The sequence below is a fragment of the Globicephala melas genome, chromosome 4 (genome assembly GCF_963455315.2).
Source record: "Globicephala melas chromosome 4, mGloMel1.2, whole genome shotgun sequence".
Lineage (NCBI taxonomy): Eukaryota > Metazoa > Chordata > Mammalia > Artiodactyla > Delphinidae > Globicephala > Globicephala melas.
This window is the reverse complement of record NC_083317.1, coordinates 83,117,038-83,405,395: the sequence shown is the minus strand read 5'-3', so window position 1 is coordinate 83,405,395 and position 288,358 is coordinate 83,117,038. Positions and strand designations below refer to the sequence as shown.

Genomic DNA, 288,358 nt, shown 5'->3' with positions numbered 1-288,358 from the left:
CCACGTCATGCAGCATCATTTGCTAAGGTCTTTCCATTGCCTGCTTACAGGCTGCCCTGGTGTGAATTCGGGAAAGGCGCCCCCTCTGGGCAGGCACTTGAGTAAAAGGCCTCCCTTCCTCCCTAGCAGATATAGCCCCACTCAGGGGTGCACAGCTGGGGGAGGGGAGGTCAGCCAGGATTTCAGTCCCAGCGTGCCCCCTCAGCACAGTCCCACGCTGAAGCCCTGTTACCAACTCCCTGTTCCATGCACCGGGTACAAAATGCATTAGTGCATTTACATTACGTGTGTTTAAATTAATGTTCCTAACTAAGGAAACCAGTTTTTCTGGGAAATTACTGAACTATATGGAAAGCCTTTCCTAAAATCCCAGCAGAAGCCACAGAAACTTTAAGCACAATTGAAACTCATTAAACTTTTTCCAAGACTACAACTCATTTCTGCTAAATAACTAACTCTTCAACACCTGTGACTTCACTGAGCTGTGAGCAATTCAGAAATGGAAAACGAACAGAGCCTCCCAGTTGTGCGTTTTGGGACTAAGGCCCGGCACCTCCCTGGACAAATATCAAGGTCAGTGTTCCCCACAACTCGCCAAAGTCACATCACTGAGGAAGTGCAGCCTGGTAGCCTTTGAGTCTCTCAGAGCTTGAACTCCCAGCAAGTCATTTTTCTCAAGCAGCAAGTCAATGAATCCCCTCATCCTAGCCACTCATTATATAAAAATAAGCCATTCGCTCTAGCCTTTGGGTTCAACCACTTCCAAATGCCCATAAACTGGTTATAGTTCAAGCACAGGCCTGAGGAAAATGCATAATCTTAATCATCTTCTCCATCACACCATTCAATAAACCTCACTTGAAATGTGGCCCTAATGTCAGCTGGGGTAGCCCTGCCCCCTTTAAGATCTAGATAAGACAGACTCAAATCCCAATTCCAGGTCCTGTGGAAAGTCCAGGGCTCTCCTGAGATTTCTACAAATGGGGCAGGGCAGCCCTGATTCCCAGCCTCCCCGGAACGGGCTCTCCATTCTGCGCTCTAGGGTTGCTCCTTTATCCTGGCCCTAGTGCAGTTCACCCAGGACCAGCCCCTTCACTTGTGACTCCGAGAAGCGACTGTGAAAATGAGGCTGCCATGGGGAGAGTAATGGTCCCTCAGACACCCGGCACTGGGCAGATCTCCCGACCCACTCCTAGTCCAGACCTCCTGGCCTTGCTTGTGCCACTCCCTCCTTCTCCTCTCCCCTCTTTCCAGTCACCACCACCCCCTGGTCCAAATTCTCCTCTCAGTTTGAGAGGAGCCATTCAGTACCCCTTTCCCAAGCCACCCCAGGCTCAACTTCCTAAAGCAAGCCCTTCAAGGGGCTCAGCTGAACAAATAGGCCATATGAGTGTTTCAACAGAGGCCTTGATTTTATAGGTTTTTTTCTTTAACAAAATTCACCATCCCTGAAGACAGCTGTGGTTTCAGAGAGCCATCTTCTCTTTGCTTTTGTTTTTCCGATGAATGGCACAATGGAAATCAGGCGCTTGAACCTCCTTCTTCAGCTTGATTAAACAGTGGAAACCGTTTTTCTCTCCCAGACCAGGTGTCTGGTCTATGGTAAGTGCATTCAACTTTTCCAAGCTTAAAGTACTGAAATTGCAAATCAGCAGGTGGTTTAGCCCTACTGGTTTAGAGTGCTAGCTACCTAGGGTTAAAGACAGAAAGAGTTTAGTTTAAAGTCTCGGTTGAGCCAGGGCCCGAGACCTGGTCCCCTTTGGTTGACGAGCTCCGTGGGACACAGCCTGTCTCAGGAGCGCTGCTGCACAGTGGCTCCTGCCCACCTGGACGTTCGATGGGCTACACGTGGCAAAGGGCCAGCCTCGTTTACTCTTGTGGCTTCTTTGGGTGACAGTCATTTTGTTGTTTCCTCTGATCCTTCTCTGCCATCCCTGCTCACACATCAAAAGCAGAAAGGGGGCAGCTTCCAGGCTCAGCCTTCCATCTGTGTACCCTATACAGCTACTTTAAGGCCTCACACCCACCCCCAGAATCACACAAGCCCCACAGGGAAGGGAGACTTCCTCATAAACTTGCTGTTCACATCCTTTGTTTTGAACAAGTCCATTCTGATGCTGCTGCTTGTTTGGGGGATGATTTTCGATTCTCCACCCTGGCCACGTGGCCTCAGACTGCTTCAAGCAAAGAGCCCTCCCTACCTGACCTGCCGGGGATCCTCATGCCCTGGCCCCGCTCTTGTAAGTAGAACATTCTCCTGTCCTGAGAATGGCATCGGGCCACCATGAATCCACAGTCCCAGGCCCAGGAGCGCTTGCTCCTCCCTGGTTCCCTTGTCCCACCCCCTAAAAGCCCCCAGCAATACCTCCCCCCAGGGCTGCTAACGCAGCCCTGAGAAGAGGCCTCAGCCACGTAGGCTGAGCACGGACAGCTGCGGCAGCACTGTCACGGGGCCACTCCTTGCCCGGTTGCCGTTGCTGGAACATTTTCTGGCAAATGAATGCAGCTGCTTAATTTCTCCATGCAGTTTGTGCTTCCATGGCTGTGACTCTCGGCGGAGGCAGAATGAGTAGTGTTTTGGTTCCCTGCCTGGTGAAAGTGATCCACATCCAAGGACACATTCCTTATGTGATATGTACTGCTTTTTCAACTATCTCTGGCAATGGTGAGCTCAAACAGCAGAAAACGCCACTGCTGATGGCAAGGATTACGAAAAAGAGACTCTGCGGCTCAAAGAGGTCATGCTGTCTGGGAAAACGCCCCCACAAAGACATGCAGAAATTTTCTTCCAGACCTTTGGATGCCTGCAGTCGTGAAGCCAGCTGGAAGCCAGGCCCAGTTTGGGGCAGCGACAGGGAAGAAGGCAGCAACTGTTACAGGGTAAAGTCAGACAAAATGCAGAGGGGGCCAAGAGGCTGGTGTGAGGTCAGGCAGGGTCAGGCAGGACATGGATCAGCTCAGGCCTGTAAAATGCCCGTGAGCTGCGGACTTACAGGAATGGCCCATCTAAGCACTGTCAAAGGTGAGAAAACTCACTGCAGGGATCTAACGAGACTTCCTTCATAGAACTCCACCACCAGATCCATTCTCTTACTCTCTGCTACTGCGGGCTCCTTCAGGGAGGTTGAAGAATCCCTGTTTCCTGTTATCAGATGATTTTACTAACAGGAAACTCTTTTTCCTAGTTGGTGGCATATTGAATGAATGAATGGATGGATGGATGAATGAACGAATGAATAAGAAAGCAAGAAGTATGTGCAGGTGTATTTCGTAGATAGAACCAGTAGCAAGGATTGAGTTTAAGGCCAGGATTTATCACCCTCCCCAAACTATCTCTGAGGACCATACTGACTGTTGAGTTTCCAATGAGGTTAGGGGTATGATTTTCATGGACCGGTACCACAGCAACAGTACTGATAACGTGATCATTTGTCGGAGAGCTGCTGCTATGTACCAAACATTGTGTCGTACGCTGTATTAAATAGGACTCTTGTGTGTTCTGTGCAAGCAACTTTGAGAAGAGTGTTATTTCAGGGAGTGGATGTGATAGCTGTTCTGTAATGCATTTAAAGAAGTGCTTAGGGCTTCCCTGGCAGCGCAGTGGTTGAGAGTCAGCCTGCCGATGCAGGGGACGCGGGTTCGTGCCCCGGTCCGGGAAGATCCCACATGCCGTGGAGCAGCTGGGTCCGTGAGCCATGGCCGCTGAGCCTGCTCGTCCGGAGCCTGTGCTCCGAAGAAGTGCTTAAAAACACACATAATAAAGATGTTTAAAAGAATTGTACATGCAGGATACTTTGAGAAGAGTGTTATTTCAAGGAATGAGAGTGATAGCTCTTCTGTAATGCATTTAGAGAAGTGTTTATAAACATTTGTAATAATTATGTTTATTAAAAACTGGTACCCACTTGGGACAAATAAACAAAATCACTGTTTTATTTGTATTTTTTTAATTTTTTATTTATTTATTTATTTTTGGCTGTGTTGGGTCTTCGTTGCTGCGCACGGGCTTTCTCTATTTGCGGCAAGAGGGGGCTACTCTTCATTGTGGTGCGCGGACTTCTCATTGCGGTGGCTTCTCTTGTTGAGGAGCACGGGCTCTAGGTGCGCGGGCTTCATAAATTGTGGCTGGCGGGCTCAGTAGTTGTGGCTCACGGGCTCTAGAGCACAGCCTCAGTAGTTGTGGCGCATGGGCTTAGTTGCTCCACAGCATGTGGGATCTTCCCAGACCAGGGCTCGAACCCAGGTCCCCTGCATTGGCAGGCGGATTCTTAACCACTGCGCCACCAGGGAAGCCCAACAGTGTTTTTTTTAAGTGAAAAAAATAATAGGGCTTTTGTTGTTTCAAGTAACAAAACCCAACTCAAGTTGACGTAAGCATAAAAAAAGAAATTGTTACAGATACAAGGAGATCACTTTGAACCCATGACCAGGAATGCTCTTAGGCTTTCCTAGGGCAGGGAATGAACCAGTAGATGCTCTTTTCTCTTAACATCTGATTTATTATTTTTCTCAGACTGACTCTTTTAACTTCTTTATCCATGGGTAGAAAACACAACTGCCTACCACCCACATTTATGTGCAATCATTTCATCTCTCATAGCAAACAATTACCCAGCGCTTGAGGGGATATTTAAGATACATTCTTAAAGGGCTAGAAAACAGAGGCTTTGAAGAAACCGAATGACATGACAGGGTAATTAACATAGTCTCATGGCCTGTGGAAAATAGTTTTCCATTTGTCTAGGAAGAAATTGAACTGGCCTAGAATGCCATTCCCCTGTTTAAACTTAATCTCTTAAGTCATGATTCAGCCTGCCATCTTATAACCTGCTACTTCTTGGTAACCTCCTATCACTTGGAATTAGGTTGCTTTTCTTTCCAGCATGGATCGCAGGTGCCACCACGTCTTAAAATACACTAATGATATGTTGGATGTCAACCGTGACCCAAATTCACTGGAAATCAACTTCTTTAAAGCACTTAGCTTCTCTAAAAGGCTCAGATCCTCCAAGGTTTGCAGAGATGTGTCAACAAAAAAATTAATCAATAGTCAAACTAAGAAAGAAATGGAGGGGGATTCCCTGGCTGTCCAGTGGTTGGGACTCTGAGCTTTCACTGCCAAGGGCCTGAGTTCAGTCCCTGGTCAGGGAACTAAGATTCCACAAGCCCCATGGCCTAAATAAATAAATAAATACATACATACATACATACCAGGACTTCCCTGGTGGCACAGTGGTTAAGAAGCCACCTGCCAATGCAAGGGACACAGGTTCAAGCCCTGGTCTGGGAAGATCCCTCATGCCAAGGAGCACTTAAGCCCATGCACCACAACTACTGAATCCCACACGCCTAGAGCCCATGCTCCACAACAAAAGAAGCCACCGCAATGAGAAGCCCACACACCGCAAAGAAGAGTAGCCCCTGCTCGCTACAACTAGAGAAAGTCCGCACGCAGCAGCGAAGACCCAACGCAGCCAATAAATAAATAAATAAATAAATACCCAGTGTGATTTAAAAAAAAAAAGAAAGAAAGAAATGGAAGTTTTATTCCAGCCAACCTGAGGATTATAACCCAGGAGACAGTCTTTCAGAAAGCTCTGAGGACTGTTCCGCCTTTTAGAGGTCAAAACACAGTTATACAATTTTTTGAGACAAAGGGTTATACATCAAGGTAACATACTGACAGTTTACATAGTCCAGCGAGGTGAGTAGTGGGTTACTGTGACCCGTTACAGGACTGAGAAAGGAAGGTTATCTCCTAAGGAGTTACCTTTCTTGGGCAAGGAGGAAATGGCTTTTCTTTTTCTTTTTTTTGGCAACTAGGCATTCCTGTGTCTCCTAAGGGGATCTAGTTAATGTATTATATAACACAGATGCACAATACACACTAAAGGGGAGGGGGTAGTGGCTCAAGAAGGCAGAGAGAGAATTTTACCTTTAAAATTTTTCTTGTCCTGCCTTAAAAATAATTTTATTTCATCAGATGGGAAGATAAAGGTAAGCCAGGCTTTGCATTTTATTATGTTTATGAAGTGTTTTAGCACAATGAGATAGAAATTGAAAATCTCCCACCATAATGACCATACCATCATTTGTCGGGCCCTTCCCATGTATCAGACGCTTATACGCAAACAACTTTGCAAAGATAATTATTTCTTAGATAGAGAAATCAAGATTCAGAGAGATTAAGTGACTTGCCCAATCATTAAGCCAATAAGTGACATAGATAGAATTTGACCCCAGATGTCTCTGACCCCAAAGCCCATGAGTTTTCCACCATACCATGCTGATCAAACAGTCATTTTCATCTACTGCTATTTGCAATTTGAATTTGTTGTGGAGGAAAGAATGGAAGTTTTAAACATAGGGTAGTATCCCAGAATTTCTCATCACTTCTGTGATTCACCACACCCCACCCAAGTCACCTTGGATTTTCTACCAGTTGGGTGTACACGAGATATTTTCAGCCTTAGGAGGTCTTGAGGGCTCCAGTGTAAGCAAGTGTCCTGTCCCCAAGGAGGGAGGTCTTCATCTGGGCCCTGAAGGACTGAGGGATTTGTCCTTCAGTCTGGCCGTTATAGGGAGGAATGCTTAAAGTGTTGCCCTTTTTGTCATTCTAACAAGATTTTCTTGGAGAGAGGCTGCCCAGGCCTTAAGTAAGTTTCCTTCTCTGTCATATTCTGACTGCAGAGAAGACAAAACTAATCACTATTAACATCTATCCTCCCCAGACCCTGAGGATCCTGTCCCCCTCTTCCTAGGTAAAATGTGGGGTGAGGCAGTGTCCCGCTCAGTTGGAGGAAACACCACATTGAAGTGGCATCCTCCCCTCTGAACAAGTTTAGGGCCCTGTAATTTCTCTCTGGGCTCTTCTAACTCGGGTCCACGTGGTTCCTCCAGAGGATGACTACTCACTCCTGGATGTTGCCCCTTTCATTCATTTATTCACTGTGTATTTACTGAGCACCTACTATCTGCCAGATACTATTCTAGGTGGCAAGAATACTGGTGTGAACAATTTAGGAATGCTTCCCTCTTCATGAAATTTACATTTTGGTAAAAGAAACAGAAAACAAAATAACTAAACAAAGAAGTAATAAGGTTCTTTAAATTTGTGATAAGTGCCATGGATTAAAAAAAAATAATAAGGCAATTGGATAAAGAGTAACAGGGGTCTCAGGAAGAGCTACTTTAGAAAACGTACTCAGGAAAAGCCTTCTCAAGGAGGTGATATTAGAGCAGAGACCTGAAGGCTGAGAAGGATGCAGCCTTAACAGAGTCAGTAAAAGAGCATTCCAGGCAGAGGCAACAGAAAGTGCAAAGTCCCTGAGGTAAGCAAGAGACTAGGTCATTCAAGGCAAAGTGGTTGCAGCATAGTGAGGGAAAGAGAATGGACCATATGAACTTAAGAGAAAGACAGGGACTAGATCATTAAGGCTTTTGTATTTGATGGTAAGGAGTTTGGATTTTATTTTATAGGAAATAGGAAAATAATAGATGATTTAAGCAGAGCATTGACATGATTAGATTTAAATGTTTAAAATTCACTCTGGTGATGTAGAAAACAGATTTAACATGGGAGGGGTGGAAAAAGGGAGACCAGATAAGAGAGCTTGTCAGTAGCCCAGGAAAAGTTCATGGTGCCTGGGAGTAGGGGATGACAGTAGAGATGGAAAGGAGAGGATGGATTTGGGGTATATTCTTCAGGTAGAACTGACAAGACTTGGTTATGGACTGGAAGTAAGGGATGAGAAAAGGGGAAAAGTCCAAAGTGACTCTTAGATTTTAGGTTTAAGCAACTGGTTGGAAGGGGATGCTTTTTATTTTTATAGGAAAGAACTGAAGAAAAATAAATGGTGGAGAGGGGAAAATTTGGGGCATATTAAGATGCCTATTAGACTGGCAACGAGTAGAATTGCCAGTACCAATTAGATTCTTAATTCTGGGGTTCAGAGAAAATGTTTGGGCTAAAGGTACACATTTAGAAGTCATCAGGATAAGGAGGGTCAAAATCATAAAATGCAAAGGGAGAGCATATCAAGAAAATGTAGGCAATGAAAGGAAGAAGACCCAGGACTGGTCTCGGACACAGTCTCATTTAGAGGTTGGATAGAAGACGAAAAATCCAGTCTTAACAATACATTGAGCAAGAGGAATGCACTTGGAATAATCAGAAAACCACTTTATTCTTTCTCTCCACTACCTGTTCAGACCATCCCCTTGGAACTACTGCTCCTTGAACAAAATCAAGGACAATTTTGTGACTTTTTTAGACATTCTTAAGTAATAAAAAACCATCCAGTCACCTGTGGTCAGACACACACACAGAGTCTAATTTCAATCAGTAATATGAATGGTCCAAAGTAATTACCAAACCTTCCAAACTCATGAGTTGAAGTTTCTCCCCCAGCTGAGGCGGGCTCCAACCTGGCTGTCTCTAGTGGGAGAAGAGAGTATAGATGGGTCTTTATTTCTCTCCCCTAAAATGTGCAGTCCCCTTCCCCCCCACTAGGCTGCTCCTTATTCCTCCAGGGGTGAAGCAGAGTGGGGAGGGTGAACTAAACAAAGATACCTGGGCTTGGCAGGTATTTAGAACTTATTCTTTTTCCCATGGGACGATTTATGGTTTTGTTTTGTTTTTTTTTTTTAGAGACTCCACCATCTCAGGAAATCTTGCAATGGCGGTCCCCTTCTGGAGGTAAATGCATGTCCTAGGGCTGGTCACTTAAAATTGTTCCCTCACCACCTCGGAATTCAATAGTATATCTCCAGGGTTTGTTTGTGGTTTGTTTATTTGTTTTTCTCCAAGGAGCCCTCTTGGGCAGGATCTAAGAAAACCCCATGCCTGCTCTTTAAATGTGTACTACATCAGGTCCATGGAAAGCACTCAAGCCTCATTTGCCTAAAACTCTGGGAGAACAGCCACCCTCACAACACAGCATCTCTTTGCCATCAGAGGAGCCACCAGCCACCGTCAGACTCCAGTCCTCTGTGCCCCACTCTCCAAGTGCTTCCCAGTAAAGCCTCTTTCACCAAGCTACCAGGGAAGAGCAAGCACTCTCACTGCTTCCCTACTGTGAGGGAAAACTTACATTGCAGATCTCTCTAAAGTAATTTTCTCTCCAATTTCCTATGCACTTTGATATCTTCAACCTTTTTCATAAACTGGAGGTATTTAATCAACCAAGGGACATAAAACCCACTCTTGGCTGGTCCTTTGCAAGTCCTAGCTAATTATCTCCTTGAATCATTTTCTAAGATTGTGTAAGGAAGACAAAGCTGAAGAAAAAATAGGACGAGTCCTGTTTTTCAATCGTGTACCTAGAAATCTGAGAAAGAGTAACCAAAGGGAAAAGTAAAACCTGGAGAATATGATATAGCAGAGGCTGAAGGGTACCCAAGTAGTCACATGTTGCTAAAATGTGGAAAAGATGAAGACAAAAAATGCTCACTGAATTTGGTGCCCTGTGCCACTCCATTTCAGTGTAGTGTTAGGGACAAAAGTTAAATTGATACGTTAGATACTTCCCCAGAACCTGTTCTCGCCTTCTTCCTTGCAAACAAACCCCCTACAGCCAGCTCCACTGTAAATCCTGGTAGGTCCAAGTCAACCACTACAATCTACTTTCCTCTGGCAATGATTCCTTTAGGAATGTGCTTGTGATACAATTCTGGCCAAGATGTGAGGGGAAATCTGTTGGAAGATTTCTTAGAGGTCTCTTTTTTCTTAAGAAGAGCCACAAGGAGAAGGCAGCTCCTCACTTACACTGGCTATTGTCATTTCTACATGTGACATTTAGTTCTGTAGAAACCATCTTGGTAAAAGCCTGAGGATAAAGTCAATGCCAAAGAGGAGGACAGAGCCAAGATAATTGCCCCAAAGCAGAGCCAGAGCCCATGCCCGGAGCCCACTGTACCTGTTGGGGGGGGGGGGTTCTTGTTATTTAAACTCATAAATCTCCATTTTATTTGACACAGTTGACTCCGAGTTTTCTGTTATTTAATGCCAAAAGAATCCTGAAGATAAAGAGGAGGCTTGAGGGAGGTGAAGAATTGGAGACAGAGCATAGGTAATTCTTTTGAGATGTTTTTTCTGGAAAGAGAGGCAGAGAAATGGTCTGACAGCTGGAAGGGGATGAAGAATCTAGTGAAGTCTTTTTTAAAGATGGGAGACACAATAGCCAGGTTGTGTGTGTGTGTGACACCTACTGATGGGAATGATCCAGTAGAAAGGAGAGAAGGCGGAGCTGCAAGCATCTTCCTGCCACCTCACTTAAAGTGCACAGCCTTTCCTGGAGTCTCCCTCACTTATCTTGCTGATGCCCCCACAAAAAAAAGGGCCACCAGTTCTCATAGTATTGTTTCCACTGTCTGACTGCAACTGCTTGCGGGCTCCCTCCCTAGTGGTCCGTTAGTGGAATCCCTCCAGCCATCTCTGAGCTTTTTCTTTGTCAGGAGTAAAAGCAACAGCTGATCTCTGCAGGGTGGGTCTCTCTAGGACAACCTCTGCTCAAGCAGGAGTCCAGCTTTTTATTTTCTTGAGGTTCTTCCCAAGGAGATCCCAATCTTTCAAAGTTTTGCTTCCCCTCACAGGGAAACACAGGCTACCAGCTTGCAGTTAACTGTTTATCCTCCAACCAGAGCCTGCCCCTAAGCCCCACTTCACCCAGGGCTGCAGGCAGCTCAACTTAATGAAGTTTGTTGTTACTTAACCCCCTCGTTCCATAACATTTTACTTTCCAGTTACAGTTGCACAAAAGGACATGCACTCGTGTCTGTTGGAGTATAGAGCCCCTCTCCTCCAAGGTGGAAAACCTGGTCTTCAGGTCATCTGCTCTCTCCCCTCCCTAGCCTACTGAAGTCACATACAAATTAACTTAGGGTACCAGGTCTTTCCCCAGGGGAACAGAAAAATTCAGTCCCAGCTGGCTCTTGAGCTACATTTGACTGCATATTTACTGAACAACGGTGATCCAAAAGGGCATTGCTGTAAAGCATTTCCAGTAAAAATATAAAAACAACGCCAAGGACCAAGTGAAGAACAATGTTGATTTGCCTTTCTATTGCTTCCTGTCCAGAGTAATGATTTGTTCCACATTTCACTTCCCCTACTCATTTAACAGTAAAACAAGATATGTAGCCTAAAATGTTTGACACACAGGCTATTAGGTACGATTATCTTCAGTCATATAGGAACACCTGGTAAAAGCCAGACAACTGAGTTTCATTTCCCTATAAAATTTTAACAATTCGTTAACTAAAATGTTACAATTAACCAAAATATTTTAAATATCTAAAACCAGCTCCCTTTGTTGATTACATTCAAATTGATTTACTAGTTCTTGTTTTACCACATTTTCTTACTAACGTAATTTTGGCTAAACTATAGACCGTGTTTAAGTAAAGAGAAACAAACCAGCCAAATACTCACTTTCTAAAATCTTCACACTTACCTGTCATCACTAGGAATGATACTTCCCACTTAGAACAATAAATTAAACTAAGTCACACTTGAAATTTTTAATGATTTAGAGTAAAGAATTTTAATACTAAATTAATTTACTCTCCGGGTTTGTTATATTAAAATTTGCACCTGTGCATACTTTAAGATTCAGCTGTCTCACATTCTTTTTTAGAATAGGGCAGTTATTAATTAATTAAATATTTTTGTGATGATCTTTCTCCAGATGATGAGTCCTTGCAATGAACATCAACAATATATGGCTGTGTGGAACTCTACTCAGTGCTCTGTGGTGACCTAAATGGGAAGGAAATCCAAAAAAGAGGGGTTATATGTATACATACAGCTGATTCACTTCACTGTACAGCAGAAACTAACACAACATAGCAAGGCAACTATACCCCAATTAAAAAATAATAATAATAATTTATGGTTGTAGGAGACTCCTTTTGGGATTCTCCCCTGAAAACTGCCCCTTCTCATGGGGGTAATTTCCATATACATGTTCTTGCTGATTTCACTTTCTTGGCCACATTTGATTGGCCCAGAGACAGACACTCAGCCAAGCTGGGCCAATCAGATTTTCTCCTATGGTAATTTGGAATTGTATATAGCCATTCTAGTCAGGCTTTATGGGTACTTACGAGGATTGATGGGACACAGAGCAGACAAAAAAGCAAAGGAAAGAAAAGAATGAAGCACACTCTCAGAGAGAACAGAAATAAGACCATGGAGCCTCAAAAAGAGAGATAAGGAAGGAGAGACAGCTTGGTTTCTGGTGGCTTTCCAGCACCTAATCTGGTACCTCAGAGGCTCTCTTTCATTTGGTTCTCTAAAATACCCTTGTAGACTTGTGTCTTTATTTAGTTTATGAAAGTTTAAGTGAGTTTCTGGAACTTTGAATTAAATCTTCTCTAAAATGACAATGAAGCCCGCAGGGCCTACTAAAGTATAGAGAGCAACTGGCAACAAGAACAATGCTAAATTTCAACAATACACTTTCTTGAGTTCCTGGGTCTGATCTTTGTTTCTTTGATATGTTAAGCACTTATATAGACTGACTAATGCTTTCAAAGTGTTTCTGACCACAACACACAGAGTGACATCATCAAAATGGTGAAATAGGGCTTCCCTGGTGGCGCAGTGGTTGAGAGTCCGCCTGCCGATGCAGGGGACACGGGTTCGTGCCCCAGTCTGGGAAGATCCCACATGCCGCGGAGCGGCTGGGCCTGTGAGCCATGGCCGCTGAGCCTACGCGTCCGGAGCCTGTGCTCCGCAACGGGAGAGGCTGCAACAGTGAGAGGCCCGCGTACCAGAAAAAAAAAAAAAAAAATGGTGAAATAGGAGTTTTCTACTATCTTACCCCCAAAGGTCACTGATTCTGACAATCACCCATGGACAAGAGTGCCTCTGTGGAATTCCAGGAGTCCAATGGAGAAGTTACAGAACACAGTTGGAGAAAAAAAAAATCTTATGTTGGACACATTGATGAGAGTAAGAGGAAACAGTTTCACTTTACCTGTGTCACCCCTCCCCCAAGGCAGCACAACTCAGTGCCAATAGAGACCTACTCAGCCCATGATTTCTCCCACAGGAGAAAGTGAGAGTGTGTACCTAGCTTCCCCAGCTGTGTAAGATGCTGCCAAAGAGACCCACTTCTTTCTCACCGCATCTAGAATATTTCTGAGTGCTGCAGGACTTGGGGACAGAAAGTGGCCGATAGACCAGCAAACGGGGCTCTTGGAGGGTATCAAAGGGACAGAGGTCCTATTAACTGCGTCATGGACTCCATCAGGAAGACTTTCCACGAGCTGTCAGGGATACCTCACCTGCAGATCCCCCAAATGGCCCACAGGAACCCACAATGCTCCACATGCCTCACCCACACACACCCTACCCCGTTGCAGGCTCCCTGTGTGCGCACCCTGGAGGGAAGGGAGAGTGAGCCTTTGCAGACAACTAGCGAGCACACACAGAAAGCCGGCCCAGCACTTCAGGACTGGGAGAAAGTAAACAAACTTGTGCTTTAAGCACCACCCTAGGGGAAGCAAACAGGAGGCTATCAGCATCCATCCTGGTTCTGCATACAATCTTCAGAATTACCCCCACCACCCCTTCCTCCATGTGAGGACAGAGCGCGAAGACGCCATCTATGAACCGGGAAGTGGGTCCTCACCAGACACCGAATCTGCCGGCCCCTTGATCTTGGACCTCCAGCCTCCAGAACTAGGTTGCTGCAAAAGAGGAGGAGGAGGAGGAGAAGGAAAAGAATAAGAAGACCATCAGGATTACTGAGAACGTCTTGGCCTGGTGATGGGCGCATAACCAGGAAACCTAATGATGCTCAAACGGGAGCTGCAAAGTGACGGGCAATCACTGGCGAGAATAGTTTTAAATGTTAATGAAGTCCAGCCTATCAGGACTTTCTTTCATGAATTGTGCCTTTGGTGTTGTATATAAAAAGTCATCCCCCTACCCAATGTCATCTAGGTTTTCTCCTATGTTAACTTCTAGGAGTTTTATGTTTGGGTCTATGATCCATTTTGATTTGATTTTTGTGAAGCATGTAAGGTTTGTGTCTAGATTCTTTTTTTTTTTTTTTTCTGTATGTGGGTGCCCAGCTGTTCCAGCATCATTTGTTGGAAAAGCTACATTTACTCCATTATACTGCTCCTTTGTCAAAAACAGTTGACTGTATGTGTGAGCCTGGGCTTTCTATTTTGTTTCATTGATCCGTCTGTTATTTCACCAGTGCCGCACTGTCTTGATTACTGTGGCTTTCTAGTAAATCTTGAATTCAGGTAGCATCAGTCCTCAATTTTGTTCTTCTCCTTCAATGCTGTGTTGATTCTTCTGGGTCTTTTGACTCTCCTTAAAAACTTCAGGATCAGTTTGTCACAATCCACAAAATAGCTTGCTGGGATTTTGATGGGGGGTTGTGTGGAATCTATAGATCAAGTTAGAAAGAACTGACAAATTGACACTTTTGAGCCTTACCATCCATGAATGTAGACTGTCTCTCAATTCATTTAGTTATTTGATTTCATTCATCAGGATGTTGTAGTTTTCTCATATAAATCTTTAAGTCTTTTGTTAGATTTACACCTAAGTATTTTATTAGGGAGGCTGTTAATGTAAATGGTATCGTGTTTTTAATTTCAAATTCCACTTGTTCGTTGCCAGTATATTGGAAAGCGATTGACTTTTATTTATTAACCTTGGATGCTGTAACTTTGCCGTAATTGCTTATTAGTGTCAGGAGGGTTTTTTTGTTGATTCGTTGGGATATTGTTAATTTTTGCAAATGTATTTAACTTCTTAGAACAACAAGATATTTGAATGAAAAGGATTATGAAATTTTCACCAACAGAGGTTAAATGACTGTCCCAAGCTCAAATTAATGTCATTTCATCAGTTTTCACAGTGCTTATTTTCCTAGTTTCTTTGATGCTCTAGGACACTATCATTGAGTTCTTTGTGTCACTGCTAGCAGTTCTTTATAAACAGGGTAATCGAACTTGTTCTGCATTTAGATGGTCATGCACTCAACGTGAGGGGTGTTGATGTCTTGACTGAAGATCTCCTCCAGGGTGGAAATTAAGCTAATTGTATTGTATTGATCATCACATTCACGTTGTGAACTGTTCTCTCAAGATTCTCTTCCCATAACTTGCACTAGAAATAAAGAAAACTAAACTCCACCAAAAAAAAAATAAAGAATTACCCCCACCAAGAAAGAACAAGAAATGTGGAGTAGAGATATCCATAGAAAATGTCTGAGAAAGTGTCAGAATCCCTAACAGGGCTGACAGAGGTAGTTCTATTTCTCTCCCAAGCCAGTCAACAAGGACTGAAAGAGGTGACTGCTTCTTCAAATGCGAAGATAACAATGCAAGACTTAAAGAAACATGAAAAATCAAGGAAACATGGCACTACCAAAAGAATACAATAATTTTCCAGTGACTGACACCAAAGAATTGGAGAACTGTGATTTGCCCAATAAAGAATTCAAAATAGTTGTTTTAAGGAAGTTCAGTGAACTACAAGGAAACACAGAAACACAATTCAACAACATTGGGAAAACAATACTTGAACAAAGTGGGAAGTTTAAAAGAGAGATAGGAATCATAAAAAAGAACTAAGTAGATATTCTAGGATGAAGAATGTAATGAATGAAATGCAAAACACAATAAAGAGCATCAACAGCAGATTGGATCAAGCAGAAAAAATCTGTGAAGTAGAAGACAGGTCATTTAAAATTATCCAGAGAACAGGGAAAAATGAACGAAAAAGAGTGAAGAAAGTTTAGGTGATCTATGGAACACCATTAAGATAATATTCTAGGCATTATTAGAGTCACAGAAGGAGAAGAGAAGGAGAAAGGGGGGGAAAGCTTATTTAAATAAATAATGACTGAGAACTTACTAAATCTGGGGAGAGATTTAGACATACAAGTTCATGAAAATCACAGGTCCCCAAAATAGTTCAACTCAAAAAGATCTTATCCAAGATATAATAAAACATTCTAAATTCAAAGTTAAAAAGAATTTTAAAAGCAGCAAGAGAAAAAAATCCTCACATACAAGGAAACTCCCATAAGACTATCAGTGGATTTCTCAGCAAAAACCTTGCAGGCAAGGAGAGACTGAGATGATATATTCAAAGTGCTGTGAGAAAAAAACTGCCAGTCAATACTTTACCCATCAAAGTTGTCCTTTAGGGCTTCCCTGGTGGCGCAGTGGTTGAGAGTCCGCCTGCCGATGCAGGGGACACGGGTTCGTGCCCCAGTCTGGGAAGATCCCACATGCCGCGGAGCGGCTGGGCCCGTGAGCCATGGCCGCTGAGCCTGCGCGTCCGGAGCCTGTGCTCCGCAACGGATGAGGCCACAACAGTGAGAGGCCCGCGTACCGCAAAAACAAAAACAAAAACAAAGTTGTCCTTTAGAAATGAAGAAGACTTTTCCAGACAAGCAAAACCTGAGAGAGTTCGTCACCACTAGAACTGCTTTACAAGAAATGCTGAAAGGAATTCTTCAAGTTGAAATGAAAGGATGCTGTTAGTAACATGAAAATATACAACATGCTAGTAAAGGTATGTATACTGTCAAATTCAGAATACTCTAATATTAGAATATGGTGCTGTGTTAATCACTTAACTCAATATAAAGTTAAAGGCCAAAAGTATTAAAAATAAACATATCTATAATAATTTGTTAATGGATACACAATATAAAAAGATGTTAAGTTGTGATGTCAAAAACATAAAATGTGGGGGCAGAGTAAAAGGGTACCATTTTTATATATGATCAAAGTTAAATTGTTATCAGCATAAAACGGACTGTTATATCCATAGAACATTTTGTGTAAGCCTATGGTAATCACAAATTAAAAACCTACAGTAGATACACAAAATATAAAGAGAAAGGAATCAAAGCACACCATTATGAAAAATCATCCGTTCACAAAGAAGACTGCAAGAGAGAAAAAAAGGAATAAGGGAACAAAACAGCCAGAAAGAAAGCAACATTTCATAAGGCTATAGCTGCCAGAGATAGTGAGTGATTCCTCTGATAGATCTGGGCAAAGTAAATTGAAAACCATCTGGAAAGGATTCTCCATTCTATGTTCCATTAAGAACATTCATGGTTCATGGGAAGAGGTCAAAATACCAATGTTAACAGGAGTTTGAAAGAAGTTGATTCCAGCCTTCATAGATGACTTTGAGGGGTTCAAGTCTTCAGTGGAGGAAATATCTGCAGTGGTGGAAACAGCAAGAGAACTAGAATTAGAATTGGAGCCTAAAGATGTAAGTAACTGAATTGCTGCAATCTCATGATAAAACTTTTCAGTATTTTTTTCTCTTTGTGCCTCATTTTGAATTTGAATTGCTATGGCTTCAGGTTCACTGATTTTTCTTTCTTCTGTAGTATCTTATCTGCTGTTAATCTCATCTACTACGTTTTCATTTTACATATTGTATTTTTCATCTTTAAAAGTTCCATTTGGATCCATTTTGCATCTTCCATTTCTATCTCAGGTGTTCCTTTACCTTCTTAACCATATATAATATATTTATAAAAGCTGCTTTAACATTTTTGTCTTCTCATTCCATCATCTCTGTCATTTCTGGGTCTGTTACTATTGGTTGACCTTTCTCTTGCTTGTGGATCATATTTTCCCACTTCTTTGCATACCTGGTAATTTTTTTATTGGATGCCTGACACTGTGAATTTTATACTTGAGTGCTGGGTTTTGTTTAACTTCCTCAATTAGTGTTGGATTTTGTTCTGGTGTACAGTTAAGTTACCTAGAATCAGTTTGTTCTTTTCAAAGCTTTCTTTGAAGGCAGAGCTGCCTTTAGTCCAGGGAGAATTTAGTCTCACTACTAAGGAAATACCCTTCTGGCATCTCTAGTTGATGCTTTAGAAATTATGAGATCTTTCTACTCTGGCTGCTGGAACACAAACTATGCCCAGCTCTGTGTGAATTCCAGGAATTGTTCAATTTACTGCTTTGTGGTGATCCTTTCCATGGCCTCAGTAGTTTCCTCTCACACATGTGCAGGTCACTCAGCCAAAGGCTTAAGGGAATCTCTCTGAAAATATCCAGAGCTCTTTCTTTGTGCATTTCCCTCCTCTCCAGTACTCTGCCCCCATGAGTTCTAGCTACATTAACCTCTCTGAACTCCAGTTTACATTTTTAGCTCAGAGAGTTCCTTCTCCCTGCACTGAGTCCATCCAGGCGGCACACTGAGTCAACTGTAAAACTCACCTCATTTGTTTTCCTTCTCTCAGGGGCCGCAGATCTGTCCTATCTGCTGACCAAATTCCAAAAACTGTTGTTATATACTTTGTCCAGTGTTTTAGCTGTTAAAGGCTAGAAGGTAAATCCAATCCCTATTATTTAATCATGTCTGGAAGCAAAGTCAGCTCACGGAAATCAGACAGGAATCACCCATTTTATTTAAAATACCACTAATAATTATGGCAAATATTATTAGTCAGGACAAAAGAAAAAAAGAAAAAAAAATCAAGGTAACACTACTATGTATTTAGCAAATACATACTACCTATATTGTGCCAAGACTATTTCTGGTCATGCGAGTCTTATGCAGTTCTTTGAGGGTTGTAATCAAGAAGAGTAAAATGTTCCAGTCCTCAACACACAGGAGATCTTGGGGAACCTATGTACAGAAACCAGTGAGATGATGGTCCACTCTTCTCTGCCTATTTTAATCAACACTAAATCATGAAGTTACAATCATGCTGCCCTCTTATTCTTCATTTCATTACCACTAAAGATCCTATATATCATATTTTTCTTATTTTTAAGTGTATACTGTTCCTGCATGTTCACTACAGAAAAAAATCAGAACATACAGATAAACTAAAATGGGAGGAACATTCACCCAAAGTTTAGATAGAGATTACAGGAGATAACAATTAAAATACCATAAGAGGGCTTCCCTGGTGGCGCAGTGGTTGAAAGTCCGCCTGCCGATGCAGGGGACACGGGTTCGTGCCCCGGTCTGGGAAGATCCCACATGCCGCGGAGTGGCTGGGCCTGTGAGCCATAGCCGTTGAGCCTGCACGTCCGGAGCCTGTGCTCTGCAACGGGGGAGGCCACAACAGTGAGAGACCCGCGTACAGCAAAAAAAAAAAAAAAAAAAAAGAGCCAAGAACCCAGAAATAAATTCAAAACACCAGACGTGAAGCACCTACTACACAAAATAAGTAACACATATGAAACATTAAATAAATATTGGCAAATGAATTAATATTGTCTTTAACACACACTGTTCACTATTTTAAGCTGCAGGTGTATTAAAGAACTAAATATTTTAATAAAATTTTTATTTTTGTGTATGATAGATAAGTTTAAGATTATTAAAGAAAAATAAAATGCATTTATATTATAAGAGATACATTTTATACATAGATATATACCAAAACCTCAGTGCAATGGAATAGGACCCAACCACAAATATGCAGACTGGGGAAAAGTATACAAGGCAAATGTGACTGAAAAAGCTCATAAAAATTCTGAGAATTTGAACCTTATATAAAAGCAGGTCTCAGCAGCCACCACAAATGTAAACATTTTTAAAGTATCCTTATTGCCCAGACTTTGGAAATAAATACACCGAAGTGTCACATTTGCATTTCAAATTGGTCCAATTTTTCTTAGCACCAACTGGCAGGCTACAAAGCTGTTGACACATTTGACCTAATTATTTCACTTCTAGGAATACAGCACCAAAGAAGTTTGCATTCTGGGCAAAAGCTTTTATGCTAGTACTGTTTTGAATAGTTTAGACAAACAAATCTTAGAAAACTGAGAAACTTCAAAAACTACAGCTACAGTAAGTATTTAATCAAACTAAGACACTTTAGTTTGATGGAATACTAGACAAAACCATATTAACAATTTTAACCACCTATTGAGCACTTGCTGTGTGTCAGGTACTGTGCTGGGTGTTTTAAATATTCTATTTTGTACTTTCATTTAATTGCTTAATAGTCTGTATCTTAGGTACATATTTACAGATGGAGAAATTAAGGCTCAGAGAGGTTATGTGATGGGCTCTGCAATTAATAATAGCAGACAGACAAATCAGGTCTGTTTGACTCCAATACCTTTCAAAAACTCTTTCCACTTTATCATGGAATTTCAGGATCCAAATAGGGCAAACCCCAAAGTTTGTAGAAAAAGTCAGAAGACATAAATCTTTGAGACCAAAAGGATGAGGTATTCAGAATAAAATTCTCTATTACTGGCCGCCTATAGAGATCTTCCCAGGAAGATTTGTAATTTTTTTCCTTAAATTTATCTATTTTATTTTTGGCTATGTTGGGTCTTCGTTGCTGTGCACGGGCTTTCTCTAGTTGAGGTGAGCAGGGGCTACTCTTCGTTGTGCTGTGCAGGCTTCACTGTGGTGGCTTCTCTTGTTGTGGAGCACTGACTCTAGGCTCGTGAGCTTCAGTAGTTGTGGCACGTGGGCTCAGTAGTTGTGGCGCACGGGCTTAGTTGAGCCATGTGGGATCTTCCCAGACCAGGGCTCGAACCCATGTCCCCTGCATTGACAGGCGGCTTCTTAACCACTGTGCCACAAGGGAAGCCCCAAGATTTGTAATTGTGATTGCTATACAAAATTTCAACACTGTACTCTTTTTTAATCACCTAAATACCAGTGTTTTTGTTGATGTAATACCATTTTTAATCAAAAGCTTCATGCACCCTTCTTGGCTCTCTCTCCAAACCCTTTCTCTGTACTTTCTCTGTCTCTTTGACACCCTTGTCACAAATCCTCCCTCTTATTCAATCAATTCCTGCCAGTCGCCCCCCTCCCTGCCTCTTCCCATCACATCTACCCATCCCCCATGCCTCCCCACCAAAGAAGCAGATCTCTCTGCTGCGGAAGGGACCAAGCACATCTTTCAAGAGCTGGGAAAGAGAATTCAAAACTGCTGCGACAAGTGGTCCTGAAAACTCACTCCTGAGAGCTGAGCAGGGTAGAAAGACACTGAAGCCGGTGGATCTGGCAACTCCAGGAGACCGCTATGACGACATCCCCCTTCTCCAGATGAGGGAACTGAAGTCCAAGGGAACTGAAGTCCAAGGGAACAGCCACACCAGGAGCGACTAGTGGGATGTTTAAAATTTTTTTCTATGTGAAATATAATAAACATGTAGTTTCAATGGTTTTATTTTATTTCACAAATTCTGAGATAAATACAGAAAGACCAATATTGCTATTATGCAATCATAACCTGTACATGCATTGTTGATGAATGTAATTGCTTCATCAATTTCTGTGAAGCGACCCAGAATGCCTTTGATATGTCGAAGACATGAATTTAAAATGTAACTGGTTGGGGAGGAACTGTAGATATTTAAATGATCTGAGAATCATCAGGAAAACCTTCAGATACAAATTGATAATGAAAGAGGAGAGAAAGAAACTACCCGCATTTACCTAGGACTGTCCGCAGGAGAGAGACAGGACTTAATGAATTCTAATCCCTACAAAAGTGCACCTTATAGTGGAAGAGAAATTCTCCATGCTCTGTCATAGCCAAGCTAATGCAATGGGTGCCTGTGCGTCTGGGTTCACACACACACACACACACACACACACACACACACACTGGGCTGAACTCAAGAGGTACAAACAAGAAATGGCTTTATTTTTCTCCTAACACTGTCCTTTAACATGCCTCACTGGATCTCTTTTTTTAGCCCCTGGACAGAATCTCAGGAAGATCTTAACGATTTTCAGGCTCTTGTGGTTATAGGAATAGCCTCTACTGGGGACCTTAAAAAAGTCCAGTCCATAGTAAGTTAAAAAACTCACATCCAATTCAATACTTCTCTCCACCTCCCCCCGAGGCTTGACCAGTGGCTTGGGAATCAACACTGGGTAAGAACACATGTGTGGTCTGCAATGTCAACCCTTGTTTCACCTCATCCACCTCATCTTCTGGCTCTTCTAGGGTTGGGTTAGGGGAAAGGGAAGGGGAAGGGAAGGGAAAGTTCTTTTAACTCAGGCTGGTGCAGTCTGTGGTCTCTCTTGACTAACTTAGTTGGCTGAGGTTCACATACTAGGTCTTTAGAGGGGAAACGTCTGTGGGTTCTTCAGAGGCCATCATAGTATCTTTGTAGTGCATGGTTCCCTGATGTGGGTGATGTCCTGTACTCTCTGGTTAATCTACTACAATCCACCCCTGCATCTCCTGACCTCTGGAGATAACCACCACTTCCTCATACTGCTGGAGTCCTGACAGGTAGCCCTCTGGGACAGGACCCCAGCAAGGCAACTGAAAGCCCACTGCCCACTTCAGCTTCCATTTGGCCAGGGAACTCACCATCCTTACCCCACCAAACTATTGCCCTCTCTCTAACTATACCATCATAGTCTTCTCCAGCCTGCCTTCTACTTTCAGAATTCTTCAGGCTGGAAGAAAACACTGGTCCCTAACCTCACTCCCAGGGTCTGTATGTCAGGCTTCCCTCAAACTCTCTTAGCCCTAAGCTCTGGTTCTTTGGAAGCATGGGGGCTGTAATCCCTTGTCAGTCCATCACTTAACCACATCACTCCCTCCTAGGCAGACTCTCAAATGAGCCGCCTTTGAAATCCTAGTCTCCTATGAGGCTGGAGGTGGGTGACAGAGGCTGATAGTCACAGGACCATCTCTGCGATCTTTTAGGAGGCCCTAAAGGTATGTCTAACAACATTCTTTAGAAGGGGGAGAGGTGTTTATCACTGGCTTTGAGAATTTAGCCAAAATTCTGAGACGTCAGAAAAATCCCATTTCATACCCTTTTATAACAGCAATTCAGTTCTATTCCTTGACATGGTTATTGGTTACTCAAGTGTGTTCACACTAAGAAAAATTCATTGAACTGTGTGTTTATGCTTTGTGTATTTGTCTTTTTGTAGGTTATACTTGCATAAAAGTTTACTTACAGGAAATGATTCTGAACCCATTGTGTGTTGGATTCTGTGTCAAGCATTTTACATATCTTATCTCATTTAATCAGGCTGACTACCATTCATTAAGCACCTACCGTATGTCAACACAATGCTATATTCTCTCCTTTAATTTTTATTGTGGTATATAACATATACACAGAACATGTTCAGTTTAACAAGTAAAGTGAACACACATGTAACCACCACCCAGATAAAAAAATATATTGATTGCCAGCACCCCAGAAGCCCCTCATGTATCCTTGCTTGGTAACAACCCCCTGCAATATTCTTCATATGAATAATTTGATTTAATAAGAATCCTTACAACAATCCTGGGAAATTATCAGTGGTTGCAAGCTGGAAAATCCCCAGAGCTCACCTAGATCTAGGATACATTTGAGTTCTGATCAAGCAGAGTGCAGAAACCCCATTGAGCACCTGGGTCATTCAGTAAAGACCCCAGATGGGGTTTAGGTCTTTCTCTGTCTGACTTATTTCATTTAACATAATGCCCTTGAGGTTCATCCATGGATCAAGCATCTTAATCAGAAATTGAGTCTTAAGTCCCTGTTCAGTTTCTATGATACTGGGTTCTGCCCTGCTCTCCATACCCAGAGAGTAGACTAAGCTCTTGAGGTCCAGTCCCTGGACCTATAGCTCCTGCAATGTTCTGCTTATCTCCTTAGCACTGAATTCCTAGATGTGCCTGGACACTGGCCACTAGAACTTACTCCTTTACCTGCCCCACCCTCATGAGTCCCTAGGCTCTGGTTCCAATCACCCAGGGTCTGGCTCACTCATTCATTCAACAAGCATTTATTGAGCACCTACTATGTACCAGGCACTAAACAAGGTCCTGTAGACACAGCCATGGACAGGACAGACAGAGTCACTTTTCCAAATAAGTTGTAGTCTACTGGGGGATACAGAAAAGTCATAAGACAATTACAGAACATTGTCATAAGTCCTATGAGCAAGCAGGTCCAGGAAGCTTTGAAAGTATAGAGGGTGGATGCTTAATTTGGACTTCAGGTTTAAGAAAGACTTTTTAGAGGTAATAAAATCAAAGCTGAGACTTGAAGGATGAGTCGGAGTCAGCCAAAAGGATAGGAAGAGTAGTAGAATGGTCTAGGCCAGAGGTTCTCAAAATGTGGTTCCAGACCAGCAGCATCAGCATCAACTGAGAACTTGTTAGAAATGCAAGTTCCCAGACCCTTCCCCAGACTTACAGAATCAGAAATTCTACGTTTTGGGCCCATCAGTATTTGTGATTCTAATGCATAGTATAATTTAAGAATCATTGATCTAAATTGGGGAACAAAACGTACAAAAGCATGGAGGGAATGTGGCTTCCTTCCCCTACAAATCATACCACAGTTATGAGAACGATGATTCCAGTGCCTCATCTGAGATGGCAGCTCCAGGCCATCCCTGGATAACAGAAGAACAGAATAAGAAAGGACTACCATTTGTTAAATACACCTATGCTTCACATAGTTTCTTTTATCTACTTCTCACTACATGCCTATTATCATGCCCTTTTCACAGATTTGGAAACTAAGGTTCAGGTTGCCTAACCTCACTCAGCCAGTAAGTCCCAGAACTGGGATTTGAACCCAAAGATTTTTCTACACCAGCCTACTGCTTCCAGGGAAAAGAGCTCAAGATTGAGAGATGAGGACAAGATCAGAACATGGGTTCAGCTCTGGGTGAGCCGTACCAGATAGGGTGGGGAAAGGAAATCCAAGTCTCTCCCTGTGTTCCCTCCTCTCAAACTCCCACTCCCCAGAGAGGACATGACCAACAGGCAAGAGCAAGGAGGCCAAGCTCTTCCACTCAGGTCTGAAATGGAAGTAAGGAAACCAAGCCCAGGTTTTCTCAGTTGAAAAATACTTGTTAAAGCTTAATCATTTAAAAAAAAAAAAAAAAAGCTTAATCAAAGTCTGTGTTTGAGACCGAAAGCTTGTTGGACATAAATGGTATAATTATCTGGAAAGCAACTTGATAATATGTAGTAAGAGCCTTAAGCTTTCAGATGCTAACATAGTTGTATCAGTAAACAAAACATAACCATGAGAAGAGTTGTGATATATTATTAAGAAAAAAGGTGGAATAAAATTATTTATTCAGTATGATTCCAATCATGTTTAAAATGCCAAATAAAAAGACTAGAAGTGAACACACCAAAATGTTAAGATAGTTTTCCTCCCATCTAATACTCACAAAAGAGCTTAAGTTTAGGAGAATGATTTATGTACCAAGATGCTCTTTATAGTATTTTAACAGCAAACTAGAAACAACCTAAATAGTCCACATAATGAAAAGGGATAAATAAATTACATTTTGATCATGTGATAGAATATAAAGCAATTATCAAAAGTGACAGTTGAAAAAAGTATTTTTGCCAAGTCCTTGGCTCCTGCCTGCACTCCCCTGCCCTGGAGGCACGGTCCAGATACCCTCCAAAATGATGGTGAGAGGCAGGGCCACAGAGGGCAAGAATCAGCCACCTCTTCTGGGGCTTCCAGGAAATTTTCAGTTATGAGATAAGGTCCTCACTTTCCTCTCTCAGAGAACTCATGCCACTGTGTTAGGTATTAAATATGGACCCAGGGAACCCCAGACTAAATGGGGCTTGAACAGATTTAAACAGAATGCAATCTGTTTAAATCTCGTCTCTTGCTGGTTTAACCCCCAGCACCCTACACATCTTAGATGGTGAGTTTCCTGTAAGTAGAAATGTAACCAGTTGACCTCTGAATCCCTGAGGAGGAGAGCATCATCATTTCCATTGTCAGCTGTGATTTTATCAGGGGCTGCCCCTTGTTCTGCACTGGGGCAGGCCAGGCATTGGACTCTCTACACCCAGAGTCATCCAGCTGCCGCCCACGACTAAATCTGACCCATCATCTGCTCTGTAGGTAGTTTTACTGGAACATACATACACAGACACACACACACAGACACACACACACACACACACACACACACACAGAGTATATTTGTGGCTATGAGAATAGCCATGATATTTATTAAGGAACAAATGTGGGGAAAAATTATATATACAGTGTGATTCCAATTTTAAAATGCTTGATGAAAAGAATAGGAGGAAACACACCAAAATGTTAAAATAGCTTCTCCCTCATCTAATATGACAATCCATTATAGTAATTATGCCCACTCCACAGGTGCAGAAGCAGGGTGATTGCCTCTGAAGAGTGGAATTGTGGGCGGCTTATTCCATTTCTTTACCCTGCTTTCTATGTTTTCTATAATTCCACCACTTGTTCTTATCCCAAAAGGTGGGAGGCTGAGTCCTGAAGGAAAAATTCAAAGATGATCCCTGATCCTCAAATGAATCCCCTCTGCCCAAAGGTACAGCCTGCCATCTGTCATGGGCCTCTGGGGAAGTGAGGATGCAGGTGGGCATTGGGCTTCCCTGAGAGGTCTGGTCCCTGCAGGCCTAGAAAGACCATCCTGTGCGTGCAGCTGTCTGTAAAATTTAATTAATTTTAAAATTAAATTTAAATGCAAAAACCTGAACCATCCCTGATTAATTAAACTTAATCCAATTTCTTTTTCTAAAAAAACCTGATCCAGGGCTTCCCTGGTGGCGCAGTGGTTGAGAGTCCGCCTGTCGTTGCAGGGGACACGGGTTTATGCCCCAGTCTGGGAAGATCCCACATGCCGCGCAGCGGCTGGGCCCGTGAGCCATGGCCGCTGAGCCTGCGCGTCCAGAGCCTGTGCTCCACAAAGGGAGAAAAATCCTGATCCAAGGAGGGCTGTGCCCTCCTCTCAGGGAAATTTGGAAATTCTCTGGTGCTGTCTCCAGCCCTGCAGCCTCCATTTCTGCCTTATCCACTCCTCTGGTTCAGAATCTTTTTGTAAATCAGAGAACTCAGCTTCCCTCTGAGGGTTTACTGATCTGATACCTCTTTATGCCCACAGCTCCCCCAGATCCTGTCTGAGCCCCTTGGTGACCCAGCCCTTGGCTTCTGCCAAGCCCCTGATTCCCTGCTCTGCCCCTGCTGGCTACCCACCCAGCCAGCACACTCACACCAGCTCTTGATCTTGTCCTCAGCACACAGATAGACACAACATTTTGTTAGTGAAGGTAGAGATGCAAAGGAGTCAGATTTTATTTCTGATGGTGACATCAGCAGGAGTTTGTGTAGCTCCTGGCTAGAGTTGACAGCACAGAAACTAGCTCAGGCAATTCGCGTGCTCTCCATTTTTGCTCTTTCTCTTTGTCTGCACTTTCCGCTGCCTCTCTTTTCCCACCAAGCTTTGCTGTCACCATTAGATGTTGTCTCAAATAGAAGTTCTCTGATTCTGAGCGGAGTCAGACCCATCAGCTGGACCTTGAGTCCTCCAGCTCCCAGTGGTTCTTTAATAAAGGTTGAGAACTTGTGAAACTAACAGAGGTAAAGTTGTCTAGCAGCACTGGCCAGCTCCCTGCTCTGTAGGGCTTTATACATTACCTCCCTCTAGGCTGCAAATTCACTTTACACTCTAGGGCAAATTTCATTCCTGGGAAGTCTGAGGTACCTGGACCAATAATTCAGGCCTCTGTATCCTCATCTTGTGGCCAGTTCCACTTTGAACCCACTAATGGAATGGGAATGGTTTACAACCAAGCCCCTGTCTTGAAACCTCAGATGACCTTGATCCCCTTCTTGGGTTCCCAAGTCCAAGCCAGCTTGGCATCCCAGGGATATGAAGGCAGTTACCCTACAGAAGAGCCATGTCCTTCTTAAGTACTGTCTCAGGTGCCTTGACAGGTGCTGTTGTGAAGTGTTGTGAGCAGAGGTAAGAGGACCCACCCTGGGGTCTTGGCTTACCTCTGGCCTAAGGTAAATGGGATGGACCTTGGGTGGTAACCAAGGGGTGTCAGCCAGACCTCAATGGGATGGGAACCTTAGAAACTGATCCCAAGACCACCAGCTGCTGGGGTTCTGCCCCGTCCCCTACTGGGCTCTGAGAGGGCTCCTAAATTAGGTTGGGTTTAGCCAGCAGAGGATACCTACGACCACAGTTAGGAGGGATGGGGTAAGGCAAAGTCAGAGTCCTTTCCCCTCTGTAATAGTCTGGGTTCCCCAGAGAAACAGAAGCAATGGGATTTATTATAAGGAATTGGCTCACACAATTATGGAGGCTGAGAAGCCCCAGGATTTGCAGTTGGTAAGCCGGAGAGCAAGGATGAATAGTATAGCTCCAGCCCAAGTGACCCAACAGCAGGAGAAGACCAATGTCCCAGCTCAAAGACAGCAGGCAGAAAGAGAATTCTCTCTTACTCCACCTTTTGTTTTATTCTGGTCTTCAAAATTGGGTGAAGCCCATGAACATTGAGAAGGGCAATCTGCTTTACTCAGTCTACAGATTCAAACGTTAATCTCATCCAGAAACACCTTAACAGACACACCCAGAAATAATGTTTCACCAAATGTCTGGGCACCCCATGGCCCAATCATGTTGACACTTAAAATTAACCATCACACCCTCACTGGGCCTCAGCTTCCTCAAGTACATTGAGGAGATTGGATCCGGTGATATTCAATCTTATTTCTGGTTCTATGAATGGGCCTAGGCCATTCTGTAATCAGACAGGATAATAATGTTATCTAAAAGGTATGTGTTGTGAGAAACAAATTAGATAATATGTAGGAAAGTGCTGTATAAAATAGTGAGATTATTAATATTATTAAAGTGCAAAGTTTATGTGATTATTATTGCTATTAATTATCATAATTATCATGCCCTCTCCCTGGCTTTTAACCATATACCTTGTTAGTTAATGCTACTACTACTGTCAGTTACATCTTGCAGCCCTACTGTCCCCTTACATCGTCACAATGTTTCACCCACCATCATCTCAGTCACTGTTAACTTTAGTACCTGTTTTAAGATGTAGGTTTCATTATTATTCAAGTATAGTGAGGCCAGCACAGGAGGAGGTGACTGCCATTGAAAAGATAACTCGTTATTCAGAGTTCCCAAAAGGTGGGGGCACATCACGCCACACAGGGCCACAAGGGGAAGCACTAGTGTGGATCAGGGGGCAGAAGAATCAAGGGGAAAATGTGGGCAAGACCCTTTATTACGGTTTTCACAGGAAGGAATAGGTGAGGCAGGGTACGTAGGTTTAGGATTGTCTAGTTTGAATAATTTCAGCAGACTCTGGGGCGTTGGGGCCGTCTCTAGTTGCCAGGTACCTAGCCCTGAGGCGATTAAGACAGGGGAATAGTGGCCCAAAGGTGAGAGTCCTGGGAGCACCCAATAAACCAGGTGGTTGGGGTGTGATCTTGAGTTGGTTGGTTTGCTTTCCCAGGGGAATTGTTTGCTTATCTGTAGGAATTTCCTAACCCTGGGAAGACAGAACCTTCCGGTGTCAGCTAAGCTGCAAAAAGTGTCAAAAATAAAAAGACTTAACCCATCCCGATACTTAATACATACGCTGACTAGGTATTAGTCCTTACTATCACAGTTAATTCAATTGAAACTGAGAGTTCACAGTTAAGAGAGGTCTTTCTTTCTCTAACCTTCATTATTCACTCAACAAGCATATACTAAGCACTTACTATGTAATGAGCACTATGTTAAGCCCTGGGATACAAAAAAGAAAAATAGACAGTCCTTTTCTTAGGGGGTAACAAAATAAAATAAGTTTAAATGTCTTTAACAAACATTACAATAACAGGAAGTCCAGTGTTCCATAGTAGGAGAGGCCCCAAACACAGCCTGAAAGGGACGAGATTCCATAACGCCCCAGTATCCCTACCTCCACACCTCCTTCAACTCCATAGTGTGGGGTTCAGGAACAGAGCCTGTGGCTAAAAAACTGAATAAATTTTCCTGTCTTCTCCCAACAGCTCCTCCAATAAGCTCCCTTTGAATAAAATTATTTTCCGTTTCCATTTCTGAGAACTAACCATAAGGAAATCATGCAGGAGAAGCAGAAACTGATTCATTGCAGAGTTATTGAAATTGGGGGAAAAAATTTGATGCAACATAAGTATCCAAAACCAATGGAGTAGTTTAACAAAGTATAGCATATCTACCAAGGCACATTATTAAGCAAAAAGAACTGTATAATGATTCAGAAGGAGCACAGACCCCAGAGTCAGATTTTCTACGCTCCAGCCTTTGGGCAAACTAGTTAATGTTCCTGAATCTCAGTTTTCCTGTTTATAAAAGCGGGGGCTAGCTAATAATAGCTGCTACCTCACAGTGTTGCTGTGGAGATTAAATAAGAAAATGCAGGCAAAGCACTTAATAAACACCTGGAATAGTGCTCAATAAATGTTGGCCATTACTGTTCTCATTATTAATATAAAGTCAAAAAAAACAGTTAATTGGGTGGACTTAATACACCACAGAAGATATTCCTCATAGAGTCTTAAGTTAAAAACATATATATTTATATAATAGTATGTAATCAGATTCTGAGCCTATGTGAAATGTATATGAAATGTTTAAATAGTTGTATTGGTAGCATAATGGCATTATGAGTAATATTTTAATGAAAGATTTACTTTAACCTTATTGCAAATTTCTGTTTAATAAAAAATGAAAAGGGGGATATAAAAATAAAATTAAAAATAAAAAGCAAGGGAACACTGAAAGAAATTGTATGCTGAGAAATTCAAAAAACATCAATAAATTTGTCCTGGTATTCATGTCTGAAGAGTTGATGAACCTAAATCATCTTCACTTTGTGGACAGATATCTTTTTATTAGCATATAAAACTCTAACTCTTCTCAATATTTAGTAATAACATGCTGATGTAAGCTAGTTCCAAGCTGCAGGTCAGTGTCATTGGGACTGCCAAGAGGTGAAAGATCAAGACAGATCAGAGAGAAGGAAACAGAAAGCCACCTATTAAATGGTGATATATAAGAGTTTATTTTGCATGTAAGTATTAATTCAAATATGCAAAAATATGTATAAATAGCTATAGACACACTATAAATATAGATACAAAGAAATAAAAGGTTGGAAATATATTGCTAACAGTAGCTCTCTTAGGGTTGGAAGATCATAGATGATATCCAATTTCTTCCTTATCCCTTCTAAAGTTTCCTACAGTTGGCATGTAATACTTTTAAATTTGGAGGAAGGGAACTTTAAAAACTATTAATTTCTTCTTTTTAAAGCAAGGGATTATTAGTGAGAAGGTAAGAGGGAGAGTGTGAGCCAGTAATGTCATAAATTCCCCAGCACATGTGACTGTTCACTCCCAAAAGTCACTGAGTGGGAAGTTAAAAATAGAAAGAGCTGAGGGCTGAATTTGGGGGGGTAATGAGTCCCACAAGAAGGGCTGTGAGCAGGGCAAACTGAGGTGAAGTACAGGAGTGGGGTGACTTGGAGGGAAAGGTGGTTGACTGGGGTCCACCCTTAAGAGTACGGCTACATAAGCAGGGCGTGCTGGTCCAGGGACCCAGCTTGGAAAGACTTTGTGGAGGGTATTGCTTCAGGAGTGGGAGAGTTGTTTTAAAGGTTCAGTAGAGAAACCGAGTTCAGTCTGATCACAAAGGAAGCAGCCGTGTCCTCCCCCAAATCCCATTAGCCTATCAAGCAGGCTTTTCACTCCCAGAGCTGGAAACTAATTTCTGGTCATTCGTAGCCTCTTACAGCCACCCAACTCCTTCCCAAAGAATTCTATGTGCTCCCAGGAATGTCTTGATTTGGGTGCTTGTTGAACCAAAAGAAATTTTCCACTGCAGTCCTTTCAATCAAAAAGATATACAAGGGGCTTCCCTGGTGGCGCAGTGGCTGAGAGTCCGCCTGCCGATGCAGGGGACATGGGTTTGTGCCCCGGTCCGGGAGGATCCCACATGCCGCACGGAGCGGCTGGGCCCGTGAGCCATGGCCGCTGAGCCTGCGCGTCCGGAGCCTGTGCTCCGCAACGGGAGAGGCCACAACAGTGAGAGGACCGTGTACCAAAAAAAAAAAAAATACACAAACTTCCTGTACCTCTAAAACTAGACAGGCCTTTAGAAATAGTTCACCCAAACACCTTCATGGTGGAAGGCACAGTGCTCCTTTTAGAGATGAAGAAATTGGGACTCAAGGAGATTAGGTGATTTGTCCAGGGTGACTGAGTAAGTTATGGCAGGGCTCCCCAGGATCCCTCTCTTTTCTATGTATTTTTTCCATTACCCCATGTTGTTCTTTGTTAAACAGGAAGAATCTTTCTTTGCTAGGATCTGTCAATGCACCATTATGTCCTGTCATAATAGTAATTATCATTATATTTTGACAAAATAATACTTAACCATTATGTCCTGGCTGAATAATACTTAACCATTTATTGAGGTCTATGTGCTCTTTTCATAAGCATTTAATTCTCATAATAAGAAGGTATTATTAGGTTTCACACAAAGAAGCTGAGCTTCAGAGCAATTAAATAAACCATCCACTGTCACCCTGACAGTGGTAGCAGAGTCAGGATCTGAACCCAGTCCATCTGAATCCAAAGTTACCTTCCTGATTCTCCATAAAGAAACACTGTTGGCTATATATACACAATGGAATATTATTCAGCCTTTAAAAAGAATGAAATGTTGTTTGCAACAACATGTATGAATGTGAGGGACATTATGCTAAGTGAAATAAGCCAAACACAGAATGACAAATACTGCATGATATCGTTTGTGTGTGGAATCTAAAATGTGTTGACGCTATAGAACCAGAGAACAGAATGGTGCTAACAGGGGCTGGGGGCAGAGGGACGGAAAGATGTGGGTCAAAGGATGTAAAGTTCCAGTTATGCATGATGAATGAGTTCTAGAGATCTAATGTAGAACAACATGATTACAGTTAACAATATTTTGTTGTATACTTGAAATTTGCTAAAAGGGTAGATGTTAAGTGTTCTCACTAAATAAGAAAGGGAAAGAAGCTGGGGAAGGAGTGGCAGACACCATGTCCAGCTGCAAAGGTGGTAAGAAGAAGCCCAAGAAGCAGGCCAAGGAGATGGATGAGGAAGATAAGGCATTAAGCAGAAACAGAAAGAGGAGCAGAAGAAACTCAGGGAGTTAAAAGCGAAGGCCTCAGGGAAGGGCCCCCAGGTCACAGGTGGAATTAAGAAATCTGGCAAAAAGTAAGCTGTTCCTTGTGCTTGAGGCAACGATGGTCCTTAATTCCATTCCTATTTAAACATTTGGATCCCCTGCCATAACATCGGTTGCCACCTATAGCTAGAAAAGTGTAGTCTTATTCTTTTTTTAAAAAAATAATTAATTTATTTATTTCTGGCTGCGTTGGGTCTTCATTGCTGTGTGCGTGCTTCTCATTGTAGTGGTTTCTCTTGTAGAGCACGGGCTCCAGGCGCACGGGATTCAGTAGTTGCGGCACGCAGGCTCATTACTTGTGGCTCGCGGGCTCTAGGGCGCAGGCTCAGTAGCTGAGGCGCACGGGCTTAGTTGCTCTGGCATGTGGGATCTTCCCGGACCAGGGCTCGAACCCATGTCCCCTGCAACGGCAGGCGGATTCTTGACCACTGTGCCACCAGGGAAGTCCCTGAAGTGTAGTCTTAGTACCTATTCTACATTTAAGAATAAACTTATGTTAAAAAAAAAAAAAGGAAAAAAGAAACCGGTAACTATCTGAGGTGATAGGTATGTTAATTAGCTTGATTGTGGTAACCATTTCACAATGTGTACGTATATCAAACCATTAAACTGTACAAACTCTACTGTCTAATACACCCCAGTAATTTTTTTAAAGTACATAAATAAAAATACCTTGACTGTACACATACCAAAAAATCCTCTGTAGAGTCTCGTCTTTCAAGGAGCTGATTCTCCATTAAATTCAGCATTCCTTAAAATTCTCTCATTAGTGGGCTTCCCTGGTGGCGCAGTGGTTGAAAGTCAGCCTGCTGATGCAGGGGAAACGGGTTCGTGCCCCAGTCCGGGAAGATCCCACATGCCGCGGAGCGGCTAGGCCCTCGAGCCGTGGTGGCTGAGCCTGCGCGTCCGGAGCCTGTGCTCCGCAACGGGAGAGGCTACAACAGTGAGAGGCCCACGTACCGCAAAAGAAAAAAAAATTATCTCATTAGTGAAATTGTCTTTTCTTCAATTAAAATGGCAACCTTTAAGCATCTTGATATTATATAAGAACTAAATCCCTAAACTGGATTCATCCTAAACACCTCCATAGAGCTTTTACCTTGGATTTGTTTTTATTTCACTTGAGTGTGCAAAGTATTATTATGATGTATTATTATAATAATGATTTGCACACTCAAGCCAAAAAAAAAAGGAACTCAGGGTAAAATTTTTATGAGAACCGTAAAGGAGAAATCTTAGATACTCCCTTGTGTTTGTTTGTTTTATTTTCCATTCTTTGGGACTTCCCTGGTGGCACAGTGGTTAAGAATCTGCCTGCCAATGCAGAGGACACGGGTTCGAGCCCTGGTCCGGGAAGATACCACATGCCGCGGAGCAACTAAGTAACTAACCGTACTGACCCTGCGCTCTAGAGCCTGCAAGCCGCAACTACTGAAGCCCGCACGCCTAGAGCCCGTGCTCCGCACAAGAGAAGCCACCACAATGAGAAGCCCACGCACCACAAGGAAGAGTAGACCCCGCTCGCCACAACTAGAAAAAGCCCATGCACAGCAACGAAGATTCAAATTTATTTATTAAAAATAAATTTATTTATTATTTATTTATTTATCATTATTAATTTATTTATTATTTATTATTGAAAATAAATAAATAAATTTATTTTTTTAAATGGCAATCTTCAAAAGTTTTGCATTATAAAACATCAACTCTGGCATTTAAAATAAAGTAAATAAATTAAAAAAATAAATAGTAAAAAGCAAGGTGACCTCCAATTCCTTACTCGTGTTGGGGACAAAGATCACTCAGAGTTCATCCTGAAAATCATCTAAATTTAGAGATTTCCTACCGGAGCAAAACTTTCATGCACCAGTAATAGAACCAGGCAGCCTTTCCAAAGTATGTCAGGCATGTGCTTGCAATGCTGTCACAAGCAGCGTCGAGTATCTGTCCCTGTGTGCTGGTGACCTAGGAGCCCTCGCTGTTTTCTAGGCCAGTTGCAGAGAGATCTGGGGCTGGAAGCAAAAGAGATTGCACAATAGTTAGCACAGGTGCTTATTTTTAATCACATTAGTCAGGCAAGCACTTTTTAAAACGTTTTTTTTTTAATTTGAAAAGTGTATATATGTAGGTAGTTTTTGTTTTTGTTTTTTTTAATTGTCAAAAGCTTACTGAAAAAAACAAAGGTCTCGACCCCTACTCTTAGTCCCTTGGTCTGCATCTCAAAGGCAACCATGGTTTAAGTTCAGCGATGTGGCCTTTGAGTGTGGATATTTTATGAGCAGAGGCAAATTGCTTTTCTACATCTTGTGGGCAGTCTCTCTCTTTTTTAATCTTATAAATGCCCATTGGGAAAGACAAAAGAAGTTAGAGGACAGCACCCTGGTGAATGTTCAAAAAGTCTGGCTTTGGTTTCTAGCTTTTCTAAATCACTTCATGTCTTCAGGCTTTTTTTTTATCAAATATAGTTTACAAAGGCTATATGTTCTTTTACTCCTCCTTTCTTTCCTTCTTTACCCCTCCTAAAGCAAAGGACAGAGCATAGAGGACATAGCTAGAATTGGTGGGGAAGGGGACAGTAATAATAGTAATAAATTTGGTTGTTATTGAGCACTTACTATATCCCAGACACTATATTTTTTTTCTCATTTCATCTTCAAAACAATTCTATGAGGTAGATGTTTTTATCCTCATTTTTACAGATGAGAAAACTGAGAAAGATTAAGTAATTTACACAAGACTATATAGCTAGTAAGAAAAAAAGCTAAGTTTTGAACCTAGACTCTTCAAGTCTAAAGCGCCAGTGGAAACACTTAGGTTTCAAATCTTCATAGGGAGATAGAGAACATGACTGTCAAAGTGCTAAGCTATGTAAGGGAGTGAAAAATAACAGCACAAATTAGGGTGGTCCTGGACTAGCAGTGTGTGGGAACTGCTCTGAGATCTGCATTAAAGTTTTTGGGAGGTTGCACTGTTCGCAACAGATGCTTCAGACAGAGCATCCAATGAGCAGTGAGAATTCTTGGGCTGGAGATAGGTGGGCCAACCTCAACCAACACAATCTCCTAAGAAACTGGATGGAGTCTTTCAAGAATAGGAAACGTCTGCTGCAGATATTCGTGGTCAGGTCTAGCCCTTTCATACCTACTGAAGGATTCTGGGAAGGCTGCCCATCAGGCAAAAGGGATGGACAAGACACAAGATGGACAAGACACACTGTCCTAAACTGCAGGCATTTGGAAGAAGAGTGCCAGAGACAGCAGAGGAACATCAAGTTGGAATTAGTACATGCCTCTTAAATGTCACAGGGTGGCAAGAAACTGGAGATGAAGTCAAAGTCTGCTGGGACCAGCAGCAGGAATTCTATGTGGACTAACAGCCATCTGTGGGACAGACTGCTGAGCAGCCTGTGGGATTATGGTCATTTTTAAAAACTGGCCTAAACTTGTGACCAGATGCCATGAGCAGGAGAAGACACTTTCCATATGTGTTCATACCTGAGAGGGTTCTGCAGCAAGTCATAGGACAAGGTGCTATGAGGTGTCCCTTGGAGAATCAGGCCTACCTAGAGCAGTCAGGGCAGGAGTAACTTCCAAAACATCAGGTTTCTTCAGAGACCAGAGGGGCCACCTAAATTCTCATTACTGGGGAAGTAATCAGGAAGAAGAGAGGGAGGTGAAATCAGATGTCCTTGGGGCAGAAGAATGAAGAGAAAAACAGGGACCAGCATCACATGCAGGGAGGAGGCAAGTATGCCTCAGTCCCCTGAAGTCAGAGCCCAGGGCTCACGGTGGTAAGCAGTCATCCTTACCTGCATCTGGTGTGGCAAGTTTGGTCACAAACAGGATCTGAGGCACCTAGGTACCAATTCCTGGCACCTCATCGACTTCGACCTGTGAAGGATGGTTTCAAGAACAAAGCAAGCTTTGCCACTACACCCATACCACTCCCAAGAGAAACATTTCTTGTTTCAGAAGGAAAAGCTCGGGAGCAGGGGTAGGGAGCTCACCTTCTAGGTGGCAGAAGACTTACCTCTTTTCCCAGATCTCAAAATGGAAAATTTTCCATCTATGTCTTTCCTTGCTAAATCCTAATACTACTGTGTTTGACTCCAAGGTTTAACTGGCCTAGTAGGGCCCACGACTCTCTGGGCCTGGGTGAGACAGCCTTCCTGGTAACTATAGAGTCAGAGAGAGTCAGACCTCTGTATCCAAAAGAGCTGCAGAGATGAGTCACATCTCTCTTCACCAGAGAAGGGAGGGAAGGGGTAGGCCTCAAGACTGGAGAGGCTCAGGTGCCACGAGCAAATAGTGTATTGTGTTCACTCTTGTCTCCACTCAGCACTCTGAGGAGTTATTGTGTAACAGACTTGCTGAGATGTTAAACATGTCTGTGGAGGAAAAAAGGGTGGCGGTGGAGTGCGCTGAGATAATTTGTTATTTATGGCATTCTGTATCTTCTGAAGAGTGGAACTCTCTTGTTTGAAAGGTGATGAGTGTGAAAATGCAAAGTACTGAAAAAGAGATGGCGGGGGGCGGGGTGGAAGGGTAGAGGGGATTGTCTAGGGGGAAGGTGGCAGAGATCATGGAAGGGGAGGAACCCCAATCTTGTGGCTGGACAGAGGCCCAGAGAAAGGGTGTATGGTGGGAAAAGAGGAGTAGTTGGTACCAAGGAGGAGCTGAGGTGAGGGAGCAGAGATGTTTAAAGGGAATTGTTAAGGAGTTTTGCGATGTGAGATGCTGTATAATTCTCTTTGTGAAACCTTCAGTAAAATCTCCATTCATCAAGTGCTTTGCAGCTGGGGCTTGTTGCAGGGAAGGGGCAAATGTGCCGAGCCCGTAGCTGGTCAAAGGATCCAGCTGCATTCAAGGGCTGGGTATAAACACAGTGCTAGTGTCACATTATAAAGGATGTGGGAGGTGTGCACAGCTTCACAACGGGTGAGGGAGAGAGGAGAGGATCAGAACAGGTGGCACCAGAGATGGGCCTTAAAGGATGACCAATATTTCTACTGGAATTTGGGACAGGGGGACTTCAAGTGCAAGAGACCTAGAGCAGAGGCAGGGAAGTCTGAAAGTGTGTGGTATGTCTAGGGAGTGATGATTTACTATGTCCCAACTGTTGTCTGCGTGGGGAAGAGGAGCAGGCTGGAGAGAAGTAAAAGAATGGCTGGAGGAGCTACGGACGCTTGGCCACCTTCAGACCTTAAAGGCTGTCACGAATGCTCTGGAGAGCAGAACAAGAACTTCCATGTGGTGTGTGCAAGAAGACAGAATATGCAGCAATATACTGTATCCCTGAAAGGAGAGGAAATTGGTCTGAAGACCCTCGGATTCCCCTCAGTAGTTACCTACTTCAAATGATCAAACTGACCTGGATTGTAAACACTGCATAAAATACATCATGTTACAGGGGGAGGGGGGGGGGATGAATTGGGAGATTGGGACTGACATATACACACCACTCTATATAAAATAAAAAACTAATAAGAACCTGCTGTATAGCACAGGGAACTCCATTCAATACGCTGTAATGGCCTATATGGGAAAAGAATCTAAAAAAAAAAAAAGAGTGGATATATGTATATGTATAACTGATTCACTTTGCTGTACACCTGAAACTAACGCAACACTATAAATCAACTATACTCCAATAAAATTTTTTTTTAAATCATATTACCATCACTCAATTTCAGCAGATTGCCCCTGGACTTGATACCTCTGCTTCTGTTCCAGTGCCAGCTGAGGAAAAGGCTGCCAGGCAGGCATGCTCACTGATTTGTGGGGTACGCATAACTCCCAGGGCCCTCTACCAATGCCAAAACCACCTCTGTTCCGGGGGCTGCCTGAGGAGCTCCCACACCCATCAATAGGCCCTTGCCTGTCTCCGGGGCTGCTGTCCTGTGAGTCCCCTCCTCCTTTCCACTCTCAGAACTGTGATTGATCACCCTGCATCCATCTGCCCCAAGAGAATCTGAGGACCTCATCATGCAGGCCAGTCCAAGGGCGTCCCAAGTGGTCTGGAGGCACTTTTATTTCTCTCAAGGCCCCTTAACCTCAAGAAGTAGAGATCACTCACCGGTTAACAGATACATATGGAACATCTACTTGGTATACTGCAACACAAAATGAATAAGACATCATCCCTGACCTCAGGCATTTCAGAGGATACTCAGTTGGGAAAGGCATGTAAATATATAGCTGACCCTTAAACAACAAGGGTTGAATTGCAAAGGTCCACTTATATGCAGATTTTTTTTTCAGTAGTAAATACTACAGTACTACACCATCCAGGGTTGGTTGACTCTGTGGATGTGGAAGCAATACAGAGGAACTGGGTATGTGGAGGACTGACTATAAACTATACACAGATTTTCAGGTGTGCAGAGGATGAGAGCCCCTAACCCCTGCATTAGTGTGATGGCACACAATTAGTGTGATGTCACACAATTAGTATGATAACTGCTGGGAAGGAGGTAAAGATGGGCTGCTGCGGGAAGAAGGAGGGGAGATACCTAGCCCAGAGGGCAATGAGGATGAATGGAGGGTTTCCTGGAAAGAGGACCCACAGGCTGACTCCTGGAAGGAGGAGCAGGAGCTAACCTAGTGAATGAGGTGAAGGGGAAGAGGGGGCATAAGGGGCATAGGGAGCCGGATATGGATGGGAATGGCCTGGAGACAGACAGCGAGAGTCCTTTGGGCAAGAGTCCTGTGGGAAGTTCACTGAGGCTGGTGTTCAGGCTGCAGAGTTGGGCCCCAGGGTGCATCAGGAAGACCCTTAAATGCTCTCTCAGGGAGTTGGAACTTTATGATGGTATTGAGGACCCCCAGGTGCTTAGCTGCCTTTCTACCCAAGGAAAAATGAAAAGCCATCCAAGAAAGGAAGTTGTATACTGTTTAACTCATCGTTGAACAATAAATACATAGTCTTAATAACATAAACATTAAATAATTAGTTAAGCAGAAATGTAAGATAGTGGAAGGATAGGGGACAGGGATGACAGCTCCCTTAATGGGAAATAGCCATACATTATATGGAAAGATAAGTGTAAATATCAGAATAGCTCAAATTGTTGAAAGTGGCTGCTTCTGGAGAATGAAGAATGAGGAAGGGTGGGAGATGGTACTCCAGTTGTACTACTAGACTTGTAATATTTAACTTTGTAAATACACTTTTTAGACAATTATGTACCTATATTAATACATATATATATATATTTTAAATGTGTCAACCCCAGCCTCAACACTTAATAACTGAGTGACGAGGGCCAAATGTTTATCCCCTATGTGGCTTAGTTTCTTCACCTGTAAAATGGGATTATAACACTATCTTGCTGGGTTATTATGAAGATTAAAGGATATACGTAAAGTGCCTAACACTCTGTCTAGAGCTTAGTAGAAACTCAATAAATGGTAGGTATTTTCATTTTTAATAACAGATGGAAAAGAGAACTAAAATGCCTGTTTAAAAGGCCTGGACACAAGCCTTCTATATTATATACACCTCTGATCACTGGAACACATCCTCTTATTTAATAAAAGCATGACTGTATTCATAAATTATGGAAGAGAGAGAAATTATAATTTTGATATCAGAAACCAAAAACTAGTTAAATGTTTCAAAATCTGGAGGTGTACTCAACCTTGAAAAAAATATTTGCTGAAACAAAAAGATAAAATAATGTCTTTTGGTGTATATATGTCAGTCCCAATCTCCCAATTCATCATGCCCTCACCCCCGCCGCTTCCCCCGCTTGGTGTCCATACATTTGTTCTCTACATCTGTGTCTCTATTTCATATACACTAATATGTATAAAATGGATAACTAATAAGAACCTGCTGTACAAAAAAATAAATAAAATTAAATTTAAAAAAATAATACTGTCTTTTGGGGAATCAGAAAACAGGGATTTGTGAAAACTTTGTCTGATTTGCATGTACTTTTAAAATAGAAAGTTAACCCAGGATGATACAGGTGACAGTAATAGATTTACAGTGAAATTTAGTTTCCCTGCGCTGTCTAGCTACTAGGGTTGTAGTCCCTTTCATCTCTCAGATCCTCAGATTTCCCGATTCTATACCAAGGGGTCAAATTAAAAGGTCTCTAAAGCCTGGTCCCAAACTCTAGGGTTCTGAGAATTCTTGATTATGTGCTTTTGCCTAGGCACGTGGCAATAAACATCCGACTGAGGTTTCCCACTAGGCTCCTAACACGGATGCAGTTTCTTAACCTATCTCTACCTAAAACTGTTTCCGAGTCAATAGCCCTTGGATTGGATCTCAAGCCCCACGTCCGACACCCGCCCTATAGCGGGAAATCCAAGCTGCCGGGGCGGCCACCCCCCCCCGGAATAGGAACTACAACTCCCAGGGTCTCCCGGGGCGGGGGGCGCCCACTCGGATTGGCCAGGGTTGCGTGACGCTCAGTGTTTTGGCCCGGGCGGTCACATGTTTCCTTTGTTGTGAGGTGCGGAGGGACTGGTGGCTCGAGGAGACGCCGGCCCAGGAGACAGCGCTTCGCCGCCGGAAGCTAAGGTACGGCGGGGGCCGCCTCCAGCCTTCGCTGAGAGGTACCTGGGGATGACAGCTCCGGGACCGGCCGAAAGGCGAGGAACCGGCCAGAGCCGGGGGCGGAGGGGCGGCCGAGGTCTTGACCACGGGGATGTCTGCAGGAGGGAAGCCTGCGGCGGTCGGCCTCTCGGAGCCAGAGGAGGGGTCCGAGGAGAGATTGCGGGTGGGGCTGCAGGGCCCCTGTTTGGGGCGAGAGGTCTCCGGGGCTCCGCTGGGGGTTGTCAGCCCCGGTTCCGCAACCACACTCTGAAAGGAAGGGCACCCCCAACTCCTGACACTACCGCCCCGGAACCGCGGCGCTGCTGGCGCACCCGCCGGGGGCGGGTTGGGAGGGGCATGGCCGCCGGGGCGGGGGGTAGCAGGTGCGAGTCACCCTGGGGGACGGGGAGCAGCTGGCGGACAGGGCTGGGGAGAGGGGTCCCGCATTTTGCCCATGGGCTTCGAACGGAACGTCGCTTTTTTAATCGAAGGTAGCGCTGAGAATGCGAAGGTCTGAACTCAAACCTTCCCGCTTGGTGGGGGCGACAGTTTGATCCTAACAGGGAGGACTGTTAGGGTCAAGTTAGGTCCCAGGGCTGCAGGCTAGAGAATCCCCATTAAAGCAGTTGCGAAATGTGCTCGGCGCCGTCACCTGACCGTTACCCCCGCCCTCACCGCCAGCGAGCCTTTGTTTACCACCGCTCGCCTGGGGGCCCGCTCCGGGAGCCGGGCCCTAGAAAGAAGGTCCCCCGGAAGTGGGCGCGGGCGGGGGAGCGGGCGTTCCGCCGGCGGAGTCCCCGCCTAATCTCCCCTTCCCACCACTCCAGGCCTCGGTTTCTTAATTTAGTTCCTAATGGCCCCGCCCCCAGGTTCTGGACACTCGGGGCGAAGACTGTTAACGCGGCGGGGATTGGGGCCCTGCGGGTGCTTTCGGGCGGAACGACTGGGCGAGTTCCGAGTGTTTATTGGTGGGTGTCTTGTCGCGAGGTGGACTTGCCCAGGCAGTTCTTCCCCGCCCCCTTGAAGGTGATCTGGAGGACACGCGAGAGCGCGCGCTCGCCTCTTGTGCAGCTGCGACCCGAGCGGAGCATCTGGCGGCGCGCGCTGCCGAGCCGGGGGACTCGGGAGCTAAGCCCAGCTGACCAGCTATCCTTTGGTGGCTGCCGCGGCTTCTGCCTGAGCCTGTTCTGGGGCCCGCGGAGGACCAGAAAATTATCCCTCTTTAACTCCTGTCGCCCTGTCTACCCAGATGGTGGGAAGAAAGCCATCAGGCGAATTAGTTCCTGCCTGTTCTGTAAACAGGGTTTAAATAGCTAAATAAGGACCGTAAAGCCACATTTTAGAGTGCCTCACAGTCACTCCTGAGGCAGCGAGCTTTCGCAGTTAATGTTAGTGGATTTTAATGATTAATCACTTGCTCTCTTGAACAGCTTTTTAAAAATCATCTCTTAGTATTTGCAGCTACAGACTGTTTATGTCCACCGGCGAGGTTGGTTTTTGTCAAATACGTAAAATAGATGAAAAATCTGCTTGCTGTCGACTAAGATGTAAAATTAGAATTCTATTTTTTTAAAAAATAACTTGAGGATATCCTCCCCCCCGCCCCCCCAAAAAAGTTAAGATTCTTCTATACCCCGGTTTAGATGAGTTGTTTCCTTGTTTGGGGGATTATAGCTCACTCTTCTATGATGACAGTAATAAAATCTACAAGAACAATCATTTTAGCCACAGTGTGTTGAAGATGCGGTTTTCCTAATCTGTGATTTAATAGGTAACTTGGGTTTTATCAGATTTTATTTTCCTATAAATCTGTAGGAATTCACCCAAGACAGTGCATTTCTGTAGGAGGTAGATTGAGCGCCCTGAGTGAAGCAGGAATTGACTATGAACAGTTCTCATTGTATGCATTCTTAATTTATTTTTAAAATTCAAGTTGGGATGACTATGCCCGAAGGAGCAGCTTCTGTGATCCTGAACTGCCTCATCGCTTGTGCATTGAAGGCATTTAACATTTCTAAATAAGTACAAGTTGCAAACCTCTAACCTTTGTAAAAAATAAAACCACCACTCATAAGCCTGCTTATCCAGACAAAGCCTGCTTATCCAGACAAAGCCTGTTTAGTCTCTAAACAGGAAGAAGAAATAATATTCTGAGTTGGGGTTTACTATCAGCTTTAATTTAAACTTTCTTGGCTTTTGTCCAAGTTGCTAAAACCTTAATGCTTTTTCAGAAAACTTTGTATTAGTTTCTTTGTTTTTCTGCCATTTTATTAAAACCCAAAGGTCAAGCCTGTGAAAAACAAATACTATTCATTAAATGAGGGACTGCAGTTATTTTTTTGTATATACTCCTTTTTTAAAAAAATATTTATTTATTTGGCTGCACCAGGTCTTAGTTGCAGCACGGGGGGATCTCTTAGTTGCAGCATGCGGGATCTCGTTTCCTGACCAGGGATCGAAATCTGGCCCCCTGCATTGGGAGCGCAGAGTCTTAACCACTGGACCACCAGAGAAGTCCCTGTATGTACTTTTTTCTTACCTAGGAATTTGGGACACCCTTTTTCAATAAATATTTAGGTATGGATTGTATAAAAAATGTAAATAAAATATCCTAGTATATCCTCATAAGTATATGAAATATATAAGCATATATATTTTGTATGATTCTATTTCTGTTGTGACTGAAACAAAGAGTATGTGGCCATTTAACAACTGTTGATATTTTAAAACTCTATTCTTTCTCCTATTAAAAACAATAGTTAGGGGCTTCCCTGGTGGCGCAGTGGTTGGGAGTCCGCCTGCCGATGCAGGGGACACGGGTTCGTGCCCCGGTCCGGGAGGATCCGGCATGCCGCGGAGCGGCTGGGCCCGTGAGCCATAGCCGCTGACCCTGCGCGTCTGGAGCCTGTGCTCCGCAATGGGAGAGGCCACAACAGTGAGAGGCCCGCGTACCGCAAAAAACAAACAAACAAACAATAGCTAAACTAGCTTTTTTAAATTAAAGTTTGTCACTCTGCCTAAATTCATCACCCAGGGGCTACAATATTTCAGCATTTGGCACATCTTAAAGTCTGCTAAATTGATGTATAAAAGTTATTAGGCTTTGCTCTTTACTCAGTGCTTTCTAAAACTTACTTCTGTAAATAATTTGTATCACCACTAAGGTAAATAAAAATCACTGACTTCAAAGTGCTTTTATCCATAGAGAGGTCACGAAAAATGTTGGATCTCAAACTTGTTCAAGTGGCAGAGTACTGGGTCATGTCCTTGCAGATTTAATTAATTCTAATAAGAGAACCAAAAACAATTTTAAAAAAAAAATTATTTATTTTGTTTATTTTTATTTTTGGCTGCGTTGGGTCTTCGTTGCTGCGCGCGGGCTTTCTCTAGTCGCGGCAAGCGGGGGCTACTCTTCGTTGCCATGCTCAGGCTTCTCATTGCGGTGGCTTCACATTGCGGAGCACAGGCTCTAGGTGTGCGGGCTTCAGTAGTTGTGGCACGTGGACTTCAGTAGTTGTGGCTTGCGGGCTCTAGAGCACAGGTTCAGTAGTTGTGGCACATGGGCTTAGTTGCTCTGCGACATGTGGGATCTTCCCGGACCAGGGCTCGAACCCGTGTCCCCTGCATTGGCAGGTGGATTCTTAACCACTGAATCACCAGGGAAGCCCCCAAAAACAATTTCGCTAAAAGAAAAGATAACTATATATCTACAGGTCTTAAGATTTTAAAATAAAACAATGCATTAGATATCTTCTAGCAAGATAAAACCAAGGACATTAAGTTTACATGTCAAGTAGGTTCAGTAGGACAGCTTTATATCAAGTATGATGATTAACAATTTTTTTTCCTTCCTTTGGGGGTTGGGGAATATTAGTAGCCAAAAGTTTTAAAGCAAGGGAGCGAAACAGTGAATGGATAAGTTCAATTTTTTTGTTCTGTGATTTGGGAGAAGACAGTATTCTTTTTTCAGTTATAGAACCATAATTGTTTAGTCTGACACATTGCTTAAGAACTCCTGAATTTTTCATCATCAGATACCTCTTATTTCTCTTTCATTAATCAAAGTAGTAATGTATTGACTATTTCAGGTTCATGTAAACAAGGGATAATCACTTGCTATAATTCTAGACAAAGAAATTTAAGGGTTTTTTTTGGTTTCTGATATCTTATGGTGAGTAAGTATGTTATTGGTGGTTTCATTAAGAAAAAGAGAAATGTTGAAAATAACAGCTTGAAGACTGGACTTTAGGTGTTGCATTTGTAAAATTTGGTTCAGGAACCACTACTCCAAGAGTAAAGGTTTAAATTGAAGAGTATAAATTTACAACTTTTAAAAAGTGGTCATTAAATAGAATGGTTCAAATAAATTAGCGTTTGAGAAAATGTGGTGAAAAAAACTGCTTGGTTTCAGATACTTCCATGTTAAATATTTCCTAGTTATTTTTAAATAATAGATTTACTATGTTACAGTGTTTTCTGACTTTCCTTCTGTTGAGTTACTGTATATCTTTAAAGATAAAACTCTTAATTCTTTAGTAATTTTGCTGTTTCTGCTATGTTGTTCTTCATTCAAAGTTCAATTTGAGAAAATGGAGTAGTAGTGTGGAGCATAGCATGTAGCAATTCATTACTGCAAGTTGCAGGGACCATGTTAGTCAAAATGTTGTTAGTTTCCTTTACCATCTGGTGTTTATTAGTCTTTGTAAACCCCTCACTAATCCATGCTATCTTAAGGCTAATAGCAACTTGTTTCTTTGTATAGGGGTCCTGCATGCTAAAGGAAAAATAAGCTTGATTGCAGTTCTACACTCTAAAATCAATTCTGATACTATATAACACCTTTGGACCTCCTACACTGACCTCCTTGGTCCCTAGCCCTTACTGATTAGGTTGGTAAGTATTACCTAAAAACCCTGCAGAAAATGCCCGGGTGAGTTGCCTTGCCCTTCTACTCCTTAAGGTATAATTCTAGACTAGATCAGTCATGAGAGAATGTATTCCCATTTGCACTCCAGCAGAAAAACAATTTGTGTTTTCTGCTAGAGAAACACTGAGAATTTGAATCTATTGTAGTATCAATCTTTGAGTTCTTGTTTGATTCTAATCTTAACCAACCCCACAGCATCTAAAATTGGATCTGAATCCAATATTCACCACCCCAGTGGCAGACAGGGGGTAGGCTTTCTAGAATTGTTTCTTGAATTGACTTGAATCCCTACATTGGCTCAGGATCTTATTGTCTTATTGGGGGAAAAACTTACTTAGCTAGGACTAACAGTCCCCTAATTTGACCAAGTTGAAATATTCTTTACCAAGATATACACAAGTTAGATTGACTTTTGCAGATAAGGAAACAAGCAAGATAACATTCACTTCGCAATCAAACAATCAAGCAATCAAATCAGGGTATAGAGATGTGTGTTTGTGTATACATGTAGAAAAAAATCAGTAGTCCATATCTTGGTTTTCTGGATCCACTTTTGAATTTGTCTAAACTTGTTAAGAATTTATGAGTTCTATTTATAGATATCTAGGCCAGAAACCAGAATCACTTGTGCTTAAATACTGTTGGTATTCTGTGTACAGTTCAAGGTTCCAGTATTCTCTCTTAAGCATTCCTCTCTTCCCCTTCCAACAACAACAATGAAAAATTGTGCTGAATTTGTTGGTTTCTACAGGTACTAAAGTCTATAAGGATCAAAAAAGCAGAAGAAATATGCATTTATATACTAAAAGATTTAACATAATTACTTGATAAGCATGGTGATCTATATGGATAATCTAGATAACTAAGAATTAAAAACTGAAATGTTTTTTCCTGAATTACCCAGAATACTTGAGATTTTGTCATTGCTTTCATAGTTATATAAAATATATAATGACTAAACTGTTTGCTTTGGGTAGTATTGATAGACCAACTCAGAATTATTTAATGACCCCAAACTCAGATGAAACATTAGTTACCAGACATTCTTCAAATATCCAGTGCAGAGTTATCATAGGATATGTTTCCTCATCTCAATTCCACCGTTAGCTTGATGTTGACATGAATATTTGTTTACTCATCTTTCACTCAAGAAACCTTACTGCAGGATAAAATTGTCAAGTAAGGAAGTTGATAAATAAGGAAACTATTTTAGATATAGCATAAAGTTATTAATTTGCTTTAAGGATTATTCAGGATTGGTTTTCCTATGCAGAAGTTAACTTCCAGTCACAAACTGAAATCTACTAAAACCTTCTTTCAACATATTAGTAAATAACACCAATTATACACAAAGTGATTACTATCTGATTTATGTGTTGCTGTTTTCCATTTATTTTAGGTGTGGAAAAACTGGGGCTTTGATCAAGCAAATGCTAAAAAGGTATTATATTTATAACGTTTATAAACTCTCTAAGCATTGTTATTAGAAAATGTAAATCATTTTCCTTCAACCAGGGGTCACAGACCATCAGAGTAACAGGGAACAATTCTATCCTCAAGATCAGATAGGAAGGCAGCATCACAGACTTTTCTGTTACCAAATAAACTTTTTTTTTTAAAATAAATTTATTTATTTTTGGATGTGTTGGGTCTTCGTTGCTGCATGCGGGCTTTCTCTAGTTGAGAGCGCAGGCTCAGTGGTTGTGGCTCATGGGCTTAGTTGCTCTGTGGCATGAGGGATCTTCCCAGAACAGGGCTCAAACCCAACCCATGTCCCCTGCATTGGCAGGCGGCTTCTTAACCACTGTGCCACCAGGGAAGCCCCCAGATAAACTGTTTACACACTCCTTTCTACTCCTTCCGAATATCCTCAGTCCCTATTCTACCATTTCTCCAGTCCAAAAGACACTAAAATAAGTTATCTCCCTTCATTTTTCTGGGACATAGGCCAAAAACAGGTAATTTTTAAATCTACCTAGCAATCTGAAACTAGGTCTACAACATTTATGAGTTCTGTAGTTGGAAATAAACTCTAGAGTACTCTTAACCAGAAGAATCTTTCTCTTAAAATTCTTCCTTTCAAGTGAGAGTTTAGTTCCAAGAATAAAGCTCCTGAAAGAAATGAGAGAAAGAAAGGGATACTACCTTTTCTAGACAAATTATGTGTCTTTGGCAGTCAGTCATTGAGAGTCCAGTCACCCTTGCATCCACTAACTTATGTAGGTATTATTTTCAGTCATTATATTTCTCGGGAACAAACATTGTCGTCATGTTTTGCCTACTTATTTACTACTTTTTCCTGATGGGAATAATGATGCTTTGATATTTGCTAAATTTTTAGAAGAATTCAGTCTAATTTTAAAGTCTACTGAATTACATCTGGAAGCCCAAAGGATACACTCTGAAATGCATCTCATATTCCTAAGACACAATTGCATAAATCATTTAGTGTGTCATCAATACAAAGAGTTTATATTTCGTGCTGTTGTGGACTAGTTCATGGAAGAGTTCTCAGAAAGTCCAGAGAAAGTGAGGCTGTCCAAAAAGCCACACAGAAGCTTCTTGGAAGGAAATAGCCCAGATCTATGAGATAGTCTCTTTTACATACAAAGCAGTAGACAAGTATCTTGTTGCTGTTGAATGCATTTAATACCAGGTGATTTTATAGCTATTCTAATTCAGGATTTTCTGGTAAAGCAGTGGAAGACCTCTTGGCAGTCAACAATCAAAGAAAATAGCCGTGAGAATTCAGGGGCAGAAAATAGCATAAAAAGACCTTTAACTTATATAAAATTTTAATCAGCCTTATAGTAATCCAACTCACTCAATATGCTATCCCCAAATTTATCAGATACAGATACAATAAGATACCAGATAACAAATACCAGATACAGTAAAATTATTGGATACAGAAAGCAGAGTGTCTTTTCATTTATGTTTTCCTACTTGTCACTTTTAGCCAAAGGGAAATTCTTAGTACTTGCAGTATGTTATTTTGTTTTGCATTCTGAACACATTTTCATTTAAACTTTGAGAAAGCAAAAATGTATGGGGGCTTTCCTGGTGGCACAGTGGTTAAGAATCCGCCTGCCAATGCAGGGGACACGGGTTCGAGCCCTGGTCTGGGAAGATCCCACATGCCACAGAGCAACTAAGCCCATGTGCCACAACTGCTGAGCCCACACACCACAACTACTGAAGCCCATGTGCCTAGAGCCCGTGCTCCTCAACAAGAGAAGCCACCACAATGAGAAGCCTGCACACTGCAACAAAGAGTAGCCCCCGCTCGCCGCGATTAGAGAAAGCCCGCGCACAGCAATGAAGACCCAATGCAGCCAAAATTAAATATAAATAAATTTATATATTTTTTAAATGTATGGAGGTAGAAGCCAATTACAAATAACACTTTGGATCACATATCAACTTATAGAGATTTGTGAAAAGAGAGTAGGAGTAGAAGAACCACCTTAAAAATCAAAATTTAAGAGAATTGATAGCTATAGTCCAGTGCCTCAATCCATCAGTTACCTATTCAGAGCCGTTTTTGAGGGAGATTTGAGTATGTTTCTTATCAGTGAAAGGGAGCAGGGCATAAATAACATACATTTAAAAAAATCTAAAAACCCAGTACTATATAATTATAGTGCAGATTTTGGGTAAAATAGAGGCAGACAGAAGATAAATAAATACTTATCATTTGACATACGTGCCTCCTTTTTTCTATGCCTAGATGTAATGATACTTAAATTTTTTTATTTTCTTTGCGTATTTTTAAAAATATTTATTTATTTGGTTGTGGCAGGTGGGCTCCTTAGTTGTGGCACATGGACTCCTTAGTTGCGGCTCACCAGCTTCTTGGTTGCAGCATGTCGGCTCCTTAGTTGCGACATGCATATGGGATCTAGTTCCCTGACCAGTGATCGAACCCGGGACCCCTGTATTGGGAGTGCAGAGTCTTATCCACTGCACCCCTCTTTGCATATGTTTTTTGTTTGTATGTTTTTTGTGTATTTTTTTTCCTTTTCCAGCAGTAAAAACATTTATACATACATACATCTATACTATAATTTGTGCCTACGTAGCATACAGAGAGCTTCATAAGTCTCCCAGCTGCTTTAGATAAAAATTCTTAGAGACCTACCTAGAATGGGGAGAATCTGAGAAAAATTCTTATCAGATACCCCTAGTCCAGCTCTAACTCTTGCTTCAGTTTTTTTTTTAACATCTTTATTGGAGTATGATTGCTTTACAATGGTGTGTTAGTTTCTGCTGTATGACAAAATGAATCAGCTATACATATACATATATCCCCATATCTCCTCCCTCTTGTGTCTCCCTCCCACCCTCCCTATCCCACCCCTCTAGGTGGACACACAGCACCGAGCTGATCTCCCTGTGCTATGCGGCTGCTTCCCACTACCTATCTGTTTTACATTTGGTAGTGTATTTATACCCTTTTGCATATGTTTTGATACCTGCTTTTTACTTACTACCTGGTTAATGCTTCCCCATGTCATTATATAGTCTATATAGTTTTTAATGGCTGCAGGGACTGTGTTCCATCCTTAATATGTACTATGGTTTAACTAATCCGCTATTGTAGGGTACTTAGGTTGTTTTAAGTATTTTCTATTAATACAGCATTGAACAACTATAGATAAATCTTTCCGTATAATCCTGATTATTTCCTTAGGATAGATTGCTAGAAAGCAATCTATCTACTTACTGTTCAAACAACATACATATTTTTAAAGGCCATTGATAGATATAGCTGAATTCTTCTTAGCAGCACTATGTTAAAATAATAAACATTTATATTAGGGTTTGAATGTACTCAAGTTCTGTGTCTTACAGCATTCTGACTTAACTCTACATTCAGTAACTGAAACCCAGTTGTGTAAAAGGGAAACAGAAGGTTATTAGTAATTCACAACTTACATAGCATCTTTTCAACTGGAGGGGTTTAAGGACTACTATTGCAAATTACCCCTAATGTTCTAACTGTATAAATTTTTATTTATCAGTTTTTATTAAAATGAGATATAGTGCTCTAAAGCCTGTATGAAATATATTGATTGTGTAATTTTATTGTAGTGTTTACATCAAAATGAAATGTCAGTTGAGTACTGAACTTTCTACATATTGAAATGGGTTAATTTTTTTTACTTTTAGCCACATAAGGAAGATCCTTAACAGTTATTTCTCAACAATTATATAGTCAACTGATGTAACAATGGTACTAATATTGGGACGAAGACTAAACAGAGAGGATCTCGGAGTGCGTGATTCACCAGCAACAAAGCGTAAAGTTTTTGAAATGGACCCTAAATCTCTGACAGGCCGTGAGTTTTTTGACTTCTCTTCAGGATCATCCCATGCTGAAAACATACTCCAGATATTTAATGAATTCCGAGATAGTCGTTTGTTCACAGATGTTATCATTTGTGTGGAAGGAAAAGAATTTCCTTGCCATAGAGCTGTTCTCTCAGCCTGTAGTAGCTACTTCAGAGCTATGTTTTGTAATGACCACAGGGAAAGCCGAGAAATGTTGGTTGAGATCAATGGTATTTTAGCTGAAGCTATGGAATGTTTTTTGCAGTATGTTTATACTGGAAAAGTGAAGATCACTACAGAGAATGTACAGTATCTCTTTGAAACATCAAGCCTTTTTCAGATTAGTGTTCTCCGTGATGCATGTGCCAAGTTCTTGGAGGAGCAACTTGATCCTTGCAATTGCTTAGGAATCCAGCGCTTTGCTGATACCCATTCCCTCAAAACACTCTTCACAAAATGCAAGCATTTTGCATTACAGACTTTTGAGGATGTGTCCCAGCATGAAGAATTTCTTGAGCTTGACAAAGATGAACTTATTGATTATATTTGTAGTGATGAACTTGTCATTGGCAAAGAGGAGATGGTTTTTGAAGCCGTCATGCGTTGGGTCTATCGTGCTGTTGATCTGAGAAGACCACTGTTACATGAGCTCCTGACACATGTGAGACTCCCGCTGTTGCATCCCAACTACTTTGTTCAGACAGTTGAGGTGGACCAACTGATCCAGAATTCTCCTGAGTGTTATCAGCTGTTGCATGAAGCAAGACGGTACCACATACTTGGGAATGAAATGATGTCCCCAAGGACAAGGCCACGCAGGTAAGAAGACTGTTTACATATTAACTACAATATAATTAACAAAAATTTTTGTTTTTAAAATATTTTAAAACTTCCTGAGTGTAATCTCAGTGTAGTCATTTATATGTATCATCTGCATGTTGCTTTATATAATTTGAGATTTGTTTTGGATTACAAATCATTAGAATTTCTCTCCCAGTGAAGACTAGATTCAACAATAGCATTTTTCGTTACTGTTATTCTGAGCTACGAGATGGCACTGCAGAGGGTCTTTGCAGCTATGTATGTTTCAACATATTTAATTTCTCTTAACCTTTGTAGGGTAACAAATTTATTCCACTTTTTTTTCCCCTAAAGATCTTTGGATGTAAGGTAGCTAGACTTTGTTAGACTCTGTTGGACTGCCTCTACTTATAAAAAACAATTTGTATATTCACAGACTAACCGTTTTCCTAACAGATAGCATGAAATATAGAGGTGAAGTAAGTAAGCTAATATAGATTGAGGGGGTTCTCAGATGTAAAACCAAGGCTTCAGATCTTTTCTCATTGCCACAGTTACTAGATTTGAAACACCTATAGATTTTAATTCATAAATTGTAGAAAAATAATCTCTATGCCTTAATAAGGGAAGGAATAGTATTAAACGTGTTTTACTGTGAATAAGCCAAAATTGGCTATTGTGAGAAATATTATAGTAAAGAATCTTTTAAATATTTTTCTAACAAAGCTAACTTTTTTGGTGTGTTTGGTAAAAAACACATAACATAAAATTTACCATCCTAACCATTTTTAAGTGTACTGTTTAATAGTGTTAAATATATTCACATTGTGTGAAACTGATGTTTATTTTCCCATACCACCTCCACTTTTTCTATAAATTTACTATAGCGTAGCTCTCAAACCACATTTTTGGCATTGATTTTGATTATCATTCTTTTTGGCATGTGATTAAAATTCAGCATATTGTGAGATAGCATGTTTTTAATTAAAATTCAGCATACTGTGAGATAACATGTCTTTAAAATCTACACTAGTTTGGATATAGCAATATTTAATCTGTTTCTTCATATGTAAAATGAAAATTATGATAAATGGTGCTTACTTCACAGGTTTTGCCATTGAAACTATTTAATGCAGTAATCCTTAAGCTTCTCAGCATAGAAAGTGGTACATAGGAAGTGCTTTAAAAATTATTGGCCATTATTATTTATATAGTGTAGTGTTGGTCTGACCCACTTTAAGAAAACTCCCAGTACTTTACAGTCTGAACTTCTTTATAAATTGGATACAATATTGAGTAACTATTATTACAAAAATTAACGTAGGGGCTTCCCTGGTGGCGCAGTGGTTGGGAATCTGCCTGCCAATGCAGGGGACACGGGTTCGAGCCCTGGTCTGGGAAGATCCCACATGCCGTGGAGCAGCTAAGCCCGTGAGCCACAACTACTGAGCCTGCGCGTCTGGAGCCTGTGCTCCACAACGGTAGAGGCCGCGACAGTGAGAGGCCCGCACACTGCAATGAAGAGTGGCCCCCACTCGCCGCAACTGGAGAAAGCCCTCGCACAGAAACGAAGACCCAACACAGCCAAAAATAAATAAATTTATTTTTTTAAAAGAATTAACGTAATATTTCTTCGTATTAGGGTTAGAGTGCATTTTCTCTTCAAAGTCAGGCTACTTTAGTTAAAAGTAATTGTTTTATAAGAAAGAAATATAAGGACTTCCCTAGTGATGCAGTGGTTAAGAATCCGCCTGCCAATGCAGGGTACACGGGTTTGACCCCTGGTCTGGGAAGAACCCACATGCTGTGGAGCGACTAAGCCCGTGAGCCACAACTACTGAGCCTGCACTCTAGAGCCCGTGAGCCACAAATACTGAGCCTGTGCACCACAACTACTGAAGCCCACGTGCCTAGAGCCTGTGCTCCGCAACGAAGAGTAGCCCGCATTTGCCGCAACTAGAGAAAGCCTGCACGCAGCGACGAAGACCCAACGCAGCCAAAAAAATAAAACAAATTTAAAAAAAAGAAATATAAAATACTTTACTCCTAGTCTTTTAACAAAGAACAAAAACTGCAGTTTTATTCTATAAAATATACTGATGATTTTTTTTAAGTTCTTCCATTTAGGACTGTTAAGAGACTTCGACTGAGCCTGAGAATGTGACAGACCAAGGTTCTTAAATGTATTACTTAAGAAAGCTAAACAGCTTTGGGACTGTTCCAGAACTTTTCTGGGCAAACAGGGTCTTTCCAAGGGTAGAATCGTATACTTTTACAAACAGAATCCCCTGTGGCAGACAGAATGGTTTTGGGTCAAATAGAGTTAATAATATCTATCCCCCATATCTCCCATCTGCATAGGATTAGAATAGGGACCAAGGAATATATGTTGTAGAATCAAAAGTCATTTATATTAAAATTATTTGTTTATAAAGATATGACCGGAATGAAATCAGAGTACAGCCTAAAGGTAATTAGCCTTACGTTATAACTAGAGAATTTTCTGATTTTCTTAGTTATTTGATTTACAAAATTACAATTTTAAGGGATCCAATTTTTAAGGGAACCAATCCATTTCATACAGTGAAACACATCTATATAAGATTATGATATCACTTTTCTTTAGGAGGCCAGCAGGAAAAAAATCAAACTATAGTTTTATTGAATTTGCAAACTATTGTAAATATAATAGCAGATATTTATTTTATGTAAATCTTATATTTTATGTATTACGTGAGGAATCTGGAGGAATCCTTTATTTTACAACTCTGCCATCACCTTCTATCCTTTATATTCTGTCTTCCACTTACCTGTTACTGCATGTTAGTACTAATCACTACGAATTTCCTTATCTGAACAATATGTATCATTTATACAGGTTCTCATCTTTCTGAGAAGCTACAAACTTTGTAAGAGGAGTGATGCCTCCACTTCTTCAACCGCAGCTCACTCCTCTGACTTCTGCTCCAGTCAGTCTACTGAAACTCCTCTCAATCAGGTCATCAGTGACCTTCTGTTTGTTATTTGTTAGCCTCTTTTCAGTCTTTATTCACCTTGATCTCTGTTTAGGATCTGACATTTTTAATTGCTTTAATCTGTCTTGAAACTCTCTTCCATTAGCTTCAGGAGTACAATTTCCCTCATGGTCCTCTTCTCTAGCTACTCATTTTCAATTTGATAGCACTTTTTCTAGTGTCTGAAATGTTGATATTCCCTTGGTTAATCTCTCTTCGTCTTGCCTTGATACTTTCCTAGATGATCTCATCTATTCTCATGGTTTTGATTACCATGCTTGCTATTGACTATCAAAACTATATCTCCAGCCCAGACTTTTTCATTTGTTCAGTCATTCAGCCAATGTTTTTTTTAATTATATACATATAGTTATACATATATAAAATATATATATTTACTTGAAGATGCATCTTTAAAACAATAACATAGGCAAAATTAACCTCAAAGTTAAGAATAATTCTTTCATATTATTTAATATCCAATCCATATTCATATTTCCCCAGTCTTTTCCAAACTGTCCTTTAATGAACCTGGATCCAGTCCAGGACTACTTATTGCACCTGGTTATTTCCATGAAGTCTTTTATTTCAAAAGTTTCTTTTTTATGATTCTGACTTGTTCATGGTCAAGTTGACCAGAAAAATATTCCACCTTCTGTATTAGTCTGATTGCTTCCTTATGGTGTCACTTAGCTGCATTTAGCTGTTTCCTGGAAACTGGAAGTTAGCTTCAGCTCGATGGAGACAAGTTAAATATTTTTGATTAGAATTCATCCTAGGTAATGTATATATCACATTGCATCACGTTGGGAGACACAGCGTATCTGGTTGTTCCACCATTAGTGATGGCAAAGATCAGCTCTGGATTAGGGTAGTGACAGTCCCATCCCACCACTGTGCAGTTAGGTTATACTCTTCACATCATCCAGTATTTCTTTAGTGTTTATTGTGTGCCAAGTATTTTCCAGAGCTCAAGCCATACTGGATAGTCTGCCTATATACATCCATGTGTCTCAAATGGCAGAAAAAAACCCAAGATACATTATATTAGAAGTGGAGTGTGATGGCAGGTTTCTAGGAAGAGGCTATAGAACATAAGACCATGAAAACTTTGATAATCGGTACTGCCAGTTGTAAACCTTGGGTATATAAAGAAGAAATAGTGGAGACCAATCACAGAAGGAGTAAAGCTTAGGAATAGTTGTTTTTACTAATATATGTTATACAACTTTAAATTTTTGTACTAATGTATAATAGTGTTTTTAATAAACACATAGTGCAAGCCCCACGATGTGTCAAAAGTACTGGCTTCAGAATCAGATAGACCTCTGGACTAGAACCTAGCTCTAATAACTAGTTAATTCTGTGATGCTGGGCAAAGCACTTTAACTTCTCTATGTGTCAGTTTCCTCATCTGTAAAATAAGCATAATACCATCTACCTTGTAAGATTGTTGTGAGGACTAGAACTGTCATATGAAAAATGCATAACCTAGTATTTGACACAAAAATGCTTAATAAAAATTATTGCTGGTTTTGTGAATAATCAAAATACATTTTAAATTTGAGCTATACTGTTATAGAATAGGAAATGTGGTTTGAGAGACAGAAATGCTTGCTATCAAATGGTTTATTTTAAGTATAAATTGTTCATACTATGGAAAAATATCTGCCACACTCCATTAAACAATAGAGATAGCTAAGATTTAATAAGTTCATCACTTTGAGTTTGGAATTGGTTAATTAAGTACATGTCTCTTCTAATACTTTCTACTACCTCTTGTCTGATAAGCAGTTACTATATAATGAAAATAGGAACCTGATTGTCATAATGAGGACAAGGTTCAAGTTCTTATTGAGTAAATCAGTGAGAAGACTAAGGTTAAGATTTTTTTTAAGAAATAAAATTTTAGAACTGAGTGTTCTGAATTTTTGTTCCAGTCCCTTTTAAGACTGATAATCTACTATATCATCGGATGCATGATTTACCATTTTTATACGTTAGTTCATTCTTATTTTGAATTCATTTTTACATAAAAGTACTGTATACATGCCTAAGTCTCACTCTACTTGACCCTTGATATATCAGTTCTCATCCCAAAGGATATCTCCCTGTTACCAGTATTTTTTAACTTTTTAGAAATATTCTTTGCATATAGAAGTGTGTGTGTGTGTGTGTGTGTGTATGTGTATGTATGTACACATATGTCTCTACTGTTTTTTATACAGACCGTAGTGTACTTCTCTCACAGTTCCTGCACCTTGTTTTTAATCACTTAAAAATATCTTGGAGTTGGGCTTCCCTGGTGGCGCAGTGGTTGGGAGTCCGCCTGCCAATGCAGGGGACACGGGTTCGTGCCCTGGTCCGGGAAGATCCCACATGCCATGGAGCGGCTGGGCCCATGAGCCATGGCCGCTGAGCCTGCGCGTCTGGAGCCTGTGCTCTGCAACGGGAGAGGCCACAACAGTGAGAGGCCCGCGTACCGAAAAAAAATCTTGGAGGTTGTTCTATATTAGCACTTATAGGTCTTCATTCTTTTTTTTTTTTACTCTTCATTATGGAAAATTTCAAATTCATTCTTTTTAAAGAGATGTATAGTATCACATTTATGGGTACCATAATTTATTTAATCCATCTCTTGGTGATGGACATTTGGGTTGTTTCCAGATTTTTTTCATTGCAAACAGTGCTCAGTGAATATTCTTATACATATGTCTGATAATTTATAGCATAAATTACTAGAAGTAGAATTGCTCAGTCAGAGGTTATGTGCATTTTAAATTTTGGTAGATATTGTAAAAATTGACTTCCAATTTATACTTCATCTGAAAATACGAAAGTCCCTATTTCTTCACTCCTTTCCCAGCACAGTGTATTATTAGTTTTTGTAAATCTTTGCTACTCTGGAAAGTGAAAATTTATATCCCATAATTTTGATTTGCCTTTCTTTAATGTGGAAGATTGAGCCTCTTTTCCTGAGTTTGAAAACCATTTGTAGGTTGTTTTTTTCTGCAGTTCATTGAACTCTAGTGTATCAGAATTCTGATTGCAAGTAATTGAAACCAGCTCACCAGCTGTAAGCATAGAAGGCAGATATATGTATTAAAAGGGTCCAGGAAGTCGTTATCTTGTAGAACCTGAGGGCAGAAATTCAACAGGACTTCCAAGAAGACTAGAACAGGCTACGGAAAAGCCATCAGAAACCAAACTGTGTCTTCTTCACGCTTGCCTCTGCTTTTCTCTGCATGTCTGCATCATTCTCACTAGTCTGGTTGAATATGACCACTCATGGGATTTGGTTTCTATATTACAAGTTCAGTCACTCAGAGAGACTGAATGTCTCCCATCTCATGTGGAGAGATAATCTCTGATTCAGCTAGACAGCCTTCTCTGAACGGTTACCTGTGGCCTTGGGAGCAGGATCATGTAGCAGAAAAGTGATAGCAGAAATGCTTGTCCCATATGTAAGAGCAGACAACCCAGTAGTGGCTATTAATAGAAAGGTATGGGTTTTCTCCTTTTTTCTTTCTTAACTTGAGGCAAAAAGAGGGGGTGGAGTAATTTATGTTAATTGTAGATAAAAAATAATATCCATATTCCCATCTCTGAGAGGTAGCACTGTGGCATTTGGCTTTATTCTTCCCTTTTATTCTCTAGGAATTTATTATTTCTTTTACAAAGTTGTAATCTATTTCATAGTTTGCTGTTATTATTTAATAGATGGTAAACATGTTTTCATGACATGAAATCTACAGTGAACCATAGCCATCCCACCCAAATTTGAACTCTTCCTGATTTTTTACCAGTAAGTGAGATGAACATCTTTGTGGCTATATAATCACATCTGTGATCAGCTCCTGATAATAAATTCTTATATAATTGCTTATTTTTAAGAGTAAACATTTTGAATCTTTCAGTACAACCATTTCTTTATAGAACCCATTCTGTCCCAGTTTCAGGTGGAAAGCCTTACCACACAAGCTGAAACTGTCCTTACTAAGTTTAGAAAGCCATTAGGTTTATGGCTGGCATAAGCCTCTTAAGGGGTCATTTATATTCGTTTATATTGATGAACCATAATCCAGTGATTGCTCTAGGCTTAGAAACTTTTTTTTTTTGATACAGTAAGATCAGACTGTTAGGGGCAGATTTAATGTTAATTATGAGAGACTGATTAACTCATTTATCTTTTAGTTTATATACATGTATTGGCAATAAGAAGTGGAACTGTCAAACAGACTAGATATTTTAAGTCACCCTTTCCAGCATATTCTCTTACTATGTGCAGGTTACCAGTTGAGAAACCAAAGTTTTCAAAAAGGTTGTTTAGAATCCAAACAAAGGGATCTAGTAGGTCTTTAGAACCAGAGTCTTCTCAGCTAGTATGGCTTGAGGAAGTCTCACCTACCATAAAATATTCTTACCAAAAACCCAGTAATGTTCTAGTTAGCTTAGCTAAGGTTTCTCTTTTCCTTTAGACAATAACTTGAATGGGCACAGAAAATGTTTGCCTCTGTGATTATTATTTACTCTTTCATTCATTTGTTCACTCATTTACTTATTGTTTCTAGGGCTGACCAATCCCCTCTTTTGATATATAGTTAATATATTAAGTTTATTAACTGTCATATCCTGCAGACTAGAGAGCCATTTGCTCTCTTTATGGCTTAAAGTATCATATCTCTATTTAAGTTCAGTTTTTGGTGTGATGGCTTGGTTTTCAGGTATTTTTGAGTCTTGGAATGGTAAATAGACTATGTCACTAACACCTCCCCCTTCTCCCTTCCAACTTCCCACTATATGGAAACATTTCCTTTTGTGTTTTTTAAATATATTGTTATTTTTCTTATTAGCCAGGATCACCTTTTGACCCCCCCTTTTTTTTAAGATATTGTTTGTTTGTTTGTTTTATTTTTTTTTTGCGGTATGGGGGCCTCTCACTGCTGTGGCCTCTCCCGTTGCGGAGCACAGGTTCCAGACGCGCAGGCTCAGCGGCCATGGCTCACGGGCCCAGCCGCTCCACGGCATGTGGGATCTTCCCGGACCGGGGCACGAACCCGTGTCCCCTGCATCGGCAGAGGGACTCTCAAGCATTGTGCCACCAGGGAAACCCTGTTTGTTTTTTTAAATGAATTTATTATTTATTTTTGGCTGTGTTGGGTCTTAGTTTCTGTGCGAGGGCTTTCTCTAGTTGCGGTGCGCGGGCCTCTCACTGTCGCGGCCTTCTCTTGTTGCGGAGCACAGGCTCCAGACGCGCAGGCTCAGTAGCTGTGGTGCACGGGCTTGGTTGCTCCGCGGCATGTGGGATTTTCCCAGACCAGGGCTCGAACCCGTGTTCCCTGCATTGGCAGGCAGATTCTCAACCACTGCGCCACCAGGGAAGCCCTGAACCCTTTTTGTTGATGAAAGTTAGTTTGGCAGTTCATCTGTCTCTGGCATGTTTGCATTGATAATAAGTAGGTCGGTTATTTCAGCTAGCAAGTCCTTTATTTCACCTTTTGAGATTTTTAACTGAACCTGGTAATTACTATCCATTTTACTGATTAGGTTTAGAATATTCTGTGGATTTATAATTATTTTATCTTTCACATAAATCAAAGAATGTGACTTTTTAATTTGATCTTTTCTCAAGTTTATGATAAAAGAGTGTGATGGCTTTTTAAAAAATATTTACCAATGTAGAAAAAAGAGAATTTGCTTGTCCCACTTTCATAGGAACAAATGGTGAGACGTAATACTAAAGCAGCAAATATTTGTTTGTCACAGCAGAAAATCAGAGTTTTCATTTAAAAGGGTTAATAAAGTAACATTCACCCTAAAAAATAGATTGCATGGGTATCCAGAATTTTATTCATCCTATACTATCATCTTGGCCACTTTTTTATTCTAGTCACCGTTATCAGCTGCAGCAACTCATTTCCTTTAAGGCAGTCATCTTCCTGCCTGAGATAAGTATTTTTCTGAGCTCAAGAAATAAAAATAACTATTTTATTGAGTTAACAGTCTCTAATGAGAACACCATATTTGTCTCTAATTAAGTTAAAAGCCATTTGGTCGCAAATAAGACCTTCAGTCAGGCAAAATTACTAGTTTGCTGATCCTTTCAGATACTTACACATATAGACACTAAAATAATCCCTTATTTAGTGAGACTAAATGTTTTAGCCATTAGCTTTTTGTGCTGTTTTCTCTTCTTGTTCCAAGGTGCAAAACAGACAATATATGTTTACTGGGCTAAGAAGTCTTGAAAAAGCAAGCAAGTGCAAGCAAAGGGAAAGTATAAAACAAGTAAACTGCTATAAGGAAAGTATAAAACAAAATTCTGTCAAAATTCTATGTAATAATTAACTTCATTTTGTATTAAAACTATTAGGAGTGACTGAACCCCAGTGACAGTATTTAACAATTTTTGTTTTGTTCAATCAGTAAATAAGACTTTGAGGAATATCACCTGGGTTTGTCTCAGAAGTATTTTAAGTAAGATTTTAGGAAATAATACTTCTATGGAAAGAAGGATAAATTAGTCATTAGTTATACTACTGTCTGGTGTTGTCCACTATTTACTTTTAATATTTTCATTTGGGAATTATTTGGAAAATAGTAAATATTATTGATAGTATTTGAGTCCTTCTGATAATATTTTACTATATTCTAGGTTAGGGTAATATAATTTGCTGGGTTCCTGAAAGTAATTTTTATTGCATCTGTGAACAAAATTCTTTTCTACAGTATATATTTTTGATTTTATAATGGAAAAAGTATGCCTGGCATGGACTAGGTGAATGATTGTTAGTTGAAATAGCTGTAAGTGTAGCTAGAATATAGCAGCTCTGTTAAAGGGACATACCAATGTCGCTTTACTTTGTTTTTTTCTAGTGTAATTGTAAAACATCACTCTAAAACTACAAATAAGTGTTCTGATGTTGTCTTTTTTCCCTCCACATTTAAGTAAGAGAAGAGGCATTGTTAGCATTTTTCTTTGTGAGACTTAATATCGTAGCAGTCATAAAATGCAATTACAAGACTTTTTCATTTCCATGAGCCTTATGAACAAAAAGAAAAGTCTTGGATAAGCTTTTAGTTTTTCCTGTCAGTATCTTTTTAAACTACAAAGTAAAAGAAGCCAGTAATTAACGTAAACTTTGGATTCCCTTAGTGCTCTTAAAAGTTGTCTTTTCCACTCTAAAAGTAGCCCATGCTCATTATTGTTTTGAAAATTTGTGTTGATATAAAGGAGGAAGCCACACAATCCAGAGAAAACCATCATTAGCACTTTGGTATGCTCTCTCCAGACACATTATTTACATAGTATTGATCAGACCTTCTGTACAATTTTTCATCTTGCTTTTTTCCTTTAGCATTCTTTGTTATAAACTCTGTTAACATCTTTAGTGACCACCCAACACCTTGAACTGGATTACCTTAATTTACTTAACTTTAGAAAAATTACTTTTAGGGAATTCCCTGGCAGTCCAGTGGTTAGGACTCTGCGCTTTCACTGCCTAGGGCTCAGGTTCAGTCCCTCGTTGGGGAGCTAAGATCCCGCAAGCCACGAGGTACAGCCAAAAAAAAGTTTATTTATTTTTGTTTTGCAGTACGCGGGCCTCTCACTGTTATGGCCTCTCCCGTTGCGGAGCACAGGCTCCGGACGCGCAGGCTCAGCGGCCATGGCTCACGGGCCCAGGCGCTCCGCGGCATGTGGGATCTTCCCGGACCGGGGCACGAACCTGTGTCCCAGGCATCAGTAGGCGGACTCTCAACCACTGCGCCATCAGGGAAGCCCAAGTTTATTTTTAAAACTAGTGTCTGAACAAGTACATATACTTCTCTAAAGGGTACTTAGATTGTACTGTGAATGTTTTTTTAGAACTAGCAATCTGATGAAAAAGCTCCATTTTCCTACACTTAGAAAAAGTGCATTATCTTACCTTGTGTGGTTATGCATATCTGAATTGCTGCAAGACTGCATTTGAAAGTCATCCTTGATATTACCAGGGTTCCAATTGAATTAGGTAGGATCTTTGGACCATTTTATAACTTTTAAGGTAAAACTCATAGAAAAAAATACCCATAGAAATTTTCTGTGGAAAGATGATATCACTAAATCCCTTGTAAATGTTCTCAAAGTCAGTAAATTAGCAAGCTGTATTAGTTGGCATATACTGAGAGAATAAACAGTTCACTTTATAATAGTGTTCTACTTTCTTTATGACAATGGTATGCTTTTAGGGTTTTAAACAATCTTGAGGGTATTTTAATTTTGCATTCTTATAATAATTATTTTAGGTCAACTGGCTATTCTGAGGTGATAGTTGTCGTTGGAGGCTGTGAACGAGTTGGAGGATTTAATCTTCCATACACTGAGTGCTATGATCCTGTGACAGGAGAGTGGAAGTCTTTGGCTAAGCTTCCAGAATTTACCAAATCAGAGTATGCGGTCTGTGCTCTAAGGAATGACATTCTTGTTTCAGGTAAATAAAGAATTATTACAGTAGCTACTTTTAATTTAATCACAGCTTGGCCATTTTAAACCATAAGTGTCAAAAGAAAACAGTGAAAGTAGATATGCCCACCTTAGGCAGATCATATTATACAACAAATAAAACTGAAAATGACTTTTTGCTCTTAAAAACAGGCACAAGATGATGCAGAATGATTTACAAAAGATTCCCCAGAAAATGCCTTCAACTATATCATATTTTTTAAATTTATTTTATTGATTTACAATGTTGTGTTAATATCTACTGTATAACAAAGTGATTCAGTTATCATATATAAATTCTTTTTCATATTCTTTTCCATTTTGGTTTATCACAGGATATTGACTATGTTCCCTGCACTAAACAATAGGCCATATCGTATTTTAAATGCTCTCAAATGCATATAGAATATGGTACAATTTTTAAAACTTTTACCTGTTTACTTTGTTTTAAGGAACACAGTAACGTATGCAAAATGAAAAGTACTCAGTTAATCATCTCTAATCTACCCATGTTTTCTGAAATTCTCCCCAACGTTTATGAAATAGGATTTTCCTTAAAATTCTTAACTTGAACTTTTATTATAATATGTGATATGTTACCTCTAAAATCAAACAGACAATAAAGTGACAGACTTATATACAAAGTATAACTATAGGATCTATAATCTGAAGTTTAATTAAGTTTGTTGATTAATTTGTTAGTTAAATTTAATTTTACCACCTTTGCAGGTTACTATATTACTACACGTTGAACAATATAACAACGCATACTTTATTTTGTACAATGGTATGCTTTTTAAAAAACGGGTGATTTTTAAAAATCTTTCTAGAATAACTCTTTTGTCTGGGTGCTTCTGTTGTCTGACTCTTAAATGAACAGTCTTACACATTTGGTAAATTCATATTCTGCATTTTATTATTTGGGACATATAGTTATTATTTCTCAGGATAACAACTGACAAAGTTAAATCTGCTCTGTAGAACCATTTGCATTTTAAGTTTTAAGAGGGTCCTTGTTTCATTTATTGAACTGAATCCTCAAATTCTCGGACTGGGTGAATAACTCAATGTTTTCATTATCTATGCCTTTGGCAAAGATCCCTTGGTGATACACATGTTAGTGTGTGTGCATTGTTTTGCATTTAAAGGTGGAAGAATCAATGGCCGTGATGTCTGGATTTATAACTCACAGTTGAATATTTGGATCAGAGTTGCTTCTCTAAATAAAGGCAGATGGCGTCACAAAATGGCTGTCCTCCTTGGTAAAGTAAGAGAAACCACTTTTTATTATTATTGCTGTTACGTTTCCAGAATGAATACCACAGATGAATCCTTGATTTTACTCACCCTCTGGGTATTTTGAACTCAGATTGTATTTCCTTCCATTTCTAACCTCAATACATAAACTGAAGATATAAACAATTTGACACTGTACTTTTGAATGGATATTTTGTTCTCCCAACTAGGAATTTGTAGCAGTGCAGCACATTTCTCTTCTCAGGCACCAATGCGGTCTAAATGACTGAGAAGCACTGGAAAATAAAGCAGTTACATCAAGTACAAAAACAGGCCAATGTCTAATCCAAGCAGTCTTTTTCCTTTTACTGACTTTGGCATTCAGGCCAAGATATATTTATGTAGAGTGATATTATTTTATCTTTTTTATTTGTACAAGTAGGGACAAAACAAATAAGTGTTAAGATAAACTCACCAACATATTTTAAAGCAAACTTATTATTGGCTGCAGCTAATAAATATGAAAAACATATAATTTGATTCTGGACCATTTACTGTCCTTAGGAACTTGAGAATCACTTGTAGACTAGTGATTTTTGAATCACTAGTAGACTAGTAACTTTTTTGAAGTTAAATCTAATATAAAAAGCTATTACATAAAGCAGATAAAAATACAGCTGTGTATCAAGGGCTAACTTGGACTCTGTAGCCCTTCCCTGCCTCTGTCTCTATCATCTCCTCCAAAGCCACTTCAAATTAATGAGCAATCTAAATAAAAGCAGCATACTTGCTCGCACATTTTTTTTTGAAGTATAGATGATTTACAATATTGTGTTCAAGTGTACAGCATAGTGATTCGTGTTTTAGGGGTGTTGTTTGTTTGTTTGCAGCTTATATTCCATTATAGGTTATCATAAGATATTGAATATACTGCATGTATATTTTTGTCTGGTCCCCTAGTACTCTCTTCTAAAAAGATTGCTGCCTCTTAAGCCCTGTCTTGAAGACATTTTAGAGCCACCAGTGAGAAAGCAGAACTGCTCTAGTTGGAACAGAGATAATGCCAGGAACCCTTCCTACTCAGCCACCCATCAGTTCTGATTCCCTCCTCCTATCTCCCCACAGAAAGGTCTTGAAATCTCTATACTATAGAATACTAGAGCTTCTCAAAGCGCAGTTTGAAAGGTATTGTTAATTCCTAAGGGTATTGATCTACTGTGTTGCTGCTGTCTATAAGAGCAATGAAATAATGAGGACTTTGAGGTAGATGTAATGGAAATAAAATACTAATAGAGTATTTTCTAAAACCACTGGTTTGTTAGTACCTACTATATTATATACAGTTTTGGTAGCTATACCTCAAGGATGACAAAATATTACTGGAAAGTGGCAGCTAAAATAATTAAGGTGTTGAAAAGAGATGAGGTCTTACTAAAAACATTATAATTATTTAGTCTGAACATACAGAGGCATGTGAAAAAGATTGATGTCTCAAATATCATATATGGATTGATGAACACAAATTTATTTGACAAATATTAGTATATTTGACTTGAAGGTGCCCAAAACTTGGAAGCACTAAATCAAGAAATAAAAGGAATCCTTCCTGCCTTACACAGCAAGTACTCAATTCATGGAAAACAGTTATCCCAAAAACTACAATATAGGCTGAATTCAAACACAGAAAGTTATTTAAAGTTGTAAATGCACTCTGTTAAGGAAACCTAGGATGATTTGGAATATAGAATCTTAGAGCAAGAAGGCATCTTAGAGAATATTTAATGTAACTTCTTTAGTTTACAAAGAAACTGAATCCAGAGAGATCGAGTCATTTGCCCAAGGTTGCACAGAAAGTGATAAAGCAGGGGTAAAAGCTCAGATTTTCCTAACCTAGAGGCCTTTTATCTTAAGGCGCACAGCATATATTTTTAGTTTATGCAGGTAGGGGAATAGTAATAAAGTTTAATCTTCAAAATTATATTATGTGATAGGTACTATTATTGTCTACATTTTTAAATTGAGGAAATTAAGATGGAGTCTCAGAGAAGATAGGTAAACTGCCCAAGCAGGGTCTTACTTGCAGTGGCAGAGCTAAATATGGACCTACCTCTCCTGATTTCAAAGCCCATACCTTTAAGTACTACATTGTGCCACAGTTTCCATACCCCTTCTAGCTGCATGACCTTGAATAAGTTACTTAACCTCTCTGGGCTGCCTGCTGTTGGGAGAACAAACCCACCAACAGATAATTTTCACATAATGTGAGAAATGCAAGATTGAAATAGCATTGGCTGCTGAGGAAATTTGGAAGAGTACAGAAAGATAGATTTGTGGACACACTTGAATGACAATGTATAAAGTTTGGCCTTGACCCTTAGGCATTCATTGTTAAACTAGTTAAAGGAGTTGATGAGGTGTTTTAGGAAGATTAAGCTGTGGTTCAGAGAGTACAAGAGTGGAGAGCAGGAGATTGAGAGGTGTGAAATGATATGGACCCCAAGGATGGTGGCAGTGGGAAACAAAAGGAAGGGACAGACGTGAGAGATGCTGTGAAAGAACGCTTGGTAGAACTTAATAGTTAATTAGATATGGATGCAGAAAAGAGTTGATGATGACTGTTCATTAAAAGAATTGTAGGTGTTAAACAGGAGAGCTTTTTTTTTTCTTTTTTAGGAGAGCTTCTATAGGTTAAAAGTTTCTTGTATATCTTGTGATGCTTAATGGATTATTCTGCATGTAACTGATTTAATTAATGGCTTGTTGATTAGTTCATCTGCCCTACCTTCCTCATATTTGTGAAAAGAAAATGTACATGGAAGCCCTTTGAAATACACATTCTAGAGTTCATAATGTATCAGGTACTTTTCTAGGTACTGCAGGGACTAAATTAAAGAACAAGATAGGCCCTGCCTTCAAAGATCTCACAGTCTAGTAATCCTTACTTAATACTTTAGTTTCATAGCTTTTATTACTTTATAATATTCAAGTATTTTCACCATCCCTGAGTATGAGCATTTATGCTAAATCCTGTAATTCTCAGTGCAAGCAATATTGCTCCTAAGGGGATGAAGATTGGTTCTTGGGCGGGTGAAAAAAAATCATACTGTTTTGTGTATAAAGCACAGATACAATATATAAACAGATATACAATATATCTGTGGTATTAAAAATTTCACTGGAGGGGGCTACTATAAAAAAATGTCTAAAAAGGCTCTTTGGTGGTGGTGAGAGAATGATAATTTTTTTTAAAGGTCCAGAAACTGAGCTAAATATATTGCAATTACAGTTACCAAGGGCTTTTTAAAGGGGAGAGATCCCTTAATTCTTTCTTTTTTTTTTTTTTTTTTTTGCGGTACACGGGCCTCTCACTGCTGAGGCCTCTCCCGTTGCGGAGCACAGGCTCGGGACGCGCAGGCCCAGCGGCCATGACTCACCGGCCCAGCCGCTCCGCGGCATGTGGGATCCTCCCGGACCGGGGCACGAACCCGTGTCCCCTGCATCGGCAGGCGGACTCTCAACCACTGTGCCACCAGGGAAGCCCCCATCCCTTAATTCTTTAGCCAACTAGTTAAAAATTCAAACTTTTGATAATTAAGATTTCTCCATGTATTTTACATATAGGTATATGTTGTTGGAGGCTATGATGGGCAAAACAGACTTAGCAGTGTAGAATGTTATGATTCCTTTTCAAATCGATGGACTGAAGTTGCCCCCCTTAAGGAAGCAGTGAGTTCTCCTGCCGTGACTAGCTGTATAGGCAAATTGTTTGTGATTGGTGGAGGACCTGATGATAATACTTGTTCTGATAAGGTAAGCCATGCTCTCTCTCTTTTTTTTTTTTAAATAGAAATTACCAATGATATACACAAGAAGAGAAATATGGAAGGCCTATCAAGTAGGTAGTTTGGTCCCTTAGAGTGAGGGGGCTTTTAAAAATTGTCTGGTACTTTATACTTAGGGAGGAAAACATTGAGTTTCAAGTTACTAAAGTGAGATCATAAAGTGAGATCATAACATATCCAACAATTTTCTGTTAAAAGTGTGATCCAGTTTTTTTGAGATGAAACTGATCTCAGCATTATACTATAAACCATTTTAAAACTTTTTACTGGTATAGTTTACAAAATCAAAAAATTATTCACATAAAACAATTGGGAAGTGAATTAGCAAAGGGTAAGATACTGTACTGCTTCCAACTGGGTCATTTTCTGCATACTTTGAAAATATTCTTAGAACAAAGAAAAGAAAACCTCTCTAATGTAAATATAGGATGGCTCAAAGCTGCTGCAGTTCATTGAATTCGTGAGACAAAAGAACATGTGCCATCCTGACATCTCAGAAAATACCCCGTTTATTCTGCAAACGTGTCTAATGCCTAATTCATTTAGCAATAGTTTACTGAACTTTGTCAATCAATAAATTCTTTTTCTAAATTAAATTTTAATATAATGTCAAATGTTACATATTTAGAATTCATTAATTCAGAATTTGTGATAATTCAAAGTATACTGAATTGAGGTTCGCTGGTGTTCTTCTGAAGAAAGGACTCCCTAAACATGTGAAGAAATTATATTCAAATTGAGGCATACTTATCCTATATAACAGAATTTATAAGACTGTTATTTTATTTTATTTTTTTTGAAGACTGTTATTTGTAATGGAAAAAAAAAAAGTAAACCTGCTAGACATTCATCTTGGAAACGGTCTGTGTTTCTTACTCTATTCTGCTTGATAGTAATAAATTTGTATTTCTTTTGAGAATTTCATAATTCAGATATTTTACTCTCAAGCCAACCTCCCTTAATTCTGTGAATTAATGGGATTTTATTTTTAATCATGTTTCTGTATATTGGCAGACTATTTATTATGTAAATTTGCATTTTTGTTGAGAAATTTTAATTAAGTACTTCTATATATTATTAGGTTCAATCTTATGATCCAGAAACCAATTCTTGGCTACTTCGTGCAGCTATCCCAATTGCCAAGAGGTGTATAACAGCCGTATCCTTAAACAACCTGATATATGTTGCTGGTGGACTGACCAAGGCAATATACTGTTATGATCCCGTTGAAGATTACTGGATGCATGTACAGAATACATTCAGCCGACAGGTAATAACATAAAACAGTCCAAAAGAATAATCAATGTAGGAGAGACCAAGTACAGGACCAGTATGAATATACAGTAACTTTACTATTTATGTGTTTCATGTATGCTTGGATTATTTCCAAAAAAAAAAATTTTTTTTTAATAAATAAATTTATTTTTGTTTGCGTCGGGTCTTCGTTGCTGCCCACCGGGCTTTCTCTAGCGCGGAGAGCGGGGGCTAATCTTCGCTGCAGTGCGCGGGCTTCTCATTGCGGTGGCTTCTCCTGTTGTGGAGCGCGGGGTCTAGGCGCGCAGGCTTTAGTAGTCGTGGCACGTGGGCTCCAGAGTGCAGGCTCAGTAGTTGTGGCGCACGGGCTTAGTTGCTCTGTGTCACGTGCGATCTTCATGGACCAGGGCTCAAACCCATGTCCCCTGCATTGGCAGACGGTTTCTTAACCACTGAGCCACCAGGGAAGTCCCTCAAAAATTGTTTAAACTCCACATAAAGCATATGGTATTCTTGTTTTGAACTCCTTCCAAGGAATTTATTGAAATAACTTACTTTTGTTTTTAATTTTTTAATTAATTTTTATTGGAATATGGTTGGTTTACAATGCGGTGTTAGCCTCCACTGCACAACAGAATGAATCAGCCATACACATACAGGTATCCCCTCCCTTTTGGACTTCCTTCCCTGAAATAACTTACTTTTTACCATCCCATGGTAAAGTAGGTATTGCTCTTGGGCTGTTGGGTTTTTTTCCCCTTAACCTTTTGAGACTCCTACTCCAGTTCTTATCCCTCTCTCTAGCACATTTTTGAAAGAGAAGAAATTCTCTCAAACTGGTTTCTTTCCTTCTGCGGTTAGAAACTAGGTAATTTGTTGTTTTTGCTATAAAGAAAATGGCTGTACTTGGGTCTCTTTCATCCACACTGCACTTGTACCCTTATATGGCCTTTACCCCTGCCCCATAAAGGCCTTCCCTTGGCCTTTTGTTTCGTGGCTCTACCCTCTTTCCTTCCACCATCAAAATGCTTGATGGCTCTGATGCTGGAAATCTGGCTCTACCTGTACCACTCTAGAGAGATTGTACTCCCAAAGGTCATTAATAATCTCCTGAGTCTCATTCATGTTCTCTTGTTTTTTTCTACCCAACCCTTAAATATGGGTATTCCTTGAGCCTCTTTTCCCTGCCCTTTTTCCAGATTATACTCCATTCCTGAGTGATCACATTTACTGCTCAGTACTGATGACTTCAAATCTTATTCTCCATTAAAGCCTCTCTCCTGTGCTCCAGACTCAAATTTCCAACTGCCTATTTGATGTTTTCCGTGGCATTCCAAGACTTTAAAACAGAATTCACCTTCTTCCCCAAGTTTACTTCTTCTGTTTCCAAACAACCTAGTGAATGGAAAAACTCTGTTTCTCCCTGACAGCACTTCTGACACCAGGTATGTGGGTTTATTCCCACACCAACCGATCTCTGTCTTCAGCTGGTGTCTTACAATTCAATTCAGTTCTGACATGACCTGAAATTTGCTTCAGGTTCCACAGGTTAAGGACTCAGTCCCGCAAGACTGCCACCACTTCACATGCCAGTCACAAGTCTCAGGTTTTCACCAGTACTTCTGACAAATCAGCTATAAATCAAGGTTTCCACAGCCCCCCCGCCTTGGGTTCAGTAATAATGCTCAGGAAAACACTTACTTATGTTTACAGGTTTGTTATATGATAAAGTATATTACAAAGGACATAGATGAACAGCCAGATAAAGAAGTACCTAAGGCCAGGTCTGGAAGGGTCCTAAGCAGAGAACCTTCTGTCCTCATGGATTTGAGGTACACCACCCTCCTGGGACATAGATGCATTTACCAGCCTAGAAGCTCTCCAAATCCTATACTTTTGGGATTTTTATGGAGACTTTATCATGTAGACATGATCAGTTATAATTCAGTTTCCAGCCCTGCTCCCCTCTCCAGAAAAGGGAGGGTGGGGTGAAACTTACAAGCTTCTAATTATGGCTTGGTTTCTCTGGTGACCAACCCCCATCTAGGAGCCCAGCAACAGTCCCTCCTTAGAACAAAAGACACTCCCATCAACCAGGAAATTGCAAGGGATTTAGGAGCTCTGTGTCAGGAACTGGGGGCAGAGGCTGATATGTATTTTCTATTATTTCACACTTAGAAACTTAATTTTTAAAATTTTTCTTGATTTCTCTTAAATTGAATCAATCCATCGTATCAGTTCTGTGTCCTCAAGAGTTTCTCCTATTCTTTTCCATTCCTGTGGTTCTTGCTTTTGTTCAGGTTCTCATCAGTTCTTACCTAAACTAAAACAGTATTTTCTAAGTAGTGTTCCTTTCTCTAATGTCTTGCTTTTCTAACCCATTTTACCACCAGTTATTTTTCAGCAAATCAAATTATGTCTCTTCTCTGGAAATGTACTGAATAAAATCTAAAAGTTTTCCCACTTCATTCTAGGTCTCCTGTTGTCTGACCTCTTCTTGCCTTTTAGCTTCACTTTCTTCACCTTTACCCAAATTACATTAAGTATCTGTTGCTTGCATTTGCTATCCAGATGGTATGTGTTCTTGCCTTGATTCATGTTGTCCTCTTAGCCTTTAATGCCTTTTCTACCTTCTCTATTTGTAATTCTACTCATCTTTCAAGTACCACTTCACAGTTACAACAAACTGAGGTTGCCCTGTTCAGAATTAATCTCTTGTTTTTCTGATCTGTCACTACACTTAACACCTCTATAATGCAAGTGATAAATTTCCTTATAGTTATAAATGTTCATTTCTATACTGGAATTCAGTCTTCTTAAGGATACTGTGTTTTCTAACTCATCTCATGTATCTTGCATTGATTGATTGGTGCTCGGTAAATTTTTTTTTTTTTTTAATTTTTTTTTGGCTGCATTGGGTCTTCACTGCTGTGCTCGGGCTTTCTCTAGTTGTGGAGAGCAGGGGCCAGTCTTTGTTGCGGTGTGCGGGCTTCTCATCGTGGTGGCTTCTCCTGTTGCAGAGCACAGGCTCTAGGCACACGGGCTTCAGTAGTTGTGGCATGTGAGCTCAGTAGTTGTGGCTCACAGGCTCTAGAGCACAGGCTCAGTAGTTGTGGCGCATGGGCTTAGTTGCTCCCCGGCATGTGGGATCCTCCCGGACCAGGGCTTGAACCCATATCCCCTACAGTGACAGGCGGATTCTTAACCACTGCGCCACCAGGGAAGTCCTGCCTACCCTTTTAATACTAATCAAATGAAAAATGATAAATCAACTGTAATTTCATGGTAGACAGCTATTTGAGTCAAAGGTTGTGGTGTTTTTAAATGCTTAGAATGTTGAATGACAAAAAAAGAACTGAAAAAATGAGCTTTTTTTTCCCAGTCCTAATGGACCCAGCCTTTTTCTCTGTTTTTACCTCGCCATTTCCATGCCTTTTGACTTTGCATAATTCCTAAATTCCACAACTTGCTATTTTAAACATATTTTGCTTTTTAACTTTCATCAGGAACTTTTTTTTTTTTAACTGACGAAGATTTTTTTTTTTACCCTTCTTCAGCGGATTAGGTATTTAAAATGTCGTTAAAGTTTAGAATAATAATTGAAAAGAAATCTGATTCTTTTTCTTTATTGGCGTTTTAACATTTAAGCATTAAGCATTATAAAAAATAATAATTAAGGAGAGGGGTATATTTTACAATATTAAGATTGTGTTTCATTTAAGTCATGAAAAATAACATTAAAACTTCATGTATTGATGAATTATTTTTCTTACTAGCTGCCATTACCCTTGAGACTCTCATAGAGTGAAATAAACTACTATGCAAGTAATTTCCTGATATGAATGAATATCTGTTCTGAAGGTTGCTTGCTTCATTTAATTCTGAGCACTATTTATGAAATGATGTTAATAACAAGATAGATCCTATAATTATATAGTTTAAGAATCATCATCAAAGTGACTGTAAAGTTCAATAGTGCAAGCCAGCTTGTACTTGAAAACTAAGGATGTTGTCTTTTATTGTGTTCGGAACTTTCAGAATTTATAGAAAGAGCTCATTGTGCTTTCGATGGAAAATGTTATAGTCTGGTACATAATTGGTACAATTCATGGGTGGTATTCTACATAAAAGTTTGTCATTCACTGATGATAATGGTCCCCAAGTCAATATATAATATATATATATATATATGGGCCCCAAGTCAATATATAATATATATATTATATATAATATATATTATTATATATAATATAATATTATATATAATATATAAACTCTAATGTAGACATTTTAAAATATTCACTAATTCTTCTAGACCCAAAGATACTATCCTCTATTATAGAAATCCACCAAGATTTAATTTTTTCTACAAGAGTGAAATTTATATATAGCAAATCTGATCAAGTAAAAATGTTTATTGTACTCACTGGTAGAACCCATCTCATTGTTGGTTATGTGGAAACAGGATAATAATATACAATAACTTTCTGAATTAAAGTGAAATTTAAATGGAAGAATAATTGACCTGCAGCATAACCAGATTCATGCAATAGTGAGACAATTTTAGTATAATTTTTTTCTTTGAAGAATCACTCTTATCCTTGCAAGAGTATTTGTTTTATATAATAATTGTATTACTGACAGAGAAGAGTAAAATTTAGCTAAGAGTCTCATTGCATGGAAAGTTAACTATAAAATGGGGAGTTTTATGGGGAGTTTCTGTGCCCCATCCAAGGCCCCTAATAACAGTGCTTCTTTAATTTGGTTATAACTCTCATTCATTCTTTCAACTTGTGGGTAATCCCCTATAATGAATAATGTTCCTACCCTTTGATCATGTAATAGCCACTTTCTATAATAAAGGACCTTCCTGTAATAGGAGAAGCAAGTCTTCAAGGATGTTTTCATTCAACTACCATTAAGTTAACTAAAACCCTTCTCTCAGTCCACCACCCCCACTTCACCTCCCATATCTTGACCCCAATTAGTGACATATATTCTATCTTAACACTCCCTTCACCCATGCAAATTTACCTAGTATTCACACATAGGAGTTGGGCAAAAGGGAGCTTATTATTTCATGTCTCCTTTTTTGACTTGTTAAAGCATGTCTTATTTTACTTTTCAGTTTGCTGCCAAATCCCTTACTGTCAACAGTTAATTTTTTTTTTTTAATTTGGTTGAACAGGAAAACTGTGGTATGTCTGTATGTAATGGTAAAATATATATCCTGGGTGGAAGACGGGAAAATGGAGAAGCCACAGACACTATTCTCTGTTATGATCCTGCAACAAGTATCATCACAGGGGTAGCTGCAATGCCCAGGCCAGTGTCCTATCATGGATGTGTGACTATTCATAGATACAATGAGAAATGCTTTAAGCTCTAAAACCAGGATACCTCACCCAAGAAGCCACAGCAATCCAAGATGAGAGGTTTTAAAAACTCCAGAGTGGGAACTTGACATATCTCCTTTTTGCAATATGCACAGAAAAGTAAAAATAATAATTGTCATGCCTTTCTTCCCAAAATATCAATCTTTCAAACTGTAATAAAGGCTTTTCTGTAATTGGGAAAAAAAAATTTGTTGTTGTTGAAGGTAATAGTGGTCTTTGCTTGGGCTTTGAGAGTGTACCTTTGTGAGTATTTGTAAGAAACCTATGTGGAGTAGGAAATAATGTCTGCCTGCATACCTTTTAGGAATTTGTGATGGTTTCTTCATTTATGTATGTTTATCTGCAAGACTGTATATTCCTTACTTTGTCACATATATGTGTGTGTGTGTGTATATATATATATGTATGTGTATATATATATATACACGCATACATATATATATATAATTGCATGGCAAGTTTTCATTTAGTTTGACTCATATAATGCTTAGAATACTTAGAATCATTCTAAGGTAGAAAAACCAGTTTTAAAAATCTTTGTCACTAAAAAATACATCCAAGTTGATTAATTTTATTGTGGGTTTTTTTCTGTAATTGATAAAAGTGTAATGATGACAATCTGAGTATCATAAAATACTGAATTATTATGACTTCATTCTTAGAATTATTTTCTTATATTAAAGGTATTTTGGGGGGAGGAGATACAAAAGCAAGTGCCCTTAAAATGGAGATTAAAATTACATGTTAGTTCCTAAGAAAAAATCATCTAAGACCGTTGAAGGGAAAATGACCCACTGTGGCTCTCAAAAGTATTTATATATCATCTCTAAATCCTCTAAGGGATGCGCCTTTTCTTGAACATGGCAGAAGAGTTGAAATCCACTTTGCAATATTATCTTGTGAAAAACAGGGACAGATTTTCTCCGTAGCCCAGTAGGGTTTGACCTCATTACTATGGTGCTTTGGGTGAGGACCTCTTCCTGGTTATCCTACTTTCTTGTGAACAGCTAAAAATCCTGGGAGTCTCTACTGTTAAGCTGCCCTTAAAGGATAAAGCAGGGACCACGTGTCTCAGTGGGTCCATATTTCTTTTAAAATTAGCTATCTGAAGAAACTAACAGCAGTAGTTGCAGTCTTCTAAGATAAATCTTTCATTTGGTACCCATTGTGTAAAATAGTGATCAATATTCTCAAGCTTCTCTACATCAAATTGCCTTTGTCTAGATGTTTCAACTCCAGTTTATAAAGCTTACTGGTTTTCAGAGAAGAGTGTAAAACTTTTTCTAAGGCAAATGAAATGGCAGGAACTATAGTGTACGTGATTATTGATATTCCTGGGTGGACAGATATAATTTAAAACATTTTAGGGATGTTCAGGTAGCCTGCTATATTTCGACTTCCCCAGGCACTATTGTTGTCTCACATCATAATTATATATTTGCCATAGGAGAAATGATGCAAATATGTGATTATAGTGTCACCAGATTTCTGTTAAAAACAAGGTAGTAATCAAAAACCTAACATTGATAAACTATTCTTTCTTTCTCATTTTAGAATGATGCAAAGATTTGAAATAAACCTATACAGAGTCAACTTTTAATGCCTAGCTGGAGTCTGAATTCTGAGGAAAACTCTAAAACACTTAACAAATCTTTAAGGAATTTTTATTTTTCAGATCATAATTTGAAATGATGTATACCTTTTTGTGATAATTATCAGAGCAATTCAGAAACCACTTTTCTACCATTTTAGTTGAAAGACAGTAGTAGATACAATTGGGATACTTGTTTTAATTTTAGAGTAAACTTCTACTTCTGCATCATACCTTTTGTAGATAATGGAACCTATTTAGTTCAGAAATTCTCTGTGGTATATGAGAAAAGTGTTTTGTAAATGCTGAGAATTATACAAATGATACTTGTTATTTTCATGTGTATTTGTAAGATCATGCCCATCCATAAATAGACACTTCACACAAAGAAGACTTTCTCAACATAACCTGTATTTTAGTACTTTCGTCTATTATAAAAGTATTAACTATTTACTTGTATTTTGTTATACATTTATTTTTAATGTTCAGGTGTCTGTTGTAGTAAATTGGAAATCCTATAAAACAGAATTTGTTTAAACATGGACCTCATACCAATATTGCTTAATTTTTTTCTCTACATAATTTAAAACTACATAAATTAAGTAGCCACCAAGAACTTAGTTTGAATCCTATGAAATTAAAGTAACAATTTTTAAAGTTACCCAACTGATACTTTAATTTTCTTAAATTATTTATTTTCATTTACTGATTTTTGATAAATAATGATGTTAGCATTGATAAAGTAATAAAGAATTTTAGGGTATAATTAGTATATCAAAAGGGATTTATCAACCAAAATGGTATCAGATTATATTCATGCTCTCATCACATAGTTGACATATTTTCTTTTGGTGGGTGATGCTCGTATAAGCCTTTGGGTTAGTGTGTATGTATATATTCAATACATGTGTGTATATATGTAGATAGATGGTAAGCTCATCTACACACATACATACAGACATCAAGAATTTTATCAGTTTCTGATCAGAAAAAGGCACATAAAGTAAAAATTAGTTGATCTTATTAAATTCAATTCCAGAAGTATATTTTTTTAATTTGGGCATTTCTAGAATACTTTGTTACATATGAAAGTACATGATGAATATTAGTATGATGACTCATATACAGTCAGAATCTATATAATGCATACAGTTTTACAAGATCAGAAAACAAATTGACGGGAGATACAAGTTTGCTAAACCTAGCCATTGATATACCTCAGTGGGGAAGGAATTCAAAAGTATTTTTTGTGGGTCAACAGAAATGTACAGTTTTTTCTCCATGAACTTTAATCATTTTTCATGTGTTCCTATATGTGAATGAGCTATAAAGTGGTCTAGTTTTTACAACAAAAAGGCCTTCTTCCTTTTCTACTCTAATCTTCCCACTGACTTTACTGCACAGGTATGAAATGGTAGCCTATTGTATCTTCAGTAACCTTTTTTTTTCCCCTAGATGACTGAAATATAGGTATTTACTCCATTTAAACCAGGTGTTAACAAAAAAATGATGTAAATACTCAGGGAGGGTATTAACTTGTCATTTTTGCCTAATTGGAGTGTTTAAAGTGCCATATCTAAGTAACTTGCAGTTCATGATTCTAGAGTAAATTCAGTTTGGTAAAGGGGCTTCACACATGGCGGTGGTTAAACATTCATTTTTTTATATTTAGAAAGATGAAAATGTTTTGTGGACTGATACATTTTCTCTTAGTGAATATGAATTGTTTATGTATCTCTACTGTCATACCCTTTTGAAATGAAACTCAGGAAAATATAAAGGTTCAATTATACTACTTTTGTCAGTGTACAAACCAGGTGTATTTTTTTTTTCCTGTTGTGTGGATATGGCAATAGATTTTTTAAAAAGAAATGCTGTGAGAACCCATACATGAAAAGAGAGGGTTGAATCATCAGTGTGTGCCTTTTGTTTCTTGAGATTTATATGTGGAAAAGATATCTTCTACTCCAGACTGTATTTTCAAAGAGAAGAGATTGCTCTTTATGTGGTGCCAAGTGATAAGATAACGTCTCTTAAAGGCTTCCTATGGACTGCCTTTATTTTCCTAAACTCAAGACACCAGTTAACCTCAACATAATTTTGGCCTTTCTTAGAATTTCTTGTGCATTATATTGAAAACCAGGTTTATATCACCTCACCCCATTATTTGTTTTAGTTAAATAAATTCACCATACCAAGAAACCAGAATGGGGCAATTTGGTTGGCCTTTAAGGCAGTAGGTTTGACTAGCTAGTTATACTTACTGTCACATCTAATGCTAGTCATCAGAAACCACTTGAGCCAGGAGTGTGAATTGATAATTCCAGAGACAGTTTCAACATACTTCAGACTTTTTTAAAATGTTTTTTATGAGTGTTTTACATTTGTGTGATTGCCTTAGATATTAAATTTTTGTAGTGCTAAAGATCATCATTAAAAAATGTTTTGAATACCAGTAGTTATAACTTATTTTATGTATTGTCCCAAAGAAAAGAATTTGTTTTAATGTTTTCAAAATAACTGCATCTGAATTTGTTTATATGCCTTAAGTTCTCTTGTGCTATTTCAACTTTTCTTTCAATCTAAATAAAGCTTACCTTAGATAAGTTTCATACTTGTTTCCTATAGAGTGAATTTCCCTTCTTGAATTCTTTAATGAGCACCAGCCTTGTGGTTGCTTGAAAGAAAATGTTAAGAAAGGTTGTTAGGTGTTTGGAGTTTTATTATATTGGGGGGACTTTTTTTGTTTGATGCCAAGGTGCTTTTTAAGATATTAAGAAAAACATCTATCTTAGGTTGATTAAACCCTTGTAAACATCATTTGCAATATCTGCATCTAAAGTCAAAAAAGTAAGTCTACTTATTTTTGTTTCATTCTTATGTACTGTTTTGTTTCTTTTGTTTTTCCTTCTACAGGCTCTTTCATTTATCTTTCCTGAAAAAGTTCTTAGTCTTTCTTTCTCCAACACCCCTCCCCATGGTTTCTTAATTTAAATCTTGTTGAGAGTTTCTGGAGCTATCTAAGACAACACGATTATAGAGTTGAACAAAAGCATAATGTGCTTTACAGCTTGTACAGACTTGTGGCAGCCAAGTGTCTTTTGCTTTCAGATGCTCCAGAGTCTTCACAGTGGGGGAAAAAAAAAAAAGCTTTGTATTTCTTTGTTTTCAATTTAGTTGCAGCACACTAATACTTATATGTCTTGTATAAATATACTTTGTGCATAGTTGTCTTTAATTTTTAAAAAGTTCTATCTAATAAAAAATGTCTTTTAACCATTATTACTTGACTATGGTTGTATTAAATTTTATTTACCAAAAGCTCGTTGTTTTGTCTTACCTTAAATATATTCAAGTGGTTGTTTGAAAAAGGAGTGGGGGAAATTACAAGTTAATATATGTATTTACTAGTGTGTTCACAAAGTAACTAGAAGGCTAAACAAAAAGCTAAAAACATTGGTGTGTATGAGGAATTGGTGGCTTAGGGACAAGTAAAAAGGCAATTTCACTGCATACTCCTATAGAATTGTGTGTAATTTATATAAATATGCACATAATCAGTTTTTTAGTGTGAACCACATGTAAGTGTTACTATTCAGAATTTTTTTATTATGATTTTAATTTTTAATTATGAAAGTGATCCATAACATTTGCACTGTAGTGTTCTTTTGATTTGGCTCTCAAAAATACCCTTATAGTAATATCAAGAGTAAAGAACTTAAGAAATTTTATTGCAGGTGTCGAAGAGGGCACATTATTTACTGCAGAGGCAATGTCTGATTTTACATTAGCAAAAGTAAAATCTTGAAAAGATATGTTACAGAAGTGTAAGCAGGGGCTTCCCTGGCGGCGCAGTGGTTAAGAGTCCGCCTGCCGATACAGGGGACACGGGTTCGTGCCCTGGTCCGGGAAGATCCCACATGCCGCAGAGCGGCTGGGCCCGTGAGCCATGGCTGCTGAGCCTGTGCATCCAGAGCCTGTGCTCCGCAACAGGAGAGGCCACAACAGTGAGAGGCCCGCGTACCGCAAAAAAAAAAAAAAAAAAAAAAAAAAAAAGTGCAAGCAATGCTTTAGCTTGTTATGCTTAGTTTTTATATTGTGCCATCAAAATAAAATGGCAAGTTAGAATATGTCTTAAATAATAAATGTAAAGCTGTTTTCATTTCACTTAATTCCTCTGTAGCCACACCTGGAAAGTGGATAGGCTTCATCGGCTCTGATTCCAACCTGTGCTCTGCCATAAAGCCATTTAACCTCTCTGAGCCATACTTTGCTTATTCTAGGAAATGCAGTCGTAATACTCACTTTACAGGCTTGTTGGATAATGGGATGTATGTTGAAGAGTGAACAGAGTTCTGGCACAGAAGAGGAGAATATAAATGTTGATTCCTTTTCTATGCATTTTGTCTTCAGGACAAAAATGCAGTATGCAAAGTCAGGGAAGGAGTTGAAAGAATTAAAAGCATTTGTTAGCTTATATTTGGAAAACCATGAGCAATGGGTAGAGAATAGAAGCCTCTCATAATTTAAATTTTCTCTTCAAAAAATAACCTGTGCTCTTAACAGAATGAGGGGGAAAAATGGGCTAAACCTGCCTTCTGCCTCTCTGCTATTCATTAACTGTTAATGGAGACTGAGAAAATCAAAAGGCATGATTTCCTCCTAATTATGTTGGGGTCTTTTATATTTTTTATATGATGTTTTGACATCTTTGGGGGACCTTGCTGGCTGGGGAGAGACTGCTCCTCCCAGGACTGGCTAATTCCTAGAGGCAGTAAACAGCTTGTCAGTGAGCCCAGCTTTCATATATAAACCAACCAATCTCCTGTCCAAAACTCCAGCTGCCTCCTTAACTCTCACACACCAAACCAACATTTCCCGTGCCCTAAATCACCCTAGGGCCAGGTACCAGACTGCTAAGAACCACCCCTTGTGTCACCAAACCAGCTGGGATTATTCAAACTAGCCAACCCTAAACTGTTTACCCTGCTATGCCTTGACTTACCCATGGAAACCCCAGTAAAGGCTCTGTCCTATGCTTCCCCCTCATTTCTTTCTGCCTCCTGACTGACACTGGTGCTTCCCCTGTGGCCCTGTATGACACACTGTGCCTCTTGTTTCTAGGAGAACTGTAACACTAAACTTTTCTTTCAATGGCACTGACTGCTCCGTGTTATCACCCAGTCACCTCTATAAATTAAGACTCATAAGTCACATGTTCATGTTTATGTTTGAATAGCATGTTCAGCACAGAGGTGCTTAATGTTTTAGTGAATAAAACCACCAATTCTGTTTTTTATACAAGAGGCTATATACCTTAAAACAGGATTTTTTTTTTTTTTTTTTTGCGATACGCGGGCCTCACTGTTGTGGCCTCTCCCGCTGCGGAGCGGGGCACGAACCCGTGTCCCCTGCATCGGCAGGTGGACTCTCAACCACTGCGCCACCAGGGAAGCCCCAAAACAGGATTTTTGAGTCATAGTTTGATAAACAATAATCAATGCATATGTAGTACAACCAAAGTGCCAATCGGTCCAAAGAGTCAAGGCTTTGAATACTCATATCTTTTTATTTAGAGAAAAACACGGTGTGTGATAAAGGAGGAAAGAGGATTTTTAAAAGATCATATTTACTTTCTTAACACACTCCTACTGAGATGTGGTGGATGATACCAAAGATAGTAAGGCTTTATAGGAATTCAGTGTCTGCAGGTGAGTAAACAGAGAAGGTGAAACAAAACAGAAAGCAACACTCCAAGAAGCTTTCTAGCATGGTGTGACAGCTATGGAAATGGGCCTGACTAGCCTCCAACCACAGAGAGCATAATTGACCAAATGATGCCCCAGCTGCTGGCTTTGAAATCCATCTTGCATTTGTGCTGAGCCCACACACCTCCTACAAGCTGCTTTCAGCCAGTGACTTGTAACAGGGATACTAAGGCACACATGTTCCTTCTGATGGTGGATTTGGGCTCCAGGACTCCCCTTCTGCTTTGTGCAACCTTCATTAGACTACATGGCAATGTAAGATGCTTCTATCCAACCTTCTTTCCCTCTCCTTCACTTGCTTCTGGGGTCTAATGGCTCTCCCAGCTTTCTCTCTCTCTCTCCCCCCCTCCCTCCACGTTTTCCCTCACAGGGCATTTTCTTACATGTTTTTATTAAAATCCTTGCACATTTGATCTCATCTTAGCATCTGCTTCTCACGGGACTAGCATATGTAGCAAGTGGAAAAAGAATCCCTTGGGAATCATTGCCTTAATGATAAAGTTAGCACTGTGGAGTGATCCACTAAACCTGGTTTTCTGATAAGTCCTAGTTGTTACACTTAGACTAGGCTTGGTGGCAACATAATGTGAAAATAGGTTTTGAAGTCAGAGCTGTATTCAAATGCCAGCTTTAACATTTACTGCTTGTGTGTCTTTGGGTAAGATGCTCAAACTTTCTGGGGCTGCAGTTTCCCCTCTTCCTACTTAGGCTTGTTGTTGTGAGGATTAAATTAGAATATAAAAGCATGTAATGTCTCAGCAAGCAGCCCTTCCCTGATTGCTATGTATTTCCTCACTTTACAGAAAGCTGCTGGTGGGCAGGGCCTGTTTTATTAGATTAATTCCACAGCATCTTACCCAGTGCTTGGCATCAACGGGAAAGAAGAGACCAAAGCCCAGTACTTGGCAGTGGTGCTTAATCAGGAATGGTAGTTCTTAACAGCTGAGAAGTTCATTCGTTTATGTATTCATTTATTTATTTGACAAAACACTGGCGTCCTTAATGTGGATCAGACAGAATGTTTCCTCTGGGATTACAGTAATGAATGTGACAGTTCCTGTTCTCAAAGTTTATAGAATGATGGGAGAAGCAGACATATGAATAGATAAATTCTACATATAGTATGATAGAGGAACTTATAGGATTCCAGGGACTGAGAACTGTGTAAATGGGAATAAAGAATCAGCACTTTCTAGAGTAAAGAGATTGTATGGTCTCTTCTTTCCGACTGCTGCCAAGAACTGGGTAAGATGCTATGGGATTAATAAGACAGGCCCTGCCCTCCAGAGCTTTCTGTCAAGTGAGGAAATACATAGCAATCAGGGAAGGGCTGCTTACTGACACATGGAAATAACATTACACTAATGTCCTAGTTTGTTGCGTTTTCCACTTCTCAACTTGTGGTTTCCATATACCTACCATTCATAAAATTGTTTGTTAGCAAATTTTGACCTCTGACTCATAGTCTTTAATTTTGATTTCCGCCATTATCCTGGGTCATTTAAGCATATAGGACCCATCCCTTTGCTCTAGCCTCACATTGTTTTGACCTCTAGTCAACAGACCTTCACTCCCACTCACTCCCAAATAACACAGAAGGCCATTCCTCGGATCATTTCATCACCCAGAATTATTTTTCCTATGAAACCTTAAACTCCAAAGCCTTTCTGTCTTTTGCCACAGCCTTCCTTTCCTTCCATCTCTCTCATTCTGTGATTTTCCTTGTGAGTTTATCTAGATCTCCAGTCTTCTAACACCTCTTCATGCAGGCCCCTGGGTTACCCATTATCCCTTTCCAGCTTGCACTTCATCATCACAATGTCATTCCAACACTCACCAGCACTCAAAATTTGCTCACCCTTTTGATCTCCCGTTCCACTTATTCTCCTACTGCCTCCATGTGTATCATCCCAGTGGTTGGCCCTTCTCTGCTCCTACTCCCAAGCTATTGAACACAGGTAGAGAAAATCAGCTAATTTATACCTCTAAAATTGTGTGATCTCCAACTTCAATTGGGCAAGATACTCTTGGCAAGGCTTCAACTCACTCGCCACTCTCCTGGCGTACTCCACGCTCTTCTCAGCAGTTGATCTTGCTTTCTCCTTCAGAGACTTAAAAGGACATGAAGTAGAATCTCTCCTCCTATACTTCTTTCCTATCGTCTCTCTTCTTCAGGATTTAGGTGTCCCTCCTCCACCTGAACTCTGAATCCCACTCAACCAGCATCTTAGGGACTTCCCCCTACATCCTTCTCTGATTTTCAACCTCTCTATGAGCACTTTCCCATAGCATTTTTTTTTTTTTTTTTTTTTTTTTTTTTGCGGTACGCGGGCCTCTCACTGTTGTGGCTTCTCCCGTTGCGGAGCACAGGCTCCGGACGCGCAGGCTCAGCGGCCACGGCTCACGGGCCCAGCCGCTCCGCGGCATGTGGGATCTTCCCAGACCGGGGCACGAACCCGCGTCCCCTGCATCGGCAGGCGGACTCTCAACCACTGCGCCACCAGGGAAGCCTCCCATAGCATTTAAACATACTCTAGCCTCTCCCATCTTTAAAATCCTTTCTGCAGCCCCAAGTTCCTTTCTGGCTAAACCCTGTTTTTTAAAAGTCTCTCCTTTGCTTCACTTCTTCATATACCGCAATCTGGCTCACATACTCACACCACTACAGAAATCACATTTGCCAAGAGCTCCAATTACATCTTTGTTGTTAAATTCTAAGTCCCTATCTTATTTAACAAATTTGATGCTCCTGATGACATTTTCCTATCTTGTCTATAGCCATACTTTTCCTTTTCCTTTTCCTTCTCTTTCATGGTCTCTTCCTCTGCCTCTGCCCTAAATCCTCAATCATCAGGCTTTCTTCTTACCCTGCAGATAATTATCCTGGGTAATTTTATCCACCGCTATGGTCCCAGTTATGACTATATTTGATGGATCCTAAATCTAAATGTTCAGACAAGATACTTATATCCAAATGTCTTCTAGAAATTTCTGTATGAGTCCTTAATATGGGACTACTAGAACCTGAAACTCAAAAGCAGCTTTCTCCAAAAAGATTCATCTTGTATTTTCCTTTCTGGTTAATAGCAACAAAATTGACTGAAACCTAAGAGTAATTTTTCCTATTATTCAATCATGCATTCAAATATTGAGTACATACCTTGTGCCAGGAACTCTTCCTCTTTATATCTAAATCGATCTATCTGTCTATCTATCCATCCATCTTACTTTCCCTCCTCCCTACCAATGCCTTAGTTCAGGCCTTCATTATCTCTATGGAAGAGCCTTCTAAGTGGTTTGCCTAAGATCAAAATTCCTTGTTGGCATGTGACTGAAACAACACTATCTGAATAGGAAATTTATTGGAAGGTAGCAGAGGCTCACAGAGTTCATGAGGCAGCCAAGTATCCTACCTAGAAAATAGGCATAAACTGGGGCAGCTCTAGAGAGCTATGAAGCAGGACACACACAATTATCTTTAAGCAAAAATAATCTGGATATAACATCCCTACCCAGCCACCATGCTAATAAATTTATCTTTACCTCACTGACTCCTTGATTGAAATCTGCGGTGGAAACACTCAGCTGACACCAGTTCATGTACCTGACTGGCTGCTAAGGGCTAGTGGAGAGAGAGAGGGAGAGAGAAAGATCTGAATTCCTTAGGGAGAGGGAAGCTTTGTTTCTTGTCAAAATCAATACAGTTTGGAATTCCCCAAATCTTGGGTGGGGTGGGGGAGAGAGGAGGAACGCTTCCTGGGCTTACCCATCTCTGTGCCTTGGTTTCCTTCTCCTGGAATGCCTGGCCTCCAGCTATCTCCCCTACATTCTCTGAAAGAGCTAGGATTCATTTCCTCAGGGGAGCTTCCGTGATCACCCTCTTCCCATCCTGTAACCAAGCAGAGCCCTATGGGGCCTTCCCAGAACAGGATCCCCTCCCTCATATCCTTGGCCTGCCTTTTGTCTATAGATAAACTTTAGTCAAAGAATAAATTTAATCAGAGAAGTGAGAAAATGCAGAAAGGAAAACAGTCAAGCAAGACAAAATAATAGTTGTAGCCGTTAAACAAAGTCAAGGACCTTTGGTTCCTTCTCAAGGGCTATGGATAATATTCTGAGCCATGTCCTCTGAGCTGTTTTGCAGATACTGAAACCCCCACCAGGTGGAAGAAATTAACTGTATGCTGCCCTCAACATGTAGACACTAGACCGGTTGGAACCGGGTTGATGATGTTGACTTCTGATCATCACCACCAACCAATCAGAAGAATGTCCACGAGTTGATCACACACCTCACCCTATCTTTAAAAACCTTTTCCTGAAACCATTTGGGGAATTCTGGTCTTTCAAGCACTAGCTGCCCTGGACTCCTTGCTTGGCCCTGCAATGAACGCTGTACTATCCTTCACCACAACCAGGTGTCAGTAGAGTGGCTTTACTGCGTGCGGGCAAGTGGACCCAAGTTTGGTTTGGTAATAAGCCCAGTCTGAGTTAGATGGGCTCTTGTGTGTCCCCATTACCTCCTTGATATACCTCTGTGAGAGTACTTTACTGTTTACTTGACTCTTTACCTCCCTCTCCCAGATTATGGACTCTTCAAAATTAGATACCATCCCTTATTTGGTGAGGTCCAAGAATCTAGCCAAGAATCCAGCCCAGAGGAGAGGACCAGCTGGGGTAAGATGCCTTAGTAGGTAGTTTTGGAAGGCCCAAGGTCACTTGAAAGTGAAAGGAGAGAGAAAGTGGCTAGAACGTAGGGTGCCAATGACAAATGGCCTGTTTTGAATTTGCCTAGACCTGAAAAATTTCATCAAAATGTGTTAAATCATATTTTTAATGATCTCCTGGCATCTTACATAACAGTGACTTTCCCTGATCTTATCATTAGCTTTTGGGTTTCTGTCTAAATCTAGGTTCAGCAATAACCCTCTCCTTGCTTCTGAGTCCAGATCAAATGCTACCTCATCTATGATGCCTTTCCTGATTCCCCAAATGGATTTATTTTTCACTCCTTGAGGGCAAGGACCAAGTCTATCTTGTTAACCTAACTCTATCCCTAGGACCAGGCAAAGTGCCTGGCACAGAGTAGGTAATGAATATTTATCTGACTGATTATCAGTATGGGAGGCAGAAGGGATATGTTGAAAAATAGAGGAATGGGGAAGTTATAAAGCCTCCAAATTTCTTTAGTGATTCCTGGTTTTGTTCACACCTACTGCTTCTCTCTTGTTCGCTAACTGGAAGTCCTGATGGGTTGTTACCCAATCTTTTATTCCTGACTTACTCTGCTACTGCTATCCCTAACCCCACCCCTACCCCTACCTCCACAACTGCTATGATCCCATTTTTTTATCAAAAGTATATAAATTACTTCTGGAATAGTGGTGTAAAGAGTTTCACAGACCCCCCACCTCAGCAAAACAACTGTAATTGGTGAAAATTATTTTAAAAATAACAACATTTAAAGTCTCTAGAAATTATCCTAAGGGCGTATAATAAGTAAAGAAACATTTATTCAAAAAAATCTGCTGAAACTTGGTAAGAACAGAGTCTGTAGCACTTAAACCACTATGCACGCTCTACCTCACTTTCCCTCCCAACTCAACGTGACAGAAGCTACACTCCAAGTGGATGTGGTCAAGAAGATGGGACTCCCCTGCTCCCAGGCAAAGAAGTCTCCGTGGGAAGGGCAGGCCACCAGCATTTCGCATCCCCCCCACGACTCCATGTTGCCTAGGCTAATTCCCAGGTGAGTATTGCTGAGAGGTAGAGGCACCTTTCCTCCAGCCAGCCCCTACTTGGTTGGCAGACGTTCCACACCAAAAAAGGCAGGTCAAGAAGATCAGAGCCTACGACCCCAGCATAGCACCCTGCTTGTAAAGCTGACTGACTTTATTTCTAACAGAGTGTGGAGATGTTCAAACTGTCCACCACAATGGTGGTAGACAGTTAAGAGAAGGCTGGTAGCTCCAAGAGGTCAACAAACACAGGTCAGCTAGTTTACCAGTGAGAACTAGGGAAAGAAACCGCTAAGAAGACCCCTCCTGGGATCAGAATAAATCTCAAAGGCTGCCCTTAAAAACTAACCCTGCAGAGGAGTCAAAATTAAATTGAACTTCATAAAAGTGTAAAACTTCTGTGCTTCAAAGCATACCATTGAGAAACTGAAAAGACAATCCACAGAATGGGAGAAAATATTTGCAAATCATATAATCTGTTAAGGGACTTGTATCTAGAATATATAGTGTACTGGTTTCCTGAGACTGCCATAACAAAGTATCACAGGCTGGGTGGCTTAAACAACAGAAATTTATTGCTTCACAGTTTTGGAAGATAGAAGTCTGAGATCAAGGTACCTCGATTTCTTCTGGGGACTGCCAGGAAGAAAATGTTCCATGCCACTCATCTAGTTTCTTGGTATTTTCTGTCAATCTCTGGCATTCCTTAGCTTCTGCTACATCACCCTGTTCTCTGCCTTCATCTTCACATGATGTTCTACTTGTATGCATGTCTCTCTGTGTCCAAATTTTCCCCTTTTTATAAGGACACCCACCATATTAGATTAACCCCACCATGAAACCTCATTTTAACTTGGTTACATCTGTAAAGACTCTATCTCCAAATAAAGTCATATTCTGAGGTGTCGAGGGCAAGGACTCCAACATACCTTTTGGAGGAGACACATTCAACCCACAACATATAGAGAACTCTTACCACTCAATAAAATAAAATAAAAAAACCCAACTTCAAAATGGGCAAAAGATCAGAGTAGACATTTCTTCAAAGAAGATATACAAATGGCCAATAAGCAAAGATGCTCAATATCATTAGTTATTAGAGAAATGCAAATCAAAACCACAATGAGCTACCACTTCATACCCACTAAAATGACTATAATAAAAAACACAGGCTTTGGGGTGTTTTTGTTTTTTTTTTAGTTTAAATAAATTGAATTTTTAAAAAAGACAGATAATAACAAATGTTGACAAGGATGTAGGAAAAATGGAATCCTCATACACTGCTCCTGAGTATGTAAAATGGTACAGCACCTTGGAAAACAGTCTTGCTGCTCCTCAGAAAGTCAAACATAGAGTTACCACATAACCCAGCTCCTAGGTGAGTACCCAAGAGAAATAAAAACATATATCCACACCAAAACTTCAACAGTGCTTTTAACAGCATTATTTATTTGTAACAGCCAAAAGGTGGAAGCGACTCAGAGGTCTATCAACTGATGAATGGATAAATAAAAAGTGGAATTTCATTCATCAATAAAAAGGAAAAGAGAACTGATACATGCTACAGCATGACTGAATTTTAAAAGCATTATGCTAAGTGGAAGAAGCCAGTCACAAAAGGCCACCTATTGTACAATTCCATTCATATGAAACACCCAGAATAGGCAAATCTATAGAGACAGAGGTTGGTTGGTGGTTGCCTAGAGATGGAGGGTCTGGGGGAAATGGAGAGCGACTGCTAATTGGCATGTGGTTCGTTTTGGGGTAGTGATTGCACAATTCCGTGAATATGTTTACTACAAACCATTGAATTGTATACTTTGAGTTAATTATATGATTTATGAATTATATCTCAATAAAGCTGCTATATTTTTAAAATTTGTATAAACTCTTTCAGGAACCTCATCCTACCCAAAGTTGCTATTAGAACTGTAGTTGACAGTGAGAAAGAACAAAGGTACTTCCTTGTTTTCAGTGCAGTTTTCTTCCTTGATTTCTAGAGACAATAGGACTTTGCCCCGCTCAGCATCTCCTTACCTGGACAGGGAGCTGACTTATGGATAGATAATTACAATACTATGTGTGAAGACCAGTAATAGGCAGATGATGGGTATAGTATGGAGAGCAAGCACAGATTTCTGAAGCCTGACGGCCCTGGGTTTGAATCGCAGCTCTGCTACTACCAGCCTCTGTTTCCTCTTTTTAAATTGTGGACAATAATAACGAGCCATGGGAATGCTGGAGGAACTAAAGGAAATACTGTCATCAGAGCATCTATCAATCACAAGGCCCTGCACAGCAGTGCTTCTCACACTTCAGCTGGCATGGGAATCATCTGGGGATCCTGTTAAATTGCAGATTCTGATTCAGTAGGTCTGGGGTGGAGCCTGAAACTCTGCTTTTCTAACAAGCTCCCAGGTGATGGCCCTAGTGTTGGTTGAGGACCACCAGTTAAGTAGCAGGACTCTACAGTACCCTGTGTACGAAGTGCCAAAAGAGTGTAGAGGAGGAAGCAGTAAATTAATTCTTCAGTAGGGAAGCCGGAGCTGGACTTTCCTTGAAGAACTGGTAGGGAGTTTGCCAGGAATGAGAAGGGGGATGTGCATTCCAGACACGGGGAAGAGAATGATTGAGACCTGGACATAAGAGTGGCAGGTGACCTCAGAAATAACTTACGGGGACTTCCCTGGTGGTCCAGTTGTTAAGACTCTATGTTTCCACTGCAGGGGGATAGGGTTCGATCCCCGGTCAGGAAACTAAGATCCTGCATGCTGTGCGGCCAAAAAAAACCCAAAAAAACTTATGGAACGTGGTGAGCAGCGGCCAGAAACTGGGAAGGTATGTTGTAAATGATTTAAACCTGATGTTAAAGAGTTTTAATTTTAGCCTAGACCAGTGGTTCTCAAAATGTGGTCCCTGATCAGCACCATCCTCAAACTTGTTAGGAATATACATTTTAGGACCCACCCCAGACCTACTGAATCAGAAACTCTGGAGGAGTGGCCCAGCAATCTATGTTTAAACGAGTCCTTCAGGTTATGCGGGTGCACAGTAAAATTTGAGAACCACTGGCCCTAGGTAATGGGGCCAAGGCACTGAGGTGTTTTAAATAGTAGAGTGAAGTGATCAGATGTGTTCTAGAAAGTTGACCCCAGCAGTTGAAACACACTAGATAGGGAGAGTAGGAAGGCAGCACAACCAATTAGGAGGAGAGGGTAGAAGTCCAGGTGGAAAGGGTGGGCACCTGGACCAGGGCAATGGTGAGGGAATAAAGGAGAGAGAGCTGACCTAAGAAGAATTTAAGAGATGGATTCAGTAACATCTGGAGACTAACTGGATGTGACCTGTGAAGGTAAACAAGGAGTGGATGATTCTAAAGTTTCTATCTCAGATAACTGGGTGGTGAAACTAATCAAAATAGTAAGAGAAGGGAGAAAAGTAAGGCTTGGCTGGGGAAAAAAATGAGTTTAATTATGGATAGGCGGAATTTGCTTCAGGGCCATACAAAGGGAAATGTCTTAAATGCACTTGAAAATAATGGTCCAGGTTCAGGTTGGAGGCCCAAATTCATGATCTAGATTTGGAACTTGTTGGTATGTAAGGGGCAGTTGAAGCTGTGCCCATGGAGAAAATTATTCAAGAAATGAGAATAGAACAAGGAGAGAAGACACAGAAATCTCAGTATTCAGGCATAGGCAGAGAAAGAGGAGCTGGGGGTGGAGACTGAGGAAGAGCCATCTGAGAAGTTGAGAATAGGAAAGAAGCACATTGAAGAAATCTCGCGTGTCATAAAGGAATGTGGTTGGCTGAAAATAACAGAAAGTCTGGCCACAAGTTGTTTAAACAAACAAATGATGTTTTTCTTACATAGCAAGTTGGCAGTCCAGGCCTGGTACCATCATAAAAGACCCAGGCTCCAGCTTTCTTTCTGTCCCGTTTTTAAGGTGTTGGCTTGAAACTCCATGGTTGAAAGATGGCTGCCGTACTTTCAGGCATCACATCCAAACTCAAGGCAGGAAGAAGGGGACAGAGAGGCTGAGGCAGGACTAGCTACAACTCTCCCCTTTCTTTGGGAGTCTCTCTTTTTATTCACTGAACTTGCGGTTTCATCTTCTTGGCTACAACTGAGTCACATGGTCACTCCTGGCTTCAAGGGAGGATAGGAAATTGAGTGTTTAACTTTCTGGCTTCTATAGAAGAAGGCAAGGGAAAAAGGGTTGGGAGTGGATGTGACATCTGCCAAGCTGTCATGTATGCCACATCTAAAAGGAGAGTTCCAAGGAGAGAGACACGGTGACAAAGGGGGCCAAGGAGAGGCACAGCTTCTCAGCCCTATGCTGTTGCATAAATAAATCTTTTACACAAAATATAAATGTCAACACTGTACAAGCAGTATAAAATTGAGTCAAAAAACAAAGCAAAACAAAACAAAAAGCAGCTTTCCCAGCTATCATTCCCAATATTATGATTTTTTTTTTTAATCTTTACAACAGGCTGCCTGCATTTTGGGCTATGAAGATCCAAACTCATTCTATACACAAACTCTGACTACTGAAATTCTCCAGTCAGTGTTTTCTATAGTGAATAGAATACAAAGCAGCTCAGAAAACTGATAGTTTCCCCTCCTTTTGTTCCTTTTATAATGTGAACAGTTCTTCTCTAGGCACATTTATGACTGTTCTGACATTATCTGATGCTCAGCTGGGGACACCAAACCCGGATGAGTTTACTCTGAACATATGAATAAGGCATTTTGTAAGCACAGAAGGAGAAACATAATGGCCATATAAAGTATGAGTTTAGAGCTTCCCTGGTGGTGCAGTTGTTGAGAGTCCGCCTGCCGATGCAGGGGACGTGGGTTCGTGCCCCGGTCTGGGAAGATCCCACATGCCGCGGAGCGGCTGGGCCCATGAGCCATGGCCGCTGAGCCTGCACGTCTGGAGCCTGTGCTCTGCAATGGGAGAGGCCACAACAGTGAGAGGCCTGCGTACCGCCACAAAAAAAATAATAAATAAAAATAAAGTATAAGTGTTTGGAGAATAAAAGTTATTATGCAGGTGGTATGTCTCACTGCCAAGGTCTATTTATAGACGATTACTCTTCCCAACTAAAATCCCCTGTTCACTTGCATTTTAAGCATCCAAGATCTGACTACAGGGGCAACATCCCACAATCTACCATTGGGTGCCCCATGGTACAGGCCAAATAAGCCTCCCAATATCAGGGTCAACAGGACAGCACTCTGGGCAGTAACTGCTTTTCGAAACCTGATGTATATGCAATATTATTTGTTTTGGCTTCATCTAGGCCACCAGAGGCCTCTTATTATATTTGGGAATGAGGGCTGTTTACAGCCAGGACTATACCTCTTGACTGAGGGCATTTGCGGAGCATTTCTAGAGCAGATGAGCCATAAAATAGGAAGCCAGGAAAAGATCATGATAAAAGCTACCAGAGGATAATATAAGTAGATACCATCAAGAAAATTAAAGTATATAAAAATTCTGTCAACAAATTAATAAGCTTAGCACTAGTGTCATTATTTATCTTTAATAACAGAGGGCTGTAGTGTAGAAAACCACTTTAAAAAAATAAACAATAAATGAAAATATCACAGTATTGTATTAACTAGACACCTAACAGCTGATGAAAGATATAAGGAAATGTAACCAAATTAAAATCAGAAGTCTTCGGTCTTTAAAGCTTGACCCAGAAGTTTAAGCAGGACTACTTTTGTACATTCCCCTTTTTACATTGTCTAGATTCCACCACAATCAAATCATATTACAGCTGAAATTGTATATTTATGTTAACTTTACAAGTAATTTTCAGATATTTTTAGCCTGTGCCCAGAGATGACTTCTTTTTTTTTTTAAACAACCTTATTGAGATACATGCATTTGCTATGAACATTCCTGTACAAATACAGTGTGGACATATGCTTCATTTCTCCTGGGTATTTGCCTAGGACTGTAACTGCAGGGACACATGATAACTCTGTGTTTAACATTGTGAGAAACTGCCAAGCTGTTTGCCAAAGCGGCTGCACCCTTTTACATTCGCATCAGCAATGTATGAGAGTTCCAAGTTCTCCTCATCTTCACTTTCATATGAAACAAATACAGAGAACCCAACCACTTCCAACCATAGAAAGTTTCCTTTCAGGGCAAATACCCATTTCTTTTTTTGCACCAGTGAAAATGTTTTGCATCATCTTCCCCATTCCCCAAGTCTGCATTTGTGGTGACTGCCCAATCCACGCAGAGGAGAAGCACAATGCATGGTTTCTTTGTGGGTTAGGACGGGGTCCAGTAAGATCTTCAAGGGTGGGATATAGTTTTGTCAAAATCCAAAAAGGCCAACCAGACGTTTGGTTTCTTGTTTGGACTTGGTTGTGGACAATCATTTATTTTTAACAACCCGAGCATAATTCCAGGCACTAACTACTTTAACAGTTTGCTTGGCACTGTACGTGTGAGGTTCTCATTTTAGAAGTCTAATTAGTGACTGCATTCTGGTAGGGGAACCTCATGACCACAAGGGCTCCAGGGGTCCCTGTTAATCTTCAGAAGGGTGGTTGGTCTTCCCAGGGTGGAGGCCAGGAGGATACTTCTAGCCTGGGGATCTCTGGGGCAGAGCTTAGCAAAATTGTCCATCTGAGCCAGATTCCCCTCCCACTCTCAGACAGAGCCTGAGCCTCACCACACTTCCCAGGCTTTCCTTGGTTATCTGATTGCTGCTTTCAGTCTGCCCCACCCCTCCCCTCCAGTGGAGCCCTGCAAGAAGCCGGGGGCTGCAGCTCCCAGAGTGAGCCTCCCTTCCAAATACCAGCTCCTTCTCCTGGGTCAGTGCCATCATTCCTAGAACCTTCTTGACTAACCTTAATAATTGTTGCTTTTCCTTTCATTAATACTGTACGTTTAACATTCACCCCCACCTCCCTCCTCTCACACTTTTACTAAGGAAGGGACTGGTGAGCGATCGAAGTCACCCCACCCCCTCTTCCACTTGAGAGACTGTAAGACCCCAAACTGACATAAACAGTATTTTTCCCCCAAGACTTGAAACTAAGTTTAAGCATACTGTCAAAGTCTCCCAAGACCTCAGTCTCAGATCAACCTTATCTAAATAAAACTGTCTGAAATTGAAAAGTTAGTTATTTAATATTATGTTGCCTTCGCTCTGTGTCATTTTCATCTTTTATACTTGGGAATGATAGATCCCAAGTATGTATCAGAAGCGTGACTGTTTCAGAAGCACGGAAACATAGTTATGAGTTTCTCATACATATTTAACCTAAATACTAACCTGTTTTTATCAATTCTATCTGACCAGATAACATACAAACAGAAATTTCACAAATAAATAATTTTAAAATTCTTACCCATGGAAGTTAGATGCCTTTAATATTTTTAATATTCTACTTGGTATAGATAAATAATTCTCCAATATCAGAAAACAGCAGTGCAAATAAAACAATAAATGGCAACCGATGCTCAGACTGGGATGGGGTTTGCCGGGGACAGGAAAACAATAGGAAGTGGTGGGACCATGCCCTGCAGGCAACAGGGCTTTTCTAAATGGGATTGCAGCTTCCCAGCTGCACCCCAGGTGTCTAAGCCCTCAGGCCCTGGTGCCAGATAGCCTGGGTCTGCAACCCAGCTCCACAACTTCTTAGCTCTCTGATAAGTTACTCAACCTTTCTGTGCTTCCGTTTTTTCTTACTTAAAGTATGAACCATAAAAATCAAGTTGTTACTTAGATTAAATTTGTGAAGTGCCTGGAACACTGCCTGGTTCATAGTGTTAGCTAGTATCTAATTATAGCAATGTGGGCCCAGGTTACCACAGCTTGATTTTTCCTTTTTGCTTTTTTTAAATTTTATTTATTTATTTTTGGCTGCGTTGGGTCTGCTGCCGCACGCGGGCTTTCTCTAGTTGCAGCGAGCGGGGGCTACTCTTCGTTGTGGTGTACGAGCTTCTCATTGCGGTGGCTTCTCTGGTTGCAGAGCACGGGCTCTAGGCATGCGGGCTTCAGAAGTTGTGGTGCACGGGCTCTAGAGCGTAGGCTCAGTAGTTGTGGCCCGCAGGCTTAGTTGCTCCGCAGCATGTGGGATCTTCCCAGACCACGGCTCGAACCCGTGTCCCCTGCACTGGCAGGCGGATTCTTAATCACTGTGCCACCAGGGAAGTCCCTTGATTTTTCATAGAAGGGGAAATCCAGGTTATTATGTGATATTTCTCAACATTTGGAATGTTGTCTTGTATAAAGCAAAGTGTGACATTATGGGCTGTGACTGTGCAACCCCTCTGAACTGTGCTGTCTTTTCTCCAATCTCATCAGCTCTCAGAACTACCTGCTGACAAGGGTACATTGACAGTGCTACCCACCAGTTCTCTGAGCCCCAGAATTGTGTGCACAGATGCCTGTTTAATGTCTTCAGGTAGATGTCTTAAACTTAAAATGTCCCAAGAATTCTTGATTCACTTACCACTACCCCCAACATAGAAAATCTGTTCTCCCTTCAGTCTGTCTCCTCTCAGTACATGGCATCACCATCCACCATCTGCGAACTCCAGAAACCACTCCCCCTCGGTTCTTCTCCTAATCTTCCCCTTCCAGGCCCCCCTCCAGTGCAGGAGGCCTGGCCGAGGAGGGGCCTGAAATCCAATCTCCAGCCGTGGGCTCCACTGCAGGGCACCATCTGCTTGAAGGCTGGGGCTGCTTTTTCTCACTTCCCTGGTCTTCTAGCAGTTCATTACCAAGTCTCTCGGTAGCTTCCCTCCATCTCCGCTGCCCACTGTAAGGTACCCTCATTTTTCACCTGGATGATCAAATTGCTTTCCAACTGTGTGGCTGCTTCTTTGTTCACACACCCCTCCAGTCATTCCCCACCCATTTGCTAGGTCGAATATATTACCTTAAAAGGGCAAGTTGAGTACATTACTCCTTTGCTTAAAACACTTCGATGACTTCCTGTTGTTCTTAAGGTAAAGATAAAAATCTTAACACCACCTACCTGCACCATCTTGTTCTTGCCTGACTCAGCCCCAAACCCAGCCACTCTGCTCTTAAGTTACCCTGAACTTCTCTCACTTTGTCTTAGGCTTTATCGTGACCCGACAGCTCCTACTGCTTTCAGTTTCACTTAATATGTTTTCAGGGAGGCTTTTTCTACCTCCGTATTAAATTTGGTCCCCCTGTGCTGTGCTCTCGTAGCACCCTGCCCATTTGCTTCATAGAGCTTATTTCTGTTACTGAAATGTACACACTGTGTGCGTATGTATACAAATCCGTAGCTGTTATTTCTCTTTAAATGATGAAAACTTTCTGGTGGGTTTTCATTCCTGTTGGGGAGTGGGCTAAATTTAAGCTTGCCATACTACTCAGCCATAAAATTTCACTCAGCCATGAAATTTTGCCATTTGCAGCAACATGGATGGACTTGGAGGGCATTATGCTAAGTAAGATAAGTCACACAGAGAAAGGCAAATACTGTATGATATCATTTATATGTGGAATCTTAAAAATACAACAAACTAGTGAATAAAATAAGAAAGAAGCAGACTCACATATATAGAGAACAAACTAGTGGTTACCAGTGGGGAGAGGGAAGGGGGAGAGGCAATATAGGGGCAGGGGGGGAAAAGGGTTATTATGGAATTACATGAAATCACGTGTGTGAAACTTGAAAATCGTAAAGCACTATAGCATTTCAAGAATCTTTCATTCGATTAAAAAAAATACTCTGGAGAAACAAACAAAAACAACTTGCCAGTGAAAGTTATATGGTCTTAAACCATCTCATTTTGGGTAAATATTCAGTCAATTGAAAGTTGTAGTCCTATCAGAACTTACCCCTTCCCACTTTTTTTTTTTTAATCATTTTTTTTTTTTTTTGCGGTACGCGGGCCTCTCACTGTTGTGGCCTCTCCCGTTGTGGAGCACAGGCTCCGGACGCGCAGGCTCAGCGGCCATGGCTCACGGGCCCAGCTGCTCCGCGGCATGTGGGATCTTCCCAGACCAGGGCACGAACCCGTGTCCCCTGCATCGGCAGGCGGACTCTCAACCACTGCGCCATCAGGGAAGCCCCCCTCCCCACTCTTGACTTCCGAAGATGGCCTGTGGGATCAAAGGGAAGCTTCGAGGGAGTGGCCAGACGGGTCTCAGATCTGTGTGCAGAGATGTGAGCCATAGCTTGGGTCCTCACTGGCCTTTGCAGCCATGTGCCTAGTCACACCTGGTCACCAGGGCCCTACTGGCATCAACTGCTGAGGTTGTTGGCTGTCAAGCTCATGATCTGTTGCTTCAGCACCTTGAGAGTCTGACGTCTCACCTTCCCACCCCGACTCCTTCATCCCTGCTCCTCTCACCAGCTGACCTGGGAGCACTTCAGCTCTTGCTGGGGTTTTTAGCTCTGCCCATCCTTGGGGTCTTAGCCACATCATTACCTGCCAATTAGTCCACCATAAAGCCTCTGGTTTAGGATCACCTGGCCCCTGGCACAGTGCCCATTGGCCTGTCCATGGCTCTCACCCATGCTACTTTCTGCTTGCCTGGCAGAAGGCATAAGAGAAGTCTGGGTTTCTGGCACACCATCTGCAAATTGTGGACACCCAGCAGCACTATCTCAGATTCCTCTTTCTCACTAAAGCTACTGTCTGCTCCTAAGCCCTGCTCAACGTGAGACTTCTGCCAGAATTGGGCAGCCTTCCAAGCTGAGCCAGGAGAAGTGGGCTTCTAGCCTCCTCCACACTCAGCTGGATATTTCTAAGCCCCTGCCTCAGGGTTAGACCCCCAAAGTAGGAGAATACAGACATGCCCATGCTGACCACTTACCCTACCTCTTTCTCCATGAAATTTATTTTTATCTCCCTGATTCTCATTCTCTCTTTGGGTTTTAGCTTAAAGCTAAGCGAGTCCTTTCCTGGCCTTTCAGATTAGATTGACGGTAAATTTCACAAGGGCAGAAACTGTTTTGTTCATTTCTGATCCTCAGTATCTAACATAGTGCTGGGCACACAGTGCCAGGACATAGAATAGAAACACACAAAAAATTTGTTGAACAAATATTGTTAATCTGCCTTTACCCTTAATAGACATTAAGGTCAGGAGGCCAACAGTGACATTTTATAAATCCCTCTATTTCCTTATCATGCAGGGCTTTGGAGTAAGTTCCTGGCCCTACTATTCATTTATTCAACAAATACTTCTTGAGTGCATACTATGTGCAATGCACTGGGCTTGCAATTGGAGATATATGAGTAAATCCTTTAAAACATTTTTATTAAACACATCCAAAAAATTGATAACATACGTAAAGTGAAAAACAAATTATAAAGTGAACCCCCTCTAGACCTTGGTAATTCCAATGGTAAATCTTTACGTAGTGAGGAAAACAGATTGGAGGGGGACAGAAATAGATACCTGGAGACCACATGGGAGGCTACAGTGGCCTTGGGCAGAGAGATGATGGGGTCTACTCTAGGGTGGTACAGGGAGAAGGAAAGGGAAGGTTGGGCTCAAGAGATATTTAGGTGGAAAACAGTACTTGATGGATTGTTACTCACTAGTTGTATGACCTAGATAACCTTTCCGAGCCTCAGTTTCTGCATCTGTAAAATAGGTTAGTAATAACTATAGTTATTTGTATCCCTAGCACAGAGCACAAAGCTTGGTACAAGATGACACATACAAAAATCATAGCTACTGTGGTCCTTGCTGTAGAAGCTTCATAAATGCCGGCAGAATGAATATTCTGTCTTTGGGCTGGAACTCGCCATCTTTCTCTAAGGAGGAAAATAATATATGATGGTGCCTTTACCAGAACCGGCGCCCATGCTCCCCAGGTAGCGGGTCAGGGCTGGGCAGTGTGGGCCAGCGCGTCCCGGCCCGGGGTGAGAGTCTAGGACAGCCTCAACCCCGCCCCGGCCCCGCCCACAACCTTGCGAACTCCGCCCCCGGAACCGCGCGCGTCGCCACCGCCCTTGCTGGTGACGTCCGGGCCAGACGGGTCGGGCGGGCTCTGCTGAGCAGTGTGCTTCCGCGGGCTCCGGGGTCGCTGGGGCCTCGTGGCGGGGCGGCTCCGCGGGGCTTGGCCCGCTGCCTCCCCTCCCCCGTACCCTCTTGCGGCGCCCGGCGGGGCCTGCGCTTCAGCCGGAGACCCGGAAAAAGGGTGAGTGTTGGCGGGAGCGGGATGGGACCGCCGGGCGCGCGCTCCGTTCTCCCGGGCATTGTCTGGGCGGGGGCGGCGCGGGCACGTGCGCGCCCTTCCCCCACCCCGCCGGACGCGCTGGCACCCTGGCTGAGGGGAGGAAGGGAGGGGGCGGGTGACTGACGAGAGGAGAGGATCCGAAGGAGGAGGCTGGGTCCGGGGTGAGTGTGTGTGCCGGGGGAATCTCCGCAGCGGGAACCCGGAATTTGGGTGTGTGAGGGGTGTCATTTTTTAAGGGACACCTTGCTCTCTGAGGGGATGGGGGTCCCCTGGGCCCCACTGGCGGGAGCTTTTAGCACGTTAAACCTGGTGGCCTGCGATGGGATTGGAGACGAGATTTGGCCCCAGCACCGGCAAGTTGTGGATTTATCAGCAGGAATCCTGGAACCTTTCTCCAACCTGTCGGCTTCCCTACCGTCTCCTTCAACCGTTAAGGATGAGTAGGATTTAGAAAGGTTGGAGGATACTCTAGAGATGGTGCCCGAGTTAAAGCACCAGAGGTGTGAGATAGTGCGGGGTGGGAGTGAAAGGCTGCTTTGGTGGGTTGCGGCCAGATTGCAGAAGACAATGAGGTTTATCTCATAACTTTTTTTTTTTCTATTGTGAATGTAATTATGTTGAGGGAAAATATCACCAGTAATTCTACAGCCCTGACACCTCATTCTTAGAATTTTGATATTTGTTTACTACTGTTTTCTTTTAAGCTTGTAACAGTTACGGAGTTGTAACTACAATTTTCCATTCCCTTTTCTCCTTAACATGTAAGAATATAATATTATGTAGTATTCAGCAATATAATTTCCTCTTTCTTAATAAGCAAGTAGTAGGTATTCATCATAGAAAAATTTAAAAATACAAGAAAAATGAGGAAAAGTACCCATAGTTTTACTGTCCAGAGATATTATCATGGAGTGTATATTTTTGGTTTTGTATGTTCTTTCAAAGATAGGAGCAGGTGAAGCCATTCTTAGGAATTTAGTTTTTTTTTTTTTTTTTTTGCGGTACGCGGGCCTCTCACTGTTGTGGCCTCTCCCGTTGCGGGGCACAGGCTCGGGACGCGCAGGCTCAGTGGCCATGGCTCACGGGCCCAGCCGCTCCGCGGCATGTGGGATCTTCCCGGGCCGGGGCACGAACCCGTGTCCCCTGCATCGGCAGGCGGACTCTCAACCACTGCGCCACCAGGGAAGCCCGGAATTTAGTTTTTATGAGAACTCTTTTGAAGGCTGTAAGAAGGAAAGTAGCATAATCTGCTGGGCGGAGGGAGAGGGCAAGAGCGGAAGCTAGAAGATCGGTTAGTTTACAGTACCTTGGACTAGGTCCATGATTGTGGGGATGGAGAAGAGTAAGTAGAAAGATTAACAAATATTTTGGAGGTAGAATGAACAAGACTTGGAAATAGATTGGTGAAAGGGAGAACTCTTTGCTTTTTGATACTTGTTTTGAGCAACTTTGAGTAGATGGCAGCATTCGCTGAGAAGAATGGAAGAGAGAAATTTGAGGTGGGAGAAATCATGAGTTCTGTTTTGGGTGTATTAAATTTGAAATGTATATTAGATATGAAGTTGGTATGTTGAGGAAGCAGTTGGATGTACAGGTTTGGAGCTTCCAGAAGAGAACCTAGAGCTGGAGATAAAAATTTGGGAGTACTCAGTATATAGATGATATTCAAAGTTATAGGACTACCTGTGATCACTTAGGGAAAGAGTGTAGAGAAGTGAAAATTGAGTGAGCCTCAGGCACTATAATGCTTGGAAATCTTATAGAGGAAAACGATGGGCACAGGACAGAAGAAACAGCCAGCGAGGTAAGAGAAAAAAGCAGGAGACTGGTGTCATGGAAACCACAGAGAGAAGTTTCTGGATGATGGAGGCTTGGTCCGTCAGTGCTTCTGAGATGTTTAATGAGTTGCTTACTTGGATTTGGCAACGCAGAGGTTATTAGTTTGGTCATTGGTATTATTATCCAGAGTACTAGAAGTAGGAGGTAGAAACAGATGGGAGTAATTGAATGGGAGTGGGGAAGTGAAGACAATGAGTGTGAATTAGAAACAAGTGCCCCTTGTTCAAGACACCTTATTTTCACCTCCCCCAAACTAAATTTAATAGATGAAAAATTGTGTCTTTAATGTTTCATTCCTTGATTACTAGTATGTTTGAACATTTTTTCACATTTATTGGCCATTTGTGAATTTCTGTTCCTGCCCTTTGTGCGTCTTTTTATTTGTGTTTGTCTTTTCCTGATTGACTTTCTAATTGTCAAGAATTATCTAGATACTAAAAATATGTAGCCTGATACAGAGCTTACAGAATTTCCCCCCTAATGTGTGTCACCATTCCCCACCCCCTGGGAATAAATTGAGTTTATTACCTGTGCTCCATCAGGAAGGGCATGGTTAATAATGGAAAAAGCATACTTACCATTTAACTCCTACGTATACTTTTTTTCAGGTGTAGTAAAATACACATAACGTAAAATTTACCACTGTAACCATTTTTAAGTGTACAGTTCAGTGGTATTAAATACATTTATATCATCGTGCAGCCATCACCACGATCCGTCTCCACAACTCTTTTCATCTTGTAAAACAGAAACACTAAACTTCTCATTTTCTCTTACCCACAGTTATTGGCAATCACCATTCTGCTTTCTGTCTCTATGATTTTGACTAGTTTGAGTACCTCATATAAGTGGATTCAGTCAGCGGTTGTCTTTTTGTGACTGGCTTATTTTACTTAGCATAATGTACTGAAGGTTCATCCATGTTGTAGCATATGTCTCAGTTTCCTTCCTTTTTAAAGGCTGCATAATATTCCAGTGTATATATATATATCACATTTTATCTTTTCATTCATCTGTTGATGAGCAATTGAGTTGTTTCCATCTTTTGGCTCATGTGAATAATGCTCCTAGGAATGTGGGTGCCCAGATACCGGTTTGAGTCCCTGCTTTCAGTTCTTTGGGGGTATTTACACAGAAGTGGAATTGCTGGATCATACAGTAATTCTATTTTTAATTTTTTGAGGAAGCGCCACACTGTTTTCCATAGTGGCTGCACCATTTTATAGTCCCACCACCAATGCACGAGGGTTCCAGTTTCTTCACGTCCTTGCTAACACTTTTCTGCTTTTTGTTTTGTTTTTCTAAAGTAGCCATGCTAATGGCTGTGAGATGATATTTCATTGTGTTTTTGATTTGTACTTCCCTAATATTAGTGATGTTTAATATCTTTTCATGTGCTTATTGACCATTTGTATATCTTTGGAGAAATATCAATTCAAATCCTTTGCCCATTTTGAATCGAGTTCTATGTTTTGTGTTTAGGTCTTTGATCCATTTTGAGTTAATTTTTGTACCTGGCATTAGTTAAGGATCCAAATTCATTTTTTTGCACATAGATATCCAGTTTTCCTAGCACTGTTTGTTGAAAAGATTGATTTTTCCCCATTAAATGGTCTTGGCACCCTTGCCAAAGATCATTTGAGCATATATGCAAGAGTTAATTTTGGGGCTATTTTATTCCATTGGTCTATATATCTGTGTTATGCCAGTACCACGCTGTTTTGATTACTGTAGCTTCTAGTAAGTTTTGAAATCAGGAAGTGTGAGTCCTCCAGTTTTGTTCTTTTTCAAGATTGTTTTGGTTATTCAGGGTCCCTTGAGATTCCATATGAATTTTGGGATGGGTTTTTCTATTTCTGCAAAAAATGTCATTGAGATTTCAGTAGGTATTGCATTGACTTTGTAGATGGCTTCGGGTACTATTGACTTTTTAACAGTATTAGGTCTTCCAGTCCATGAAAATGGGATGTGTTACCATTTATTTGTCTTCTTTAATTTCTTTCAGCAATATTTTGTAGTTTTCATTGTATATATCTTTTACCTTCTTGGTTCGTTCCTAAGTATTTTATTCTTTTTGATGCTATTATAAATGGAAATATTTTTGTAATTTCCTTTTCAGATTGTTCATTGTTTGTGTATAGAAATGTAACTGATTTTTATGTGATGACTTGGTATCCTGCTACTTTGCTGAATTAATTTATTCTACCAGTTTTTTGGTGGAATCTTTAGGGTTTTCTACATATCTTCCCATATTAAAATTCCTTTATAGTCATTCAATGGATACACTGTAATTTGCTATGGACTATTTCCAGTTTTTTATTATGAAGTTTTTTATTATATTCTAAATATATAGAAAGTGGAGAACTAATATTTAAGTTGTAGATCTGTTAAGTACAGCCCATGTATGATGTATATCACCAGTCTTGAGAGTATTTCCTTAGTATAGATTCCAAGAAATACTTGATCCTCCTCTCTTCTCATTTGCTCATGCAGAATAGAATTCTTCATTGCCATCTCCTTAAAGTGGCCCCCACCTCTTGCTTTTAACTAAACCTGCCCCCCTTTCAGTCTGTTTTCTACACTGCCACTGAATGGAGGGTGAGGGTCAGCATTGGTGCACTTTTCCCTCATAGAAAACAAGACTTATGAAGCAGATTGTTTCTATAGCATCTGTTCTGTGGGAGTTAGAAAAAAATTTTTTGAAGGCTGGGGTGCACTTCATGGATGAATTGGAATTTATTTTGATTCTTGAAGGATGAATAGCATTTCAGTAAGCAGAGAGAAGTTATGGATGAAATGTGAACCCGTTGGAAGGTAATTAGGAGAAGTTCAAGCATGTGAACTTTGATGACTGTAGGCAGGGAGAGGTAGAAGAACTAGTTCTCCTAACCAAGGATTGTTTATTCTGTTTATCTGAAGAGTGAGCTTGGGGTAAGTGTGGGGAGAGACCTGTTATGTGGTGGTAATGAAGGCTGGCGGTGACCAGAATGCCAAGGAGCAGGAGCTTCAACTTTATTCATAATGTTTTTACTTACAGAGTTGTGGATATGTTGGTGATTGTTATTTATTTTGTTTTTTTAAACTAATTTAGTTTATTTGAGTGTATACTTATTCGTTGAGACATAATTCACATAAGATAGAATTCACCATTTTAAAGTGTATAATTCAGTGGTTTTTTTAGTATATTCACAAGGTTGTACAACCATTACTACCATCTAATTCCGTAACATTTTCATGATTCCGGAAAGAAACCCCGTACATATTTGCAGTCAGTCCCAGTTCCCTCCTCCCCTCATCCCCTGGCAGCCACTTTCTGTGTCTATGGATTTGCCTGTTTCTGGACATTTCATAGAAATATAATCATGTAACATGTGGCCTTTTGTGTCTGGCTTCTTTCACTTAATTAGCATGATATATTCAAAGTTGATTGGTGTTGTAGCATGTGTTGGTACTTTATTCTTTTTTATTGCTTAATAATACATTGTATGATTATATCACATTTTGTTTATCCAATCATCAATTGACATTTGAGTTGCTTCCATTTTTTTCACTATTGTGAATAATGTTGTTATGAACATTCACATACGTACAAGATTTTTTGTGGACATATGTTTTTAGTTCTTTTGAATGTATACCTGGGTGTGGAATTGCTAGGTCACATAGTAATTCTGTGTTTAACTTTTTGAGGAACTGCCAAACTGTTTTCCACAACAGTTGCACCATTTTACATTTCCACCAACAATGTATGAGGGCTCCCATTGTGTATTCTTTTTATATTTTAAAATTTATTTTATTTATATATTTTTGGCTGCATTGGGTCTTCGTTGCTGCATGCGGGCTTTCTCTAGTTGGGACGAGCGGGGGCTACTCTTCATTGTGGTACCTTGGCTTCTCATCGTGGCGGCTTCTCTTGTTGCGGAGCAAGGGCTCTAGGCCTACAGGCTCCGTAGTTGTGGCTCGCGGTCTCTAGAGCACAGGCTCAGTAGTTGTGGCGCACTGGCTTAGTTGCTCCGTGGCATGTGGGAGCTTCCCAGATGAGGGCTCAAACCCGTGTGCCCTGCATTGGCAGGCGGATTCTTAATCACAGCGCCACCAGGGAAGCCCACCATTGTGTATTCTTTATACGTTTTTTGACAGTTTATATTTAATAGCTGTGTGTGTGTTTAGATTGCTTCATTGAGGTACAATTGGCATACCACAATCTGCACATATATAAAGTGTATAATTTGATAAGTTTTGACATATTTATGCATCTGTGAAAACATCACCACAATCAAGATAGTAAACATATGCATCATCCCCCCAATTTTTCTAATGCCCCTTTGTGATCCTTCTCTCTCCCTTCCCCATCATTGCCCCATACCACAACCACCACTGATCAGGTTTCTGTCACTATAGACTAGTTTGCATTTTGTATAAATGTTACCATTGTAGTATATACTTTTTTCTTAAGCTGGCTTCTTTCACTCAGCATCATTTTGAAATTAATTCATGTTGCTGCATGTATTGGCTAATTCTTTTTTATTTTATAAGTTTATTTATTTATTTACGGCTGCCTTGGGTCTTTGTTGCTACGCGCGGGCTTTCTCTAATTGCGTTGAGCGGGGGCTACTCTTTGCTGCGGTGCGTGGGCTTCTTAATGCGGTGGCTTCTCTTGTTGTGGAGCACGGGCTTCAGTAGTTGTGGCATGTGGGCTCAGTAGTTGTGGCACACAGGCTTCAGTAGTTGTGGCTCACAGGCTCTAGAGCGCAGGCTCAGTAGTTGTGGCTCACGGGTTTTGTTACTCCGTGACATGTGGGATCTTCCCGCACCAGGGCTTGAACCCGTCTCCCCTGCATTGGCAGGCAGATTCTTAACCACTGTGCCACCAGGGAAGTCCCTGGTTAATTCTTTTTTATTGAAGAGTATGTTCTATTGTATGGATATATCGCAATTTGTTTACCCATTTGCCTACTAATGGACATTCGGGTTGTTTTTAGTTTTTGACTATTACAAATAACATTGCTGTGAACATTTGTGTTTTTGTATGGACATAGGCTTTTATTTCTCTTGGGAAATACCTAGGAGTGGAATGGCTGGGTCATATGGTAGGGAATTTTTAATTTTTTTTAAGAAACTCCCAAGCTGTTTTCCAAAGTGATTTACCATTTTGCATTCCCACCACCAATGCATGAAAGTTCCAGTTGTTTCACATTCTCTGTAGTTGTGTCTTTTAAACATATAGAGAAGTAAGAAGAAAACAGAAAGAGACATAAACCCTTTTGGCATTTTCCTCCCCCAAATAATGCATGTACATGGTTAGAAAATTCAAACATTGTAGTCAGGAATAAAATGAAATGCAAAACCACTACCCAGAGGCAACTGTTGTTAAATCATTTTTTATCCTTTCTTCCAGAAAAACCTACACAGGCATCTACCCGCATATTTTTGGGTTTCTCTGCTCTTTCCCCTAGTTTACACAGAAAGAATCAAAGTATACACACCATCTGCACCTTGGCTTTTGTTCACTTTACAATTTATTTTAGAGGTATTTCCATATCAACACATTCTTTTTAATGGCTACATTGCAGAACATTTTTGCTATATGAAAACATGAATATGTTCCAGTGCAATTGATATAATAGGGAACTATTTTGAGTATACCGTGAATTTCACATTCGCTCATGCGTGATTTCATCTGCAAGAAATGCTAGGTGAATGCAGAAAACGGCACCTGCTGAATTGAGCCATGGCAAAAATACACAAGCCACACGCAGGCACACACCTCAGACATCCTCCAGCAACCTCAGTTTGCTGTGTTATGAGCCACACCCATCCACATCTGGTGTTACACTTTTCTGTTGATTTCAGATTAGCCTCATTACCACTTCAAGGTAACTCAGCAAGCTGTAACTTTTCAATGCCCACTTCCACAAGCAAACTTGAGGTCTTTTTCAAGGCAAACTTCCAAGTTTATTGTCACACGTAGGTATTTCTTAACCATTTAATGTGTAGAACTGTGCTGCCATTTTTACAATATTAGATTCCTTTTTTTATTTGATTCCCTTTTTTTCTTAATGTCACTGATAAAATTTTTGAGTGTTGGGCCCAAACCCATTTTTCCTATAAGCCTTGTGGTTTTTGTTATGCAATGTTATACAGCGTGGTGATTTTTAGAAATGCATATGTCACATTACAGTGGAACTGATTTATTCCATAGTATGAATGTACATAATTTCTTTTAAGTTTTGTTTTTAAAAATTATGAAATACATCATATGTATATTAAAGAGCACATATAATAAGGAGGTATGTTTTAAAGAATAATAATAAAGTAACAAATACCTACTTAGCTATCACCCAGCTTAAGAAATAGATCAGCCGGACTTCGCTGGTGGCACAGTGGTTAAGAATCCGCCTGCTGACACAGGGGACATGGTTCGAGCCCTGGTCCGGGAATATCCCACATGTTGCCGAGCAACTAAGCCCGTGCGTCACAATGAAGTGTAGACCCCGCTCTCCACAACTAGAGAAAGCCTGTGCGCAGCAACGAAGACACAACACAGCCATAAATAAATAAATGAATGAATGAATGAATTAAAAAACATAGGAAATCACTAATACTTTTGAACCTCCTTGTGTTCCTGTCGCTGATCATTTTATACCTTTTTTGAATATCTGAAACATTTGATTAAAAAACTAAATTTGAAAGTGTTAACAGTCCGTGCCTCTGGTCTTCCAAATGTTGATTAGGAACTGGTCTTCCTAAGGTTGATTCCCCAGGTGACTGCCTTGCCCTCCTGCAAGTGTACACATAGCATGTACACGCATACTTGGGGAAGGATAATCTGCAAATAGATTTCTGTTTAAGGTTAATGTATAGTGGGTTTGTCATTGTTATTATTTATAATGCCTTTATTGATTTCTAATTCACATACCATAAAATTCACTCCTTTAAGCTCATGCAGCTCAATATCAAAAAAACAAACAACCCAATCCAAACATGGGCAGAAGACCTAAATAGACATTTCTCCAAAGAAGATATACATATGGCCAAGAGGCATGTGAAAAGATGCTCAACATCAATAATTACTAGAGAAATGCAAATCAAAACTACAATGAGGTATCACCGCACACCAGTCAGAATGGCCATCATCAAAAACTCTACAAACAACAAATGCTGGAGAGGGTGTGGAGAAAAGGGAACCCTCTTGCACTGTTGGTGGGAATGTAAGTTGATGCAGCCAATATGGAGAACAGATGAAGGTTCCTTAAAAAACTAAAAATAGAACTACCATACGACCCAGCAATCCCACTACTGGGCATATACCCTGAGAAAACCATAATTCAAAAAGAGTCATGTACCACAATGTTCATTGCAGCTTTATTTACAATAGCCAGGAGATGGAAGCAACCGAAGTGTCCATCAACAGATGAATGGATAAAGAAGGTGTGGCACATATATACAATGGAATATTACTCAGCCATAGAAAGAAAATTGATTTATTTGTAGTGCGGTGCATGGAGCTAGAGTCTGTCATACAGAGTGAAGTAAGTCAGAAAGAGAAAAACAAATACCGTATGCTAACACATATATACGGAATCTAAAAAAAAAAAAAGGTTCTGCAGAACCTAGGGGCAGGACAGGAATAAAGACACAGATGTAGAGAACAGACTTGAGGGGCAAGGGTAAGGTGGGACGAAGTGAGAGAGTGGCGTGGACATATATGCACTACCAAATGTTAAATAGATAGCTAGTGGGAAGCAGCTGCATAGCACATGGAGGTCAGCTCAGTGCTTTGTGACCACCTAGAGGGGTGGAATAGGGAGGGTGCAAGGGAGATGCAAGAGGGAGGAGAAATGGGGATATATGTATATGTATAGCTGATTCACTTTGTTATACAGCAGAAACTAACACACCATTGTAAAGCAATTATATTCCAATAAAGATGTTAAAAAATAAATAAATAGAGTAAACAATGTAAAAAACCAATTCACTCCTTTAAAGTGTAATACTTGGGGGGTTTTTTGGTTTGTTGTTTTTAGTATATTTACAAAGTTGCACAACCATCACTGTATCTAATTCCAGAAAAATTTCATCAATAGGTAGATTTTTGTAAATAGGTAGATTTTCTAGATTAGGCAGTGTTGCTAAAGAAAAACCAAATTTCTGAAAAATGTCTTATGTTTTAAGGTACTTGTTTTCTTTCTAGAATCTCAGCTCTTGATAGAAAGGCATGAGACTTATCCCCATAGGATTGACTGTCAGTTTGAAAGCTCCAGTGAAAAAAATCCCTATTTAGTGAAGTGTGCAAAATTTGGCTTAATTTATATATTCTCAGTGACTGTGGCCAAGAGTTTGACACAGTCTTGATCTGGTCCAGTTCCTTTCTTTCCTTTTCAGCCCTTATTTGTAGACAAGTCTTTTTTTTTTTCCTCTTTTTGCTTCTCTTGGAAAGAAAACTTTTATGGCTTCACAACTGAAACAACAAGATTGTCATATGAGTCAGAATTATCACTTTAGGTAATTCCAGTGATTTTTGTCTGAAAGTGGCTCTAAGGAAGTTACTGGAATGTTATATGGCCTACCTTCTGTCAACTTAAGAAGAATTTACCGTAAATATATCAAAACCTGTAAACTTCCCAGATAGCTCAGTCTGTCTACAAAGAGTATGTTTAAGAGGTCGGGTAAAGGAAGGGTAAACCTACCTAAAGCCAGCTCTCCAGTTGTTGCACTAATGGATAGAAGCAGGGTGTTCATAATTTAGTATAGTTGTTTGATCCTAAACTCTTCTTCTTGTTACTTTGTAAGACTGGAGACAGAATACTGTCCTGAATGGATCCTGGGACAGACCTTATATAGCAACTTTTGTAGTCTTAAGCAGTTTTATTTATAATAGGAAAGTAGGTGTTTTTGACCTGGAAATATATAATACTTAAATAATGAAACAGGTTTTTTGAGCTCAGCTGTCTAACTGTCCCATTTTGCTCACCTCTTTACATGTCACACTGGGGACGGCTACATCAACCGAGTGGATCACATCAGTTTGATGCAAATGACCAACGTCTATCAGCTTCCCACCATTCTGGTCCAGTGTAAAATTGTGGCTATTTTTATTTAAAAGACCTATTTTTTCCCATACCAGGTGGGTTGAAGAAACAGTGATTGTGTTGGCCGACACAGGGCTCAAACCTGTGTCCCCTGCATTGGCAGGCGGATTCTTAGCCACTGCGCCGCCAGGGAAGTCCCAGCATACAGTATTTGTTTTTCTCTTTCTGACTTACTTCACTCTGTATGACAGACTCTAGCTCTATGCACCTCACTACAAATAACTCAACTTCGTTTCTTTTTATGGCTGAGTAATACTCCCTTGTATATATGTGCCACATCTTCTTTATCCATTCATCTGTCGATGGACACTTAGGTTGCTTCCATGTCCTGGTTATTGTAAATAGTGCTGCAGTGAACATTGTACATGTCTCTTTTTGAATTATGGTTTTCTCAGGGTATATGCCCAGTAGTGGGATTGCTGGGTCATATGGTAGTTCTATTTGTAGTTTTTTAAGGAACCTCCATACTGTTCTCCGTAATGGCTGTATCAATTTACATTCCCACCAACAGTGCAAGAGGGTTTCCTTTTCTCCACACCCTCTCCAGCATTTATTGTTTGTAAATTTTTTGATGATGGCCATTTTCTGACCAGTGAGAGGTGATACCTCATTGTAGTTTCGATTTGCATTTCTCTAATGATTAGTGACATTGAGCATCTTTTCATGTGTTTGTTGGCAATCTGTGTATCTTCTTTGGAGAAATGTTTAGGTCTTCTGCCCATTTTTGGATTGGGGTGTTTTTCTGGTATTGAGCTGCATGAGCTGCTTGTAAATTTTGGAGATTAATCCTTTGTCAGTTGCTTAGTTGGCAAATATTGTCTCCCATTCTGAGGGTTGTCTTTTCGTCTTGTTTATGGTTTCCTTTGCTGTGCAAAAGCTTTTAAGTTTCATTAGGTCTCATTTGTTTGTTTTTATTTCCATGTCTCTAGGAGGTGGGTCAAAAAGGATGTTTCTGTGATTTATGTCATAGAGTGTTCTGCCTATGTTTTCCTCTAAGAGTTTTATAGTGTCTGGCCTTACACTTACAGTGTCTGGTCTTTAATCCATTTTGAGTTTATTTTTGTGTGTGGTGTTAGGGAGTGTTCTAATTTCATTCTTTTACATGTAGCTGTCCAGTTTTCCCAGCCCCACTTATTGAAGAGGCTGTCTTTTCCCCATTGTATATTCTTGCCTCCTTTATTAAAGATAAGGTGACCATATGTGGGTGGGTTTATCTTTGGGCTTTCCATCCTGTTCCATTGATCTATATTTCTGTTTTTGTGCCAGTACCATACTGTCTTGATTACTGTAGGTTTGTAGTATAGTCTGAAGTCCGAGAGCCTGATTCCTCCAGCTCTGTTTTTCTTTCTCAAGGTTGTTTTGGCTATTTGGGGTCTTTTGTGTTTCCATACAAATTGTGAAATTTTTTGTTCTAGTTCTGTGAAAAATGCCATTGGTAGTTTGTTGGGGGTTACATTGAATTTGTAGATTGCTTTGGGTAGTAGAGTCATTTTCACAATGTTGATTTTTTCAATCCAAGAACATAGTATCTCTCTCCATCAGTTTGTATCATCTTTAATTTTTTTCATCAGTGTCCTATAGTTTTCCGCATACAGGTCTTTTGTCTCCTAAAGTAGGTTTATTCCTAGATATTTTATTCTTTTTGCTGCAGTGGTAAATGGGAGTGTTTCCTTAATTTCTCTTTCAGATTTGTCATCATTAGTGTATAGGAATGCAAGAGATTTCTGTGCATTAATTTTGTATCCTGCTACTCTGCCAAATTCATTGATTAGCTCTAGCAGTTTTCTGGTAGCATCTTTAGGATTCTCTATGTATAGTATCATGTCATCTGCAAACAGTGACAGTTTTACTTCTTTTCCTATTTGGATTCTTCTTATTTCTTTTTCTTCTCTGATTGCTGTGGCTAAAACTTCCAAAACTATGCTGAATAATAGCAGTGAGAGTGGGCAACCTTGTCTTGTTCTTGATCTTAGAAGAAATGGTTTCATGTTTTCACCATTGAGAATGATGTTAGCTGTGGGTTTGTCATATATGGCCTTTATTATGTTGAGGTAGTTTCCCTCTATGCCTACTTTCTGGAGAGATTTTATCATAAATAGGTATTGAATTTTGTCTAAAGCTTTTTCTGCATCTATTGAGATTATCATATGGTTTTTATCCTTCAATTTGTTAATATGGTGTATCACATTGATTGATTTGCATATATTGAAGAATCTTGCATTCCTGGGAAAATTCCACTTCATCGTGGTGTATGATCCTTTTAATGTGCTGTTGGATTCGGTTTGCTAGTATTTTGTTGAGGATTTTTGCATCTATATTCATCAGAGATATTGGCCTGTAGTTTTTTTGTGACATCTTTGTTTGGTTTTGGTATCAGGATGATGGTGGCCTCATAGAATGAGTTTGGGAGTATTCCTCCCTCTGCTGTATTTTGGAAGAGTTTGAGAAGGATGGGTGTTAGCTCTTCTCTGAATGTTTGATAGAATTCGCCTGTGAAGCCATCTGGTCCTGGGCTTTTGTTTGTTGGAAGATTTTTAATCACAGTTTCAATTTCAGTGCTTGTGATTGGTCTGTTTATATTTTCTATTTTTTCCTGGTTCAGTCTTGGAAGGTTGTGCTTTTCTAAGAATTTGTCCATTTCTTCCAGGTTGTCCATTTTATTGGCATAGAGTTGCTTGTAGTAATCTCTCATGATCCTTTGTATTTCTGCAGTGTCAGTTTACTTCTTTTTCATTTTTAATTCTGTTGATTTACGTCTTCTCCCTTTTTCTCTTGATGACTCTGGCTAATGGTTTATCAATTTTGTTTATCTTCTCAAAGAACCAGCTTTTAGTTTTATTGATCTCTGCTATTGTTTCTTTCATTTCTTTTTCATTTATTTGTGATCTATCTTTATGATTTCTTTCCTTCTGCTAACTTTGGGGTTTTTTTTGTTCTTTCTCTAATTGCTTTAGGTGTAAGGTTAGGTTGTTTATTTGAGATGTTTCTTGTTTCTTGAGGTAGGATTGTATTGCTATAAACTTCCCTCTTAGAACTGCTTTTGCTGCATCCCATAGGTTTTGGGTCATTGTGTTTTCCTTGTCATTTGTTTCTAGGTATTTTTTGCTTTCCTCTTTGATTTCTTCAGTGATCTCTTAGTTATTTAGTAGCGTATTATCTAGCCTTCATGTATTTGTATTTTTTACTGTTTTTTTTCCTGTAATTGATATCTTGTCTCACAGCGTTTTGGTCGGAAATGATACTTGATATGATTTCAGTTTTCTTAAATGTACCAAGCCTTGATTTGTGACCCAAGATATGGTCTGTCCTGGAAAATGTTCCATGAGCACTTGAGAAGAAAGTGTATTCTGTTGTTCTTGGATGGAATGTCCTATAAATATCAATTAAGTCCATCTTGTTTAGTGTGTCATTTAAAGCTTGTGTTTCCTTATTTATATTCATTTTGGATGATCTGTCCTTTAGTGAAAGTGGGGTGTTAAAGTTACCTACTATTATTGTGTTACTGTCGATTTACCCTTTTATGGCTGTTAGCATTTGCCTTATGTATTGAGGTGCTCCTATGTTGGGTGCATAAATATTTACAATTGTTTTATCTCCTTCGTGTATTGATTGCTTGATCATTACATAGTGTCCTTCTTTGTCTCTTATAATAGTCTTTATTTTAAAGTCTATTTTGTCTGATATTAGAATTGCTACTCCAGCTTTCTTTTGATTTCTATTTGCATGGAATATCTTTTTCCATCCCCTCACTTTCAATCTGTATGTGTCCCTAGCTAGGTCTGAAGTGGGTCTCTTGTAGACAGCATGTGTATGGGTCTTGTTTTTGTATCTATTCAGCCAGGCTACGTCTTTTGGTTGGAGCATTTAATCCATTTACATGTAAGGAAATTATTGATATGTGTGTTCCTATTACTGTTTTCTAATTGTTTTTGGTTTGTTTTTGTAGGTCTTTTCCTTCTCATGTGTTTCCTACCTAGAGAAGTTCCTTTAGCATTTGCTGTAAAGCTGGTTTGGTGGTGCTGAATTCTCTTAAGTTTTGCTTATCTGTAAAGGTTTTAATTTCTCCATCAGATCTGAATGAGATCCTTGCTGGGTAGAGTAATCTTGATTGTAGGTTTTTCCCATTCAGCACTTTAAATATGTCCTGCCACTCCATTCTGGCTTGCAGAGTTTCTGCTGAAAAATCAGCTGTGAACCTTATGGATAGTCCCTTACATGTTATTTGTTGCTTTTCCTTTGCTGCTTTTAATATTTTTTCTTTGTATTTAATTTTTGATAGCTTGATTAATATGTGTCTTGGTGTGTTTCTCTTTGAGTTTATCCTTATGGGACTCTCTGTGTTTTCTGGTCTTGACTGTTTCCTTTCCCATGTTAGGGAAGTTTTCAACTGTAATCTCCTCAAATATTTTCTCAGACCCCTTCTTTTTCTCTTCTTCTGGGACCCCTATAATTCGAATGTTGGTGCATTTAATGTTGTCCCAGAGGTCTCTGAGACTGTCCTCAATTCTTTTCATTCGTTTTTCTTTATTCTGCTCCCTGGCAGTTATTTCCACCATTTTATCTTCCAGCTCACTTATCTGTTCTTCTGCCTCAGTTATTCTGTTATTCTTTCTAGAGTATTTTTAATTTCGGTAATTGTGTTGTTCATCACTGTTTGCTCTTTAGTTCTTCTAGATCCTTGTTAAATGTTTCTTGCATTTTCTCTGTTCTGTTTCCGAGATTTTGAATCATCTTTACTGTCATTACTTTGAATTCTTTTTCGGGTGTGTTGCCTATTTTGTCTTCATTTATTTGGTCTTGTAGGTTTTTATCTTCTTCGTCTGTAATGTATTTTTTTTTTCATTTTTTTTTTTTGTTGTTGGGTGGTGCTGTATTCCTGTCTACTGGTCATTTGGCCTGAGGTGTCCAGCCCTGGAGTTTGCAGGCAGCTGGATAGAGCTGGGTCTTGGTGCTGAGGTGAGGACCTCTGGGAGGGCTCACTCCGATTGATATTCCCTGGGGTCTGAGGTTCTGTGTTAGTCCAGCGGTTTGGACTCAGAACTCCCACCACAGGAGCTCGGGCCCGACCTCCAGACTGGGAACCAAGATCCCACAAGCTTCGTGGCATGGTTAAAAAAAAAAAGGGAAGAAAGAAAGAAGAAGAGGAGTAGTACAATATCAAGAATAAAAAACAAAATAAAATTCGAAAGATAAAAAATGTATTAGTAGAAATAAAACTATAATTGAGACAACTGCAACAAGGTAAAAGAAAACCACAACAGAAAAAAGAAAAGAAAAGGGGGGGAACAAGTCAAAAGGAGGGATCACTAACAAAATATAAAGAATAAAATAAAGTTAGAGAAATAAAAGATTTATTAGGAAAAATAAAAATATAAAAGAATCAAGAACAATGAATCAACAAGGTAAAACAGAAACCCAGTCTAAAAGAGGAAAACAGAAAAGAAAACCAAAAAAAAAAGAAAAAAAGCCTTGGCTTTGGGGGCGGAATTTAGGTGGGGGTGGAACTTAGGCAGGGGCGGGGTTTAGGGTGGGGCGGGACCTAGGCCAGTGGGGGCAGTGACATTTGAGCGTGGGGCGGGGCCTAGGCGAGGCACCGTTCAACCGGAGACCCAGAGAACTGGGTCCGGTTCTCTGCTCAGGACCTGTGCAGAAGGGGAGAGGCAGCACGTGGAAAGGAGGGCCTCTGGAATGTGGAGTTCCCTGGAGTTTGGAGGTAGGGCACTGAGTGAGGGTGTGTGGGTGGGGTTTAGGCCCCGAGTGTTGGAGCGGGACTCCGAGTGTAGAGGTGGGGCCCAGGGTGGGGGTGTGGGGTGGGGCTTGGGTTCTGCACAGCAGGAAGGAGGCTCTGAGGACAGAGGATTAGGCCCAGGAGCCCAACAGGCTTCCTGGTGCCTAAGTGGACAGGGAGAGCACTGGCCCCGTTCCCTTCTGTTACTCCGTGCCCCTCCCCAACTCTCTCCCCCAGGGCCTCCCCCGTCACCGCTGGCCCCCTAACCGTGGGTGGGTCCCGCTGGGTGTAGGAACTCCTCCCCTATCCCAGCCGCCTCTCAGGGATGCTGGTCCCGGAGGTCCGGCCTTACCTTTGCTCCCCTTTCCATCCCTCCCACTCCCTCAGGACCCGCACGGCTGGAGGGGGCCTAGGTGGGCAGAGGATCAGGCCCAGGATCTCAACAGGTTCCTGGGGGTCCAAGTGGACAGGGGAAACCTGGCCACACTCCCTTTTGATCCTCTGCCCTCCCAGTACTTCCCCAATTTCCCCCTTCTGGCATGGGATCCCTTCCCCTCCCCTAGCCTCCCCTCTGGGGAGCCAATCCCCTCCTGCCTCCATTTCTCCTCCCCCTTCACTCCCTCCCATGCCGCATGTCCTACCTGGTTGCTGGGGGTTCTTCCTGTCCCCTTCGGTGTCTGTGGTCCCCCACTGATGCCTGGTAGGTGCCCTAGTTGTGAGGAGGCAGGCATTCTGCGTCCTCCTAGTACGCCATCTTGACTCCACCTCTCCTGATCTCTTTTTTAAAATTTATTTTATTGAAGTTTAGTTGATTTGCAAGTTGTGTTAATTTCTGCTGTACAGCAAATTGATTCAGTTATACGTATGTATACATTCTTCTTTTTCATATTCTTTTCTGTTATGGTTTATCACAGGATATTGAATATAGTTCGCTGTGCTATACAGTAGGACCTTGTTGTTTATCCAGACAGAAGTTTTAAATTTCTCACCATTCTGAGTTAACATGATGAAATCTCGTGCCATCCCAGTTCTGTCCCACCTGGGATGTGAATCATCCCTTTGTCCTGTGTATTCTGCCCTTTAGTCACTAAGTAGCCATCTTGGTATCATATCAACTGTTGAGGTATCAGTGCTCATGTTCAAGTCATCCTTATTTTACTTAATAATGGCACCACAGTGAAAGAGTGGTTATGCTGGCAATTCAGATATGCCAAAGAGAAGCCGTAAAGTGCTTCCTTTAGGTGAAAAGGTGAAAGTTAATAAGGAAAGAAAAAAGTTGTATGCTGAGGTTGCTAAGATCTGCCTTACAAACGAATATTCCATCTGTGAAATTGTCAAGAAGGAAAAACAAATTCGTGCTAGTTTTTTTTTTTCACACCTCATATTGCAAAATTTATGGCTACAGGGTGTGAAGAGTACCTAGTTAAGATGGAAAAGGCATTAAATTTGTGGTGATAGAGTTGAACAGAAGACAGGGTTCATTACTGTTCTTTGTTTCAGGCATCCACTGGGGTCTTGGAACGTATCCCCCACAGATAATGGGGGGACTATGGTAGACTGGGTTTTGTGTATAAGACCTGGCTTAGAATAACTAGGATGGAGTTTTTTTTTTTTTTTAACATCTTTATTGGAGTATAATTGCTTTACAATGGTGTGTTAGTTTCTGCTTCATAACAAAGTGAATCAGCTATACATATATCCCCATATCTCTTCCCTCCTGCGTCTCCCTCCCTCCCACCCCCCCATCCCACCCCTCTAGGCGGTCACAAAGCACCGAGCTGATCTCCCTGTGCTATGCGGCTGCTTCCCACTAGCTTTCTATTTTACATTTGGTAGCGTATATATGTTCATGCCACTCTCTCACTTAGTCCCAGCTTACCCTTTCCCCTCCCCATGTCTTCAAGTCCATTCTCTACGTCTGTGTCTTTATTCCTGCCTGCCCCTAGGTTCTTCAGGACCACTTTTTTTTTTTATTAGATTCCTTATATATGTGTTAGCATACGGTATTTGTTTTTCTCTTTCTGACTTACTTCACTCTGTATGACAGAGTCTAGGTCCATCCACCTCACTACAAATAACTCAGTTTCATTTAGGATAGAGTTTTTGTTGCTACCAACTTAAATGAAAATCAGAACAAAATCTTCTCTTCTCCCTTTTAGATTTCCCTTGATCTGAGTCTTTCCTATAAATAGGCTACTTCAGATTGCTTGTATTGTGAAAAATAAGCATAATTTTGGGAAGAAGGTTTTCAGTTATCAGTATCAATGGGAGATGACAGCTCTATGGGTAATCTTCAAATAGAGGAGAAATTTAAATTGACACTGAAATATATATTTTGATTTTTTTGAAAGGACTTCTTCATGCCTAATGATTTTTGTCAGTACGATATTAAAATGGTTATTCTTTCTCAGCATGCACATTGGGCAGTCTTTGAGAAGCCTGGATGGTGTTGGAGTAAAAGCTGCTGCTATTTTTAGTTTGCAAGGTAAGGTATAATTCATGAAATGGATCATATGTATATTTGGATTACTGAAAGTCAGTTGCATTTATGTATTTCTAAAGGTCCAATGTTAGACCTATGCAGTTCAAATCACCTTGCTTCTGGAGCTCCCCAATGCTTTATTTATTGCTGGTAATAAAACCTTCTAGTCACGATGCACAGTTCTTTTAATACCCTGCTGGACTGGATTTGTATCTGCTTATATTCACAAATGAAAACTGGTCTCTCGTTTTCCTCTGAGGATGCCTTTTGACCACATCTCCATAGGTTTAGATGTATTGTTTCCTTTTTGCTGATTTTTTTTTTTTTTTTTTTGCGGTACGCGGGCCTCTCACTGTTGTGGCCTCTCCCATTGCGGAGCACAGGCTCTGGACGTGCAGGCTCAGCGGCCATGGCTCACGGGCCTAGCCGCTCTGTGGCATGTGGGATCTTCCTGGACCGGGGCACGAACCCGTGTCACCTGCATAGGCAGGCAGACTCTCAACCACTGTACCACCAGGGAAGCCCTGCTGATAATTTTTAAATAGTCTTATTGAAATTTCCTTCTTTCATATCATAGTGAGTTTTTGTTAATAATTTCATATTTAATTTTATCAAAATCGGAGAATAAAGCTGTAACATTTCCTAATTTTGCAGTAATTGAGACTTTCTTCATATAACTTACATAATTTAATTTAATGAATTTTTCTAGCTATTTAAAATATTTTTTGTTGGGTTCAGAGTTGTATGTATATATTAAATCTGGCTTGTAAATTGTATTATCTATATCATCTGTATTTTCATCTGTTGTCTTCTTGATCTTTTAAATTTCTGAGAGACATATGGTCAAATTCTTCTCTTATGATTTTCTTAAATTCTTGTAGTTCTGGTTTTGTGTTTTGTATGTCTTGACATGATGCTGTTTGATTTATAGTTTATGACATATCTTTATGATTATGTCTTTTAATAGTAACAATCTTTTTTGTATTAAATGGTTTTTGCCTTAAATTATTCTCTCTGCCAGTAATCTTGCCATGTGTGCTTTTTGTTTGCATGTGTCTGTGTGTAATTTCTTTGCATATCCCTTTATCTTAAACATTTAGCTATAATACCTTTGAAGGTATAGCAGTATCAACAAATAGATTTGTAAGTATTATAGGAAGAATGATGAAAGCTAGTAGTTTGTTCCCTGTGGGTATTTGTATTTTGGCATGTATTTTAGTTATCCCTTCACTTATTTATTCAGTAAATAATTTATTGAGACCTTCCAGGAACTTTGGAGAGGGAATATGGGGAGAGCTGTGTTCGGTAGTATGATTAGGGAAGGCCTTCTCTGATAAGGCAGGCATTTGAGCTAGCATCTCGTAAAGCTAACCTGGGGGAAGAGCATTCCAGGCAGAAGGAACCATAAGTCCAAAAACCCTAGGGAATGATTGAGGTGTTTTTGAGGAATAGAAGGAAAACCAAGGCTTACTTGGTGGTGCAGTAGTTAAGAATCTGCCTGCCAATGCAGGGGACACGGTTTCGAGCCCTGGTCTGGGAAGATCCCCTATGCTGCAGAGCATCGAGGCGCGTGCGCCATAGTTACTGAGCCTGTACTCTAGAGCCCGCGAGCCACAACTACTGAGCCCACGTGCCACAGCTACTGAAGCCAGCACGCCTAGAGCCCGTGCTCTGCAACAAGAGAAGCCACTGTAATGAGAAGCCCGTGCACCGCAACGAAGAGTAGCCCCCGCTCACAGCAGCTAGAGAAAGCCCACACACAGCAACAAAGACCCAATGCAGCCAAAAATAAATAAATGAAATAAATAAATTTTAAAAAGAACAAAAATAAAAAACATTTAAAAAAAAAGAAAGAAAATCAGTGTGTCTGGATCTTAATGATTAAGGATGGAGAAGCAGGCAGGGCCCAATTCATGTAACATTTTGTAGGTCATGTTAGGGAGTATGATTTTATTCTAAGAGTTATGGGAAACCACTGGAAGATTTCAAGCAGGAGAGGGCATGTTCAGATATGTTTGTATAGTCCTTTTCTGAGCTGAGCTACAGTTTACATACAGTGAAATACACAGATTTTAAGTGTACAGTTGGAATGAGTTTTTAACGATTGCATGAACCCGTGTAACCCACACCTTTAAGATAAATATTTCGGGGCTTCCCTGGTAGCTCAGTGGTTAAGAATCCGCCTGCCAGTGCAGGGGACATGGGTTCAGGCCCTGGCCCGGGAAGATCCCACATGCCGTGGAGCAACTAAGCCCCTGTGCCACAACTGCTGAGCCTGAGCTCTAGAGCCCGCAAGCCACAACTACTGAGCCTGCATGCCACAACTACTGAAGCCTGCACGCCTAGAGCCCGTGCTCTGCAACAAGAGAAGCCACGACAATGAGAAGCCCGCACACTGCAACAAAGAGTAGCCCCCGCTCACCGCAACTAGAGAAAGCCCGCGCACAGCAACGAAGACCCAACACAGCCAAAAAAAAAAAAAAAAAAAATTTGGTGGGCCCCAGTGCAGACATGGCCAAGTCCGAGAACCACACCATGCACAACCAGTCCCGAAAATGGCACAGAAATGGCATCAAGAAACCCCAATCACAATGATATGAATCTCTTAAGGGGGTGGACCCCAAGCTCCTGAGAAATATGTGTTTTGCCAAGAAGCACAAGAAGGGCCTAAAGAAGATGCACGCCAACAACACCAAGGTCATGAGTGCACATGCTGAGGCTATCAAGGCCCTCGTAAAGCCCAAGGAGTTCAAGCCCAAGATCCCAAAGGGCAGCAGCCACAACCTCAGTCAGCTTGCCTACATCGCTCACCCCGAGTTTGGGAAACAGGCTCGTGCCCGTATCGCTAAGGGTCTAAAGCTTTAAGGCTCTGCTGGCCAAAGGCCAAGGCCAAGGCCGCAGTTGCAGGTACAGCTGCAGCTCCAACTCTAGTCCAGCTCAGGCTCCCAAAGCTGCCTAGGCCCCCACAAAGGCTCCAGAGTAGAGGCCTTTATCTACCAATGTGAGGACAGAAGGACTGGTGTGACCCCTGGGCTGCTGTCTGCATGGGACTGGTGTCCTCCTGTGCTATTTGTACAAATAAATAGGGGGAAAAAAGATATAAAATAGTTCACCCCAGAAAGAGTCTTTATTCCTCTTCTCAGTCCGTCTCCACTACCAGCACCCCAACTACTATTCTGTTTTCTTTCATCATAGATTAATTTGTGTGTTCTTGAACTTCATGTAAATAGGATCATTCAGTATGTGCTCCTGTTATGTGTCTGGCTTCTTTTACTTACCATAATGAAGATTTATTCCTGTTGTTGGTTGGATCGGGAGTTCATTGGTTATACTACAATTTGTTTACCCATTCTCCTGTTTTGTTTTTTGTAGACATTTTTGAAATGTCTATCTGGCTAATAGAGGAGAATGCATTCTCTCTTTCACATGTTTAATAAAGGAGCACTAGTTGTCTTATTTACAGAGGGGAAAATACTTTGTTTGAAATGAAAATTACAGAAAGGACAGGGCTAAAGAATTATAAAATCATTATTAACATGTTAGGAGCATCTGTCTGTATGGAAGCAGATGGAAAATGATTGTACTGTTGCTCCCCATCCCCCTTCTTAAATCAGATAGGAAAAGTCATCTTGAGTGAAAGCACGAAATACAGTGGTTCTGGTGAGATTCAAATGCCATGAGGATCACAGAATTTTATATATTGAGAAGGTACCTCACTTAGTAAAGTTTCCAGGAACATTATTTATCAGATTTTATTCCTTTACCCAAGAGTTGGCCATATCTTGTATGATGTGGTGTTTGCAAGACAGGGTTCCAGGACTAGATTCTAGAGATTTTAGGTCTTCTCTAACATGAGAACTAAGACCTTTTACTAATAATTTCTAGTGACTCTATATTACATAATTTTTGGTTTAAATTGTACAATTTTCCTTTAAAAATTATTTTTCTTTTCAAAGTATAAGCATTAAAAAGTTTTGTTTTGTTTTCGGTATTTAACCTTTCTCAGAAACTTAGACTTGTTTATGTTATTTGAATGGGTGTGATACAGGGTGGTTTTGCTTTCTTACATTGTATTGCAGTACATGGGGGGAGGAGAATGTGTCTTTTTAAAGTTCAAATTGCCAGTGTTTACTTTTTATAAAGAAGTTATTTCAATGAGAGAAAAATTTTAAATTAGAGGAATCAGCATTACATACATTTCTGTATTTGGATTTGGTCCCATGGTATGGAGAAAATCCTTTCTCACAGACAAATTATGAACAGTAACTGATTTTCTTTTTTAACAGTTTACCACATCAGTATTCTTTTCAATTTCATTTGATTCAAACCCTTAAGAGGATTAGTAGGACATTTTGTTTCAAAGTTGAACCTGACAATATCTAACAACTGTTCGTATTTCCTTTTCATAAATCTCAAAGACAAGAAGAATCCAAAACTTACTATTACATGGATCATTTGTTACACATTCCACATACTTACTTATTACATCATGGTGAGAGCATGCCTTGGCAGATGTGCCTAGCCTTAGGTAGCATATACTTGAATGTGGCATGTATGTTCTTTAGTATTGTTCTTGGTAGAACAGAAGCAGACCTCAATTACTAAAAATGCTCAGTACAGACCTAAATCTTCCTCAACATGTTTATCGGGGGGAGCTCAAACCTGTGCCCAAAGATGACAGGAAAGGCTTTATTACAGGGGCTGCATGAAAATGTGAATTACCTTGGCAGCATAAGTTAATTCATTGGTGGTTTCTTCCTTACCCACCCCACCCCCTTGCACCTCCAAAATCTTCTCTTTTTTCCCTTCTATTCTCTCAGTTTTAGAGCAGAAGTCAAAAGAGAATTTTGCTTTATCCCTTAAGTGAGGGTAAAACAAAATACTGTTTTCTTCAAGAATCCCCAACGTTTTAGGGGAGGAGCCACCATTACTCCTGAGAGTACGTGGGGAGAGAGGGGGTGTGGGAGGAGAATATGGAGATTATGAAGTCCGCCGAATGGATGAGTGAAGATGATGCTGGACTCACTCATTTTTACAGATAATCCAGTAAGACTCTTGGTAAACTGTAGAAGACAGGTAGTCATTGAGGAAATGGTATGGTGCAAAACAGATTGGAGATCTGCTATGATGTATCTACTTCTGATACCAGGTTTATCTTGATAGTAGGAGGTTTTGTTGTTGTTCTTTTTCTGTCTGCATTAGGGAAAAAGGAGTGAGGTTTATTGATTTTTAAGAAAGTATTATTTATGTAATTGCCCAAGATCTTTTCAGGTTGTCTATAACTAGTTGCCGACCAAATGGAGAAGGCTAAAAGAACAATACCCTACTCTCACTTTTTATAAGCTTTAAAAACAGAAAATAATAGTTGGATTCAGGACTTCTCCAAAAATATTCATTTATATTCTAAATTAGAGCAGGTAGGTAATGATTGTGAACAAACATTAAATGACTTGATTTAGGATGTTTATAAATGCTTGGGGGGGGGGGTGGGCAGGTAGGACATTTTAAAGTTTAGGGCCATTATACAAAATAACAATTATAGGAAAAATGTTCTAGATCCAGGATTTACATACATATCATTACATGATGAGTCTCTCCCAGCTGAATCAAGTGAGTCTACCTCAGAGATTGGTGAAAGAACTGGACTAAGAGCTGAGAGGCTTTTAAATTGTTATTTCTGTCTTAACTTTGAGTGAATAAAAAAATAATTATTTTTGGGTTATATTTTATTTTCATTAATTTTATTTTAAAACTGTTTATTACCTCAATAAATACATCTTGTGTATTTTTGCCTTTGGTTAGGTAAATAACCTCCATCAGTGGTAGAGGAGAGGTTTGGAAATTAGGGAGCTCTTGTCTTTTCTGTCATAGATCAGTCTTCTAAGGGGCAACTCATCTAACCTCCCTGGACCTGTTTTCTTACCTGTCAGTAGACCCTCGCTGCCCAGTAAGGGACCCACCAGCCACAGGTTGTTATTGAACCTTTGTAATGTGGCTAGTCCAAATTAAGGTGTACTCTAGGTGTAAAAGACTTAGTACAAAGGTAAGAATGTAGAATATCTTATTGTTAATACGTTTATATTGATTATATCATTGGAATGATAGTATTTTGGGTACATTGGTTAAATAAAATATATTATTAAAATTAATTTCACCCATTTCTTTTTCCTTTTTTAAATGTGGGCACTAGAAAATGTTTATTTCCGTTTGTGGCTCACATTATGTTTCTTCTGGATAGTGCTGATCTGTACAGCATTTCCTAAACTGACTCATGAAATAATAAGTGCTCAGTGAAACACAGTTTGGAAGAGGAGCGGTGTCCAGTGGAACTTTCTGCAGTGATAAAATGGTCTGCATCTCTGTTGTCCAATTTAGTAGCTACTGGCCCTGATGGCTATTGAGCACTTGAAATATGGCTAGTGTTCTGAAATGTAGGAAAAGGAACTGAATTTTAAATATTATTTAATTTTAATTAACTTTAAGGAGCCACATATGGCTAGTGGCTAATGTATTGGGACAATGCAGATCTAAAGATTTATGGGACAGTTTTATTTAAAGACTTGTATACCTAGGACGTGTTTACCATATTGCAAGCTTGTTAGTTTAATATAAGTCTATACAGTTTCTGTTTATTATGAATAATAATAAATGATCAGTAACAATAATATTTATTAAGTACTTGTTATATAGCATGTACTATGTAAGTACCAGAGAGAGGATTTGTATAATAAATTATTTACTGAGGATTTCTATAATAAATTATTTACTGAGCTATATTCTGTAATATATTTGATGCATTGTGGTTTCCAGGATATTGTGGGCTTACCATGTTTTCATGAAAATCTGGTTTCTTTTCTTTCTATATGAGGTCCCTTCTGTGAAAGCCTGGCTCCTTTTGGAAGGTCTGAACAATGTGCTGCCTTGTTAAAGGATTTTCTTTTGAAAGGGAAACGCATGCTTTGTAACAGATGATGATTTTTTTTTCAGTGAACTTTTGAAGTTAGTTATGTTTTTAGCTTTAAAGGGGATGTGTATGTGTATTTACACAGACTTATAAATATCAGTATTATGTAATATTCCTTTTGTATGTGTGTACACATATATGTATTGATATCAAGCAGTGTTATTAATTAATGTATTATTGCTTCACAGTGAAGAACGAATGTCATCATGTCTGGAATCAAGCGAACAGTCAAAGAAACTGACCCTGATTATGAAGATGTATCTGTGGCCCTTCCAAATAAGCGGCATAAAGCAATTGAGAATTCAGGTAGAAATTCACTTGCCTTAGGAAATTATTTCTTTGTTGACATATGCCTCCCTATAAGATTTATAGGAACTAAAATGAAATGCATGTCCACTATTGTGTATATTTTGAAGAGGTTTGTGAGAGGGATTAGCTAAGTGCTCTGTTTAATAGTAATATACCATGTGTGGCATAAAAGGCTGGAACATAATCAGGTAGACTGTGAAAGCGTCAGTAATGAGACAGGCTCTAAGTTTTAGCTATCATTGTGTGTTAGGTGTAATCATAAAGTCTTAGCAATGTGTGTACTACAATGTGGTATCATGTGAGATGATTATAGGTGGTACATGAATTAAGGTTTTTTATTTTAATCGTTAATGTTAATGTCTATAGAAAAGAATGGTCTTATCAGACTTGCAGTTTCATGGCTACTGCTTAGGATAAGGCTAACTTTTTTTTTTTTTAATTTTAATTCTATTGGAGTATAGTTGATTTACAATGTTGTTTTAGTTTCAGGTGTACAGCAAAGTGATTCAGTTATACACATACATATATTCATTCTTTTTTAGTTTCTTTTCTCATATAGGTTATCACAGAATGTCGAGTAGAGTTCCCTGTGCTATACATATATGTCCTTGTTGGTTATCTATCTTATGTATAGTAGTGTGTGTATCTTCATCCCAAGTGTGTGTATCTTCATCCCAAGCTCCTTATTTATCCCTCCCCCCAAGGGCTAACACTTTTTAAAAATACTATTTAATGGCGTTAATTAGATGTTTCACATGGTTCTCAGATGTGGTAGGTAACTTGAAGGTGGTATATGAATGATGGAAATTTGGGAAACACCGATCTCTGCACTTAGCTGGTGGTGGCTTAGTTAAGGCTCAGAGGCATTAAATTACTTGCCCAAGATCATTTAATTAGTTGAAGACCAGATCATCTGTAGTTACCCAGAATGTTTTAAGCTGTCTCAAAAAAAGTGGCTATATTTGAGTTTCTAAATCAAAATACTGCTAAAATTCATTACTGTTTATTTAAAAAATAAATCTATGTAAGTTATTACAGCTAGATGAAGAAGGTCTCAAAGTCATAGATAAGGTGCTGCAGCTCCACAGAGATCAGGCCTCCAAGGTTAAGTGGTGAAGGAAATTCCTGTCTGTGTCAGTGCAGTCAAGTCATATGTACCCCACAAAAGTCTCTGTGTACCGGAAGTGATTAAATCCAGTTCCAAACAATATAAACATTTCACTGCAACTTTTCTCTCCATTCAGTTGTAATTTTATTTACAAGGATACGTCATTTGCTTTCAATAACAAGCCAGATAAATATGAAAGTATCATGAAACTTAAATTCATTATTCAAATGCATCACATGGCATATCTTTTTTGTAATAAAAATAAGAAAAGGGAAAACTTACTGTTTTAGGAAGCATCATAATTTCAATTTAAATCTAATGTAAGTTCACAAATACGTAGCCTAAGCAGGGACAGTTTTTTGTTACTAAGTGCCAATTTGCTGTTCTTCTTCTTGGTGTCCATTCTCAACCTAATTCCTAATAAAGATTTTATTTTTATTCTTCAGAATTTTTCTCAAAGTAGGTTTGGTAGGATGCCTCCCTTTTTTTTTAAATGTAAATTTATTTGTCCATCCACCTCACTGCAAATAACTCAGTTTTGTTTCTTTCTATGGCTGAGTAATATTCCATTGTATATATGTGCCACATCTTCTTTATCCATTCATCTGTCGATGGACACTTAGGTTGCTTCCATGTCCTGACTGTTGTATATAGAGCTGCAGTGAACATTGTGGTACATGTCTCTTTTTGAATTATGGTTTTCTCAGAGTATATATCCAGTATTGGTATTGCTGGGTCATATGGTAGTTCTCTTTTTAGGTTTTTAAGGAACCACTATACTGTTCTCCATAGTGGCTGTATTAATTACATTCCCACCAACAGTGTAAGAGGGTTCCCTTTTCTCCACACCCTCTCCAGCATTTATTGTTTGTAGATTTTTTGATGATGGCCATTCTGGTGGTGTGAGGTGATACCTCATTGTGGTTTTGATTTGCATTTCTCTAATGATTAGTGACGTTGAGCATCGTTTCATGTGTTTGTTGGCAACCTGTATATCTTCTTTGGAGAAATGTCTGTTTAGGTCTTCTGCCCATTCTTGGACTGGGTTGTTTGTTTTTTTGATATTGAGCTGCATGAGCTGCTTGTAAACTTTGGAGATTAACCCTTTGTAAATTGCTTCATTTGCAAATATTTTCTCCCATTCTGAGGGTTGTCTTTTTGTCTTGTTTATGTTTTCCTTTGCTGTGCAAAAGCTTTGAAGTTTCATGAGGTCCCATTTGTTTATTTTTGTTTTTATTTCCATTTCTCTAGGAGGTGGGTCAAAAAGGATGTTGCTGCGATTTATGTCATAGAGTGTTCTGCCTATGTTTTCCTCTAAGAGTTTTATAGTGTCTGGCCTCACATTTAGGTCTTTAATCCATTTTGAGTTTATTTTTGTGTATGGTGTTAGGGAGTGTTCTAATTTTATTCTTTTACGTGTAGCTGTCCAGTTTTCCCAGCACCATTTATTGAAGAGGCTGTTTTTTCTCCATTGTATATTCTTGCCTCCATTATCAAAAATAAGGTGACCATATGTCAGCACTAGTTTTAAATTGGCAGTCTAGTGGCATATTTTACGGGGAGAAAATGACATGGGTGATTAAGGGTCCAAATTCTGTCTGCAATTTTTTTTACACCCCAAAGCATGGGTGGTGATTTTTTCATATTACAAACACAGGATCATTATGCAAAATCCCAGGTTTTTCAAGCAGTCATTCGACTCTTCTTTTTTTTTTTTTTCTTCTCTTCTTTTTTTATTCTCTTGTAATCAAACTACATTTCATATCTGATGTTTTTAACTCTTTGAATTGCATATTACTTTGAGTAGTCATCTGAATTGAATTGCCTTCAGAGACATTTTCTGTCCTTTTGAATTCTTTCTTTGCTGGTTCCTTCAGGTAGTTGTAATCAGAAACTGCTGAATTGCATGCTAGATCCTAACTTCCTGCCTTCTTATGAACTGCTCTTGTGTCACAGACTACCTCTTCCTCTAGCTAATTCTTTACTTTCTTTTTCCTTGGGGTTATGGTTTTTCAGAAGTCACCACGTATTTCTCTCGGAATCTTCATGGATTTCTTTTTCTTTTTTGGTAATTTTATTTTGATGTGATTTCAAACAGAAAAATTTCAAGGAGAATTTGTTTGTCTTTTGTCCAGATTAATTCACCGATTGTTTACATTTTGCCTCATTTGGTTTATCATTCTTTTCCCCCATCCCCAATCCATACACACACATACTACACAAATGCATGTATGCATGCAGGTATATATGCACATCATTTTTTCAGAATCATCAGAAGATACATTAGACACTTGTAAACACATGTGTATTTCCTAAGGACAAATTTCTTATGTAACCACAGTACAAGTATCAGAAGCAGGAAATTTTAACATGTTACATTACATTATCTAATCTGCTGTCCATATTCTAGTTTTACCAGTTGTCCCAGTATTTTATAACTATTCCCCCTCTCCAGGATCACACAATGCATTTAGTTGTTATATCTCTTTAGTCTCTTTTAATGTCCTTAACTTTTCTTTGTCTTTCTTGATTTTAGTATTTGAATGTATAGGCCAGTTATTTTGTACAGTGTCCTTCAATTTAGGTTTGTCTGATGTTCGCTGTGATTAGATTCAGCATTTTTAGCAGGAATGCCACAGAGTGGTGGAGTCTTATTAGTACATCATATCAGAAAACATGCGAGGTCAGTTTGCTTGAATATTTGGTGATGTTAACTTTTCATTATTGATTAAGGTGATGACCATTAGGTTTCTCCACTTCAGAGTTACTGTTCCTGGGTTTCTTTTGTTGCTTGCTGACTTGAATCAAGGCAGCAACTGATTAATTAGACGTTGGATTATTGTATGTTCTTTGTGCAGCTCGAGATGCTGCTGTGCAGAAGATTGAGACTATTATCAAGGAACAATTTGCACTTGAAATGAAGAATAAGGAACATGAAATTGAGGTCATTGACCAGGTATAATGATGTTAAATTAAAAATAAAGGAACAGAACTATTGAAAAAAACTATATATGATGAATTTTTAAAAATCTGTTGAGATGGAATTATGGTATATTTTCCCCCTTTGCTGTTCTTTTAAAAGTAGCTTTCTCGTTTTTGGAAAAAAAGACCTGTGCCTTTTTTTTTCTTTAAATGACATTGCAGAAAAAGATAAAGAAAAAAATCACTTGAAATTCCATCCCAAAAGATAATTCCTCTTTGCTTTTGTGCTCAATATCTTTGTGGACATTTCTCAATGAATACGCATATATACATACAAATACATATTTATATGTCTATATACTCTTGCAAACATTGTATTTTGTCATTTTTTAAAATATTTTGCCAATCTGATAGGTGGAAAATGGTCATTTCTATTTGTATTTCTTTGATTATTAGACAAGTTGAACCTTTGGGTTCATTTACATTTCTTATAAATTGTATATCTCTTCTGTCATTTCCATTTTTTTAAGTAATTAAGTAATATTTATTTTAGCGACTAATTGAGGCAAGAAGGATGATGGATAAACTTCGTGCCTGCATTGTCGCAAACTACTATGCTTCTGCAGGACTTCTGAAAGTTTCTGAGGTAAGTTTTCCTCATATGCAGTCATTTCTGGCCACCCATATTGTTGTGTGAAGAGAAATTAGTCTTGATGTGAAATCCCTGCCTTCAAAACATTTCTTATATTGACCTTTCGAATTCAAGAAGCCTAGCCTGCCTTCCTGGGAATATACATAAATTTATCATTGTGTTCAACCATATCCTTTAATTATACCTCTCTACATTGTCATTAATCGTTAAGTAACATTTTTTTCTTTTTGCTTAATTGTTCTGTAACTAATTGTTATCACTGTTGCTAGGCTTTGCAGATACAAAGATGAGTGTGACCCTGTTCTAACTTGCCTTATTGCTCTTCATTTGATTATGGATGGCTTTGGAATAAATTATAGATCGATTGATTTTTCTCTGACCTTTTACTGCTAATGAATGGCAATTGTTAGTTTCAGTAGATTTATTCTATTAAAGAAGCCCTGATATTTCCCCCTACTTTTTGTGAAAATTTTCAAATATATAGAGAAGGTGAAATAAGCACTTGTTTATGTATCACTTTGCTTCAACAGTTTTAACATTTTCCATGTTTGCTTTATCTATCTTATTTTTGTCTAAAACATTAAAAAGTTAAGTTCCAAGCATCGTGACGCTTCATCCCTAAATACTTAATGTTCATCTTCTGTGTAGTCACGATACCTAAGAGAATGAGTTCCTAATATTATTTGATAACTAGTCCATATTCAGATTTTCCCAGTTGTCCCCAAAATATCTTTAAAGTTGGGGGTTTTTTTTGTTTTTTTTTTGGACAGGATCCAATCAGGGTTCATGGGTTACATTTGGCTGTTTTGTTTCTCTTGTCTCATTTTATCTAGAACAGTTCTCCCACCTTTTTTTCCCCTGTGATATTGACTTATTTGAAGAGACCAGGCCATTTATGTTGTAGAATGTCCCACATTTTGGACTTTTTTCCCCTTGGGTTGTTCCTTCATTCCTTCTATTTTTCTGTAAAATAAGAGTCAAGTCTAAAGATTTGATTAGATTAAGGTTGAGTCTTTTTGGAGATAGTACTTCATAGGTAATGCTGTATACTTCATATTGTATCACATTAGGAGACATAGTATCAGGTTGTGCTACTGTTAGTGATACTAAGTTTAGTCATGGTTAATGTGATTACCACTAGATTGCTCCAGTTATAAAGGATGGGGATAGGATTGAACTGATACAGAAGTATTTCTTCTTGTTTGACGTTTTGATAATTTCTGCATAAGTTTTGTTTTTTCTTACGTTTCTTCCAGTTAGAATTAGATAATTCTCCTCTTGGACAGTACTGGCTCGATGAGAATAGTGGAAGGGCTGCAGGGAGCATAGTAGCATGCTGCTTTGCGTCATTCCCTGTGGTTTTTACAGATAAGAGGTACCTGCCATGTATAGGCTTTTGTGTTATCCTGTGGAGCTTTAAGGTATTAGGTATTGGTGACACTCCTGATGTTATCTTAGAGAAATCTGAAGCATTATTTGAGTTTAATCTTAGATGGTAGATAGTTGTTTCTTCTACTGCAGGAGTTTCCATATTACATTTTAGAGTCTGAATTACTTTGCTCGAGCTACCATAACAAATTACCACAAGCTTGGTGGCTTAAAACAACAGGAATTTGGGACTTTTTGGTGGCGCAGTGGATAAGACTCTGCGCTCCCAATGCAGGGGGCCTAGGTTTGATCCCTGGTCAGGGAACTATATCCCACATGCATGATGCAACTAAGAGTTTGCGCATGCCACAACTAAGGAGCCCATGAGCCACAATTAAGGAGCCCATGTGCCACAACTAAGGAGCCCGTGTTCTGCAACTAAGGAGCTGGAGAGCCTCAACTAAGGAGCCCACCTGCTGCAACTAAGACCCTGCGCAACCAAATAAATTTTAAAAATAAATAAAGGAACCAGATTTTAAAAACAAAACAAAACAAAACAGGAATTTATTATTTCATGATTCTAGAGGCTAGCAGTCCAGAACCAAGTATGTTGGTGGCTAGGCCATGCTCCCTCTGAAGACTCTAGGGAAGAATTCTTCCTTGTCTTCTCCTAGCTTCTGGTGGTTGCTAGCAGTACTTGGCATTCCTTGGCTTGTAGCTGTATCGCTCCAGTTTCTGCCTTTAACTTCACATGGACTTTTCCCTTTGTGTGTCTTCTCTGTTTCTTTCTGTATGCAACTTTACCTCTTTTAAGAATACTAGTCATTGAAGTAAGGCCTACCCAAATCCAGTATGACATCATCTTAACTTGATTACATCTGAGAAGACTGTATTTTCAAGTAGCCACATTCATAGGTCTAGGTGGACATGACTTTTTGGGAGACAGTGTTAACCCAGGGCAGATTCTAAAGTCATCTGTCATATGGCTTGATATTAGACTCAACAAGATGGACATTGTGAGCTAGCAGCTGCCTGACATAGGACTGTAGCTACTCTGAAGAGCTGGTTATTCATTTAATGTTTTGATGCCTTTTTTTTTTAAACCATTAGCAGTACTGAACTGTGCTATTTGATAGTCTAGAAATGTACTGATTTTTATCTTGTATATTCTGATTGGGATTTATTTAAGGATATTTAGGTATATTTTTATCTTCTAGGATCTGCCAATTAATTATTTTTAGTTTGCTCTAACAAAATACATTTATAGCTCTAAAATAAACCTTTATTATTGAAATACAACAGCTCTGTTGCTTTGACTCTGAAACACTAGTCTCTGGCTCCCTTTTACTTGCTAAAACAATTATTTTTAATTTCAATTAAGCAATTTCTAAAGCTGGGCTTCCTAGGAAGTAACTACATTATAACAACACACTATTTTATATGCAAGTAACAAAACACAGAAGAATACCCTAGGCAGGCTTCAGTACTGGACTGAGGGCAAACTATATATCATTATTACTCATTTTAAACCATTCTATGCTACATTTTATTCCTACGTGGGAGCTATTTTACATACACATTTTTAAAAATCTTTATATTTCTTACAGGAATGTTTTATTTAGAGCAGTTGATGTATTTGTATCAAGCAATGTGAGGTTTATTTTTTTTAAGTCAAATCTGACTTTCCATGTGTTACTATATATATTTTTTTAATTTTTAAATTTATTTATTTTTGGCTGTGTTGGGTCTTCGTTGCTCCCATGGGCTTTCTCTAGTTGCAGCGAGTGGAGGCTACTCTTCGTTGTGGTGCGTGGGCTTCTTATCTCAGTGGCTTCTCTTGTTGCGGAGCATGGGCTCTAGGCATGTGGGCTTCAGTAGTTGTGGCACATGGGCTCAGTAGTTGTGGCTCACGGGCTCTAGAGCGCAGGCTCAGTAGTTGTGGCGCATGGGCTTAGTTGCTCCGTGGCATGTGGGATCTTCCTGGACCAGGGCTCGAACCCATGTCCCCTGCATTGGCAGGCAGATTCTTAACCACTGTGGCACCAGGGAAGTCCCTATATATTTATCTTTACTTTTCATTTACCTTCTGAGGACTTGCATCTTTAGCTTTTAGTGTTAGGACCTTTGCATAATTATTTATCATTCTCTAGTTTTTGTTTTGTTGATTTGGGCCACATTAAGGAGTTTGGACTTCATTTTATGGGAGTGGGGTGATCTTGAAGGATTTTAAGCAAGACTGGAAATAGATAAGGGTTTTTGGGAAGATCAAACTTTTGCCTACTTTTGGTGGATATGATTAAAAGTTTGTTTTGCTTACTCTCATTTTTGCAGGGATCAAAGACATGTGATACAATGATTTTTAATCATCCTGCTGTCAAGAAATTTTTGGAATCACCATCTAGGTCATCATCTCCTGCCAATCAGAGATCAGAAACACCATCAGCCAATCATTCAGAAAGTGATTCTTTATCTCAACACAATGACTTCTTATCTGACAAAGACACTAACAGCAATGTGGACATAGAGGAAAGACTCTCAAGCAACACAGAGCAGAGACCAAGCCGAAATACTGGAAGGGTATAGTTGGATGGATGGGAGGGAGCCAAAAGAGAAGGGAACCAGTATTTATTAAGAATGCACATATTATTTCATTTAACCTTCATAGGAACCATAGGATATAAGTTAATTATAGCCCTTTTAGAGATGGAGAAACTGAGTCTCTATGAGGTTTAAGTTATATTTGTTCACAGGTATCAGAACTGAGAATTAAACTTTTGTCTTTTTATATTTGTCCACAGTATCAGAACTGAGAATCAAACCTGTGTCTTTTTGCTTTTACAGTTCAAGGCTCCTGTGTACCACCCAACTCCTAGATGCCATTCATGTAGATATGAAAGAAACTTAGAGGAGTTGGCAGTACTGTGTCCACTCTATCACGTTTATTCTCTCAAGAGCGGTGGCTCTTTTTCAGTTTCCTCTTTGAAATTTTATGTTCTAAGATGCTTTAATAACTGGAGGAAATTTGAAAAACAATAAGTAGAATTGAAAACTGTTTATCGCTCTTTGATCCTGTCAGTTTGTAATCTGAATTCCCATCTCAAGCTGCTCTGATCTTCTTGGTGTAATACTTGGCTATAGAATCCTTACTGGATGAGACCAGTGGTTTTTCTCGGCCAGATGTTCTGTGATAGAGGAAATTCCCAGGCTGCTTTCCACATACTCAGACATCAAGGATTTGATTATTTTGATAAAATTAAAAATGTTTCTGATTATAAATTCATATATGTTCATTTTTGAAAATTAAACTACAGAAAAATAAGAGAGAGTAGAAAAGTCATTCATAATGCCATCACCCAAAAACAGAACTCTTAGTGTTTGGATTTAGTTGTCTCCTTCTCGTGTACTTTCTGGGGAAATACTGCATATGTTTTTCTTTTTTTAATTAAAATGAATTTGTTCACACTAGTCATAGGATTTAGAAACCTACTATCTTTTATGTAATATGCATGCTCATGTTTATGTAACAGATATTTAGTGTTTACTGTGTACCAAGCATTTTTCTAAAAACTGTACAGAACCATCATCTGAGATAGATACTATTATCATCCTTATATTATAGATGAGGAAATAGAGACAGAAAAGTTAAGTAATTACCCAAGCTGACACATCTAGTAAATGTAAGGGCCAAGGCTTAAACACTGGCTGTCTATCTCCATAGTCAAACTTTAAATTAATCATTATGTTTATGTTACGTCTTATTGAAAAATTTGTAATAGTACAGAAGATTGAAAAGAAAGTAAATTCCATTGACCCCTTCCCCCATTTCCATATCCCAGAGGTAACTGTTGTAGTAGTTTCTTGTGTATCCTTCCACATCCTATTTGCATATACAAAGCAGCTGTTTATGACTATTAAAAACACACACACATATGTGGAATTACAGTGTACAAACTTTTTCTATAAACTAATGCAAAAATTATAGTAAAATTATTCTTTCATGCTCTGAGAGCAGCCACAAAGCCAGAGAATTTTGTAATTAAAAAAAAATTGAGTTAGTCCATCCATACCTTTTATGATTTTGTGGTTTCTGCCTATTGAAAATTGTCTAAATTGGAAATGAAACTTGATTATGATTTTTTTCTAGGACACTTCTGGTATTACTGGCTCCCATAAAACAGAGCAGCGGAATACTGATCTTACAGGAGATGAGACTTCACGACTTTTTGTAAAGAAAACAATAGTAGTGGGCAATGTGTCCAAGTGAGTATTCAGTTGAATTGTCTCATTTTCAGTCATCCATTTTTGGTAATACTCTGGCATACTCTTATTATCATAGTATTACAATAAGTATAGGCCTCAAGGATTCTTTTTCCCAAACTCTTAGTTGTTTTAAAAGTGAATGAAAGTCCAGAGACTTGAGACTGCTCCAGTGTGTCTGCTAATCTTTGATGTAGGATAAAATTGTGCTTGGTAAAAATTTTGTAGATGTGAACTTTTATGCAAATGGTGTGTTTTATTAAGCATGTAACTGTGGATAACTTTGGAGGAACTTTTGACTTCTGACCTAGTTCTATCCTTAGGGGTCTTACCTATTCCTAAAAATGTTTATTTGGTTGCCCAAATTGAAATGTTTTAAATATATAACAAAAGATTGTAGCACAGGTCTTGAAGACAGAATTCCTTCAAGCTAAAGGGCTGTCTCTTTAACAGTATGATTTCATGCTGTCTTGTGGTAACATCATCATTTTTGCCGAGTATCTGGGAATGGATAAAGACATCATAAATCTTCAAACAGCATAAGAATGTTATTTCCTCACAAACCCTTATTTGCCCTTCTCCTCACTAGGCATATTTATTTCCTCTATGCTCTCTTGTCATTTTTATCATATTATATAGTTATTTCCTATTTTCATATATTTTTTCAAATCAGGCTGAATCTTTTTTGGGTAGGCAGTATATCTTGTTTGTTTTTGTATCTTGCAGTAGTTGGTGTTCAGTAAATATTTGACTGATGAATGAATCAGTATATTTATGAAAATTGTAATTAGATTCAATTACTGAAAATAAAGGATTCAGAATTACAGTAAATATCTGGGGAGGGGGAATCAGATCTCGGGGGAGTCTTCCAAGTCCCAGTTGATGGACCACTGATAACAAATAAGAAGTACATTAAAAATCTCAGGATAATAAAAACAAAGATTCTCAATGGTCTGTGTCGTAGTATTTAAACAGAAGCATGAAATATGACTAAGGCAATTAGGTTTCTGTTTCATGGATTATTTTATTTTATTTTTATTTTTATTTGTTTTGCGGTACATGGGCCTCTCACTGTTGTGGCCTCTCCCGTTGCGGAGCACAGGCTCCGAACGCACAGGCTCAGCAGCCATGGCTCATGGGCCCAGCCGCTCCGTGGCATGTGGGATCTTCCCGGACTGGGGCACGAACCCGTGTCCCCTGCATCGGCAGGCGGACTCTCAACCACTGCACCACCAGGGAAGCCCCTCATGGATTATTTTAGAATTAGCATGCATTCAGCTAAGGGGACTAATATGAAGTGTTGAGGTCTCAACTATAGTACAAGACAGGTCAGCCCAGAAAAGGCCAAAACTAGAAATTCATGAAGACTCACCAGGCCACCAGAAGATTGGGGAGAAACAGTTACTGACATTTTCAAACAATTATGTCTGATTTGTAGGTTTTGGGGTTTAAGACCAGCTGGAACTTAAAATACTGGTTAACCATGGATTTTAAGTAGAGAGGAATGATTGGCATGAGAATTATAAAGTCCTTGTTTGTTCTGGAAGAGGATAAAAATATCGATTTACTTTGGACTTTGTTAAGAATGCTCGTTAGCATATCTAAGATAACAGTGAAAAGAACAGACATAGAGATTTAAACTTTAAAGGTAGTAAGGGGTTGGACTTCCCTGGTGGTGCAGTGGTTAAGAATCTGCCTGCTGATGCAGGGGACATGGGTTCGTGCCCCGGTCCGGGAGGTTCCAATATGCCATAGAGCGGCTGGGCCCGTGAGCCATGGCCACTGAGCCTGCGTGTCCAGAGCCTGTGCTCCGCAATGGGAGAGGCCACAACAGTGAGAGGCCCGCATACTGAAAAAAAAAAAAAAATAGAATCTGCCTGCCAAATCAGGGGACAGGGGTTCGAGCCCTGGTCCGGGAAGATCCCACATACTGTGCGCCACAACTACAAAGCCTGTGGTCTAGAGTCCGTGAGCTGCCCACAAGCCACAACTACTGAACCCCCGCGTGCCTAGAGTGCATGCTCCGCAACAGGAGAAGCCACCACAATGAGAAGCCTGCGCACCGCAACGAAGAGTAGCTCCTGCTTGCTGCAGCTAGAGAAAGCCCGCATGCAGCAATGAAGACCCAACGTAGCCAAAAAGAAAAATGTAGTAAGGTGTGAGGAGAATTGAATGAAGAAAAGGGGAAAACCCCCCTGATTCCAAAGGAAGGCAAGCAGGAGCAGGAGAAGGGATGTGGAAAAGAAGAAAAAAAGGAAAAGACAAATAGTATAAAATAATTTAGTAGCAGTAAATCTAAATGTATCAACAATCATAAAAAATGCATATGGATTTAATTATCTAATGAAAAGAAATAGTTATACTGAGATGAAATAACATCTTTATGCTAATGCATTTGAAAATTTAGATGAAATAGAGAATTCCTAGAAAAACACAACTTAAAATGACTCAAAAAAGGAAAAACCTTGAATAGTTTTAGAACTACTAAGTAAGTTTAATTATTGATTTTTAAAACGTTTTCTTCATAAAACCAAATTAAACCATGAGGCTTAGATTGCTTTAAAGGCTGAGTGAACAGCTAATTCCAATTGTGTAGAAAATCTTATGGGGAAAAAGAGAACATTTGTCAGTTTACATTATGAAGATAGCATAAGTTTGTTAACAGAGCCAAACAGGGAGTTCATAAGAAAAGGAAAATTATAGGACATTGACACTCATAAATATAGAGGTGAAAGGGCTGAACAAAATCGTTAGCAAACTGAAGTCAGTAACTATAGAAATGATAGTACTTCATGACCAGGAAATGCAAGTTTGGATTAACATTAGAAATTAATAAATATGATAAAGGACATAAAACATGACCACCTCAAAAGATGCAGAAACATTTGACAAAATTCAGGTCTATTTGTGGTGAATCCTCATGGCAGACTTGGAATTCAGTTAATCAGATAAAGAATATCTCAAAACACCTTCAGCAAATATACTCAATGGTAAACAATTAAACACCTTCCCCTTTAGGTTCAGAACAAAACAAGAGATGCTCAGTATTACTACTCCTGTTCACCACTGCACTTGGAGATACTGATAGAGTCATAATACATTAGTAAATATGAGGATTAGAAAAGAAGAAACAAAGTGTCATTATTAATAGATGATATAATTGTCTACACAGAAAAATCTAAAACAATTTTTGATAGTTTTAGAGTTACTAAGAGAGCTTGGCAAGACTGTTGAATTACAGTATCAATACACAGAAGTTGATTGTGTTTCTGTATGACAGACTCAGAAAACAGTTCTAAAAAGATGCATTTATGGGTTTCCCTGGTGGCGCAGTGGTTGAGAGTCCGCCTGCTGATGCAGGGGACACGGGTTCGTGCCCCGGTCCGGGAAGATCCCACATGCTGCGGAGTGGCTGGGCCCGTAAGCCATGGCCGCTGATCCTGCACGTCCGGAGCCTGTGCTCCACAACAGGAGAAAAGATGCATTTACTATAGCAATAAAAAATACAACATAATAAATCAAACAAAAGATATGCTAGCCTTTCATGAAAATGAATAAAATTTTATTAAAACACATGAAAGAACTAAGTAATTAGGAACTTCTCTAGTGGTCCAGTGGTTAAGACTCCATGTTCTCAATGCAGGGGGCACAGGTTCAATTCCTGGTCAGGGAACTAGGGTCCCACATGCCACAGGGTGTGATCAATAAATAAATAAATAGATCACTATACCATGTTCAGGATAGGAAGGCTCAATATTGTAAAAGATACCACTTCCCCCTAAGTTGATACGTAAATATTCTGATTAAAATCCCAGTAGCGTTCAGGAAATTCACAGGCTGGCTTTTATTTGTGAAAAACCAAAGGGTCAAGGTGGGACATGAATACTCCTAAAGAAAAACTAGGTTAGGCAACTTGGCCCACTGAGTTGCTAAGGATAACCATAGACATAGATGAAAGTATAGAAGTCCATGACCATATTTTACAACAAAATGTAATAAGGGGGCCTTGTGAAATAAAGACAGAGCTTCAAAAGGGAGGGCTAAGGATTCTGGTTTTACCATGGTCAGGACTTCAGGGAATGGCTTGTTTTGGCTTTTAAAAGGCAAGAGACCAGTTGCATCCTTCTTGGCAGCAATGGGTAGGAAACAGAAGAGTTCAAAGTTCTAGCACTTTGAAACCTGAATGAAATCAACCCAAAGGCTAGAGGTTTCCTAACCCAGGAATAAAGTATGCCAGTTTATTTCTACCTAATATACCCACTTAGCAGGAAAAGCAAGATTGATTTTTTTTAATTGCATGGTGATAATCAGAAAACAAAACAAACTTTAAGGGAATACCCCTTAGGCCAAAAAAAAAAGTTTAAAAGAAAAGGGTTAACTGCAAAGATTCACTTTGGTTAGCTGATATAGCTGTTAAATATTGAATGAATTTCAGGGGTTTTTTAAATTGAAAAGTTTCTCCCACCCTTATCCCCTGGCAACCATTTTTCTACTCTGCTTCTATGAGTTCGACTTTTTTTTAGATTCTACATCAAAGTGATACCAAGCAGTATTTGTCTTTGTCTGACTTATGTCACTTAGCATAATGCCTTCAAACTCCATCCATTTTGTCACAAATGGCAGGATTTACCTTTTATCTCAGAACTGAATATTCCCCTGTGTGTGTGTGTGTGTGTGTAGTGTGTATGGTGTGTGTATGTGGTCATATCTTTATCCATCCCTTTTAAAACATTTTTTTAAACTGAAGTATAATTGACCTAACAACATTATATTAGTTTTAGGTATGCAACATAGTGATTTGATATTTTTATACATTGCAAAATGATCACCACGATAAGTCTAGTTACCATCTGTCACCATAGCTATACATTATCTGTATATTACATGACTTATTTATTTTATAACTGGAAGTTTATGTCTCTTTATCTCCCTCATCTATTTCCTTCATCCACCAACCCCCTCCCCTCTGGCAAACAGCAGTTTATTCTCTGTATCTATCAATCTGTTTCTGTTTTGTTATGTTAGTTTTGTTTAGATTCCACATAAAAGTGAAATCATAGTGGGGTTTTTTTTAATTTTATTTATTTACTTACTTATTTTTGGCTGTGTTGGGTCTTCGTTTCTGTGCATGGGCTTTCTCTAGTTACGGCGAGAGGGGGCCACTCTTCATCGCGGTGTGCGGGCCTCTCACTGTCGCGGCCTCTCTTGTTGCGGAGCACAAGCTCCAGATGCGCAGGCTCAGTGGTTGTGGCTCACAGGCCTAGTTGCTCCGCGGCATGTGGGATCTTCCCAGACCAGGGCTCAAACCCGTGTCTGCTGCATTGGCAGGCAGATTCTCAACCACTGCGCCACCAGGGAAGCCCATAGTGTTTGTTTTTCTCTGACTTATTTCACTTAGCAAAATACCCTCTAGGTCCATCCATATTCTCACAAATGGCGAGATTTCATTCTTTTTTATGGCTGAATAATATTCTATTGTATATATATATACCGCATCTTGATTCCATTCATCTGTTGATGTATGCTTAGGTTGCTTTCATATCTTGGCTATTGTAAATAATGCTGCAGTGAACATAAGGGTATATTTATCTTTTTGAATTAGTGTTTTGAATATGGTTGGAATTTCCAGAAGTGGAACTGCTGGATCATGATAGCCATTCTGACAGTTGTGAGGTGATATCTTATTGTGGTTTTGATTTGAATTTCCCTGATGATTAGTGATGTTGAGCATCATTTCATGTGTCTGTTGACCATCTCTGTGTCTTCTTTGGAAAAATGTCTATTCAGGTCCTCTGCCCATTTTTTTTTTTTTTTTTTTTTTTGCGGTACGCGGGCCTTTCACTGTTGTGGCCTCTCCCGTTGCAGAGTACAGGCTCCAGACACACAGGCTCAGCGGCCATGGCTCATGGGCCTAGCCGCTCTGCGGCATGTGGGATCTTCCTGGACCAGGGCACGAACCTGTATCCTCTGCATTGGCAGGCGGACTCTCAACCACTGTGCCACCAGGGAAGGCCTCTCTGCCCATTTTTTAATCGGGTTGTTTGTTTTTTTGATGTTGAGTTCTGTGAGTTCTTGGTATATTTTGGATATTAACCCCTTATCACAGATATGTCATTTGCAAATATCTTCTCCCATTTATTAGGCTGCTTATTTGTTTTGTTCATAGTTCCCATCAATGTGTAAAAGCTTTTTAGTTTAATGTGGTCCCATTTGTTTATTTTGGCTTTTGTTGCTCTTGCCTGAGAAGACATATTCAAAAAGATATTGCTAAGACTAATGTCAAAGAGCATACTGCCTATGTTTTCTTCTAGGATTTTTATGGTTTCAGGTCTTACATTTAAGTCTTTAATCCATTTTGAGTTTATTTTTGTATATGGTTTGAGAAAGTAGTCCAGTTTGATTCTTTTGCATGTTACTGTCTGGTTTTCCCAACACCATTTATTGAAGATGCTATTTTTTACCCATTGTATATTCTTGCCTCCTTTGTTGTAGGTTAATAGACCAATAAGTGTGGGTTTGTTTCTGGGCTCTCTGTTCTGTTCCGTTAATCTATGTGTCTGTTTTTATGTCAGTAGCATACTGTTTTGATAACTGTAGCTTTATAGTGTATATCCATTCATCTCTTGACAGACACTTGTTTCCTTGTCTTAGCTATTGTAAATAATGCTGCAGTGAACATGGGAGTACAGATATCTCTTTGATATCCTTTTTTATTGTCTTTGCCTATATACACAGAAATGGGGTAGTTTTTAATTTTTTGTGGACCCTCCATACTGTTTTCCATAGTGGCTGCATTTACATTCCCACCAACAGTGTATAAGGGTTCCCTTTTCTCCATATTCTCACCAACACTTGTTATCTCTTATATTTTTGATGATAGCCATTCTAACAGATGTGAGATGATAACTCATTGTGGTTTTGATTTGCATTTGCCTGATGATTAGTGATGTTGATCACCTTTTCATGTGCCTTTTGACCATTTGTACGTCTTCCTTGGAAAAATATTTACTTCCTCTGCCTATTTCCAAGTCAGGTTTTTGTTTTGTTTTTTTTGCTATTATGTGAGTTCCTCATGTTTTGAATATTAACCCTTTATCAGGTTTATGATTTGCAAATGTTTTTTCCCATTCCATACGTTGCCTTTTCATTTTGTTGGTGGTTTCCTATCCTGTGCAAAAGCTTTTTAGTTTGTTGTAGTTCCACTTGTTTATTCTTGCTTTTGTTGCCTCTGTTTTTGGTGTCAAATCCAAAAAATCATTGCCCAGACCAATATCAAAAAGCTTACCCCCTTATACTTTCTTTTAGGAGTTTTATGGTTTCAGGTCTTAAATTTAACTTGTTAATCCGTTTTGAGTTTATTTTTGTGTGTGGTGTGGATAGAGGTTCAGTTTCATTCTTTTGCACATGGCTTTACAGTTTTCCCAATACCATTTATTGAAGAAACTATCCTTCCCCCATTGTATATCTTATCTCCTTTGTCAGAAACTAATTGACCAGTAAGTGTGGGTTTATTTCTGGCCTCTCTATTCTGTTTCATTGATTTATGTGTTTTTATGCCAAAACAACACTTTTGATTACTGCAGCTTTGTAATATACTTTGAAATCAGGAAGTGTGATGATGCCTGCAGCTTTGTTCTTCTTTCTCAAGACTGCTCTGGATATTCAGAATCTTCTCTGGTTCCATACAGATTTTAGGATTGTTTTTCTATTTCTGTGAAAAATGCCATTGGAATTTTATAGGGATTGTATTGAATCTAAATTGCTTTGGATAGTATGAACATCTTAACTATTAATTCTTCCAATACATGAGCACAGAATATATATTTATTTGTGCCTTGTTCAGTTTCTTTCATCATTGTCTTATAGTTTTCAGTGTACAGGTCTTTTACCTCTTTGGTTAAATTTATTGCTAAGTATGTTGTTGTATTTGATGCTCTTGTAAATGAAATTATTGTCTTAATTTCTCTGATAGTTTGTTGTTAGTGTATAGAAACACAACTGATTTTTTATGTTGATTTTATATCCTGTAACTTTACTGAATTCATTTATTAGTTTTAACAGTTTTGTGGTGGAATCTTTAGGTTTTTCTATATGATATTATGTTGTGTGCAAATAGAGACCATTTTACTTCTTCCTTTCCAGTTTGGTTGCCTTTTATTTCTTTTTCTTGTCTAATTGCTCTGGCTGGGACTTACAGTACTGTGTAGAAAGACGTGGCAAGAGTGGACATCCTTGTCTTGTTCCTGATCTTAGAGGAAAAGCTTCCAGCGTTCACCATTGAATATGATGTTAGCTGTAGGCTTGTCATATGTGACCTTTATTATGCTGAATTATGCTTCCTCTATACCCAGTTTGTTGAGAGTTTTTATCATGAATGGGTATTGAATTTTGTTAAATGCTTTTTCTGCATCTATTGAGATGATCATATGATTTTTAGCCTTCATTTTATTAATGTGGTGTGTTGCATTGGTTGATTTGTGGATGTCAAACCATCATTGCATGCCTGGAATAAATCCCACTTGATCATGTTGTTGATACTTTTAACACATTATTGACCAGGGGATTTTTGCAGAAACTAACACCTGTGGCTGATGGTTTGTTATGTAAGTGAATATTGAAACGCCTGCGTTTGAGTAAATATCAGCAACGTTTTTTGCACTTAATGTATTTATTTGAAACTTTGTACATGTCTTACTAAAGCATTCTGATATTTCGTTAGAGTGTGATAGGCAGTATAGCAGGCACCTCTGTGCAGGGGAACAGAACATCTATTACAAATATACCATGTTTCAATGCACTTTCCCCTGGAATAGCAGACTCTACACTTTCTGGTGGCATTTTTTTTTTGGTCCTGTGGGTATTATTTCCTCTAGAATATATTCTTTTATTTTACCTGATAGTTGACAAGGTGGATCTTTGCGGCGCACTGTTCTAGAAACGCCACAAGAAGGACCAGGTGTGGAACTACCGCTGTATTACCAGAATGGTCAATTCCCCATTCTCTAGCTACTGCTAACAAAAATTGCTTGTAAGTCACTTTATTCTGTGCATTAAGGCTGCAATAAATTTTAAACACATTGAATAAAACTGAAATTACTCAAATATAAACCTACTTTCTTATACCATTTTCGAGTTCTCCGGAGGATATTGAAGTTTGCCAGATATTGATTGGATCGATCAACTCCCTTCATGTATTTATTATACTCTAATATACAGGTGGGCTTAGTTATCTGATGGCCAGTCCTCCATCTTCTTTTCCTGTAGTTGCTGTGGAGGTGTCATGAATAGTTGTCACCATGAGGACTAGCCTCTTGTCTTTCCATAGAAGAAGAGTCACTTCTCCTTTCCATAAGAATGTCATTTCTCCCCTCTGTAGATTTTTAGATTTCTCCTTTAATTGGTTTGGTAGACCACGATTCTCTCTTATAGTCTCACAAACTCCGGTTTTATTCTTCAACAATATTTCAGATGTGGACACACTGTTGTAATAATTGTCTTGGTAAATATGGTGCCATGAACCGAGATAAGGTTGTAGGACCAATAATATTGTTTCTTGCAGTTTCTTTCCTTCACCCGTGTAAATCTCAAAGTTGCCTATATATCCGGTTTCACTTTCACTCACCATCCTGACCAAAATTCCATATTTTGTAAGTTCTCTGGGATTATAGGTTTTGTTTTCTTTTTTTTTGGATTATAGGTTTTGAATCTGAGTTGTCCCCTCCACTTTATCATTGCCTCCTCAAGTGATAGCTCTTGTTTGGGTATATAGATCGATTGAAATTTTGGTAGAAAATAATCCAAAAGAGGTTTTTGAAATTCTGTCTGTAGCAAGTGGAGTTTCTGAGTTATCGGTAAAGTGAATAAATACCATTATTGGTTCAAACCTTCTCGTCATAATCTTTGGAAAGATTGGTGTTTCGGGATCAGTCAACCAGTATTCTTTCCAGTGTGACTTTCTTAATTGTCCCATCAAAATTATTTTTATTTTATTTTATTTTTTTTTGCGGCACGCGAGCCTCTCACTGTTGGGGCCTCTCCCGTTACGGAGCACAGGCTACGGACACACAGGCTTAGCGGCCATGACTCACAGGCCCAGCCGCTCCGTGGCATGTGGGATCTTCGCGGACCGGGGCATGAACCTGTGTCCCCTGCATTGGCAGGTGGACTCTCAACCACTGTGCCACCAGGGAAGCCCCCATCAAAATTATTAATCCAAGAAACTTCTTCATGTCACTATTGGTTACATCAGTCCATTTTAAAGCCTTATCATACTTTTTATTTATTTATTTTGTGTACGTGGCCCCTCACTGTTGTGGCCTCTCCCGTTGCGGAGCACAGGCTCTGGATGCGCAGGCTCAGCGGCCATGGCTCACGGGCCCAGCCGCTCCACGGCATGTGGGATCCTCCCGGACCGGGACACGAACCCATGTCCCCTGCATCAGCAGGTGGACTCTCAACCACTGCGCCACCAGGGAAGCCCCTTATCATACTTTCTATATGATTTTTCATTCTGTTGGTAATACAGGTTTGTTTGAGAACCGACCAACTTGAAAAAGTCGTTACCAAAAATTAATTCTGTTATTTCACTAACACTTTGCGGGTTATTACATTCAGTAGTTACACCTGATACACCTGTAAAGTCTTCTAATTTTCGTGAAGTGTTGTCTTCAATCCACTCTTCCGTAGAAGCAAAGGAGCATTCTCCAGCACCGTGAGTTTCATTTTCACTTTCCGTATCAGAATCAATCACTAAGGTTTTTTGTCTTTGTTGGTCTAATAATTCACATCATCTGAATCAGAACTATATTCTGAAGAACTGTCATCTTCTGAGGCACTAGTGTATATGTTGCTGGGACAGTCAGAGAAAGTATCTGTATAAAATTCACCGAAAAATTCTTCTTCACTCAAAATTTGTGATGCGTCATTTTTGAAAATTTTATGGTAATAAACTTGCATTTATAATATACACAAGATTGGGACAAAAACCTAACAGAGCAAAATGTGAGTGATAATGACAGTCATAAGTTGTATAATGAACCCTTGATCAATTTTAAGCTGTAACAACTTCACACTGTGATGTTAATTGTATCACACTCTATTGATACGTCTCCAATCAATAACGCTCGGGTAACAAAAGACGCATTATTACCTCTCAGGTCAGTAATGTGTCAATGTACTGTTGAATTCTGTTTACTAATGTTTTGTTGAAGAATTTTGCATCTACTTTTATCAGGGATACTGGCTTGTAATTTCCATGTAGTATCCTTATTTGGCTTTGATATCAGGGTAATTTTGGCTTTGTTAAATGAGTTTGTTGGGCTTCCCTGGTGGCGCAGCAGTTGAGAGTCCGCCTGCCGATGCAGGGGACACAGGTTCGTGCCCCGGTCTGGGAAGATCCCACATGCTGCGGAGCGGCTAGGCCCGTGAGCCATGGCCACTGAGCCTGCGCGTCCGGAGCCTGTGCTCCGCAACGGGAGAGGCCCCAACAGTGAGAGGCCCGCCTACCACAAAAAAAAAAAAAAAAAAAAAGTTTGTTGAGTGTTCCCTCCCCTTCTGTTTTTTGGAAGAGATTGAGGATTGGTACCAATTCTTTAAATGTTTGGTAGAATTTACCCTTTAAAGCCATCTGGTCCTGGAATGTACTTTTTTGGGAGGTTTTTACTAATTCAATCGGATTGGTACCAATTCTTTAAATGTTTGGTAGAATTCACCCTTTAAAGCCATCTGGTCCTGGAATGTACTTTTTTGGGAGGTTTTTATGAATTCAGTCTCCTTATTAGTAATTGTTCTGTTCAGATTTTCTATTTCTTCACTATTCAGTCTGGGTGAGCTGTGTATTTTTAGGATTTATTCACTACTTCTAAGTTGTCTGGTTCGTTGGTGTTTAATTGTTCTCCGTCTCTTATGATCCTTTGTATTTGTGTAGTATGAGTTGTAACATCTCCACTTTCATTTATAATTTTATTTATTTATTACCCCCCCCCTTTTCTTGGTAAGTCTGGGTAAAGGTTTTTGTCTATTTTATTTATCTTTTCAAAAAACCAGCTCTTAGTTTCTTTGATCTTTTCTACTGTGTTTTTGGTCTCAATTTATTTCCACTCTGACCTTGGTTATTTCCTTCCTTCTACTAACTTTGGGCTTAGTCTGTTTTTTTCTTTCTAGTTCCTTACAGTGTAAAGTTAGATTGTGTATATGAAGTCTTTCTTTTTTCTTAATGTAGGCATTTATCACTGTAAACTTCTTTCTTAGAACTGTTTTTGCTGCATCACTTAGGTTTTGGTGTGCTTTATTTCCATTTTCAGTTGTCTCAAGATGTTTTTTGATTTCTCTTTTGATTTTTTTTTCACCTATTTGTTGGTAAGTAGCATGTTGCTTAATCTTCACATATATGTAAATTTTCCTATTTTCGTCTTGTAATTGATTTTTAATCTTGTTTTAAGTAGTAGTTAATTGGTTTGTTAGGAAAAAAGAATTCGAGTAGTTTTTTTTTTTTCTCTACTCTAGGTACATACCTCCTGATAAGAGAGAAGAAAACGACCAATCAACCCACAAGTGGATGGTATATGTCCGAGGGTCTCGTAGAGAACCCAGCATTAATCATTTTGTCAAGAAAGTTTGGTTCTTTCTTCATCCCAGCTATAAACCAAATGACCTTGTGGAAGTTAGGTGAGCACACTTGAGTTATTAAACCTGAGAAGTACAGATACACTGAAGTGGAAGGAAAGTGATTTAACTTGAGAACACTCCCTTGAAATTCTTGTGTCATTAATAATTTACTCAGCTTCGGCTTTTAGTCACAGTATAGTTTTAGCTGTGGTTCTGTCTTGCAGATTTCTGTCTCTCTGAACAGGTACCATCCCCTTCTGTCAGGTTGTTACCATATGAATTATATTAGCTGATTCTCCTCTCCTGGAAATAGCTTAACTTGTTTATATAGATACAACGTTACTGTTTTTTATGATTATCAGAATATAATAGAATTAAATAAAGTTTCTGAAATTACAGAAATATTTAATGTTGAAAGTTCTCCATGATCTCACCTTCTCAGAAGTAACCCTTAATGATATTTTTCCTGTATATATAAACCTAGTATAGTTGTTGAGGTTCTTTGTTGTCATTATTTCACAAAGATGGAATGATAATATATATATAGTTCTGAAATTTGTTTCATTTAGGTGTATTCTTTACATCTTTATGTGATGTTACATATCACATATATATTCATTATATGACTGTATTGTGGAAGTGGTTGTGGGTCTTCATCAGTGAAATCTCCTGTATCCTCAGCTTTCTTCAGAACATTCCCTCCACTCCTGACTCTTAAGTAAAAACATGGCTATCTCCTGAGAACACCACTTCTCCCAAGAAAACTTTCAAGTGGCAGCTGTTTTTTTCTCTCACACAGCATGTACCATTGGGTCTAAAAATGGAGTGCATGTCTTTCTTGCTCATATTTGTGGCTTCTAGACCACCTTTTCCCTTTTTCTCTCTAAAAACCTCAGCTCCTTAGAAGCTTTGTAAGGTCTGCTGCTCCTCCTTGTCGCAGGCATCTACTGATTTCCCAGTCAATCCTCTCTTTCAAAAACAGTTTTAGCACCTGGTGTACTGATTTTCTGTCTAGCAGTGCTCTTTTTTTTTTTAAATATTTATTTTATTTATTTTTGGCTGCATTGGGTCTTCGTTGCTGCTCACGGGCTTTCTCTAGTTGCGGTGAGTGGGGCTACTCTTCATTGCAGTGCGCAGGCTTCTCATTGCGGTGGCTTCTCTTGTGGAGCACAGGCTCTAGACGCATGGGCTTCAGTAGTTGTGGCATGTGGTCTTCAGTAGTTGTGGCTCGCGGGCTGTAGAGTGCAGGCTCAGTAGTTGTGGCGCACGGGCTTAGCTGCTCCGCAGCATGTGGGATCTTCCTGGACCAGGGCTTGATCCTGTGTCCCCTGCATTGACAGACGGATTCTTAAGCACTGCGCCACCAGGGAAGTCCCTCTAGCAGTACTCTTGCCCTCATTCTTAAGAGCTTTGACATGCAGATAGACAATTCGTCCAAAACCCTTGTCTCCCAGTTCATTGATAACCTCACTTTAATAATAAGGTTATGGTAGTGATATACCATAGAATCTAAGCTGAGTAAGGAGAGAAGGAGATTACATAAGAGCAGTGATGGGTAGTGCAAACTGGTGTGGGCAAGAAATGGAAATCTCTGTGGGGGTCAAAGGAATGGAGTCAGAAGATAGGAGTTGTTGGTCAGAAAGTCAAATACCAGGAAATGAGATTTTTTTGTAGCTAATACAGAACATTTATCTTCTTCATATGGCTAGTTATGCATTTATCAGTTACCAGCTGATCTGTCCTTTAATACACACTAAATTCTGGCGTAAACATGGATCTGATGCTAGATTCCATTAGTGATTTTGATTCCTGTACTAGTATTATACTATTTTTTTAAATTAATTAATTAATTTATTTTTGGCTGTGTTGGGTCTTTGTTGCCGTGTGCGGGCTTTCTCTAGTTGTGGTGAGCTGGGACCACTCTTCATTGTGGTACGGTGTGTGGGCTTCTCATTGCGGTGGCTTCTCTTGTCGCGGAGCACGGGCTCTAGGCGTGGGGGCTCAGTAGTGGTGGCTCGTGGGCTCTAGAGCGCAGGCTAGTAGTTGTGACGCATGGGCTTAGTTGCTCTGCGGCATGTGGGATCTTCCCGGACCAGGGCTGAAACCTGTGTCCCCTGCATTGGCAGGCGGTTCTTAACCACTGTGCCACCAGGGATGTCCCTATACTATTTTAATTGTTTTGCTGTATAGTATATTCTGATGTCCGGTAGAGTATGTTCCCCTGATTATTATTATTCTACAGTTTTTGTCTTGGTCATTCTTGAGTATATATGTTGTTCCAGATTAGTTTAGAATCTCTGTCAAGTTATGGATTGAAATTGCATTGAATTAGTGATTAATTTTCACACTTTTTATGATATTGAATCTTTTTGTCTTGTCTATCCTGGAGAATCAATGAGTGTAAACAAGATTTTTTTCTTTTAATGTTTATAAAACTTCCTGTATTTTCTTGACATATTTCACTGGATAGAACCTCAGAAAAGTGTTGATAGTCTGTTTTTTTCTAATGGTAGAGTTTGATAGAGGAGCAGTTACATTCTTAGGCTCTCAAACATTAGTATTGAGAAGGCCTTGTCTGTGATTTTGTTTCAGTCTATACCTGATTCATGAAATCTTTCAGAAATACCCGATACAGCTCATCTAGCCTCACCTGGAATTCCACTGGTGACCTAGACTTGTTTTCTTTGCTAGGAATACCATCTTCCTATTGTCTGTCTTCTTCACTTACACACACATGCACATATGCATATGTACATGCACACACTGTCTTTCTTAAGGTCTGCTGTTTATGCTTCAAGACATAACTCAGGTTACTTTCTCAGTGAATCCTTCTTTGCTCTACTTTCTTACAGGGGTTAAAATACAGTAAATGATTGTTTACTTGAATTCTTGGGATAGTAACAATATTTTATAGTTTAAGATAGCTTACAGAGTAACAGTATTTTCTGAGTTTAGATATACTGACTCCGGATAAGTCCGGTATTTTAATACACATATTTTAGTGAGTTTGGTAAGAAATAGTAGATGAGTTTAAAAAGTACTTTGTCTATAAAAATATAAATAATAAAAAGAATATATGGGGGCTTCCCTGGTGATGCAGTGGTTGAGAGTCTGCCTGCCGATGTAGGGGACACGGGTTTGTGCCCCAGTCTGGGAAGATCCCACATTGCCGTAGAGCGGTTGGGCCCGTGAGCCATGGCCGCTGAGCCTGCGCGTCTGGAGCCTATGCTCTGCAATGAGAGAGGCCACAACAGTGAGAGGCCCACGTACCAAAAAAAAAAAAAAAATATATATATATATATATACACATATATATATATGTTTTAATGTCCAGACCAGCAAGAAATTCCTTTATATAGTAAAAACAGCAACAAAAATACTGTTTTAGGAAAACATTTTATTTGATATAAAGCATGTGAATCAGTTAAAATGTATTAATCATATTTTGTATTGATGATAAACATCTGATTTATCAAAAATGGGATTAAAAACTCATTACATAAAACCCTAAATACTTAATGATGCAAATCAATGCATATTTTATTTCTCAGTTCTCATCCCAGGAATTGGAATTTGTGAAACACACTGAGTTCCTTTAAGTTTTAGAATATATCATGCAGTAATATATGAAGTTGTATTTATTAAGAAATCTTTACTAATCTGCCGGTAAAGGTGGCAAATCACACTTATCAGGTTGTATTGTAACGGTCTGAGGAAATCCAAGGAAAAGATCATACATATAGCTCCTCTTCAAATTTCTTTCTCATCTTATACATCTGTAGTATCTTCTGTTAATAGTAAATGAACTTTGTTTTCTGAAATTTATGAGGCTTCACATCATGGAAATAGCCTCTGACAATTATTTTCTGTCTAGTCCATGCCACTCTGACAGTATTGCATAACTGGCTGTGGTGGTATATCTGACCAGTTAGTTTTTCACAGCTTGTGAATTGCACCATTACTACATACCTTTCCCAAGAGCATACTTTCCCATACTTTATTAACTACTGGGTTATGATTTTTAAATAGTATTTTAAAAGAGATCCTTGCTTGTGTGCTTCTGGTGTTTAAAACTCCTGAGAAATAATTTGTTAATGATCAACCACATCTCTGTGTTTTTATAGCAAGTAATGTATATAAGTTTATTATTACACTTATTAATTTACATGTATGTCTCCCTTAGTAGATTTAGAACTTCTCGATGTTTGGGACCTTTTCTTAATTCTTTCTCTCCCTGTGATCTATCTAGCACAGTGTCCAGCATGTAGTAAATGTCATTTCTTGTTGAGTGAATTATTGAATTCATGATGTGAGCTATTCCATTTGTAGGTGGCTGTGTTTGTTTGGAAGTTTTTAATTATATTGAGCAGAGACCTAACTTCCTTTAACTTCTAAACAGTACACTTTCCGTCCGTTAGTTTTGTAACACCACACAGAATCAGCGTAGTCCCTTTTCCATGTAGCTGTTCAAATATTTTGAAAGCAACTGGTAGGTCTCTTCTATTCTCCTCCAAGCCAAATATCCACATTTCAGTTGCCATTCGTGTGACTTTGTTTTTTGTTCCTCTGCCATCCAGGTTATATTCTCTGACACACTCTGGTTTGTCTGTATTCTTTTTATTTTGGCGGTACGCGGGCCTCTCACTGCTGTGGCCTCTCCCGTTGCGGAGCACAGGCTCCGGACGCGCAGGCTCAGTGGCCATAGCTCACGGGCCCAGCTGCTCCGCGGCATGTGGGATCCTCCCGGACCGGGGCACGAACCCGTGTCCCCTGCATCAGCAGGCGGACTCTCAACCACTGCGCCACCAGGGAAGCCCTGTCTGTATTCTTAAAATATTCTTCTTAGAGCTGAACTTTAAATTTCAGGTAGGACAGAACATTAGCATGTGTCGTAGATTTAATTGTAAATCTGTGTTCTTTACAAGGCTTTTAAGGTGGTTCTTGTGTCAGGTATCTAAAGGAACGCGATGAGTAGGCGAGATCTTTTCAGCTGCCTTGAAACTTGGGGATAATCTTTATCTCTGGACCAAAGCACATGTATTTTCATCGTGCACTCTGAATCTGCTCGTCAGAGCACATTACCTGATGAAGAGCATAAGTAGATTCTGTTCCTGTAGACCATCTGTTTTCCATTTGGTTCAGTTATTCCTTAGCCAACTTCTTAAAAGCTGTGACTGTAAACTTTGCTTTTAGGCACAAGATAGTCACTAAGTGTATGCCAGGCTCAGGACTTGATACAGGGTTAGCAGAGATGAAGAACACTTGGTTACTGTGTCAGTAGAATATTCCTGCCCTTGGTGCATGAGAGACTAGAGTGTGCTCAGCCCCCAAGGGAATGTCCTAGTGAGCCTCTTCAAAACATTTGTATCATTAAAAAAAATAAGCATGGGCCCTGGAGTTTAAATCTCAGATCCACTACTTATTTGCTGCATGACCTTGGGCTAGTTATTTAGCCTCACTGTGTCTCAGAGGGGATATCTCATATTGTGATTTAAAAATTAGATAAGTTAATAGATATAAAGGGCTTAGAACAGTGGTAGGATCATAGTAAACAATATAAGTGTTTGCTTCTGCGGCTGTTATAAGGAACAGAATGTGTTTACCCTGAAAAGAAGAGAACTTAGTGGAATGTTTTAGTTTTTTGAAGGTCATGTGGAGGAGGAATTTGTGATTGTAGAAGGCATACTAGAAGTAACATGCAGGAGGAAGATGAAATATTTTTATAACAGAACTCTTTAGAAATGTGATACAGAGTGTTACTAAAGTAATGAATTCTGGGTCACTAGAAGTGATCCTAAAAGACTGGTTGCCCATTTGAATTATTTGGGCGAGGAATTGTGCTTCATTCTGTATTTTTAGGACATTTTAAAGCCTAGTTTTTTAAAGCCTAGTATTCTGTGGGTTGTCTTCTTGGTTATTGATACATTTCACCCTCTATGAGGAATCTAGAAATAGAGAAGTCTATTTAGGGGAAGCAGTCCCCTTTTTGTGTGAAATACATATGTCTTTTGAAGTATAACATTTCTGTAGCTGTCTTATCTGTTGGTAGGTCTTGGATTTCTTTTTTGTTTCCAAAAATACGGTTAGGGAGGAATTTCCTGTTAAAAAGCATTGTTCCTTTTTCCTGATTTGTCTGTCTTCTGTCTTCCCTGGCAGCAGTCCTTCCTGTCCATTCACTAGAGTTTAGCCTATGTACACAAACTGAGGAGCACAGCTGATTTACTGTATCCTTTGTAAGAGAAATTCAGCATACAAACCATGAGATTGACGAATATTGCAAAGTGAATTTGGGCCTTCCACTTAGCTTTACTGGAATTTAAATGACTAAACTTGTCATCAATAGAATTTCCCTTAATTATTCTTCTTAAGTCCACCATGTCTGTAGGCCCCACTGTATCTCTGGCTTTGGATTCCTTTTCAAGCTGCTGTCTCAAGTCAGCATTCTCATTTGACCCCAAGCCTGTCTTTATTGCTGTCTGAACCTATGCTGACATCATGGCTACTTCTCTTACTAACTCAGCTGGTTCCTTCCATCCAGGGCACTGTGTTTCTTTGCTTTCTTTTCTCTAGTTTATAATACAGCTGTTGCTTCCTCTACTTTCCAGGCTTCTCTCACACTCAGGGATTTTTCCTGCTTTGGGCTCTCCTGGTAGCCTCTGGTTTTGTGCCTGATGATTCATATCTGTTCCTAGACTCCTCTCAGGTTGTGTTCTTGGACTCTGCCCTTACTGAATTCATGTCCCTCCTTAGTTTTCCAAAAGCACATCCCACTGAAAGTTCCTTTCTCCCTGCAATCTTGGCATTCTCTCTCATTATAGGAATTCCAAGCCATTGATTCATAATGAACACTTTAATTTTAAAGCATTCTCTCTTTCCTCCATTAACTTAAACCATATTATTCTTGAGTACATGAAGGTCTCAATTAAATTTTTAAACTTTTTATTCTGGAAAATTCCAGACATATATTGGGTTGGCTAAAAAGGTCCTTTGGTTTTTAAGTAAAAATAAAAGACACATTTTTCATTTTCACCAAGAACATTATTGAACAGTGGATTCACCGTTTTGTTCCACTACCTTCTGCCAGTTTTCAGGCAACTTCATAATTCCATCTTTCCAAAACTTTTTAAGCAAAGAACTGTTCTAGGTGCCTTTTACAGTCTTACAGGGAATTGAAATTTTTTCCATTTAAGAGAATTCTGTAAAGACTGAAGTAAATGGAAATCCAAAGGTGCAATGTCTCGTGAATACAGCAGATGAATCAGAACTTCCCAGGCAAGCTGTAACAGTTTTTGCCTGGTCATCAAAGAAACATGCGGTCCTGTGGTATCCTGATGGAAGAAGGTTATGCATTTTCTTTTGACTAATTCCGGACGCTTTTGGTCGAGTGCTGCTTTCAGTTGGTCTAATTGTGAGCAGTACTTGTTGGAAATAATCGTTTTGTTTTCCAGAAGGTGCTCATAATAGAGGACTCCCTTCTAGTCCAGCCATGTGCACAACATCACCTTCTTTGGATGAAGACCGGCCTTTGGTGTGGTTGGTGGTGGTTCATTTCACTTGCCCCACAGGCAAAGCTTCCATTCCACATTACTGTACAGTATCCACTTTTCATCGCCCGTCACAATTTGTTTTAAAAACAGACTGTTTTCATTATGTTTCAGTAGAGAATCGCATGGGGAAATATATGGTCAAGAGGTTTTTTTGCTTATGTGGAACCCAAACATCAAAGCGATTAACATAACCTAGCTGGTGCAAATGATTTTCAATGCTTGATTTGGATATTTTGAGTATGTTGGCTGTCTCCCACGTGGTATAACATTGGTTGTTCTCAATTAATGTCTCGATTTGATTCCTGTCAACTTCAACTGGTCTACGCAACCGTGGAGCATCGTCCAGCGAGAAATCTCCAGCGTAAAACTTTTGCAAACCACTTTTGACACATTTTGATCAGTCATAGCACCTTCTCCATACACTGCACAAATCTTTTTTTGCATTTCAGTTGCATTTTTATCTTTCTTGAAATAGTAAAGCATAATATGCTAAAAATGTTGCTTTTTTCTTCCATCTTCAATATTAAAATGGCTACACAAAAATTCACCCATTTTGATAAGTTCTTTTTTAAACGCACGCTGATATGACAGCTGTCATCATACAGTCTAACAAAATTGTTTCAAATGAAGTTAAAGACAACTAAGTGCTACTAGGAGCCATCTTACTGAAAAAAATGAACGTACCTTTTGGCCCACCCAGTACAAAGTAGAGTATATTGAATCCTCACGTACCCAACACCAATTATCAACAGCATGCCAGTCTTTTTCTCATCAATCTTCCTTTTTATTCTCTTCACAAATTACATTTTGACTGCTGAAAATTCTCTAGTCCAATTAGCATTCACACACATTCCTCTCTATTCACTAAAATTATATAAAGTCATATATAATTTAAGTCTTCTTAGTAGATAGTTTCAAATAAATTGTCACTTTCAGATTGGGCATTCATGATTTATTTTGTTTTTGCCAGAGTGGAGGAATAAATGATTGTCTTGGGGTAGGGAACATACCTCCCAGCCTATGTCTATCAAGTAGCAATCAAGGATTCTGGCTTTAATACTGCGACATCCATCAAATCACCTTAGTTCCCTGTCTGGGAAAATAATGACATTGGATTGTATGGTATAAGTGTCTTAGCTCTAAGTATTCAGTAGTTGAAAGCTTAATGTAGGTTTGAGTTGAATTTTTTATGATTTAGCATTTTAGCAAAATTCAGCGTATTGATTTAGCATCAAGTGAGGAAATCTAAATAATTATTAGAAACATGTGAAGTTCTAACTTAGCCATTATGGGAAAACTATTCTTTCTAGAATGAGAGAGTGAACATGGACTAATACATTAATATCTGCTTTTCCCTAGAGAGCCTCCTTTTCACTTGACCAGAAGAGGCTGGGGTGAGTTTCCTGTCAGAGTTCAAGTACACTTTAAGGACAGCCAGAACAAGCGGATAGATATCATACATAATCTGAAGGTATTGTAACAAAACATTGCTCCCCAGAAATGAAGTATCTTTTTTTTGTGTGGTACACGGGCCTCTCACCGTTGTGGCCTCCCGTTGCGGAGCACAGGCTCCGGACACACAGGTTCAGCAGCCATGGCTCACGGGCCTAGCCGCTCCGCGGCACGTGGGATTCCTGGACCAGGGCACGAACCCGTGTCCCCTGCATCGGCAGGTGGACTCTCAACCACTGTGCCACCAGGGAAGCCCTGAAGTATCTTTGTTCACCTCCACTTAAAGTGGTGGGTTAGCCCTCTGAGAGAAGTGGCCACGGATAGTGGGAGCAGGATAAATCTTTTTGAGTGTGTTTTGCTTACTGCTACAACACTTGCCTTCTGAAGGTTGGGGAAGGGGTCACTTTACAGCAGAATGTATATTCTTTAAAAAGATGAACTGGTCAGATAATCAGAAGACTTGAATCTCTGATCAGAGCTCACTTGTACTGTGCTACCTGGGGCTAACAAGTAAATGAAATCTTTTTCTTTTTAATCTGTATTTTACTCTTTACATTTTAATTTTCTGTAAAAAGAGGCACAAATAATAAGCCTTGTCTATCTTTTAAGGATAAAGATAGAAGTGAACATATTTTAGGAAATATTAAGTACTGTGGAAGGTTGTAATACTTTTGAAATCCTTAACTGATATATCCACATGGTTTATTATGTAACCATTAAAAATTTTATTTTAAAAAGTGTTTTTTATACATGGGAAAAACTACCATTTTAGTAAATGAAAAGCATAGAGTATAAAACTATGTATATAGTATGAGGTCAACCAAGATTTTAAATAGGTGGGAAAAACACAAAAGAAATACCCTAAAAAGTTGGAGTAATTGAAGTAATGACATTGTGGGAGGTTTCTCCTGCCCCTTTTTTCTGTGTGTGCATGTGTGTGTTTTTCTTTTCCAGTTTTATATAATAAACATTTAACTTTCATAGTTGGAAGACAGACCATTTTTTTAAAGTGCCCCACATCCCTCTCTGTTGTAACCTCATGTACATTTTCTCTCCATAAAATATAATCCTAATATTGAACTTCTCCCCAAATGCCCTTACTTTGTGATTTACCACATTATTCTCATTAATTGCCCCCAAGTGAATCTGAGTACATTTTCATAATTCCTGTTTTGTTCCCTTTGTTCCACAAATGTACCCGTTTCAACCTTAAGGCCGCCTGAGATTTGTCCTCCATTGTTGGTAAACAGCACTACTTAACTTCATGTTTAAGTTATTTTCTAGAGATTACTGTAAAACAAGATTGCCTTATAACCTCAGAGAAGAACTGAAACCAAATAAAGAACATATAGCCACTTGGTTCGGAGGGGCAGGATATGTTCCCACTTACTTAGAGGAAGGTCTGAAATAGTTTTGCTTTCCTCTTAACTTATTTTAAGCACTGTACATACCATCTTATATTGCACTGGGCCCAACCCTAATCCCTAAAATAAAGGGAATTGTTTACATAGTTTTTATACATATTTTATTGTCCTTAGAGTTCCTGGTGAATGATTGAGACAGTTTTTAAAGTATTTCTTACCAGATTTTCCTTAATTTTACTATATATTACATGTTGATTGGCCTTGAGAACGTAAGCACCTCTGTTGTGACCAGTGATCTTTATTTATTCTGGAGTATCATTTTTCCTGCAATTTCTTTGTTAACTCTCAGAACCATCTTTGATTTTTCCCTCTGTGTTCTAAACATTTGTTCACTTGCAGACCATTAATTTTTCTTTTAGACTACCCTTCGCCCTTTCCACTCTTACTAGGCTATTCTTATACTCTGTCTCCTGATTAGCTTCTTTAATGCCAATCTGTCTTTTTTCCCTCAGTCCATTCTGTACACCGCCATCAGATTAGTCTTCCTAAAACAGGAGAACCATTATGTTGTTCCTCTCTGACAAGCTTTGATTGAATTCCTGTTATTCAGGTTCAGACTCCCCTGCCTACTATTCCAGGCTCTTCACATTTTGACTTGACATACTTTGCCCTAAATTATCTCACACTAATCCCCTGCATGAACTTCCTACTCCCGCCAGGTCAGTCTGTTCATGTCCCAGAAATGCCTTAGGCCAGCTCTTAAGTCTTTTATGCTCTTCCCTCCTCGAATGCCTGTGTGTATTCTTTCCATTCTTCACGTTCCTATGTAGCTTTTCCTGGCTATTAAAGTCCATAGCAATCCCTCTGTATTCTGAAATTCTGTAGTACATAACAATCTATATTTGATACTGTAATAATTACATTATATACTAAATACTCTAAGTGTTAAGAGTTCAATAAAATTTAAAGTTTCTGGGATGAAATTCACATATCTGCATCCCTGACAGGTAGTCATCTAACCTCTCCTCAACCATCACTGGAGCACAGTAATTCCCAAAACAATCCATTTATCCATTTAGTAAATAAACTTTTAGAAGCTTCTTTCATAAATTTACCTAAAACTGTTACCCGTTTCTCCCCCGCCCCCCCTTCTAACCTTGATCTCATTTATCCTAGTTTGATTTCTGGAATAGTACAGAACAGGACTTTGTTTTCTTTTGTAAGAACTCTAAAAATGTTTAATGATAACGTTTGTGTCTCTCCTTAAATCATTTCTTCCTCAGCCAAAACCTGTTCTTGTAACGTTTCTTGTATGCTGTGCTTTCTTTCCAGTTTCTCTTGTCATTTTGATAATAGTTCTGTTTTATCAGTGTCTCTCTCAAAATGTGGTCCCAAGAATAAAACATCGGCCAGTGCAGATTACAGAGACTATTATATCTGTGCTCTGGAGAATATGCAGAATGGATGTAGCCTTAAAATTGCTCGTATCTTTTTAACAGTCAACCTGCTGGCGAAGGTTTAAAACTCCAGATGTGTTCCATGGTGCTACTATAAATCTACCCTCTATTGCCTTTTCTATTATGAACACTAGGTCTCATGACTGAGTTGTCTTCTCTGTGTTCCCTGCTAAGGAACTCAGCCAGACTGAAATCTACTTCTTGCAAGCCTTTAGAATTTTCTATTTACTAACCTATCCCTGGCTTCATTTTTTCCCCCATCTCTCCTTTCCTTTTCTTTCCTTTCTACCCAACTTAACCATTTTTACCTATTGATCTTCCTGTATAAGATTTATATGGTAAGCTGCCACAAATCCTTTTTTTAAATTTTAATTTTAAATATAAATTAAAGTATAAGAATAAGAACCTAACCTCTTTGTATGTAATTGTAAACTTTTTTATTTATATTTTTGACATTCCCTCAATTTATACTCCTTTCTCTCCTCTAAAATAAATCATCCATGAAGTTAATATACTGGTAGTTATTAGTATTGCCTATATTGCCTAAATTTTCATTCATTTTTTGCACAAGTGCTTAGTAAATATACCCTAAGTATATAATTGTGTCATCACACTGCATGTATATTTTTATAGCCTGTTTTTATAATAACTACCTATATGTCTGAGGTTGTTTTTATTTATTTTACTCAGTTTTTCTCTCAGAAAATTGAGGGTTTTTATTGACATGATGAATTTATATGTTATGAAAAAGTAGAGCCTATGATATGAAGACTTGCAGTGAAAGGGGTTTTAGATAAGACTGTATCCTAAGCTTTATAAGTAAGCATAGTGAAACTTAATACTCTTCTGTCTTTCAATAGCTGGACAGAACTTACACTGGCTTGCAGACTCTTGGAGCAGAGACGGTAGGTTATTTTCCTACAGTATTATTTGGAAACAAGTAGAATGAAAATTGATCTTCATTTTTAATTAGGAAAAAAAATGAACGCTTAATTTTATAAAAAGTTTCTCTCCCCCCTTATTTACTTATTTATTTTTAAATTGTGATAAAATACACATAAAATTTACCATTTTAATCATTTTAAAGTGTTAGGTGGTGTTAAATATATTCACATTTTCACGCAGCTGTCACTACCATTCATCTCCAGAGAACTCTTCATCTTGGAAAACTGAAACTACCCATTTATAATAACGCACCCTCTTCCCGCAACCCCTAAACCACTCTTCTATTTTCTGTCTCTATGAATTTGACTACTCTAGGTAACACATAAGTGGAATCATACAGTATTCTTTTTTTTGTGTGACTGCCATATTTCACTTAGCATAATGTTCTCAAGATTCATCCATGTTATAGCATGAATAAAAATTTCCTTCCTTTTTAAAGGCTGAGTAACATTCTGTTGTATGTATACATCATATTTTGTTCAACCACTTGTCTGTCAATGAGCACTTGCGTTGCTTCCATCTTTTGGCTATTGTGAATAATGCTGCTAAGAATGTGGGTCTCTCTGTTCGTGTCCCTGTGTTCAGTACTTTTGGGTGTATACCCAGAAGTGGAATTGCTGGATCATACAGTAATTCTACTTTTAATTTTTTGAGAAACCACCACACTGTTTACCATAGCAACTGCATCATTTTACATTCCCACCAACAGTGTGTAAGGGTTTCGATTTCTCCACATCTTTGCCAGTGCTTGTTGTTTTCTGTTTTTTTGATACTATCCAGGGAGTGTGAGGTGGTATTTCTTTGTGGTTTTGGTATGCATTTCTGTAATAATTATTGATGTTGAGCATTTTTTCATGTGTTTATCAGCCATTTATATATCTTTTTTGGAGAAATGTGAATTCAAATCCTTTGTCCATTTTTGAATTGGGTTGTTTGTTTTTTTGTAGCTGATTTTTAGGAGGTGTCTCTATATTCTTGAGATAATCTCTTATCAGATATATGATTTGCAGATATTTTCTCCCATTCTGTGGGTTGCCTTTTCACTCTATTATCGTGTCCTTTGATGCACAGAAGTTTTAAATGTTGATGTAGTCTAATTTATCTGTTTTTTCTTCTATCTGTACGTTTTGTATCATATCCAAGAAATCATTTCCAAATTCAGTGTTATGACACTTTGCCCCTATATTTTCTTCTAAGTTTTATTGTTTTAGGTGTTATGTTTAGGTCTTTGATCCATTTTGAGTTAATTTTTGTATATGGTGTAAAGTAAACTTCCACTTTCATTCTAATGCATGTGGATCTCCAGTTTTCCCAGCACTATTTGTTGAAAAGATTGTCCTTTTCCCAATCAGTGGTCTTGGCACCCTTGTCAAAAATAATTTGACCATGTATGTGAGAGTGTATTCTATTCTGATGGTCTATTTGTCTTTCTTTATGCTAGTACCACACTGTTTTGATTACTATAGTTTTGTAATAATAAATTTTGAAATCAGGAAGTATTAAACCTTCAACTTTGTTTTCCCACCCCATCCTCCCCCTCCTTTTTTGGTATTCATGATATATCAGCAGTAGCCATTATGATTAGAATTAGCTAAGTTAAACCTTACTCTCTTCAGGGAAATGTGCTGTGTTATGCCAGAAGTTATTTATTGAGCACATACTATATGCTAAGCACTGGTTCAGGTACTGAGGATACAAAAATGAACAAATGAGAGTAGCTACTACTCTCAAGGAGTTTTATTCTTGGTTGTATTGAGAGCAGGGAGAAGGTATATGGTAAATATAAAAGCAAATAAGATAATTTCACTTACAAATAAGTGCTATAAAGAAGAGAGTAGCCGGAGGACAAGTTGGGTGCTTTAGCTAGGTTGGTTAGGTAAGGCCTCTCTGAGAAGGTGACATTTGATTGAGACCTAATGGTGAGAAAGAGGCAGTCATGCTGAGATTGGGGGAAAGAGTGTTCTAAGGTGCAGAAACACTAAATGGAAGTTCCCCAATTTTATGATTGGTTTCATTGAGTGATCTATTAAGCCAGATTAGATTACATTCTGGGATAAATCCTTTAGTTATTGAGATTGAAATTGCCTTTGAAGTATGAATAGAAATCATTTGCAACGTCTGTTAGAGCACCATGTTTTGAGACAGGTTTGGGGCTTTCTGTGACATTGATGATGGATTCATGAGCCCAGTTGTTGCCCGATCGTGTAGGTAGTGGATGTTGAGCTCCATCGGCATTCTCTTGGAGAAGACACCGTTTATCCTCAGTCCTCCGAGTCAGACATCTCAGATGCCCCACCATCCTTGCCTTTGACCATTCCAGCCCCTGTGAAAGCGTCCTCACCAGTAAAGCAGTCACATGAGCCAGTACCTGATACCTCGGTGGAGAAAGGTAGTATATATTTTTCCTTGTATGGAAATGCATTTTTACCTTGTATAGAGCAGTCATTATGGCGTGTTCCTTTCCATCACTTGATGTTGAACTGCTGTTTTCAGTGCCTTATGAGTGTATGGAAAATAAATTTTGCATAAGTAGGCATGCTGCTCTTCTACACAGACCTATTATGAAAATAGCCAAGCCCTTACTCTTCTCAGAAAAAATTTTTAATGCAGTTTTATCGACATTTTATAGAACACAAAACTCACTGAAAAGCATTACATTTTTATTCTTTGATGAATATAATGGTTTCCTCTAATATGTTACAGGAAGACTTTCTTGTTTGGTCCATAATTGTGTGAATAAGAAGTTCAAATATTAGTATCTAATCTTATTTAAAATACAATATAAGACTCATCATCAACAAATGTATTTTGACTGTGGCATCTTTTTATTTAGTAAATATATAAGTATGTAGTTAAGTATTTAAGTGTTCACTTATATAACATACAAGTACGATATAAAATTGATTCTAAATAGTGTTAGTATGATCTGTAAGTCTACGTTTAATGTGATGTTAATATTTTAGTTCTTTTATAAAAATCTCAACTTTATTTCTCTTAAGTTTCAGTTGCATCCTTTTTATGGGCATTTAATAAAACAGGACATCATTAGATTAAGCTAATGCTTTCTTTTGAGTTTTTCTTCTCTAAACAGTTTATCAATTCATATATAAAGAATGGGAGAACATAATGAACTTATAAATTTTATTATATAGTGTTAGCTAATATGTTTTCTAATTTTTTGAAAGAAGCATTTTAATGAAACATGATTCTAGGCATGATATTTACATTTCACCAGAAAATACATAAAGCAGTGTTAAATACCAGTCAACTGTATTTATTTTACTACTGGTAAATGGCTTAAATGGTTCTTGAAATGGTGAGGGATTTCAAAGTGGTTGATGACTTATTTGCGTGTTTCATTTCAAGAAGGATTCCCAGCCAACACTGAAGCTGAGAGACACACTACATTTTATTCTTTGCCATCTTCATTGGAACGAACACCCACCAAAATGACAACATCCCAGAAAGTCACCTTTTGTTCTCATGGCAATTCAGCTTTTCAGCCAATAGCATCAAGTTGCAAAATTGTGCCACAAAGTCAGGTTCCTAATCCGGAGTCACCTGGAAAATCCTTCCAGCCTATCACCATGAGCTGCAAGATTGTCTCAGGTATACGTGGTATATATGAATTTGGTGTGTGTAAAAATTGTTAGAATGATAAAGTACTATGGCTTTTTTTTTTTCTTTTTTTTTTTTAGTTTTTTTTTGTTAGCTTTTCTAAGCAGGGTTTTTGTTTAGTTAACAAGCAAGCTCATCACTGTTGATTAGCAAAGCAAAAGTGTCACAAAACAAAAACAAAAGTCATTCATATGGAAACAATTTTTGAATGAGGAAAGAAATAAAATTCAAAGCACCCAAATTTTCATCTAGAATCAGCACAGGTAAATTGTTTGCTAGGATGTATGGAGGAAACTAAGGTAGGAATTAAGTGTGGGAATTATATATGGAAACCAGAGTGACTAGTAATAGAAAAAAATTAGATGCCTTTTGGTTTGTAGTTAAGCTTCAAGGGTTGGTTTGGGATTGAGATATCTTTTATACTCTATAACCACACTAGAAATTTACTCATTCCTGTGATAGGTCGTTCTGAGGTTTCATTTTCACTGAGGTTGAGTTGTCCATTGCCGCACAACAGTTTATGTTAGGTAAACTTCTAGTAGAAATATGCTTTATAGTTTTGACTGTGCCACCTCAGAAAAGACATGAAAGTGAGTCAATAGAAATACGTAGGCAGTGGGAGACTTCTATATAATTCTTAAATGAAGGGGGTGGGGGGAGTGTTCAGTGCTAAAAATAGCTAAGCAGAAATATGATCCAAGTCCTTGAAATTGATAAAAGGTAAAGAATGTATAATTTTACCCACCAGTTAGAAGCGTTTTGGAGCTTGCTGCTTCAGAGGTGGAATAGGCTGAACATATAAATTGTTTTGAAGTTTAGAGAAATTCATGGATAACAGATTTGATCAGTAACTGTTGAGGATGTTTAATGATGTATCTGTCGGTAACTTCTGAGAGCTATGGGAACACGAATCTCTGGCTTGTGGCTGTGATATGGTATTGAGAGAGACTTTTGTTTTGGTGGATGAATTTCATATTTTCCTATTGGAAATTCATTGCAAATCAAGACTTGGTTCCTAAGTCTAGCTGTTCACTTGCCTCCCTAACTTCAGTTTCTTCAAGTATAACCAGTATTATAACAACCTGCCCAAGTTGTTGTTACCTGGGGATGCAGCAGTTCCACACTTGTGTAAAAGCACTGTGTTTTGAACTTTAATATGCCTGCTGGAGTCTCTTGTTAAAATACTTATTTTTATTTTATGTTATTTTATGTTTAAATGTTTATTGATATATTTGGTAGATCTGGGGTAGGACCTCAGTATCTGTTTCTAACAGGCTGACTGCTGCTGCTGCTACATGGATAAGGATGTAGAGAGTAAAATGCACTAACCCCTGGCCTCAGCTGCTGCGGCTGCTCTCAGTACCTGAAACTTACAGTCCCATTCTCTTTTCCCAACTTGTCGCCTTTGTACTGGTGGCCCTGCCCCTCTTCCGTTTTCTTTAGCGTCCTCTTAGATGGGCTGAATATATCTATTTTGTTTAGTTTATTTTGTTTCTCTTTTTATTAATAAAGGTTCCCCTATATCAACCCCAAGTCCATCGCCATTGCCTCGAACCCCAACTTCCACTCCAGTCCATGTGAAGCAAGGCACTGCCAGTTCTGTTATTAATAATCCTTATGTTATCGTGGACAAGCCAGGGCAGGTTATTGGAGCCACCACTCCTACTGCAGGTGTGTGTTTGAATGGAACAATATTCATGCAATCCCCAAGATCTGATCTTTTTTAGAGGTGGAATCCTAATGTGACTTAGTAGCCATATAATAGGAGAATGAAATCTTCAACCATGAACAAGAGGAGGGAATACATAAGAGTGTATATATATATATATATCTATGTTTATATATATATATTCTTTTTTGTTTTCCAGTGCTATTTGAGGGAAGATTTACTTCTTGTAAAAGTTATATTTTTAGGAATTTACTTAAGTTTTATTTTTTAATTTCTTAAGATTCATAGTGAACCATAATTAATTTTCTAAAAAAGGAAAAAAAAAGAGTGGATTTTATTCTCATTTAGAAGACATTCTTTTTAGACAATGTGTGATTAACTTTTCAAAATTAAGCTTTAGAGCAAGAATAGCTTTGTGAGCCATACATATTTTTCCCCAGTGAAATAAAAAAGTGATCTTTACTTTTCAGTGAATAAGATAAAACTTGCATGTGGGAGGGAAGCTGAACCCTGTAGTTATTTAAAACAAAAAACAACTCTAATAGGAAGCATAAGAAGTCTTTGGATTCCCCGTGTTTATCATCATAACCTCATATAAATACAGAGAGCTTTTCAGGTTTCTTTGAGGTACTTTCACTAACATTTTATTTATTCCCTTCAATTAAACTGTTTAAACACGTGCACCTCTGTGTAAACTTTCCTGTAGCTTTCACTTCTCATAGAAATATCGAAAAGAGAAATAGCTATAAAATAATGAGACTGATTTTTTTCTAACATGTTTGATTTTAACACAGATTAATGTGTGTTGGGCCTTTCCAACTATTTTTTTAGAAAGTTATGTTCTTTAACAATGATTATAATTGTGGGACTCCTTTACAAAATGCTACTTTCAGAGATTCCCTTTTGAGTACACCTAAGGATGCCAAGTAGGTGTCTTTTGAGGATGTTTAGTTTTGGGAATCAGCCAAAGTCTCTGCAGGCAAGTTTGGTAAATGGAGGAGGTGGCCAAGTACCATTTTTAGTCTTGACTTACTGTTGACTGTAGATAATGTGACTTATTTTGATCAGACCCTAAAGCCAGTTGTACTGATGGAGTATAAAGTGTTTAATGTCAGCATTTTGGAGTAGGTATAACCTTCTAGTGAAACTACTTTGAAGGAACTAGCATTCAGTTGAATGCATACATTTTGGCACATTGTGAAATAGCCAACACCATTATGTTACAGTATCTCTTTCTATATGAGTGCAGAATATATAATGTCTACTTACTTTACTTATTCTTCTACACTTCCTTACTAGCTTCTTGTCCCTTTTTAGGTTGATGAAGCGGTCAGCTTCACAGGATGAATCCTTAAGTGTTTTTTTTCTATAATAGTATCATGGTTGTGAGTTTTCAGCCCTTCAAAATGAACAATACATAGTGGGGAGAAGACGAGGGTGGTGGAAAATGGCTTTAAAATTCCATTTTGTAAATTTTACTTTGTTTATACTTTATTTTTAAATCTACCTTGCTTATCAGGAAGTCCTACCAGCAAGCTCTCTACTGCCTCTCAGGCCTCCCAAGGAACAGGTTCCCCGATTCCTAAAATTCATGGGAGTAGTTTTGTAACATCTGCTGTCAAGGTAACACTCTTATTGCACTTTGCTAGTTTCTAAACGTGGTACATTCAAGTTGAGCCAGAATTTGCAAGTGATAATGCAGATTTCATAAAGTAGAATCTTCAAGCTAAGAAGTATCATAAAGATCAAGTACTTCAGACTCCCCTACCTTACCTATGATTTTTTTTTGACAGCTTTGTTATACATTTTTCTTTACAAAGTAATAATTCGTATCTTTCCACAGTGTATTTTCCCCTTCCCCCACCTTCTTCAGGATAAGAAGTCCTTTGAAATTTAGAATTCCAAATATGATCTGACTTGTTCAGATCATAGTGCTAGATATCTGCTCACTGTTCCGCAGAGACAGTCACTGCTGTTGACTTAGTTATTCAGCTTATTTGTTATTGTCTTGGCTACCTTAAGGCTAGAGCCTCTGAGGTATAAACTCCTGTTTGAGAATTCCTGAGAATTCAAAGATCATCTCTTACATGACTGGTGCTAACACAGCATTTCTTATATCTAGGCACTTAATTGTGATGATATTGAATAGTTTCCTGATCCAAGGCGAGGTTTTTCTCTAATGCAGTGTAATCTTTGAGCACTGTGTTCTATGAATGCCCGAATTGTAAGAATTCCTTGAAGGTCTTAATTTTCTACCAGTGTATTTTTGCATGTTTGTTGATGATATTTGCATTACATAGTTAAACAGTGTTCTTAACTTTGTTTCTTGCTCCCAACATTTATTTATGGAAAATTGCCTCTGAGACTTGCCTTTTGTATTTGAGAATTAGAGACAAATGACAGTAATTTTGAATTTTGACCTTTGCTGTCTTTGTATTTGCTAATTATTCAAGTTCTTTTTGTTGTATTGTTTTTAAAATTTTTAGTGAAAAATTTCCCCCTGCGTCCTGGGTATTTATTCCAGAGTAACAGATCAAGTTGCAAGTACTGTTACAACAGTGTGGTATACTGAAACACTGTCACTGCCTGTTACATTCGTTTATTTAGTGCGTAGACCTTAGGGATAGAAAAGAAATAGAATACAGTACCTATCCTTTAGTAGCATCTGGCAGGGGACTGGACATGAAACCAATGAGTCAGCCAAATATTACAGGTAGTATGATAGGAGTCTTTCCAGTTTACAGTGGGCACAGATGAGTAGGTTCTTGCCAATTTATAGCCTTACTTTGAATTGTCTTTTCAAGCAATATTAAAATGCAGGTGTAGGGACTCAGAAGCCCCCAAAGAGTTTTGGGCTTTTTGTTTGTTTTTGTTGCTAGGGAATGTCACAGGTTTGTATTAAATATGTGACTAGAGTGAAATCACTCACTTTATCCTAATTGTACAATACGTATTTTTACAAACACAGCAGGAGGATTCTTTGTTCGCATCTATGCCACCTCTTTGCCCAATTGGGAGTCACCCTAAGGTTCAAAGCCCCAAACCTATAACTGGAGGACTTGGAGCTTTCACAAAAGTAAGTATTCATGAGAGGATTATCCCACAGGTGGATAAGCTCTTGTTACAGAATCTTTTTGTGGCTTGTTGGAGTTGATTGATGCTACTACCCCACATCATGGAACTTTTTAGTATGTCTCATTTCTAAGACTGGATCCTGCTTCTGAGACATGCTTCCATTTGTTTAGTGGTGTTCACAGGGCAGCCCTTGGAGTCTAGCAAGATGGGAACTTCCTGGTGCCGTTTTGCCACCAATGTCTAAAATAAATGACGAGGTTGGTTTGCAGATACACTGGATCTAGTCCACATCCTACTTTTGGTCCCTTTAATAGCTATTATGGGCTATACTTAAGCAGTATTTTTACCCTTCTAGTGGAGTCATTGTTTACATACAGGGCTTCATTAATTCCTGCATACAGAATAAATTCAAATATTAGTAGCATTTTTAATGGGCTGCTTATTCATTGTCATTATCATGTTTGTTGCAAGGTAATCATCAAACAGGAACCTGGAGAAGCCTCTCACGTACCAACAACAGGAGCTGCCAGCCAGTCACCACTCCCTCAGTATGTGACTGTGAAAGGGGGTCACATGATAGCTGTGTCCCCTCAAAAACAAGTCCTAACTGCTGGAGAAGGGACTGCCCAGTCACCAAAGATTCAGCCCTCTAAGGTTTGTATTGGGTAAGGATGGGGAAGTCAACATGTCAGTGAACGTTGTTTGCCTAAGTAATGGACAAGTGCTGAAAAGGGTGATGGTGTTGATGGTCCCGGGAAAACCTGTGGATGAAAGCCCTGTAGGAAAAGCAGATAAGTTGGTGTTTAACCCACCTGTTCTTTTCATAGTTATTAACAAGAGCAGGGACATGGTTTATAGAGGGCCCAGGGACAGTTCAAGAGGTGAAGGGATGCCGTGTTATCTCTCCGACAGTGAAGATGATTGACGTCATGGACACAACTTTACACTTGATTCAAGTCTAACTGACAGGATCGAGGTCCACTGTTTTACCTGTTTATTTCTGATAGGAGACTGCTATAGTTTGCACCTCTGATGTCTTGACTGTGTGATCTGTTAAATGATTCTTGGCTCTTTAGAGAGTTCATTTTCTTTATAATTTGGAGGTTTGGGGAATTTACATATTGGGAGAACTCTAAAACAGAGAAACATGTTTCCCTGCATCCGTTGTACTTAGGAGTGCCAAAGTATATCATGCTCTTATTTGCATATTATCTGTAAACCTCAGACAACCTTGCAAGATGGATATTTTCACTGCTATTTTACAGATGAGGAAATTGTGGCTCTGAGAGGTTAAGCAACATCCTTGAGAGCATACAGCTAATAAGTGACAGAGAATTTGAACCCAGGTCTAGTTGACTCCAAAATTCCCCATTCCAGAACTGTTAAAATTTGTGAGCCATTGTGTGTAACCTAAGCATGCTTTTAGAACATCCAGAGTTAAATAATCTTACTTTTAGGGCAGATATATCCTAAAGCTATTAAGAGTACTATGTGAAGCGCTTGCTTTTCAACTTTAAAATAGGTTTTAGATATTTTGGTTAGTCTAGATGGCTGCATATAGATTGAGTTAAAAATTCATAGTCTTATAGGTGGTTCTAAAATCTGTAAGAGTTCATTAACCACTTTCCCAAACTTTTCTGCTCATAAGACTCAACTGATGATTAAAAATATCAGAACTTCTTGGTGACCCCGGGAATCTGGATTTTTAACAAACTCTCCTACTGACTCATATGATTAGGTAAATTTAGAAACCATGGAATTACAGCATCAAATTTGACTTTGGGGGGGCTTCCCTGGTGGCGCAGATGGTTGAGAGTCCGCCTGCCGATGCAGGGGACACGGGTTCGTGCCCCGGTCCAGGAAGATCCCACATGCCGCGGAGCAGCTGGGCCCGTGAGCCATGGCCGCTGAGCGTGCGCGTCCAGAGCCTGTGCTCCGCAACGGGAGAGGCCACAACAGTGAGAGGCCCGTGTACTGCAAAAAAAAAAAAATTTGACTTTGGGGATTCCATAGCCAGAATCACTAAAACAGGCAACCCCCAACCACTTCCTGATGCTCCCTCTGTTGTTTTGGCTTCAGGGATAAGCATTTTGTTCAAGTCCTTTCGTGAATCGGTTATTGTCATCTAGTCTTCGTACTCAGACACATCCTGTGTGTTGTTTAAAATCTATTTTGCTTCACCTAGAAATACATGGTATTACTGATTTAGGCTTTTGAATCATGATAGCATTGCTATTTATGCTCAGAAGCTCTGAAAAGTTTCTGCTTTTTGCCACTTTTGCATTTTGCAAATCTGCTCACCCAGTAATACTGAACAACTGTATTGGCTTTTTTGTCACATTCCCACCTACCTAATGGCAAGGTAGGACCAAGAGAAAATGGCTGGGTTTGTGCTAGAATGCCTTAAGTGTAAAGGTACCTGATAAGAAAAGCCACAGAAGAGTGTGAAAAAACTACAGAGAAGCAGAACATGAAACAAGACATCTATCCCAGAAATTTAGTACATGCTTTAGACTTGAGATAAAGAGCTGTCTGCAAGTACAGGGTGTCCCTGGTTATTGCTGAGGTGTAGTCAGAAAATATGCCAGAAAACAGGAGGGTGAACAGAATGGTACTGTTTCACTTTCCACACAACTTTGGCACAATAGAAACACAGTTTATCATTTTCATAAAAGTAGAAAGCGGTGCTGCTTTTGACATGAAAAGAGACAGTTGAGGAATTGGTGGTTCATATGGGAAGGAAGCAGTGTGGTGTAGTTAAAAGAGCATGAGCTTGTTACACATCTCAGATCTCAGCCACTCATTACTTGTGTGAGCTGGGCAAATTTATCTCTCTCAGCCTTGTTTTTTCATCTAGTAAAAGGAAATAATACCCTTTGCCTTTCAGTGCTGTAGGAGAATTAGAGATCATTGTATATAGAGGACCTAGCACAGAGCAGGTGCTAAATAAGTGATAGCAGCTAAAGTTATGTGAGGATGAGTCCTATGTATATATGTGTGAGTACCATGTAATAGTTACTGTCATTGAGAACTAAATCGTAAGTGGCTGTATTTTTCAGCATCCAGGGAAAAATCACATATAGAGAATCCTCACCTTCAGGTTGCTAAAGTAGATTCTGACTTGCAAAGGTCCGTACAGGGCACAGGGAGGGCAGGAATAGAAACACCAAATCAAAGCATGAATCAAAATTAAGTATTTAAAACTGTACAGAACAAAGGTGAAACTAAGGAAATTCGGAGAGCAGTGCTGTGGGAGGGGAAGAGGAAAACAGTTGGTAGGTGATTTCAGGTTCTAGGCCAAAATGTTGTATTAAAAAAAAACAAAAAACTAATTTGGGGTTACAGTGTCCTACTCAAGAGACTTGCTTGTGGTGTCATAGACAGCTGTGCATAGGGTTTTCCCCAGTAGAATGCCAGACTTCCTCATTCTCCTCAGTGTTTTATAATAAAGGGGGGTTGTTTATCTTGTGAGCAGTTTGCTCTTGGTGGACAAGCTCTGCTAGTAAAAACTGCCCTCCTGTGGCCAGCATGGTTATGTTTTATTTGGCTCTCGGAGGGATTAGGTGTGTCATATTCTGGACATTTTGAAGCAGTTGAGTGTGAGGATAGAGGTTGGCACAAGCAAGTCAGATGCATGGGATTGGAGGAAAGAAATTAAAATAGGTACATGTATGTATTATTTTCCTTTTTTTAAATTGAAGTATAGTTTGTATATAATATTATATGTTACCAGTGTACTGTATAGTGATTCACAATTTTTAAAGGTTAAATTCCATTTCTACTTATAAAATATTGACTGTATTCCCTGTGTTGTACAGTATACCCTTGTAGCTTATTTTATACCTAATAGTTTGTACCTCTTAATCCCCTACCCCTATATTGCCCCTCCTCCCTTTTCTGTTCCCCACTGGTAACCACTAGTTTGTTCTCTATATCTGTGAGTCTGCTTCTTTTCTGTTATATTCACTAGTTTGTTGTATTCTTTTTAGATTCCACATATAAGTGATATCACATGTATATATTATTTTCCTTTAAGATCTTTGCTTTCTTTGTTAATTTAGGAACATGAAAATAGATTATGTGTAATTTAGCTTATACAAGGGATTATTAAGTGTGATATATTTAGGAAATGTAAAGACAGACGTCTTAGAAAAAAGTTCAACTACTATAACAAATTCCCAAACCAGGAGCTTAAATGAGTTTACTTCTCTCACACATGAAAGTCTGGTAAGCGGCCCTGCTGTGTTGGATCCACAATCATCAAGAATCTAGACTCCATCTCATTGCTCTGTCATTTTCAAAATTTGGTTTTCAGCTTGTGGGCTATGATAGCCACTTCCTCTCATGCCACCGTGTTCACATTTCTGGCCAGCAGGAAAAGGGAAGGGAAGAGGGTTTGGGGAGAGCGAACCAAAAATTTGCACTCATCACTTCTGTTCACGTCCCTTTAGCCAGAAATGAGATGTCAGACCTAGGTGTGAAGGAGTTGGGAAATATAGTAGGTATTCTGTGTGGCCATGTCCCTAGCTGAAAATCGGGGGTTCTGTTACTATGAGAGAGAAGCAAAGAATACATATTGGGGTTCAGCTGGCAGTTTCTGCCATACCTTAAAAATAATTTTCTGGATTAAGAAGCTTTTTTTTTTTTATCAATGCAGAGAAAAGTTCTTGATTAGTAAGAAGAGTTTGTATATCTCCACATCTCTAGGGGGAATGAGTGTGCCCAGCTCTGTAGCTACAGTAACACTCCATGTTGCCTATATAATGAGGCTCATACAGTCAGAATGAAGAGATTTGGATAATCATCAGGGATTGTTTTAACCAGGCCAGAATAGCTGGGAGTTTTCTCTTCTCCATTCTAGATGAACTTATTTCTCCCCCCAACCCATTGGTTCTTTGATTTTTTTTTTTTTTTTTTTTTTTTTGCGGTACGCGGGCCTCTCACTGCCGTGGCCTCTCCCATTGCGGAGCACAGGCTCCGGACGCGCAGGCTCAGCAGCCATGGCTCATGGGCCCAGCCGCTCCGTGGCATGTGGGATCCTCCCAGACCGGGGCACGAACCCGCGTCCCCTGCATCGGCAGGCAGACTCCCAACCACTGCGCCACCAGGGAAGCCCTCTTTGATTGTTTTGTTTCTTCCTTTCTTTCCCTCCTTCCTTAAACGTACATAAAAGTGCAGAGGCTATTTTAATGAATCCTACATGTCCATTATTCCATTTCAGCAGTTACCAGCATTTTGCTGATCTTCTCCTAGAATATTAAAGCAGATACGAGCTGTTATCTATATATTTTGATTTCTGTTTGATTAACTGAACCTTAAGATCAAGGTCCTCTGCCCTGGCCAAATGCTGAAGATAGTGACAGGTGTTTATCCTTTGGCTTTCTGTCCTGAGTCTCTACGTAGTCTCATAGATCACCAGTCTTCAGTTCATAGTAACAAGTGTTGTGCTGGCTGCAGCTGTCGTTTACTGTGTACATCATGCTGGCTAGGCACTTTATAAACTTATTTTCATTTATGCCTCATGATCTTATGAGGTATTTTATAGATGAGATATCTAAAGCTAAAACTCAAAGAGGTTAAATAACTGTGCAGCTACTAACTGATGGAACAAAACTGGGAAAGCAGGTCTGACTGCTTATAAAAACCTATACTCTTTCCTCTGTGATACACTGGTTTATAACAATTGATTAGGGGACCATTTTCTTTACATCAGCCATATTGTCCAAGCACATGACAAGTGTATTTTACTATATTCACATTCTTTGAAAAGGAACCATGTATGATTTAGTGATTATTTAACTTAAAAATCCCATTCATCAGTTGTTATATGGTTTGACATTTTGTTCTACCTTAGGTAATGCTATTATTTTTTAATTTGGGAAGATTCTAAAATTTCAGTAAATACAGAGAATAATATAATCAATATCCACATATCCTCCACTGTGAATTAACATGTTCATATTTAATTCAACATTTTTTTCTCCAAATAAAATATGACTGATAAAGTTGCAGTCCACTTCGTTCTTCCCCAAAACAACAGTCATGAATTTGGATGTGTAGCTTGACAGTCCATACTTTTTATTACATACGTAATAGCCGTAAGTAACATGTAGTGTTGTGAATTTTGAAGATTTACATAAAAGATATTTATACTCATATTTTTCTGCAACTCCCCTTTCACTCAATATTTGTACTTGCAAAGTCTGTTGATGTTGATATATATATAGTTCCAGTTCATTCATTGTAACTAACGAATGCTATTCCGTCAGTCTGTCTTATACCACATTTTATCCATTCCTCTATCTATAGACATGAAGCATATTTCATTTTGTAGACATTAAGATTACTTACAATTTTTTGTAATTACAAATAATGCTACCTTGGACTTTCTGTGTATGTTCCCTTGAGCACATGTCTAAGATTTCTCTGGGATATATCCCTACCAGTAGAGGGTGAATTTTCAATTTTAGTAGATATCCTAGTACTTCTCTGGAGTGGCTGTACAAATTTACCTTTCTACCAGCAGTGAACAAAAGTTCCTGTTTCCCCATATCCTCTAGCCAATTCTTGGTATTATCAGGCTTTAAAATTTTCCCCTCCAATCTGATGGTTGAAAAGTACTTTCTTCTTTATCTTTTTTGCCTTTAGAAGACAGATCTTTTCCATTCTTAAAAAAGAATGTAAAAGTCTTTTTATCTAGTTTCTGGTGAGAAGTTCTTTTTATGAAATAAAGAATTAGGGAGTGTGAAACACTGCCCCAATTTTCCATTAATTAAGTTGTTTCTTCTAATTGAACATTGTACTATTGACCTTGTTTTAAAAGAGCTCTGAAGTATTCTTTTACTTGAAAAAATTTACGGTATTTTTAGAACTAGGTACTTCTAACTTTCATTCTTTGGGTGCTGGGATTTTTTTTTTTAATTGAATTAAATGTTTTTCTAGCTTATACTTTTTCTTTTTTAATGAAATGTCTACCTTTAAGAAAAGGAAAGATTAGAAAGTATAGAAAAAGATAACTTTTTTTTTTTTTTTTTTTGGCGGTACGCGGGCCTCTCACTGTTGTGGCCTCTCCCGTTGCGGAGCACAGGCTCTGGATGCGCAGGTCCAGTGGCCATGGCTCACGGGCCCAGCTGCTCCACGGCATGTGGGATCTTCCCAGACCGGGGCACGAACCCATGTCCCCTGCATCGGCAGGCGGACTCTCAACCAGTGCGCCACCAGGGAAGCCCGAAAAAGATAACTTTTTAAAAAAAATAAGTTGGAAGAGGTGTCACATGTCATACCATATAATAAATGACATGAATTGTTAGATGTTCTAGTGATGGAGAAATATTGCTTCAGATGGGGATAACACAGAAGGGGTTACTGAAAAGGTGATATTTAAAAGTATGTAGTGGAGTTTATAGTTCATATATGAGAATGTTTATTGCAGTTTTTTCATAATGCGAAATTTAAAATTATCTGAATAGTCACACAGTAGTGAAATACTTAGATTATGGCATATCTATTCTAATACATTATTTTTTGGTCATCTCAAACGTTTTTGGAAAATAACAGTGGAAATGGTTGTAACATGATGTTAAATTTAAAAATTATAAAACTATATGTATCCTAATCTTCGTTTCAAAATGTACATTTAAAAGAATCAGAAGTAAATACTACATTAAAAATATTAAGAGGGCTTCCCTGGTGGCGCAGTGGTTGAGAGTCTGCCTGTCGATGCAGGGGACACGGGTTCGTGCCCCGGTCCGGGAAGATCCCACATGCCGCAGAGCGGCTGGGCCCGTGAGCCATGGCCGCTTCGCCTGCGCGTCTGGAGCCTGTGCTCTGCAACGGGACAGGCCACAACAGTGAGAGGCCTGCGTACCGCAAAAAAAAAAAAAAAAAATTAAGAGATTATTTCTGATGAGTAGAGTTTTTTTCTTTATATCTCTGTATTTCCGGTGTTTTTTTTTTAAAAAAAAAACACACATTACTTTTTATAATTAAAATAGGTTATAGATAGTAGCTGGGGTTAAGACAAAAGCTGTAACATTTTATTGTAATAAAATCCAGACTGAGAAATACTGCTGTTCACATCATAGGTAGAATTCCTAGATGATTGAATTAGACTCCATGTGTTGTTATCTAGGGGTTTGCTTTTGTTCTTTGCTGGAAGTGACTGTGCTGCTTTAAGACCCCTCATGGGACTATGAGAAGAAGCACTGCTGGGTTCTCCTCTGTTTTGAACAGGTTGTTGGGGTTCCAGTTGGGTCTACCCTACCTTCGGCAGTGAAGCAGGCAGTGGCAATCAGTGGTGGCCAGATCCTCGTAGCCAAGGCCAGCTCGTCTGTCGCCAAAGCAGTTGGTCCAAAGCAAGTTGTGACCCAAGGAGTTGCCAAGGCAATTGTGAGTGGAGGTGGAGGAACCATTGTCGCTCAGCCGATGCAAGCCTTAACCAAGGCTCAGGTCACTGCTGCTGGCCCTCAGAAGAGTGGATCCCAGGGTTCAGGTAACTGATACTAATCGGGGGCCCTTTCAGCAGCAGCCCCTTCCAAAACGCTCTGTGCTAGTGATTTTATTTGCTATTTGGTTCTCTCTAGAAAAACCTAGGTTGTTGATGTTTTAAGGAGTATATAAAAACATGTTAATCTTTTTCATGTAACATTTTACATAGAGGCCTGTAAGGCTTTTGCTCTAAGTTGTGTGTGCGCATGTGTGGGTATGAGCAAGAATGGTAAAAATAGAGGGTGTTTCTTGATACTGCTCTCAAGTCTGAAGAATAATTCTCATTTGTCCTTATTTCCACGTTGCGTTCTATTTCAGACGTACAGTCTTGGTATGGTCATTTGCCAGCAGCATTTTGAGATACTTGACTAAGGCATTCTCTACTAAACAAAAGTTTAAATACTTTGAATGTGTTTTAGTCCTTAGTGTTTGTTTCTGTGAGTGCATGAAGAAATATATCTCAGGTATTTGATATTTACTAATTTTTAAAGGTCTTGATGAGGCTAAAGAATGGTAGCAGTGAGTTGGGAGGGTAGTGGAGGTCCAAAATAAAGATTTCAGAGGTGAAGAATTGCTGCTGATGACAAAGTTCTTTTGTGGCATTAAAAATGAGTGTTTGAGATGGGCCAGAAGAAGTGACCTTTGGAGTTTGGAAGATATAGCACTGAGAAGGCAGAGAATTAAATAAGTCATCTATAGTGTTGTCACTGAGAATGAGCCTTTAGCGCAGAGCACAATACTTTGAGTCTGGAGTCCGCCTTCAGCTAATGAGGGGAAGTGACTTGGGAGTTCAGTAAATTAGAGCAGAAAAGAGAGGGAGATGGAATAGCTAAGTAGGAGCCTCAAAAGAGGCAGGGCTTTTTTTTCTCCCCCTCTGGCATGAGCCGTGATAATGGTCTGAAAGTCTAACTGGAGAGCAAAAATGTTCCTTTCCTGGTCCTAGCCCTCTGATATTGAGGTAAGACAGAAAACAGCCCGTAGCTAGCGGATTTCTGGGGAAGTCTTATCTTCAGAGGACTGATGAGTTTAATTACCACAAAAAGAGATAATGTTCAAGGAGGTTGATGTTCTAGAGGGTGTAGTGATCACAGCAGGAATTCCTGGAGTGGGGTGCCTGGTGAAAGAGTCAGGGAAGGAAGAAAGCATGAGGAGATGGTTCAGATCAGGGACCGTGAGCCGTGTGGAGATGGGACTCCGGGTGCGGGTGGCAGAGAGGTCTGCAGTCCTGGCGTGGCTGCGATGCACAGTGGTGTAAGATGAGATTAGTTCTGGTCATAATGAAGAGGGATGGCCCTCAGTTTAATATCAGTCCCTGATATTGGGTGCAGCTTCCAGGGTTCCTGCCTCCCAAAGCTTTGCACAGTGAAGTGGTCCTGAGAGGGACTACTCTAGCAGGTGGCAGGAGGCTGAGAGTCCTTTCCCTGTGGGACTCACATGGTCCTGTAGGCTTCAGTTCCTGGAGATTCAAAAACAAAGTAACTGCAGAAAGTTTTCATGTTTAGAGGTATCACAGCAATGTGCATCGAGAAGTAAATTCTAAGGGGTTAGTGAAAGCTGTTTGACATAGGTGAGACTTTTAAAAGATGAATTATAGTTTCATAGTATATGTGCCAGTTGTTGACTGTAGCATTTTTTAGTTCTTAGAAAGTGAGGGAGACTAGAAGTCTTGTTTCAAATCAGTAGATTCATCGTTACTAGAAATTGACTATAAAGGGGCTTTAAACAAATGAGAAGCAAATGTGTATTCATCCATAGAGAGGGTGATTATTTTATTGACTGTCTAAACAACAGTACTTTTGAGAGTTAAGAGTCACTATTAATTATAGTGGGACGTAGGTATAAATTGTAACGGCTTTGGGCAAACCATGACATATGGTCACTCTATATACAGATATAAATTTCTTTATAGTTTGTAGAAAGCTCTTCTGGTATGTAAATATTTTAATTAGCAACATAATGAAAAATGTCAGCCTTTAAAGCACTGTGCATCTAGGAAGCAAACTGTAGAGTTTATTGTTTGTTAGTGTTTTTGAATAAGTATTTTATTACTCTGTGTATGTTTTAATTTTAGAGATAGCATTGCCCTCAGTTCCAATTTATCTTAATGTTTTTCCTCTTTCTTTTTTTCCCTCTATTCCCTTCACCATTTTAGTAATGGCGACATTGCAGCTGCCAGCCACTAATTTGGCCAACTTGGCAAATTTGCCTCCTGGCACTAAGCTCTACCTTACAACGAACAGCAAGAACCCTTCAGGAAAAGGAAAACTGCTGCTGATCCCTCAAGGAGCCATCCTGCGGGCTACCAACAATTCTAGTTAGTCCATCATTAAATCATTTGGTTCTTGGGTCTCTGGGTACGTTCATCTCATCCACCTGAGGGGCAGTTCTTACCTGTTTCAGGAAGCATTTTCATAGCTCTGTTTGCTCAAATGGATTTAAAACATGCACACATTTTAACTAGAAGTGAGTTTAAATAATCATAGTCTTAGGAGGTGACACTGTTGTCTTGGATTTATCTGCTCAGAGTCTGGGTTTGGGAACAAATTACAGTGAAGAGGTATGGCTACTGAGCCTGTGTTGGGAGAAAGCTGTATATGTGAGCTGGAAATAAAGAAGACTTCTTCCTGTCAGTGGTATCTGAAAACTGGTGACACCTGAGAAGATTGCTGGACGCCTGTTTTTATTTTGAAGGGGATGGGAATAGGATTGGAATCAAGTGTCTCTGCTTGCCATTATTTAGATGTGCGACTTAAGTTTGCTAGGTTTGGAGATGGCAAGAGAAATACAGGCTCAGCCTTAGTGTGTAAGATGTAAAGCCCCAAGGAAATTAGGTGGTTTATCTAGGCTTATATAAACTTTTGCTTTGACATATAGAGAAAAACAATTTGGGTAGTGTTGAAAAGGAAAGGGTAAGAGGAATTATTTCCATCTGAGTCAGAAGTATAGTTGGTACAGCAGTTAGGTTCATTTGAAATTAGTCACTTGCCAAAGTGCAGTGTTGTAATTGTAATCAAGCAAGAGCTCGTGTGCCCGTGGTACAGAAAACCATTCCTGACAGTGGGAGTTTGCAGCAAAGTTAGTGTTAATTGCAGGGCACCAAGCAAGGGAGTGGGAAACAAGTCTCAGATCCACTCCAACTTGGTCTTTGAGTTCAGGGTATTTAAAGGGGAGGAACAAAGAAGCGGGGGTTAATCATCATCTTGTGATGTTTCTTAATCGTAGTTTTGGGTGTCAGGATGTCTCTGGTTTACATTTCTCTGGCCAGGTGGTCCATGGCTTGGGGGTCTATTAGCTCATCTTGCCCTAGGGAAACAATCTGAGTTTTTACCTTAGCGACGTTATCTACAACAGCACTTTTAGTACATTAATGATGTTGTTAACAACGGCAGGTTTAGTCATCTGACTCTGGTTGATTAATGTTCAGTTAGCACAGAATTGAGGTCAGAGGGGACAAGAAAGGGAATAAAGTTTTGGATAGAGAGATTAATCATAAACTCAGCAGGGGAATTTGGTTTTAGGGGGACTCAGTTTCAAAAGCTGGTCAGCCATTTTGTTTACTGACTGTAATGGGCGATTTCCACTCTTACCCTGGTGTTTTTTCCTCATACCTAAGTAGTGGTGTATCAAAAATTTAGATATGTAAGAGAAAGACAATGTAAGTCTTCCAAAATTCATCCAGAGAGCTACTTAGAGTGTAGTTTACATATGTAATGTCACCAAAAGGGAAGTAAAAAGGGTACAAAGGCTTTAAAGTGGAATTTGAAAAGCAAAAAAGACCTGGCGTCGTTATAAATATGAAGAAAGTCTTGGTTTTTTCCAGAGCAGGGGGGGAGATGGAAAAGAGAGAGTATTGCAAAATTACACTAAATTCCAGCAGTTTCACTGAAATTGAATCAGATGCCAGAAAGTTTGGGAGCACTTCTCTGAGCACATTTAAGTGTTGGTTAAAAACACTTGGTTAGAAAATGTATCTGACTCTCGATCTCTCACAACTAAGCTAAAACACTTGCAAAGATAAGTTCTTCATTGTAGTACAGTACTCAGAGCTGAACTAGTCGACCATCATTTAGTCAAACGTAAATATATTTCAGTCTTCAGCGTTAGAAAGTTCTCACTCTTGTCACAAACTTGTATATTACAAAAAAAAAGGAGGAAAGGAGGAAAGGGAAGGAGTGGAGCCCTAAGGGAAACATCTCTCTGGGCTCATCTGTTTTTTCTCTTAAGCCTTCTCTTAATACTTTGTCATTGGTTGTGTTTTCAGACCTCCAGTCTGGCTCAGCTGCCAGTAGCGGTGGTGGTGGCAGTGGCAGTGGAGGAGGAACTGGAGGAGCCCAGAGCCCTGCCGGCCCTGGAGGGATATCCCAGCACCTGACTTACACATCTTACATCCTCAAGCAAACCCCTCAGGTCTGCTCATTTGTGACTGGTATCTTTTAAATCAGTTATTTAATGACTGCCTTTAATTATAGTGGATTTACCTTTACGGCTCTGGAATCAGGCGTCAATACTAACATTTTAGTCATGTTATAAATCTGTATTATTTTGGGTTTGCTTTGTTTTGAGAGAAAAGCGAGTGGAGATTCAGAAGGACCTACGTAACTTATCCAAGATCTCTCCGCTAAGCCTAGTGGTAGGGTTTGGATTTAAACCCAGATCTTTCTGAAAGATTTTTGCTATGCTGTTGCCTCTCGTGGATTTGGAATAGTATTAATGTGCAGTTGAAAATTTTCTCCTAGACGTAACCAGAGAGATAGTATCAAGTTATGGTTTGGAGTTCCATTGGATTCAAGATTAGGAACAGGCTTCTGCCTCCTTTCTTTCCCCTTGTCGCTGGTCTTGGCTCCTCTCTAAGGAAGGGAATGGAATTTTGGTTCTAGATGTTCTTAGTGAGAGTAGATAGTTATCAGTCTGAAGGATTAAATCCAGCTATGAGGGGACTAGATTGTAAAACTTGAGCTTCCAACAGCCTGCTCTGTAACTCCAGTGCAAAGTTTGAGAAGTGGGGATAACTGTTAGTAGTGACACTGAGAGCAGAGCTATTCTTTTTAATCATTTTGATGAGTTGTAGAATTGAAGGGTAGTATTGTCGCTTATAATATGGGACCTTGTGATTTAAAGAATCAGAGCAAGTCATTTGAACTTAACAAATTACTGATCAGGTCTTTGTTTGTTTGTAATTTAGGGCACGTTTTTAGTTGGCCAGCCATCACCCCAGACATCTGGAAAACAGCTGACTACGGGGTCAGTGGTGCAAGGAACACTGGGAGTCAGCACATCCTCTGCACAAGGACAGCAAACGTTAAAAGTCATCTCTGGACAAAAAACCACTTTGTTTACCCAGGTAAATACACACACACACACACACACACACAAATATTTACAGCTTGTCTCTTTCCACAAAGAAATTATCATTACCTAAGAAAATAAGCAATAAAATAGTATAGAAAAATAAGAATAAAATCATAAGATTTGGGAAAATATAAGTAGAATGAGAAGATAAGACCAGAGAGTTGTTTAGATATGCAAACAGTAATGTCCTGTATATTTAATAAAATTTGCCGAAGCAAAATGAGACAAATGATAAGTTATAAAATTCACACTATTTGTGAGAGGAAAAAAAATAACCACACAATATTTTCTTAGAAGAAACAAAGATTTTCTAGACACTTCATTCTAAAATTTCTCTGGAGGGACTTCATATAGGAGATTCTGAATAGCGTTATAGGTGATTTCAGCCACGATATCCATATCGTAAGTAAATGCTATAGGGAGTTTGGTGTATGTTTCTACAGCGTCTTTAGCATAGGTGGAAGAATAATGACAGGGAATTTTAACTGGGCGAGGGATATCATAATCATCTGTAGCTAAATCTCAAAAACTTACCAAATGAAACAAAGTGTAGAAGGATATAGACAGTGTGGATATCAACAAATAATGCACTTTTTATGACTGAATGTAGATCAGCAGTTCTCAAAGCATGAAATGATATTGGATTTTTGTCAAATGCTTTTACTGTGTCTATTGAGAGGATCCTATGGTTTTTCTTTTTTAGTTTGTTAATAAGGTGAGTTACATTGATTGTTCAAATGTTAAACCAACCCTGCGTTCCTAGAATAAACCCTACGTGGTTGTGATATGTTATCCTCTTTTAATGTATTGTTGAATTGAATTTGAATTTTTGCAAGGGATATTGGTCAGTAGTTTTCACTGTAATTTCTGTCTGGTTTGGGTTTTTGTGTGTGTGTGTGGTACGCGAGCTTCTCACTGTTGTGGCCTCTCCCATTGCGGAGCGCAGGCTCAGCGGCCATGGCTCACGGGCCCAGCCGCTCCGCGGCATGTGGGATCTTCCCAGACCGGGACACGAACCCGTTTCCCCTGCATCGGCAGGCGGACTCTCAACCACTGCACCACCAGGGAAGCCCTCTGTCTGGATTTGGTATCAGAGTAATGTGGCCTCATAAAATGAGTTGGAAACTTCTCCCTCCTCTTCACTTTTTGGGGAAGAGTTTGTGTCAACTTGGTATTATTTCTTCCTTAACCGTTCAGAATACACCAGTGAAGCCATAATGGCTTGCAGTTTTCCTAATTGGGAAGGTTTTTAACTACAATTTCAATTTATTTAATAGATATATTGATAAGACTGACTATTCACATTATTTTGTCTTAAGGAGGTTTGGTAGTTTATATCTTTAAAGGAATTTTTTTTTATTACATCTAAGTAGTCGAATTTCTTGGAACAAACTTGTTCATAATTTTCCCTTATCCTTTAATGTCTGTAGAATCTTTGGTAATGTCCCCTTTTTCATTCTTGACTTTGATAGTTATGTATCTTCTCTTTTTTTCTTGATCAGTCTAGCTAGAAGGTTTATCAGTTTTGTTGATCTTTTCAAATTACCAGCATTTGGTTTCCTTGAGTACTAACTTCCCTTTGGTCAGATGCTCTTTGCTGTTTTAAACAGGTATGAGGCCCTAGAATTCTTTAAAATCTTAGCTAATTTCTTCTAATCCGCTCATGTTGCAGCCAGTGCAGTGACTTTCTTTCTGTTCTGCCACAGCTAAGATGTTTGCTGTTGCCTTTTATTAAGGTATAATTTACATAGAATAATGCACAGATCACAAATATACTGCTCAGGGAATTTGGACAAATGGGTATGCTCTTGCAAGCACTATCCCAGTCATGATATAGAGCATTTCCATTACTCTAAAACATACCCTCATTTCTCTTTCCAGTTTTTTTCTATCACCATTTTTCTGTCACCATAGATTAGATGTTTTAAAAAACTATTTAATTTATTTATTTTTGGCTGAGTTGGGTCTTCGTGGCTGCACGCGGGCTTTCTCTAGTTGTGGTGAGCAGGGGCTACTCTTCGTTGTGGTGCGCAGGCTTCTTATTGCGGTGGCTTCTCTTGTTGTGGAGCACGGGCTCTAGGTGCGCGGGCTTCAGTAGTTGCGGCACACAGCCTCAGTAGTTGTGGCGCACGGGCTTAGTTGCTCCGCAGTATGTGGGATCTTTCCAGACCAGGGATCGAACCCGTGTCCCCTGCATTGGCAGGCGGATTCTCAACCACTGTGCCACCATGGAAGCCCCATAGATTAGCTTTTGCCTGTTCTTGAACTTCATATCAACAAAATTATATAGTATATAGTCTTTTATGTTAGCTTTTATTGTTGAACAGAATGTTTCTGAGATTTACCCATGTGTGTATTGATTATTCTTGATTTTTGTTATTTTTCTTTATTTTTGGCTGTGTTGGGTCTTTGTTGCTGTGCGCGGGCTTTCTCTAGTTGCAGCAGGCGGGGGCTACTCTTTTTTGCGGTGCACGGGCTTCTCATTGCAGTGGCTTCTCGTTGTAGAGTACAGGCTCTAGGTGTGCGGGTTTCAGTAGTTGTGGCATGTAGGCTTGGTAGTTGTGGCGCACGGGCTTAGTTGCTCCGCGGCATGTGGGATCTTCCCGGACCAGGGCTCAAACCCGTGTCCCCTGCATTAGCAGGCAGATTCTTAACCACTGTTCCACTGGGGAAGTCCCCTTCATATAGTTTTAATTAGCAAGACTTTCTTGGGGATGCAGTATTTGGGGGGGGTGTATGTAGGTAAGGATTAAATTGTGCCTATTAACCAGGGTAACTTATTACTCCAATCCATTTTATTTCTGCAGGCGGCCCCGGGGGCACAGGCATCTCTAATGAAAATATCTGATAGCACATTGAAGTCTGTGCCAGCCACCTCACAACTCTCAAAGCCTGGAACCACGATGCTGAGGGTAGCAGGAGGAGTTATTACAACTGCCAGTTCCCCAGCTGTAGCCCTCTCAGCAAATGGTCCTGCGCAACAGGTGAGAAGTAGCATGATAGTGGAAAACCATAATGAAGCATAAAGCAGTAAAAATGTAAGATATTCATCAGGCACACTATTGGGCCATATTACTTTTTTAAAAATTCAAATATAATTCACATACCATAAAACTCACCATTTTATTTTAATTTATTTATTTAAGTTATTTATTTTTGGCTGCATTGTGTCTTCGTTGCTGCTCTTGGGCTTTCTCTAGTTGCGGCGAGCGGGGGCTACTCTTCGTTGCGGTGCACGGGCTTCTCATTGCAGTGGCTTCTCTTGTTGCAGAGCACGGGCTCTAGGCAACTGGGCTTCAGTAATTGCAGCATGCGGGCCAGTAGTTGTGGCTCCATGGGCTCTAGAACACAGGCTCAGTAGTTGTGGTGCACGGGCTTAGATGCTCCATGGCATGTGGGATCTTCCCGAACCAGGGCTTGAACCCGTGTCCCCTGCATCGGCAGGCGGACTCTCAACCACTGCGCCACCAGGGAAGCCCGCTAATAGCTAATATTTATTGGGTATGCTACATGGCAGTCACTGTTCTAAGTTATAGTACTTTCTTCTTAATATCTATTATTTCTGGTCCTGTGGGTTAGCAGTCGGAAGGAACAGCTCCCAGTTCATCATCTGCTATGACTTCTGTAATGAAAACTTCTGGGCAGCAACAAGTGTGTGTGAGCCCAGCCACCATGGGACCCTGCAAGGCTGCTACCTCCTCTGTCATCAGTGCTACGTCCCTGGTGTCCACACCAAACCCCATCTCTGGAAAGGCCACAGTATCAGGTCAGTTGTACCATAATATTATTTCTCGCTCCCTTCTTTGGGCTAGAGTATTTGTGGAAGGTCTTACATATAATAACAGTTTTTAATAATAAATTGTTAAAAATCATTAATTCGGCAGCATTTTCCATATAGCTGCCTTTTAGATGAATTACTCTTATTTAAAATCCAGGTGTAAATTTTCAAGTCTGAAATGTTTTTATGGATTGAATAACAATTCTTAACTGATATAATAAAACATTAGCCATCTGGAACTCTTCTGGGTATTTATCAGCAGTTTTGCATGGAACTCATGGTAAAACATACATCTCTTTTTGCTTTCATAAACAAAGTATATAAAATTAAATTAGCATTGTTGACTCCAAGACATGATTTTTTTTTTAATAAATTAATTTTATTTTTGGCTGTGTTGGGTCTTGGTTGCTGTGCACGGGCTTTCTCTAGTTGCGGCGAGCGGGGGCTACTCTTCGTTGTGGTGTGCAGGCTTCTCATTGCGGTGGCTTCTCTTGTTGCGGAGCACGAGCTCTAGATGCGAGTGCTTCAGTAGTTGTGGCACGCAGGCTCAGTAGTTGTGGTGCACGGGCTTAGTTGCTCCGTGGCATGTGGGATCTTCCTGGACCAGGGCTCGAACCCGTGTCCCCTGCATTGGCAGGCGGATTCTCAACCACTGTGCCACCAGGGAAGCCCCAAGATACTATTTTTAACAGTAGTTATTATATTGGGTAGTGTTAGAATGACATGCTTGAGCTTTGGTAAGATGTATCGTTTCTCTGTGCCCACCCTGAATGGCCCCGGAAGAGTGTGCCTTTTACTTCTTTGGGTAACATAGAGCACAAATCCTAGAGCCAGATTGCCTAATACCTACCTCATAAAGTTGAGACGATTAAATGAGTTAATATAAAAATGCTTAGGATACCGTCTGACATGTAGTTGCCATTATATAAATAATTGCTGCTGTTATCATTTTTAGTGTCATCATTGTTGTTAGTCCACATTCCCTTATCTGCAATTCTGAAATCCAAAAAGCTGTGAAAACCAAAGGTTTGTTTATTGTTGTTTTTCCCCATAATGAATTTTAGGGCAAAATCTGACCTCCAGTGACAGGCTGTTTATACTACTTAATATGAATATTCATCTTTTGCCACAAATATTAATGTGTTTGACTACATTGTACTGTCCCAGATGCCAGGGGCTGATATAATATACAGCATTACTTCTCAAACTTGAAAGGTCAACTTTGTTTTACTATAATCTAGTACAGACAGATACTTCTGTAAAATACAATAAAAATATCACAACAAAGTCAAACTGTTACAAAACTTTTGAACACTCAGTATCTGTATTGCCTTGTTGCAGATTAATAATAGTTTACCAGCTGGCACTGGTATACAGAAAAATAACTTAGTATTGCTAATATATATATGATATATATTCATACACACATGTATATACACACACAAACATAAATACATACACATACATACCTTACTATCTCTGCATAAAGATTGTGGGTATTCTTCACTGTTACTGCATGTAGTTTACTAAAATAAAAGCATAGGCTTGTGAGCTTTTTGGTCTATAAATAAATCATCTTAACGACTCTTGGGTATTAAAAAAAAAAGATTGTGGATATTCTTGTTGTTCTTCTTATTATCACTAGATTCCATACATGAGTCTAAATCAAGCCCCTATGTTTTGTTTGCTTTTTGGGTAGAGACCAAAAGATTAAGGCTGGTTTATTTTTCCCATGATTTCTACCTCCCAGTTAAAATCGACCAAGTTTTTATGTGGGGAGTGCTTGTTCTCTGCTAACTGAATGTTTAGAGGTACTGGGTTAGCACTGGAGTAGAAATTGTAGAAATAGAATTACTAGAATTACTAGTTTAAGAAATGAATGCCCTCCTTTTTTCTGATTTTTAAATGAAGTCTCTTGCTTTAAGTTCTAGTTTCCTGAGATACTGCTGATGAAACTTTGTATTATTTTCATAAGAGAATCAAACTGTTTTCTACTGACCATTTTGTGTGTGTGTGTGTGTGTATCCTTTTTTTTTTAATTGAGGTATAACCTTTAATTTTTCAATTAAATTTTTTGTGTGCATTACAAACTGTTTTGAACAAGATTGCCATTGTGACTAGAGCAGAGTAAGCAAGGGAAAGAGAACCAGGAGATAAAGTCAGAGTGGTGGGGGCCAAATCACATAGGGCCTTTGTAGGTCACTGTAAGAACATTGATTTTTACTTCAAGAGAACCCATTGTGGGGTCTTCAGCTCAGGAGTAACACGAGCTGCCTTTTCCTTTTAACAGGTCACTGGCTACAGCATTTAGACTAAACTATGGGGCACAAGGTGGAAACAGGGAATAGACCAAGAAGTAGACACTAAGAAAGAAACTTCGATGATGTATTAGGGAGCCCTGGCAACATGAAACTAAACGGAATTCCAGAAAGAAAACAGAAAATAATGGGAAAGAAATGATCTAAGAAATGAAACAGTTTATCCCCAAATTGAAGGGCATGAACTTCCAGGTTCAAGAGGCACAGTGTCCAGCACAATGAGTGAAAGGTGGCTCACAAGAAGGGACAGTTTGTTCATGAAATCAGAACACCAGTGACAAGGAGAAGATCTGAAAAGCTGTCAGAAAAATAAACAGAAAAGTTCAGAAATTACATTATCATTGGGCTTCTCAGTAGCAGTGCTGGAAGCTAGAATATTGCTTTTCAAAGTTCTAGGGGGGAATTCTTGTAGTCTAGAATTCTGTAATTGGCCAGATCTTTACTGAGTATGAGGGTAGAAATATTTTCTGACAGACAACGTTTCAAATGTATTTTCTATGACCTTGTCTCAAAACATAACTAAAATACATGTTTCACCAGAGTGAAGAGGTGTAGACCAAGAAAGAGGACAAAAATAGAGAGGAAGGCAAAGGGAATTCCCAGGGTAACTGTGAAAGGGCGCTCCCTGAATGAAGGCTTTGCAGCAGGCCTAGAAAGCAACAGTCCAAATTAGAGCATATCAGAGAGTCCCAGGAAGGATAGCTCTTATTTTAAAAATGGAACTGTAAATTATTTAGGAGGTTTGACCATGTGGAGAGCTGTATAAAGGGTGATTTATAGCATTTTTGAAGGACATGGGAAGACTTTAGTAAGATGTTGAAGGAGAACTAAATAAGCAAATGAAAAAGAAGGAAATTATTAACTCCAGAAAATGAGATCGAGTCATAGCATCATGATATTCTTTGGATCGATAGAGACCAATATTGGAGGAGAGGGAAGAGCGGGTAAAAATGCCTTACAGTGCTTATCTACCTTAATAGTAAGTCAGTGTGTAACATCAAAATGAATCAAGGCCTACAATATACACATTCTTTTAAAAAATGCTGAGATAAATATTAAAACACCAAAAGGTTAAAAGTGTATACTACTGGGGAACCAGATGAAGACAGGGAGTTGGAGCAAAGGATGGCTATTTTTAGTTATATGCCTTTTAGCACTTTTTAACTTTTCAACTGATGAGCATGTAATGTTTTGATAGAAATAAGAATTTTAAAAATACGAAGAAACCAGGTCATTGTTGTACTCTTGGAGGGCACATCTCAGTTAAGTAATTACTACTTGACTGATCTAACACTCATCTATTCCAAAGAACGATTTTCTTGTTTATTTAAGGCTTTGTTCTTGAAAGTATTTAAGACTATTCCTGTTCTCTCTTTTTTTTTTTTTTTGCGGTATGCGGGCCTCTCTCTGCTGTGGCCTCTCCCGTTGTGGAGCACAGGCTCTGGACGCGCAGGCTCAGCGGCCATGGCTCACGGGCCCAGCCGCTCCACGGCATGTGGGATCTTCCCTGCCCCCGTGTCCCCTGCATCGGCAGGCGGACTCTCAACCACTGCGCCACCAGGGAAGCCCAAGACTATTCCTTTTCTTAACTCAAGCTAACTGCATTCCAGTGCCTTAAAGTATCTTTAGCCTCTGTCGCTGTTTTTTAAAAAAAAAAATTTAATTAATTAATTTATTTATTTATTTGGCTGCATCAGGTCTTAGTTGCAGCAGGCAGGCTCCTTGGTTGCATAATGCGAAATCCTAGCTGCAGCATACATGTGGGATCTAGCTCCCCAACCAGGGATCGAACCCGGACCCCCTGCATTGGGAGCTTGGAATCTCAACCACTGCGCCACCAGGGAAGTCCTGTCTGTCGCTGTTTTTAAGTAGTTGTTATAATATGTGTTTGTGTTTTATCTTGTGTACTCCTTTTTGTCACTTTTTTTACTGGCCCTCTGAATGTCTAGAATAGTTTTATAATGGAAATGGGAGTATGGAAATTCTTTTAAAGCAAAGTGGGAGAGGATGACCCCTTCTAAAATAAGTGGAGAATATCTGGTTTGAAAAATAAAGGCTGCACAGAGATAGGAAATTATAAGATATGGTGAATAGACAGACTGAAGTATTAGATATGTAAAGGTTGTTGTAAAGAAGATGCAGATAAATTAGGACCAGATTAAAATGGACTCTGGGGGCTTCCCTGGTGGCGCAGTGGTTGAGAGTCCACCTGCCGATGCAGGGGACACGGGTTCATGCCCCGGTCCGGGAAGATCCCACATGCTGCGGAGCAGCTGGGTCCGTGAGCCATGGCCACTGAGCCTGCGCGTCTGGAGCCTGTGCTCCGCAACGGGAGAGGCCACAACAGTGAGAGGCTCACGTACCACACACACACACAAAAAAAGGACTCTGAATGCTTTGACTAATTTTGGAAACATTCTCTAGGCAGTCCAGAGCCAGAGAAGGTTTTTAAGTAGGGAAATGACAGTTACCCAAATCAAAATACAAAATTTTACATCCAGTTTGTACGTATCACAGCTATATACAAAACAAATAAATTGTCATATAAAACAAACATGGAAAAGAACTATCTCAAAATGATGATACGGGTTGTCTCTGCAGTAGGACTCTGGGTGACTTTTCTCTTTTCTATTATTCCCACTTTTCCAAAAGTTTTTGTATTACTTTATGATAGCAGGGTAAAAATAAATCATTATTGTTGCCTCATTGCTTCATTGAGAAATCAGCTGCATCCATTGGCTTATGCTTCCAGCTCTTTCTTTATTGAAAGGGTAAATGTCCTAAGAATGTCCTCCTGTGAGAAAATATGAATGCTGAAGAGGGCATGAACTTCAAGGAAGCATCTGATCTTCAGCTTGGCTTTATCTTCCAACTTATTTTAGGATTGTTAAAGATTCATTCCAGTCAGTCCAATCCCCAGCAGGCTGTTCTGACAATCCCCAGCCAGCTCAAACCACTCAGTGTAAACACATCTGGAGGTGTGCAGACTATACTGATGCCTGTGAATAAAGGTGAGTTCTTCACCTGTGGGTGTGGTTGTCTCTGGGTCTGTCTGGTGGGAGAGTCTGTATTCCGTCACGTGGTGGCCGCTCCTCCCTTTTTTAGCCTGCCCTTGAGCTGTCACCATACTCCCTGGCACCACCTCTAGGACTGAAAGTAAAACCCAAATGATCCACTGACTTCTAAATAACTGCCCATTTCTTAAGTTGAGTAGGGGGGTTACATTTTAAGCATTTATGAGTGCAGGTTAATTGGATTTTTATTTTCTGAGTTTAGTGACAAGCTCCCATTTCCACAGTTGAAGATACCAGCTCATTTACCCTGGTACTAATAGGAAACAGCCACCTTGTCAATCACTGTATTAAAAAAGGACCATATCTGTTGTACTGAAATTGTTTTTGTGCTAGTAGCCTAAGGAGGGGCTACCACCTGGGAGTTAGATCATTTTCATTAAAATAATTTCTATATTTCTTATATCCTCCCCTCCTTTTTTGCCTGTTAGTGGTTCAGTCATTTCCTACCAACAAATCACCTGCCATTCTGCCTGTAGCTGCCCCAACTCCAGTTGTCCCCAGCTCTGCTCCAGCAACTGTTACAAAAGGTATGTAGTTTCCCACAGTATATTTGCCCAGAAGTTTTGTGCAAGACATTACTGTAATATGACTCCCTTGAATTTCAGCATCCATGAATCGGTCACTTCAAAAATATGTAGAGTGTTTATATATAGACTTGACATTAAGGGAAATACAGAGATGTATAAAGCATCATTTCTGCCCTCCAAGAACTTATAATCAGGTTGAAGAGAGTTGCAGTAGACAGCAAGCAGTGATTGATACATGCAGGGTAAGTGATCTGGAAAATGAATGCTGAAGTATTTCAATCTAGGATGTCTGGTCAGGGAAGCTGGGGGTGTTTAGGTGGGTAGCACTTTTGTGTAGCACTTTGTATGGGACATGGTTTATAACCTGGACTTTAGAGTGAAGCATTTTTAGCTGTGGAGGGGTCAAGGGGCATGCCAGATTAAGGGAACAGTAGAGACAAAGACTCAGAGGGTTTGTTTGGGGGAGTAGACCAATTAAAGGGACTCATCTGGGGTATGTAGTTGCGGTAAAGGAGCTGTAGGTAGGGCCAGACCTTGGCAGCTGGCAGTGGGGACATTTCTGACTGTTGAGTAGATGGAGATAGTGCAGTGGGTTAACACATTTTGACATTTGTAACATCTACAATAATGATAGCTACCATGTGTAAGAGCCTAAAGTGTACTAGGCACTGTGCTAGCTGCTTTATATATATATCATTAATTATCACAGTACTTTAGGACAGCTATTACGCCCATTTTGCAAATGAGGAAACTGAAGTTTGGAGATACTAAGTCCATACTTCCCAAGTCTAGAAAACTAGAAAGCAGTACAGTCAGAATTTGAAATACTTTCCAGGCATGCCAGGATGTCTCATAATAGTCTTATGAAGAGATGGATTTGGAACTTAGAGCATGACCATCCAAAGCAAGGGTTGGCTGACTGCAGTCTGCTGCTCGTTTTTTAATGAGCACATGGCCATGCCCATTCATTTACATATTGTCCATAGGTGCACTGCAACCTCAAGAGTTGAGTAGTTCTAGCTGAGATCATATGACCCACAAAACCTAAAATATTTACTGATTAGTTCCTTATAGGAAAAGTTAGCTAGTCCTGATGGAAGAATTGATACTAATCTAGACCAGCGTTTCTTCTCAGCAGTAGGTATATATCATAGGCCTTCCTCATACAGATTCTGATTCAATTAATTTTGGACTGGGGCCAGAGCATCTCTGTTTTGATTTTAATTGAGGAAAATTTTGTGTAAAGTGCAAAGATACTAAGCATACCATTTGATGAGTTTTGACAAATGCATAAACCCAAGTAACCAATATTGCATTCAAGCTATAGAAATTTCCATCACCTTGTGCCCCCTTCCAGTCAATTCCCATCCCGTATAGGCAACCACTGTTCTGATTTCTATTATGATAGATTACTTGTGTCTATTTTTAAACTTTATGTGAATGGAAGAACATACGTTCTTTTGTGTCCAGTTTCATTCACTCACTGCAGTGTTTTTGAGATTCAACCATGTTGTTGGTGAGTAGTATTCCACATTGTAGGGATGGATGGATATACCATAATTTGTTTATCCTTTCTCCTGTTAGTGGAGATTAGGGTTATTTTCAGTTTGGGGCTATTATATGTAAGTCTCAGCATATGTTTTCATTTCTCCAGTAGAATAGCTATCCCAGCCTGAATATGCTGATTATATAATTTTGTAATTGTTTGCGTGCCAGATTAAAGTGAGTATACTTGTGGGAATTCCCTGGAGGTCCAGTGGTTAGGGCTAGGCGCTTTCACTGCCATGGCCTGGGTTTAATCCCTGGTTGGGAAACTAGGAACCTGCAAGCCATGCAGTGTGGCCAAACAATAAGTAAATACAGTGACTATACTTGCACCTATAGAACTGGAGTATCTGAACTTTTTCTGAGGCCTTCCTTTTGTTTTTTGAAGTCTTGGAATCACTAGGGGTTGGGGGAAGATGTATTGCTAACAGTGAAATTAGTGAGGTCACTCAATACAAGTCTGTATACATACAAAAGCCATTTTGATTTCTATATAGAAATTAACTGCTAACAACCCACTAAACATTTCTGAAATTTAGAAGATCTAAATAAATGGAAGGATATACCATTATAAATATAATAAATTATAAATATATTATTTAATTATATTACTGAAAGACCTGATATGTTATTAATCCTCCCCCCAAATGACACAGATTCAATACAGTCCCAGTCAGAATCCCTACATTGTTGTTTTTGTGCTTGTGCAGAAATTGACAAGCTAAATCTAAAATGTATATGGGAATGCAAGGCCTAGAGTAGCTAAGACAGTCTTGAAGAACAAAAAGCCAGGGGACTTGGGCCACCAGATATATATATACTGTAAAGCTACAGTAATTGAGATAGTGTAGTATTGGTTCAAGAATAGACAGAATATAGGGGTGGGGTAGTGGGAGGTACAAACTATTGGTTGTAAGATAAGCTCAAAGGATGTATTGTACAACACAGGGAATATAGCCAATATTTTGTAATAACTGCAAATGGAAAATAACCTTTAAAATTGTTTAAAAATAAAAAATTTTTTAAAAGAAACAAAAAGAATAATTGAACAGAAAAAAGAGCCCAGAAATAGACTCACGCATATATAGTCAGCAGACTCAGTAGGGAAAGGATGTTCTTTTCAATAAATAGAGCTGAGTTAATTGGATATATCCATTTGGGGAAACAAAACTTGGCCCCTGCCTTACACCATAAACAGAAATTAATTCGAATTGGATCATAGACTAAATGTGAAGGTAAAACAATAAAGCTTCTAAAAGAATATGAGAATATCTTCATGACCTTGGGCAAAGAGCACACAAGAAAGCTAGCCATAAAAGAAAAGATTGATAAATTAGACTTTATTAACACTAGGAACCTCATTTTATTAGAGGGACAAAATTAAGAGTGAAAGTCAAGCCACATCCTGGAAGATAATTTGCAATTGATATATTTGACAAAGGAGTTCTGTTCAGAATATACACAGACCTAAAAATCAATATGAAAAAGACTGACACCGATTTTTTTTTAAAGAGCAAGAAATGTAAACAGGTACTTCACAGAAGAGGATATTGAAATATCTCTTAAGGAAATGAAAAGTTGTTCAACCTCATCAGTCATCAAGGGAATGCAAGTTAAAACCGTAGTGAGATACTATTCTATCACCAAAATGAAAAGAACTGACATTACTAAGTGTTGGCAAAGATGTGAAGCAACTGGAACTCACATACACTGCTCATGGGACTACAAATGGATATAATTACTTTGGAAATCAGTTTGGCAGTTTCTAATAAAGTTAAACATATATCTGCCCTATCAGCAGATACACTGCTAGGAAACGCATGTGTATGTCCACCCAAAGGTCCATTACATTGTTATTTTTAATAGCTAAAAAGATGCTGACACAAAAGGGTAGCACAGTATGATTCCAGTTATATGAAATTTAAAGTGGACAAAAGGTGGTTATCTTTGGCAGGAAAGAATGCCAAAAGCGTAAGGGAGCCAGGTTGAGGACTGGAAATACTCTATTTTGATTGGAGTGATGGGTACATGGATGAATACGTAGGTAAAATTTATCAAACTGTACCCTTAGTATTTGTGCATTTTATGCAAGTTATGTTACACATCAAAAAAAAGGAAAGATGCACTAGTAGATCTCATTTGTAGACCCTTGCTTTTATGAAACTATTGAAGGATGTTGAGTAGGAAAATGACACTAACACGGTCCTTTAGGAAATTTTTCTGGTGCTCATGTACAAAATGGGTTGTTAGGGAAGAGACTGAAGGCAGGGATGCTGATACAGAAGCAGCGAGTGTGTATTCACAGTATTTTGATCAAAGAAGGCTGTGAAAGTAAAGGAAGACAATGCTCCTGAGACATTGCTCTCTTCCATCAGTAGATCTGGTGATATTAAAAGGCTGCATGTGATTAGCTTGGATTTTTCCAAGCACAACATATCTGATTTTTGCTTTTTGCCCTGTGTCTTAGAACACTAAGATAATGCTAAAAGTTGATAAACTTAGCTGGAGAGATGATAAGCAAAAGGATATTAGAACTTAGAACAGGCCAGCATTGTATTTTAATGTGGCATTGTTCAAGTGTGTGTGTGTGAGAGAGAGAGAGAGATCTCACATAGCACTGTGGTTGGCCCTCTAAGAAATATCTAAAAAGCCACTTTATTGCCCCACCTTGTCATGAGACCCAGGCTAACAGTTCTCCCCTTGTCTGCTGATCCTGTGATGATAGGCGCCGTCTCAGCGCCCTGGCCATGTCTCTGCAGCAGCTGCTGTGGTAGTGTCCTCACTGAGTTTCCATGGAAGAGCTTTTGTTTCTGCCCGCACGTGTCCTTCCATCATTGAACCCTAACAGTTCTCTCATTGTTGCTCTTCCCTTGTAGTGAAGACTGAACCAGAAACAGCTGTGCCAAGCTGCCCCTCTCAGGATGGTCACACAGCAGTGAAAACAGAAGAAAGTTCTGAGCTGGGAAACTATGTCATTAAGTAATTATTTCAGTCCTCTCTAAGGGAGTTGTGCTTTCGGTGTGTTTATGGTACTTTTAAAAAACCATCCCCGAGACAGCTGCATATGTGTAGAGTTGTGTGTATGAGTTAAGCCCTTTGATGGGTGGAAACCTTCTGTCTGTGTGTGGTGAACAAGTATTACCGTTTGCTGCACAGCTCAGGAGTCTTCATTTAACCCCTTGACGTGACCTCTGAGCAGCACTTGATTTGTTGCCTCAAAAGCCTCCGCTGCAATTACAGATCTCCCTCCATTTGAGCTTACCAACACGAAGTTTCTTTGCTGAATCTTTGGGTATGAAATTTTTCATGATGTAATTACTCAGGTGTGTATACATTTTGTGTCGGAGTATCCACACACCTGCCTAATCTTAAACAGCTGCCTTTTCATGGCCCATACAGACTCAGTGCTTCGTTTTTGTTTTTTTTTTTGCGGTACGCGGGCCTCTCACTGCTGTGGCCTCTCCCGTTGCGGAGCACAGGCTCCGGACACGCAGGCTCAGCGGCCGTGGCTCACGGGCCTAGCCGCTCCGCGGCATGTGGGATCTTCCCGGACCGGGGCACGAACCCGTGTCCCCTGTATCGGCAGGCGGACTCGCAACCACTGCACCACCAGGGAAGCCCATCAGTGCTTCTTCTAAAAATACTCCTAGAGATTTTCTAATTTCCGAATTGGGAACCCACCTCTGACTGCATATTTTGAAGTATTTCAAACTGCTGGGAATGGTAGAAGCTTAGCCACTTTCATATAACAGGTGACAGCATGAACTGTAATAACCCTAAGATAGGCATTGTATGATAGAATCCCCTACTCTAGTGACAATCACATTGCAAAAAGATTACGTGGCTATTTAATTTTAAAATATAGATAAAATGAAATGTCAGGTTTGCATAATTTGTCATTCTTGGGGTTTCATCTTAGTGTTGACTTTTTAAGCATTGAATGCTCTTCATTTATAAAGAAGGCTATGCATAGAAGGAAGGACATACCAATATAGTTGGTTTAAATTATAATTCCCTTGGAAAGGAGAAATATATACATAAATTCATATGTGTTATGTGCACACACACACACACACAGTTAGAAACTGCTCTGTGTATTCCCTACCTTAATTTTCTTTTCTTTGTCCTTCTCAGGATAGACCATTTAGAGACTATCCAGCAACTCTTAACAGCAGTAGTAAAGAAGATCCCTTTAATCACTGCAAAAAGTAAGACAATACTGAATATATGGATGCATTTTTTTTAAAGCTGTGAAGTACTTGGGATATTAAGTCAACTTGAATCACCTGGTGTTGTAAATAATACTGACATGGTAGTTATCACAGAGGTTTTAGCTACAGCTGTAGCTCATTTGCAGGGTTTTAGAATTAATATCTTGGTCAGTTAGTCTTACTATTTGCACGGTTTGATCTGCAGAAGGAATTTTTTTATCTTTCATCTAACACTCACTCTGTAGAAATAAACAACTGTCAAGACCTCCTGCAGTGATGTCTCCTCTATCCCTGCCCATTGTCAGCAAGACTGAACAGTTTGCTTCTCAGCCCCAATTGCTCTGACAGAATCAACAGCCCTCACCAAGGGCATGACCGACAGCCTGTGGATACTTAAGCTTCGGCTCTCGGGCAAGATCACCCGCGAACATTTAGAGGGAAGGGATGAAGCAGATTATCATTTCACATTCATGGGAATATGGAAACAATAGGCCAAGTACAGACTACCTTGTTTATTTTTTCCAGCTGTAATAGCAAAGAAACTATTTTTTTTCCCCTCAAAGGGGTCATTTCGAGGTAGCTCAAAGTAAACTCAGTGATTTTTCTAGCCCAGCAAGAAAAATATTTTTTAAAAAATTCAGATACAAATACAGAATATTAGAGCTGAAAGGCAGTTCTGGAACTGTCTTTCCCAGTGGTCTCATTTTACAGTTAAGAAAACTGAAGCCCAGAGAGATGATATAGGTTGCCCAAGGCAGCTTAGTGAATGGCAAGGCCAAGGCTATATCTCAGGTCTCCTGTTCCCAGTGGAGTGCCATTTCCACTTATTTTAATAGGTAGTCTACTGCCATGATACTTTCTCTACCAGAGAAGCTGATTTCCCAGGAAGGGCTGTTGTTTTGAGAACACACGAATGAGTGTGTTATGTTGCATCTGAACTTGCCTGTTAAGGAACATAGCCAATAAAGAGGTCTAAAGAAACTTTTGGACATGCTTCCAGCAAATAAGATTTTATTTAAATCATAACTTTATTCAGAGTTTGCTGGATATGTGCATTCTAGGTGAAGATGCCAGCTGTTTTTCTGCAAAATCTGTGGAGCAGTATTATGGCTGGAACATTGGGAAAAGGAGAGCTGCTGAGGTAATCCCGTGTTTGCTGCAGGCCACCACTGAGAGCCTATTAGAGAAAATAACCAAAACACATATGCATTCTGGCTGCTTCCATAAACCTCGTCACATGGAGCAATGATAAATTTTGCAGCATGTTTCGTTAAATTTTTTTTTTTTTAACTTTATTTTTTGTCCGTGCCGGGTCTTCATTGCCGCACACTGGCTCTTCGTTGCAGCGCCAGGCTTCTCTCTAGTTGTGGCATGTGGGTTTTCTCTCTCTAGTTGTGGCGTGCAGGCTCTGTAGTTTGTGGTGCTCGAGCTCAGTAGTTGCGGCGTGAGGGCTTAGTTGCCCTGTGGCATGTGGGATCTTAGCTCCCCTACCAGGGATCAAACCTGCATTGGAAGGCAGATTGCTTTACCACTGGACCACCAGGGAAGTCCCTCGTTAAATATTTGATGGTAGAACTTTTTCCTTAGTTAAAAATCTCATTCTCCAAAGACATGTAGCTAGCCTTTGAAAGATCTACTTTTTCCTGCATTGGTAAAAGTTTCTAAAAAATTTTAAAGAATTATATTAAAATTAAGTCAAGTATTTATTACTCAGTGTGGTAGCAACTGTGCCAGACAGTAAGGTTATAAGAGGGAAGTAGCAGGTACAGAGGCATGCTTAGGAAGCTTTGAGAAAGTCTGTGTGATGAGTTTGGGGAAGGCTGGGAAGGCTGGGGAAGTGGGAGATCACAGGTTAAGACCAGGTGAAACACCTTGTAGGCCAAACCTAGGAATTTCAGTTTTATTTTATAAGCATTAGGTAAGAGTTTTTACTTTTTTTAAAAACTGAGGAGTAACACCATCAGATTTTTTTTCCTTAGAAAAAAATGATTCTAACAAGTTAGCATGGTAGTTTAGAGTTGGGTGATTTATTTGAACACGCTAAGTTGAAGAATTCTCCCCCTCCCCCCTCAATTTTTTTAAGTGGCAAAGAGCGATGACAATGCGAAAAGTCTTACAAGAAATACTGGAAAAGAATGCAAGATTTCATCACCTGACCCCGCTTAAAACCAAGCACATTGCTCACTGGTGTCGCTGCCATGGCTACACCCCACCTGACCCCGAAAGCCTGAGGAGCGACGGGGACTCGATCGAGGATGTGCTGACCCAGATTGACAGCGAGCCAGGTAAGCACTGGTGGGACTCTGGCACCATCAGCAGCCGAGAGGTGTTTCCTTGGAGCACGTGGTCACCTGTCAGCCTCCATGGTTTTCGGGCCACGTCAGCCCCAGCAGTTTTCCATGCTCTTTCCTTCAGCTGAGGTGAAGGGACCTGAGGACTCCAAGAGCTGCCTTAAAGAACAGGAGCCCACCCTGGGTGTCCCGCCCACCCCCTAGGATGGTCCCTACAGAACTATTTGTGCCCAAGTGTCCCAAGTGTTGTGCCCCAGTCAGGAATGTTCTGGCCCGTGACACGCAACAGGAACACACTGTTCATTCAGGAGCCCCCTTCCTCAGCATCATTTCTCCTTTGAAGACCTTCTTGATCTAACTCCTTTCCTTGTGGTAGAAGTGACTTCTTCCTTTGTGACCTTATAGCCACCCTCACACAGACGAGTCTTCTCCCTGAAGATGGGGACGATGTCTTATCTGTTACTTTATCTCCAAAACCTAGCCTGGAAGTGCACTGCCCAGTGCTGGAGGCACAGGTTTAAACAACTAATAATGTTGCAGATAAAACGAATTGTTTTATGATAAAGACACAAATAACTGAGCTATATGTGGGCAGGGGTGCAGGGGAGCTGGGTATAAAAGACATATGGGGAAAATATTTTGAGTTTCACCTTAATGAATAAGGAGTGTTTTCTCCTCTCAGCCCCATTTCTGTAGAAAAACAGATGCTCCACCTCCCAGTCTGAGGGAACCTGGAGCACAGGGAGGGTCTGGGGGGGGTTCCTTTAAGACTTAGCACAAGTCCCACTTTCTCCATGAAGCTTTCCCCAGAGCCCTAACACAGGTCCTTTCTCTGATCTCCAGTGCTATTTAATATCAGAACCTTGAGGGTTTGTCAGATTTATATCTAAGCTCTTTGGAGAGCAGAGACCATGTCGATTACTTCTGTGCTTCACCGGTAGTGTATGTAAAGCACAATACTTTACCTGTACTAGGCTTTCTGTTAATATGACTGACTGATCTGTGAGCATCCTGCCAATAAAACAGAGAAAGCCAGGAGCTGGATGCTCTACCTCCATCCTGCTGGCTGCCCTTAACTCCATCTTGTCCCAGTCTGGACCTCACTTATTTATCTATAAAGTGAAAGGGATGCACTAGAAGATTCCCAGAGCCCCTGCTGGCTTTAAACTTCTAATACTCTTTGTTGGGTTTTGTATAAATCAACTTATTAAAGACTGGATGCACGATATACACTAAAATGTTAGTAGTACTTATCTCTAAGCAGAGCATGGATGAGTTTTAATTTCTTTATTGTGCATTTCTAAATTCTCCAGATTTAAAATCTGAAAACAAATTAGTGGAGTGGGAGGATGGCCTCGTTTTTGGTGGCATAAGTATGAATTATGTGCTGTTTTGACTTAGATTGTCCTTAACAGCACATATGTTTTAACGCAAGATGCCTGTCTTGGTGCTTGTCTCCCTTATGAATTACTAGTTCTCATAATTATAGATTCATAGAATTTTAGAACCAGAAAGAAGGTCAGCTCCCTTGATACTTACCCTTCTTCTCTGGGTCTCAGGCTATTGGTCCCTTGGAGATGGACAGTCCCTTTCTTTTGTCACCACAGCTGTCATAAGACTGATTACCTCTCATTTAGAGTGCCCGTCATCCTTCTCCTCTGCTGACAACCTCTGCCGGAAACTGGAGGACCTGCAGCAGTTTCAGAAAAGAGAGCCGGAGAATGAGGAGGAGGTGGACATCCTCAACCTCTCAGAGCCGTTAAAGATAAACATCAAAAAAGAACAGGACGAGAAACAGGAAGAAATGAAATTCTACCTGCCACCAACACCAGGCTCTGAATTTATTGGTGACATCACACAGAAGGTAGGGGACTAAGGCCTGTGCTGCTGGATCCCTAACCAGGTGCAAGGTGCAAGGTGTTCAGCCTTAGAAACTGACACCAGACTTTCTGGTGAAGCAGGTGTATGATTTCCTTCTGCCTGGTAAACCTGGGCTCTGCTCTCTGGGCACCTGCCTTCCTACATCGGGGCCTTTGGGCAGGAAAATGAATTACATATGTAGAGAGGCTGCTCGTTGAACATGAAATTGAAGCAAAGGCAGCTAGACGTAGGCAGTTTTTTACTTTTCATCTGCTCTTTTCTCATTTGCCTCAGTAGAAGCACCCTTCCCTCATGAGGCATGTCATAATGAGCTCTCCCTGACACTAATAGCTCCCAAGTGCCCTGCCAGGGTGTGGACGTGGCACTCAGTGCCCTTATGGTACAGGAGAGAATTATCTACCTACCTCCAGTGGAACGCAGCCTCACTTCAGCATCTGCCCGCTGCACGGCTGCCTGGGACCCAAGTGATGAAAGACTAGTTTTTTTTCACCTACAGAAGGAGATGACAAGTGGGGCCGTTTCCAAGTATATCTTTATCACCTATTGCAAATAGGGCCTGAGAGTCTGATTCCAGGCTTTCCAATATGTTGCTCCCACTGTCAGAATTCATGGCAAATCCTACGTTCTCTCATGAAGGAGATTTGGGGGTAAGAGCAGGATTATAGTAGCATTTTTAACAATCCCTTAGAAACATGGAGTGGTAGGATAACAGATTTTCGGGTGGTTATATTCTGTGTTACTTCTTCATGAGTTTTGTCCAGAACGTTTGTGGAGTTATTCTTCCACCCGGACATCATCTTGGGTATCAGAAGCGTGCTTGTTTTTCATGAAGACATACGAACAAATGGCTTTCTTCTGCTCTTCCAGATTGGGATCACCCTGCAGCCTGTGGCGCTGCATAGGAATGTGTATGCGTCGGTGGTGGAAGATATGATTTTGAAGGTGGGTGCCTGTGGGCAGCAGAGGGGCCGTGAGCTGCCGTCAGGGGCTGAAGCGCTGAGGGGCCAGCCAGGCAGGACAGAAATGGTACAGAGATGACAGGCTTTACGATTTCTCAGCTTATTCGGGCTTAAAGTTTTCTCTTTTTTTTCCTTCTGATTTTTAAATGAATTAAATTGTAGTGCTACAAGAGTTTCTGTGCTGATGTCACTCTAATGATATCTTTCAGTGCCATTTCAAGTGCTTTTTAAGAAGCCTGAGGTGAGAGTCATAGGTCTCAGTGCTTAAAGAGGTGACTCACATGTCACAACAGTAGCCACAACTGTCCCATCCCTCGGTGAGAGGATGACAAAACCAGGTTCCTTACCCAGCCAGATCCTAGCTCAGCAGTTCCTTTCCTGGTAGATCTCCTCCAGGAGCAGGGATACCTCACAAATAGCCCTCACCTGTTCTCCTTAAAAATAATGTCTGACTAATGAAAATTACCCCCTTCATAATTTCTCAGAATCATAGCCTCTGTAATTGTGGGCTATTATTTGTGGTCTATTATTCGAACCTTGAATTTTTCCTTAAGGACTTTTGATCCTTAGATATAGCTGTTTCCAAGTTTAGGGTATGGGATGGGGTCAGCTGCATCCCTTCTTGCCAGCAAGCAGGTGGCCCTTTTGAGAGTAACAGCATCTTCTGTTGTAGGCTACAGAGCAGCTGGTCAGTGACATCCTGAGACAGGCTTTGGCGGTTGGATACCAGGCAGCATCTCACAACAGGTACCGTTATCTCTTTGGTTGGTGGTATCAGGCTGACAGATATTTCCTCACAGTTTAGTTGCCCATCATGATGTTTTAGACCTAAGTCAGTTCAGTAGGAGGTGTCAGTGCTTGGGACATTCTCAGAGCCAGACAGACTTGGGGTCTACTTGGTTGTTTTGAGACAGTCTCGTGGTTGTGAGAGGTCTGTATCTTCCCCGTCTCTACTGCATAGACCCTGTTCAGTAGGACTCTCATATGTTACAGGGTTGAACAAATACCAATTCGTTGCCATTGAAGATAAAAGCAGTGTTTCTTTCATGTCAGGTTTAGGGCCAGGCACTGCATATATTACCTAATTTGTTGTTCATTTCAGAACTCATGCTCCCTTTTTAGAAATCAGGAAACCGGGCTCTGAAAGGTAATCTTGCCTGGCTTTCCCAGCCAATACATGATAGAACCTAGATTTAAACTTAGATCTCACTGGCTCTATACCCACAGGCTCACCAGTGCTCTTTGCAGCCTCTCTAATTGTCATTGATTGGGACGCTGAATTTTGCTCTTTTCCTGGGCCCTGAAAGAATGATAGACAGGCATTCCTTTCAAAGGAAACATTTATTTTATTCTGTTGTGCTTAAAGGTTGTCATAAATTTATATAACTTTAACAGAATACCTGAGGACATGAAGAGACCTAAATCAGAGGAATATGATTAGGTCAGACTTAACAGGAATGTAACACATCAGGCAGTGTAGAGAGGTCTTTACAAAAAGTGAGGAACAAAGGAGTTCTAGTAATGCTGCTTCTTGTCCTGCTGGAGATCCAGGAGTGGGCGGAGTGCCTCTGCAGCCCCTGCTCGCCTCTCTGGTCCCAAATGTGAAGACATAGAGTGACCTGAGTCCTTTTGATAAGAACATTGAACGTCACACTTGGCCTGCCATGACTCCATCTCCCATCTTTCCAAGAGATGGGCTCTGTGGTGCATTGACTCAGCTTTCATTCAGCTGAGACTGAATTACAGCAATAACGTTCTGTTCTGCTTTACTTCCTTTTTCTTTTCTCAATCCCCAGTCTTTTTTTTCTTCTTCTTAATCATTCAACCACCTTATTGAAATCCATCTCATGCCTCTGGTAGGAAGTCATATTTGAGCACTAAATAGGGCTGACCGGGAAGAGGGTAGGCCACATCTCCACCAGAGTCAAAGGAATTAGTGGGAAAGAAGAGGGGGAGAGAGAAGGCACCTGCCCACTCCCCATCCCCAGAGTGGCCCTAAACCGTGCCTATCACTCATCATCCCCACCTACTGGAGCCTGTGCATGGGATGGTCCTTTCAGTAACTTAATTGGTTAAATTATTTAGATATTTGAGAGAATCACTAACATCTTTGTTTTTTGGACCAGGATTCCCAAAGAAATTACAGTGAGTAATATTCACCAGGCCATTTGCAACACTCCTTTTCTGGACTTCCTCACAAACAAACACATGGGGATATTGAATGAAGATCAGTGAACAGAATGAAGATGCCCCTAGGAAAGCAGGATTCGAAGTCTTGAACTGTGATGATTCTTCTATTTGGGAGAGAAGGTCGTTTTCTGTGTGCCTCGGAGTATGATGGCTACTAAACCATTGCCTCCACTTAGTAACACCAGTGTTCAGTCCCAGGTCAAATCCTTTTAGGAGAGAAGTTTGTTTCCCGATTCTAGAGTGAAGCCATGAGTGGATGCATGCTCTGTCAGCTTGAATCTGTTCCCTCTCCGTGCAGGCTCCATCAGGGTCTCCATCAGAGCAGGGTCAGGCCCCATGTATCAGGCCCTTCTGTCCTCTGCGTGTTTTCCAGTGGGCACCTTGGGCCTGAGTCTCCCTCCAGGAGGCAGAAAATGAGTCTGGCAAGCTAGAGATTTCACCCATTCTGTGGGCTGGGGTTACAGGCACCACCACCACCACCCTCTAGTTACCCTGATAACATCTGGAGGAGGGCTGGGCTTCGGCACTCAGACCCCAAGCATCGGCTCAGGAAGCAGTGATGCTGTGTGGAAGACACACAAGCCTGGGAGGCTGCAGACTGAGAATGCTTCTTTCATGGGACACAGGAGCATTACTACAACCAGTCTCAGAGCATTGTCAAGGGATGGACAGATCCCAGCATAGGTCAGGAAAAGGTTTGACTACAACTGAGAAGCTCTTAGCCATAGACAGTACCCACAAAGCCCGGGCACTTGGCAGACTCAGGCCAGCTTTGAGTGTGTGCCGGGCAGAGAGCTGGTTCCTCACCATTGGCGTGGTCTGCTGGAGCTTCTGCTGCTGAATCCACGTTGAGTGGCCAGTGGGAAGCAGCCCCTTGGACAGTTCAACCTATCCAGTGGATTTGGTGTCTTGTTCTTCTCTGTCAAGGAGTTTTTCCCAAGAAGAAAAGTGTTTTAAACACTTGTGAGTGCCTTAAAGGTAGAGAAAGGACTGTCAAAGGCAAGACACAGGGATGTCAGTGCTCAGAAGCAGTGAGAACAGATTGTGTCATAGGCAGAGGCCATCTCAGTGGGAGGCAGAAGTGGTCGGAAAAAGGAAAGTTAGCCGCGCCCTGCATGATGTCCAGTTTCATTATAGACACTTTACCCCAATCCTCCTGACAGTCTGTAGAAGTAAAGAATTTATTCTCAGCAGTTAGGAATCTGCTCCAAGAAAAAGTGAAAGCTGTGAGTCAGAGCCAAAGAAACTTATCCAAGCAACATAATTCACGTTTTCATGAATCCTCTAGATGTTCGAGTCAGGAGAAGGCAGGGAGGCAACTACAAGAAATCTGCCCTTTATTCAGCATCTGAGGACAGCAGCTGCAGAGGGAAATTACTCAGTAAGGCATAGGGCACGTCCTGGCTTAGTAATAAAACAGTTCAGTAGTAAAGGCTCAGATATTCCATACATAAAATACTCCAAGCAAGGTTAATGGGCAAGTGTAGACTCATTCAGCAGTGGACTGTGACTCAGATCTAAAGAATGACGATTTGCTCCAAATGAGAACAGAGTCAGTTATTACAGGTGTGAAAGCCTCAAGAAATTATCTTTTTGCAAAAGAAATAGTAAGCGATTTAACAGTCCCCATATATGTTAATGTTGCAATGAAATGTATTTGTATCATAATATGTAACATAATTGTGTAACAAAAATATCTACAATAAATCTTTCAGTATTTGTGATGGGTTTTTCTGAGTTTGGAGCACTACACTTTGGTAGGGTTTTTCTTACATTAGGTCAAAAAGAGCTGGGATGAGGCAAAGGTATAGGTGTTTGTGTACTTGAATTAATTCTTCCACTTCTTTCCAAAAAGAATTTGCAGCTACTTAAAATAAGGATTACAGTTATATAAAAATCTGAAAAAGTTTTGGAAAAATGCATGTTGGTCCTGGCCATAGTGGTTTCTGACAGCTTGGAGCAAAGGAAAACTACCTCAAAGCCAAAGCAAAGATTAAAACAGCTCCTGTTGTCCAATCAAGAAGCACACTGGTTCGTCTGGCAAGAATGGGTCTGTGCTGAAGCCAGAAAGAAGTTACTCCTGTGACCCAGTCCTGCTGGGACCATCTGCTATCACAGTGGCTAAAAAATTACAGCAAGTACAGAAATATTTCAGAAATGACTATTATTTATATCCACCCTTAATAAGAACTAAAAGCTTTGAAAGCTTTGGTTCTTCAAAGGTAAGAAGTTCTTTGGGGAGGAGGCCCCGTAATACAATCCAAGTATGTAGCTTTCCTGGGACCAGGCTTCACTTAGTGTCAACCTTTACGAAGTTGATGGTCTGGAGGAAGGAGAATAGGGGCATTGACTAGACCCCCTTCTTGAATGTTATTTTTGTCAGCCACGGTTTTGCCGTACCTTAATCGGGGACTCCCTCTTAACTGACTGAAGGCGCCTGTGTGAGTGAGGCCAGCGGAGCTGATCCTGCTCAAAGGGTCCCCCGTTGGCCCAGGGTGGGCTGCATGGCCAAGGTTCTCTCAAAAGCTGCTTTTTGGAGTTTGGCCGAAAATCCTGGAGTTATTACAAGGATGAAAGTATCAGTGTTTGTAATGGGTTTTTCTGAATTCGACTCACTACGGAGCCGTCAGTCTTGGTCTAAATGACTGTGGGTGACAGGACCCAGGGGCCTCCCTGTGGTTGGGCCTCCTCACGGCTGGTCAAGGCTGCTACTGCAGCGCTAACTTTGGTCATGGAATAATTAATTTGAACTCTTTCCTTTGGCTAAAATTACCTAACAAGCAGATTAAACTGCTTTTTAATTTAATATAAAAATGCTAATTATATAGAAACTTTTAGCAAATACTGTAAGGTGTAAAAAATTTTTAATTATCCATAGTTCCCCTTCTCAAAGATAGCCACCATCAGTGTTCCAGTACGTTCCTTTCGGTCTTCGTCTGTTTGTATCATACATATGACCTAGGTGAGTTGGGACCACGTGGCTGAGGCTGCTATTATCTCAGTGTTAAGGCCTTATGAAGACCTAGTGGGAGGAAGCTGCTGTTTCAGAATCCAGATCTAATAATTAATGAAGTCTAGTAAGGAAGGCTGTTGGGTTGGGGTGTTTTTGAAAAGCTGTTTGTTCCTGGGTGTGCAGGATGCCTTCCAGAGGTCAGGCCTCTCTCAGGCAGTGGTGTGCCCACCGCTGCTGCAGTGCCAACACTGCCAGCATGGGGCAGCCTGCTTTACCCCCAGCTCAGTGAATGGGCTCTTGGGACAGGCTCTGGGGGAGGGATGGGCATGGCTGGCTATGTGGTGTGACACAGGCAGGGGCTACTGAGAGGGCCTGTCAGTGGCATCAGATGGACCAAAGCTGCAGATGGGAGTAAAGCAGGCTCCCGGGAAGGGGTGCTTGGGCAGGAGAGAATAAGTACAGCAGCTGTGCTTTGTTGGCCATTTACTGTACTAAGCACGCTGCACATAAACACATTCTCTAGGGGGGGTGGGGAGGGGAGTGGCATTACCCATACTTTGCAGATAAGGAAACAGAAGCTTAAACTGCTCCCAGCTAGTGAATGGAAAAGCCAAGATTTGAGCCCAAGACTAGCTTCAAAGACAGTCCTTTTACCCTAGGCTCCTAGCGGGGTTGGGGGGAAATGGGTAAGTGTAAAAGAGGAAGTTCGTGGGTTCTGTTAAATATTACTACATACGACAGCAGTGCGACTGCAGCCCAGGGTCAGCGTTCTCAGAATCTACAAGCCTCCAAGGGAGAGCAGCAGTAGCCATGGCACATTGAAGTCCTCTTACTAAGAGGAGATAAAGGAAGACATGAGAAGGCGTTCGTGTTTATAATTAATTTAAAGAAATGTTAAATTGAAACAATATGTTTGCGTTTTAGTAAAATCTGGGATTGTACCATTAATCTGTTTGCTTCTCACAGAATGCCCAGCACGCAGTCTCTTTTCCCTTAGAAGCATCTAACATGCAAACCAATGAAGTCTGAAATAATAGGACCCTTTGTGTAAGCATATGGTTTTGCTTTTCCCTTTAAAATGATTCTCTCAACATTTCCTTTGCTGGAAATGTGCCAGAGCTGGGAGCTAGCACCTCTGAGGGGACTGATGGCCCCTCACAGCCTGAGCTGGAAACAGGGCTCCGCCTCCGCTCTGAGCTGCTTCTAAAACCTGAATGCCACCTCCTGTGGTGAAAGTAAGTGCTCACCTGGCTAAGCCACCTGAGGGCTGGAAAGAGGTAAAGATCCAAAGGGAAATCCTTGAGCTTCCTTACCGAAACTGTCCTTAGCTTGTGCCTCTGATCTCTAAAAGGAACACAAACTCCTTCAAATGTTTCGAGGGCTGCTGTGCAAAGAGGGGACCAGGCTAGTTCCAGGTGGCTGCACTGGCTGGAATTTGTCAAGAAAGGAGAGGGCCTTCCAAAAACAGAATGAGCTGCCTCAACAGCTAGTGAGCTCCCTGTAATGAGATGACGTTTTCAGGTCTTTCAGGGAATGAAGCTAATGCCACCCTTCTCCCAAAGAAGCTCCCAGTTCTTAGTATAGTAGTTCCCATCTAGTCATCAATACATTAAGGGAACAAAACTGGAGTCAGTAATACTAAGGTAAATGTCATTCACTCAGTACTTCACTCATCCCAAGAAATGTTTTGTTAAAACCAGGGTCGTCTTGGCCATAAAGAAATTGTCTTTAAAACTGAAACCCTATGATTGATATTCTGCTTCTTTGGGAAACTTCTTCCTGGTTACTTAGCATCATCATGAGTCACATGCAGGTGATAACCTAAGATTTCTTCTACAGCCTGAACATGTGGGGCTGTTGGTGGGACTATCCAAGGACACCACGTTGGGTTACCATCGGTTATAAAATTGTCATGCAGCCTGCGAAAACAACAACGTGGACATTACTGGATCTTTCAAGGACCTGTTATGTCCATATTCCTCAGCCCCCAACGACCAATTCAGTTCACAGTAGAACTGATCAAGTTCTTCAGATTTAAAAAATGAAGGGTGGCCAAAAGAGGCAATTAAAAAAGATCTGAAGCCTTCCGCACACATCTCTGAGGCCCAGAGCTGAGCTGGGTGGTGCTGTGTCCCTCTGTGCCTCTGTTCTGCCCGCAGCCTCGTGCAGCTTGGAGAGGAAGTAGTGCCCCACGGTGAGAACGGAGGACCCTCCCCCTCTGACAGCAGGGGCCATCTGGTCCTGAGACCTCACCCAGTCCCTGGGCAGTGGGTTCTGATCCTCTGTGGCTGCTCGCTCCTCTCCGTGGGCAATCACACGTTGAGGATCCGGGGAGCTGAGGCCTGAAAGATGGCTGAGGGGTTAGGGGCGAACTTCTTCCTCACCTCAGGGACCTGGAAAATGAAATGTGGCCACAGATCAGCGGGCCTTTCCCTCGACTTTCCCCCTCCCCACAGCTCCAGGAAAAAAATCCCCTCTTTGTCCTTGAGAGTTGGGACTGCTAACCTGAAGGGTCTGCAGTTAACGCAGGGTTCCTGCGTTAGTGGACATTGGCCAGATGGAGCACGTGGACCTTCGTTTCTCCCTGAAGCCTCTTTTGGGTTGAGTCAGGAAGCTGAACGGCCCCACCTCCCTTCCAGCTCCTCCTTACATGAACACCGGGGCCTGGACAGCTTGTCACTAGGGCTCAGTGGCCAAGGGTAAGATTGGGATTTAGAAGGGAGGGGACACCCTTCTCCCCAGAGAAGTCAGCACTAGGGGGACACACATGTGGCTAACGACAAAGCAGCACCTTGGCTTTCTGTTCGCGAGTGACAATTGGGTGTTGAGACACCACTGTCCCTGGCATAATGCCATCCTACACCACCCAAACCTGACTCCTAGTCCCTAACCTGGAAGAAAAGCCTCTGTCCTCACACCCCCTGCAGCCAGGCACCCAGCCCCTCGCCCTGCAGCACCAGCTTCGGACTGACCTGGAAGCCAGCCCCGGGGCTGCTGTCCCATCCAGAGCTGTGGGTTGTGATGACTGTGGTGGGTTTCACCTTTGTGGATCTCGATGGCTTCACTCCAGTCCAAGCCTGGAATTCCTGTCTGGAACAGAACACATCACAACCTTGCACAGGGTCTCCCGTCCCTTCCCCTGACCCCTCAGAGGCCTCGGCCCTTGCCCTGTGCTTCTGGAATATTCCTGACCAATGTCCACTGCTGAGATGCTGCTTTGGCTGCAGATGTTCCTTTCTCCCCTTACAAAGGCAGAACTAGCAGACGAAGTGTACCCCAGACAGCTCCAGCGGGAATTTTCTCTCACGCTGCTGGGGAGCAGTGGCACAGGCTGCACGGGGAGTAAGCAGAGAGCTCAGTCAACAACTGGATCCTACTCATCCCGAACTGCAAGCTCCCAGCGTGTGCTGGCCCTCAGAGACAGCACGTTCCAGCCCTGCCCTCCAGGGCTCCCTATCTTGCCTCCGGGCCACTTCAAGGGGCCCTAGAGGCCCAGAACCAGCGAAAGTCGCTCGCCTGCAGCCCACGTCGCTGGTGGCCCTTATGTCCAGAGGAGGTGACGGACTGGACAGCATACTGCACGGTCCTCCATACCTGGTTACAACTGAGGAAGAAAATGAGGCTCAGTGTTGTGTTTAGTTTTTAATAACTTGTCTTATTAACTCCTACAAAAGAGTATAAGTCGTAGTGACCATCTCAAGAAACTAAAGACAGCCTGGAGCTGTGGCTTTTGTATGGCGCTGTGCCCGCGGGCACTGATGTGCAGGAGCAGGGAGGGACGGTGGTCTGCACAGGGGGTAGGTGTTGGCTACCTGGAGGGAAGTGACAAGGCTGGCACGGCCTAGCTCCAAGTGCTCAGAGTAGCATTCTTTTGACAAAGACTCAATTCCTCAGTTCCTCTTAAAAAAAAAAAAAACAAAAAAAACACCTATTTTAATTCTATCAACTCCCCTACTAAATGGCAGAGACCTCCTGTGCCCACAGGAGCCGCTGGCCAAGGTGATGTTCTGAGGAAAAGGGTCCAGATGGCCAGAGGCAGCATCCATATTTGGGCTGGGTCCAGCCCAGCCTATCTCACCCCATCCACAGCCCTGGCCAGGTTTCAGGCCCTGAGATCAACAAAGCAGCCTTTTCTCCTTAGCAGCACAGCTGGGCACCACTGGGCATGACACGTGTGCAGGGAGCAGCTGTGTCTGTCTGTGGCCAGCACTTGGGTACCAGGAGGCGAATTGGGCCAAGGCCCTATTGGATAACTTTTGCTTCCAAAGCTGCAAGGTTTCAAAGACCAGCTGCCCGAGCCATCTGCTACTCTGTTTCTCCTGGGGAAGCAGGTCCTCCCCTTGGTGTGCCCTTCTGTTCCCACACTGAACTGAGCCTTGGGTCTGGCAGCCCAAGCCTGCTGCCCAGGGTGGCTGCAGGGGTCCCAGAGCAGGAGGTGACCAGAGCCAGGGGCTAGAGCAGTGCCTGTGGTTCCTTGTGGGACAGGCCTGGTGCTGGAGCCCAGGTGAGAGGGAGGCCTGCAGTGGGGATGGAGAAGGGACGTTGAAGACAGACTCGGCAGGGCCTGGTGACTGCCCAGGAGATGAGGAGGGCAGGCTAATGGCCTGCCAAGGAGATAATACAGGACTAGCTGAGTCAACTGTGCCTCCCCTCACCAAGAAGTTTCCACCACTGTCCACCTCATGTGAGCCTCAGCTGGACCTTGAGGGCCGCAGTCCCTCCTGCTGAGGGGCAGGGAGCCACCCAGGGCATTGCAGAGCGCCAGACTGAGGGTCCTGAGGCCTGGGTTCTCAGGCCAACATGGCTTCAAACAAATCCCTGAACTTCCCTAAGTCTTCCCGATGGGCACTTGGAAAAGTGGGAGTCAAGTCTGGCACTTTGACTGTTGGCCCTTTAACTGACTCACCCAGGAAGGAAAGAGGGAGACGACTGGGCCAGGGGTGCTGACACACCGAACTCTGGAGGGAAGACTCTGGGAGGAGCTGGTCAGGAGGAAGGACCCAGGCTGGCAGTGGGCAGGACCCGCTGCCCTTCTGGCCGAGTGAGAGGCAGGTCAGTTCTCACCTGGAGACCAAGGGCCAGGTGAGGCAGGACCTGCTGGGGTGGAGAGGAGTAGCCACGAGTACTCGTATCCCTGGGCTCTCTGGATCTGTTCATTTCCTTTGCTTTGTAAATTTCTTTAACTAGTTCGCTTAGGTAACGTGCATCTTTCAAGAAGGCAGGTGGAATGGAATTGCTCATTCCAGTAGTAGAGCTGGGAGATGGAGGGTCCCCGAGGTCGGCTCGCACGGTGCTGGGGAGCCAAGTTCAGCAGTGGTCCTATGTCTCTGCCAGGTGACCCAGGCAACTAAGCTCTTGCTATTTCTGCTTCACAGATGAGGAAAGGGTCAGAGGGGCCAAGTGACCCACCGAGTTTATATACCAGGAAGGAGAGCTCTAGTGAGTCCCAACTCTTGCCCAACTCGGTACTTTTCCACCACTGCCGGACACAGGTCAAGCAACTACCTGATTCAGAGGAGGCAGCATCTTAGGAGATGATAACCTATTAGGGGCACAGATTTGGTCTCTGAGGCAAGACACACTTGGCTTCTGCTCTGCTCTGCGTGACCTCGTGCCAGCCACTCAAGTTCCTCATCTATAGAATGGGGACAGCAAGAACTGAACTTATTCCAGGGCGTTATTGTGAAGTCTTGGGGAGATAATCTGTGGGAAGTCCTAAGCCTGGTGCCTGGTACGTGCCAAGCAGAGAGTAATAACTAGTACCTTTAGTATCACTGGAGCTGGAAGGACCCAGCAGGACATTCAAACCTGCCATCTGCTCAGCAAGGGTGAGGGATGGCTTCTAAAAGTCCAGCCTTTGCTTGGACACTTCCAGTGAATAGGAGATCAGCACCACGTGACCTTACCCATCCCAGTCAGTTCTAATTATTAGAAAGTGCTTCCTTCCCTGAGCTGAAGCTATCTCCCTGCAAGTTCCGCCCGCATCTGTGCCTGGAACATCAGCCATTTGAAGGCACTGCACACCCAGGACCTCTGGCCTTCCAGACCTGTCATTCAAGGCCCCTCCAGCTGGTTCAGGGCCCCGTCGTGCAGCAGTCGGCACCGTCCACTGCGTGGCTGGGGCCCCAGTGCTGCGGCTCAGTGTCTGCCCTGCCCTGACACCCCTGGCTGCATTTCTGCAGCTCAGCTTGAGCACACGTCCCTGAACACAAGACCCATCCTGAAACAGCCACTCCCCATCGAGTTCCTTAAAACCTGCATGCCCGTGAAGGAACCTCTGGGGAGACAAAATGTTCCACGTGTCTGAATTATGGTGGTGATGCCCAGGTGTATACAAAAGTCATCCAGCTGTACACTTATAATGGATGAATTTTACTATATGGAAATTATACCTCAATACAGTTGATTTTAAAAGTAATAAAATTGAAGGAGAAAGTTCATACCTTTTGGCCCTTAATTCCACAGGTAGGAATTCATACTAAAGAAATTATTGTATAAGCAAAGATTTAGCTACAAGAATGCTGATCAAAAGAGATATTTTTTTCTCTAAAATTTTTTGTTAAAGGTAATACATGTACTTTTTTTTTTTTTAAGAGCAGTGGTTCAGGGAATTCCCTGGTGGTCCAGTGGTTAGGATTCCGTGCTTCTATTGCAGGGGGCATGGGTTCCATCCCTAGTCGGGGAACTAAGATCCTGCAAACCATGTGGCACAGCCAAAAGAAAAAAACAAAGCAGTGATTCAAAAGGGCAGAGTGAAAAGTCCCTCAGTCTCCTTCCACCCCTGGCAGCATCCACAACTCCTTCCCCTTCTTCCTCTCCCTAAAGGTTACCATTTTCTCACACATCCATGCAGAGACATCCTACGCTTATTTCAGCAGATATGTATGTATCAATAACCCCTTTAAAAACACAAATAGTAGCAGATGTATCGTTCTGCATCTTTTTTGACATCTTCTATTATCAGTACATTCTGGGCTTCCCAGTAGCCCATCCTATGGCAGAGCTGTAATTAACCAGTCCCCTACATCAGTAGGACAATGGAACTGTTTCCATTTTCTGCTGTACTGTTGTTGACACGTACCTTATACTCCTTAGCTCCCACCCCATGTTCAAGGTTACCTGTAGGGAAAATTTCTACAAGTGAAGTAACTAGATCAAAGGAACAGTGTTTTTAATAGCCCCAAATTAGAAACACCCTAAATATTTAACGACATGAGAGTAGGTTAATATGTGGACATATATATCAATATATGGATAATGTATATCCATAAGATAAAATACTGCACATCCATTAAAATTCATGTTGTAGGAGAGCATCTAGTAACATGGAATGACATCCACGATACGTGAAAGAAAAAAAAAACGTGTACAGTTACAAATCTATGCAAGAATTATAAACAGATACGCACTCAAATGCATGTTAAGGAATAGAAAGAACTACGAGTTTGGGGTAGGATTAAGGGCATACTCATTTTCTATGTTGTAATTTCTGTAATTTCCAATTTTTCTGATCACTTGTTATAAGAAGACAGAAAGCCCTCAGCTGTCCAGGGGCAGAACACAGGCCTGTCCTCAGTGAAAGCCAAGTCAGCTGCCCTCAGTCACTCAGTGGCATCTCTAGGGGACCACCCACTTGGAAGCTCTGCATTTGGTCCTCACCACCAACGCCCCCACAGAAGGCGATCCTCAGGCAGTTGGCCTGCGAGCACCCCTCCTATGGCTAGGCCCACCTGGTGGAAGTTAAGGGGAAGAGGATTTTAACTCGGTCGAAGGCAGGCTTTCTGCCAGGACTGCCCGAGAGGGCAGCGAGTGAGGTAGTGAGCTCGCCGCCACGGAGGTGCTCGCTCGCTCACTCACTCCGAGTCTGGTCGGGGAGCATCGAAGGAGACACTGGCAGTGCCAGGAACCAAAGGGGATGACCTCGGAGGCCACCCACGGCTCTCTAAGTCGTGTGGGATGGGGGCTCCAGGCGCCTCCTCCCTCCCGCCCACCCTGATCCTCCAGGCTCCCCAGCTCAGTCTCCTGGGACCACGTGGTTTGCGTACAATGCGCTCCCCTGCCCCCAGCCTCATACCTGTACGATGTGGTCGCCGCTGCAGCCGCATCTGCGTCGCCGACGGGGAGCACGTAGACCCCCCGGCTGTAGGGCGCGGGGGGCTTGATCCTGCGGCCGCCCGCTCCCGACCCGCGCCCCAGTGTTGCATCTCTGGGCCTCGCGGGCGCCGTCCACACGCCGAAGTCCCGCTGGTACTGAGTAAGCGGCACGTCCCGGCCGGGGTCCCGCGAGCCTGCGGGGGACGAGCCCCTGCGTGAGGTGGCACCGCCCAGGCCCGGCTCCTCGCTCTCGAGTTCGGAGTAGCTGTGCAGGGTCAGTGGCACAGCCACGTCGGAGCGGTCCAGCTGGTTCCAGCGCCGCGCCAGGCAACAGAGGCGGCTGATGCAGGGCCACGCCATGCTGGCCCCGGCGCCTGGCGCTCGCGCTCGCTCGACTCCCTGCGCTCCGGGCAGCACCGCCCCCGCCCGCGGCCCCGCCCTCGCGGCCCTGCTGGCGCTGCCGCAGCCCCGCCCCCCGGCCTCGGGGTGGCCACCCAGGGAGCGGAGGGAGGGCTGGGCGACAGCCCCGCGAGGCCAGGGCCGCCTGTGCAGGGCTGGAGCTGGACGCCGCCGGTGAAGGAAGAGGGTAAGGCTGGCGGGGTGCAGAAACGGGGCTGGGGTTGGAGGAACTGAAACCGCCCGGAGGCACAAGTGTCCAACTTGAAGAATGTCTCATAATTTAATCCAGAGTTCCCTAAATGCTATCTTATAATTTAGACCTGGCTTCGCAGAGGCCGAGGGCCGAATGGCGACAATTCCTAGTCGATCGCCCTCCGCCAGCCCCCAGGCTGCAGCTCGCCTCCCGGAGGGTCTGTTGGACCCCGCCGACAGGGGACAAGCCGTGGCTGCCAGATTTGCGCGAGGCTGCAGCGCGGGGCTCGTGGGCACGCAGGGGGAGACGCGCGATGAGGGGATCACAGGGAAGACTTGGGGCCGCGCTTCCCATAGAACGCGGGTTTGAATCAGCCGTTATGATGCCAAATTTGGGACATCCAATTCAGCTTCCACTGAGAATTGGCATTAGCCCTCAACTGATACTTCCTGAGGCCTAAAATCCCTAATTTTAAAGCATGGCCATAAAGGCTTGCTTATAAAGCTGCCACAAATCTTTGGCCACTATGCTATAAAAGTTTCTCTCCCTCCTGTGCAGAGCTAAATAAAGGTAATCCTCCAGGTCATAGATCAGTCTGTTTAATGCAGGACAGGGTATCAAACAGCTCCCTGGCCACACGCAACGGCTTCCTGAATATTTGACACTAGCCCTCAGTATGCACTGCAGACCAATTACTAGTAACACTGTTGAAACAGCACTGATTACCCAGTGCTCCATCTCAAGCATATACTTGGACAGCATCCAGCCTGTACCTCAGAGGGAGGACTGCAGTACAGCCCTGGCCATCAGAATACAGATTCCTCTCCCAAACCACTGCCTATCTTAGCTTGAAGGCACAGTAAAGTGACACAACGACTGCCCCAAGTGGCAGCAGTTCAGCTGCCTTGGCCAGGCCATGGCCCAAGAGGCAGCAGCAGAGGAGCCTGTGTACCGTGAAGACACTGGGAGGTTACACACCTGCTCAGGGTACGCTGGCTTTGTGTGACTTATGTATGCCAGGCCCTGGGTCAGCCACCTGGGAGACTGGTGACTAAAACACTCCGTTCTGCAGAAAAAAAAGAGCAGCCCTTCTTGTTTTGATTTCTTCATTCACTAAACAACAGTCAAAGAGGACTTACAATGTGCCTGGAATAATGCTGGGTGCCTTCAGGACGTTTACAGTGCAGTGGGTGACAGATGTGGAAAGCAGTGTAATAGAGCTTTCCAACAGCGGAGAGAGGGCCAGGGACCTGGACTCGCTGCCCATAGTGAGGGAGGGTAGTGGGGTCGGGTGGGAATGCAGGGTCCAGGGGCCAAGGGTTCAGCCACAGGCAGCAGAGGCTGGGCCACGGAATGCCTTGGTAGCCACACTAGGGAGTTTTCATAGGCGACAACAGGAAATGACTAAAGTGTTTTTAGCACTCTGTGGCCTTGTGGAGAAGTACAGGACATTTTAGAGAGCAGCTAGAGAACAATCTTAACAACAGTCCAGGTTAGAGACAAGGGACTGAACTTAAGGCACTGGGAGTGGAGAGAAGGGGCTGGATTCTAGAAATGAGAGGTGAGAGAGGGAAATCTAGAATGGCCCCAGGTTTCTGGCTTAAGCCAGGAGTCATATTTGATGTGCCTCTGTAGTGGGGTCTGAGGATCTGTAACTATGCCTGGGACATAGTTCCATACTGTCTACAAAGTAGACATATGTACTGAGTGACAGCTTAGAGATATTCAGTGGGTCCAGAGCTCAGAAGACAGCCTCACAGAGATAACTGAAGCCACAGAAATGGAGAGAGACGAGACAGCTAAGAGTGCACTCCTGGGACCCCACACTTCAGAGGACAGTGGAGGTGGCACAGGCTGAGAGGCACGCTAGCCAGGCAGAGCACAGCCTTGGGGTGCTCACATGCCAGCAGAGAAGCCAAGATGAGAAAGCAAGATACCCCAGTGGGCAAACAGGAGAGTAGGGAAAGTTGCCAAAGCTATGGACAGTTAGGCTTATGCTTCTGGAGCTGGGTGCTGACCTCCCAAGGCCTCTCACAGGTAGGTAACTTGACCTTCCAAACGTTCCTTCTCTAAACATCACAAAGCAGAGAGAGCAGACGTGTCTTTGTTGCCTGTTTTCCAGATCTGCCCACGGACAACATGAATTTCATTTTGGACTCCATATGGAATGTCCATGTGATCTCAGCCTCCCATCCCATCTCTGAAAAACACTTCTTGTCTCATCTGTAAGTCACAGGGTTCTTAGCATAACTACATATTCAGAAATGTCAAAGCACAGCAGTGTGACCTTGGGCAGTTCCCACACACGACCGCCCTGGTTCCTTACTGGCAAAATGAGGGCTGGGTTAACAAAAATTCTCTCTCCTTAAAGTGACATTAGTTTAGACTATTCTAAACTAGAACAGAGTCCCCTGCCGGGCAAGAATGACCGGTACTTTGCAGCAGAGAAGAGTCCAGCTTGGTGGGAAAAAGATGAAGAACCACCATAACTGGATAATTCCTATGTGCTGGGCACATGCTGCCATTCAGCTCTCAACACCGTGTGAGGTGAGCACGACTCCCTTCCTTGTCATGAAGCCAGGCGCTCTGTGCCCGCCACCACGCAAGCCCGGCCCTCTCCAGCACAAGGTGCAAAATTTGGTGTAACTCTTTGAGATCAACCAAAAGACTCAAAAACTCTCCTATAAATCCTTTCAAGAAAAACTTTTAAATTCTCAAATCGCATTTCCTAGAAATAATTCTCAATCACGAGGACGAGTTCCACTACAGTGAAGCTATGACGACGACCACTGTCTGCTATGTCAGTATGATGCTCCACTTCAAAGAATGTACATTTTCCAACATAAGATGCTATTAGGCTCAGATTCAAGTCCGAATTTATCCAAGATACTTCCTTCTAATTCTTAATTAGCTACAATTTTAACCTAGAAAGCAAAACTTAAAAATGTCTTTCTGTATATGCCACTCACTGCCACGAAACGTTACCTACCTTTTTGGGAAAATTTAGAAAATATTGCAGCTGTTATTTCAGACCCATGCCAGAGAGAAGATGCTCTTAACTTTTACCTGTTAACCAAGCAAGGAAAGGGGTAGGTAAGTAAGAGTAAATATTTAGCAGAGGTGCTAGAAGGCCAACATTAAAAAACAAGCACCTCTGAGTTCCAATCAGACCTTTCCATGTACTCAAACTATGTTAAATATAACAACGAACAGCAAGATTCCAGGGCAGCATTAGTGCTCTTCAAAAGAGACATATACCCGCTCTTTACAAACTAGAGATATAAACCTTTATTTCACAACTTTGTCATAATTCATTTTCTAATGAGACATGTACTGGGGACATAGTTTAAAATACTGGGAAAGCTAGATGCTCAGTGTCTTCCAGGCAGGAGCAAAGATGTGGTCACTCCAGGGCCGATGCATTCCTAGGGCTTCAGGCAGCATGGACCAGTCGTACCAGTATTGTCCAACCCCAGTTTTACTTAGAGCCACCTCCTTTTTTGGGGCCGTTAGTCCTCATTTCATGCCAAATTTTCACTAGAGGCTCCCTGTTCTTCCAAATGAGTTCATGACCATAAGTAATATACCATCTGGGGAAAAGAAAAACAAACCAGGTCCAACATTCAAACAGTATGACATACAAATGCCAAGTACTATGATGATATCAAGCTGACATTTTAAAAACTGAATGTCACTGTCATTTACTATCCAGCATATTAAAAAAGCTGATTAATTTATTTAATGTAGATCAATGACTTACCTTTAATATACAGAAGACATAAAAGATGGAAATAGGATGGACCATGTGTGACTGCTCCAAAAATGTAAGTACTTCACACACACTACTTTTAATTCACCACAACCCTGCAAATTAAGTATCACTTTTCCCATTTACAAACATGAAGAAATCAAGTCTGAAAGAAAGTCATTTGCCCAAGGCGCTAACAGCTTTTAAGTGGTCAATCAAGCACTCACTAGCAGGTCAGAGTGATTCTAAGCCTGGACTCTTTTTATTATGTCAAGTGTAAGAAATGTCAGAATCAGAATTTACTAATAATGATGGCTATACTAATTTAAATGTCTCTCCTTCCTCACCTTCAGCCTGGCTACACAAAAGGATCCAAATTCTGCCCACCTTTTAAAATACAGCTCCAATCCCCATCCTCTGTTAAACAATGCCTAAACAATGCCTAAAAGCAGCCTGAAGCAATAAGCCGAGGAAGCTGAAACACTGAGAGGTTTAGTAATTTAACTTGCTCAGGCTGCACAACTAGGAATGACCAAACTGAGACTAGAACCCAAATCTGACCCTGTAACCTGTGCTCTAACCGCGGTGCTACACTTCAGCCTCTCGGGAGCATCTGCTTAAGCTGAGGAACACACAGGGAGTGAGATCAGAAGCCCACGGCCTGGGGTCTGCACGACCAGGAGCTCTACCCGAGGGCAGCACAGGCTGAGAGAAGCTCAAAGGCACCTGCCTCCCCGGAGAGCTTCCCTGCAGGAGGGGCATTTGGAATGGCTATTTTAAAAAGCTTCTGTTATTGAAACTTTTATTTTTGCCCTGGTTTCCCCAAACAGATTTCATGTTCCCTGAGGCAGAAACTAGATTTTGTTGATCTTTCATCTTAGACACCTGACTGAAAAAATGCTCTATTCAATTTAATTGATATCAGAATGGCAGTTTAATGTTTTAACATTTTTTTAATGTTTGGAGCATGTATTTTTTTTTATTACAAAGGGCTTGAATTGTACCTGAATCCTAATTCTCACTAAATATAGTTAACATTTAATCATAAAAAGTCACCATTAAGATTTTGAAAAATAATCAGTAAATTTACAGAAAGAAAAAAAGCATTTTAAAAACATGCAAATTAACAGGCATGTTTACAAAATTCTTTTGGGCTTAGAGTGATGTTCTCTGGTGAACTTAAAACAAGAGAAAAAGGATCATCCTATGATTCAAATGCAATTATAAAACTCTTACAAGAAATGAAACACTTATCGGGAACTCTCCATTAGTAAAGTGTCTTCTCAAATCTTTTTAACCTACTTATTTCAAGCAAAGAGTCAAACACTTTAATCTTACAGGTACTTGTTTTGATTATACTCGTAAGTTCAAATGTAATTGGTCATTTGGTTAAATTAAAATTAGGAAAATATTTCAAACTGACTAATTTTGAGGTATCTTTTTTTCTGTTTGTTTTTGGTAGCAGCCTCACAGTCTAGTGCTCAGTCTGAAACTCCAGCGCTGCAATGACTCACTGTGTGACCTTGGATAACTCCTTTCTTTAAGCAGTTTCCTTTCTGTAAGTTGGACTACCTCACAGGATGTTAAGAGTATTAAATTACTCCTTAGCGTAGGCACACAGCAAATACTCAATATACATTAGCTATCATTACTGCAGCAGTACAAGGTGAAGACCATAAAATGTGGTCAGGGACATAAAGTCAAAGCAATGTGCAGGAGGTTACTAACAGATCTTTACCTTTTCTAACATCTTTAATCTAGACTGAGGAATCTTCACCATTAAAGATGTTAGAAAAGATGAATTCTAGGTATGACCAAGATCTAGTAAATGAAAGGAGTTGAAATTAGAAACAGCAAAGAGAAAGGATTCCTCTGCCTTTCAGATTCTGGACTTTAAAATACATTTGATCCAGTTTTCAGAACAGAAAAAGGTAATCTAATTATAGTTGAGAGGAATAAAAAACTGCTGGGGAAAAGATCCTTTAAGTATACATGGAAGGAGCCAGGTAAATTTAGAGTTCATAAAACAAAACCCCTTTTCATCAGTCTTCATGTTTCTCATACTGTAATACCAGGTCAGTTTTTACTATTTATAATGGGCTGCTGTTAAAGCTCAAACTCACACATGCTATTCTTTAATCATCACTGAAAATTATAAATGGCATAATGGCATTTAGTTCCACCGCCTACTGGGCAAAACTGCTCCACTTAGAATAGATTTTTCTACTTTTTTTTTTAAATTAAAAAACTAAGGTTTCCCATTGTTGTGAAATAAAGTAAAAACCAAATAAGGGTAAAAGGCAACATTATGCAAGAAAAGAGAGGCCATCAGGGATGCAGCATATCAGACAGACAACAGCTCTGCTGAAGGGCCTCTCACGGTCAGATGGACTCCAGAAGCCCTGAGGAAGTTCTATGACAGCGTCGCTACAGCACTACTATGTTTTAGGCAAGGGTCCATTGCCTGAAGCACAAGTGGGAGATCTTGTAACCACAATGTAACTGTAATCACTGTGGTGTGACAGAGGCTGGGAGGGCTCTGGATCTGGGTTTATTAAATCTCTGCTCTGCTACTTAAGAGCTGTTTGACCTGGGGAAGATCACTTCTGAGCCTCAGTTTCCATCAGTGAAACAGGGGTAATAATTATGTAACGCAAGGTAACTAACTCAGTGCCTGCAACATAACAGATGCTCAATAAGTAGTCAACACGAGTTTATGCCATCTGGCCTCTACTCCAGTCATGCAGCAGGCACCTGCACACTCATCGCAAGCAGAGGACCAGATCCACCCACTCAGGGTGTCTGCCCAGCACTGGTGAGGTCAGTGGTAGCCAGGTAGGGGAGCAGGGTAGGGACTGGGCAGGGGAGATGTGGCTTGAGAGTGGGGAAAGGAATACAGCACAGACTAGGGGGCTGGGCAACAGTCTCCATGAAGGACTAGGAATTTTGACAGTCATGAGTTCAGGTGACTTGAGGTTAAGGGGAGGGTAAAGGCACAGATGGTCTCCCTCTACAAATGACCGAGGCAGGGGCAGGGCCAACAGTCTCACGTTCCCATCTCATATGGTGAAGCTGCTCAAGATCAAAGCAAACCATGTTGCGATTTCCTTGCCCTCCCAAACCCCACCTGCCCTGCTTCCATCACAGAAGTAACTGCCTTATTCTGCCTTCCTTAGGGGTGGGGGGAGGGAGATGAGCTGAGAAAGCAGTGTAACAGTCAGTCATGCTCAAACTTACATTCCAAAGAGAGCTCCCCCAAGATGTGCTGCATGATCAAAAAATTTCCATCCCAGGATCATTCCTGCTGTATCCACGGCAATAATGGCTTTTAGGGCCTGAAAGCCAGCAAAAGAGAACAGAACTGATACAACTTTGATTCCTCCAGCATTGACATTTCTAATTTAAGGGCAAGAATTCAGTCAATGTAAAAATATCACCACTGTCCCCAGCACTTCACTTCATAAAAATACTCACATTCCCTGCTGTGAACGTGAACATTGGAAGGAAGATAATGGCGAGCCTCCCTTCTGGGATCTTAGTGCAGACAGCTGCAAGGACAGTCATGATTGCGCCCGACTGCAAATTAACACATTGGGGAAAAAATGAAACTCTCATGTGCAACTGCTTAGTGACTATAACGTCTAAAGTAGAAATACTTTTTCCAGAAAGCTTACAAGCCACACATTTCTAGGTTAGCACAAAGTTAAAAAGCTTTCCGTTACTAACGTACAAAATATCAGGCAAAGGGACTCTAAGTCCGTGATATGGTAACCACCTGGCAAGGACTGAACTACGGGCAATAAGATGTAACAACCAGCATGTCAGCAGTTAATGAACTTCAGGGACAGTGTTATGTGTGGCACATGCATCATTTCATTTAATGACTAAAAAAGGACTTCTCAAACTTCAACAAAACTCCTCGAGGGACTTCCCTGGTGGTGCAGTTGTTAAGAATCTGCCTGCCAATGCAGGGGACATGGGTTCTAGCCCTGGTCCAGAAGATCCCACGTGCGCGGAGCAACTAAGCCCGTAAGCCACAACTACTGAGCCCACGTGCCACAACTACTGAAGCCCGCACGCCTAGAGCCTGTGCTCCACAAGAGAAGCCACCGCAATGAGAAGCCCGCGCACCGCAATGAAGAGCAGCCCCCAGTCGCTGCAACTAGAGAAAGCCCACGTGCAGCAATGAACACCCAACACAACCAAATAAAGAAAGAAAATTAAAAAAAACAAAAACAAAACTCCTCGAACCAGAGAGTGAGCATGAATTTGCCCAAAGAAACCCACACGTGTGGAATTTCTCCCAAATTTAATGCTTTACCATAAATCATGTGAAATTTGTATCCTGCTTCATTATAACACTAAACATTTTCCTTAAAACGTTTGACAAATGTTCTGCTCCAGGAAAGCATGCCAAATTTATCCCATGGCTCTGCATGACACGCCCCCCCCCCATCACAGCATCCTCCCAGGGATACACATGCATCCACCTGCTTGAGAAGCACTTTCCCCAACAGCCTTGTATTTGAGAATAAAAATTGAAACTTAAAAACCTTATGACCAGTAAGTCAACCATTTCTTGTTATAATTGAAATTATAATTGCTGTATAGTTTTATCGTCTATTGTGTTTTTCCACATTGCTATATAACCTTCATAATTTAAATTGATAATGGCTATGAAATATCTCCTGGATAAATTATGATAATTTAACTAAACTTTCTTAATGTTACACATGTTCCTAATTCCTCTAAATGCTACAATACTTGAGAAATTGGATCATAATCCCTTGTTTACATTAAATCTCATGATAATCATTCATTCAAATACTTGAGTCCTACCAGGCACTATGCTAGATGATGGGGATACAAAGGGGAACAAAATTGACAGTCCCTGCCTTAATGGAGCTTACAGACTGGCATGAAAGACATAAATGAGTAAAAACAACAAAATATAATCAGTTATGATGGGGAAGCACAGCAACTGCCAAACTGTTTTCCAAAGTGGTTTTTGTGTTTTACTTTCCTACCAGCAGTGTATGAGATTTCCAGTTCCTCCACATCCTCACCAACACTTGGTATGGTCAGTCTTTTAAATCTGTAATATAGGTCTATAGTGATATCTCAGTGTGGTTTTTATTTTCATTTTCCTAACAACTAATGATGTTCATCTTTTCATGTGCTTAGTTGCTATCCATACATCTTCTTTGAAGTGTCTGTTCAAACCTTTTGCCCATTCTTCTTGAATTTTTCTTTATATAGTCTAGACACAAGTCCTATATCAGACTTCTGACATGCAAATATTTTCTTTTAGCATGTATCTTGCCTTTTAACAGTGTCTTTGGAAGAGTATAAGTTTTTAACTTACATGAAGTCTGATTTATTAATTTGTGCTTTTTGGTCTCTCAACTATGAAATCTTTGCCTAAAATAAGGTCACAAAGAGTTTTTTCCTGTTTTCTTCTGTAAGTTTTTATTTTAGGTTTTACATTTAGGTCTGTTTCACTTTGAAAAAAACTCCAAAATACTCCTGAACCAGATTCACCAATTTTTAACATTCTGCCACATTTCACTTATCATTTTTTCTTTATATCCATACTTTTTTTCCTGAACCTTTGAGCATAGGCTGCATATATCATACCCTTTTACCCCTAAATACTTCAGTGTGTATTTCCTAAGAACTTGAATATCTTTATATATCCTACAATACAGTTCTCAATTTCAAGAAATTTTATACTGATATATTATACTTTCATTTAATCTATAAACATATTACAGTTTTATCAATTGTTCCACTAATGCACTTGCAGCTGTTTTTCCCCACGTATTGCATTTAGTTGCCATGTCTCCTTGGTCTCCTAAAAGCTGGACCATTTCCACAGCCTTTTTTTAAAAAAGGGGTCCATTTTCATTAAAAGCCTCTGACTAAAAAAGGTGAAAATAAAGAATCTCTGCATGGGGTAGGCTAAACATCTGTCTAAAAAGCAAGTTGTGGGAATTCCCTGGTGGTCCAGTGGTTAGGACTCTGCACTTCCACTGCCAGGGACCCAGGTTCAATCCCTGGCTGAGGAACTAAGATCCCGCAAGCCACATGGTGCGACCAAAAAATAAATAAAATAAAATGTCATTTAAAAAAATAAAAAAGCAAGTTGCAATTTATTCAGACACATAAATATGTTTAATGTATAATAAGTACAATAAGTTATAGTCACAAAGAAACTGGCTTTACAGAGAAATGCACAGCTAATAATGCACAGCTAATTTCTTTAATATTTAAGTTTCTGTAATGAGGACTTTAGATGGAGAATATAATCATCTACGGAGAAGCAATTTAGAGGGTACAGGATTTCAGTGCTCTTCTTTCAATTCAGCTAACCAAATTATATTTGTTTCATTTGGGGGAAAAGTATAATTTTATTGGTTTTTTTCTCTCGAAAATAAGGTCTCAACTTGATTTCTTCTGGGTTTTGTTGAGTTGACTTTTTTAGGTTTTATTTAAAAATCTAGGATACTCAAGTTGCACATCTTAAAGCCTGAAAGGTGAAGGGTTACTCTTTAACTTTCAAATTCTCAGTGACACTGACATCCACTCTGCTTAAATACAGTATATGCTGGTAGATTATAGTGGCAGATGTTGAAGTTCTAGCCAAAACAAATCTTTCAGAACAAATATAAATTTGGCCAGTATAACATGTTGCACCCTAGAGGAACCATGACCCAGCAAGTTTTGTGGGGAATCCCATCTTCTGAGGTAGTGCTGATATCCTTCCTTGAAAGCTGCTGTGATACATTAAGGACGTGGAGTGGGGAACCAGCGAAAGAGTGAACAAATTACGGAGGCTGTGTGTGCATGTGTGTGTGTCTTCACAAGGCAGCAACGGCCCTGTGAAGGGAAGTCAGGATTTCTGAAGAACCTCGTGTGTTACTATTGCAGACTTACATAGGAGCCAGTTTGGTAAATATACAATAGCAGACAGTTGATCTTAAGTAGAGAATACAGAATTCTGACTCCTGACCTCCACTGCAAAATTAACATGTATCTCCAACACCCAGCCTATCCCTTTTAATATGTAGTTGACTTTGTTTCCTTGTTCTTTCATTTTTTTAGCCTAAGCCCTGGGTTGTCTTTGTCCACTTGCCTGAACTCATGTCTCAGGTTCTCCTTAGGAATATTAATGCTGTCCTTCCACCGTGTAGCTTCCCCAACCCATTCCTAGGAATGCAGCGTGAGCTGGTTTCCCTGTTTAGGCTGACTGGCAACTATATATTAAAGGGTTGCGGACTTCAGGGATGCCTGGGACTCATAACTCTTAGAAGTTTTAGTAATTCCTAAAATGTAAGATAATCCTTTATTCTGAAGCAACTCTTCACACAGAAGACCCTAAACAGTTGGCAATTAAGAGAGGTAGATGCTATTTTCCAGAAATAGCCTTTTTAATATAAAAAAGTAGGGACCTTTCCTTTTAATTATAGGGACAATCAGAGTCAATTATAGGTGCATCTTTTAGAAATTTTTCTCTTAGGTGTTTTTTTAACATCCTATTTTGAAATAATTTAAATCTTACAGAAAAGTTTGCAGGAATAGTACAAAGGACTCCCAAATCTTTAAACATAAAAAATAAAAGCAAGTTGGGTTTACTGAAGTATAAGTGACACACAAAAAACTGCACGTTTAAAGTTTATAATTAAGTTTTGACACATAAATACCTATGAAACCATGGCCACACTCAAGATTATGAGTGTGGCCCAAAAGTTCATCATCCCCAAAAGTTCCCCGGTGCTCCTCTGCAGTGCGTCCCTCCTGCTCCTCTCCCATTCCTAGGCTACAACTTCTCTACTTTCTGTTAAGATAGATTCACTTTGAGTTTTATATTAATGGAATAATACAGCATATACTCCTTTTTGTTGTTGTCTGGCTTCCTTTACTCTGTATAGTTATTTTGTAATTCACCCATGTGGTTGTATCAATAATTTATTCCCTTACATGGGTGAATAATATTCCATTGTATGGTTATACCATAATATGTATATTCATTCACCTGATGGACATTTGAGTTTTTTCTAGTTTTGGCTGTTACAAAAAAAGCTGTGAACATTTGTGTACAACGCTTTGTGTTCTTTCATTTCTCTTGGGTAAACACCTAGGAGTGAAATGGCCAGATCATATGGTAAATAGATTATTATCTCCATCTAAAGCACTCATTACAGAAATTTAAATATTAAAGAAAATTCTCATTAGCTGTGCATTTCTATGTAAAGTCAGTTTTTTTGTTATTAAATTTTATTTTAATTTCATTTTTCCTCTGACTTTATTTTTATTTATTTTTTAACATCTTTATTAGAGTATAATTGCTTTACAATGGTGTGTTAGTTTCTGCTGTATAACAAAGTGAATCCACTATACATATACATACATCCCCATATCTCCTCCCTCTTGTGTCTCCCTCCCACCCTCCCTATCCCACCCCTCTAAGTGGACACAAAGCACTGAGCTGATCTCCCTGTGCTACGCAGCTCCTTCCCACTAGCTACCTATTTTACATTTGGTAGTGTATATAAAGTCAGTTTCTGTCTGACTATAATTTATTGTACTTATCGTATTATTTTAAAGATAGGAGGCAGTTCCATTATCCTTCTAAAGTTTTCTCAAAGTGCCCTATATCTACATAGATTTAAATATATTTATGTGTCTGAATAAGTTGCAACTTGCTTTTTAGACAAATGTTTGGCATACCCCATGATTATTTTCACCCTTCCTAGTAGGAGGCTTTTAAGAATATAATAAAAATGAACCCTTCCTCCTCAGAAAAATTCATACATATTTTAGATATAATTTCAGGGACTCATGAACCCAAACCCATGTAGACCCTAGAGGTCTGCTTCTTTGATTAGAGGTAAAGATCTTTTATTCTCCACTAATAATTTGTTTATGTACACTGGTTATGAACTTGTAATCAATATGCACATATATTTTTATTTATTTCATAAGTAAACAATTTTCATTAAGTACTTTTCTTTATTAATATATAACCTTCATGTATCTATCATATAAAAAAATTTTTTTTTACACTATTAATTTTAAATGAATTTGCTCTAAGAGGCCTTCTGCTTCTACAAGCTACATACAGCTAAAAACCCTGGGCATTGTATGTAAAACAAATATAAGATGACTCTAAAAGACTGAGAAAGGAAAGCAGCCCAGCTAGGAACCTTAGGACCCAAGGAATGACACAGTGGTGAGTTCCCTGGGTTTTCTTTTGGCCTCATGCTGCTCAGACTGGGCTCTGGAGAAGCTCACAACCTAGAAACACCAATGAACTCGGACATAATAGACCTGTACCAAAAAATGCTCTCTCTAGCCAAAGGACTAAGAAAGCATAGCCTAGCAAGACACAAACTTTTAGACAATAACCACTTTACTCCAGCCAAACACCACAGAAACAACTGTGGCCCCATCTTCATCAGCAAAAGCTGAGTGGAGAGCCTGGACTTCCAGCCTTACAGACTGTAATGAGGTGTCCCACTGTCCCTGACAGGGTGGTGTCAGTGGGGGTCACACAGGCAGCAGTAATAAGGCACTCTTCCTCCTCCTAGCCAGGGCTGTATCAGTAAAGGTCTCCTGGGGAGCCCAAACTCCCCGCCCTGCAGCAACAAGAGCTCTTCCCCCGCAGTGTCAAAGGAGACTGGGGAACCTGGACTGCCTCACTCACCTGGCAGTAGCAATCACAGCACTGTCAGAGGCAGCCTGCTAAACAGTAGATTTAATTAAGATTAAAGTCTCATAACATAATGTCTGAAATGTCCAGGTTTCATTTAAAAAATCACTCGTCAGGGAATTCCCTGGTAGTCCAGCGGTTAGGACTCGGCACTTTCAATGTCATGGCCGAGGTTTGATCCCTAGTCAGGGAACTAAGATCCTGCAAGCTGTGAGGCGTGGCCAAATAAATAAATAAAATAAAAACCACTCATCATACCAAGAACCAGAAAAATCTCAACTTGAATGAGAAAAGACAATTAATAGATACCAACATCAAGATGACACAGATGTTAGAATTATCTAACAAGCATTTTAAAACAGCCATCATAAAAGTGGTTCAACAAGCAATTACAAACATGCTTGAAATAAGTAAAAAACAGCAAAGAAATAGAAAGGCTCAAAGAAATAGGAGATATCAAGAACAATGTAAACTTTAGAATGAAAAATACAATAACCTAAATAAAAATACTGAATGGCTCAAGCAGAATGGAAAGGACAGAAAATAATCAGTTACCTTGAGACAGAATAGCAATTACCCAATCTGAACAACAGAGAAAAAACAGACTTTAAAAAAAGTTAATGGAGTTTCAGGGACCCATGAAATAACAAACTATCTAACATCATGTCATCAGAGTCCCAGAAGGAGAAAAGAAAAAGGGTGAGGCTGAAAAAGTATCTGAAGAAATGGCTGAACATTTCCCAAAAGACATAAACCTATAGATTCAAGAAACCAAGTGAACCACAAACAAGATAAACACAGATATCCATGACAAGACATATAATCAAACTTCTGAAACTAAAGACAATGGAAAAAGTCTAGAAAGTAGTAAGAGAAATGACACCTTACCTATAGGGGAAAAGCTATTTGAACAACAAAGAATTTCTCTTCAGAGACTATGGAGGCCAAAAAAAGTGGCACATTTTTCAACTGCTGAAAGAACTGTCAGCCTGGAATTTTATATCCAATGAGAATATCCTTCAGAAATGAAGGGTAGAAAAAAAATGAAAAAAGAAAAAAAAATTGAGAATCTGTCACCAGCAAACCTAACTGGCTAGTGGCTAAAGGAATGGCTAAGAGAAGTTTTCTAAACAATGAAATGATATAAGAAGGAAATCTTGGAACATCAGAAAGAAAGAACAATGGAAAAAGTAAAAATTGAGTGTAAATACAATAGACTGTCCTTCTCTCCTGGAATTTTCTAACTTACGTTTAATGGCTGAAGCAAAAATTACAACAGTGATATTTTAAATGTATGTAGAGGAAATATTTAAGATGATTATAATTTGGGGAAGGTATGCGGACAAAAAGCAAGGTAAGGCTCACTTCACTCAAACTGGTAAAATGATACCACCAGTAGGCTGTGGTAAGTGATATATAGACTGTAGTACCCAGAGCAGCCACTAAAAAGTTATACAAAGAGAAACACTCCAGAACACTATAGATAAATCAAAATGGAATTCCAAATGAATCTGCACTAGTGATCATTTTATTTCACTTGCAACCTTGTAAGAGACTGAAGATACTTTCCTAAGCACAAGAATTCAGTTTATGTACAAGTTAGACCAGTGATGAGTTAAATCAATGAAGTTACAGCAAGCAGGTTATCATAACGTTGGTGAGCAAATTCAGCCTATGATAAACTATTTACAAACATAACCATACAAAATCTATGGGATGCAGTAAAAGCAGTCCTTAGAGGGAAGTTCATAGCAATACAGGCCTTCTTCTTTTTTTTTTTTTTTGCGGTACACGGGCCTCTCACTGTTGTGGCCTCTCCTGTTGTGGAGCACAGGCTCCGGACACACAGGCTCAGTGGCCATGGCTCATGGGCCCAGCCGCTCCGCAGCATGTGGGATCTTCCCGGACCAGGGCACGAACCCGTGTCCCCTGTATCGGCAGGCGGACTCTCAACCACTGCGCCACCAGGGAAGTCCCCAGGCCTTCTTTAAGATATAAGAAAAATCTCAAATAATCTCAAATCTAACCTATCACCTAAAAGAATTAGAAAAAGAACAAAAACCTAGTCAGCAGAAGGAAGGAGACATTAAAGATCAGAGAGGAAATAAAACAAAGATTAAAAAAAACAATAGGACAAAACCCAATAAAATCAAGAGCTGGTTCTTTTAAAGGGTAAACAATTGACAAACCTCTGGCCAGGTTCACCAAGAAGAAAGGAAAGAAGACCTAAATAAATAAAATATGAAAGAGGAGAAATCACAACTGATACCACAGAAATACAAAAAACCATAAGAGAATACTATGAATGATTATATGCCAACAAACTTGACAATCCAGAAGAAATGGACAACTTTTTAGAAACATACAGCCCACCTAACCTGAATCAAGAAAAAATAGATAACTTGAACAGATCACTAGACACGAAATAGAATCTGTAACTAAGAAAACTCCCTGCAGAGAGAAGTCCAGGACCAGATGGCTTCACTGGGTAATTCTACTAAACATACAAAGAAGAACTTGTACTGCTCCCTCTCAAACTCTTCCAAAAGACTTAAGAGGAAAGAACACTCCCAAAGACATGCTATAAAGCCACCCTGATACCAAAACCAGACAAAGACACTACCAAAAAAGAAAATTACAGGCCAGTATCTTTGCTGAATACAGACACAAAAATTCTCAACAAAATATTAGCAAACTGAATCCAACAACACATAAAAAAGGTCATACACCATGACCAAACTGGATTCATCCTAGGGTCACAAGGATGGTTTAACATACGCAAATCAACCAATGTGATTACACCACCACAAAAAAAGGAAGGACAAAAACCACATTATTATCTCAATAGATGCAGAAAAAGCATTTGATAAAATTAAACACCCATTTGTGATAAAAAAAAAACCTTACAAAAATGAGTACAGAGGGAACATATCTCAACATAATAAAAGGTATTTATGACAAACCCACAGCCAATATAATACTCAATGGTGAAAAGCTGAAAGCATTCCTGCTAAAATCTGGAACAAGACAAGGATGTCCACTCTCACCACTTCTCTTCAACATAGTATTGGAAGTCCTAGCCTCAGCAATCAGACAAGAAATAAAAGGTATTCAAATTGGCAGGGAAGAGGTAAAACTGTCATTATATGTAGATGACATACTATATATAGAAAACCCTAAAGACTCCACACAAAAACTACTAGAACTGATAAACGAATTCAGCAATGTAGCAGGATACAAGATTAACATACAGAAATTGGTTGCATTTCTTTACAATAACAATGAAATATCAGAAAGGGAAACAATCCCTTTTAAAATTACATAAAAAAATAAATAAAGGACTTAGGAATAAACCTCACCAAGGAGGTGAAAGACTTACATACTGAGAACTACAAAACATTAAGAGAGGAAATTAAAGATGATTCAAAGAATTGGAAAGATATCCCATGTTCTTGGATTGGAAGAATTAATACTGTTAAAATGGCAATACTACTCAAAACAATCTACAGATTTAATTCGATCCCTATCAAATTACCCATGACATTTTTCACAGAACTTGAACAAATCATCCTAAAATTTACATACAACCATAAAAGACCCAGAATTGCCAACGCAATCCTGAGGAAAAAGAACAAAGCAGGAGGCATAACCCTCCCAGACTTCAGACAGTACTACAAAGCTACAGAAATCAAAACAGTGTAGTACTGGCACAAAAAGAGACATACAGCTCAATGGAACAAAACAGGAAGCCCAGAAAAAACCCCACACACCTACAGTCAATCTTCAACAAAGGAGGCAAGAATATAACATGGGAAAAGGATAGTCTCTTCAGCAAGTGGTGCTGGGCAAGTTGGACAGCTGCACGTAAATCAATAAAGTTAGAACACACCCTCACACCATGCACAGAAATAAACTCAAAATGACTTAAAGACTTAAACAAAAGATATTATACGATAAAACTCCTAGAAGAGATCATAGGTAAAACATTCTCTAACATAAATTGTACCAATGTTTTCTTAGGTCAGGCTCCCAAGGCAACAAAAATAAAAACAAAAATAAACAAATGGGACCTAATCAAACTTACAAGCTTTTGCACAGCAAAGGAAACCATAAACAAAATGACAAGACAACCTAAGGAATGGGAGAAAATATTTGCAAATGATGCGACCGACGAGGGCTTAATTTCCAAAATATACAAACGGCTCATACAATTCAATAACAACAAAAAAAAAACCCAATTGAAAAATGGGCAGAAGACCTAAATAGACTTTTCTTCAAAGGAGAAATACAAATGGCCAATAGACACATGAAAAGATGCTCAACATTGCTAATTATTAGAGAAATGCAAATCAAAACTACAATGAGGTACCACCTCACACCGGTCATAAAGGCCAACATTAAAAAGTCTACAAATAACAAATGCTGGAGAGGGTGTGGAGAAAAGGGAATCCTCTTATACTGTTGGTGAGAATGTAGATTGGTGCAGTCACTATGGAAAACAGTATGGAGGTTCCTCAAAAAACTAAAAATAGAGTTGCCATATGATCCAGCAATCCCACTCTTTGGCACACACCCAGACAAAACTAATTCGAAAAGGTACATGCACCACTATGTTCATAACAGCACTATTTACAACAGTCAAGACATGGAAACAACCTAAATGTCCATCAACAGGGGAATGGATAAAAATGTGGTGTGTACACACACACACACACACACACACACACACACACACACACACACACACACACAGGAATATTACTCAGCCATCAAAAAGAATGAAATAATGCCATTTGCAGCAACATGGATGGACCTAGCAATTACCATACTAAGAAGGAGAAAGACAAATATCATATGATATAACTTATATATGGAATCTAAAATATGATACAGATCAACATATCTATGAAACAAAAACAGACTTACAGATACAGAGAACAGACTTGTGGTTGCCAAGGGGAAGGCAGGGTAGGGGAGGGAAGGAATGGGACTTTGGGGATTAGCAGAGGCAAACTATTATATATAGGATAAACAACAAGGTCATACTGTATAGCACAGGGAATGAATATAATAATAACCAATAACTAGTAAGAAGTTCCATTTTTAAATGAGATTCAGAATATGCAGAGCTCTAACTAAACAAAACCCTTACCAAAATCTAGTCAGTATTCTTGCTCCTTTGTGCCACTGTTAATGGACAAATATTCTTTAACAATCTTCATCTTTCAAAGGCAATAAGACCAATACTTTACATTTTCTATCACAATTTTGTCAACAGTATTTTTTTCTCCAGATTTCTCATTAAAAATACCATATACCTGGTGATTTAGTTTTCCTTCATTTTAACCAAGAATGAATGAAAGTATTTGGGGCTAATAATTTTATCCTGCCATGGCTCTATAGGATTTTGATGACTGAATAGAAACCACCATTTCCACCTTTCTTACTACATGTTCCTTACTATGCTAAGCACTCTAAACACACTTGCATTGCAAATGAGAAATAGGTTTGTTACCCCCATTTTATATGGGGAAGCAGGTTCAGAGAGGTTAAGTAATAAGTCCTGGAAATCATGAGTAAGTGGCAGAGCTGGGATTCAAACTCAGTCTAATTCCAAATGCCATGCTGCCACACTCTACTCAAGAACTTCAGTTTCCTATCTGTAAAATGGGAATACCACTTGTCTGAGGGCACATCAAAATGCCTTCCCAGATCCTCCGAAGTAATGAGAAAAGTCTTCCCACCCTCAGAACCCCCAATGTCCTCTAGAGACTACTGAGCCCTTTCACTGTACATTAGATGTGTATAATGTTTTCTCCCCAACTAAACTAAACTTGAAAGTCAGAGACCATTTCTGAGTCATCCTAGTGGTCTTCACTGCCTTCACAAAACAGGTGCTTAGTTGGCAAATGAGGTAGAATTTGAGATATATAAATTATATTGACATCAAATTTTATATAGAAAACAAACATTCCACGAAGAAAAAATAGGGGGGGCGGGATTAAGTTAAGAAAGCATAAAGGTCATAAGACAAGATACAGGCCTCATTGGGAAAATTAAGTAGACACAAATCTGAGGAACACACAAATTATGGAATGGTTATTTTACATAAGGATTCTTTTCCAAAACTGAAACTTCTTATAGTTTCTTTAAATGTGAAATTCTCTATTTGAATACATTTAAGTGCATTGAATACATTTAAGTGTATGTAACTATGCAAAAATTGAATGTGTAGTTTTTAAAGAAACATGTAAAGATTTCCATGTGCCTAGAAATCTGTCATTAAACTCAAAAGAAAACACAATTGTAATTTTTAAAAATCATCCAGAAATAACTGAGGGCAGGAATTTTGACATCTTACTCACTGGATGTATCCTCAGCCTCTAGTAAGTACAGTGCCTAGTAGTCTAATCTGCATAGCACTCAAATATTGACGAAAGAGGAGGACACAGTATCAGATTCAAATCTCTAATTACTTAGACTTTTCCAATGCTAGATTAGGCTCTCCAGTTTATGGGGATTGCATACCCACTATTTTGAGTACTCCTCATGATATACACGCTGTGCCAGTTAAGTATATATAAATGACCAATGGTTAAAAGCTATAACCTGAAATTTATAAGGCTTTACAAATGTATAAATTCTAAATTAGATGTCGATTAGTTAATAGTATTGTTTAAATATTAATATTTTGGCATTGATAGTTGTACTGTGGTTCTGTAGTTAATAGTAGGGTTAAGGGTATATAGGAACCCTTTGTACTAATTTTGCAACTTTCTTGTAATTCTAAAATTATTTCAAAATGAAGCAAAAAATTTTAGTTAGAAATACTTACTGCACCAAGTGATGGTCCATATCTTCCTGTGGCAACTTTACACACATAACTAACAAAATTGGAAATAACACCTAAGAAATAAATCACATTTCAGTAATTTTAGTGAGGTATAAAAATGGCTTCCATTTCTGACCTCCACCCCACAGAGACTAACAATGTTGGGTTTCTACCCAGGTCACTACAAGGTGCAGGCATAGATACTTATCCTGCCTGTTGCTTCAGATATATTACAGGGAAAGCAAAGTCTGACCCACTGTACCACTTACTGAGTAACAGGGGGTCATTCACTTTACCTTGTAGTTATCATTTTCCTCAACTACACTGTATGAAGAAAGACTAGTTCCCAAGCTCACCAACTGTCTGGGAATTCTCTGGACTGCACTCTAAACACTAAATCAGAACCTCTGGAGTGGGACCAGGGAGTCTATATTTTACCCAGCTTGCCAAATGAATGTGTTGCAGATCTAGACTAGATGATCCTTTACAGGTCCCTTTGGCACCAATGTCATCTGAACTGAGTATGGCTAACTTTAAAAAGCAACTTTCTATAGAGCAGGAATTAATGGCACTTGAAACAGACCCTTTGTACCTACAACAACATTAGTGCTAGGGGAAAGAACTACACACTTAACTTATTAGGCCAAAGATACTGCTCAGCTTCTGTTTTGAGGACTAGATGCATGTGAGTATTTAATTAACACTGATTAAGTACCCACTCTGGGCCTTGTGGTAGGTGCTTTTATTTTATCCCTTCTACAACCCCATGTCATGAGAGTAAGCAGTTTTATCCTCAGAGAGTATATATAGTTTTTTCTGCAACATCACACAGCTGGTAAGCAGAAACAGAATCTGAACCTAGGTCTTCCATCTCCAAGCTCAGTGTCTTTTCACTACATATATCTGCCAGCTATACTGTTTTTAAATGAAGGGATTTTAGGAATAAATTTTTACACTTTATGGTTTGAATTAAGTACATTTTGCAAACAAAGTAAAAAAAAATTTTTTTGAGATAAGTAAAATATAATCAACTAACTGCCAATTTAGCAGCATCTAGGAACCGGGAATCCTGCACTATCATTTACTAGTGAAATAAGGAAATGATGCTACCTCCAGGATGACTTGAGTGGTTCCATGCTAATATATGCTTGCAACAAAGAATGAACTAATTCTTGACAATCTTATTGGATAGCTAATCGAAAGTTTTCTGAAAACTGAACGCACTTGGGAAATGAGCGTTAAGGTTATTTAACACAGATCCAGATGATTGAGGCAGCCCGGAAGTCTGGGAACCACTAATCTATAAAATGATGGGCCTGAGCTGAAGAAACCAAGGCCTAGGGAGATAAAAATGACATGCTTAAACACTACACCAGTCTGTATCCTTCTCTATATACAATCTGAGAAACAAATATGTACTGAGCACTTACGGAATATAGAATACGGCTATAATCATTCCCTTTGTCCCTTCTCCAGATAGGGGAGAACACTTATACTCTGAAAGGGCCTGAGATGAAAGCTTGTTACCTGCAGATAAGTACACTGCCATGAACTGCTCTTGACCGAGAATGTTCACTATGCTGGAGGAGAAGCTCCACAAGACGTACATATTTGCTGCCATGTGAAACAAGGAGAAATGACTGAACGTTGACAGCAACATTGGAGAACAAAGGACCTCTACAAGAGAAAGAAAAAGTCTTGTAATTGTGGAACACACAGCCAGTAAAAATGATCCATTTTAGATTTTTTCATTATTATTATGACATAAACATGAGAAACAAACCAGAGCTAGTTAAAAGATTGGATAAGATGGTTTAAGACAGCTTTTTACCACTTGAAAAATGCTATCTTAAATCTCAGAGATTTTCTACTTAGTAAGCAACCAATAAAGATTCTCAGGTCAATGAAAGCAACTTGTCCTATAGAAAAAGTTAGTTAGAAAAAAGAATTTGTAAATTATTTCAATTAAAGAAATAAAATTGTATATAATAGTCTCTTCAAAGAGTAAACTTGTAGTGATCACAGATCTTAAATCACTAAAAAATATTTAGATTATCTATTATGTGCAAAGTACATTTTAGGTGCCTTAACACAGCTGTAAGAGAAATGAGGTTCCTGTCCTCCAAGAGTTTACAGCCTATCCTCCAGATTTTGCTTACAATTATTGACAAGTAAATCATCTTTTTTACAGCACTTCAATTACCATAAAGCATATTTCTTCCATTTTACCTCTACCTCAAAATAAAATCACACAAGTTAGACTTACTTGAGGCTGGACTGGATGTGAAATATCTGATCATCGTCCGCTGTAGAGAAGGTACTCTCCACAAACAAAATACAAAAACATTTGCAGCTATGATACCTACAAAATAAACATTTATAATTTAGGGAAGTTAAAAATAAAAGCAAAGAAAGTCTGATCAAAAGTCCACCCAAGGGGGCTTCCCTAGTGGCGCAGTGGTTGAGAGTCTGCCTGCCGATACAGGGGACACGGGTTCGTGCCCCGCTCCGGGAGGATCCCACATGCTGCGGAGCGGCTGGGCCCGTGAGCCATGGCCGCTAAGCCTACGCGTCCAGAGCCTGTACTCCGCAACAGGAGGCCACAATAGTGAGAGGCCCGCGTACCTCAAAAAAAAAAAAAAAAAGTCCACCCGAGGGACTTCCCTGGCAGTCCAGTGGCTGAGAATTCGTCTTCCAATGCAGGGGGGTGCGCGTTCAATCCCTGGTCGGGGAGCTGGGATGCCACATGCCTCGCAGCCAAAACACCAAAAAACATAAAACAGAGGCAGTGTTGTAGCAAGTTCAATAAAGACTTTAAAAGTGGTCCACATCAAAAAAAAAAAAAAAAAAAGAAGTCCACCCAAATAAGATTTTCTACCACATTATTTAAGAGTATTATATACTTGGGGGGGCTGGGGGGAAGTAAGCTAAGAAAAGTAAGTGAAATCAATGTTTCTGAGTATCAAAACTGTCACAGGTTGGTAAAGTCAGAAAATTCCTGGAAAATGCTCTAGGAGCTAACTTCCTTCACTCAGATCCATATTTTACTCCTTCAGAACAGTTCACTCTTCTCAATAAATAATCAGATCTATAATTATTGCTTGAAAATGGCCAAGGCAAAGACAGAAGTAATGTACAGAATTAGGTTCTTTGGCCAAGAGTCAAAAAGCTACAGAACATCGCTTCTTTTTCCACAGGGAATGGTATGCTTCTTTAACTTCTGGACAGCTTGTGGAAACACCTATGGATCATCCATATAGGGACTTCCCCGGTGATCCAGCGGTTAAGATTTTGTGCTTCCACTGCAGGGGGCACGGGTTCAATCCCTGGTCAGGGAACTAGGATCCCAGGATCCCACATGCTGCTTGGCACGGCCAAAAAACTTTTTCAAAAAAGTCATCTGTGAAGATGAAGATCCACATGTCTGAGAAAAATGCTCATTAGATAAGAATTCAGTAATAGTCTGGAAGACTTTTGCAACTGCTTTTGAAAATATGTCTACATGTAGGAGTTGGGTGACTTTTATTTTTCTGCAAGAACTGATGTTGCTAGAACTACCACTAAATTGAGTAAGTTTATTTACTGCTAAAATGTGACTAGTTAATTTTAGGGAAGAAATTAAGTTATTCTTAAAAACTACAAATTTTAAAAAGATACATTAATTTTAGGTACCACAACTCCTTACACATAGTAGGCACTTATCTACTTGAATTAAAGAAATTTAAACATGTATTCACTCATCCTGTCTCTTTAGGCAACAGGCAACTAGCCCTTTCAACTTCTTCAATGATAATAAGGACTGATTCCAGCAACATTCTGGTAAAATAATTTATTTTAGAAGATATTCACTGTACAGACCCTGCCAGCTGCTACATCTTGGAGTTTTCCTTTGGCTCCCATATTTCTGCACTCTGTAAGACTCTCAGCCATCCACTGGTATTCCTAGTCTCTCTAGTTTTTGCTCTTCCACTTAAGAGTTAGAATCTATGAAAAATGGTAGTTTCCTTTCCAAAGACATTTTTTCCCATTTTAATATCTGAAATCAGGATGCATTTTACAATTGGTAGTGTGTCCAATGAACTGGTAGTATCTTTCCTTTCTTCATAGCACACTGAATGGTGTTTTACTGCATTTAACTGAACTGATCCTATCAATTTTATCAGATGCCCTACTAGTGAGGACTGTGACTGTGATTATGACAGCTATTTTACCATTTGTCTTTAGAAAAAAATTTTTTTATCTTTCTTTTCAAAAAAATTTCTTTTATTTTTGACTGTGTTGGGTCTTCGTTGCTACGCACTGGCTTTCTCTAGTTGCGGCGAGCAGGGGCTACTCTTCATTGCAGTGCGCGGGCTTATTGCGGTGGCTTCTCTTGTTCTGGACCATGGGCTCTATGCATACGGCTTCAGTAGTTGTGACATGCGGGCTCAGTAGTTGTGGCACACGGGCTTAGTTGCCCTGTGGCATGTGGGATCTTCCCAGACCAGGGCTCGAACCCGTGACCCTGCATTGGCAGGTGGATTCTTAACCACTGCGCCACCAGGGAAGCCCCCAGCATTTTTTTTTTTAAGAAAAATGGATAAATCTTGATAAGAACAGTGAGCTTTGAGGCATTCTGACCATCTTTAGTAAATAACTACAACTCTTTCCAAGATGGTGTGAGGAACAGTATTTATTTTTTAAAAAATGGGGAAAGGGATCATAAATAAGGTAAGTAAGAGCACTGTGTGTACATTCCAATGAGGAATCTGGAACCCTGGGCAGGGAAGGTGGGTAGGGCCTCCTCAGCTGCAGGAACAGATCTCAGGTGTTTATCATAAAAAGAAGTGAGCAGTGATGAGTATTGCCTGGGGTTCTTTAGTTTCTTTTGCAGAGTTAAACATCTTTACTAACCCAGAGACTCTTAGGTCTAGATTGTTGTACATAGTGTTTGGCATCTCAGGGTAAAAAAGAATTGAGAATAGTTTGGCCCAGATTTCCATGGTCATAAAGATAAGTCAGGGCTTTGCAGTTTGCTCCAGTTATGGTTCACTGCAAAGAAAGCAAGATGGGGCCCCATCCTGCCTGCTGAAAAATGGCAACTACTCTGCCTACTCTGCCAGTTCCACAGGCCACTTCCTGAAACCAGTGACACACAGCACTCAATTCCAAAAACTACAAGCACTACAGCACTGTAGAGAAGTAGAGAGCATCTCTGGCTGAAGAAATTACAACCAGGGAAAAGACTTGAAGGGAAAGATAACCAAAGATATCAAGGTTAACAGTAGCCAAAGAGTTAACATTGCCAAATTTTCAACCGAAACCTGAGGCCTTTTTGGTAAATTTGACAGAATGTTGGTACTGGAACACACTGCAGTCAAACCCCTCACTTCATAGACCAGTGATCTACGATTAGGCAACCCATCAGTAAACAGCTGAACGTATATACCCAAATTATATACATGAACAACTATAATTCATTATAAAATACACTAACAAAAGAAGAGAGAAAGTAAAATGCAGATATTTTCTTCCCTGGTTATCCCATTTTGAAGGCCAATTATAGATGAGAAAACTGAGGCTCTAAGAGGCACAAGTTTTCAGAGAGCCAAATTCAGTGGCCAGAAGCCAGAATTCCTAATGTAGTGCTCTTTCTACTAGACAGCGACATGGGTAGCCAAGGGGATTTCTTTTGACCTTGGTCACTCTAGGACTTCAGATACCAGACAAGGGCTCCTTATATGGGGAATAGCATAGGTTGGTCCCCAGAGGCGAGTGAGCAGGAGGTGTGACAATCGTAGGCCTACTGAGGAAGCACTGCACACTGTCTGAAGGTAAGGATGAAGGAGCCCAGCAGGACTGCCTCTGTCCTATTTACACTATAACCTGGGCAAGAGGACTAATCTCTCAGCCTCAGTTTCCTCTTCTGTAAAATGAGGGTAATAAAATCAACCTCGAAGAGTTGAGTGATGATTAAATGAGAAAGCATGATTACATGTAGTGGTCACACAGAGACAACTCAATAAATAAATATATGGTAGAAAGGGAATGGCCTTTTCAGGTCTGAATCCTAGGTACGTCACTTGAAGCTTTGTGGCATGTGGCATTTCACCGCCTTCATTTCAGTTTCCTCATTTGTAAAATGAGGATAATACTTGCTATACATCGTAAAGGTTGTAGTGAGGCTTAAATAGATAGTAGATGCACCTAGTATGTAGATGCTCAAAGAAAATGGTTCCCTGCCCTCCTTCCTTCTCCTTTGAGAGGTAGAACTGCTTAGGGTCTCTGTTTGTATCTCCATTTAGGAGGAGGGTTACTTGCCTCCTCCTGACTCAATCATGTCTTGGACCAGCTTGGCACTACTGATTTGGGAAGGTCGCTGCTGCCTCAGTGCCTACCTTTACCAAAAGTGATGCACTGGATTCTATCAGCAAGAATAATGGAGTAAAGACCACCAAAAGTTCTGTCCTTCATAAAAGCAATGAAAAAATTGGCAAAAAATGTTAGAATCTACTTTTTTAGAACTCTGGTAACTAGCCAAAGGCTTGCTGCAAACCAGCATTTTTTTTTTTTTTTTTTTTTGGTGGTACGCAGGCCTCTCACTGTTGTGGCCTCTCCCGTTGCGGAGCACAGGCTCCGGACACGCAGGCTCAGTGGCCATGGCTCACAGGCCCAGCCGCTCCGCGGCATGTGGGATCTTCCCGGACTGGGGCACGAACCCGTGTCCCCTGCATTGGCAGGCGGACTCTCAACCACTGCGCCACCAGGGAAGCCCCCAGCATTTTTTTTTTTTTTAAGAAAAATGGATAAATCTTGATAAGAACAGTGAGCTTTGAGGCATTCTGACTTGCCCTAGTGCCACACGCCCCCCCTTTCCAGATATGTTAGCCATGAAAATACACTTTCCCTGGCAGCCACCAGAGATAGCAGAATGGAGCTGAATCTCTTTCAAAGCCTTGCTCCCAAAGAATTATCATCATCTGGCCTATCTGATAATAGTTTCTTGGAAGACCCCAGTTGCAAGGATGTCTGTATTTGACGTGCCTGGGAGCTTAAGTACAAAATTCATTTCCCCAGGGGGCGTTTGTCAAAAGCAATTACAGGCAAGTGTTTAAGTTTGCAGCTGCCTGAGGTGATGGATAATAGAGATTAACAAAAATCTTAAAAGGAAAATATGAGGAGTGAGATGTCCATAGGGGCTCACAAAACCTCCAACATATTTCTGGGATCTAGAAAGCCACAAGAAGACAAAGTAGACTTTAAGACAGTATTTGTTACTAGAGACAAAGAATGCTATTATATAATGAAAAAAGGGTCAAAAAAAAATCTTGATATCCATGAAGAAGATATAACAATTACAAACATATATGCTTCTAACAGTAGAAACCCAAAATATATGAAGTAAAAATTGACAGAACTTAAGGGAAAAATAAATGACTCAGTAATAGCTGGGAGACTTCAATACCTCATTTGTAATAATGGATAAAATTAGATTACCAGCAAAGATGGAGAGACCTGAATACTATAAACAAACTAGACCTAACAGACACCTACAGAATACGCCACTCAACAGAATACAGTCTTCTCAAGTGCACGTGGAACATTATCCAGGATAGACCATATGTTCAGCCACAAAACAAGTCTCAATAAATTTCCAAACTGAAAATTTCAAAACTGAAATTATAAACAGTAGGTTCTGACAACAATGGAATAAAATTACAAGTCAATAATACATTTGTAAAATTCACAAATATGTGGAATTAACACACTCCTAAATAACCAATGGGTCAAAGAAGAAATCGCAAGGAAAATTCGGAAGTACTTTGCGATGAATGAAGACAAAAATATAACATACCTGCTATGAACTGAACTGTGTCCCCCGAAGATTCATATGTTGAAGCCTTAACTCCTAATGGGATGTATTTGGGGATGCGGCCTTAGGAGGTAATTAGATTTAGAGGAGGCTGAGGTAGGGCCTTCATGATGGGATTAGTGTCCTCATAACAGATACCAGAGAGCTTGCTCTTGCTCTCTCTACCTGCCATATGAAGACACAGCAAGGTGGCAGTCTACAAGCTAATAAAGTTCTCACCAGAAACCGACCATGCTGGCACGTTGATCTTAAACTTCTAGCCTCCAGACTGTGAGAAAATTAATTTCCGTTGTTTAAGCCACCTGATGTATGGGATTCTGTTTTGGCAGATCAAGCTAAGACAACACTAAAACTTACAGGATACAGCAAAAACAGGGCTGTGAATGCCTACACTAAAAAAGATCTCTAAGCGGGTGCTTCCGGGAAGATGGCAGAAGAGTAAGACACGGAGATCACCTTCCTCCCCACAGATACACCAGAAATACATCTACACGTGGAACAACTCCTACAGAACACCTACTGAACGCTGGCAGAAGACCTCAGACCTCCCAAAAGAGGGGATTAAGAGCGCTGCTTAAAGGAGCTCCAGAGACGGGCGCGAGCCGCGGCTAAAAGCGCGGACCGCAGAGACAGGCATGAGACACTAAGGCTGCTGCTGCCGCCACCAAGAAGCCTGTGTGCAAGCACAGGTCACTATCCACACCCCCCTTCCGGGGAGCCTGTGCAGCCCGCCACTGCCAGGTTCCCGAAATCCAGGGACAACTTCCCCGGGAGAACGCACGGCGTGCCTCAGGCTGGTGCAACGTCACACTGGCCTCTGCCGCGGCAGGCTCGCCACGCACTCCATGCCCCGCACTCCCCCCCCCCAACCCCAGCCTGAGCCAGAATCCCCGAATCAGCAGCTCCTTTAACCCCGTCCTGTCTGAGCAAAGAACACACGCCCTCCGGCGACCTACACGCAGAGCCGGGGCCAAATCCAAAGCTGAGGCCCTGGGAGCTGTGAGAACAAAGAAGAGAAAGGGAAATCTCTCCCAGCAGCCTCAGGAGCAGTGGATTAAAGCTCCACAATCAACCTGATGTACCCTGCATCTGTGAAATACCTGAATACACAACGAATCATCCCAAATTGAGGAGGTGGACTTTGAGAGCAAGATTTATGATTTCTTCCCCTTTTCCTCTTTTTGTGAATGTGTATGTGTATGCTTCTCTGTGAGATTTTGTCTGTATAGCTTTGCTTCCACCATTTGTCCTACGGTTCTATCTGTCCGTTTTTGTTTTTTATCCTTAATTATTTTTTTATTTTAATAACTTTTTCATATTTTATATTATTTTATTTTACTTTATCTTCTTTCTTTCTCTTTTTCCTTCCTTCCCTCCTTCCTTCCTCCCTCCCTCCCGACCTCCTTCCTTCCTTCCTTCCTTTCTTTCTTATCGACCAATTCTTTCTTTCTACTTTTCCTCCCTTTTATTCTGAGCCCTGTGGATGAAAGGCTCTTGGTGCTGCAGCCAGAAGTCAGTGCTGTGCCTCTGAGGTGGGAGAGCCAACTTCAGGACACTGGTCCACAAGAGACCTCCCAGCTCCACATAATATCAAACGGCGAAAATCTCGCAGAGATCTCCATCTCAACACCAGCACCCAGCTTCACTCAACGACCAGCAAGCTACAGTGCTGGACATCCTATGCCAAAAAACTAGCAAGACAGGAACACAAACCCACCCATTAGCAGAGAGGCTGCCCAAAATCATAATAAGTCCACAGACATCCCAAAACACACCACCAGACGTGGACCTGCCCACCAGAAAGACAAGATCCAGCCTCATCCACCAGAACTCAGGCACTAACTAGTCCTCTCCACCAGGAAGCCTACACAACCCACTGAACCAACCTCAGCCACTGGGGACAGACACCAAAAACAATGGAAACTATGAACCTGCAGCCTGCAAAAAGGAGACCCCAAAAACAGTAAGATAAGCAAAATGAGAAAACAGAAAAACACACAGCAGATGAAGGAGCAAGATAAAAACCCACCAGACCTAACAAATGAAGAGGAAATAGGCAGTCTACCTGAAAAAGAATTCAGAATAATGATAGTAAAGATGATCCAAAATCTTGGAAATAGAATAGACAAAATGCAAGAAACATTTAACAAGGACCTAGAAGAACTAAAGATGAAACAAGCAACGATGAACAACACAATAAATGAAGTTAAAAATACTCTAGATGGGATCAATAGCAGAATAACTGAGGCAGAAGAATGGATAAGTAACCTGGAAGATAAAATAGTGGAAATAACTACTGCAGAGCAGAATAAAGAAAAAAGAATGAAAAGAACTGAGGACAGTCTCAGAGACTTCTGGGACAACATTAAATGCACCAACATTCGAATTATAGGGGTTCAAGAAGAAGAAGAGAAAAAGAAAGGGACTGAGAAAATATTTGAAGAGATTATAGTTGAAAACTTCCCTAAAATGGGAAAGGAAAAGTTAATCAAGTCCAGGAAGCACAGAGAGTTCCATACAGGATAAATCCAAGGAGAAATAAGCCAAGACACATATTAATCAAACTATCAAAAATTAAATACAAAGAAAACATATTAAAAGCAGCAAGGGAAAAACAACAAATAACACACAAGGGAATCCCCATAAGGTTAACAGCTGATCTTTCAGCAGAAACTCTGCAAGCCAGAAGGGAGTGGCAGGACATATTTAAAGTGATGATGGAGAAAAACCTGCAACCAAGATTACTCTACCCAGCAAAAATCTCATTCAGATTTGATGGAGAAATTAAAGCCTTTACAGATAAGCAAAAGCTGAGAGAGTTCAGCACCACCAAACCAGCTCTACAACAACTGCTAAAGGATCTTCTCTAGGCAAGAAACACAAGAGAAGGAAAAGACCTACAATAACGAACCAAAACAATTAAGAAAATGTGAATAGAAACATACATATCGATAATTACCTTAAATGTAAATGGACTAAATGCTCCCTCCAAAAGACACAGATTGACTGAATGGATACAAAAACAAGACCCATGTATTTGCTGTCTACAAGAGACCCACTTCAGACCTAGAGACACATACAGACTGAAAGTAAGCAGATGGAAAAAGATATTCCATGCAAATGGAAACCAAAAGAAAGCTGGAGTAGCAATTCTCATCAGACAAAATAGACTTTAAAATAAAGACTATTACAAGAGACAAAGAAGGACACTACATAATGATCAAGGGATCAATCCAAGAAGAAGATATAACAATTGTAAATATTTATGCACCCAACATAGGATCACCTGAATACATAAGGCAAATACTAACAGCCATAAAAGGGGAAATCGACAGTAACACATTCATAGTAGGGGACGTTAACATCCCACTTTCACCAATGGACAGAGCATCCAAAATGAAAATAAATAAGGAAAAACAAGCTTTAAATGATACATTAAACAAGATGGACTTAACTGATATTTATAGGACATTCCATCAAAAAACAACAGAATACACATTTTTCTCAAGTGCTCATGGAACATTCTCCAGGATAGATCATACCTTGGGTCACAAATCAAGCCTTGGTAAATTTAAGAAAATTGAAATTGTATCAAGTATCTTTTCTGACCACAACGCTATGAGACTAGATATCAATTACAGGAAAAGATCTGTAAAAAATACAAACACATGGAGGCTAAACAATACACTACTTAATAACGACGTGCTCACTGAAGAAATCAAAGAGGAAATAAAAAAATACCTAGAAACAAATGACAATGAAAACACGATGACCCAAAATCTATGGGATGCAGCAAAAGCAGTTATAAGAGGGAAGTTTACAGCAATACAATCCTACCTTAAGAAACAGGAAACATCTCGAATAAACAACCTACCCTTGCACCTAAAGCAATTAGAGAAAGAAGAACAAAAAACACCCAAAGTTAGCAGAAGGAAAGAAATCATAAAAATCAGATCAGAAATAAATGGGGCTTCACTGGTGGGACAGTGGTTGAGAGTCTGCCTGCCGATGCAGGGGACATGGGTTCCTGCCCTGGTCCGGGAAGATCCCACATGCCGCGGAGTGGCTGGGCCCGTGAGCCATGGCCTCTGAGACTGCGCGTCCAGAGCCTGTGCTCCGCAACGGGAGAGGCCACAGCAGTGAGAGGCCGCATACCGCAAAAAAAAAAACAAAAAAAAGAAAAAAGAAAGAAATGAAAAATAAAAGAAGGAAACGATAGCAAAGATCAATAAAACTAAAACCTGGTTCTTTGAGAAGATAAACAAAATTGATAAACCATTAGCCAGACTCATCAAGAGAAAAAGGGAGAAGACTCAAATCAATAGAATTAGAAATAAAAAAGGAGAAGTAATAACTGACACTGCAGAAATACAAAAGATCATGAGAGATTACTACAAGCAACTCTATGCCAATAAAACGGACAATCTGGAAGAAATGGACAAATTCTTAGAAAGGCACACCTGCCAAGACTGAATCAGGAAGAAATAGAAAATATGAACAGACCAATCACAAGCACTGAAATTGAAACTGTGATTAAAAATCTTCCACCAAACAAAAGCCCAGGACCAGATGGCTTCACAGGCGAATTCTATCACACATTTAGAGAACATCTAACACCTATCCTTCTCAAAATCTTCCAAAATATAGCAGAGGGAGGAACACTCCCAAACTCATTATACGAGGCCACCATCACCCTGATACCAAAACCAGACAAGGATGTCACAAAGAAAGAAAACTACAGGCCAATATCACTGAGGAACAAAGATGCAAAAATCCTCAACAAAATACTAGCAAACAGAATGCAACAGCACATTAAAAGGATCATACACCATGATCAAGTGGGGTTTATTCCAGGAATGCAAGGATTCTTCAATATATACAAATCAATAAAGGTGATACACCATATTAACAAATTGAAGGAGAAAAACCATATGATCATCTCAATAGATGCAGAGAAAGCTTTCGACAAAATTCAACAGCCATTTATGATAAAAACCCTGCAGAAAGTAGGCACAGAGGAAACTCTCCTCAACATAATAAAGGCCAATATGACAAACCCACAGCCAACATCGTCCTCAATGGTGAAAAACTGAAAGCATTTGCACTAAGATCAGGAACAAGACAAGGCTGCCCACTCTCAGCAATCTTATTCAACATAGTTTTGGAAGTTTTAGCCACAGTAATCAGAGAAAAGGAAATAAAAGGAATGCAAATTGGAAAAGAAGAAGTAAAGCTGTCACTCTTTGCAGATGACATGATACTATACATAGAGAATCGTAAAGATGCTACCAGAAAACTACTAGAGCTAATCAATGAATTTGGTAAAGTAGCAGGATACAAAATTAATGCACAGAAATCTCTAGCATTCCTATACACTAATGATGAAAAATCTGAAAGTGAAATCAAGAAAACACTCCCATTTACCATTGCAACAAAAAGAATAAAATATCTAGGAATAAACCTACCTAAGGAGACAAAAGTCCTGTATGCAGAAAATTATAAGACACTGACGAAAGAAATTAAAGATGATACAAATAGACGGAGAGATATACCATGTTCTTGGACTGGAAGAATCAACATTGTGAAAATGACGCTACTACCCAAAGCAATCTACACATTCAATGCAATCCCTATCAAATTACTACTGGCATTTTTCACAGAACTAGAACAAAAAATTTCACAATTTGTATGGAAACGCAAAAGACCGCAAATAGCCAAAGCAATCTTGAGAAAGAAAAACGGAACTGGAGGAATCAGGCTCCCTGACGTCAGACTATACTACAAACCTATAGTAATCAAGACAGTATGGTAGTGGCACAAAAACAGAAATATAGATCAACGGAACAGGATAGAAAGCCCAGAGATAAACCCATGCACATATGGTCACCTTATCTTTGATAAAGGAGGCAGGAATGTACAGTGGAGAAAGGACAGCCTCTTCAATAAGTGGTGCTGGGAAAACTGGACAGATACATGTCAAAGTATGAGATTAGATCACTCCCTAACACTATACACAAAAATAAGCTCAAAATGGATTTAAGACCTAAATGTAAGGCCAGACACTATCAAACTCTTAGAGGAAAACATAGGCAGAACACTCTATGACATAAATCACAGCAAGATCCTTTTTGACCCATCTCCTAGACAAATGGAAATAAAAACAAAAATAAACAAATGGGACCTAATGAAACTTCAAAGCTTTTGCACAGCAAAGGAAACCATAAACAAGACCAAAAGACAACCCTCAGAATGGGAAAAAATATTTGCAAATGAAGCAACTGACAAAGGATTAATCTCCAAATTTTATAAGCAGCTCATGCAGCTTAATAACAAAAAAACAAACAACCCAATCCAAAAATGGGCAGAAGATCTAAATAGACATTTCTCCAAAGAAGATATACAGACTGCCAACAAACACAGGAAAGAATGCTGAACATCATTAATCATTACATAAATGCAAATCAAAACTACAATGAGGTATCATCTCACACCAGTCAGAATGGCCATCATCAAAAAATCTAGAAACAATAAATGCTGGAGAGGGTGTGGACAAAAGGGAACCCTCTTGAACTGTTGGTGGGAATGTAAATTGATACAGCCGCTGTGGAGAACAGTATGGAGGTTCCTTAAAAAACTACAAATAGAACTACTATATGACCCAGCAATCCCACTACTGGGCATATACCCTGAGAAAACCATAATTCAAAAAGAGTCATGTATCAAAATGTTCATTGCAACTCTATTTACAATGACTGGAGATGGAAACAACCTAAGTGTCCATCATTGGATGAATGGATAAAGAAGATGTGACACATATATACAACGGAGTATTACTCAGCCATAAAAAGAAACAAAATTGAGCTATTTGTAATGAGGTGGATAGACCTAGAGTCTGTCATACAGAGTGAAGTAAGTCAGAAAGAGAAAGACAAATACCGTACGCTAACACATATATATGGAATTTAAGAAGAAAAAAACGTCATGAAGAACCTAGGGGTAAGACAGGAATAAAGACACAGACCTACTAGAGAATGGACTTGAGGATATGGGGAGGGGGAAGGGTAAGCCGTGACAAAGCAAGAGAGAGACATGGACATATATACACTACCAAACGTGAAATAGATAGGTAGTGGGAAGCAGCCACATAGCACAGGGAGATCAGCTCGGTGCTTTGTGACCGCCTGGAGGGGTGGGATAGGGAGGGTGGGAGGGAGGGAGATGCAAGAGGGAAGAGATATGGGAACATATGTATAACTGATTCACTTTGTTGTCAAGCAGAAACTAACACACCATTGTAAAGCAATTATACTCCAATAAAGATGTAAAAAAAAAAAAAGATCTCTAAGCAATAACCTAAGGTTCCACTTTAATAAACTAGGAGGAAAAAAAGAGCAAAGTAAACCCAAAGCAAGCAGAAGGGAATAATAAAGAGTCTGGATAAAGGAAGTAGAGAATAGAAAAACAGAGAAAAATCAGTGAAACTGAAAGTTGGTTCTTTGAAATGATCAACGAAATTGACAAACCTTTAGCTAGACTGACAAAGAAAAGAAGAAAAGAGTCAAAATCACTAAAATCAGGAAAGAAAGCAGAGTGATACCACTTACCTTACAGAAATAAAAAGGATTCTAAGAAAAATTTAAAAAAACCAAAAAAAAAAAAAAAAGGATTCTAAGGATACTATGAACAATTATATACCAACAAATGAGAACAACGTAGATGAAACTGACAAATTTCTGGAAAGACACAAAGCACTGAAACCGACTCAAGAAGGAATACAGAATCTGAATAGGCCTTTTTTTTTTTTTGGCGTACGCGTGACCCTCACTGTTGTGGTCTCTCCCGTTGCGGAGCACAGGCTCCTGATGAGCACGGCTCACGCGCCCAGCCGCTCCACAGCATGTGGGATACTCCTGGACCGGGGCACGAACCCATGTCCCCTGCATTGGCAGGCGGACTCTCAACCACTGCGCCACCAGGGAAGCCCTGAATAGGCCTTTTTTATAGGTAAAGAGATTGAATTAATAATCAAAAAACTTCCCATAAAGAAAAGCCCAAGACCAGATAGCTTTATTAGTATACTACTTCCCTAGAGCTGCTATAATAAATTACCACAAACTCAGTGGCTTAAAAGAACAGAAATGTATTCTCTTACAGTTCTCGAGGTTAGAAATTTGAAATCAAATTGTCAGCTACGTCATGCTTCCTTATGACTCTAGGGAAGACTCCTTCCTTCCTTCTTCCTAGATTCTGGTAGCTCTCGGCATTGCTTGGCTTATAGCAGCATCACTCCAGTCTCTGCCTCCATCTCTTCACAGGGCCTCCTTTTCGGCATGTGCCTTTTTGTCCTATTCTCTTGTTATAAGGACACAAATCTTTGGATTTAGGGCCTACCTTAATCTAGTATGATCTCACTATTTCAATTAAGATAACACTGAGTTTCTGGGTTACCTTATTTCAAATAACACTGAGTTTCTGGGTGGACATGAATTCTGGGGAACACTATTCAACTTACTACAACTGATGAATTATAGCAAACATAAAGGAGAATCAACATCAATTCTTTTCAAACTCTTCCAAAAAACAGAAAAGAAAGAAACATTTCTCAACTCATTCTATGCAGCCAGTATTACCTTGACATCAAAACCAGACAAAGACATCACAAGAAAACGACCAATATCCTTTATGAACACAGATGGAAAATCCTCAAGAAAATACTACCAAAGCAAATCCAGCAGAATATAAGAAATTATAAACAATGACCAAGTGGAATTTATTCAGAAAGGCAAAATTGGTTCAACATATAATAATCAATGTAATAGTCCATATTAACAAAGTTGGAAGACTCACAATTACCAGTTTGAAAACTTAAAAGTACAAATCTACAGTAATCAAGACAGTATGTCATAAGGATACACATATAGACCAATAGAATAGAATTGAGAGTTCAGAAGTACATCCATACATCTATGTCAGCTGGGTTTTTTTTTTACTGTGGTCCCAAGACAATTCAATGGGAAAAGAATAGTCTTTTTAACAAATGGTGCCAGAGCAAGTAGATATCCACCAGCAAAAGAATGAATATGGACACCTTCCTCAAACTGAATACAAACGTTAATTCAAAATGAATCAAAGACCTAAATGTAAAAGCTAAAACTATAAAATCTTAGAAAAAAACATAGGTGTAAATTTTTGTGACCATGGATTACGCCACAGTTTCCTTGATATATAACACTTAAAGCACAATAAAATAAAAAAGATAAAATGGATTTCATTAAAAAGTTCATGCTGGGGCTTCCCTGGTGGCGCAGTGGTTGGGAGTCCGCCTGCCGATGCAGGGGACATGGGTTCGTGCCCCGGTCCGGGAGGATCCCACATGCCGCCGAGCGGCTGGGCCCATGAGCCATGGCCGCTGCGCCTGCGCGTCCGGAGCCTGTGCTCCGCAACGGGAGAGGCCACAACGGTGAGAGGCCCGCGTACCGCAAAAAAAAAAAAAAAAAAAAAAGTTCATGCTGCAAAGAACACTATTGAAGTGATGACAGCCCATAGAATAGGAAAAAATATTTGCAAATCATATATCTAATAAATGTCTAGTATCCAGAATATATAAAGAACTCTTACAACTCAACAAAAAGACAACTCAAAAAATGGACAAAGTGGGACTTTCCGGGTGGTCTAGTGGTTAGGACTCTGCACTTCCACTACAGGGGGCGTGGGTTTGACCCCTGGTCAGGGAACTAAGATCCCACTTGACATGTGGCACAGCCAAAAATATAAAATAAAATAAAGGATTTAAACAGACATTTCTCCAAAGAATAAATGGACAATAGCACATGAAAAGATGCTCAGCATTACTAGTCATTAGGGAAACGTAGGTAAAACTATGAGATACCGCTTGCCACACATTAGGATGGCTATTGTTAAAAAAAAGAAGAAAAGGAAAATAACAAGTATTAGCAAGGATATGGAGAAACTGGAACTCCTGTATTGATACACTGCTGGTGGGAATGTAAAATGGTGCAACTACTGTGAAAAACAATTCAACAGTTTCTCAAAAAGTTAAACATAGAATTACCATATGATGCAGCAATTCCATTTCTAAATATATACTCCAGAGAATTGAAAGTAGGGACTTAAAACAGAAAAACAGACTTACAGTGAATGTTCTTAGCAGCATTATTCACGATAGCCAAAAGGTGAAACAAACCAAATGCCCATCAACAGATGACTGGATAAACAAAATGCAGTGTATACATACAATGCAATATTATTCTCCCTTAATACAAAGGGGAAAAGACAGTCTCTTCAGCAAGTGGTGTTGGGAAAGTGGGACAGTCGTGTGTAAACCGAAGAAGTCAGAACACTCTCACCACACACAAAAATAAACTCAAAATGGTTAAAGGCTTCAATGTTAAGACATGACACAATAAAACTCCTAGAAGAGATCACAGGCAAAACATTCTCTGACATAAATCATACCAATGTTTTCTCAGGTCAGTCTCCCAAGGCAATAGAAATAAAAACAAAAATAAACAAATAAGACCTAATCAAACTTACAAGCTTTTGCACAGCAAAGGAAACCATGAACAAAACAAAAAGACAACCTACAGAATGGGAGAAAACATGTGCAAACAATGCAACTGACAAGAGCTTAACTTTCAAAATATACAAACAGTTCATACAACTCAACAAGAAAACAAACAGTGGTTAGTGGTTTCACTGCTGAGGGCCGGGGTTTAATTGCTGATCAGGGAACTAAGATCCCACAAGCCACATGGCAGAGCCAAAAAAAGAAACAAACAAAAAGCAGAAGACCTAAATAGACATCTCTCCAAAAACGACATAGAGGTGGCCGACAGACCCACGAAACGATGCTCAACATCGCTAATTATTAGAGATACGCAAATCAAAACTAAAACTACTCCGGGAGCTTCAAGATGGTGGAAGAGTAAGACGCGGAGATGACCTTCCTCTCCACAAATACATCTACACATGGAACAGCTCCTATACAACACCTACTGAACTCTGGCAGAAGACCTCAGACCTCCCAAAAGGCAAGAAACTCCCCACGTACCTGGGTAGGGCAAAAGAAAAAAGAAAAAACAGAGACAAAAGAATAGGGACGGGACCTCAACCACTGGGAGGGAGCTATGAAGGAGGAAAGGTTTCCACACACTAGGAAGCCTGTTCGCAGGAGGAGACTGCGGGTGGCGGAGGAGGGGAGCTTCAGAGCCACAGAGAAGAGCGCAGCAACGGGGGTGCAGAAGGCACAGTGGAGAGGTTCCCACACAGGATCGGTGCCGACCAGCACTCACCAGCCTGAGAGGCTTGTCTGCTCACCCAATGGGGCGGGTGGGAGGCTGGGAGCTGAGGCTCGGGCTTGGCAGGTCAGATCCCAGGGAGAGGACTGGGGTTGGCTGCGTGAACACAGCCTGAAGGGGGCTAGTGCGCCTCGGCTAGCCGGTAGGGAGTCCGGGAAAAAGTCTGGACCTCCTGAAGAGGCAAGAGACTTTTTCTTCCCTCTTTGTTTCCTGGTGCGTGAGGAGAGGGGATTAAAAGCGCCGCTTAACTCCAGAGACGGGCATGAGCCGCGGCAATCAGCGCGTAGGCATGGGACGCTAAGGTTGCTGCTGCCGCCACCAAGAAGCCTGTTGCAAGCACAGGTCACTCTGCACACCCCGGCTCCCGGGAGCCTGTGCAGCCCACCACTGCCAGGGTCCTGTGATCAGGGACAACCTCCCCGGGAGAACGCACGGCGCGCCTCAGGCTGTTGCAATGTCACGCTGGCCTCTGCCGCCGCAGGCTCTCCCTGCATCTGTACCCCTCCCTCCCCCCGGCCTGAGTGAGCCAGAGCCCCCGAATCAGCTGCTCCTTTAACCCCGTCCTGTCTGAGCAAAGAACAACGCCCTCAGGCGACCTACACACAGAGGCGGGGCCAAATCCAAACCTGAACCCGGGAGCTGTGACAACAAAGAAGAGTAAGGGAATTTCTCCCAGCAGCCTCAGGAGCAGCGAATTAAATCCCCACAATGAACTGGATGTACCCTGCATCTGTGAAATACCTGAACAAACAACGAATCATCGCAAATTGAGGAGGTGGACTTTGGGAGCCAAAGATATATTTTTTTCCCCCTTTTTCTCTTTTTGTGAGTGTGTATGTATATGCTTCTGTGTGTGATTTTGTCTGTATAGCTTTGCTTTTACCATTTGTCCTAGGGTTCTGTCTGTCCGTTTTTTTAAAATTTTTTCTTAATAATTATTTTTTATTTTAATAACTTCATTTTATTTTATTTTATCTTTCTTTCTATTTTTTCTCCATTTTATTCTGAGCAGTGTGGATGAAAGGCTCTTGGTGCTCCAGCCAGGAGTCAGTGCTGTGCTGCTGAGGTGGGAGAGCCAACTTCAGGACACTGGTCCACAAGAGACCTCCCAGCTCCACATAAGATCAAATGGCAAAAATCTTCCAAAGATCTCCATCTCAACGCCAAGACCCAGCTTCACTCAATGACCAGCAAGCTACAGTGCTGGACACCCTATGCCAAACAACTAGCAAGACAGGAACACAACCCCATCCATTAGCAGAGAGGCTGCCTAAAATCATAATAAGGCCACAGACACCCCAAAACACACCACCAGACATGGACCTGCCCACCAGAAAGACAAGATCCAGCCTCATCCACCAGAACACAGGCACGAGTCCCATCCAACAGAAAACCTACACAACCAACGGAACCAACCTTAGCCACTAGGGATAGACACCAAAAACAACAGGAACAACGAACCTGCAGCCTGCGAAAAGGAGACCTCAAACACAGTAAGTTAAGCAAAATGAGAAGACAGAAAGAAACACAGCAGATGAAGGAGCAAGTTAAAAACCTATCAGACCTAACAAATGAAGAGAAAATAGGCAGCCTACCTGAAAAAGAATTCAGAATAATGATAGTAAAGATGATCCAAAATCTTGGAAATAGAATAGAGAAAATGCAAGAAACGTTTAACAAGGACCCAGAAGAACTAAAGATGAAACAAGCAACGATGAACAACACAATAAATGAAATTAAAAATTCTCTAGAAGGAATCAACAGCAGAATAACTGAGGCAGAAGAACGGAGAAGTGACCTGGAAGATAAAATAGTAGAAATAACTACTGCAGAGCAGAATAAAGAAAAAGAAGGAAAAGAACTGAGGACAGTCTCAGAGACCTCTGGGACAACACTAAACGCACCAAAATTCGAATTATAGAGGTCCCAGAAGAAGAGGAGAAAGAGAAAGGGACTGAGAATATATTTGAAGAGATTATAGTTGAAAACTTCCTTAATATGGGAAAGGAAATAGTTAATCAAGTCCAGGAAGCACAGAGAGTCCCATATAGGATAAATCCAAGGAGAAATACGTCAAGACACATATTAATCAAACTGTCAAAAATTAAATACAAAGAAAACATACTAAAAGCAGCAAGGGAAAAACAACAAATAACACACAAGGGAATCCCCATAAGGTTAACAGCTGATCTTTCAGCAGAAACTCTGCAAGCCAGAAGGGAGTGGCAGGACGTATTTAAAGTGATGATGGAGAAAAACCTGCAACCAAGATTACTCTACCCAGCAAGGATCTCATTCAGATTTGATGGAGAAATTAAAACCTTTACAGACAAGCAAAAGCTAAGAGAATTCAGCATTACCAAACCAGCTTTACAACAAATGCTAGAAGAAATTCTCTAGGCAGGAAACACAAGAGAAGGAAAAGACCTACAATAACAAACCCAAAACAATTAAGAAAATGTGAATAGAAACATACATATCGATAATTACCTTAAATGTAAATGGATTAAATACTCCAACCAGAAGACATAGACTGGCTGAATGTATACAAAAATAAGACCCAAGTATATGCTGTCTACATGAGACCCACTTCAGACCTAGGGACACATACAGATTAAAAGTGAGGGGATGGAAAAAGATATTCGAGGCAAATGGAAATAAAAAGAAAGCTGGAGTAGCAATTCTCATATCAGACAAAACAGACTTTAAAATAAAGACTATTACAAGACACAAAGAAGGACACTACATAATGATCAAGGGATCGATCCAAGAAGAAGATATAACAATTGTAAATATTTATGCACCCAACATAGGAACACCTCAATACATAAGGCAAATACTAACAGCCATAAAAGGGGAAATTGACAGCAACACTATCATATTAGGGGACTTTAACACCCACTTTCACCAATGGACAGAGCATCCAAAATGAAAATAAATAAGGAAACACAAGCTTTAAATGATACATTAAACAAGGTAGATTTAATTGATATTTATAGGACATTCCATCCAAAAACAACAGAATACACATCCTTCTCAAGTGCTCATGGAACACTCTCCAGGAGAGATCATATCTTGGGTCACAAATCAAGCCTTGGTAAATTTAAGAAAATTGAAATCATAGCAGGTATCTTTTCCGACCACAACACTATGAGACTAGATATCAATTACAGGAAAAAATCTGTAAAAAATACAAACACATGGAGGCTAAACAATACACTACTTAATAACCAAGAGATCACTGAGGAAATCAAAGAGGAAATCAAAAAATACCTAGAAACAAATGACAATGAAAACACGATGACCCAAAACCTATGGGATGCAGCAAAAGCAGTTCTAAGAGGGTCGTTTATAGCAATACAATCCTACCTCAAGAAAAAAGAAACATCTCAAATAAACAACCTAACCTTACACCTAAAGCAATTAGAGAAAGAAGAACAAAAAACCGCAAAGTTAGCAGAAGGAAAGAAATCATAAAGATCAGATCAGAACTAAATGAAAAAGAAATGAAGGTAACGATAGCAAAGATCAATAAAACTAAAAGCTGGTTCTTTGAGAAGATAAACAAAATTGATAAACCATTAGCCAGACTCATCAAGAAAAAAAGGGAGGGCTTCCCTGGTTGCGCAGTGGTTAAGAATCCGCCTGCCAATGCAGGTGACACGGGTTCGATCTCTGGTCCAGGAAGATCCCACATGCCGAGGAGCAACTAAGCCCAGAAGCCACAACTACTGAACCTGCACTCTAGAGTCCGCGAGCCCCAACTTCTGAGCCCATGGGCCTCAACTACTGAAGCCTGTGTGCCCTAGAGCCTGTGCTCTGCAACAAGAGAAGCCACTGCAATGAGAAGCCCGCACACCGCAACGAAGAGTAGCCCCCGCTCGCCACAACTAGAGAAAGCCCGCATGTAGCAAAAAAGACCAGACACAGCCAAAAATAAATAAATAAATTAAAAAAAAAAGAAGGGAGAAGACTCAAATCAATAGAATTAGAAATGAAAAAGGAGAAGTAACAACTGACACTGCAGAAATACAAAGTATCATGAGACATTACTACAAGCAACTTTATGCCGATAAAATGGACAACCTGGAAGAAATGGACAAATTCTTAGAAATGCACAAGCTTCCAAGACTGAACCAGGAAGAAACAGAAACTATGAACAGACCAATCACAAGCACTGAAATTGAAACTGTGATTAGAAATCTTCCAACAAACAAAAGCCCAGGACCAGATGGTTTCACAGGCGAATTCTATCACACATTTAGAGAACATCTAACACCTATCCTTCTCAAACTCTTCCAAAATATAGCAGAGGGACGAACACTCCCAAACTCATTCTAAGAGGCCACCATCACCCTGATACCAAAACCAAAGATGTCACAAAGAAAGAAAACTACAGACCAATATCACTGATGAACACAGACTCAAAAATCCTCAACAAAATACTAGCAAACAGAATCCAGCAGCACATTAAAAGGATCATACACCATGATCAAGTGGGGTTTATTCCAGGAATGCAAGGATTCTTCAATATATGCAAATCAATCAATGTGATACACCATATTAACAAACTGAAGGAGAAAAACCAAATGATCATCTCAATAGATGCAGAGAAAGCTTTCGACAAAATTCAACAGCCATTTATGAAAAAAACCCTGCAAAAAGTAGGCATAGAGGGAACTTTCCTCTACATAATAAAGGCCATATATGACAAACCCACAGCCAACATCGTCCTCAATGGTGAAAAACTGAAAGCATTTCCACTAAGATCAGGAACAAGACAAGGCTGCCCACTCTCACCACTCTTATTCACATAGTTTTGGAAGTTTTAGGCACAGCAATCAGAGAAGAAAAAGAAATAAAAGTAATTCAAATCGGAAAAGAAGAAGTAAAGCTGTCACTGTTTGGAGATGACATGATACTATACATAGAGAATCCTAAAGATGCTACCAGAAAACTACTAGAGCTAATCAATGAATTTGGTAAAGTAGCAGGATACAAAATTAATGCACAAAAATCTCCAGCATTCCTATACACTAATGATGAAAAATCTGAAAGTGAAATCAAGAAAACACTCCCATTTACCATTGCAACAAAAAGAATAAAATATCTAGGAATAAACCTACCAAAGGAGACAAAAGTCCTGTATGCAGAAAATTATAAGACACTGACGAAAGAAATTAAAGATGATACAAATAGATGGAGAGATATACCATGTTCTTGGATTGGAAGAATCAACATTGTGAAAATGACTCTACTACCCGAAGCAATCTACACATTCAATGCAATCTCTATCAAATTACCACTGGCATTTTTCACAGAACTAGAACAAAAAATTTCACAATTTGTATGGAAACGCAAAAGACCGCAAATAGCCAAAGCAATCTTGAGAAAGAAAAACGGAACTGGAGGAATCAGGCTCCCTGACTTTGGACTACACTACAAACCTATAGTAATCAAGACAGTATGGTAGTGGCACAAAAACAGAAATATAGATCAATGGAACAGGATAGAAAGCCCAGAGATAAACCCACGCACATATGGTCACCTTATCTTTGATAAAGGAGGCAACAATATACAGTGGTTAAAAGACAGCGTCTTCAATAAGTGGTGCTGGGAAAACTGGACAGCTATATGTATAAGTATGAAATTAGAACACTCCCTAACACCATACACAAAAATAAACTCAATATGGATTAAAGACCTAAATGTAAGGCCAGACACTATAAAACTCTTAGAGGAAAACATAGGCAGAACACTCTATGACATAAATCACAGCAAGATCCTTTTTGACCCATCTCCTAGACAAATGGAAATAAAAACAAAAATAAACAAATGGGACCTAATGAAATTTCAAAGCTTTTGCACAGCAAAGGAAACCATAAACAAGACCAAAAGACAACCCTCAGAATGGGAAAAAATATCTGCAAATGAAGCAACTGACAAAGGATTAATTTCCAAAATTTATAAGCAGCTCATGCAGCTCAATAACAAGAAAACAAACAACCCAATCCAAAAATGGGCAGAAGACCTAAATAGACATTTCTCCAAAGAAGATATACAGATTGCCAACAAACACATGAAAGAATGCTGAACATCATTAATCATTACAGAAATGCAAATCAAAACTACAATGAGGTATCATCTCACACCAGTCAGAATGGCCATCATCAAAAAATCTACAAACAATAAATGCTGAAGATGGGCTTCCCTGGTGCAGTGGTTGAGAGTCAGCCTGCCAATGGAGGGGACGCAGGTTCATGACCTGGTCTGTGAGGATTCCACATGCCGCGAAGCGGCTGCGCCCGTGAGCCATGGCTGCTGAGCCTGCGCGTCCGGAGCCTGTGCTCCTCAATGGGAGAGGCCACAGTAGTGAGAGGACCGAATACCGCAAAATAAATAAATAAATAAATAAAATAAATTAATGCTGGAGAGGGTGTGGACAAAAGGGAACCCTCTTGCAGTGCTGGTGGGAATGTAAATTGATACAGCCACTATGGAGAACAGTATGGAGGTTCCTTAAGAAACTAAAAATAGAACTACCATACAACCAGGCAATCCCACTACTGGGCATACACCCTGAGAAAACCGTAATTCAAAAAGAGTCATGTACCAAAATGTTCATTGCAGCTCTATTTACAATAGCCAGGACATGGGAGCAACCTAAGTGTCCATCAACACATGAATGGATAAAGAAAATGTGGCACATATATACAATGGAATATTACTCAGCCATAAAAAGAAACGAAATTGAATTATTTTTAGTGAGGTGGATGGACCTAGAGTCTGTCATACAGAGTGAAGTAAGTCAGAAAGAGAAAAACAAATACCGTATGCTAACACATATATATGGAATCTAAGCAAAAAAAAAAAAAAAAAAGTCATCAAGAACCTAGAGGCGGACTTCCCTGGTGGCACAGTGGTTGAGAGTCTGCCTGCCGATGCAGGGGACATGGGTTCGTTCCCCGGTCCGGGAAGATCCCACATGCTGCAGAGCGGCTGGGCCCGTGGGCCGTGGCCACTCGGCCTGCGCGTCCTGAGCCTTTGCTCCACAGCAGGAGAGGCCACAGCAGTGAGAGGCCCGCGTACCGCAAAGAAAAAAAAGAGAACCTAGGGGTAAGACGGGAATAAAGACACAGACCTACTAGAGAATGCACTTGAGGATATGAGGAGGGGGAAGGGTAAGCTGTCACAAAGTGAGAGAGTGGCATGGACATATATATACTACCAAACATAAAATAGATAGCTAGTGGGAACCAGCCGCATAGCACAGGGAGATCAGCTAGGTGGTTTGTGACCGCCTAGAGGGGTGGGATAGGGAGGGTGGGAGGGAGGGAGATGCAAGAGGGAAGAGATATGGGAACATATGTATAACTGATTCACTTTGTTATAAAGCAGAAACTAACAAACCACTGAAAAGCAATTATACTCCAATAAAGATGTTTAAAAAAATAAGTAAATAAAAAAGAAAAAACTAAAACTACAATGAGGTACCACCTCACACTGGTCAGAATGGCCATCATTATAAAGTCTACAAATAACAAATGCTGGAGAGGGTGTGGAGATAAGGCAACCCTCTTATACTGTTCGTGGGAATGTAAGATTTTGCAGCCACTGTGGAAAACAGTATGGAGGTTCCTCAGAAAACCAGAAACAGAATTACCATATGATCCAGCAATCCCACTCCTGGGCACATATCCAGACAAAACTATAACTCAAAAAGATACATGCACCACCTATGTTCATAGCAGCACTATTCACAATAGCCAAGACATGGAAACACCTGAATGTCCATCAATGGATGAATGGATAAAGAAGACGTGGTGCATATATACAATGGAATACTACTCAGCCATAAAAAAGAATGAAATAATGCCATTTGCAGCAACATGGATGCAACTAGAGATTATCATACTAAGTGAAGTCAGTCAGAAAGACAAAGACAAATATATGATATCACTTATACGTAGAATCTAAAATATGACGCAAATGAACCTATCTATGAAACAGAAACAGACTCACAGACATAGAGAACAGACCTGTGGTTGCCAAGGGGGAGGAAGCTGGGGGAGGGATGGAGTGGGAGGTTGGGGTTAGCAGATGTGAGCTTTTATATATAGAATGGATAAACAACAAGGTCCTATTGTAGAGCACGAAGAGCTATATTCAATATTCTATGATAAACCATAAACCATAATAAAGAATATTTTAAAAAAGGAATGTATATATATATATATATAACTGAATCACTTTGCTGTATTGCAGAAATTAACGTAACATTGTAAATCAACTATACTTCAATTTTAAAAATAATTGAAAAAACAATGCAATATTATTCAGCCTTAAAAAAGAATGTAATTCTGATATGTGCTAAAATGTGGATGAACCTGGAAAACAGTATGCTAAACAACAGAAGCCAGACACAAAAACATAATTTATAATTCCACTTATATGAAGTGTAGGCAAACTCACAGAAACAGAAAGTAGAATGGTGGTTACCAAAGGCTAAGGGGCAGGGGAAATGGGAAGTTATTGTTTAATGGGTATAGAGTTTGTTTGGGATGCTGAAAAGTTCTAGAAATGGACAGTGATGACGGTTGCACAACACTGTGAATGTACTTGATGCCACTGAATTGCACACTTTATGGTATGGCTAAAATGATAGATTTTATGTTATGTATATTTTACCACAATAAAAAAATACCAAAAAAATTGTAGTTGATGATTTATTAGAAAAGGACAAGCAATAACAAATGGAATCCTCATACACTGCCTAAGGGAATATAAAATGGTGCAGCCACTTTAGAAAACAATTTGGCATTCTTCAGAAAGAAAACAGGGAAAAGTGGATATTCATACTCAAAAGAATAAACTTGGACTCTTACCTTACACCCTACACAAAAATTAACTAAAAATTAATTAGAGGCCTAAAGGTAAGACCAAAAAGTTTAAAACTCCTAGAAGAACACAGGGGAAAAGGCTCATAACATTGGATTTGGCAATGATTTCTTGGCTATGACACCAAAAGAGCAAAAATAGACAAATGGGACATCAAACCTAAAAGCTTTTGTGCAAAGGACACAATCAACAGAGTGAAAGGTAACCTACAGAACAGGAGAACATATTTGCAAGTCACCTATCTGATAAAGGGTTAATATCTAGAACATATAAAGAATTCCTACAACTCAACAACAAAATTCAACCTGATTAAAGTGAGCAAAGAACTTGAACACTTTTCCAAAGATGGTATTCAAATGGCCAACCAACATATGAAAAGATGAGCAACACAGCTAATTAGAGAAATGCAAATCAAGATCACAATGTGTCACCTCACACCCATTAGGATGGCACCCATTTTTTAAAAAACCATAAACAGAAAATATCAAGTGCTGACAAGGATGCAAAGAAATCAGAACCGTTGTAGGATTGTAAAATAGTGCAAACACTATAGAAAACAGTATGGAGCTTCCTCAAATAATTAAAAATAGAACTACCATATAGTTCAGCAATCCTACTTCTGGGTATATATCCAAAAGAATTGAAAGCAGGGACACAAAGAGATTTGCACACCCATGTTCCTAGCAGCACTACTCACAATAGCCAAGAGGTGGAAGCAACCCAAATGGCCATCGAAGAATGAAAGGATAAACAAAATGTGGTGTATACACACAAAGGAATTAATTATTCAGCCTTAAAAAAGGAAGGAAATCTTGTCACATGTTACAACATGGATGACCCTTGAGGACATTACGTTAAGTGAAATAAACCAGTCAAAAAAGACAAGTATCGTGTGATTCCACTTATATGAGGTATCTAAAGTACTGAAATTTATAGAAACAAAAAGTGGCATGAGGGCTTCCCTGGTGGTGCAGTGGTTGAGAGTCTGCCTGCCGATGCAGGGGACACGGGTTCATGCCCCGGTCTGGGAAGATCCCACATGCCGCAGAGCGGCTGGGCCTGTGAGCCATGGCCGCTGAGCCTGCACGTCCGGAGCCTGTTCTCTGCAACGGGAGAGGCCACAACAGTGAGAGGCCCACATACCGCAAAAAAAAAAAAAAAAGTGGCATGATAGTTACCAGGAGCTGGGGAAGGGAAAAAAAAGGAAATTGTTGTATGATGGGTATAGAGTTTCAGTTTTACAAGACGAAAAGAGTTTTGGAGGTGTTTCATAACAATGTGAATATAATTAACTCTACTAAGCTATACACTTAAAAATGGTTTAAATGGTGCATTTTATGTGTTTTTTTACCACAGTTCTTAAAAAGTTAAACAGAGTACCATATGACCCAACAATTCCACTTCTAGGTATATTAGCAAGAGAAATGAAAACATATGTCCACACAAAACATATATATGAAAATTCATAGCAGCATTATCATAATATTAAGCCAAAAAGTAGAAACAAATGTCCACCAACAGATGAATGAATAAATAAAATGTGATGTATCCATATAATGGAATATTATTTAGCCATAAAAAGAAATATGTATTGACACGTGCCACTATGGATGAACTCTGAAAACATTACGCTAAGTGAAAGAAGCAGCCACAAAATGCCTCATATTTATGTGATTCCATTTTTATGAAGTGTCTAGAACAGACAAATCCACAGAGAAAGAAAGTAGGTGTCTAGGGCTGAGGGGAGGAGGGGAATAGGGAGTGACTGCTAATGGCTATAGGGTTTCTTTCTGGGGTAATGAAAATGTTCTGGGAGTAGGTGATGGTGATAGTAGCACAACCTTGTAAATATAATAAAAACCACTGAACTGTATAGTTAACCCTTGAACAACATGAGTTTGAACTGCACAGGTCCACCTTACAAAGTTTTTTTTTTAAAGTGCTACGGTACTACATGAGCCACGGTTGGTTGAATCCACGGATGCGTAACAGTGGACAGAATGCTGACTATAAAGTTATACACAGATTTTCAACTGTGTGGAGGGTCAGCAACCCTAACCTCTGCATTGTTCAAGGGTCAACTGTGCTTTTAAATGATGAATTTTAGGACATGTGAATTATACCTTGATTTAAAAAAAAAAAATACACTGATTTGGGAAGCACTACTGGGGGTTCAGTAACTTCAGCCTATTTTCCTCCAAGGAAGGGGGTACAATCTCTTTCTCTCTTTTCCTAAAAAAGAAAAAAAAAGACTATCCCAGTTGGAGTCTAACAGCTAAGTACAGCATCCCTTCTGTTTGAGGTGGGCCAGCTCACCCCTCCACTGCTCCTCTATCTGAATGAACCTGGCTAGTCCAGACAATGACAAGCACACACACCCACAGCAGCCAAACAACTGAGTTCAAGCGGTCCTCAGGTTCCCTGGGAGCCAGGACTACAAGCACTGGGATCATTCTGTCGGCCTCACACAGTGGCTATAATTTCTCCTTCTGGGGAGTATCCACAAAACAAGTTAAGGACTGGTTCCACAGCTTCCTGAAATCGAGAGGAAATCCAAAGAGACTATCCACCTTCCATCCTGCTATGAAAGCAAGACTAAAGACAACCTAAGTATTCATTAATAGAAGACTTGTTACAATAGTATTCATTTGCACGAACTGCTGCAATGCCATTAAAAAGAATTACCCTGGCGTGCTGGTAATTTCCATTTCTTGATCTGGGTGCTAGTTATGTGGATGTGCTCAGTTTGTGAAAATCAGTTGTACATCTGACACGTGCATGTTCTTCTATGTATATTATACTTCAATAAAATACTTTTAAAAAGCACACAGGGGCTTCCCTGGTGGCGCAGTGGTTGAGACTCCGCCTGCCGATGCAGGGGACACAGGTTCGTGCCCCGGGCCGGGAAGATCCCACATGCCGCGGAGCGGCTGGGCCCGTGAGCCATGGCCGCTGAGCCTGCGCGTCCAGAGCCTGTGCTCCGCAACGGGAGAGGCCACAACAGTGCGAGGCCCGCATACCGGGGGCGGGGGAAGCATACAATAGACCTACTTGTATCGATATGGAATGTCCTTTAAAATACTAAGTGAAAAAAAATAAAGGTGTAGAGGAGGTGTGGAGGTGTAGAGGAGTATGCATTACATGCTACCGTTTGTGTTTAAACCATAGTTAGATACAGATATAAATGTCTATATATAAACAGGTGCTTTGGAAGAATACACAAGCAGCTAAAAAGGCAATGGTTATGGGGGTGGAACTGGACGTCTACAGTGAGAGAGATTTATTTTTTATTTTACATATTCTCTATTTTAATGTTACTATGCACATTTATTCATTTTACAATGACAAACTATAAACCGAGTAGCCGAAAACGTCCCTCTTTCTTCACTGAATGCCAGCCTGCTGCCTTGGGACAATTTGCTGCAATTTGGTCTATGAATTAGCACTCAGATACCTGAGATGGGGAAAGGCAGTGTGGTTTATCAGAAAGGTAATTAGTGATGGTTTGCTATAGCAGAAAGTGAATGGACGTAATAAAACGCACATTATTTGAACTAAGGAGTTTGTTTCCCATCTCCAGCCTTTCTAGCTGTGTGATCTCAGACAAGTTATTTAACCTCTCTGAGCCTCACTTACCCCATCTGAACAATGAGGATACCAGTAACAGGGCTCTTAAGGACTTCCCTGGTGGCACAGTGGTTAAGAATCCACCTGCCAATGCAGGGGACACGGCCCTGGTCCAGGAAGATCCCACATGCCGCAGAGCAACTAAGCACATGTGCCACAACTACTGAACCTGCACTCTAGAGCCAGCGAGCCACAACTACTCAGCCCGCGTGCTGCAACTACTGAAGCACACATGCCTAGAGCCCGTGCTGTGCAGCAAAGAGAAGCCACTGCAATAAGAAGCCCATGCACCGCAACGAAGAGTGGCCCCGCTCGCCACAACTAGAGAAAGCCCACGCGCAGCAACAAAGACCCAACGCAGCCAAAAATAATTTATTTTTTAAGAAGATTAATAATAAGGATTAACAATAATATGTGTGTCCGTAAAGTACCTAACATAGTACTTGAAGCCTAGCTGGCACTCAAGCATTAGTTTTGTTATTCTTTCCCCAGAAATAACTGAAACTATGACGAGTGCCTCATAGGCATCTCTAAAAGCTAGAAATGTAGGGGAAATACTCTCCTTGGGGGTTGCCTGGGACCTCTACTACAGGCTTAAAAGCCTTGCAGAGGGCTTCCCTGGTGGCACAGTGGTTTGAGAGTCCGCCTGCCGATGCAGGGGACACGGGTTCGTGTCCCAGTCCGGGAAGATCCCCCATGCCGCGGGGCGGCTGGGCCCGTGAGCCATGGCCGCTGAGCCTGCACGTCTGGAGCCTGTGCTCCGCAACGGGAGAGGCCACAACAGTGAGAGGCCCGTGTACCGCAAAAAAAAAAAAAAAAAAAAAAAAAAAAGCCTTGCAGAGCAAGACAATACAGGAGACTAGCTGAAATATAAAAGTACCAGGGACAAGCCTAACTTTGAAGAATGCTACTTGATGCTCCCCCTTCATCCTACAAGCACCAAGTGAACTTGTAACAACTTTTTCAGAGCAATGTGAAGTTTGGGGAGATATGTCTGTGTAACAATTAAGACAAAAAAAAAAAAAAATCCCTAAACCAGATAAGAAAAAAAAAGATTAAGGGATTAAGACCAGTTCTCTGGTAGACCTTGACAAAGTGATTTCCAGGGACAGATTGAGCTAGAAGAGTCAAAAACTAGGGACTCCAAAACTGCTATCAGCTCTAAGGGAGGTTTTTCACCTCACCACTGGATTCCACCTTAAAGATAAAGTAAATTACAGGTATCCCTTATGATTTCAACTGTTCTTATCCAAACCTAGGACTCAAAAGAGATATGGATAAATTTGAGATATCCCTTGTTACACCTCAAGCTCAGGAAACAAATGCATTTGGATAAAACATTTTGCTGTCTGAATTTGCTATAACCAAAATCTTGCCATCCAAATCCATGAGCACATTAGGTTCAGATAGCAAGGAATTCTTACATGAAATGTTTGGTGTAAAACTGCAAAATCTTTAACCTGCTACAGCTTTCAAGCTGCCAGTGTCTAGGTGTGAATACTACAGAGCAAAGAAGCACACCAGTCTCACAGAGCTTTGAAACTTTCTAGGTCAGTGGCCTAAGGACTTGTCAAGTTCTTTCAAAATACAAAAAGAAAAACACTCAGAGACCAGCTACAATCCAAGGAAAATATGGCACAGAATGAATCTGTCACCCCATCCTCAATAAAAGCCAGGAGCTGAGCCAACCTCACTTAGAATCAGCCTAAAGGAAGCAATCGAGGGGCTAAGCAAGGTCAGTGGAATGAACCGGCACCTCTGAAAAGAGACAAGATATAACTAAAGCACAAGTTTATTAACCACTGAAATTTTAGTACATAGCTAACTGATTATAAAGCACACCAACAGTGAGGCTAGATTCACTGCTACCAGAATAATTATTTCCTGAAGGAGTTTGAGATGACACTGAACAGATCAAAGAGCATTTCCTCAGCCTTTAAAAGTCACTTAGCTAACCTGACAAGTATTTAAGGTCTTTAGCATGACCATTCACATTTATGTGGTTCGAAGTACTTTATACTCAAGCTGCTAGTTACACTGCAACGTCACCTAAGGGAAAGAATTCTGATTTTTAATTATCTCCAAATACCAACACTTCTTTGGATAAACCATTTCCTGGCATGAAAAAGGTTTTAAATTCTGGTCCCAGGTTTCCTCAAATGTTAAATGACAAAATCTTCACAATCTTCAAAGAACACTAAGTATCAACTAATTGTGAGATACTTTGAAAATATCAAGAAAAATGAAAACTTTGCTACCCTAAGGAAAGGCTATTAATTTTCAGAAAACAAGCAAACAAACCAAAAATCCCAATTAATTCCTATGGAAACATGTGTTATTACATAGCTATTTTTGAAGTTATCATATTTATTAAGACCTCACTAACTAATCAATTATACAGTATGGCAATATACTTTGAAAAATCTCAATCTTTTGATTCAAGATCTCATCGACATTCATTCACTCAATAGATTTTAATTGAATGCCTTTACTGTGTGCCAGGTATGTGCTAGGAGCTATAGCAAAATGAATCTCATCACTGTCCTCAAAGATGATACATGTACAATTATATAAGGCAGGCTGTGTTATAAGTGGTTAAAAAGTGCAATGAGTTCAGAAAAAAAGCACTTCCTGCAGGAAGCAATGTCTAAACCATAAGCTTGAAGACAGGATCAGGTTCCACCAAGGAGAGAGAAAAATTAAACCTTCCAGACAGTCTGAATGAAGAAACATAAGCACCTTTTCTCCACTTAAGTAGGTACAGAAAATTAAGAGTACCATTAAGTCTAACCATATTTAAGGAAAAGCAGTATTTTGCTATTTCTCTAGGAAGATTTTTTTCCCTATCTGCACAATTGTTAAAGAACTTACAAATCCATTTCCCCAAATTTCTCAAAATAACCAAGTCCATAATATATTGCACAAGTGTTACCTTGAAGAGCCAGATCTGTCTTCCATAAAAATTTAAAAAAACAAATTATCATGGTGATATACATGTCATGCTTACATTTAAAGAGGATTTTATAAACAGCATGGTATAGAAAAGAGAAAACCGGCTTTAGGATGAGACAGACCTGGGTTTTGAAACTCAGCTCTTACTTACTAGCAGTGTGACCTTCGAAAAGTTCCTTCTCTGAAAGCCAGTTTCCTTATCTGTAAAAAGGGAGATAACTACCCTGTAAGCAACCCTGTGAGGTACAGAGAGAATATGTATAAAGCATGCTGCATAAAGAAGGTACTTAATCAATGTCCCCTTTAGTTACTTTAATGGGAAAGTAATAATTACTCATAACCTATTTCACAAGCTAGGATTTTACAACAAAGATAGATCATTTGATCAATATCATACTAGATCAAAATTAGAAAATAACTGACCCAGAGCCTCAGGTATACCTTTATGCCACACTATTTTCAAACCATTACATTAGCCTGAAGGTACAGAAACTCTGTCTTCTAAACCACTGATGAGCATGGTACAAAAGCCATTGACTATGACATACTGTACCTTTTGGTTTGATTTCTCTTCCCTTGAATGGCTAAAACGTGTAAGCTAACACAAACCTGTCACAGTCCGCTGGCCATCACTTAGGTTATTCCACCACTTGTTAATCTAAAACAGAAGAAAAATTGCATATCACCGTATGGTAAATAATTTCAGGCTATGTAAATGAAAAGCAAGAAAGAAAATCCTTTGTGCATAAATGAAAGAGTCCTCATCTATAAAAATCTCTACTGAACAACAGACATAACAAATATGTGATAGAGTGGAAAACACAGGTGTTTTATAGTCAGACAGCCTGCATTCTCTACACAAAGCCACTGATAAGCTCTGTGACCTCAAATAACTTCTAAACTTCAGTTTCCTGATACATAAAATGGAGACAGTAACAGATATATAGCAATACCACTGTGAGGAATATCAATAACATAAAGTACCTAGCACACTATCAAGTGATTGTTCACCAAGACCCAATCTAGTTTTAAAATTCTAACCAAGAATATTTTCTACTAAAATTGCCTTTTTTTTTAAAGGTATAATACTAGATTGAGGTTTAGAAAAAGACAGAATCATAATCTTTTAGGGACACACCTTGAAATTTTATAGATGATATATGCCTAGAATTTGCTTTATAGTAATCAGTGGTGGGGAAGGAAGGGAAAGAAAGGGAACCAGATGAAACAAAGTTGGCTATGTGTCAATAATTGTTGACATTGGATGATAGGGGTTCATTATACTATTCTCTTCACTCTTTTTACTTTACCTTTGAAATTTTCCATGATTAAAGTTTTTTAATTAAAAAAAACTATGTTCTAACTATGAAACTGAACCAGACTTTGTATACTAATACAGAAAGAAACCCAAGGTAAAGAAAAAAAGTTACAGATCAACATATATTTGATTCATGCACAACAATGATTCCATTTTTGTAATTCAGTTGACCTTTGAACAGCAGGGGTTTGAACTGCACTGGACTTATATGCAGATTTTTTTCAATAAATATGTACTACAATATACTACACCATTCGCAGTTGGTGGAATCCACAGATGTGGGACCGCTGTTACAGAGGTCCAACTATAAAGTTACAGGCACGTGTGCCACTGCGTGGAGGGTCAGCTCTCCAACCCCTGAGTTGTTCAAGGTCAACAACAATTTAAATGTGTGTGAACTCTCAGACCTTACTCACTGCATATGTAGTAGTGGGGCACGGGTTCCCAGGACTTTCACTTCCCATGATATATTTATGTGTTATTTCAATTTTCTTTAACATGGATTTTATATTTTATCTCTTATCATTTAACTACTTTAAACAAATCCATCTTTGGATGAAGATTATGTATATTGCATGTGTCATTTTCACCATTCCAAGGAACAATTTGGGTATCAAAACTTTATAGTGCAGAAGCCTGTAGCTTTCAAGGGATCCAGGACTGTGGAATAGGTCAGTGTTACTATCTTCTCAAACATATTGTGCTGAATAAAAACCACTGCTCATTACTGCAGGTTTTACCTGCAAATATTACATCCATTGTTTTTCTGACATAAAGCCTGTCTAGAACTGGTAGGGCTCATGCTTCTTGTGTCTATGGGGAAACAAGGAGGAATGAATCCTTCTCCCTACTTAGAGGAACCTTCAACTATCATTAGGAAAAAGAAAACCCAAGGCTGCTCTCTCACTAGCCAGGATATAAGAAGTTCCTAGGAAGGAGAAAACTGAAGAGGATATCACACTCTCTCCAAACTGGAAGAGCAGTGTGTCATAAAAAAATACGGCGGTGCTTGAAAAATAAATGGACCTGGATCCACAAATTAGCCTATGGTCTCTGCTCAATAAGTACTGGCAAATGAAATAAAATATACACTTTATCTAAAAGGCAACATTTTAAGAAAATCAGTTAGGTAGAAGGAAGGCCATCAACTTGCATATGAAATAATGAAAAGTTCTAAAAGCTCTATATTTGTACCCTTTTCTTGCATCTTGATCCCCTGAGCACAGTTAGAAAAAACATCAACAGTGGTTATTTATCAGAGATATATAAACATCATGTCACTGAGAAGCTTTTTAAAACCCACATAGTATCTCTACCCCTCAAGCATAAAACTCCCTGTGATTCTAATATGTACTCTAAAAGTAAAACAGTGGCCCTTAGTAGAGCTGGAAGAGGCTCCAAAACATTAATTTTTAACAACTATCTGTGGTGATTCTTGATATGTGGGTAGAGGGACAAACTTCTTGGAACACTGTTAAGTACAACGTTGCCAGACATACGAAACATTGATACTTACTACAATGAAATGACTCTAAAGAAGAATATTAACTGCAATGACTTCACATCTACTGATCTAATGTTGCCATTAACTAAAAACACTTCATAAATAACCAGACTTCAAAAACTGATCAACTAGAACAAAAAAAATGCCATGTTTATCTTTACCTCCTTTCTGAAGTCTCCTTCCTTCTGTGGTCTTATGCTATCCAACCAATCAGCTTTTATACCATCAAAATAACTCTGCACCCTGGATTTCAGTGATTCATATTGCCAAATGGCAGCTGATCCAAATGCACAGCCTGTAAACTATATAAAATAAATATATTACAAAAGAAAAATTTTTTTAAATAGATCTATACGTAGTTCCAAGGATGATATTTCATTTTCATTGCTTTTTATAAACATAAGGAACATCTGGCTCACTGAAACTTACTAGGTGAAAAGAACACTTAATTGTTTCCCATTTTATTAACGTTACAGTACCCTGGGGCCTGTTTACAGTTAGAACTTTTCCAATAAAATTCAAAATATCAACTCAGTATCACTTGCATTGTTATACCAAATAAGAGGCCCATGAGTTTCTTCTCCAGGGCTTACATAAATGACCCATACTCTAACAGCAATTATTAAATTCATGTTCTATTGTAATCATGACCCCAGATCCTTTTGATCCCACTCCACTTGTCTTTAAGGGAGCCCAAATAGGACAAGTAGTATTGATACTTTAACACTACACCTGCAGCAAGGTAGGTAACTCCTAGTGACGTGAGCTCTTACCCCAACAGTAAAAAACAAAGGCTTTACAAGAGTCCTTATAGGATAAGGAGAAGGATAAAAGGCTGTTTCTTCTACAGGAGGAATCAAAGCACTTCTCTTGTATGCTTCACTACTTGTTCCTGTGTCTGATCTTCGAGGTTCAACCTTCCTGGGTGCTTTTCTGAATCCACATTTTTGCTGAATAAAAACATTAAACCTATAGGGGAAAATAACAGATTAGAAACAGAGCTGCAGGGACGTGGGTTCGATCCTTGATTGGGGAACTAAGATCCCGCATGCCTCGGGACAACTAAGCCCACGCGCCACAACTACTGAGATCACGCACCTCAATGAGAGAGCCTGCGTGCCGCAAACTACAGAGCCCTTGTGCTCTGGAGCCCGCGCAACACAACTATAGAGCCCATGCACCCTGGAGCCCGCGCACCACAACTAGAGACAGAAAACCCTCACACCGCAACTAGTAAGAAGCCTGAGCGCAGCAACAGAGACCGAGTGTGGTAATTAAAGATCCTGTGTGCCTCAACGAAGATCCCGTGTGCTGCAACTAAGGCCCGATGCAGCCAAAAAAAATAAGGAAAATAAACAGGAAGGAAGGAAAGAAGGAAGGAAGGAGGGAAGGAAGGAAGAAACAGAGCTGCATCTTGCAAACATCAACCTCTACGAGCCTCCCCAACTGACGTGCATCATCACCATTTCAGTTTATTCTCACTATGCAGCCCCAAAGCCACCAAGACTCCTACTCCCAGGTAGGATTCAGTCAAAACAATGAACTGTGCCCTTCTGAAAAAGGAGAGACATAAACTACAGCAGCTTTACAGGGCATCTGTTTGTGCCGTTACTGTGTATCAATCAACAGAATAATTTGTATCCATCCCCCACACAGTCTGCAATCCTGTAAAAAGCTGGAGAACTACAAGTTGTGGTTTGAATTAGCACAGAATAGCTTTATTTTTTTTGAAGTTTGGCCAAACATTTAAATCAAATAATGATTTTCCTTTTATAAGTACTAACCATTACAAATTGGCAGATTTTCCCCACCTTGCCCCCTATTTACTTCACTACCAGTTTGGGGGACACCCAACTAGATGTTCTATAAAGAGTTTTCTTGTTTGAGTCCTTATAGCTTGACCTCCTCAAAACATCTGACACTACTGATCACACCTGTCAGCGCCTGTAAGGTTGCACTCCCTGCTCTTCACACGTGCTTTCCTAACGGCTTCCCCCTTTCTCCTATCCCATAAAGACAGATATACTTAAAGGCTCTAACAGTTCCTTTACACATTCTCCATTCAAACTGAACCCATATAAATTTGTGAAGCATTTTTTTCTTTTGTAAAATGGTAATTTCCCCCAGGTAGACCATGTAGAGGCCCCTTCCTGTTTGTTCTCATTGTACTCTAATCCTACTATATCCTTCAGACTCATAGAACTCCTGTCTGCCAGTCAGACAGGTCTTCTCACCTTTGTAACGTGGGCCTTGAAACACTTTGGTTGAATAAAAGAAAAAGTTCATTTCTGTGGCCCGGATGACTTCTAAGCAAGTAAATGATTCAAATATTTGTCTCTAGTCCCAGCCTCAATTTTCTTGTCTTGTATTTCCAACTATATACTGAATAATTCTACTTGGATATGCTCCCTATTACTTTAAAATCAATATATTCAGAAGGGAATTCATCCCCTTCTACAAGCTCCATTTTCTGACTTCTTTATTCTTTCAGTGGGCCCACAGTTATCTTAATCACTAAGATTAAAAATCTAGAAGTCATTATGGAGTTCTCTCTGCTTAATTCTTACCATCTAATTTAAAACCAAATCTGTCAAATATTTTTTTCACTCCTAATCTAGTCCCGTACCCCATGCCTAAACAACAGCAACAGCTGACTTAAGTTCAAACATTTTAACATGTTGCATGTTCTTCTTTCCTCATATCACTCTTCCACAAACATTCAACACTTCCTCAAATGCCCTCTTAGAGGGCCAACATTCTCTCCCTAATTCCCACACAATCCCTTAGTTCATCCCTTTTGGCCTGGAATACTCTACCATTTCCTAACAGATCTCACTGCTTCTAATACTGCCTTACTCCAACTCATCCTCCACATTTTATTAGGCACAAATATATTATCATTCCCCTGCTTTAAATCTCACAGTAAATTTTTCATCACCCCACCAAATTGAGCAATGCTACTCCTTTGTTGCGGTACTTACTTCCCTTTAACTTTTTCGTGCCCTTCAAAATTCAGTTCATTTATTTCCTCCTCCAGGAAGCCTTCCTAAACTCTCGCAGGCTGGGTGTCTCCTCTGTACTCCTAGAGTTCTAAAGCATCCTGTATGTACTCTTATACTTGTCTCATTTATTGCCTGTACCATAACTAGATTATCACTTCTGTATTCATTTTATCTCCACCACCAAGGCCAGTTCCTAATAAAGAAAGGGTCAATAATTATGTTAGAAGAAAGAAGGGGTCAAGAATGATTATTGGTTTTATTCTGAATAACTGAAAGGAAGGTGGTACTACTCACTAAGACAAGGAAAATCAGAGGCACCAAAATAGGAAACTGGAAAATGAGAGATGAATAATTCCATCTTGGGCACTGTTTAAAATACCTGCAATCACATCAGCTCAGTTCTAACAGGTAAAAATTGGAACTTAAATTTCCATCAACAGGGGAAAGGATGAACTGTGTAATATTCATACAATGGAATACAGTGGTCCCTCAGTATCCACGGGAGACTGGTTCTAGGACTCCCTGCGCATACCAAATTCGGGATGCTGAAATCCCTTATATAAAATGACATAATACAGTGACATTCCCCATCCACAGTTGTTTGAATACATGGATGAGGAACCTGGAGATACAGAGGGCCAACTGTATCACTCAGTGAAAAACTACTGATCGCACATCACGGATGAATCTCAAAAACACTGCTGAGTAAAAGAAGTCAAACACAAAAGAGCACATAATGTGTGTGATTCCATTAATGCATATCAAGCTAAAGAACAGGCAAAAATAATTTGTGGTGACCAAAATCAATAGTGGTGGACTTCCCTGGTGGTATAGTGGTTAAGAATCCACCTGCCAATGAAGGGGACACGGGTTCGAGCCCTGGTCCAGGAAGATTCCATATGCTGTGGAGCAACTAGGCCCATGCGCCACAACTACTGGGCCCACGTTCTAGAGCCCATGAGCCACAACTACTGAGCCCTCATCCACAAATACTGAAGCCCGCGCACCCAGAGCCCGTGCTCTGCAACAAGAGAAGTCACCTCAATGAGAAGCCCATGCATCACAACGAAGAGTAGCCCCTGCTCGCTGCAACTAGAGAAAGCCTGCGCACAGCAATGAAGACCCAACACAGCCAAAAATAAATAAACAAATAATTTTTTAAAAAAATTAATAGTGGTTGCGTAAAGTGGGACTTGATTGGAAAGGGGCAAGAGGGAACTTGATGGAATGATGGGCAGTATCTTTATTTTTAGGTGATGGTTGCACAGGTGTATACATTTGTCAGAACTAATGGGCTGTATGCGTTAATACTTATATGTTTTACTACATGTAAATTATATTGCAATGAAGTATTTTTAGCATTGGTAGAACACCCAGGTGATGTCTAGCAGGCATTTGGAAACACGAAACTCAGAAAAATGGTATAGCTACTATTACCATTACTCACCTAAAATGCTCTGTCTTCAACACTAAGTCTACGCCACAGTTCAACTTCTCAGACATCACATGGTGAGGATGGGTGATGATGATAAAGTAATTCACCTTGAAACTTTTAATAATTTAGAATTTGTACTAACAAATAAGTGCTACTTCTTTCAACAAAATCTATTTCGGAAAGCAGTACACTTAGTCAAACAATGCCAATGCTGCTCTGAATGGCTCTGAACTTCAGAACCTGTTCCCAGTCTTATGAATATCCTATAGCAAGTAACTGTTGAATGGCTAATTGCAAATCTATTTCTAGTTCTTGTTCTGTTGCCTGCTTTTTCTGCAGAGCCTAGGAAAGATAAATATCTTCACTTTACCAGTCTCTCCTATGGCTAGGGATGGCCATATTACAGAGTTCTGACAAAATGAGACTTAACTGTTTAGAAACCTCTTGAAAAGGTTTTGCTTATCTGATAAAATTGGAGGTATCACTAATGTCACATCCCTCCCACTTCTTTTTGCCTTGAAAAAGGACGCAATTTCCTAGAGATGAGGCAGTCATCTTGAATGCCCAGAGAAAGGCCAAGGGCTTCAGAAACTAACCTTAACATTTTTTGAGCCACTGAGCAAAGACAATAGCCACCTACCTCCAATCATTTTATGCTAAATACTCCTCTCGTTTCTTTAAGCAACAATTAACTTATAGCCAAATGCATTCCTAACTGATAACAGCTTTAAAAGTGGCAGATGTTAATCCTTTGCAATTGGATTTGATTTTTATTAAATATTCCGAAGTAATTTAGAGCTAGGTCTAGTAAATAAATTACAAGTAACACCACTTTGGGCCAAAAACCCCAAAGATGTGACATAAAGTAATAGGAATATGTTTCCTTTAAATGTTTCCCTGTAAATGGTTACAAATTGTAACCCAGGGCCTCCCTGGTGGCAGCAGTAGTTAAGAATCCATCTGCCAATGCAGGGGGACACGGGTTCAAGCCCTGGTCCGGGAAGATCTCACATGCCATGGAGTAACTAAGCCCATGTGCCACAACTACTGAGCCTGCGCTCTAGAGCCGGGGAGCCATAACTACTGAGCCTGTGAGCCACAACTAGTGAAGCCCATGTGCCCAGAGACCGTGCTCCGCAACGAGAAGCCACCGCAATGAGAAGCCCGCACACCACCATGAAGCAGCCCCCGCTTGCTGCAACTAGAGAAAGCCTGCGCACAGCAACGAAGACCCAACGCAGCCAAAAATAAATAAATAAGTTAAAAAAAAATCGTAACCCAATGTTGTTGGTTTCTGGTATTCTTTTTTTTTTTTGGTCACGTCTCGTGACTTACAAGATCTCAGCTCCCCAACCAAGATTGAACCTGGGTCACGGCAGTGAGAACCCAGAATCCCAACCAGTAGGCCACATTTTCTTCCTTTTAGACCAAGAAATATGAAGGATGAGATTTCTTTATATCTCCAACAGCTTAATACTCCAGGATATGTACTCAATCAGTTCTTCTACAGCTCATCAACTCATTTACAATTCTGAAGCACAATACTTGAAAAGGAATACAAATACACCAGGTTGGGAATCTGGATTTGACGCAAAGCCAGACCTTTTGCCTAGAATAATATTTACCTTGAGAATCTCAACAGAAGTTAAGTGTGGGACTGAGGACACCAAGAACAAATTGGCCCCAGATGCAGTTCAGATGCAAAATACATGTTAGGAATACATACACTGGGAATTAGAGTTGGACATACAGAACTTGTTGGATAGAATTAAGTACTATGACTTGGCTCACTGAACACCTATTCCTTTCACCTATGGTACATTCACATGCTGCAGGGACTGGAAAGCTAAGAACTATTTCCCAGGTATCCTTTTGGTTAGTATTCGAGATGTGATCAGGGCCTGTTAATCAGATACATCAGCACAACACCTGAAGTCAGAACTGAGTTGAGTGAGAGGCAGCACACGAGGCATGACTTCTGCTAGTGAAAATAACGGTGGAGACAGCATAGTTCTTACTTTGGTTAGCAGAACCTGATCTGGTAGCAGCTTCCTCAGTTGTCTCATTTATTATTGCTTAAAAGAGTTGTTTAAAAGAAAAAGAATATCTGACAGTGACCTACGTGGCCCTATTTTCTATCGAGCCATTTACAAAATATGTTTGGCAAACCCTGTCCTGAACTGCTCGTTCATGAACCACTTTGAACAGCAGGAGCTAGAATCTAATCCCTCATCCTTCCAACAACATTTCTACTTAAATTACAATGGTTATCTACAGGTTAATCCTATCTGACTAGAATTTTAAAATTAGGATTTATAACCAAAGTATTCCAATACAAAAGTTTCACTAGGACTGACAGTGAGCTTTTTTGGCTCAATCCTAGCATCCGCACCTAAGGGTACCCTGGAATTTCCAGCCACTTGGTTTGGGGAGGCACACCAAGCTCCTGACTGGCTTAAGCGAACCTACACGTCCCACATCCCTGGCAACTTTAAGGAATTCAAAGATGAACATGCATCCCAAGTTAGGCCAATCCAGTCCAGTGAAATTCAAATTTCAAGATTTTGTTTGTAATACTGGGGAAGAGAATCTTTTCTGCTGGACTTGAACCTACAAGTATATAGCCCCAAGAGCTGCTGACAGCCATCTTACAACAAGGAGATAGCATACTGAGAGCATAAAGCCAACGTTTAGGAAGCAGAGCCAAGCCATGGAGGAAAATGGAGTCCTGGTGACAATCTGAAACACGATCTTGCCTCACCCAGAAGCCAGGCTCACCTCTGGACTTTTTAACGGTATAAACCAATAAATTCCCCTAATTATTAAGGTCAGCTAGAGCTGGGTTTTCTGTTGGTACAAGGATGCTTTTAGATGTAATAAGTACTTCATCACACATTATATGACAAGGTACGTTCTCTGTCCTTAGTGAGCTTTTGTTTTACATTTCTTAGAAGTAAAACCAACCAGGAAAAGTGTAATAAATGTCTCCAACTGCAAATGTTTGATATCATATTTAAAGACCTAGGTTCTTAAGCTCTAACCATTCATATGGGTAGGTAATATGGAAAAATAAATGACCTGAAGTAAGTCTGGAAAACAAAGGAAGCAACACAATAAAATGCATGGGGGTGGGATGGGAGGAAAGAGTCACAAAAGGTATATACCAACTCATGAGGACAGGCCTGCCTTTTTGCTCTGTGCTTTGGTCCTTCTGCCAATAACTAGTGATTTGTGAAAGCAATGTAACGTGCTCAAAGTGGGAAGATCTTATGAATGCTTGAGTTACCACTAACCACACAATTGTTATGGTTCCATTTTTTAATATCATCCCGTAACTTTTAAATTGAAAAGTCATGTCTATATATCTGTTGCCTTAGTGGTGAGATAACACGATCTAGTGAATTGTTTTCAACAGTGTGAGGATAAAGACAATGCCACTTAGATATCGTACAAGTCAGCACTAATGTCTATGTTACTATAGATTTGTGTGAATAAACTGAGTAGAAGTGGCCTATTGTGCAAATGGAGACAAGACGTGTCCAAGCACACACACAACAGACTCATCCCACTTAAAAGAAAATAGTTGTATTTAGGGGAAGGGGCATAAACTCTTGCATGCCACAATTATTTTCTTAAAACTCACCTTGAGTTAATACATGGTGAATTAAACAGGGAAAATAATTGAATATACCTGATTTACTAATTTGTCAGGTATTTAACCTAAAGATATCTTAAGATTGTTATCCTAATCTAAAAGATTTAAGCTCCGTGTAAGTGCTACAATCAACTATTTTCTTCTCTTAGCTAGTTCTATACAACTGACAAATTACGCAGGCTTCTTTCAGACCTAAACCATTTTTCAGCAGTGCTGCCAACAGTTTGATCATGGTAAAGTTTCTGAAAACCCTAAGTGAAATAGTCTCTTTTTTCTGTAAAGAGCCAGACAATAAACATTTTAGTCTTTGTGAAGAACAATTTAAAACTCTGCCGCATAGTGTTTTGTTTTGCAACCCTTTAAAGACATAGAAACCATTCTTGGCTGGTGGGCTGCCTTGGGCCTGCTATTGTTTGCAGAAATTTTGAGGAATATCACCACCTGTAGTTCTTGTAAGACGAAAACAATGCAAATTCTCAGCCACACTTCAGGCCCATTACATCAAAATCACAAGGACTGAGCCCAGACCTCTGCTTTTTAACCGTATCCATGACTTCATTCCTCCACATACTAATTTTAGAACCACTAGAAGTGAAAGCAGACCTAATAAAGTTATATACAAGGAAACTCATGCTTTCTAGAGGAAAGTAGACATATATTCTATTATATTTCAGGCTTACCTACAATCTCTTGTAATGCACATTTTTCAGTGTCACCACAAAAAATGTCAATTTCAAACTCTGCATATAAATGACAAACTAAAAAATTGTGATGCTAATCTTCAACATCACATGTTTTTTTTTTAAATGGCCTCATTAACCAAGTTAGTTCTTTTCCTTTCCCTTCCTAACACATATCTTGAATATTTAACACCTGTTGCCTCCTAATAACTGTATTCACTTTTCCTCCCCCTCAAACCATGCAATTTCGACTGGGATTTGGAGTAAAGTGGAAATGGAATCAGGACCACTGAAATCAACCACCACCTCCACCTGACCTCATTCTCCATCTCCTCAGGAGTTTAAGATTAGTGCCTGAGGCTCCATGTTCCAGTGTATCATGAAGTTAAGGTACAATATAAGCCAGTTTTCCACAAATTTCTGATCCTACACACATGCAGTGCTTGTTTAGAACTGCAGGTTCTTTCACTCCCCGCCCCCCAGCACCGGGCAAGATGACAGGAAGGACTGGGATAGGGCCTGGGAAATAGTCTAAAAACACTCCAGGTGACTTTAAACTTAAGGATGGCTCCACCATGTTGGAGCCTCAATTATTTACCACTGGCTAATCCCCATGTTGATAAACACTTCATGTTCCTTGCTACTATCAGTCAGGTGGATTCCAGGCACACATCTAACCAAGTCAGAAACTGGCAGAGCTGAAATTCTGTTAAACAGGAAGAAATTTCAGAGCCAAATACACATCAGAATATTAGTTCAGGGATTTCTCTCTTCTCTCAATTTAGAGTTGAATTACTCTAATGCAAAAGCAGCAAATACTGATAGACCGTACTCTTCATACAGCTTCTACTCGGGAAAAATTGACTTTTCTTTCCAAGTCATGTAGAAACCAAATACTCCACTTCCCAATTTCTTTAACAGAAAAGCCTCTCCTACAACTCTGCAAGAGGCAAAGTGATGCGCTCCTCTGACTCCGCCTTCCCTTACAGAGTTCTCTAAACGATAAAGAAGGTAATTTGTAGTAAAACAAAGGTTTTATAAAGACTGACAGAATAAAATCTCAGCCCTGCCATTCTACCAGCGGTGTTAACTCTTGCTCGCAGGATTATGAGGCGTGGTGAGCAATCAGCCCTCACAGATTACTTTTCCCGTCCCTCCGGATGGGAAAGGGGCCACCGCGGGCTCACGGAGAGTTGGGCCGGGGCTGGTCACTGTGCACTCGGGCAGGGTGGCGCGGCAAGAAGCGAGGACTGGACGCAGGCGAGGGGTAAAGGGGGAGGGAGAGAGGAGGGGCTGGTGAAGAGAGAGGGTGAGCCGGGGGCAGCATAAGAGAACCGCACGGCCTCCGCCCCTCAGGATGCGCTGCCGGAGCCGAGGGCACGAGAGGCGAGAAGCCCCGAGACGCGACCATTACCTGCGCCCGAGCAGCCGCGGCTGACCCAGGGCTGCAGTGAGCTCCTCGCAGCTGCGGCCGCCCGCCGGCGGAGCCCACGCCTGACCACAGCCCCAGCCTCTCTGCGCCAAGCCTCGCCACGCCATCTTCCCAACCTCTGCCCCACCATGGCCCGACCTTACCAAACCCTGCCCGGAACCACTTCCGGGGCGAAAGGAAGAACCATAGAGTGCCATGGGGCAGCCTAGCGCGCCCCCGTGCGGCCGATCCCAGGCCGGACCAACCTGAGGGAGAGGGACCCGCCGGTCGGCAGCAGTCCGGTCGGCAGCAGTTCTCCCGGCAGTGCCCAACCTCGACCTGGGAGGGGCGTGCGAAAGCGGCCAGGCCTCCACCCTACTGACCCACAGGAAAAAGAGGGGGAAAAACGAATTTATTGAATGATGCCATGTACCTTTACCTAAGTTACTGCATTTAATCCTCGCAAAACTCTTAAGATAGATGTTATTACTGCTTTTTTTTTTTTACCGTGGTTCTGAGGCCCAGAGAGAAGTGAGTGAAGGAACCAATATTGCAACCCAAGT

At 40.2% G+C, this 288,358-nt stretch overlaps 4 protein-coding genes, 1 long non-coding RNA gene and 2 pseudogenes across 28 annotated transcripts in view; 5 read left to right on the top strand and 2 right to left on the bottom strand.

Annotated features, from left to right (window-relative positions):
• LOC138842659 (uncharacterized) overlaps positions 1 to 1,563 on the top strand; it is an 11,428-nt gene extending 9,865 nt beyond the window's left edge. Inside the window, exon 3 of the long non-coding RNA XR_011377389.1 lies at positions 1,526 to 1,563. This is a non-coding gene — a long non-coding RNA (uncharacterized lncRNA). The remainder of the gene's footprint in view (positions 1 to 1,525) is intronic.
• Positions 1,564 to 32,858: 31,295 nt separating this feature from the next.
• On the top strand, positions 32,859 to 33,040 carry LOC115853415 (translation machinery-associated protein 7-like; annotated as a pseudogene).
• An 8,401-nt stretch (positions 33,041 to 41,441) lies between these two features.
• KLHL24 (kelch like family member 24) lies at positions 41,442 to 80,614 on the top strand. Of its 5 annotated transcripts, XM_030862473.2 has the most exons (10): positions 41,461 to 41,539; positions 46,317 to 46,447; positions 47,881 to 47,922; positions 50,847 to 50,919; positions 51,654 to 52,634; positions 63,917 to 64,101; positions 65,261 to 65,379; positions 68,970 to 69,158; positions 70,272 to 70,460; positions 75,633 to 80,614. In XM_030862473.2, the coding sequence occupies exons 5-10, from the start codon at positions 51,715 to 51,717 to the stop codon at positions 75,831 to 75,833; spliced, it is 1,803 nt and encodes a 600-aa protein (XP_030718333.1). In that variant the 5' UTR covers positions 41,461 to 41,539; positions 46,317 to 46,447; positions 47,881 to 47,922; positions 50,847 to 50,919; positions 51,654 to 51,714; the 3' UTR covers positions 75,834 to 80,614. The 5 variants fall into 5 exon arrangements, with proteins under 5 accessions (XP_060154348.1, XP_030718333.1, XP_060154349.1 ...); XM_060298366.1 differs by lacking the exon at positions 50,847 to 50,919 and having other exon boundaries at positions 77,395 to 80,614; XM_030862446.2 differs by lacking the exon at positions 50,847 to 50,919.
• A 20,329-nt stretch (positions 80,615 to 100,943) lies between these two features.
• On the top strand, positions 100,944 to 209,954 carry YEATS2 (YEATS domain containing 2). Of its 8 annotated transcripts, none has more exons than XM_060298363.2 (32): positions 100,944 to 101,112; positions 120,219 to 120,292; positions 127,442 to 127,559; positions 131,529 to 131,626; positions 132,146 to 132,238; positions 135,944 to 136,189; positions 137,757 to 137,872; positions 150,374 to 150,535; positions 159,382 to 159,493; positions 163,156 to 163,204; positions 165,453 to 165,629; positions 166,610 to 166,849; positions 168,371 to 168,529; positions 170,047 to 170,150; positions 171,496 to 171,603; positions 172,074 to 172,256; positions 179,835 to 180,093; positions 182,242 to 182,403; positions 184,351 to 184,496; positions 185,272 to 185,430; positions 188,246 to 188,422; positions 189,021 to 189,204; positions 194,417 to 194,545; positions 195,037 to 195,135; positions 199,557 to 199,659; positions 200,815 to 200,888; positions 201,953 to 202,032; positions 202,975 to 203,176; positions 204,820 to 205,046; positions 205,931 to 206,005; positions 206,696 to 206,769; positions 208,149 to 209,954. In XM_060298363.2, the coding sequence occupies exons 3-32, from the start codon at positions 127,460 to 127,462 to the stop codon at positions 208,255 to 208,257; spliced, it is 4,206 nt and encodes a 1,401-aa protein (XP_060154346.1). In that variant the 5' UTR covers positions 100,944 to 101,112; positions 120,219 to 120,292; positions 127,442 to 127,459; the 3' UTR covers positions 208,258 to 209,954. The 8 variants fall into 8 exon arrangements, 7 of the variants coding, with proteins under 7 accessions (XP_060154346.1, XP_060154344.1, XP_060154345.1 ...); XM_060298361.2 differs by having other exon boundaries at positions 166,607 to 166,849; XM_060298362.2 differs by having other exon boundaries at positions 189,018 to 189,204; positions 208,149 to 209,953.
• On the top strand, positions 122,801 to 123,272 carry LOC132597199 (large ribosomal subunit protein eL29 pseudogene; annotated as a pseudogene).
• MAP6D1 (MAP6 domain containing 1) lies at positions 201,389 to 219,678 on the bottom strand. 13 transcript variants are annotated; one of them, XR_009563753.1, is made up of 6 exons: positions 219,240 to 219,678; positions 214,138 to 214,255; positions 213,419 to 213,558; positions 211,902 to 211,997; positions 204,722 to 210,765; positions 202,899 to 203,614 (listed from the first exon to the last, which is right to left on the bottom strand). XR_009563753.1 is itself a non-coding variant. In XM_030862409.2 (3 exons), exons 1-3 carry the CDS (start codon positions 219,617 to 219,619, stop codon positions 213,478 to 213,480), a joined length of 579 nt encoding a protein of 192 aa, XP_030718269.1. In that variant the 5' UTR covers positions 219,620 to 219,678; the 3' UTR covers positions 202,899 to 213,477. The 13 variants fall into 13 exon arrangements, 1 of the variants encoding a protein (XP_030718269.1); XR_009563747.1 differs by having other exon boundaries at positions 204,722 to 204,872; positions 205,468 to 213,558; XR_004040762.2 differs by having other exon boundaries at positions 204,722 to 204,872; positions 209,020 to 213,558.
• A 3,437-nt stretch (positions 219,679 to 223,115) lies between these two features.
• On the bottom strand, positions 223,116 to 287,948 carry PARL (presenilin associated rhomboid like). The gene is made up of 10 exons (XM_030862362.2): positions 287,799 to 287,948; positions 278,386 to 278,581; positions 277,774 to 277,914; positions 275,400 to 275,448; positions 242,410 to 242,505; positions 241,671 to 241,820; positions 240,147 to 240,217; positions 227,074 to 227,175; positions 226,837 to 226,934; positions 223,116 to 223,441 (listed from the first exon to the last, which is right to left on the bottom strand). Exons 1-10 carry the CDS (start codon positions 287,921 to 287,923, stop codon positions 223,330 to 223,332), a joined length of 1,140 nt encoding a protein of 379 aa, XP_030718222.1. The 5' UTR covers positions 287,924 to 287,948; the 3' UTR covers positions 223,116 to 223,329.
• Positions 287,949 to 288,358: the final 410 nt, after the last annotated feature.

Excerpts from the sequence above, each read along its gene's own strand:
- KLHL24 (XM_060298365.1), top strand. The coding sequence starts at position 51,715 with ATGGTACTAATATTGGGACGAAGACTAAACAGAGAGGATCTCGGAGTG. Across the intron at positions 65,380-68,969 it reads TGGCTGTCCTCCTTGGTAAA|GTATATGTTGTTGGAGGCTA; the intron begins GTAAGAGAAACC and ends TTTTACATATAG. Across the intron at positions 70,461-75,632 it reads AGAATACATTCAGCCGACAG|GAAAACTGTGGTATGTCTGT; the intron begins GTAATAACATAA and ends TTGGTTGAACAG.
- PARL (XM_030862362.2), bottom strand. The coding sequence starts at position 287,923 with ATGGCGTGGCGAGGCTTGGCGCAGAGAGGCTGGGGCTGTGGTCAGGCG. Across the intron at positions 227,176-240,146 it reads ATGGACCATCACTTGGTGCA|TCGGGCGCAATCATGACTGT; the intron begins GTAAGTATTTCT and ends GTTAATTTGCAG. Across the intron at positions 223,442-226,836 it reads GGGGGAGCTCTCTTTGGAAT|ATGGTATATTACTTATGGTC; the intron begins GTAAGTTTGAGC and ends TCTTTTCCCCAG.
- MAP6D1 (XM_030862409.2), bottom strand. The coding sequence starts at position 219,619 with ATGGCGTGGCCCTGCATCAGCCGCCTCTGTTGCCTGGCGCGGCGCTGG. Across the intron at positions 214,256-219,239 it reads GCGGCGACCACATCGTACAG|ACAGGAATTCCAGGCTTGGA; the intron begins GTATGAGGCTGG and ends GTTCTGTTCCAG. Across the intron at positions 213,559-214,137 it reads GCCCCGGGGCTGGCTTCCAG|GTCCCTGAGGTGAGGAAGAA; the intron begins GTCAGTCCGAAG and ends TTCATTTTCCAG.
- YEATS2 (XM_060298359.2), top strand. The coding sequence starts at position 127,460 with ATGTCTGGAATCAAGCGAACAGTCAAAGAAACTGACCCTGATTATGAA. Across the intron at positions 184,497-185,271 it reads TCCTCAAGCAAACCCCTCAG|GGCACGTTTTTAGTTGGCCA; the intron begins GTCTGCTCATTT and ends TTTGTAATTTAG. Across the intron at positions 200,889-201,952 it reads CCCTTTAATCACTGCAAAAA|GTGAAGATGCCAGCTGTTTT; the intron begins GTAAGACAATAC and ends TGTGCATTCTAG.